We start from the raw sequence: 218,415 nt of genomic DNA, 5'->3' as shown, positions 1-218,415 counted from the left end.
AAATTTCAAAGCCCTACAGACCCGGGGCGTCCGGCGGCGACCCACACGCGCTCCGCAGCGCCAGCGGCGCGCCGCGGCCAGCCATGTTTATATAGCCACGCGGAGGCCCGTGCGCACGCGCCCCGGCGGCCCCCGCCGCCCGGGGCTTCCCTGGCGTCCGGCCTCCTGATTGGCCGGCGGGAGGAACCGCGCCCGTGACGTCACGAGGGCCGGCTCCGGAGTGGCTCGGGATGGTCCTCCGCACGCCCAGCGCTCCGGCGCAGGTTCCCGGGAAGTTATCACGTGCGGGGGGCGAGCTGCGCCCGGGAGCGGCGACAGGGCGCGCCTCCGCCGGCTCGCTCCGGCTGTCGCCCGGGAGAGCTTCCACCCGCCGTCCCGGGGACGCTACGCTTTAGGAGAGAATGCGGAAAACTGATTCCGGAGAAGGCAGAGTTCAGCAACTCATCCCGCTTCGGGTTTGCCCGGTTTCTGTTTTTTTCTGGCATCACTGAAAAGCCTTGCAAAATTTTTCATTACCGTTGACATGGTGAAAATCAGAAGAGTGTATAATTTTATCGTCTTTAAAAATGTATCTTTGTGAAATATTATTTTAGACTTGAAATACCTAAAACATAAACTGGGAAACAATTTTTAGTCCTCCTTACCGGTTTATATGTCTCTGTCCACTATTAGCCTATTTGTTCATTTGTTGGGTTTTTTTTTGTTTGTTTGTTTTAGACGGAGCCTCCCTATCTAGCCCTGGCTGGCCGGGGACTCAGAGAGCGCCTTACCTCTGCCTCCTGGGTGCTAGGATTGAAGGCTTGCACCTCCACCCCTGGAATTTGTTTTGTTAGATAGGATCTTGCACTGTAGTTTAGGGTGATCTCGAACTCCCTATGTGAGCATTCTGTCCTTGAAAGTGTAGTAATCCTACAGTCTCAGCTTCCTAAATGCTGACCATGTCCTAGTTTATTTACTTTGTTTACGTGTCATCTTCTGGAAAGTTAGGACAGGTCTTTGATTCATCTTCAAATTCCAGCTCTAAGATCTTAAGTGCAGTACTGAAGCGTGCTCAGGGCAATAGTCCCTTGCAAACATTCTGCATGATCTAGCCAGAGAAGACGCCTTTGCTGCATACCTATCATGAGATCGTTTTGTAGAGAATTACAGTATACTACGGAAATTTTGCAAGTATGCAGGTGCTTGGCTCAGAAAACCTCTTTCCCAAAATATATGTGTTGAGAGTGTAAGTATTAGGAAATTGGGCCTCTGGGAGATGTTTAAATCATGAAGCTCTTATAAAAGAGACCCCACCCCCTGCAAAAATACCAAGTATGTGAAGTATTTCTGGTAAGTCCTCCAGTTAGGCATGCATGACACAGCACTTTGTAACCTGTAAATATGCAGGTAGAACTTGTTGCAGTGAGGTGTGGGGGTGAACACCGAGAATCCCAGCCCTGGGAAGATTCAAGCAGAAAGATTGGGAGTTCAAAGCCAGTCTTGGCTACATACTCTGTGTCCCAGCAGTCTTGACTGTACCAGCAAGTTCCAAGCCAGCCAGGGCTACATAGCAACACACTCTCTTAGAAAAAAAAATGTAAATATTAAACACTAAAATAATCAGGGCTGGAGACGGCTCGGTGGTAAACATACATACTGCTCTTTCAGAGAACCTGAGTTCAATTCCCAGCACCCATATCAGGTAGCTCACAACCATCTGTAACTCCAACTCCAGGGATCTCTAACACCTCAGTCCTCTGTGGACACCTGCACTCATATACACACACCCACACAGAGACACATACATGTTATTTAAAATAAAGTAAATTTAAAAAATAAAATAATCAGGCAAGCTTGACAGTGTATTCCTTTAACCCCAGCACTGGAAAGTCTGAGACAAGCAGTGGATCTCTGTGAGTTCAAGGCCAACATGGTCTACACGGTAAGTTCCAAGTCAGCCAGGGCTATATAATGAGACCCAGTCTCAAAATAATAAAATAATAATCAAGCAAATCACTCATGGGAACCTGCAGGCAGAGGATTGTAGTAAGTTTGAGGCCAGCCTGGGCTATAGTATGAGACACTGTCTTGCCTGCCAAAAATAAAATAAACAAACTAATTATATAAATACTCAGAGTTCTCAGAATTCCTTTGCCTCTCCTGCTGTGCACAGTAAGGGTACAATAAAAAGATGACCGTCTAGGAAGACATCCTTTACCAGATAACCAACTCCCCCACTAATCACAGCTGGAGCTTATGGAGGCATGTTCTCAGTTGAGGCTCCTTCCTTTCAGATAACTCCAGCCTGTTCAAGTTGACAGAAAACCAGCCAGTACAGTAATTAAAATACAATCTCAAAAAAAAAAAAAAAGGCATGGTTGACAAAGTATTCAGGGCCTGTGTTTGTGGGCATGGCTTTTCCCTAGCCCAGCATGAGGAGGAGGCTTTTACCAAAGGTTAAAAAAATAAGAAGGTCAGGTGTGGTGGCTATGCTGAAACAGAAAGAAAAAAAAAAAAAAAGGGTTAACGCATCTCAGCTTTTGGTAAACAAAACTAAACTTTAAATAGCTTCCACTATTTTTGCTTTGCTTGAATGTTGTTCGTCTCTATTTAATCCGTCTTCTTAACAAGTAATTATTGTATACCATTTATGCCCAAGGTCTTCTGCCACAGACAGTGTAGGATATATGATGAATCAACCTTGGCATCACCCAGACTGGTTTGAATCTCTGTTTTTTTGTATAACTTCCTCAGCCCATTGTGGGTAGCACCATCCCTAGGCTGGTAGTCCTGAGTTCTATAAAAAAAAAAAAAGCAGGCCGAGCAAGCCATGGGAAGCAGTATAGTAAGCAGCTCTCCTCCGTGGCCTCTGCATCAGCTCCTGCCTCCACATTCCTGCCCTGCTTGAGATCCTAGCCTACTTCCTTTGATGATGCACAGTGATAGGGAAGTGTAAGTCAAATAAACACTTTCCTCCTCAACTTGCTTTTTGGTCATGGTGTTTCATCGCAGCAATAGAAACCCTAACTAAGACAATTACATTCCCCACTTCCCTTTCCTCCCTCCAGACCCTCCCATGTACACTTTTCCATCCTTTTTCAAATTCATATTCTCCTTTTTCATCGATTGTTACTGCATGCATAGATATATTTGTATATACACATATATTCCCATATATACCATGTTGAATCCATATAGTGTTACTTGTAGGTATGTTTTCGGTGCTATTTTGCACTAGACAACCAATTGGTATGCTCTTCCCTGAGGAGGGCCACCCCTCCAGTTCCCAGATTTACTCAGTTGCCTGTAGTTCTTTGTCTAGGCTTGAGGCCTCATGGGCTTTTCCCTGTCCACTTGAGCACGTCCATTGGTGTCATCCTTGTTCTGCTCACATTTGAACAATCATGTTGGTGAGACTATGGATGTAGCTTCTGATACTGCTAGGAGACACAATCTCACCACAAAGGTCCTGATGCTCTGACTCCTGCAATGCTCCCTGAGCCCTGGGTACAAAAGTGATTTGTAGATGTACCCATCTGGACCAGGCTCAATAACTGCATTCCTGTTGGTTCTGGTTTTCTGTAGCGATCTCCAACTATTGCAAAGAAAGGTTTCCTTAAAGAGGGGTGAGGACTACCTTTATCTGTATATATAAGGAGAAATGTCTGTAGATTGTTGTTGTTATGGATTATGCTGCTTTAGTAAATTAGTGGGTGTATGTAGTTGGAAGGTTTCTCTGGTCCTACCCGGCCCTGTGGTCCCACAGCCATTTATAAAATAATCATTCAGAGGCTTAATATTATTTATAAACTGTATAGTCTATGGCAGGCTTCTTGCTAGCTTAAATCTTAAATTAACCCATTTCTATTAATCTATGTTTTGCCATGTCTTCCGTGGCTTACAGGTCTGTTGGCATGTTGTTCCTTGGGCAACAGGCTGCCATCTCTCTCCTGGCAGTGTGGGCATCTCCCCAGACTCCATCTTTCTCCTTCCTGTCTCTCTCCTCGGATTTCCCGCCCACCTCTAAGCTGCCTTGCCGTAGGCCAAAGCGGCTTATTTATTAACCATTGGGAACAGCATATTCACAACATACAGAAAGACATCCCCTAGCATTTGTCGGTTCTCCTCCAGTAACCATGATTTCACTAGCACTGAGTAGCTAGATTTCCAGGAATAGTTTCCCTCTCATTGAGTAGATCTTAAGAGAGCTATTGGTTACTGCCAAGTTTTTTTTTTTTATCTTTCTTTTCAGCTTTCCATACACTGTCTTTGTGATGTATACTCAGTGTTTTGACTGTCATGTGCCATGGGGATTTTCTTTCCTTGTCTTGTCTGTTTGGTGTTCTCTGTGTTTCTTGAATCTGTATGGTCGTGTCTTTCCTTAGTTTGGGGAGTTTTTTTCTGTGATCTTATTGAAGATTGGTCTGTGCCAGTGACTTGGGATTTTTCTCCCTCTATGCTTGTAATTCAAAGGTTTGATTTTTGTTTTTGTTTTATTTTGTTTTTCATTTCCTGTGTCTTCCTTTCCTGTGTATTTTAATTTTTTTCATGTTGATTACTTATTTGGTCTAGATCCTCTGTTTTATCTTTGAAACCTGATATTCTGGCTTCTGTTTGGTTCATTTTACATGGAAGGCTTTCCTTAGAATGTCTAGTTGGGCTATTGAGTATTTCATCTCTATCTTTATTTCAGCTTGAGTCCTCTTCAATGTCTCCATTTCTTTATTGAATTCCATCCTCAAAACCTGAATTGTCTTCATCATTTCCATCAGCCTTGTCTTCGTGTTTTCTTGGGCATGTTTATTCTCCTTTCTACTTGATTTTACTGAGCTGTTTCTGCCTCCTTTCAACTCCTTGTATTCTCTGAGAAGGTTTATGACTGTTCTTTTAATTTCTTTGTCATGAAGTTCATCTTGGTAATTCTCACAAGGAAACATTTCTATAGGACTGATAGGTTTGGGGGAAAAGATACTGGCTTGATCTTTCATATTGTTGGTTTTACTGTGATGAGATCTGAGCATGTGGACTTCCTTTGTTAGTTTTAAGTTTCTTATGGATAGAGCAGTGGTGGGGAGAAAAAAGATAAGGGGGCAGGTTGGGACTGTCTTGAGTGGAATGAAGTCAGGTGGACAGAGGGGACTGAACTGGCATACAGGATTTGCTTCCTGTTCTAAGCTGGAAGTGTGGAGTTGGTAGTTCTGAGTGGAAAGGTTGGAACTGATGTAGAATCCTGTGGTATGGCAGATAGGTAGAGAGGATACTGGCCCAACCCTAGATCTGCCGTGAAGGCTGGGAAGATAAAACTGGGCTTGTGCACTGGCTGTGGGACCCCAGCAAAATCTTGAAGATTATGAAAAGGGCATGTATGAAAAGGTCAGGGGTAGTCAGTCACCAGGCTAGACCCTAGAGAAGGATGTGGGAAGTCTGGGTATGGGGTGAAATGGTAGAGGTGGTGCAAAGTGTCCTGGGGTTGGATGAAGGTATGGCAGGTCCTAGAAGAAGCCTAAATGTTGGCTAAAGTGAAGGAGAAGTTGGTAAGACTAGGCCAGGACACAGATCTGGTACCTGCAGAAGCCTAGGGGTCACTACTATAAGGTGCAAGTGGCTAGACTAGATATATGCATTCTTTTATAGGTTGAACTTACACATTTTTCTACAATTTACTTTATATTTTATCTAATAATGGGAACTTTAGTTCTCTTACTCCCCAAAATATATTCTTCTTACCTAGCATTAGCAGCCACTGGCCTGAATTTGGAGTTCAGTAGTAATCATGCTATATTTCTGTAAAAACCAAAGCAGGATGCTTGGGGACAAAATGAAGCATTTATCTCTATATATGAAAAGAATGAAGTAAAAGAATCAGTTGATTTTATGTTTATCTGTTAGTATTTATAAATTAATGATGTTGAAAAATACTTCTTGCTGGGTGGTGTGGCACACACCTTTAATCTCATCACTTGGGAGGCAAAGGCAAGTGGATCTGTGAGTTCGAGGCCAGCCTGGTCTACAGAGTGAGTTCCAGGACAATCAGAGGCTACACAGAGGAACCCTGTCTCAAAAAAATCGAAAAATAAAGGATGGAAGAAAGAAAGAAACTTCTTTTATTTGTGTTTGTGACAGTTCAAAGTTTTAAGTTTTAAAGAGGATTAAGACCAACTAAACATGAAATCTGCCTGAGAAAAATCTTCTTGAGGCTAAGATGTTTCTAGCCTGGGCTTCAGATTCTGATTAGCAGCAGATGTCTTCATGGGCATAATTTGAACCTGGTCCACGATGTTTTTTCATCAATACATGTACCTCCTGCAACAGTATGCTGTCATTTTCCTTTGAAAGGAATGTAGGTTGGACATTTTTTAAAAGGCTTAACTGTATAACTGACCTCCTTTATTATTATTATTATTTTTTATGAGACAGGATTTTACCATGAAACTCTGGCTGGCCTCAAATCCAAAATCATCTTCCCTCAATTTCCCAAGTGCTGTAGAATATTATTTTAAGGTGTGTTACTTTTGTTTATGCTCTGGAACATTTGTTTAATGATGCAAAAGTGTGTTTGATTAAAATTCACCTGTGGTCAGGAGCCTGAGTCAGCAACTAGCTGACAGGAAGTGGTAGGGAGGAGCCAGGTGGAAAGGGTTCTTGAGGAGCCAGGAGAAGCACAAGGGCTTTTGGAGGACATGAGCAAGAAGAGAAAAGAAGTAGCCAGAGAAGGAGGAGGACATCAGGGGCCAGCCACCCGTCTATGTTGCTAGAGTTTTCCTGCTTTGCCCACAGTCAGGACAAATCTTTGTCACCCGCCAGTCCCACAGCCGCTCAGACCCAACCAAGTAAACACAGAGACTTATATTGCTTACAAACTGTATGGCCGTGGCAGGCTTCTTGCTATCTTAAATTAACCATTTCCATAAATCTATACCTTGCCACGTGGCTGGTGGCTTACCGGCGTCTTCACATGCTGCCGGTCATGGCGGCGGCTGCAGTGTCTCTCTGCCTCAGCCTTCCGCTTCCCAGAATTCTCTCTCTCCTTGTCCCACCTACTTCCTGCCTGGCCACTGGCCAATCAGTGTTTTATTTATTGACCAATCAGAGCAATTTGACATACAGACCGTCCCACAGCACTTCCCCTTTCTTTTTTTTAAAAGGAAGGTTTTAACTTTTACACATCCCCAAAGTCAGCTTGGTATATTTGGGAATTTGGGCGTAGCTTCTCTTACTACTTCCTGCTGGAGGGGGGCGCTGTATCTTATGGGGACACAAAGAAAATTTTAGGATCATGGAGTAGTCCGTGAGACCGTATCGTTTGAGCCAGTTGCCTTGAAACAATTCTGGATGTTGGATCATCTGGGCCATGGTGTCATCGGAGACCTTTCAGGTGGTCTTGGCTGGTGAAACCTGATGTATCTTAATCTGGAACAAATCCATAGCCTCTGGCTTTCTGTGGAAACAAAAGCAGAGTCTCCTTTCCAAAGCAACATATCCTTACATCCATATTTTGAAGTTAAGGTACCTTTAAAACACACATTTTGGCATAACTCAACAGCTTTTGCAATCAAATGTTTCTCTTCAGTTACGAATATCAAAGAGAACATAATCCAGATTCTCTGTGTGGTAGCCATCTTTACATGGCTTATTTTTTATATTACCTTGAGCCTATTGCTTAAACTGCAGCCTTTTAAGTCTGAAACGGCGCTGTGGCTGCTGGCTCCGCCCACTTCAGCTTCCCAACATGGCGGTGGTACCTTTACACCAGCTCTGGGAGCCATCCTGGGTCTATGCTTTTATCCAAGCAGTGTGTAGCCCAGAAACCTCTTTTTGTTTTGTACTAGCAAAGGCTAAATCCACCATGCAGCTTAATGTGCCACTTGCAGAGGCCTCATTCCCGCCATACTGCAGATCAAGCTCGCACGCTAGGAACCCGCCAGTAGCTCAAACCGGCAGGCTGCCGCTCCTTTGAGAGAGACAATTAGGAAGCTGTTTTCAGCTCCATTTTAGAATCTTTTCTCAGGTTTTAGGTAGAAACTCTTGCCAACACGTTGGGCGCCATTTTTTGCTAGAGTTTTCCTGCTTTGCCCACAGTCAGGACAAATCTTTGTCACCCGCCAGTCCCACAGCCGCTCAGACCCAACCAAGTAAACACAGAGACTTATATTGCTTACAAACTGTATGGCCGTGGCAGGCTTCTTGCTATCTTAAATTAACCATTTCCATAAATCTATACCTTGCCACGTGGCTGGTGGCTTACCGGCGTCTTCACATGCTGCCGGTCATGGCGGCGGCTGCAGTGTCTCTCTGCCTCAGCCTTCCGCTTCCCAGAATTCTCTCTCTCCTTGTCCCACCTACTTCCTGCCTGGCCACTGGCCAATCAGTGTTTTATTTATTGACCAATCAGAGCAATTTGACATACAGACCGTCCCACAGCACGTCTACACAGCCAGCCATGGAGTAAGAGTAAGATTTACAGAAGCAAGAGAACAGGAAAAGTCCAGAGGCAAAAGGTTGATGGGATAATTTAAGTTAAGGAAAGCTGACAAGAAAAAAAGCCAAGCTAAGGCCGGGCATTCATAATTAAGAATAAGCCTAAGCCGGGCATTGGTGGCGCACGCCTTTAATCCCAGCACTTAGGAGGCAGAGGCAGGTGGATCTCTGTGAGTTCGAGGCCAGCCCGGGCTACCAAGTGAGTCCCAGGAAAGGTGCAAAGCTACACAGAGAAACCCTGTCTTGAAAAAAAAAAAAAAAAAAGAATAAGCCTCCGTGTGTGAATTATTTGGGAACTGGGTGGCAGATCCCCCAAAAGAGCAAAAACAAACAACACCCAAGTGCTAGAATTATAGGTGAATGCCACCATGTCAAGATACTGCCTCCATTAAAGGTTTAATAGATAGTCTCAGTACCTTAAACTTGTTTGATATTTAAACAGTAATCTTTTTATTTTTACTGGTGTGTATTGAATTTATGTGTATGTGTGTCACATGTTTGCATATGCCTGCAGAGGCCAAAAGAGGACATTGAATACCCTGGAACTGGCATCCCAGGCCATCGTGAGCTGCCCAATGTGGAACAGAGCTCAGGTCTTCTAGAAGAGCAGCATGCACTCTTACCTTTTTAGTCATCTATCCAGTCTCAAATAATACCTCTCAAAGAATGAACAGGAATTGCTGATCATGGTGCTTGCATGCCTTTAATCCCAGCACTCAGGAGGCACAGGCAGGCAGATCCCTTTGTTTGAGGACAGCTTGGTCTACAGAGTGAGTTCCAGGACAGGGTTACACAGAGAAACTCTGTCTTGAAAAAACAAAGAATGAACAAAAATCTGCATTCAGGCAACTTCAGAGTGGCTAGCAGAGATGGTCCAGCCTCACAGACTACTCCAGTCGGGACTTCAGATGAGCCCTGCACTTTCCCATAACACAGGGGCTGGACAAAAATTATATAGCTAGCTCTCTTAGGACTTGACCATTATCCCAATTTTCTCAGGGACCCCTAAAGATGCCATTGCCCACAGTCAGCAGGAAGCAATTTTAAGATCACAATGCCCACATTCCTGGGAGATGGGCTGGATCTCTTTCTGGAAAGAAAAAAAGGGATATAGGAATGATAGTAGATTATTGAATCTAGTTGTAAACTAAAAAGCTACTAGTCTGAAATATTTTACATTGGTATGGGTTTTTATATATTGATACAAATTTAAGGTTATTTGTGTTACAACATATTGTATATATGTTTCTACCCTTGTTTAAGGTATTACACCTACGCAGCTCATTTAAAATTGTAATGTAAAGTTCTAGTCCTTGAAAACTACTATTACAGACTGTTTAGGATAATTAAGAAATGCAAATTTGTAGTTAGTCACCTATAGCAATCAAACTTAGTCATTTTAGGTATGTTTTCAAGGTTAAACAGATATATTTTAGATAGACAGATGGTCTTCAAACACCTCAGAGATCTACAGAATGTGGCATTTAAATTGTTCTAATAATATAAGACTTTTCATGAGAGTGAGACATGTCTGCTCCTGGCAGCACCAATCTGCTTCAAAGAAAATGATGTGCTATGGAATAATCCTCTTGTACCCTGTAAAGATTTGTCACTTGAATCCATTTAATAAAATGCTGATTGGCCAGTGGCCAGGCAGGAATTATAGGTGGGACAACCAAAGTAGGAGAATGATAGAAAGAAGGGTGGAGTCAGAGAGATGCCAGCCAGCTGCCCAGGAAGCAAGACATGCTAGAGGACATAAAGCCATGAGGCATGTGCCAATACATAGATTAATAGAAATATATTGAATAGATTAATATGTTTAATAGATTAATAGAAATACGTTTAAATGTAAGAGTTAGCTAGTAACAAGCCTGAGGTATCAGCTGATCATTTATAATTCATATTCAGCCTCTGAGCCAGTTATTTGGGACTAAGCAGTTGGGACAGGAAAACTCCATTCACAGTGTTGGGCATGAAAGAATCTCCATATGGGAATTTGCTTTCAATGTGGCAAAGCTAGCCACTGGGCAAGAAACTGCCGACAGTATGCAGTCCAAATTGGACAAGCAGGACACAAAAGGAGTCAACTGCCAAACTTTGCCAAGGCGAGGTAGGACAGTCCCTCACAATTCCTGCTTCACAGAAAAGTCTGTCAGATATTCTAGGCCTACAGGCTGAAGATGGATGCCCCAACGTTGCAGAGGAACCTTGGGTGACTGTGCAGGCAACTAGCTGTCTCTGTCATTTCTATAGTTTTGGAAGGTACTTGCTCTGTATTTCCTGTTTACTCAGGTAATATTTATCCTTCTCAAGTATCTGATGGGGTTGAAGAATAGATAATTGTAGTTTTACAGTATTTTTTTAGCAAGTTCAGAAAAGAAACTAATAAAAGAGATGTAAAGTTTATCAAGGTTGAGAGACATAAAAGCTTAAGTTGTTTATCTTAGAAAATGTTTTAAGGCCTGAAAAGATATTTTTAGAATGGTAATACAAGTTATGACGGAAAGTGATTTGTATGGTTAACATACAAAATTTGTATGATTACATACAAAACTTTGGACTTACTAAGATAGAACAGATAATATAGTACTTTCTCAAAAGTTGCCAAATACTAGACATTGTGAATCAAATTCTTACCTGATAATTGTTCTTATTGTATTTAATTTATAGATATTAGAGAAAGAGCCTTTTATTGGACTAAAATGTGGAGATGTTGGGATAATCTTTTTATACACTGTGAAGATGTGTCTCTGTTTAACCTCACCTGCCTAAGGTACCTTCTGATTGATTTAATGAAGAGCTGAACAGCCAATAGCTAGGCAGGGGAGGAGAGGCAGGACTTCTAGGCAGAGATCAGAACTCTGGGAAAGAATCTGAGGTGAGAGATTCACCAGTCAGACATGGAGGAAGTGGGATTATGGTATTGAGGAGAGGTAACAAGCCACAGGCCGAGTGTAAATTAATATAAATGGGTTAATTTAAATTTTAAGAGCTAGTTGGGAACAAACCTAAGCTGAGGTCAAGCTTTCATAATTAATAAAAAGTCTTCATGTCATTATTTGGGAGCTGGTGGTCCAAAGAAAGACTGGTTATAGTTCTGTGCATCAAACTCAGGTCACTGGACTTGGTGGCAAGGACCTTTATCCACTGAGCTATCTTGCCAGCCTTGTTTTGTTAAATGTTTGTGTATGTGCACGTGAATATGTATGTGTATGCACACGTGAGTGCAGTGTACATGCAGAAGTCTCTTGGCTGGGCTGGAAACCAACAACCCTCAGCAATCTTCATCTCCAAGACTCATCACTTTTTGGGAACACTCCCTTGCTACATAAGTGCTGGGACCTAAACTCTGGTTCCTTGTAATTATAGAGTAAATGTTCTTAACAAGTAAGCCACCTCTATACTGTCCTACTCCCCCTTTGATTGATACAAGGTCTTGTGTAGCTCAGGCTAGCCTGCACTAGATAAGCTTGGAACAATAACGATCTTAAACTTGACTTCCTGCCTCCACCTACTAAGTGCTGAGATTACTAAAAAAATTATAAATTACTTGTATTAAAATAATTTTTTATTTATATGTATGTCTGTGAAAGTGAATGTGTGTATGTGTTTGTCATGTGTGATCAGATTTTCTTAGAGGCCAGAAGAGGGTACAGGATCCTTTGGAGCTAAAGTTACAGGTTATTGTGAGATGCTTTATGCGGGTGCTGGGAACTGAACTCAAGTCTTCTGGAAGTGCTCTTCACCTCTGAGACCTCTTTCCAACCCCATGGTACAGTCAGGAGACACCATACTCTCTACCTGAAATGTGAAATTTTAATAAAAAGAATTTTAGAAGCTAGGCACCTATAATCTCAGCACTCTGGGGGTGGAAGATGAGTTCAAAGACATCCTCAGTTCTGTGTACAGCTCTGTAGCACAGCTCAAGGCCAGGCTGTGCTACAGGAGGCCCTGTCTCAAAAAGAAAAAAAAAATGTGTTAGCTAATAGAAAATGATTAACTATTAAAAAGAATGGATGCTTCAGAGTGTCTCTATGTAACAGGTGAACAGCACCAAAAACCATTGCTGTGTTTTGAGTGGATTTATCCAAATCCACCTGTTAGAATAATAATCCTTAATGGAAGTGTTGAAAAGTGGAACCTCTAAAAAGTAATAAGCAATGTAAGGGCATCTCTCTACATGAATGCATCCATACCATCTTAGGAATGTGTTAGTTATCTCAGTATGGGGGTTCTAGGTCTAGTGTTTTGTTTTGTTTTTTATCTTGGTTTGTATTTGTTTTTTGTTTGTTTGTTTTTTCTTGTGTAGTTAAGACCATACAAGCCTCAGCATTCTTGGGACTACAGGTACATACCACCAAGACTGTGCCTTGAGTTAGTCTGCATGCTACAGAATATAAAATGGCATCAGTGATCAAAGCTGGAGTTCACACCCCCTCAAAGAGAGGTTGTCACTGCAGAAAGTCTGCCAGGCCATGATGGGATGTTATAGCCAGATAAATATGTATGGAAAGTGTAGTGAGGAGTGGACATCCCCTAAGAATATCACTTGTGTTCCTCTCCCCTGAGTAACGATGGCGTACTAGACTCCAGAGGCCCAATAATTACCTGTGGCTATAGCTCTGCCCCATCACTCAGCACCCTCTGTTGACAAAGCTTAACATTTCACCAGCTGGCAAAGGAGAAAGGCTTCCACAAGTCATGGTCCAGATCCGCCATCACCAAAGACAGCAAGGGGAGGCAGACTTGTAGCCGACCAGAACTTGGTAACTAGCACGTGTTACCAATTATCTTATATGTCAAATACTTAAAAAATGCAAAGAATAGTAAGAACAGTATTGTTTCATATTGTTGCAAATGTCTTTAGTGACTGGCATAACAACTGTATCTTTGCCTCTGCATTCAGTCTGTTTCAATGTTACTTTGGTTTAAATACATGAAGAAAATGTGGCCTGTGGTAGATACATGGTTGGAAAAGGAAAGAGTATTTGAATAGCCTTTTCAGATTATGGTGGATAACCAAAACGTGACAAGTAGTAGTTTTTTGTTGTTGTTTTTTGGTTTGTTTGTTTATTTTTCAACACAGGGTTTCTCTATGTAGTTTTGGTGCCTGTCCTGGATCTCTCTCTGTAGACCAGGCTGACCTTGAACTCACAGAGATCTGCCTGGCTCTGCCTCCAGTGCTGGGATTAAAGGCGTGCTCCACCACCGCCCAGCTGACAAGTAGTAGTTTTAAAAGGATGAATAGTAATGTGGAAATTGAAATATCAATCATATTTTCATACTTATATACATTATAGTTCTTTGGCTACATCTTTTTCTTGATTCTTTGGCATCATCATAAGATTTTGAAATTGCAGCCCTTTGTCTAAGTCCCAAGACTGCTAAAATTACAGACGTGTACATCACATTCAGCTGTGCTACTGAGTGGATCTTACTCATGCATGATTTAATTATGTAATGCATATTGGAAAAATATTGGTTCACTATCAAAAGCCCATACAGTAGTCCCTTCTTGCCCAAGATCTCTTTTCAGAGGCTTCAGTTACTTGGAATTACTTACTCAGAATCAACTGTAACTCAAAGAAAGTAAATGGAAAGTTCCAGAAATAATTCCTAAGTTTTAAACTGTGCACTACTCTGAGTAGTATGATGAAATCTCTTTTCCTCCTGCTCTCCTACCCAGGATGTGAGTCACCACTCTGTCTAGCATGTCCACACTGTGCATGCTACCTGCCATTTCCTGTCACTTAGCCATCTCAGCTACCAGATGAACTGGGGCAGTACCACAGTTCTCGTGTTGAAATAATCTGAATGTTGTAGCCTAAGCTACATTGCAAGCCTGTATCACTCCCTCCACTTCCACTAATTGCATGTTTTATCATTTCATCACAAGAAAGGTGAATGTAGCAGGTGTGATAAGCAGATATCAGTTGTTTTTATTTAGTTCCTCTTCTTACTACTCTGACTAAATTCCCGACAGAAACAACTTGAAGGAGGAAAAATTCATTGTTTTAGTGCACAGTTTCAGAGAGTGACAGCCCATCACTGTGGAGAAGGCTAAATGGTGCTCATGTGACATGAGTATTTGACAGTGATCCCTCACATGTTAGAGACCAGGAGACAGCATAGACTAGAACCAAAGGCATGTACAATCAACCTTCAAGGTCCCACCCCGAGTGACCCACTTCTGCCCCATGGCCTTACATCCCAAAGGTTCTACAGCCACAGAAACAGGAGCACAATCCAGAGACCAACTGTTCAGACATAGGAGCCTGTATGGGAAAGTTCACATTTCAACCATGATGTAACACAAGATAGTTGAGAAACCACATTTTTATACCCTTTATCATACTGTATTGCTGTAATTGTTCTATTTTAATATTGATTATTGTTGATTTAATTATTGTTAATCTTTTATTGTGCCTAATTTACAAATTAAACTTTATCATTGGTATCATAGATGCATATTAGTCAGGGTTCTCTTAAGGAACAAAACTGAGGTGGGGGAGAGAGGATTAAAGAGGGGTTATTAGAGTGGCTCACAAGCGGTGGTCTATTAGCCCAGCAATGGATGTCTCCTGACAGAAAGGCCAAGGACTTGTAGTCCAGGAGACTGGATGTCTCAGCTGTCCCAATCTGCCTCTGGAATCCCTAACAACTCCTAGAGAGCAGCTGGTCTTCAGTCTGCCTTGGATTCCTGAGGAATTAGTTGGGTCCTAACACAATGAAGGGATTTCTCCGCAGTGGATGAACTTGCCAGGAGAGTGTGGGCAAGCAGGCCTTCCATGTCCTTATGTGGGCTGCCAACAGGAGGTGTGGTCCAGATTTGGGGCTTATCTTCCCACCTGAAATGATCCAATCAAGAAAATCTTTACAGGTGCTCCCAGCTGCTTGGGTTTCAGTTGATTCCAGATGCAGTCAGGCTGACAACCAAGATTAGCCATCACATGCATGTATAGGAAAAAAGCACAGTACATGTAAGGATTTAGTTCCCACAGGGGCTAAGAACAGATTTCCCAGGAAAAGGGTGCTCTTCTGTATTTCTTTTATAGCATCCAGCACAGCAGCTTTGTGTTGGGAAGCTGTTGCATACCTTTCCCAGGAAGATGTAAAATTGACACTACCATGTAGTCAGACTTTTTCTTGTGTCCTGCCTGGCCTGTGGTCAAAACAAATCTCTCACCTACAGTCCTGCAGCTGCTTATAAAATAATCATCCAGAGGCTCATATTATCAGTTGCACGGCCTATGGCAGGCTTCTTGCTAGCTAACTCTTTCATCTTAAATTAACCCATTCCTATTAATCTATGTGTCACCAGGTGTCCCGTGGCCTTACCTGCGTCCCATTACATGTTGTTCCTTGGGTGACGGGCTGGTGTCTTCCCCACTCTGCATGTCTCTCTCCTTGGATTTCCCACCTTGCCATAGGCCAAAACAGCTTTATTTATTAGCCAATGGGAGCAATACATATTCACAGCATACAGAAAGACAGCCCACAGCACCACTACTCCCCCCAAAATAATTAAAATTACAGGTGTATCTTGGTGAGTAAAGTGAATTTATTAAGGGTCATTTACAAAGATGACTGCATTTTTCCAAAGCCATTCTGGGAAGTGGAAGGCAGAGAGAGAGAGAGAGAGAGAGAGAGAGAGAGAGAGAGAGAGAGAGAGAGAGAGAGAGACCTGCCAGCCTCATGGCAACTTATAGATTAATAGAAATAGGTTAATTTAAGATAGAAGAAGTAGATAACAAGAAGCCTGCCACGGCCATACAGTTTATAAGAAATACAAGTCTCTGTGTGTTTACTTGGTTGGGTCTGAGCGGCTGTGGAACTGGCTGGCGGGTGAGAGAGATGTGTCCTGACCGTGGGCCAGGCAGGAAAACTCTAGCTACAACACTGCACTCCCCAAAACACTTCATAAGATTGTAAGTCTGCAGCAGAACTGAGCAAACCTGGGCTTACAGTGCTACCTAGTGTTAAAGCAGGAGAGGTGATTACAGGCTCCTATGCTGGGGAAACTTACGTGCTTATGTAGACTCCTTCCTTGCTCTTATCAGGCATCGTAGGCAAACATCATCTAACTTTGGCTTGTTTTTCTGCAATATGGAATTACTTTGGCTAGGATTCGGAGAATGCCTGTTACTGTACTCTACCCTTTCCTCTGGCTATTACCTTTAATGTTCCCTGAGCACTGAAGGAGTTTTGTGCTTATTTCCTGCTGAGAAATGCTGAGTAAAGCATTGAGTCCCATTTTCATAAGGAGAGATGCATATTTTTATTGTTGTTTTTGAGACAAGGTTTGTCTATGTAGTTCTGGCTGTCCTGGAACTTGCTCTGTGGACCAGGCTGGTCTCAAACTCAGAGATCTGCCTGCGTCTTCCTCCCAAGTGCTGGGATTAAAGGCATTTGCCACCATGCCCAGCCAGATGCATATTTTTATATAAACACCAATCGAGAGCAATGACTCCAACCGCAAGGAATATGAATAAAACCACTCAGCTTTTCCATTGCCAGTATCACAAGGCTAGGCAAATCATTCTCACTTTTTCAATTCTTTGATAGAGGACTGTGGAATCCTCACATCATCCAAGCAATTCATACTGCTTTAATTATTATCTTACACAAGATAGACAGTAAGTGCACCAGTTTCCATCTTGCCCAGCCATGTCCCTGTCTTTACTGTTTGCACGTCTGGTAGACTCGTCTGGCTGTGGTGTGCGGGGGTGTATCCCAGGAGCACACTCACCCTTAAAATGTCCTATTGAGAGGAGAGACAGAAACGGTAGCTCCTGAAGTAGAGAAGTAGCTGCCTACCTCTAAACAAGCCTGTCATCTTCATTTGTACTGTCTTATCTCTTTATCCATTTTTAGTTGCCCTTTGTCATATTTTTGGATGCTGACCTGAATTAGGTACACTGTGCCCCCGTGTTCATTAGACTATGTGATAATAGTGTAGCCTATACATTCACTTACAGGGAATCTTGGCTATCTTGTCAGAGGAGCAACTGGTTTTGTGTGTGTGTGTGTGTGTGTGTGTGTGTGTGTGTGTGTGTGTGTGTGTGTGTGTGTCTATGTGTCGTATTGTCTCTAGAGAGGGATGCTTCTACCCCATAAGATCATCTGCTTCTGTAGGTACAGGGAGCCATATATATATGTGACATATCTTTCTTTCTTTTTCATTTCTCTTCATTAGTGAACTGCTATTCCATCTTTAGCATTTTTCATGAACTTACCAAAAGAGCACTGATTTTCCTATCAATTTTATGTCACAGCATACCTGCATGGCTCAAACCCTGCCACACTATTTCTGACATACTGTTAATATGGCTTCATTTTTTCATATAAAAAATCTAGGGCTGGAGAGAAGCCTCAGTGGTTAAGAGTGGTTACTTCTCTTCTAGAGGACCCAGCACCCCTGTCTGGTGGCTTACAACCATCTGTAACCCTAGCTCCAGGGGACCTGATGACGCCTCTGGCCTCCAGGCACCTGCACTCATGTGAGCATGATCATACAGAGACATATACAGACATATAATTAAGCATGAGTATTTCAGAGTTTCTACAATGAAATATCATCAAGAGACAATGCCAGAATAAAAACAGATCTACCAATGTTTTAGGCCACATTTATAACAAAATGAAAACAAACTAAAACCACCAGAGTCCATCCATTGCAAAGCTCTGGATCTTAGGCTGGCATTACTACCATTTGGATTTCTATGAAATCTTTTATGCATGTTTTCCTTGTTTCATATGAGATGAAATTGACATTCTACTGAGAGCTGGCCAAAATAACAAGACTTCAAAACAACCTTGAAGAGTAAACCTATCAGTATTGACAAGAAAATGCAGAAGAGTGAGCAGATACAGAAAGAACCCCATGCATGTTTAAGTATGAACCCTGTACTTGTGTGTCAGGATACAAATGACATCTGCTTCCTTGAAGACTGGGGAGGTGGCGAAATACTTTTGCCTGGAGGACTGGATTGGAAGAGGGGAAAGGAAAAGAGATGAAGAGGTGGAGGGAGGTAGATGCTGGACAAGAAACTTGCCTTTAGGCCAAACAGAAGCAGGCTGGACTCAGCTCTTTGAGGTGCTCTCTTTTAATCATTCTGCCTAGTCAGAGCTCCTGGAGGACACTGTTATCTATGTACAATAGTCCAACTTCAGATGTCTCAGTCTTCAGTTGGGGCCACACAACTGATCCACAACTCTCCTACAATCTAGTCACATACCGACTGCTTCCTGGGATCGTAGACCTACCACATGATTTCTCCTTCCTTCCCCTGAAATCACCTGGGAGTGCTTTGCTCAGATTAAACTTGGTCCTTTGCTTTTAATTTGGCTCAATTTTGCTTCCTGCATCAGCAAAGAAACCAACTACCAGAGATTCAAAAACACTTAACCACCTGGTGCCAAACCCAGGAAAAGTTGGGCCTCCCTCACTGGTTGCCAGCCACATGGATGCATTCCCTGCTGGTCCTCTGGCAATGTGGGAAGCCATTCTCCCTTCCGCCCCACCTCGGCCACACCATGTTGTTCAAATCCGTATGGTCTTTTAATAAAAACCCAGAGCCAGATATCAGGCTGAAAGATCAGAGAAGCAGAACAGCCAGCCACTAGTTCTTACCTCTATGAAATCCTCAGTCTAAAGAGAGTGAATTCCTGTTTCCTCACACTTTATATACCTTTCTCTGCCCTGCCACATTACTTCCTGGGATTAAAGGCCTGTGTGCTTCCCAAGAAAGGCATGGGATCTCAAGTGCTGGGATTCAAGGTGTGTGCCACCACTGCCTGACTTCTATGTCTAGTGTAGTGGCTGGCTCTGTCGTCTGATCCTCAGCCAAGTTTATTATGGCACACAATATATCAACACAACACCGTACCGACTTTTGCTCAGTAAGTCAGTCATTTCCAAACCAAAAGCCTATAAGGAATCCAGGATCTTTTCCAAGTCTTTGACCCCCTCTGAGTCAAAGGCTTCTGGGTTACCTTCCGGGTAGCTGCAGCACCAGGTAACTCCAGACCGCTTCTGGAGCAGGGTCAGCCCCTGCCCCTTGGGGTTCCCCTGCACAGGAGATGTTCTGCACAGCGGCAATCCCCACACCACTCCCAGCTGTGGGTTCATAGATCTGGATGCGGTTCTGTACCCTTCAGTCTCCGGAAAAAGGCCAAGTTTGATCCCCAGACACCCCTGGGGTGTCTCCTACAAAATTTATCCAAATTGGGGCTGTCTCACACCATACATTGGCTTGAGCTCCCTCATCCAGTGTTAGAAGTTTTGCATTCCCATCCCTTCCCTTTTCACTATTTGTCTGTGTCTCTGTCCCCCTCCCCCACCCCCACCCTTCCATTCCCTGTTTGTCTTGTCTACCTGCCTTCAAGCCAAGATGACCTTCCACTCAGTCCCTGTCCCAGTTCCCCCTCTGCGCGGTTCCTGCTTTTCTCTCCCTGGCACACTTTGGCAGGGCTCACCAAAGGTGCCCACTTTGACTTTGCTCGCCAGTGTTTGGTCTGGCAGAGCTAGGATTCTTCCTGCGATAGATACGTTCTCCATTCCTCCCTGCTCTCCCTCCCTGCTCTCCCACCCTAAACTGCGTAAATGTCCTTCTTCTGTTTGTTACAATGTGTAAATGAAAGCCAGAGACAACTGCTACTTCACACCCAGCACAAGACTGTTCACTCCCCGCTCCCCACAGCCTAGGAGACTCACAGCTTAAGCTCCAGCCAGCTGCTTTCTCCACATGGCTCTGGCTCTTTTGGCCTGGAGACCCACATTCCAGGGTCTCTATGGCTCTACTTCCTCACTCCTAAGAAGTCTTTTATTCCTATGGGTTCTTACATGCTGCTTTACACTGTAAACTCTTATTTCAGGATTTTTAAGTTGGTCATCTGATATGGTTTACCACAAAAAGTTTTGCTTCTCTTTCTATTAGAAAAATCCTGTTTATTTTGTTTGTATGGATGGAAATGTGGCCATTGCATGCTTGTTTCTGACTGGTCTTGGATGCCTTGAGTGTATGTGCTGTGTGTGTCAACTATTGCTATTAAAAAAATTAAGTTAAAACTGGTGACCCCACATTAAAACTGCTCTGGAAAACAACATGTGGTCTGCCACCACCTTAATTAAGTACAACACATGGGCAGCCACCATTTTGACTAAGGACGAAGAAGAGGGAGGTCATATGACTTCACTGCCATCTTGAATAAAGGTGACCACATGGAGTGGGTCCACTGAGAGACAACAGGCCTCCAAGATATTTTAGATTAGGATGGATTCCTATATGGTAATTCCTGTCCTGCCCTAAAAACAAGGTTCATGAAAGATAGGATTTAAAACAATGCTGGTTTAATGAGGTATTAAAGCTGTGCCTCCACGCATTCATGTACAGGGATATATCTTGCTGGCAGGAGTAATCCCCTTGGTATTGATTTTATAAACACTAAATTATTTACACTGTAAAAACTGGGGTTTGCCTTCTAGAGATACTAAACTGCTTATACCTAACAGATAATAATGCCCTGATCCTCAAACGCTTCCGAGATCTGAGAATATGGCATTTAAATAAAAAATAGAGACATGCCAGCTCCTGGCAGCACCTCTCTATCTCCTCCAAGGAAGACGAGTGGCCGCAGAACTTCCACCTGCTTTAAGTGTAGCAAAGCCAGCCATGGAGTGGAAAACTGCTCTGCACTTTACTGCTGCTAAGACCCTGTCCAGACTGTGGACAAGCAGGACTCTGGGGACTGATTGCCCCACTTTGCCAAGACAAGGCTGGTCACTCTCCCCAAATTCCTACTCCACAGGAAAGTCTGTCAGATCTTCTGGGCTTGGCCGCTGAAGACTGGCACTGCCTTGGGACCCAACGACCATGGCTGAACCTGGGGTAGCTGCCTGGATAGCCAGGAAGCTCCTGTCACTCCTGCTTACTCAGGCGAAATCCGTCCTCCTCAGGTCTGATGGTGTTCATGACTAGGGTACTGACAGATTCTCCAGTCTAACAGCTCTTCCTCGACCCCCAAGGCTACAACCACCTTGGCAGCTCATTAGTTCATTAGTTAAGTTTCCTGTTAAAAATACAGAAGGTTTGCCTTGTTCACAGGCTTCATAGCGAAGGATAAACAGGCTTCAGAATTTTAGCACTGAAAACTGAAGTTTTGATAAACTGATAGAGCACTGACTACAGACAGTTTTCCGAAGTTCTTACATCTCTGTGGACTTCACTGTCCCAGCTTTTAGGACTGTATAGAGGCTTTCTCAGCACTACTGAATTGTCCTCCAGTCACATAGGCAAACCCCTGCTGAAATGCCAACTCCTCCCCTTCTGAAACAGGTTAGCATTAAAGCGGGTATGGAAGCCTACAGGCGTGTTCAACTCTGTTCCTCCTCCCCTGCTCCTCAGTCTCCCTCACTCGCCCTCCTTCGCTTGCTCAACCTCTTTCGTTCACTAAATCTCCTCTGGCTGTCTTTATGGACAGACTTAAAGGTATGTTTCATCAGGCAAAAACTAGGCCTTAGGAAAAATGTTTTAACCCAAAGACATAACCTTTGCTATGATGCCAAGGTATACATCTGCTCCAGCTGTTTACAGACACCTGCATGTTCCCGGGAAAGAGTTCTGCTGCTGTACCAAGGAATCTGCCCTGGTGGAGACTAACATCAGTCTCTAGAGCCCTCTCTGACCACCCATCTTCGAGCCCATATTTGCAGGTCCACTCCTCTCACCAGATATGTGCCAAGGCCTACCCACAGAAGGCCCCCCAGATGTGCCAGCCCCTGCACCAGTTCCAAGGACACCAACCAGGTGAGTACTGGCAAGTTGACTTCACCCACATGCGCACTCATAAAAAGCTTTCTTATCTCTTAACTCTTACTGACACCTTTACAAGATGGATGAAGGCACTCCCCACCTCCAGGGAAACAGCGGATGTGACGGCTCAGGTACTCCTGGAACACATCATCCCCTAATTTGGTGTGCCATCCCCCTAAGCTCCTGGGACATCAGTGCTGGTACCATCTCTCCGGGCTCAGGCAGGCACCTATCCAGGATAGATAGTCTCTGTAGCAGCTGGGACCCTCCACCCTCTGGTTTTCCAAACTGTCCCAATGAAAGGCCTGTCTGCTCTTCTGCCTTGCTCATTCATCTTTGTCAGTACAACCAGGGCACACCTCCGTTCCGTTCTTACTGACAATCTCTACTCTCCCCATTCATAGGGCCGGTGATAACAGCCTATCTTTTCTCCTAGCAACTTGCTTTCTCCACTTCCTCAAGAAACAGATCCCTGAGGCCTCCAGGATGGCAGTTAACCAACTGCTTCTTCACCCACACCTCCTGCTGAGCATGAGCCCACTGACTCCTGACTCGCCCTCTCCAACTGTCCCATGCCAGCAGGTGGTGGAGAAACCTACTGCCAGGGATTCAGAAATACTTATCAATAGCCTTAGGTGTTTAGGGTACACTTCATATTCACTCTGCTGACAAAATTAATCTAGGAGGCATGCTGATCCAAACCACATAGAGGAGGATGACCACCTCAGGATTTCTGCAGTTTATCCACTCGGTCTCATCCTTGGGTCTGCCAAGAACCTGTTGGAACACTGAGTGTTATGTGTCTTTCTTGGGGAGATATGAGAGTAAACAGTAACAGTAGCCTTTACACTGAAATAATACTAACATCCCAAAGAATGATTCACACAAACTCATCTAGATGATTAAAATGAGTTCATTAAGGATTAGTAGTCAGAGCAGTAGACCGCTCTTGATGGTATGCATTGTCCCAGACATCAGCCCTTTACTTACCAAGATCCTGTTTTACAAGACTCTAAGTTTACAGAAGACCTGGTGCAGACATGGGCTTCAAACATTACCTATTGTTAAAGCAGCAGAGGTGATTACAGGCTCAAATATCATGAGGCAAGACAAAACCAGACTCTGGAAAATTTAATTTGTGTGAACTCTATCCTTTCCCTTATGGATTCTAGTGATCTCAGTGAATAGTGCCCCAGCACAGGATAACTCCTTTTGCTCCTGTTTGCTGTGTAGAATAACTAATTGGAGCCTTGCTGTGAAAAGGAGTCACTGACTAGAATTCAGAAGATTAGCCTTACTGCAAAAGGTGCCAATCTCAATGTGTGTGTGTTACAAAATTCTAATTTTTGCTTGAAATCTTACATATGTACAGGAATATATACTCATAGGTGTAACATAATATAGCATATACATTCATGTATGTATCATGTGATAATATATATTATGTATATAGGTGTTTTGCCTGCATGTATGTCTCTGTACCACGTGAATGCCTTGGTGCCATGGCCAGAACAGGGTGTTGGATCCCCTGAAGCTGGAGTTACAGATGGTTGTGAGCGACAGTGTGGGTGCTGTGAATACAACCCAGGCCCTTGGGAGAATGGTAAGTTCTCTTAACTGCTAAGCCATTTCTCCAGCCCAAATATAACATATGTACATACACACGCACACGTATTTGAGAAAGACTGAAGGTAGCCTGGACTGGTCTCACACTAGGTGTGTAGCTGAAGATAATCTTGAATGTCTACCTTCTTGCCTCCATCTCACGAGTGCTAAGAATGTAGACATGTGCCACCATGTCACTAACTGTGATGTCATGCTGGGGACTAAACCCAGGACTTGGTGCCCGCAGAGCTAGCACTCTGCCGCCCGAGGTCATCCCCATTCCTCTTTCCTCCTTGAGACAAGGTCTTGCAGAGTTTACCGGGCTGGTCTTGAACTCACTGTGTAGTCCATGTTGGCCTTAAGCTTGGGAATCCTTTCCACCTCGGCCTCCTGGATAGCTGCTGGGACTACCAGCCAGCATCACTAGTCCCTCAATTCCTTGAAATTCTGGTCATTGCTAATAAACAAGGGCAGTTGTTCTTGAAAAAACAAATCATCATTGTCATTTGAGAAAATGTTTGCCAAATATATAAGACAGAAAATAATAGTTTGTCTTTAATGGTGGTTCATTAAAAAGTACTTAACCCAACTGAGAATTCAAACAATTACACAAATGCTTCTCTTCAAACTTGTCTTCTTACTGTGATGTGTTGTTCTCATTTATTACACAGAGAAATGAAAAATCATTTCATCTTTACTGATTCACCATTTTTTTTAATAAAATGTTTTGGCAAAAGCAGTAAGTTAAAGAAAGAAAACAAGACTAAGAAAGTCAGAGTGTAAAGACAGAAAAGATGAATGGACAGTGGCCCACCCTGTTACTGTTACAAATCACACCACTGTTAAGATCCAAAAGGCCGGGCTGGAGAGGTGGCTCAGCAGTTAGGGTCATGGGCTGCTCCTCAGAGGACCCAGGTTCAACCGTCAGCCTTCACAGTTTTTCACAGTCATCTGTAACTCCAGTTTCAGGGATTGTAACACCCTCTTGTGGAGCACTGCGCACATGGTGCAGAGACATACATGTGGGAAAAACACCCTTACACATAAAATGAGGATCAATCTTAAAGAAATATATCAAAAAAGCTTTGCATTCTCATGTTTGAGACTGCTGACTGCTAAGACATAAAATGACGATGCTGTTCCCAGTTCTGGACTCCCTCTCTAGAGCACGCAGCCTTTATTTATTCCCTGTATCCTTATTGGACACCACCCAAGTAAATCTTTCTTAGAAACAAAATATCTCAATTGAAACTAGCATAGTGAAACAGCACAGTCATGACCCATGTCTGAATTAGGAGGCCTTGAATTGTCCCTGAATTGCTAGTGCAGTATGGGAAACCTTACATGCATAAACTCTCGCATGTTTATATAAAGCTCAAAGACAAGAACTATAATTCACCAAATAAACAGATTACTGAGGATTTTCTAGAGGAACAAAACTATGACTTATGTGATTGGAAACTGAATGGCCACAATATCTATCTGCATGCTGGAGAGTCAGGTAGACAAAGCTGCTCAATATAAGATTGAAGCCTCAAAATGGGGGAGACTGGGGTCTGAAGATAGGACTAAGCACTTACTGCTCTTGTAAAGGACCTGAGTTGGGTTCCCAACACCCATAGCCATCTGTAACTCGAATTCTAGGGGATCTTATCCCCTCCACTGGCACCAGGCATAAATGTAGTGCATATACAGCCATGCAGGAAAAACACTCAATACACATAAATAAATCTGGGGGGGGGGCAATGATTCAGTCCCAGTCCAAGATTGAAATTAGGAAACTCCCTGCATTGTTTTTTTAGTCTACAACCGAGGCTGCAGACGGGGTATGATTCCACATAAAGGCAACAGCAATAGGAGCCTTTGCTCAGAAATGGGGCCTGGCATGTGATAGCAGGCTTCTGCCTTCTTCCACACTTGGTTCCATGTAGATTCCCAGTCTAGTGAATGGTGCCACTCACACTGAGAGAGACTATTCAAATAGTCTCTAGAAACAACCTCTAAGACACTCTGAGAAAAGTGCTTTACTAGGTATTTCTTGGTCCAGTTAAGATGGCAATCAAGCTTAACCATCATACTTATCATTTTGAGAACTTGTAAAACTGTTTTACCATTGTTTTTTTCTCATTTTTAATAAATAAAGTCTTAAGCTACAATGAGTAAACAAATTTTAGCCAGTGATTTTATTTATCTTTTTTGTTGTTTGTTTTGAGACAGTATATAGCCATGGTTGTCCTGACGCTGTCTTTGTAGACTAAGCTGACCTTGAACTCAGGGAGATCCTCCTGCCTCTGCCTCTGGAGTGCTGGGATGTGCATCTCCACACCCAGCTACATTACTTTGTAATCAAAAAAGGCTGGAAAGAACTGGCATTTGATTTTGGATTCTCAAGTTTTAGTATAAATAATAGGTTTGTGGTATTCACTGAGGTTTTACTAAGTATCTCCTTCTATACTAGGCACTAGCCATATACCAGTAAATAAAATGACACGGAACTTAGAATTCCAGTGGGTGTAGTGTACCAGCAAGCATGTACAAATGTGTATTTTATAAACACATTAGCTGGGTAGTATTAGGATGGGGGGGTGCAAGCACTGCCTTAAACATGGTGTCTTAGGGTTTCTGTTGCTTTGATAAAACACCATAACCAAAAAAGCATGTTGGGAGGAAAGGGTTTATTTGGTTTAAACTTCAACATTGCTGATCATCACTGAAGAGTCAGGACAGGAACTCAAGCAGTGTAGGAACCTGGAGGCAGGAGCTGATGCAGAGACCATGGAGAGGTGCTGCTTATTGGCTTGCTTACCCTGGCCTGCTCTCTTATACATCTCAGGACCAAACTGCCCAGGGATGCCACCACCCACTATGGGCTGGGCCCTCCCCCATTGATCACTGAGAAAATGCCTTAAAGTGGGATCTCAGGGAGGCATTTCCTCAACTGAGACTCCTTCTGATGAGTCTAGCTTGTGTCAAGTTGACATACAAAAACAGTGCTGTTTAGTCATGATGTTTCATCACAGCAATGGAAACCTTAACTAAGACACTGTTCAAAGGTTTAAGTGCAGACTCTCTTGTAAGATTCATGATCTCTTAACTGTGACACCCTGAACAATACAAACCAAGTTACATAGTTCCAATAAACAAAGGCATAGAATAAACATTTCCAATCCAAAAGGGGTGACCTTGCTCCAGCAAGGCTCCACCCCCACAATTCCAACTCTCCAAACAGTGCACTAGCTGAAGACCAGTTCTCCCAACACAGTGCAGTTCGCAATCATGTTCCTAAGAGTCTTTCATGCTGATCCAGAGCTGTGCTGCATCACTCCTTCTTCTGTAAAAGATTGCTACCTAATAAATAACTGTAATTTCTGATTTATACTTTTCCTGTTTCATCCTCTTCTTTTGTTCATAAAGACATACAGTGTTTCATTTCCTTTTTAAAGATCTGGTATTGTATGCTACATTTATTATAGAAGTTTTTTTTTAAATACCAAAACCACTAGCAACAGTATTTTTAAATTCACAGGTTGTGAAGGAAGTAAGACTTTTAGCATTCATAAATTTGTAAGAATGGGTTCAACTATTTGGCATTATGCCCTCTTCTTGTCAATTTCCCTATTTGCTCAGCATGTATCCAATGGGATGAACAGTAGATGAAGACCATTTCAAATCCCTGTGCCTTCAGTTTTCTTAGGGCCACATACTTCTATATAATAATGTCTCCCACTCCTGAAAGTGTGCCTATTTTGACTTAATAATCCACCTTGTATGTGTGTATACATATATACATCTGTGTGTAACTTTGTATATATTTTTCACTAACTCTAGGATCTTTTCATTATGTGCCAAAGAGATGAACAAATTGAGTTCTTGACAAGTAATTAGACAGGGTGATTAGTCCACCCTTTTCTCCTAATGTCCAGCCCTTTAAAGGAGTCAATCCATAAGTTAACAACTTTACAAGCATTTATTAAGTCACACCATAGGCAAGCTGTCAGAACAAAGATGAGTATGATCTGGAACCCAGCCTTAAAGCTCCTATAGATTCTAAATTAGAAGAGAAGACAGACACAAAGAGTTTCATAACACTAATCTCAAATGAAAATCATTGTGGTTTAATGCTCATTTTCCTACTATATAGTAATACGGATAAAAACTAATTCTCCCTGGGCATGTCAGTACCACACCTCTAATCACTTGGGAGGTGGAGACAGGAGAATTAGGAGTTCAAGGTCATCCTCTGGCTACACAGAGTGTTAGAGGATAGCCTGGGCTAAATAAGACCCTGTTTTAAAAAATAAAAGCCAACAAACTAAGTTTATTCTTGTCACTATATTCTTAGCATCTATCAAACTAATGTGAAATTCTCCTGCCTCAGCCTCCTGAGTCAGCACATACGGATTTTCCTCAAATTGTTGACACTTCACCAACACATTGATGTTCTTACCACTCATCAAGGAATGCAACTCAGTATTGTATTCAGTTTATTTTGAGATGATTAGCTCCTTAACTAACAGTGAAGATGACACAAACTTTAAAAATTACCAACCTTTAAAATCATCTTTTCTAGAATTTGCTTGTATGCCAAGAAGCAACATACTGGGCGAGTTTCTCAATGCAGTCTGAGGCTCGTGTGAAACTGAGGAATTTCAAAGAACACTAACCTATGTTTGAAGACAACTTCAAACCTGACATTCTTGAAGATGAACACAGAAAAACTCATGGTTTGTTTCAATTCACTTATTCCTTCTAAAACCTCAGGAATAAATTCTAATCTGCAAAAAACTTTAGCTTCCAGACCTAAGAACTAGGTTGTCTTCTTTGATTTTTTCTTCTCTGCTTCCTCTTTTTCTTTTTCTATTTCAGTTACCTGCAGTTCAATTTCTTTGGCACTAAACATCTGAAAAAAAGAAAACAAATATTTTTCCATTATAACAATACTTGAGTATTTTCTATCTGTAGCTTTGTATTGTATAACTTCAGAAATGCAACAAAGTGCCTCAAAAACCACAAAGCAAAGCACTCATACCACTGAGGTGAAATCAGGTCTGTGACATCCCGTATCACTGCAGGGCTGGACGAGGCACTTAGTTAGACATCCTGTACATGCATTGTCACTCCAGATGCAAGGCTTGTTTCTGAGTAAATGATGTCATCCTTCCATGTGCTGCTCTTACATAGTTTAGCTATTGCTAAGGTTAGAGTGGAAGGTCCCCCAAGGACCATGTATTTTGGGTATTTGGTGCCAAGCTGGTGTTGCTGTTTTGGAAAGCAATGGGACCTTTGAAATGTAAAGTCCTTGGGTATCATAGCTTGCTGCCATTTCCTGTCCTGTCTCTAATTCCTGTTCTAGTGTATATGTGAGGAGCTAAAGGAGGAGTTCAAGCACAGATTATGGGGATGGAGGGAGGACAGACAGACAGTGTAAGCGCATGTGTGTACACATAGCAGTAAGGACACAAGAGGACCTTACTAGAAGCTGACCATGCTGGTACTTGATCTCAGAATTTCAGGGCTGAGAGAAGTAAGCGTTTGTTGTTTAAGCCACTGAGTCTATGATAATTATATTAAGGCCTTCCCAACTAACGTAAGCTAACAGTAATTTTATAGTCCCCGATTAAGTCACCTGAATCCCTGGGGTGGAGAAGGAGAGTCTGTGACCTGTTTCCCTGAGAGTTGTACAGCTCTCCTGTTTGCAGCTTCTGACTAATCTCTTGCCTCACCTCTAATGTTGGCATTACAACCTTCCTCCAGTGTGTCCAAGACTTCTAGAACGTGCTTTACATCCTCATCTTCATGTCAGCACCAAGGTTTCTTTCAGTTTTGCTTTGCTTATTAGAAAGTGGAATTCAGAAAAAGCTTACTTTCTGAATTCCACCTTTAAAAACTGTTGACATTTTGTGGGTTTTTCTTTCTTTTTAGTAAATACATTTTTTCTACTTGTTTACTACTATTCCTTTATTCCCCCTGTTAACTGTCTTTTTGATTTACATTTTTGCTTGGATCTTGCTTCTTTATCTAGACATTACAGAAGACCAGATCAGCAGGCCAAGAACCAAATGTTAGTATTTTCTACCAGTGTATAAGAGCACAAATGTAGACATATTATCTTTCCTTATTGTTTAATGATACTCATTGAAATGAGTACCATTCAGTGAGAATCTACTTTGTGCATGCTAATACTTCATTTACTAATAGTGTTTGTTGTTATTGTTGTTGTTGGAGTCAGGTTCTCACTATGTAGCCCTAACTGGCCTGGATCTCACTAGGTAAATCAGGCTAGCCTTGAACTCACAGAGATCTGTCTGCCTCTGCCTTCTGAGTGCCAGGATTAAAATTATGCCTGCCCCATGCTTCCTTGAGGTAGAAGATCTTGCTATATAGCCATGGCTTGCCTGGAACTTGTGATCCTCTGCTTTGGCCTTCCTAGTGCTAGTATGGCAGGCATGCTAGGCTATACAACATTTTTGGATAGAGTAATTAATTACAAGCCTCATTTTGTATATAAGAAAACTGAAAACTAATGATGGGGGCAATTTGCTCAAGGTCATACTGTGAAAACACCGATATGCTGGAGTGTAGACTCAGGTTTACTAAGTTCCAAGTGCTCTGCTCACTAAGTAGCCTATTCTGAAATGTTACAAGGAACTGTACTCTAAGTTTTCTTCCAGTAAATGTACCCTTCTACCACTCATCAAGAAGATATGCATAGCCTGTATGTGTATGTCCATTCCAGAAAGTATACAGGGGACATAGCTAAGAAATAATCCTGATTTTTGTGGCTTCAGGGCCCCTCTGGTCCTGGTGTATCTCTAAAAGCATTGTGAGAAAAGGTGAAGCTGAGCCCACCAACAATCTCTATAACCTGTATTTACACTCTTTTTTTTTCTGTGGGGCTATGCAGGGGGCAGACCAAGTTCTGTCCCCATTCCTTTTATTTATTGAACTTTGCTGCTGCCCTATTATCTTGTCCCAGCTGTTGAAACAGTGGTAAAACACACACCCTCATTGTTCTACACATTACTATATTTGACACACATTTCTTCTGAAAATACTGTCCTTAAACCCAAAGCAAAGTATACATAAAATTAATCTTCTAAGCATAGTAGAGTTTCCCATATTTCTGTACAGTCTATATAGAGAACTACTGACAAAATAGATAGCTAACAATTCTACCTCAGGGACAACAGGAAACCACATCACAAGTGCTCTTTAGCAACTGAGTCCTCTAGCATAACGATCTGACAAGTTGTTCCGAGTTTAACTCATAATGCTTTAAGAAAGACATACAAGCAGTGTTAGGACTGTTACCAAGAAACACGAAAAGGTTATGATTCTAGGGATTAAAATGAAAATGTGAAAGGGGCTCAAGGCATTTCGAGTGAAAATGTAGAGACAACAGATAAAAAAAACAAAAACAAAAACCCAGCAGACAGGACCAAGGAGTGTATGTAGCTCAGTAGTAGTACAGCACTTATTTATGCACAAAGCCTTGGGTTAGACCCTCAGAACAAGGGAAAACCAACAGTGCGTTGTGGGAAATGTGCTGTGGGTATGTGTTGTTGCTCTCATTGGCTAACAAAGCTGCACTGGCCTGTGCCAGGGCGAATGGAGCCGGGCAGGAAATCCAAGAGGGATAGAGAGAGAAGAAGGGCAGGATCAGGGCAGATGCTGCAAGCTGCCACCAGGAGAAGCAAGATGTGAGAGAACAAGTAATACCATGAAGCCACATGGCAAAACATAGATTAATGGGAATGGGTTGAGTTAAGTTGTAAGAGCCAAACAATTTGTAATTAATATTAAGCCTTAAAGTAATTATTTTATAAGCAGCTGTGGGATCATGGGGTGGGAAAGATCCATCCAGACCGCAGGGCCAGGCAGGACCAGAGAAACCTCGGCTACAACAGTGATCAGAAAGAATGGAGGTTCTCTTACATAGTGGAGGTAACAGGAAAAGCAGCTGCTCTGTGGGTGGGCAGACTGTAGTGGTCCCTACTTACAGGCATGGACACTAAATGGGCAGCTCTCTATGGAGTGCTCACAAAGACAGAAGTAAGCACCCACTTGCAATAGGCAAGAGATAACAACTCAGCCCCAACAGAAATCATTGTGCTTACAATGGCAATCCACGGGCACCAACAGCATTTTAACTTCTGTCAAGCTATGCTAGTAATAGTTCTACTTTGGTCAATCATTTACCTTCAAAGGTTGATCTCTTCTTATTATAGCCAGTTCAATGTTCTTCCCACCAGACTGGACAACCTAGTGTAGAACAAGGACACATAAGAACCTTCCCACCTGGCTTGGCTTCAACTTTACAGCTCAGCAGTAGAGTGTGTGCCTGGTATGTGTGTGTGGCCCTGGTTTGATTCTTCAACACTATAGATGAACAACCACAACCTACCTCTGAGGATGTGTATTAGTGAACACGGGTAAGGAAGCCACAGCCGCATTCTCAGAACATACCTTACGAGGTCACTTACTTCCAGCAGAGCTTTGATTGCGAGCTTGATAGCTTCGTTGTCATTAGAAATTGCATCTTCTGTATAGTTCTTCTCTAGAAATTCCCGGACAGTTTTAGCACTCCGGCCTATTGCATTTGCCTTGAAAAATTAAAACAAAATTATTAATACAAGTGGGTTTATTGTTACCATATATGTTCACACTTTTCAGGTTTACTCCAGTGTTCAATAATAGAATCATAATGTGAAAACTTGATAACCTAAATAAATAAATAAGTAAAAATAAGAATAAATAAATATATTTTAGGACAGCCAGGGCTACAGAGAGAAACCCTGTCTTGAATAAAACCCAAAATAAATAAATAAATAAATAAATAAATAAATAATAGAATCACAAAGTGCAAACTTGACAAACATTTCAGAGATTCATTTGTTATTATGTAAATAATCTATAATGGTGACATCACTTTTATTTCAAGTTTACCAATGGTTTGACCTAGACATTGTTTTCTATTACCTTAATGGTAAGTTCACAAGTTCTTTCTAACTAAAGATGACTATCTGAGTTCAAACTCCAAAGACAAGAGGAGGTAAACCAGTGTAAGGTTACAATAGGGAGTAAAAGGGAGAGGGGACCCAGGTGGTGGTAGTGCATGCCTTTAATCCAGCACTGGGGACAGAGGCAGGTGGATCTCCATGAGTTCAAGGCCAGCCTGGTCTACAAAAGTGAGTTCCAGGACAGCCAAGGTTAGGTATGTTTTCAAGATCAATCAGAGATATATCTTAGATATACAGGTCATCTTCAGAGATCTGCAGAATATGTCATTTAGGATTTTTTTTTTTTTTTGGTTTTTTGAGACAGGGTTTCTCTGTGTAGCTTTGGAGCCTGTCCTGGAACTCACTCTGTAGCCCAGGCTGACCTCAAACTCACAGAGATTTGCCTGGCTCTGCCTCCTGAGTGCTGGGATTAAAGGTGTGCACCACCACCACCCGGCCATTTAAGATATTTTAATAACACAGATTTTTTTTCTTTTTTTATGACAATGAGACATGTCTGATCCTGGCAGCACCAGTCTACTTCAGAGAAAATGATGGGCATTGAAGAAACTCCATATAGAATTTACTTTCTTTGTGGCAAAAGTTAGCCACTAGGTAAGAAAGTACCCTTGCCTCAATTGCTGACAGTATGCTGTCCAAAATGGACAAGCAGAACACAAAAGAAAGTGACTGCCAAACTTTGCCAAGACAAAGTAGGAAGGCCCTTTAGAAAATCCTGCTTCACAGATGAGTCTGTTAGATATGCTAGGCATGTAGGCTGAAGATGGATGCCCCAATATTGCAGAGGAACCTCGGGTGACTGTCCAGGCAGCCAGCTGTTTCTGTCATTTCTCACATTTTTTGGAAGTTGCTTGTTTGCACTTCCTGATTACTGAGTTAATATTTTTTCCTTCTCAGGTCTCTGAGGGAGTTGAAGATTAGATAGTTATACTTATAGTTTTCCTTGTTATCAGATTCAGAAAAGAAACTCACTAAAGAAGTGTAAGGTGTGTAAGTTTGAAAGACAAAAGATAGTTTTTGGTTGGTAATACAAGTTAGGATAGAAAGTGAATTAGGTACATTATGGACTCACCAAAACAGTATAGATAATGGAATATTTTCACTGAATTTGTCAAATGCAAATGTACTAGACATTGTTGATATATTTCTTGCCTATATATTATATATGGTTTTTCTTATATTAGTTATAATCTTTTATTATTTCAGATAAAAAAGGGGAAATATGGTGATATATTGTGTACCCCAATAAAGCTTGCCTGGGGATCAGATGACAAAACATAGAGGTCAGGCAGTGGTAGCACATGCCTTTAATCCTATCACTCTGGAGGCAGATATCTGTCTGGATCTCTGTGAGTTCAAGGCCACACTGGGAACAGAACCAAGCATGGTGGCACACACCTTTAATCCCAGTACTAGGAAGTAAGTAAGATGGCAGGGCACAGAAAGGTATGAGTAAACAGAAAAGTCTTGCTCTTGAGGCTGAGGATTTTGTAGAGGTAAGAACGTGGCTGACTTGTTCTCTTTCTCTGATCTTTCAGCTCCCCCCCCCCCATATCTGGCTCTGGGTTTGTTTTTTTTTAAATTAATAAGACCTTTTAAGATTCATGTTACAGTCCTGTGATAGTTAATTTTGTCAACCTGACTGGATTAACAAATCCGAAGGAAATATCTATAGGACATATTCTGAAGGGAGCATGAGGACATTTACAGACACAATCAGATCATGAACCTCTGACATGGTGAAGGATTTATTCCACTGATGAATAAAAAGCTGAGCAGGCTACTGGGGTGTGGTGAGGCTGTGGAAGGCAGATCCTGGTTGAGAAAGGGTCACCGGGAGGCGAGGCTGCCTTTGGGGGATGCATCTTGCCCTGCCCCATTGCTGCTGGGGCTCTGCTCTGCTTCTGGGCTGCCGAGACTTGCACAGATTCATTCTGTTAACCTTGTGAGGTTGGAGGTCAAAGGTGACCCATGCAGACATGCTGTTCCTCACTACACTTGTAACACGCGTTTCTGACTGGTGCATCTTGAGTCTTTGACACAAAGCAGCAGGAAGCTAATTTACACAGCATGTAAATAGTATGCTATAAAATCAAATCCAAACCCAATAATTAGAAATAAACACTAAAACAATGTTAATATATTTAATTCACTTAAAATAATAAGCCATTACTTGTTTGTTGCACTAGCCTGTTTCGTCTCCCAGTACAACATACCACCAACTAGGTGGCCTAAGCAACAGAAACTTGTCTCAGAGCTCTGGAGACTTTGAAGTACAAACTGCTTTCAGACAGCTGTTTTCTTACAAACTCCTCACACAGCTTCCCCGTGCCCTACTCCCCACCCTCACTGTGGAAAATACAGTTTTAAATAAAACATAGCACTTATATTAACTAGAATTTGAATTATGTTCCCTCAGATTCATAAGTTGAAGTCCTAACCTTACAATGTGACTAGTTTTGAAGCCAGGATGTTTGATGAGATAATTAAGGTTAAATAACATTTTTAAAGTGGGACCTTAATTTCTATGTGCACGTGTCAACAAGGATGGTGACGTCTCATAGGGACCCACCTCACTCTGTGAAGACTGACAGGCAGTTAATGACTGCTGAGAGAGGCAGGACTGGTCTTCCCCAGGGATGAGCCCATAGTTGGTTATCCAGTACCAAGTGGCTAACCCTAAAATATATACATACAAGCAACATTAAATGGACTCAGCAGGGTGTGTGTGTGTGTGTGTGTGTGTGTGTGTGTGTGTGTGTGTGTAAATAAAACGAGGCCATGAATTTGAGGGTGCAAGGGTAGGAAGGGAATGTTGAAGGGAGGAGAGGAAAGCAGAAAAATGATGTGATTACATTTTAATTAAAAATAAAACCATTTTTTAAATGTAGAACTCAGGACCAGGGAGATGGCTCAGCAGAGGACATGGATTCCATTCCAAGCATCCACATGACAACAGAACAACCAACTGCAGTCCAGTTCCAAAGGATGTGACGCCCTCTCCCTGCATCAGACATGCACATGCACACAGACAGACATGCAAGCAAAACACCTATACACATAAAAAGGAATATATCTTTTAAAAAATCTTTTTTAAAAAGTTGAATGCACACACACATAAACACACTAAAAGATGGAATTTTTCTATGTGTTTTTCACAGTCACTGTTTTGAAATGCTATGCTATTATTTTAGTCGAATTATAGCTTCATTCAAGTGTTAGGAAAGTGGGAATTGGAGAGATGGCTCAGAGGTTAAGAGCACTGACTGCTCTTCCAGAGGTCCAGAGTTCAATTCCCAGCAACCACATGGTGGCTCACAACCATCTGAAATGAGATCTGGTGCCCTCTTCTGGCATGTAGACATACATACAAACAGAATACATATATACAAACAGAACACTGTATACAAAATAAATAAATAAATACATACATAAATAAATAAATAAATAAATAAATAAATGCATGCCTAGGGAAAAAAGTGTTAGGAAAGGAAATTTTAATGTCCTTCTCAGTGAAGTGTTCATACTCCACTCAAGGTAGTTGCTTTTTCACAGTTAATTACAGGTTGGAATCTAGAACCACAAAAGGAAACTTTTTAAACTGTTTACACTAAAGTCTCTTGGCTAACTATTATTTAAAGTAAATTTAAATTTTCTTGGTAGGCTATAGTGGTGCATGCCTATAACCTCATCGGTTAAGGAGCTGAGACTTGAGTTCCAGGCTAGTATGAACTATACAGAAAGAACCTGTCTAAAAACAAACAACAATCTCTACATTTCCGTAGGATTTTGGTGGTGTTGGTGGTGATAGTATTGCCGCTTTTGTTTTTACTTTGTATTTTGGAAAGGTACCTCCCTAGGCTGGCCTGAACTCTGTATGCAGTCCAGGCCAGGCTCAAATCTTTTACTCTCTTGACTCAGTTCATAGTGCTATGATCAGTTTTACCCTGAGTAGTCAACAGTCTCATTGGTTGTACTGAATGGATCTTTTATACTGTGCCTTGCTCACCTGGAAAACATTGGCTCACTGAATTATACAGGTACTTTAACTGTTGACCTATCTCATTTCTAAAATATCAAATATCATGTTCCTCCATTTTACCAAGAGTATCATCAAAGAAATACTGAGAAACTGTCAGGTGCCTTGTGATAAATACATGTTTTCCAAATTTTCCTTTAAATCTTTAATTGTATCATTAGTAACAAATACTACCTGATGTTTTCTGCAAAAAACAGGCTCAGTCTGTTCAATCCTGAGCACATGTCCTGTCAAATTCCACCTGTGAATAAAAACCACTGTCGTCTGTTGTCTATCAGACACACGTGACGTTCCATTAACTGTGGGCCGTTTCACCTGGAAGTGAGGAATAACCTGACTGTTCTTCTGAGAGCAGGCCCACTGTACTGCCATGACCATTCCATCCCACAAACTGCTGAAGTGCTGTGCATGGAGCCGCGGTTCTACAGCAGTGTTAACAGCAGTTACCACTTCGCTGAAGGTGACTCATGTGTAAGCTAAACTGGCTCATTTACTCTCTGCAATTCATGATGGTGGAGAGGAAGATGAGTACTAAGGCCTGGTGCTGAGGCGCCAGCAGCTTCACCACACTGAATGGGCGCATGTGCCACATATCAAAAGGGGGCTGTTATCTTGGTGGTGTTATGTGTTCCCTGTGGGTCACAGAGGCACAACTAGCCTCAGACATACAAAGGGAGGAAAGGGGGAGTACACAGTGATCTGGGCCAATCCCATGAGCACTGACCTAGCATTTTTCTATTCGGTTCCAGATGTTCAATCTTGTCCTTTTACAGAAATTCCGAGGAGGAAGCACTGAGAATATCAAAGGAATAGGAATGGGAACTAACTCTCAGGGACTTCTCCAAGTGCTGATGAGGCCTCAGCCTGCAATTGGTGACATCAGGGGCAGAATCTAATTAGTCAGCTAGTGACTGAAGGGCTCCATGGTTCTCCTGCCTACACCTTATTCAGCTAGAGGGGCAGTAAGGGGGCATCTGCAATCTTAGCCTTGCTGCATATTGTTCTTTAAGTCTACGGAGCTGGTTATATCTGTTCACTTGCTCACATTTGCAAGATGCCTGTCTTTACTGCCCAGAACAGTCCCCTAGCCCCCTTTTAATTCACATCTGGTGGTGAAGGTATCGTTAATATTTCTGGATTGATATGACACCACAATGTCCAAGTATTAGACTGAGTCAGCTTGCAGGCCTGAAGAGACTCAGTTATGGAACCCATCTGTTCTTGAAGCAGGAGGTAGTTAGTTGCACAGTCATTGAACAATTCACTTTGGATTGGTTGCTCTAAGATTATCTCCTACCCCTGAACTACAGAATTAGTTATAAGTTTGCCAAGCTTCGTGGTCATCCTGATCTAAAAGGTCTTTGATAGACAATGTGGGGTAGCCCTGATAGGGACTTGTACTCCTTACATGTAACAAACCTGCTGGTGTCATGAAATCACAAAGTTCAGGCCACATTGTCCAGACCCAGAGGCAGTTCCATCCAGGCAACTGTGATTTACCACTGTTTCCAGACACCAGGACTGAACTCTTAACTCCAGGGCTTCTGGATTCCCTACCACTAGGCGCAAGCGTGCTTTTGAGCCCGTGTCTCTCCTTGATGCCAGTCTCCGGGTTGTAGGACTCCTCTGCGGCACTGGACATGGCTGCTATGTGGGAGGCTGAGCTAATGGAGGCCACAGGTCCCTGCATGGCCGGCTGTCGCCAGATAAAAACTCCCACTGGACACTGAACGTGATAACTGGCAGGGTGATATGGAGCTGGCAAACTCTCCTTGGAGTGGCCAGTCAAACTGGTGATGTACAAGCAGATCGACAGCAGACTTTCAGACAGCAAGGGACACACCCAGAATGACTCCCACCCAACTCAGATTCATTTTCCATTCTACCCATCCTGGCCTTCTTTTCCAGATTGTCAGCCTTTTGTTCCATGACACTCGGGTTTCCTTGCCAACCATGGAAGGTGCAATAGTTTTATACTCTATTACTTGAGATATAATACCATATCTCAAGCTTTTGAGACACCCCTTCTCTCATAATGAGTCTTACCATTATCCTGCAGTTCTGAACTAGGCACAGTGGATCTGAAGAGACCTTCTGAGATAAAGAGATGGACCTCAACTCAGGATTCCCATGAGGGCTGACAGTCTCACAGGAACAGTCCTGAGATGAGACATGGTGAACATCTGGCTACCAGATCTCTTTGTCCAAGGATGAAGTGGAGAATGCTTCTCACAGTTACACAAACATTAAGTTGGGGAGGTCTATGAAAATAACTATTACCTCCTGGAGCGGGGGTTGCAGATCATATTTTGAGAACTGCACTTTATACTTTATATCTGATTTGGTTAAATACTTTAGGCCCATCAACTGGTATATAGAAATGATTTGATACACATCTGTTTTAAAGTTCCATCGTAGCAAGTCCCCTGGAGAGAGCTGTCCATAACTCACCTAACACACCACATGGGCTTGTCCTTCTCTAACACCTGGAATGTAACAGCTTTGTTCTAGGGACTTCTACCCCCAGTGCCCAGAACAGGTCTTGGCGAACAGATCTCGGTCCTGTCGTTGAAGAAACCCAAAGCATTGCCAAACAGGCTGCGGGAAGGGCTCCCTTGCATCTGTATTCTCAACTAGCCAGTATTCCATGTCTGTGCTCCTCTTCACAGTCACCAAAAACAAAACTAGTGCTGCTTTCTTCCTCATCACTTATTCTTGGGGGGGGCGGGATTTCAAAGCTTATGAACAGGAACATATAATGAACAATTAACAGTATATTCTTTCTCTCCATGCATGAACTATTAACACTGAGATATGTGTCATGCTTTTTTCCATTTATACACATGCGCATGCACACACACACACAATTTGTGTTATAGCTACCACATTTTATCTCTGTAACTCAGCATCTACCACATTAACACAAGAATATTCTTTAAAAAATTTACATTCATTTATTTATTGTGTGGATACGAATCTGTGTTGGGGGTGGAGGTCAGAGGATAACTTGAAGGAGTTGGCGTTATTCCAACAGGTGGGTCCTGTAGATGTAACTTGAATCATATCATGAGACTTAGCGGCAAGCATCTTTACCTCCTGAGCTGTCTTAGCAGGCCCAGACAGTCCTATTTGACTACATTATACTTAACACATCCAGGAAATGTCACAGTGTTATCTCATATATCTCTCCAAAATGTCCTTTGAGTCTATTCTTCCCCATCCAGAATGCTGTCAACAATTATGGTTCACCTTCATCTTTTTTGATTCCTCTAAATTAGAAAGGTCCCCCTGTATTTATTCTGTCTTTCAATAGCATGAGCAGACGATTTTGCAGTCTGGACATATCTGATTGTTCCTTCCTGTTCAGACTCAGGTTAGACCCAACGGCATGGATGCACCAGAGAAGACACTGCATCAGTGAGGAGACCCATGCGTCACTTCAACCATTGTGACGGCTACTCTGCTCAACTTGACTGCATCTAGAATTAACTAAAACCCAAGTGGCTGGGGACACCTGTCAGGGTTTTTTTCTGAATTAAATCATCTGAACTGTGAAGACCCACTTGTTGGCGTCTGGGCCACATCTTTTTGTGGCAGTCTATATAAAGGCCATGGAAGAAGGAAGCTCTTACTCTTTGCCTGCTTGTCCTCACTCTCGCTGGCAAATCTATTCTTTCACTGGTACTAGAGCCTGCTTCCTCAGGACCCTGGCATATACTGAAGATCAGTGGAGACATCCATTCTTATAGAGTGAACAACTACTGGATTCTTGGACTTTGTTGGTAGACAGCCATTGTTGGATTACCTGGACCACAGTCTGCAAGTCACTCTAATAAATCCAAATCAAGTCTTGTTTGATACTGAGCACAGTCTCTAAGTTCCCAAGGTGTGTGTGGAGAATGTTTCTTTAGAGAACATAAGCTCACTGAACTAGAACTGAGACTGCCATTGGACTCTGGCAGACACCAGAAAAGAGTATACTTCAAATCCACATCACTGGTGAAGTTTCAAGCAATTTGAAAATTCTGTCATTTTCCTAACTAACAGGAGACAAAACATCTTTTCTGGATGTCCTCAGACATTAGACAAACTAAAACAAAAGACATTTATGCAAACTTGAAACTACTCTGTTATATTAGAATGGACAGTAATGATATAAAGATAACTGTGAACAGAAGATAGCAAGCTCCAAAAACATTCAAGACTGACCCTATAACCACTGGCTTTGTTTAGGACAATGATTGGAAGACACAGAAACCAAGTAAGGGCCGGTGAGAGGGCTCTTCAGGGACAGGCACTTGCTGCCAGGCCTGAAAAACCTGAGTTTGATCCTCAGGACCCAGAAAATAGAAGATGAGAACTGACTCCTGAAGGCTGACCTGTAATCTCCACATATTTACCCCACATATAAATAAATAAATAAATAAATAAATAAATAAATAAATAAATAAATAAATAAATGTAATAAAAATTTAAAAAAGAAAGCACAGATCAAAAGATTTCTGACTGGCAGGATGAAATACCAGAATTTTTCATAGGTAAACCCACAGCTTCTGACGACTAGCTTACCTAGGCAGATGGAAAGGTGTGCAGCTGATAGGAGCACTCTTATTTTGATGACTAGCTAACCTAGGCAGATGGAAAGGTGTGCAGCTGATAGGAGCACTCTTATTTTGACAGCTAACCTAGGCAGATGGAAAGGTGTGCAGCTGATAGGAGCACTCTTATTTTGATGACTAGCTAACCTAGGCAGATGGAAAGGTGTGCAGCTGATAGGAGCATTCTTATTTTGATGACTAGCTAACCTAGGCAGATGGAAAGGTGTGAGGCTGATAGCAGCACTCTTATTTTGGCTGTGAGATTATACTCTGCTGCTTTACTGGTCTCTGAGTTAGAAAACAGTGAGGCAGGCTTTTTCTTTTGTGTCACCAACCAGCTCCCGAATCATGACACAGAGACTTGTTATTAGTTATGAATGCTTGGCCTTAGCTTAGGCTCACTTCTTGCTAGCTCTTATAACTTAACCTGTTTCTCTTACTATGTAGCTGAGGATGAGCTTGAACTTCTAGACTTCCTGCACCCACTTTCTGAGGGCTGAGATAGCTGGTTCCTGGAATCAAACCCAGGACTCCATGCATACTGGGCAAATACTCTGCTCTCAGTCAAATTATTTACTTATTGCAGATAATAAAGACCATGGTAGTGTTTCCCCTATTCATTTCTTTGGCTTTAAATCCTTATAATATAAACTCAATGTGAAATTATTTGAAGCCTGAGTACTTAGCTTTTAATAACTGAGTTCAAATCACTCATATTACATTCTGTAGTTGTAGTCTTATTCTTATCCATGGCAGTTCATGGAAACTCACTGCTGGAAACTCCTGCTTCTATCTCTGGGCCTTTGTGTTTGATGAGTACGCCATTGAGGAAGGTGCTAGTTGGGTACTGAAACAAGAATAACTTACACAGAAAAACAATTCTACTTACGGTATGAAGATTACTACTGTACACTAACACATGGTAAGTATCAGAGGTTATGGTTGTCTGACTCTCCTAGGGTGGAGGGCGTGGCATTGGAGAGACGACTCCGAAGTTAAGAGCGAGCCCACATGACGGCTCACAGCAGTTGCAGAGGATCTGATGCCCTCTTCTGCCTCTGAGAGCACTGGGCATGCATAGAGCACACAGACAGACATGCAGACAAACATCCACACACATAAAAATAGATAACTAAAATACATATGTATTAAAAACAATAGTGGACACATGAAACATTTCACTATGGAAACCAGACTCAGAAAGACAAATGTTACACTCCCCTGCCCCCCAAACATGAAAGTGGGGTTGCTAACTAGGGGTGGGAAGAAACAGGAAGGGTAAGGAAAGAAAGACGAATAGAGTCCAATGATACTCATGTGTGATAACGTTAACAGAACTCAAACTTCAGTGTGGTTTTAATTCATCTCTTTAGGGTTTTGTTGTTTTGTTTTGTTTTTCTGAGACAAAAATCTCACTCAGGCTGACCTGAAACTCACTATGTAACCCTGGCTACCCTTGAACTCCTACCAATTATCTGTCCCCAGCTTCCTAAAAGCTGGCATTACAGGCATGCTCCACCATCACTGGTTTAAACCAAGGTCTTTTACTATCTGAAACCATCATTTCTGAGAAGCTACAATCTATTGTTCATGTCATAGTCAATATTTTAATGCAACATAATTCTGTCATGTCCCTGAAAGCAATAAAATATTTACATTTATTTCAATTTTGCAATAAATTAGTGCATTCATCCAACAACTTCTATGAAAAATGAACAAATTCATTACTCACCTTCCAAGCATGGTAAGTACCAGAGGGGTCTGTCTGATACAATCTTGGAATACCATCATCATCAAAGCCTACAATTAAGGCTGAAATACCAAATGGTCTTCGTCCATTGCTCTGTGTATATTTCTAAAAAGTAAAATTTATTTAACACTGTCTTAGTTACTATTCTATTACTGTGAAGAGACATCACGACCAAGACAATTTTTATAAATAAAAGCATTTAGTTGGGGGCTCGCTTACAGTTTCAGAGGCTTAGTCCATTGTCATCATGGCAGGGAGCATGGCAGCATGCAGGCAGACATGGTGCTGGAGAAGGATCTAAGAGCTACATCCTGATCCACAAGCTGGGGGCTGGGGGGAGGGGAGAGAGAGACTGGGCCTGGCAGGGGCTTCTAAAATCCCAAAGCCCAGCCTCTGCGATACACCTACTCCAACAAGGCCACACCTCCTGATCGTTATGATCCTTCAGACAGTGTCCTCCCTGGTGCCGTGCACTTGTATCTAGGAGCCTCTGGGGGCCATTACTCAAACCTCCACAGAACACGTGACACTGATCAGATACAATTCTAGCAAATAAAGCATCACAATTATCTACTCTTCTGATTCTTTTTAAGAATATTTTCAGTATTTTTAATTCTGTACATGTGTGTGTTCATGTGGGAATGTACATGTGAGGGACCCTCAGAGGCCAGAGTGCACAGCACTCCCTGGAGCTGCAGTTACAGGTAGTTATGAGCTGCTAGGAACCAAACCCCAGTCCTCTAGAAGAGCAGTAAGTGCTCTTAACCACTGAGTCAGATATGTGGCCTTACTGGAATAGATGTGGCCTTGTCGGAGAAAGTGTGACACTGGAGGAGAGGCTTTGAGGTTTCATAAGTCCATGCCAGCCCCAGTTCTCTCTCCTTGCTTCCTGCAGATCAGGGTGTCGAATTCTCAGCTACTTCTCCAGCATCATGTCTGCCTGTGTACTGTGGGGCTCTCCACCATGACAATGGACTAAGTCTCTAAAACTGTAAACTAGCCCCAATTGAATGCTTTATTTAATAAGACCTGCCATGGTCCTGGTGTCTCTGCACCACATAACTAAGACAGTACAGTCTCTGTGACCCAGCAGAGGCCAGGCCATTTGTTTTGCTGTCAGGGAAGCTGAGTTAATGAGCTGTGCTTTGGAAGCACAGCCTTGTTTGCCTTGAGGGACACTGCAGTTATTGTCAGGGACTACTCCTCCTTGATAATATTGCATCAAGTGTGCTCTGTTCACTGTGCACTGTGTCATCTCCTTCAGTCCCAAAGAAAAGGGATCTTTTGTTTCACACACATTTCCCCCACAGACAATGCAACATTGAAACCAATTATATTTCTTATTACTTTCATAACAGGAAACTTCCTAAATTTGTGCTCCGAAGAGGCCATTCTCACTGAGACTTGTCCTATGAAGAGGCAGCCCTGACAGAAGGCTAAGGACTGAATACACAGGTAACTTTACTTAACTCTGTGGCTGGATGTAGCTCTGTATAATTCTGTGGTTGAAACAGCTTTTTAGTGACTTTCTTTCAGTCTTACCTACATATAGGATCTATTTTCTCATTTTCAAGTTTATTATATTTCATGTTTTGCAAGCAAAGTTTGATTTTGAATGCAAACAACTGAGCTATAAACATAAATATCTTTTTTTAAAACAGGGGTTACATTTCATTCCTCTGTACTGTCTAATGTTTCTAGTCTGCACTGAGGTATAAAGTAGATGCATTTATAAATTATCTTAACATACTTGTTCAATCTTTTCATTTTAGTGAAAAGGTCATATAAACAAGGGTGAACGTGTGAAGTGAGCATGTGCTATCCCTGGCCCAGAGGCCCAATCCTCCCCAGTGGCAATCTCACTGTCACAGACTTAAACTGTTTCCACAGTCTGTTCAAAGTCTTGATTTCTCCACGAGAGATCTTAAGAACCACACTTAAGAACTTTGTGTGTATGCTGCTCTGTGTCTTGCTTTTTAACAACTGGGAAAACTGAAACAAAATTCAAAAGTAGCAATACAAAAATTCTGGAATATCTTAAGTAACAAAGCTTTTAAAAACAGAGTGATTTAAGCCGGGCGGTGGTGGTGCATGCCTTTAATCCCAGCACTCGGGAAGCAGAGCCAGGTGGATCTCTGTGAGTTCGAGGCCAGCCTGGACTACCAAGTGAGTTCCAGGAAAGGTGCAAAGCTACACAGAGAAACCCTGTCTCAAAAAAACAAAAACAAAAACAAAACAAAACAAACAAACAAAAAAACCAGAGTGATTTGATATATATCATTCATCTCAAAACTTTAGTATTTGGATTTACAAAGAGTCTATGAAAAAAATCTCCATGCAGAACCAGGGTACCTGCTCTGTCAGAGCAGCCAGAGGCGAAGGGCAGAGAGCAGGTGCAGCTACCACGCATGCTCATGTGAGGAGATGCAAAGGAACAGTAAAGGCAGTGAGATAGAGAAGAGCTGGGATTCAACTTTAAAGTTACAGCTCTTTCGGAATACTCTTAAGAACTTAACAGAAAATATGATATGCGTCACACAAAATGTCCTAACTACAGAGAAGAACCAAATCTTGTCTTTTGTAGGATAATGAATGGAGCTGGGAACAGTCATATTAAGTGACTTGTGCTAGTCTCAAAGACAAAATGATACATTTTCTCTTATTTTTGGCTCATGTTTTATATAAACACATAGAGTCATGTATGTACATGACATGAAAGTGGGAGAGAAAGTGCGTAGAGGAACAAACGGGATTACGGGGTGGGGGGCAGGTGATAGGGCAGACATGGAGGAATTTACTCAATATACCATATATATCTCCATGAGTATCCTTAAATTCAGAAACAGGGTGGAAAGGGGAATGTAGGCCTGGTGAGATGCCAAGCCTGACCTGAGTTTTGTCACCAGGACCCACCTGCAGGTTGGCTTCCATATGTGCACTGTGACACAGCCCCCGGCCCCAGAATAAGTCAGTGTAATAAAAAAAATATGTTTTAAAAAGAAGATAAAGTGACACAATCTGTACAGTGAGCATTCTGTTCAGGTTAGGTGGAAAAACAATGTTTCTGTTTAAGGACAGTTTGCACAAGTGGAAATGAAGAGTGGACCAAGATGTGGGAAATTCCATCTCACTAACTATAAAACACAAAGCAGCTGTTACATTACACAGCACTCACTAACAAAAGAAAGAAAGATGAAAAACTCCATTGATGAACCCTTCAGCACAGCTGGTTGCACAATGAAAACTGGTTCAATCTTTCTAGAAAGCAGTTTGGCACATAGAGTAAGAGCCTTACACTCAACTATGATGTCCAATCTAGGAACCCCCTACTAAAACTGAGCAGTATAATTTTAAAAAGAAAAACAAGCCATAATCAAAACAGAATAATGTTAGGGTAGCAGGAAGACGAAGAAAGAAATGGGGTGATGCCCATTTTCAAATGCCCATCAGAGATGGTCACAGTTTCTAACATTAGAGAGGCAAGAGAATGTCCAGGAAGGAGGCTGTGCTACCACACACAGAGACAGTCTGCAAACAGCAAGTGAAAACTCAGCCCTGCGTGCACACTTACGCTTGGCTGTCAAGGGTATGGCGATGATCAGAAGAGAGCACATCTAAACCTGATCGGGGGTATTTTGGTTTGCAGGTGAGATAATGTATATTTCTTTGGAAAACTTTAAGGAATGATATTTTTGTTGTGTTTCGACAAGTATAAAAATTTCCTTTGAAAATTTGACACTCTCTTAAAAAATGTATAACTCCAAGAATTGAAACTGATTTTGATTTCTGGTGATTAATGCAACCCACTTTACCCAAATAAGTGAATGAAGTAATTCTGAGACTGAATAAGGAATTTAACACAGGAGACTAAATGCTTGGAGCTATTGCAGTATTTCTATGACAGGGCCAATGACATTGGAAAATAGAAATTGTGTTAAGAGTATCTGCTCACCTGCTTTAAAGTTGCTATGAAGCGAGTTATATACTCCACAGTGACTGGATCCTCCACCGTAAGCTTATGGCTCTGGCACTCGACCCGTGCTCTGTTTATCACTACCCTAGCATCAGCTGTCAGACCTGGAAAACAGTCCAAACTCAAAAGTCTATACATGTCTCAACATGCATTTTCCTTGTCAAAGGTTTTAGTTGCCAATTCTTTCTTATGGCATCCCATCTCTTCAACACCACCTTCAAAAAGAACTAGAAACTGCACATGCCTTCACTGTGATGGATTTCCTTTAAAGACTTGGCTTCACACATCCCTGCTTCATTTATAAAGGAAATAGTAAATGGCTTAGTTTCAACACTATTAGTAAGCTGCATTTTTTTTTTCCTTATGAGAGCAAGGACAGTACTCTGTCCTGAAGTACATCCACTTTGAATTCAAATTACACTTGATAAAACTAGGACATATCACTTCTCAATTTTTTGTCAAAATGAAAACTTTGAAAATCAAGGATATTAAGACTGAGCTTCTGAAATAGCCAAAAACTTCATCCAAACAATTCTCAGCCTGTCTATAAGCAGACAGTATGTGTTCTAGTCGGAGACTGACTGCAGCATGTAACTGACAGATTGATTGTTTGGACAAATTAAGGACGACACTGGTATTTGACTGTTCTACAGCCATTTTGCTTCTTTCACCACTTTTTTAAAAAAAGATTTATTTTATTTTGAAGTGTGTATGTGTGTGTGTGCGCGCGCGCACACACACACATGCATGCGCCAGTGTGAATGCAGTGACCAAAAGAGGAAGAAAAGTACAGTGGATCCTCTGGAGATGGACCTAAAAGCAGCGTGAGCTATCTTGGACAGTTGCTGGGAACAAACTCAAGTCTCTGTAAAAGTACTGCATACTCTTAATTGCTGAGCCACCTCTCCAGACCTTTTTCATTACTCCTTTAGTACTAACTAGACTGTACCCCAAATTCACACAAACATGTTGGAAACAGGCACTTCTCACATAGCCGTTGTTCTTTTTCCATCACAAGCATTTACCTTCCCCATCATTGTCAAACCCTGTTGCTACATACACTTGGATCCTCACCCCATGAAACAGGAGGGCAGGCAGAAAATGGAGCTGTCTGATATGCCCTGGTTTAAATCACCCTGACACAGGTCAAGTATGAACTGATTAAAGGGAGAGAGAGTAATTCTCTGTACACTAGTTATCTAAGAGAAAGGACTAGCTAGCAATGGCCTAATCTTGCCCTGGGTTATCGTTTTATGAAACTGAAATAGTTCAGATAAGCTACATGAGATGCGCCCTCCTTGCCATGTGAATATGGTCCACAGCTAGAGAAAGGTTAACTTTAAAATGCTTAGAGTGGGCTGGGGAGGCCGCTCCACAGGTGAATGCTTGCTGCACAGACATAGCAAAATCAACTTTGACTTGGTGCTGGCAGGCTACACGTGTCAAGGTCATGCCAAGTCCCTGCTAGATTTAACACTTGTGAAAACAGTGTTCTTGTTCCATGTCACCAGGACACTGTGACTTGCCTGGTGATTGTGGTTTCAGTTCCCTGAGCTCCAGCAGCTGGGCTGGAAGGCAAGCTGTTTCCTACTTCCCTGAGCATTTTGTTGCTCTTTGCACTCTAGCATCTCTTTATGATTCCTGGTGTCCTTCTTTTCTCTTTCCTGAAAGATGTTTGCAACTCCAACTATTCTTACTCACAGGGCTGCATGGAGAGTTTCTTTTTCTTTTTCTTTCTTTCTTTTTTTTTCTTTTCTTTCTTTCTTTTTTTTTCTTTTTTGATACAGGGTTTCTGTGTGTAGCCCTGGCTGTCCAGGAACTGGCTCTGTAGATCAGGCTGGCCTCAAACTCAGAGATCTGCCTGCCTCTGCCTCCTGAGCGCTGGGATTAAAGGCATGTGCCTCCACACCCGGCTGAGAGACATGTTTGCTAATCTGGCATCTCATTCCAGATACCATTTCAACTCAATATGTCTAGCAATTTTTTTTATAGATCCTATAGGGTTTTCTACATATGAGATTATCCTTCCTGTGATCAAAGATGATTTTCATTTCTTTCTGAACAGTTGGGCTGTTTTATTTCTTACTCTTGACTAATTACTCAGATAGAACATGCATTACTATATTGAATGGCAATGATAAAGGAGGTGCCCTTGCCTGTTCCTGACTCTAGAGGTGAAGTTTCAGTTGTTCACCAATGAATATATCAACTGAGTATTTTACATGTGGTAGTTTGAAAGAAAATGGCCCCCAAAGAGTGGCACTATTAGGAGGTATGACTTTGTTGGAGTGGGTGTGGCCTTGGAGGAAGTATGTTACTGTGAAGGCGGGCTTTGAGGTCTCATATATGCTCAAGTTACTTCCCAGTGTCTCAGTTCACTTCCTGTTGCCTTTGGATTAAGATGCAGAAATCTTCACCACATCTGCCTGCATACCACCATACTCCCAGCCTCCATGCTCCCTGCCATGATGATTATGGACTAAACCTCTGAAACTGTAAGCTGCCACCTCAGTTAAAAGGTTTCCTTTATAAGAGTTGCTGTGGTCATGGTGTCTCTTCACAGCACTAGAAACCCTAAGATATCACATATAGCTTAATTGTGCTGAGGCATATTTCTAATTTGTTGTGTTTCTTTTTAACTAAGAAAGAGTACTGAATGATACCAAATGCATTTTTTCTGTATCAGTTGATGTAATCAAGTAGTTCTCCCTTCGACCTGCATTTCCTGGCAATTTAGAAACAGACTCATCATCTTCAGACATCTGTTGAGCTGTCTTCTGAATAACTAGGTAATTTGTGTGCTTCAAGGAATTTTGTTAGCACTTAATGGTACATATATTCTCTTAAAACCTTTGGATTCTGTGCAAGGAGAAGCAATGACCCATTTTCATTTCTCATTTTAATCGAGAAATAGTTTTATTTAGTTTCTTAATTTTGTTCACCTTTTCAAAAATCACTTTTTGTTTTAATTTTCTATTATCTCTCTGTTCTGTTTATTTCAGGTGTAACAGTGGCTTTGGGTTTACTCTGTTCTGCATTTGCAGTATACAGGAGCTGTTCATAAAAAGATTCAGTGTTTACTTCATTTTCCTCTTAGCACTGTTTTTAAATACATCCCATAAGTTTTGATGCTGTTGATGCTCATTATTACTTCCCTCAAGATGTTTACCAATTTCACTTACGGTGGCTATTTACTTATTTGTTTGTTTTCTCCACGGCAGTTTAGAACTACATTGTTTAATTGATATATATTGTGCATTTTAAGTTTGCCTTCAGCTATTGATGTCTGATTTCATTCCACTTTAAGCAGAAAAGATATTAAATATGATTTCAATCTTTTATATTTGTCAAGAATTGATTTGTGACCATTACGAGGCACAACAGGATAAAGGTTCTTTGCTCAATGAGTATTTTAAGTGTCAATATAAAATCCCTGTTTAAAAAAATTAGAAACTGAGCCAAAAAAATGATGAGGCGATGAGGCATGTTGTTGGGAATCAAGGATACCTTGGGTGAATGTATGGAGAGAGAATGGGAGTCCTGAATGAATGTGTATTGCATAGCTGTGTCAAGGATCCATGCCTGAGACTCATGGGAATCGGCACAGCCTTCCTCCAAAGTCAGGCTCTGAGTGATGGCAAAGCCTTCCTCGGGTCCAAATATAAGTGTTGCCAGTACGGGCAGGTGGGAGTGTTTAGGAACAAGTGGCTAGTGTATGTGAGGACTAGCAAATGCAGCTTCCTCCATGTTTGCAGCTGGAGACTGTTTTGCTATAGATCCCTCCTACTGAGAGCAGCTGACTCCTCCCCCAGTGCCACCATAACAACTGTTTTGAGGTTCCAGCTACAGTGGTTAGTGTGGCTCCCTCACAGCACACAGCACACCAACCCCAGCCTTTCTGTACATGTCTCTGTCCTTTCTTCATTCCCTTGGTCCCTTTAGTCAGATTAAGGTGCCAAGCCATGCAGAGTGCAGGAACATGTTTTATTCAGTGAAGAAAGGCATATATGCATGGAAAAATATATTCAGTATCATCAGCCCTGAGGAAATATAAGTTCAATCCACCGTCAGAAATCACTGCAGACTTAAAAGAATGGTCAAAAATTGCAACAAAATCAAATGCTACTGTGTATGCAGAAAAACTGAATAATTCACATAGTGATGGTGGGAAGGTAAAACAATACAGCCACTTCTACAATTTGGCAGTGTTTGGACGCTAAAGCTATATTACCATACAACCCAGCAACTCTACTGTTTCTATTCCAGAGAAATGAAACCCCACATTCCCATAGACACCTACCCCAAATGTTCACATTTATCTATAAAAAGCAGAAATTAGGAGGGCCCAAAGATAAGTAGGCAACCTGTTGACAAAGTGGCTCATTCATACCATGCAGCACTACCCAACAACAATAGTGGCTCATTCATACCATGCAGCACTATCCAACAACAATAGTGGCTCATTCACACCATGCAGCACTACCCAACAGCAATAGTGGCTCATTCATACCATGCAGCACTACCCAACAGCAATAGTGGCTCATTCATACCATGCAGCACTACCCAACAGCAATAGTGGCTCATTCATACCATGCAGCACTACCCTACAATAAAAGCAAAAGCCGCTCCTGATACACCCGACAACTTGGGTGACTAAGAAGAATGATGCAGAATGAACAAGGACCGTCTGAAAAGGTCCATGTGCTATTTCATTCATATAAGATTCAAAATGACAGACTACAGAAACAGATAGATTAGTGGCTGACAGGTTAGAAAAGGGGAAAGGACTAGCATGAGTTACCTTGTTAAAGGAGGAGTAGGGCCTTGAATGCAGTAGGAACAGCACGAATGAATCTACAGGTGGGGTAAGTGCAACCAAACTCCTGAAAGTACCTGTTCTAGAGAAATGAAACCTCTGCTTCCACAAACACACGCACACAAATGTCCATACCTTATCTGTAATGTACAAATCCTGGAAATGGCCCAAACACCCTGCAGTGGCCAAGCTGTTAGAGGTGGTGCATTCATACAATACACTACTGCTAGACACGGCATGCACATGTAAATGAATGCATGTAAAGCTGCTGAAATCTCAGCAGTTTCACACTGGCATGTGCAAATACAAACTTGATGGTTTTAAGGATGGTATCACTGAGGCAAATTGGGGAAATATAAAAGACTTCGCTGTTTCTTAGCAATTTCTCATGACTGTTTGTTTGTTCCTTTGTTTGTTTTGAGACAGGGTTTCTTTGTGTAACCCTGGCTGTCCTGGAACTCACTCTGTAGACCAGGCTGGCCTCAAACTCAGAGATCCACCTGCCTCGGCCTCCTGAGTGCTGGGATTAAAGGTGTGCACCACCACCACCCGTCATGACTCTTTACCTATAAAACTTACAAAATATTATGGGACAGGAAATGGTTCAGCTGCAAAGCACCTGCATCACAAGCATAAAGATCTGAGTTAAGCTCCCTGCATTCACATGAAAGCTGGGCGCAGGTAGAAATCTCTGTAACCCTAGTGCTGGAGGAAGCAGACACAAGCTGATCCCAGAGCCCTGAATGCTGGAACTCACTATGTGGACCACCAGGCTGGCCTTGAGCCTGCAGAGACCCACCTGCCTCTGCTTATTGAGTGCTGGGATCAAAGGCATGCAAAAAAGATATGATGGAAAAGCAATAAAGGGAGATTTCCAACATCGACCTCAAGCTTCCACATGCATGCAAACACATGTGCATGCACAAACACAGGCATATACCACACACACACACACACACACACACACACACACACACACACGCAGATACACACAGTGATACACAATGAGTATCTCAATGGTAGAGTGCTTGCCTGGCATAGGGCTTCTTAAAACTTTCCCCACTGATGACCCCTTTTTACCAGAGAAATTTTTACATGACCCATATACATAGATATATAAAAAAAAGTACACAAACCAATCTTTACTGACAACAATTCTTTGTTAAACATATAATTTTATTATTAAAAGAAAGCAAATCTGCATACTAATGAGAGATAGCTGTTTTGTTTATTTTCATACAAACAAGTCTTGGCTGAATAACTGTGGACCACAGAGCAGTGTTAGCCCCTTTCAAGAGTTGATCGATATCTTGATTTTCTAACTATCAATGCTGAGAAGGCAATTTCATATAAATACATAGAACAAAATGATAGATATATATTTAATGTAATTTCAGGTATAACTGGAAATTCTGTGCTGACTAGACTAAGACAATACAGCGTTCTATTGCTGGGAAGACACACTGTGACCAAGGCAACTCTTATAAAAGAAAGCATTTAACTGGAGAGTTGCTTACAGTTTCAGAGGTTTAGTAAGTTATCATGGTGATGGGGAGCATGGCATCATGCAGGCAGGTGCTGAAGCAGTAGTTGAGAGCTATACCCTGATCCTCAGGGAGAAAGGTAGCGAGAGACTGGGGTCCTGGCATGGGCTTTTGTGCTGTGGGATGTCTTTCTCTATGCTGCGAGTATGTGTTGCTTTGACTGGTTGATAAATAAAGCTGTTTGGCCTATGGCAAGTCAGGTGATAGCCAGGCAGGAAATCCAGGAAAGAGACAGGAAGAGGAAGGCTCAGTCAGGAGTCACCAGCCAGACACAGAGGAAGCAAGATGAGAAGGCAGAACTGAGAAAAGGTATCAAGCCATGTGGCTAAACATAAATAAGAATTATGGGTTAATTTAAGTGTAAGAGCTGGTCAGTAATAAGCCTGAGCTAATGGTCAGCAGTAATAATTAATATAAGCCTCTGTGTGTTTACTTGGATCAAGCAGCTACAAGACGCAGGAGGGAGAGATTTGTCCAACCACAGGGCCAGGCAGGACCAGATAAAACTTCCCACTACACTTTTGAAACCTCAAAACCCACTGTCAGTGACATATTCCCTCCAACAATGCCACACCTTATAATCCTCCTCAAGTAGTGCCACTCCATGACGAACAAGCATTCAAAAATATGAGCCTACAGGGGGTCCATTCTTATCCAAACCACATGAACTAAACCAAATTCATTGAATGACTTTTTTTTTAATGAAACTCAACATTTCAAACAACTTTTAAAACCAAACATTCTAAAGCCGGGCGTGGTGGCGCACGCCTTTAATCCCAGCACTCGGGAGGCAGAGCCAGGCGGATCTTTGTGAGTTCGAGGCCAGCCTGGGCTACCAAGTGAGCTCCAGGAAAGGCGCAAAGCTACACAGAGAAACCCTGTCTCGAAAAAACCAAAAAAAAAAAAAAAAAAAAAAACCAAACATTCTAACACATACAATTCAAAGGCACACTAATTTTGTGGAATGGTGGTAGAAAATATTCTTTCTTTTCCATAATGTATGCTACCACAAGTGTAAAAAGCCTTGCACATATATATGCACACTCAGGTGCTTCAGTGTAATGGTGGTGGTGGCTGGTGACATGCACAGTGCAAATGATGTGTGTTCACGTGTCTTCACATCCAAGTCTGCAGAGCTGCCCCATGCAATACAGGCAAGCACTTCCAAAGGCAGCTCTCACCCATTATCTGTTTTATTCTCAGTTAATTTCTGTTTGTCATGTGCCTTTTGGCTCTTTTGGGGGGCTTGTCACCCAGCTCCCAAATAATTCACACACGTAGTCTTATTCTTAATTATAAATGTCTGGCCTTAGCTTGACTTGTTGCTAGCCAGCTTTACTTAACTTTAAATTATCCCATCTAGCTTTTGCTTCTGGGCTTGTACCTTTCTCAACTTTTGTACACCTTTCTTTCTTACCCCATTGCTGGTTGTGTAGCTGGGTTGCTGGCCCCTGATGTCCTCCTCTTTCTCTGGCTACTCCCTTCTTCCCTCCCAGATTTCTCTTTCTATTTATCCTCTCTGCCTACCAGCCCTGCCTATCCTTTCTCCTGCCTTGCTATTGGCTGTCCAGTTCTTTATTAGATGATCAGGTGTTTTAGACAGGCAAAGTAACACAGCCTCACAGAGTTAAACAAATGTAACACACCCACAGTTTAAGAAGATGAGACTTAGCATGTAAGAGGCTAATCTGTAGCCCAGCATACACAAATGTATCTCTCCCTCTTTCCCTCCCTCTCTTTTTCCTAAACTGGGGCTGAAGAGATGGCTCACCAATTAAGAGGTCATACTTCTCTTGCGCAACACCAAATTCTGTTACCTACACCCATGTCAGACAGCTCACAACTCCAGCTGCAAGGAAGCTGACAACCTCTTCTGGCCTCTGCAGGGACCTGCACTTATATGCAGAACCCCACATACATATACATATAATACAAATAAAAATAAGTAAATGGAGTCTTAAAATTCTATAAAGTCTATGAATTTTAAGTTCTATAAGTTATAAGTAAGGAGAAATCTATCTTTACATTTGTGCTTTATTATCAAAGATCACTGTAAGTGTGGTGTTTGAAAGAAAAATGGCCCACATATGGAGTGTACTATTAGGAGGCATGGCCTTGTTGGAGTAGGAGTGGCCTTGTTGGAGGAAGTGTGTCACTGTGGGGGTGGGCTTTAATGTCTCCTTTGCTCAAGTTTCACCCAGTGTGGCACAAGTTGCTTCTGCTTCCTGCAGATCAAGTTGTAGAACTCTCAGCTCCTTCTCCAGCACCATGTCTGAGTGCATACAGCCAATGTCTCACTATGATGATAATGGACTAAACCTCTGCAACTCTAAGTGAGCCCCCTCAATTAAATGTTTCCCTGTTGCCATGGTGATGGTGTCTCTTCACAGCAATAGAAACCCTAACTAAGACAATAAGAAGTCCCGACTGATAGAGCTGAGGCCATTTAAATACCTGTGACACTGTATTTGGACAGAAACGGGGGACGACTGCATACATTGTATAAATCCAGCAAACCCGGCAGAGGGACAGCTGTGTTACCCAGCTCACTACATTATAATCCTGTCCACACCACTGGATGTCTGTGCGTACCTGCAAAAGCCATGCAGACATGGTCATCAAGGGCACATATTTTCCTCACAGTTCTTTCATCCTGAAGCTTGGCCACTGATTTTTTTTCCACCCCAAGCACAACTATATTAGTTCCTCGAATTCCAACCTGTAAAGCGATTTTTAAAAAGTAAATTTAAAATTAAAACTGAGCAATTATTCTAATACAGGACAAACAGTTAAAGGATTTCTCTTAAACACTTGATAAAATGAAAAAGGAGCCATCTAGGCAATGAGATGCACAGACACTGGCTGACTGGATGCCTAGTCCCCAGCCTCAAGGAAAGTAAGACAAATAGGTAGAAATTACAAAGAAAATACAATCAGTGGTGAATCTATGTAAGAGTCTTAATCTCCCCCAAACATGTAAAAATGATACCTAAATATACAACTTCAGGGAGAATGACAGAAGATGCCGATAAGCCAAGCAAATCAGTATTAGCAGGACAATACGGATGAAGGCTTCTATTAATGGATAGAAGCCCAGGCCTGGGAGACAACCCTTTGAGTAAGACACTTGCTGAATGAGAGTGAAGACAGCATCCAGGTGAAAGGCCAGGCATGTCTGCAAGTGGCCATAGCCCCTGGTGGACAGAGAAAGGTCGATCCCAGCAACAGCTGCCTTGCCAGCAGCCTAGCTGAAAGGGCAGGTGTCTGGTTCAGGGAGAGACCCTCTCTCAAGACAAGGTAGAAAGCAGTGGAATAAGGTGCCAGACAGTCTCCTCTGACCTCCACATACACAGGTACAGGCACACACACCTGCACACTCGTGTGCGTACACTACACAGACAGCACAGACACAAGAGGCAAGAACTCTTTTAAAAATGTTCCCTACTTGTTAGTTTAAAATATGATTACAATGGAATAGAACAGCTCTGAACTATAGCTTACTTTTCCTGGTTTGGTCTGACAGAATGATTGAATGCTTTTGTACAAAAATCAGAGCCTTAAAAACAAGGATTTGGTGAGATTGTAAAATGGTGTGCCACTTTGGCAAAACAGTTTGGTGGTTGGTCAAAATGCAAAACACTGTTACTCTGTTACTCAACAATTCTACCCTTAGGAATAAATCCTCAAACTACTGAAAATGTGCACCTATGAAACATGTACATGAAGGTTTACAGCAGTGTGTTGCTAATAGTAAAAAAGTTAAAACAACTCAAATAGCTATCAAATACTGGAGAGAAATAAAATGTGGCTTATTCATACAATAGAATATTATTAAGACATAAAAATGAACGAGAAACTGACAGATTAAATGACTTTGGTGAACCTTCATAATTTCATTTGTAGATCTTTCCATTTCTAATTTATAAATACATTTGGGGTTATAAATTATAAATGTACTGCCTCCTGTCAACATTGTATACTTCTATTTGATGATTTCTGTGTCAAACATTCTATGGAAATGTTTCCAAGTATTTTCTGTATTAACTGTGAATGAATAGAACAAAATAAATTGCCTGTGATGAAAAAAAAATATGATTACATCAAGGTATGGGACTGAGGGAGGAGTTCAGTGATTCAGCACTTGCGCAACAAGTAAAGGCCCTGGGTTCAAACCTCAACAACAACAAAAAAGTTCAGCAGATAAAATACCACAAAAGCTCTCCCATGTAGCTCAAATTTAGAGGCCCAAGAATTAGGGGCTTACTGTACCCCAGTACCTATATTGAAATGCAGATCCCATGTATTAGAACACAGGGCCTTTGGGAGCTGATAATATCCTAAAGGTGAAACATTAACAAACTGAATTAGTATCTGTAATCGTTAATATTGTTTTTTTTTTTTTTTTTTTTTTTTTTTTGGTTTTTTCGAGACAGGGTTTCTCTGTGTAGCTTTGCGCCTTTCCTGGAACTCACTTGGTAGACCAGGCTGGCCTCGAACTCACAGAGATCCGCCTGCCTCTGCCTCCCGAGTGCTGGGATTAAAGGCGTGCGCCACCACCGCCCGGCTGTAATCGTTAATATTGTTAACAGGCATTAAAATCACATAGGAGATATGTCTATAGGTATACCTGGGAAGGATTATGTAGATTAAATTAAATGAGATAGGAAGACCCCAACATAATTGTGGGTGGCACTATTCTTATGGGCTGGGTTCCTGGACTGAACAAAAAGAACAAAATAAACTAAGCACAGGCACCCACTGCTCTCTGATTAGGTTTTTGTTTGTTTGTTTTTTATTTTTTTGTTTTTCAAAACAGGGTTTCTCTGTGTAACAGTCCTGACTCTCCTGGAACTCGCTCTGTAGACCAGGCTGGCCTTGAGCTCACTGAGATTCACCTGCCTCTCGCTCCTGAGTGCTGGGATTAAAAGTATGCACCACCACTGCCCAGGCTTTTTTTTTTTTTTTTAACATATTTTTATTTAGTTTATGTGAGGGGGCATGCTCATGCCAATGCCATGTATACACGTGGAGATCACAGGACAGCTTTCGTGACTGAGTTCTCTCCTACCACGCTGTGGTTCCTGGGGGTTGAACTCAGAGTATCAGGCTTGGCAGGAAGCACCTTTGCCTACAAAGTCACCCCACAGGCCTGTTCTCTGCCTCCTGAATGTGGATGCAGTGCTCAGCTGCTTCTAGCTCCTGCCAATGTGACTTCCCCACCATGAAAGACTGTCCCCCGGACTGTGACCCAGAAGAAACCCTTCCTTTCTGAAGCTGCTTAAGTCAGGAACTTTGTCCCGAGAACAAAACAAGGAACAAGGGTGAGGCATTTGTGCTTCCATACAAATTTTAAGACTTTTTTTTTCTTTTTATTTATTCTTCTCTCATACAATACATCTAGACTGCAGTTTCCCCTCCTTCCACTTCTCCCAATTCCCACCCATCAACCCACTTCCCCTCTCCCCTGGATCCACTGCTCCTCCATTTCCCTTCAGAAAAGAGCAGGCCTCCCAGGGATAGCAACTGAATACTACATAACAAGATTCAATAAGACTAGGCACAAACCCTCATATCAAGGCTGGATGAGGCAACCTAGTAGGACAAAAAGGGTCCCAAGAGCAGACAAGAGTCCGAGATACAGCCGGGTGGTGGTGGCGCACGCCTTTAATCCCAGCACTTGGGAGGCAGAGGCAGGCGGATCTCTGTGAGATCCAGGCCAGCATGGTCTAAAAAGTGAGATCCAGGACAGGCACCAAAACTACACAGAGAAACCCTGTCACACACACACACACACACACACAAAAAAAAAAACACCAGTAATAATAATTAAAAAAAAAAAAAAGAGAGAGTGTGAGAGACCCCCAACTCCCACTGTTAGGAGTCCCACAAAAACCCAAAGTTAAACAATCACAATATGTGCATGTGCACAGACCCATGCAGGCTCCATGACTGTCCCTTCAGTCTCTGTGAGTCCCTGTGAGCTCTGCTTAGTTGATTATGTGGGTCATGTTCTGGGGTCCTCAACACTCTGGTTCCTACAATCCTTCCTCCCCTCTTGCTTCATGTTTTTCGAGCTCCACCTAATGTTTGGTGTGGGTCTCTGAATATGCTCCCATAAAACTCTCTTTCCCTATTTTTGTGAAGAATATTGGAATTTTGATAATGGCTAACCATTTCCACTATATTAATTCTTCCAATCCACAACTTAAGAGTTTTAAGTGTCTTTTTTGTTTCTTCTGCTTCAAAGATTTCACTGTAGAGGTCTTCTTCCTTGGTCTGTTCTAAAGGGTTTCGTTTATTATTTATTTGACAAAGAGTTTCACTACACAGCACTAGCTTATCTCAAACTCTATGCAGACCAGCCTAGTCTCAAACTCAAGAAACCTGCCTCTGCCTCTTCCTCTGAGTTCATATGACACACCCCTGCCCCCTTCTAATGCATGGGATTGTTTCCCCGGATTTTTTTCTCGGGTTGTTTGTTATTGGTACACGGAAAGGCTGACTTTTATATGCTAATTTTCTACTCTGCCACTTGGCTGAATGTGTTCATCAGCTTAAGAATTTTCTCGTGGAAACTTTAGGGTCTCAAGTATAAAAATCGGGTCATCTGCAAATAAGGTTACTTTGACTTCTTTTCCTGTTTGTCTCCCTTATTTAATTCTTATCTTACCACCCTAGGTAAGACGTGGAGCACTATATTGCATAAAAGTAGAGAAAGTAGATGCATTTGTCTTGTTCCTGATTTGAGTTGTTCCCCATGTACTGTGATTCTAGCTCCAGGTTCTCTCTCTCTCTCTCTCTCTCTCTCTCTCTCTCTCTCTCTCTCTCTCTCTCTCTCTCTCTCTCTCTCACACACACACACACACACACACACACACACACACACACACACACACTCATGTTCAGATAGGTTCCTTCTAGTCTCAAGGCTTTTATCACCAAGAGATACTGGATTTTGTTAAAAAGTCTTCTCTGCATCTACTGAAAATAAAACAATCATGTGATTTTTGTCCTTGAGTCCATTTATTTTTTTTTCTATTTTGCTCACTTTTGTATTTGTTCTTTGAGAATTATAAAAAGTGCATTTTGTTCATATTCATCCCTCTGTTTCCAACTCATTCTAGATCCACCCTGCTTCCCTACCCACCCAACTTTCTGTCTTCCCCTTTCAACCCATTTTAGTCCAATTTGCTCATATTCTCTTGGGTGTCTGGCCACCCTTCTGGAGTATGGTTGACCTATCAGGGGCCACATCCTTAAAGAAAACTGACTTTCCTTTCCCTAGAAGTTATCAACGCCAATCACCACACAGCTAAGAGTGGGGCTTTGTGCTCATCTTCCCCTCTCCATGCTGGGATTTTGTCTGCTTGAGCTTACATAGGTCTTGTTCAAGCTATCATAACCATTATTGAGTTCATATGTACAACTGCCCTGTTATGTCCAGAAAACATTGTTTACTTGAAGTCATCAACCACCTCTGGCTCTTAGAATCTTTCCTCCCCCTCTTCTACAACCAATTCCTGATCTTTGTGAGGAGGGTATGTGATACAGAAGTCACATTTAGGGCTGAATATTCCACAGTATCTACTTTTTTGCACCTTGGCTAGTTGTGGATATCTGTGTTAATCACCATGCACTAGCAAAAGAAGCTTTTCCTTCTAGGGTTGAGAGATGCACTAATCTATGGGTACAACAATAAGCTACTAGGAGTTGTTTTAATAATATGCCCATTTAACAAAACAATAGCAGTAGGTTCTCCCCTAGGACCTAGGACCTAACCAGCCACAGGTTCTTGGCCCAGATAACAGTGCCACATATGGGCTTCATCGTGTGGAGCAAGCAGTAGAGGTTCCTCCCGTGCCATTTGTGCCAGTCCTGCATCAGTGAGCATGTCTTACCAAGCTGGCCATTAGTCTAGCTCACACAATTCACAATGAATGTGCCCAATCAAATCCATCTGATTTCAGAAGTTAAGCAGAGTCGGTCTTGGTTAGTACTTGGATGGGAGTCTATTTATTTCCTATCACATTACTGCTTTGTTCATACTGAACCATCCCAGAATCTCCTGAATAAGTCAATGTGACCATGATGAACGAACTTTTTGATGTGTTTGTGGATTGAGTTTGCAAGTCTTTTATGAAAAAATTTTTTTTATCTATCTTCATCAGAGAGATTGGTCTCTAATTTTCCTTTCTGTCATCTCAGAGTGATACTGGCTTTGTAAGTAGAGTTTGGAAGCATTCCTTTCTTTTCTAATTTATGAAATAGCTTGAGAAACAGTGATGTTAGGTTGTCTTTAATGGTCTAGAATTCAGCAGTGAATCCATCTAGGCCTGAACTTTTTCAGTTAAGAGAATTTTTTATTACTGTTTCAATCTTGTCATATTATAGATCTGGTTATATTGTCTATATTATCATGGCTTAATTTTGTTAAGTTATATACAACTACTTTTCTAATCTAATCTGATATTACATCTTTAACAGTCCTAGTGATTTTCTGAATTTCACTGGCATGTCTTTTTATCTCCAGTCTTATTAATTTGGATATTTGAATACAAGTATTTAATGTACACTGAACATACTCTCCATACCTCACCCCCTTCTGTGAATCGAATGAGGAATGCTCCCTAAAGGCTTGGCTATTTGAACACAGGTCTCCAGTTGGTAGCCTGTTTGGAGAGGTTTAGAAGGCACAGCCTCGGTAGGGGGAGTGTGTCCCTGGGAGGGGCTCTGAGAGTTTATAACTTGGCCTCACTTCTCATTCATCTGTTCTGCTTCATGCTGTGGTTTGAAGATCTGTGCTCTCAGCTTCCCACTACCATGCCTGCCATGTGTTGTTCTGTCTCCCTCCTTTGATGGACTCAGATCTCTCTGGAACTGTAAGCAAAAAATGGGCACTTTATTCCACATGTTGCCTTGGTCATAGTAGTTTATAGAACAACAGAAAAGCAAGTAATACATCCTGTTTCTTCACTTAAAAGGTCTTGTGTTGTCCATGTCAGTCTCAACATCACTATGTAGGAGCTGAGGATGACTGTAACTTCTGACATCACTATCTAGAAACTGAGGATGACTGTAACTTCTGACATCACTATGTAGAAGCTGAGGATGATCATAAATTCTGACATCACTATGTAGTAGCTGAGAATGATCGTAACTTCTGTTTCTATGTCTGTCTCTCTCTCAAGGGCTGTACTTTGGGAGTATACTACCATTCCTGGTTTATGGGATGCTGGCAATCAAACTCAGGGACTCATCAGCCTAGGAAGGCACTTTAGCAGTTACATCCCAGACCTCTTTCATTCTTTTTTTTTTCTTTTTCTTTTTGATTTTTCAAGACAGGGTTTCTCCGTGTAGCTTTGTGCCTTTCCTGGAACTCACTTTGTAGCCAAGGCTGGGCTTGAACTCACAGAGATCCACCTGGTTCTGCCTCCTGAGTGCTGGGATTAAAGGCGTGCGCCACTACCGCCAGCGACCTCTTTCATTCTTTCAGTTAGTTTGGCTAAAGATTTGTACATAATGTCTACCTATCTTTTCAGTTATTTACAAATCCTTAGCCAAACTAACTGAAAGAATCTACATTTTTTATATTTCATAAATTTCTGCTCTGATCTTAATTATTTTTTTCCATTTTTTCAAGACAGGGTTTCTCTGTGTATCCCTGGCTGTCCTAAAACTCACTCTGTAGACCAGGCTGGCCTTGAACTCGGGGATCTCCTGCCTCTGCCTCCCTGGTGCTAAGATTAAAGGCATGTGCCACCATGTCCAGCTTAATTATTTCTCTCTATTGAGTTTGGGTTTCTTCCAAGGCTCTAAGATTCATCATTAAGTTCTTTATTTTTTTAAGTTCATATAAAAACAGAAACTCTATAAACTATATAAAGGTGTTTATTAATTTGCTAAGTCAATATTGCTTTTCTGTAGCAAAATATATGGAATATATTACATTTCTCCTCTAATTTCTGAGAAAAAATGTTTTCTTGTATACTGAAATAAGAAAATCATCCTTTCATTTTCCAGCTTTATGTCACTTGAATTTTATAGTTTATAAAACTTAACTTCACAATCCACTAACTATAAGACTGTTATCTTCCCTTTATATCTTTTTTAACTTTTATTGATTCTTCGTGGACTTCACATCATGCATTCCAATTCCACTTATATCCCTGTTCCCTCACATCTGCCCTCTGCCCTTGCAACCTCCCCCTAAAACAAAACCAAACTTAAAAGAAAAAAACAAAAATCGATCCAAACAAGAATAAAAACAAGTAAGATTCTCCTAGTGGAAGCTGAAGTGTGGCCGCTTGAGCCACATACTTTACCCTTTAGTCCATACATGCTTACTTGTCACTGCTATGAGTCATTGGTGTGGCTTGAGGTCTCTGGTTTCTGCTATGCCACCAATAAAAGGCTCTCACTGGGGCTCCTCTCAGATACCCTGTTGTCCTGTGTCATGGGGATCCTACTGTTTTGGATCTGTAGGTTTGTCCCCTTCATATGCTCCAACAGTTCATAGATTCGGTGGTGCCGGTTCTGGGCCTGGGTGATGGCTGGGTTGGTCAGCTCACTAGCTTTCCCTCACAGTCACTACCTGATGAGCTCTCCAGCACTGCCTCAGCTAGCTCACCCAATGCAGCCTACAGCAAGAAGCAGGGCCCTTGGGCCCTCAGACCCAGGTTCCCTTCACTCATACCGCCAGAGCCAGCTCTACTGTTTTGTCCAGGAAAGGTGCAGGGCCCTCTCTCCCAGTTGCTGTAAGAGGTCATACGAATGGGGGCAGGGTCAGCTCTCCTGCTCTCATGCCCTCAGGGTGGCTCACCTGTGTCCCTGACATCAGGGTCAGCTCCAGTGTGCTACCAGACAGGAAGCAGAGGCTGCTCTCTCCTGCACTGCAGCCGGTGAGGGTCAGGGTTAGCTCTCCTGCTCCTGTGACCCCAGGGTCTGCTCTCTCACCTGCTGCCGGTGGTGATGGGTGAGGGAGGGAGAGCGCCACATGGCTGACGAGGTGTATGGGGTCAACTCTCCTGCTCTCATACCTTCAGGGATGGCTCACCTCTGCCCATCACCACAGGGCCAGCTCCAGTGTGCTTCCTAGGTGAGGTGCATGCCTATGGTGAGGGGTGAGGTCATCTTTCCCAAATCGGGGGGTGGGGGGGGGAGTTGAGCTCTCCCCTGAGGGGTAGGGCCAGCTTGCCTGCTGCAATAGCCAGAGACCAGCAGGACCAGCCATCCCAGGGCCAATGAAGGGCAGGGCTGGCTCAGCACAACATGGTTCCAACGACCCTCCTCCACTCCCCACCCCAGGGCTAACACCAACCATGGACATCACCGGAGACCTCAGCTGCAGCAGTTCCATAGACTCAGACAAGGCCCTTGTGACAGGTTGGGGCCCAGATGCCACCATGGCTCCAGTGGCAGCACAGGGCACTCAGATCAGCACGGGCCAGCAGCAGAATGGCCCCCAGGCATCAACATGGTTCCAGATGACTGGCCAGACCCCAGGCATCCGCAGAGCCCTCAGTGGTAACTGGAGCCACGGATACCACCCTTGACTCTGGCCTCCAACAGGGCTACGAATCCAGACATGAAGTCTCCATGGCTTCAGGTGGCAGCACTGGCCACCCAAATCCACCTCGCACCAGCAGTGGCACAGCCTTCGACAACAACATGGTCACAGGTTGTGGCCCAGACCCTAGGCATCAACATGGGCCAGGAACACCAATACAGACCCTGGCTGCAGCAAAACCATGGACCCAACACAGTCCTTGGCAGCAGCCCAGGCTAGGTTATCACCATGGCCACAGTGGCCATGTAGGCCACCCAGACTGGCATGGCCCCAGCACAGCCCTTGGACAACAATGTGGCCCCACTATGGCCCCTGCACAGCACCTCCCCCACCCACAGACACCAACTCAGGCCTCCTCAGCTGCTCTAAAACCCAAGATCAAGACCTTGGTCATAGCCCAGGCCTGGGCATCTCCTTGGATTTGAGTGACCAGCTGGGCATTCATGTCAGCCTGCTCCTCACCACCATTCCACCTCTCTCTCTCTCTTCCACCTCCCCACCCAGAACTCTCTTACCACAATGGTGCCCAAACACCCAGCACCAGGGCTCTTGGTTGGGTCACAGGAGGTGCTCAATTGAATACTGCCCAGGGGCCCAAGGCATGGTGTGGGGCTGTAACCTTTCCTCTCTCCCATGCCCAGCCCAGAGACCGTGGGCAGTACTTGGTATGGTACCTGACTGCATGGCACCCCAAAAGTCTGGGAAGGTGGGGGACACCATCTGTGTCCATCACCATTCAGGCCTGGGTGGAGCCAGCGGCTCCTGGTGATTGTGGCCACCACAGACCTATTTATTTTAGATATCTGACTTTTCAATATAGACATTTGTAGCTATAAACTCTTAAAATCACTCACTGCTTCTCCTATGTCATGGTATGTTGTTTTCATTTTCACTTGCTTCTAAGAATTTAATTTCCTTTTTGATTCCTTCTATGACACATTCATCATTAAGTAATATGTTCTTCAATCTCTACAAATCTGTATATACTGAAGTTTCTATTATTATTTACTCTTCTTTTTCCCATTGTGGTCAGATAGCATTCAAAATTGATCATAATTTCCCTGTGTTTTTAAGACTTCTTCGCCTCCTGTTATATGATCTGTTTTAGAGAAATTCCACAGGCTCATGAGAATATGTAGTCTACAGTGTTCAGATGGAATAGTCCATGGGCGTCTGTGAAGTCTCTGGAAGCATCTTTAACTGATGCTTCTCTTCAGTTTTCGTCAGGATGATTTATTGGTGAGGATGGGTTAACTAATGTGGCCCACTATTATTTTATTGGTGTTGAGTGCTATATTGATAGTATTTGTTTTATGAAACTGAGTGTACCTGTGTTTGGTTCATATATGTTTAAATGTATAATGTTCTCTGGGTGATAAACTGTTCCCTTAACCACTTTTAAAAGTTTTTGTTTTAGCCGGGCGGTGGTGGCGCATGCCTTTAATCCCAGCACTCGGGAGGCAGAGCCAGGAGGATCTCTGTGAGTTCGAGGCCAGCCTGGGCTACCAAGTGAGCTCCAGGAAAGGTGCAAAGCTACTCAGAGAAACCCTGTCACGAAAAACCAAACCAAACAAACAAACAAACAAAGTTTTTGTTTTAAATCTATTTTGTGAGATATTAGACCCAAGTTTGTTTCTGAGTTCCATTTCTTGGAATACTTTTTCCCCATTGTTTTCAATGAGAGGTTGTATATGATTTTTGATGATAAGGTGCATTTCTTAGAGGCAACAATTAGATTCTGTAGTTTTAATTTTTTTGTTGTGTATGTGTGTGTTGTTGTTGTTGTTGTTATTGTTACTTTCTTTTTTGAGAGGATCTTTCCACACAGGCCTTCTGGGCTGGAACTGGAGCAGTCTTCTTGACTCACAGAGACCCTCCTGGCTTTGTTTTCTGAGTGCTACGATTAAGTGTGCACCACAACATCTGGCTAGATCCTGTTTTTTTAATTCAATCTTCTAGTTTGTGTCTTTCGACTGGGAAATTTAGACCACTAATAGTGACTTATTACTGAAATGTGCTACTAATTCCAGAGTTTTGTGTGTTTTCTTATTCCTTATTTGCTTATGTTGTGTTCTTGTATGGTTTAGTCTTTCCTTTGCCTCATGGCTGTATTTTTTTTCTTTAGTTGAAGGATTCCTTCAAGAATCCCTTTAGAGCTAGTATAGTAGTCACAAATTTCTTTTTCTTTTCTTTTGTTTTTGTTTTTTGAGACAAGGTTTCTCTGTGTAGTTTGGGTGCCTGTCCTAGATCTCACTCTGTAGACCAGGCTGGCCTTGAACTCACAGAGATCCTCCTGGGTCTACCTCCTGGGTGCTGGGATTAAAGGCGTGCTTGAGGAATTTCTTTGGCCTGTTTTATGCTGTTTATTATGCTAAGTTTTTCCTTCTCCTTCAGTTACGACCGACCAACAGTCTTACCATGTATGGTTGTCTGTGTTGGTAACTGTTGTCTTTCAGAACATGAAATATATTGTTCTAAGAATTCCTTCACTTTTAAAGTTTCTGTTGAAAAATATGATGTTTTTATGATAGGTTTGCTTTACTGTGTGACTTGTTTCTCTCTTGTAGCTTCCAAATATCCTGTTTTCTTCTGTACATTTGACTATACTATGAAGTAGGGAGTTATCTGACATTTTTAGTGTCTCATAGTGTGGTGATCTGAATGAAAATGGTCCCCGTAGGCTCATAGGGAGTGCCATTATTTAAAAGGATTAGGACATGTGGTCTTGTTGGAGGAAATGTGTCACTAAGGGTGGGCTCTGAGGTTTCAGAAGCTCAAGCCAAACCCAGTGGATCTCCCTCTCTCCCTGCTGCCTGCTGATCCAGATATAGAACTCTCAGCTACTCCTCCAGCACCATGTCTGCCTGAGTGCTGCCATGCTTCCCACCATGATGATGATGGGCTAAACTTCTGAACTGTAAGCCAGCCCCAGTTAAATGTTTTCCTCTCTAAGAGCTGACATGTTCATGACATCCCTTTCACAGCACAAGAAACCCTAACACATAGATCTACAATGCTCTATACATGCCTTCTTTTTTTTTTTTTTTTGGTTTTTCGAGACAGGGTTTCTCTGTGTAGCTTTGCGCCTTTCCTGGAGCTCACTTGGTAGCCCAGGCTGGCCTCGAACTCACAGAGATCCGCCTGGCTCTGCCTCCCAAGTGCTGGGATTAAAGGCGTGCGCCACCAACGCCCGGCTATACATGCCTTCTTATTAGCTTTGTCATTGTCTGAACATTCAAGTTTCTCTACATTGCCTTTATGCCCATATTTTGTCCTACCTTAATCCAGTCTATTGGTGAGGATTCCATGGATTGTGACAAACTTTTTACTATTTCACTTGCAGTATTTTAATTTGTAATTCTTTTCACTTTCTCTTTATTGAATTCTACCTTTATATCCTATTTTGACTTCTTTATTTTCTCCAGTTGCTTGTGTTTTCTTAAACTCATTCAGGAGTTTGTGCATTCTCTAATTTCCTCAAATATAACCATTCTTTTTAGTTCTTTGTTGGGGATTTCATCTTGTTCACTCTCATTTGAGGACTTTACTGAGATAATAATTTTTGAAGGAAATATTATGCTTTGGTGTTTCATGTTTTTGAGTTAGAGACTAGTTCACTATTTGGATTTCTTTTTTTTTTTTCTTTTTTTTTTTTTTTCTTTTTTTTTTTTTGGTTTTTCGAGACAGGGTTTCTCTGTGTAGCTTTGCGCCTTTCCTGGAGCTCACTTGGTAGCCCAGGCTGGCCTCGAACTCACAGAGATCCGCCTGGCTCTGCCTCCCGAGTGCTGGAATTAAAGGCGTGCGCCACCACCGCCCGGCCACTATTTGGATTTCTTAAAAGATATTTTTGTTTTTGTGTCTGGGTTTTGCCTGGATGTATGTCTATGCACAACATGTATCCCTGATGCCCACAGAGGCTAGAAAAAGGGGATCAAATCTCCTGGAACTTGAGTTATAAGTGGTTGTGATCTACTTTGTGAGTTCTTGGATTCAAACCAGGGTCCTCTGGAAGAAGAGCCAGTACTCTTAACTTAACACTGAGCCATCTCTCAAGCCCAGGTTTTTGTTTCTTTGTTTTTGTTTTTTGACCACTGCTCTTCTTCCTGCAATGTTCAAGAGGGACTAGGCTGTAGTATGGCTGAAGTACTGTTTTTCTCTACTAGTCTTCTGTTCAGAACACCAGGCTCAGTGTCTGGTACTCTCTTAAAATTAAGACTCTTGGGGTGCCTTATTCTGACCTCTGTGGGCATAGATACAAATGCAGGCCAAACACCTAAACATATAAAACAAAATCTAATCAATACTGCCTGATTGGAAGTTGAAACCTCAACTCTTTCAGCATTTATTTCTAGGATCCAGATACTGGTTACGTTCCTGGATGGTCAAGTCACAGATGCTTGTCCCATCAGTGGGGGTCATATGTGGTCCTTCAGGGTCAAGTAGTGAAGGCTGTTCTTACTCTGGGTAGTCCTTTGTGAATTTGAGGTCTCATCAAAGATACTGGTCAAACTTCTTGGCATCCTTCAGGAGGCTGACTTCTTATTTTTTTTTCTAAAAGATTTATTTATTTATGTATACAGTGTTCTGCCTGCATGTATGCCTGCATGCCAGAAGAGGGCACCAGATCTCATTATAGATGGTTATGAGCCACCATGTGGTTGCTGGGAATTGAACTAAGGACCTTTGGAAGAACAGCCAGTGCTCTTAACCTCTGAGCCATCTCTCCAGCCTGAGTCCGACTTCTAATGCTATTGTTTCTCCTAAGGAGACCTTTGTGAGGCTGGGTCATTAATGCTGCCCCCTCTTCATGGATCAGGATGCAGATATTGGTCCCTGGGCTTTGGCAGTCCTTCCTATAATCCAGTGTGCCTCTTGGAACCTAGAGTCTGTGTTCCATACAGACATTGTCTTTGATCGGTTTTACATCATGCTAAATCCTTTGTAACTTTCAAAGTTAGGGTTAGGGTTAGGGGTTAGGAGTTAGGGTTAGATTTTTTAAGCTAAAAAGCAAAAAAAAAAAAAATTAATAACACTGGATGTGATGACACATCCTAGGATCTCAAGACTTGAGAGGTGGAAGAAACAAAGTTAAGGTCATCTGTGGCTGCAGAATGAATTTGAAGGCAGCCTGGAAGACTCTGTCTCGAAAAACTAAAAGTACAGAAAAAAAGATATAAATATTTAAATTAGCTGAAAATGAAAAATAAGCAAGAAGCAGATACTAATACTTAGGAAGGAAACAATAAAATTACTAGTAATAGCAAGCGTTTTAAAAAAAATAAGAGAAATCTCATGGTTAATCTAAGAAGAAAGTAAAAGACATTTATAGAAATGTTTAAAAAGCAATTAAAAATTAACCATAAATAAATTTAAAAAGTAAGAGTACAATTTAAAAAAATTTTAATTGCCTATGTAGACACAAGAAAAGACAGAAAACTCATCCTCACAATAAACATGCGATAACATAATCTGTGCTATAAAACATATGTAAAGAAGATGAACATACAAGCTGTAGGGTGGGAGAAAGTGTTTGCAAACCTCATCTGGAAATGGACTAGTACTTAGAACATATAAAGAACTTTCAAACTAACATTTAAAAAACATCCATCATTAGAAGACAGGCCACAGACCTGATACATTTTATGAAAGACGATACACAGATGTCAAATAAAAGCAAATGGAAGTATGCTCTGATGTTATCAGCAATTAATGCAAATGTATTCCATCAATTAAGACCACACTGAGGTATCTTGTACACTTAGCAGCAAAATAATAAAACCATCGAATGCTTGCTAGGAGGCAGAGAAACTGGGCCACCTATACAGTGCTAGTGGGAATGTAACATGGTACAGCTACCATGTGATCTTCTGATAAACTATCCACTATAAGGAAAATTTTATAATCCTGCAATTACATACTTAGGAACTTATACCAGAAAAATAAAAATTTACATTCACACAAAAATGAGTAAGAATACTCAGGACACCTTTATTCATAGTGATGGGAAACTAGATACAGCCCAAATGTTCTTCAACAGGAGAATAGTTAAGAGGTTCTCAACCAGGGAACGTTAGTAGTAAAACAGCAACATGTGGGAAGCAAGGATAACCCTCAAGGCATAAGGCAGATCTCAAGGATTAAGACTACAGTGTGGGAGCTGGAGAGATGGCTCAGAGGTTAAGAGCAGTGGCTGCTCTCCCAGACGTCCTGAGTTCAATTCCCAGCAACCACATGGTGGGTCACAACCATCTGTAATGATATCTGGTGCCCTCTTCTGGCCTGCCTGCATACATGCCGGTAGAATACTTGTATACATAATAAATAAATATTTGAAAAAAAAAAAAAAGACTACAGTGTGTGCCTGAATAGGTATTTCTGAATCGATGAAATGTTACATATGGAGGACAGCTAGTGTGTCAGGTAGAGAAGACAGGACTAGGCTGTATTTGAGAGTAGAGGCAGGGAGTAAGAAAGTGGTTACATGAGGGATCACTGTGGAATTGGAAGTGTTCGGTTCCCTAACTGTGGAAGTGTGACTATATAAGAGCAATAAAATTTCATATAAATTTATATACATAGTGGTACATACCTATAATCCTAGCACTAGGAAGGCAGAGGCAGGAAAATCAAAATGTCATGGTCATCTTCAGCTACATAGAAAGTTCAAGGTCAGTTTGGAATATCTACATCTGTGCCTGGAGAAGGGGATGTAGGACAATGACAACAATGGTGACAGTGAAGACTGCCACTACTACAGTACGAGAGCACACAGCTGAGTGGTGGACAGTGCGTGCCTAGTGCACAGCCTCTCAGTTTAACCCACAGTAAAGCTGCCCACTCTAAACACACACATGCACACACACACCACCACCACCACAACAACAACAACGACAACCTAACCACTCCATTGTAAAGATAGGGAAAGTGGATGGAAAGATGAAACAGGGCTAGGGATGTACTTCAGTGGTAGAGGATGCCCTGGGTTCAATTCCCAGAACTGGAGGAGAAAAAAATGATAAAATGTTTAGAATTGTTGAAGATGGGCAATAAGCATATAGAACATTGTATGATTTCCTTTATACATTGTATACTTAAATGCTACAAAAGAAAAATTTGAAAATGCACTTAAATAAACCTCAACATTATCTACAGGCTTTTTCTCACCAATATATTAAAGTTTCTCATGTTAAATAAAGTCTTAAAAGATGGTTCCATTTAACCCCACATTTTTGCTTTCCAAACTATTAAAAGCTAAATGTTGTTTCCAGAAACTTAGTTACTATTCCTGCTCTTCTTCCACTGGCGTCTGAGCAAGGCAGGTTCTACAAAGTTCAAGGTTCAGTTCTGGGTATTCTCTTTGGCCTCCACCTGTAGAACCGACATCAGGAGGCAGAAGAAGGATGATGCCACAAGTTCCAGGACAGTCCAGGTCATAGACTATGGCTCCTTTTCACACAGAAGTACTTGTTTAGCCCAACTTTCAACAGAAGTTTTAGGAATAGGATAGAAAGATTATACCTCAAAATTACTATCATCTCCAGCGAAGATCACTCTTGTGAGCTTCAGACATGTATATTGGTTGTGTATTAGATTTTATTTGGGTTTTTTGTTGGTTTTTTGTTTTTGTTTTTGTTTTTTGAGACATGTTTCTCTATGTATCCCTAGCTGTCCTGGAACTCACTTTGTAGACCAGGCTGGCCTCGAACTCACAGAGATCTGCCTGCCTTTGCCTCCCAAGTGCTTGGATTAGAGGTGTGTGCCACCACGTCTGGCAGATTTTATTTGTTTCTTGACACAAGGCCTTTCCATGTAGCCTAGACTGGCCATGAACTCCCATCCTCCTGCTCAGGTGCCACCATACTCTGTCCTGTATCGGAACAGCTGCTTCTCTGAATGCACTTGCTCAGGCCTTACAGTGAGCAACAGAAAGCAAGAGAGAGCAAGCAAAGATGGGTAAGGGGAGTCACTTGGCCTCCGGAGTGGCATTCCATCACTTCTGTCTATCCATTCATTAGAAGTAAGCCATTAGCATCATCCATCCAAGGGGCCATTATACAGAGCATGAACACTAGAAGGTGAGGGTTAGAGGCAATTCAGAAACGCCTCAACCTCACCACATTGGTTATAGTCCCACTCAAAATTCGTGTTCCAATCCTTAAAGAAAACTGCAGCTAAACTCAGAAACAGAGGCTCCATCTTAGATCTTCCTGTTCCCTGGCCAACCACAAGGACATAATCATGACATGTTTCTCTGGAGTGTGTTTTCCTACCATTTTTGTTCCAACCCTAGTAAACACTAGTAACACCTTTTATTTATACTGTTATCACAGACATGTAACTATTCTCTCTGATTATAGTTATGATTTCATTCAATCTGATGCTCACACTGTTGTCTGAGAAATCTTTGTAAAGAGTGCAGAGAGGGGAAGGGAGGAAGAGGAAGAAGGGAGGGAGGGAGGGAGGAACGGGGGGCGGGCGGTGAATCTCAGTCACCATCATTTGTGTTGTTTTCTGAGACAGGGTTTCTCTGTGTAGCCCTGGCTGTCCTGGATCTCACTGTGTACAGCAGGCTGGCCTCGAACTCACAGAGATTCACTGCCTCTGCCCCCGAGTGCTGGGGTTTTTTGTGTGCTCCACCACCTGGTCAAAAGTCAGTATTCTTTTACTTCCTACTTTGTATGGATAGGAGCAGTTTCTCACTAAGCAAACCAGGACAGCATGGAGACCCAGGGCAAAAGGATCCAAGATCTGTAACATTTACCCTGTGCATAAGACCTGTCCTTTGTTCTGAAGCAGACAGGCATCCTCTCGATGGAAACAAACACAGCCACAAGCATCTTGGGACTCATATCCTGTCAGCTGCCTCAGAGGAGAAAAGTTACCAGTATCTCTAGTGGTGGACTGAGTCCCATGACCAAGAGTAAAGTGGACACATATACTGTGTATTGAGAAGAAAATAGCAATAACCTAAAAAGTGAAAATAGTCACATCAAAACCCTTTGAGGATCCTTCAGGATCAAGCACGTTCTCACTATAATAGCTTAAAGGCACTCTGTGGTTTGGCCTTGGCTTCTAGCTTCATCTCGTCCTGCTCTTTTCCTCAGCAATTCTCAATGTCTTTCCACTTGGTAACAGAACTGTCTGGTGTGCCTGGTCTTCCCATGCAGGATCTCCTTTGTCTAAAATACTCTTCCTCCTTCCACTCTCCACCTCCCCACTTGGCTGCCTTCCATCTTTCCGATGGTTTCTTAAATGCGCTTTCTCGGGAGGGTTTCCCTCACAATTGCAATTTCTGTCACATCTCATACCTTCTCTACTATTACACTCATTTAGGCCCTGTAAGGATTTTCTTTTTTTTTTTTAATACAGGGTCTCCCTACACAGCCCAGTCTGGCCTGGAACCTGTAGTCTTCCAGCTTTTGCTTCCTGAGTGTTGGGTTTACAGACATGTGCCAACATTCCCATCTAGGACTGTTTTCTTAATCTTCTTAATTTCTTGCAAGAGGGTAAATTCTTTAAGAACAGGGATTAAGTCTATCACTTCCATAGTGAAATCCTACAATCCAGGTTAGCATTTCTAAGACTTAAAAACTGACATGCTGGTAGGACCACAGACAAAACTGAGTCAAAAAAGAAAAGAATCATAAATAATAATGGATACAACTTATTAGTTTATGTGAATTACATCTTAACATGTATTACTTTTTCAACACATATCAAGCCTATGAAGCAGGAGTTATTTTTATGTTTACTTTACTAGTACTAAAAAAAAAAAACCCATATCAACAACAAATCTCTACTGGGGGCTGGAGAGATGACTAAGTAGTCAAGAGCACTTATTACGCTCAAGGACGACTCAGGTTTGATTCCAGCACCAACACCAGGCAGCTAACAACTGCCTGTAACTCCAGTTCCAGAAGATCTTATTCCCTCTTCTGGCCTCTGAGGGCACCAGCACACACATGGTGCACATAAACTTATGAAGACACACACACTCATACACAGAAATAAAACAATCAAATCTTAAATAATAATTTCAAAAGGACAAAGAAATAAAGAAACTGTAGACTAAAGAAATGGCTCAGGGGGTTGGGGATTTAGCTCAGTGGTAGAGCACTTGCCTAGCAAGCGCAAGGCCCTGGGTTCGGTCCTCAGCTCAGGAAAAGAAAAAAGAAAGAAAAGAAATGGCTCAGTAGTTAAAAACACTTATTGTTGCCTTTGCAGAGACTTCAAGTTTGGTTCCTAGCATTCACAGGTAGCTTCCCATCAGATTAGGCTAGATTGACTGGCCAGTGAGCCCAAGGGACCTTCCTGCTTCCACTCTGATGACAAACATGTGCCACCACTTCGTGTTTTATCTAGACACAGGTTCTGGACTGAACTCTGGTCCTTGTGCTTACACAGCAAGCATTCTACCCAGTGAGCTATTTCTCAGCCTAAGTATGAAGATTCTTAAAAGATAAGTAAGGGTGGAGAGTACTGCTCAACGGTACAGCACGCACGTAATGTGCATGGCCCTGGGTTTGATTTCCAATGCCAAGAAATAAAAGACACAAATCAACATTAAAGAGAAATAAACTACAGGCAGTGGTGGTGCACACCTTTAAATCCAGCACTCGGGCTGCTGAGGCAGGCAGATCTCTGAGTTTGAGTCCAGCCTTGCTACAGAGGAAGTTTCAGGACATCCAGGGCTACACAGAAAAATTTTGTCTTGAAAAACCAGGTGTGTGTGTGTGTGTGTGTGTGTGTGTGTGTGTGTGTGTGTCCCTTCTTCCCTGTATAGTGGCAGAAGTATTTATTAGTGAAACCAAGAACTGACACCTTAATTAAAGAAGTAGATGACGACCAAGGAAGACTTTGAAAGTTAAGACTACAGTGCTGAGATTTGATAAGTGAAACTATAGCCCCAGTAAGAATTTGGGGTCAGGGAAAGGATAAGAGGAGGAATGAGAATAAATCTTAACTTTTTCATGACAATGCTGTGATTCACATCTCCTCTCAAGATGGTGGTACGTTTCCAAAATACCATTCAAACACATTTGTCTTCACAGGAAAGGAAACCTAACCAAAAAGAGAGGGGCCTCTGGCCCCATTTCACGCTGTTAGACAATTATCATGCAGGAAGCAGAGCCTGCGCTCTCTAATTATGGCCCATATAATTTTTATATTGCTAAGTAATACCATGTCTACATAGCGGCCAAAGCTGATCAGTCCAGCTTACTTGTTACTCATCATTTCTGCTGTTTACAGACATAATATGTAACAGCCTACTTTAATAAACAAATGCAGCTTTATCCTGGGTAAAAGGTCATAGCACCCACTAGGAAACACAATGAATAGCTCCATAAAAAGATGCAAATGTAATTTCAGAATCCTGAGGTAAGAATCTCATCCTTCCGCTGTATCTTTGAAAATGCCCACTACAGGTATTTTTATGTCCTTAGCCTTTTACAGCTCATTACAAAGGAACTATCAATCAGTTCTATAGCATTCTTAAAACATTTTAAATGAGCCAGTGTGGTTTCTTATTACACCCCCATCTTCTCCCATTACTCCCTTTATCTAAGGCTCTAAAACTTGGGCATTATTTTCTAACCATATGCTACACACCATGCTGGGGACTATATAACTTTTTGTTTTTATCAAAATGGTACCCTTTTGGTTTAGACTACACCAGGCTTTCCTTAAACTTACAGTTCTAACAGAGCTTAACTAGTGGGCCCATTTAAATAGAAAAATACTTAAAAAAAATCATCTTCTTTGTAATTATTTTTGCCACTTTGCATTTGATAGATTAACCATAAAAGTGAATTAACTTCTTTCCATTATCAAGTTGAGACAGAAATGAAAGAAAGCAGACACTTGTAGTCTGAGAGATGTTCTGTGTGTTCTCATAGCTACTGTCTCAATTTCCAAAACATACCGAAAATACTCATGAATTTTTTTTTTTTAAGAAGATCATATCCTGCATTCATAGACTAGGACTCAGAAGGCGGGGGTGACAGATCGTTGATCACTGGGGCACTTTCGTCCTTTAAAATTTTCATAAATTAACGATGGTTATTCAACTCATTTAAGATTTGGCTGCAGTATTACAGCTGCCCCCAGTATTTAAAACATTTGGGTAATGTGGATCCACAGTCTAAAACAGGGTAGAATCTCGCGAAATTTCCGGCCTTTCTTGAAAACACACACACGTACACACACACACACACACACACACACACACACACACACACGTACACATGCACAGAGCAGTACACACACACACACACACACACACACACGCACGCACACACACACACACGCACGCACACACACACACACGCACGCACGCACGCACACACGCACACGCACACGCACACATGCACAGAGCAGTACAAAAGTGAGGATTCTGGGGATTGGGAACACTGAAAGGATGCCAAATGCTGAGGCTGAAATTTGAGACAACCTAATGGAGCCGTTTGGATTAGCATTTCCGACTGTTCCTCTCCTTAACATACAGTATTCCGTTTGTTCTGGGATGGGATGGGGGGGATTGGCCTGGACAAGCTTTAATTTTTATCATTATTAAACACGACTTCCAACATGAAAGAACTATTAACGTTACCGTGGGTCAGTGGGTTCCTGAGGAAGGGGGCCATGAGCACCGAGGCGGAATGTTCGGTGTCTTTATCAGTGACTTCAACCCCGGGCTGTGCTTTCACCGTGTCTGCAGCGGTCCTTAAACAAGGGCAGCTGCAGGAGAGACAGGGCTCCACTGTCCTCGGGCTTCACCGTGTGACCTCCACCGCCAACCTGGAGCTGCAGCGGCTCCAGGGAAGGACGAGGCTCTCACGCCCGGGTGGGGGACTGGGGCTGGGGGCCCGGGGCTGGAGCAGCGGCGGCCTGGGGAGCAGCTTACCGCGGTGGAGCCTTTCTTCACCGCTTCCTGGGCGTACTCCACTTGGAAAAGGTGTCCGTCCGGGGAGAACACGGTGATCGCCCTGTCATACCGAGAAGCCATCGCGACGACTTGGACGAGTCTAGCACGCCTCCAATGCTGCCTGGACCCAGGCTGGAGCCACCACGTGCTAACTCCCGGAAGTGGCTGCACGTGCACTACCACGTGCGCCCAACCGCCTCCAGGAAGTCCCGGAGTTCCAGACTTTGGCTCCGCCCCCCAGGTCTGAGCACCTTGGCTACCTCCGAAGTCCTCCTTGCCTTGGAGACCTGGCCCGAATAATAGGGAAGATGACTTACACATTTGCTTTTCAAGGGATCTTGATGACTTCGAGGCCAGCCTGGTCTACAGAGTGACTTCCAGGACAGCCAGGGCTACACAGAGATACCCTGTCTTGAAAAAAACCAAAAAGGTGGATTTTGGGTTTGGTGGTAGACTTTGAATCTAGCATCTTGCATAGGCTGGACATCCCCAAGACACATCCTAGTGCTTTCTTTAAAATTTGAGAGTCTTACCGGGCGTTGGTGGCGCACGCCTTTAATCCCAGCACTCAGGAGACAGAGCCAGGCGGATCTCTGTGAGTTCGAGGCCAGCCTGGGCTACCAAGTGAGCTCCAGGAAAGGCGCAAAGCTACACAGAGAAACCCTGTCTCGAAAAACCAAAACAAAAAAAAAAAACAAAAAAAAAAAATTGAGAGTCTTACTAAGTTGCCCAGGTTGGCAAAGAAGTTGCAGTTTTGCAAAAGTTATTGTTTCTTCCTCCACCGCGCCCCCCCCCCCCCCGCTTTGTAAACAAAATAGAACTTACAAGCAAATAAGACACTGACTCGAAAAAATACCCCATCAAATAATACTAATAGCAAGAACTAAGATAATGCTGTTTAATTAAAGAAAAATTTAAGAGTCCAAAGATATGGCTTAAGTAGGTTTGAAATTGAGCTGTAGAAAAGTTTTATGCAACCTGGTGCAACGTTACTGCCTGTGAAACGAGTCGTTGTCCTCATCAGTAAGATGGGAATCTTAAAAATCTGCAGCAATGTGTTCCGAGGTTGAAATTTGTTTATAGGTGTAATAACTTAAAATGGTGCCAGATGGGTACTAACAGGCAGGTACATTTAGCTATTATTACTTCACAGGTATTTTTTATTACATACCATGGGAAGAATCTTAAAACTGGTGAAATCAACTTTAACTAAAGAAAGAAAAAGAAACATCAGGAAAGAGGGAAACACGTTTCTCTCGATTTAAAATCCTAGATTTTAGTTCATTGCTGAAAGTAGTTGTTCCTTCCTTTCCTTCCTTTCTTCCCTATTAGTCACGCTTAAAAAGTTTGATCTACTGGGGAGGGGGTGCATTCTTGACCAGAATTATTTTCTCTGTGCACTTATTTTGCAGTATCATGACAAACCAGCATTTGCCAGAGATGTTTTTGAGAAGTGTTTGATTATTCTTGGTAAACATTCACTCTCCTTTTATTAATTTGTTATACTCATAGATTCACAGGGAGTCTCAAAATTACAGGGAGAGCGAGGGCCTCTTTTACCTCGTTCAGCCTGGTGGTAATACTTGCATCCCTACATTATCAAAACCGGGAAACTGGCACTGATACACCTCAGAGAGCTTTTCTAGATTCCAGCAACTCTGTGCACTCCTCTGCATGCATTTCTGTGTGGTTTACCAGGTGTAGGCTTGCTATACCACCACAGTCAACATCCCCCGGGCTGCGCAAAACACACCTCACTGTGCCCCCTTAGACCACATTTGACAAACACTAACCTGTGCTCCGTCTCTATAATTTTCTCTGTGAAAAGTATATATAAAGTGATGTAAATGTTTTTGTGATCCTTTATTTTAAAACAATAAGTATAGATTCACAAGAAGTTAAGAGATATTTTACAGAGTGGTGCCTTATATCAACCAGGTGGTTATACCTTTCACAATTATGGAACAATGAAAAAAGCCAGGGGTTAGCATGTAGTATAGGGGATATCGGTACATTTAAAGAAAAAATTATTTTAATTACGTTATTTTATTATTTTAATTATTTAAAATGCTTTTTAGCATTTTGTAAATAGTAGAACTTCTTAGAGGACACATTTCAGAAACACTAAGAATGATTGGCCAGGAATGGTTGTTCACATCTTTAATCCCAGCACTCAGGAGGCAGAGGCAGGGGGATCTTCGTGAGTTTGAGGCCAACAAAGCAAGTTGGTGGCTTCATAGCACGGTCTACATAGCAAGTTCCAGGATACTGAGCAGCTACATAGAAAAACCTTGCTTACAAAAAAAGAAAAAAAATTACTACATCCAGGCATCACAAACTCCATCCGTTAGGCTTGGTGTCTTTATGTAGACATATTCCATTCATTATAATACCTACTTCATAAAAGTATCAATTTGTTGCAATAAACAAATGAATCAGTGGATTAATCCCCTATGACTGTCTGTTGCAGAGGAAGCTCTTTAAAGTGTTAGCTATTATTATTTATTATGGCGTTAAGTAAAGTTGGGAACTATAAGAGAGAAACAGGAAGAGCAGAACTGCAGTGTGGACCAATTGACACCTCCCTACGATGCATAGCTAAGCAGGCAGAATGGCACTTGGGATGCAGGCAGGAAGATTGGGAGTTCAAGATGATCTTCCACAAAGGGGCTCACGTAACCTGAGCTGCATGTGATCCTGCCTCAAAAAAAGTAAGAAAAGTTTTTTTTTAAAAAAAATCTATATTTGGACAAATACATGTTTGAAATTGTATATAGAAAAGAGTGAAAAGATGTTATATGTCAATTTAACAAAAAGGGAGCTTCTTTGCAGAGAGCTAAAGATTAGAAAGTGGTATGGAGGAAGAAATTGCCATTTTAAACTCTCTCTCTCTCTCTCTCTCTCTCTCTCTCTCTCTCTCTCTCTGTGTGTGTGTGTGTGTGTGTGTATGTATGTGTTATTTAAAATTTTGCTCAGCATTGCTTAGCTCAGCTTACACTTAACAAAAGTAACATATGAAACAATGTAATTTCTGACATTATCAGTCTTGATGACTTGGGCTAACTCTCCTACTAAGAATCACTAAAAATACTGAACAAAATACTTTTAAAATCTATGTACTGAGCTGACAAAGTTGCTCAGTGGTTAAGCGTGCTTGCATCAGACCCCAGTTTGGTTTTCAGCATCTGTGTCACGCAGCTCACAACCTCCGGTAACTACAGCTCCAGGGGACCCAATCCCTCTAGCCTTCACAGACCCATGTGAATATTCATAATTAAAAATAAAATAAAATTTTAAAGAAGATCTGTGTCCTCTCAAAAGAGCTACCATAGAGTGGAGATTTGTGATGACGTGATTCTGACAAAGATCAGAAAGGTAAGCTCGGCTTTTACCCTTGAGACACTGCCTGTTCTCATAGCATAGTTAAGAAACTAACAGGGACCTTTGATGGACAAAAATTGAAATTCAAAGCCTGCCAAGGTGTTATGATATACATTTAGGCTTTTGTTGAATCCCAAAGACCATGGCATAGAATCAGGGCAAAACAAAACTGCCCTGTTCTATGACCCATGTGGCCCATGGGCTATCTTCTCACATGCCTACCTCTGAGAATATGAGCACCAAAACACAATGATCCATTGTCCCCAAAATAAAAAATTTAAACTGATTCATGTGCGTGTGTTATGTGTGTGCTGTGTAAGTGTGTTTTGTGTGTGCTGTGTGAGTGTTGTGTGTTGTGTGAGTGTGTTGTGTATGTGTATTATGAGTGTGTGTTGTGTGTGTGTTATGAGTGTGTGTGTGAGTGTGTGAGTGTGTTATATGAGTGTGTTGTGTGTGTTATATGAGTGTGTTGTGTGTGAGTGTGTTATGAGTGTGTTGTGTGTTACATGAATGTGTTGTGTGTGAGTGTGTTATATGAGTGTGTGTGAGTGTGTATGTGCCATGTGCATGTAGAAGCCAAAGGACAATCTAGAGTGACAGTCCTCAAACCTTCCACCATGTTTGAGGTAAGGTCTCTTGCTTACTGAGGTACCTGGCCCACAAGCTTCTGGGGATTCTCCTGTCTGTCTCCCATCTCAGTACAGAAGCTCTGGGATTGTAGTAGGAATCTTAACAGTTCTTATTAATAAAATCAAACCTGAGGCCAGTTATTGGGGTCAATGCTGGTAGATCATAGAGACAGAACAAGCCACAGCTATCTCACCTTGCCAATTGCTCAGCTGGTCTTGTTTCCTCAGACTGGAAGCCTCTGTGTCCTCATATGCGAATGGGTCTCAGCTCAACTGTGCTGCTAGAAGCCTGAAAGCTTAACCAGCCAAATGCTTAACTAGCCAAATGCTTAACCAGCCAAATGCTTCTAGTTTCTGGTCCTCATGCCTTATATACCTTTCTGCTTTCTACCACCACTCCCTGGGATTAAAGGCTTGCTTTCTGGGATTAAAGTCGAGTCACCATGCCTGTCTGGATTCCTTGAACACATGGATTTCTGCCTCTGGAATGCTAGGATTAAAGGCGTGTGCTACCACTGCCTATCCTTTATGTTTAATATTGTGGCTGCTCTGTCTCTGACCCCAGATAAGTTTATTAGCATGCACAATATTTGGAGGAACACAATACCACATAGGATTACAGATTGGGTCACCATATCCAGTTTTACATGAGCAATGGGGATCCAAACTTGAGTCCTATGCTTTACCACTAAGCCACATCCCAGAGCCCCCAAATAAATTGAACAAGAGAAACAAGCAGGCAAGTTGTAACAAAGCCTGTGCCACCAATATACACTGTCCGCTCCACGAACATTAACGTATTTGGCTTATTTTTGCTGTTTAACTTTGAAAGATGCAAGGAGATGGGCTCAGGTCTAGAAGGCTTTGCTGCCCCCTTGTACATCAGAGTAAACTGGAAGACAGCTTGCCTCCTGCACCTGTGTGGCCAGCTGGTAGGGAAGAAAAAGAACTCTTGTGTTGGTACAGGAAGAAGGAGCGAGGTCACTGAAATCCAGAATAGAAATCAGGACTGGAGAGAAGGCTCTGCAGGTCAGAGCCCCTGCTGCTATAGCAGATCACCAGGCATGCCCATGCCACAGCTCCCTGCAACTCCGTTTCCGGGGAGCGCGTGCTCTCTTCTTCCTCTGTCCACACATCGACACATAAGAAATAAATCTTAGAAATCTTTTAGGATAAAAACCAAAATGGTCCAGGATGTGTTAAAGTCAGTAAAATGCACTGTCATTGGAATTCCTGGTTTTTTTTTTAACTCAGAGAATTCGAATGTAATTAACAGTTTTATAAAATATCCAAATAAAAAGGTTTCAGACCTATGAGAGAGAGAGAGACAGACAGAGAGACAGAGAGAGAGGGAGAGGGAGGGAGAGGAAGGGAGAGAGAGATTTTCTTGCAGAGAATAACATCAAGACTTAAATCATTTCAGTCAATAACTGGAATAAAATCACAGTTATCAAACTGAAATTCCCTGACCTTTGGAGGTGCCTAGAGAACTTCCAAGGGTTTTACATTGTCAAAAGTGTAGTAGACTACTAATGATATACATATTTTCAAATTATTTTTATTTTATATGCATGAGTGTTTTGCCTGTGTTATGTCTGTGCACTACACTCACATTGGTGCCTGTGAGGTCACAGGATGACATTAGGTTCCCTGAAACTGAAGTTATGGATGGCTGTGAGCACCATGCCTGGGTCCTCTGTACCAACCTGCTGAGTCACCTCTCCAGCCCCACTAACTTAATATTTATCTTGTTCCATGAGTATTTATGTTAATAGTACAGAAGAAAAAGTAGGTGATATTGCTGAGTCCTTGGTGTAAATCGAGGCAATAGCAGCGAGCTTGGACTAGTACATATGGTGTTTCTTACCACCTAGCATTCATGAGAAAATATATGCCAGCTTAAATTTATAATGTCATTCAATAATCACAAGATTATTTGTTGTATTTTTGACTGTTGAATAACTATCTTACTGTTAAAAATGGCAAGGTGGGAAGCACACAGAAACCAATCTTGCTGCCTTCAAATAAATCTTATTGGTTTGGAATAAGAAAGACAGTGTGTAGACCCCTCAGTTGAAGGAACAGTTTCCTTTCTCCTGGAAACTAGCTATGTACTTGAAAGAATGACTGACAGACTATGGCTGTTCACTTAGGTGGGCAGACATTTGAACATGAATGAATTGAGCCTGCTACTTCTTGAGAAATAGTAGGTAACAGATTTTATGCCAAAGACAAAATTCAGTCTTTCAGGCAAACAATAGGATTTTGAAGACTTTTACTCACCATTATGAACTTGTCAGTTCTCAATAACCAAAGACTCTTACAATAAGAATGATAGTAATAGTAACTAGGATTTTTTGTTCAATTGATTTTTGAGGCAAGGTCTTGCTCTGTAGCCCTGGTTGCTCTAGAACATGCTACATAGAAGAGGTCACCCTCAAATTTGTGATGATCCTACTGCCTCTGCCTTTCAAGGTCTGGAATTACAAGTGTGCACTATTTCACTTTGCTATAAGTGTGATTTTTTATGTATATTCTCAAGATATGCATAGTTGTGTGCTAGTATTTTATAATAATAAGTTTGATATGAAAGTATATGTGAGTAAAAGAAACATTCAAATAGACCAATGGACTTTGATACAACAAAGTACTAAAAGTTTACTGATATTATTTTAGACCATGGGTGTCAACTAATCTGTAGGAAACAATTTCCTGAGTTTTGGTTTGCTACCAAAGAATATCTAATAATATGAAATCACTGAATTATTGGTATGAAGTGTCCAAGAAAGACTTCAAGTACTCCTTTACTTGCTAGTATTCTTGTAAGATTGTTTTAGCTATATATTCAAGAAGAATACCATATTGTAGTAGTTTAAATATAGAAGCAGATACAAGAATCTCTCTGTAATTAAGCCAGGCACTAAAGAGACTCAGGGTAGAGTATTGGCCTAGCGTGTGCATGGTCTTGAACTCAGTCCCAAGCACTGGAGGAGATGGAGGGAAGGAAGGAGAGGCAGTACCACTCTTCTCGCTAAAACAAGGGTTTGGGGATGGAGAGACTGCTCAGTGGTGAAGACACATACTACTCTGGCAAAGGACCCGGCTCCCACAGCTGTCTCCTCACAGCCGCCTGCAACTCCAGCTCCAGGGAATCCAACACCTCTGGTCTCCACAGGCCTCCACATTCACACACACACATACACACACACACACACACACACACACACACACACACACACACACACACACACAAAATCACAATTAAAAATAGTAAAATTGTTTCATAAAATGAAATAATTGTTTATCCAAATATGTTAAGTATGTGAGTATGTAAAAAGCATTTTCATGAGCTAGTAACGAAAGTACCTTTAAGTTTCTAATCTTTAAATATTAATAGGTATGGCTATTTTAAAAGTGCTTCTTAAGATATTACAAATGTTTTCAGATGGAAAAGTAAGGGCCGCAGCTTTGAAAGCCTCAGAGTAGAGTGCTCTTCATGACTAGCTACCTGCCAGAAGCAAAGAGCAGCTTGGACACTTGTGGTTTTTTTTTTTCCATACACAATGTCTGTGCTTGATCGAATATAACCACAAAATAAGTAACCAAAGAAATGGCGCACCCAGACAGTAAGAACAGGTGGCAGAGAAACAGGCAATGAAACTTGGGACACTTTAATAAAATTGATCTGATATTAATTGATATTAATTGACTAGATCTGAGTTATGGAGCTATCGGATGCACATCTTTAAAATGTCAGACCATCATAATCGAGCGATTAAAGACACGATGAAGACTCTCCGACAACGAGAGGTTTGGAAATGGAGAGTGCGTGAGCTGTAGCCAGAGCTCCATGATGGGCTGTCAAGTGACGCACACAGACAAAGAGAATCACACAAAACAGATGAATTCTGTTTTCAATATGGCACAAGAAAATAACTATACACATGACATTCTAGTGTAGAGTCCAGCCATCATACTCGAAGGTGAGTAAAGGCATTCTCCATACAACTAGAACATGTGAGTCATGAGCAGACACTCACTAAAGCTAACACTAACAAATGTTCTTCAAGCAGAAAGAAGTGGTCAAAGAAGAAATGAAAATGATAATTTTTTGTTTGTTTTTTGAGGCAGGGTTTCTCTGTGTAGCTTTGGAGCCTGTTCTGGAACTCGGTCTGTAGACCAGGCTGGTCTCGAACTCACAGAGATCCACCTGCCTCTGTAGTTAAGTGTCCATGGCCTGTGGTCATGACAAATCTCTCACTCAAAGTCCTGCAGCTTTGAGGAGGCTTATTATTATTTAAAACTGCTCAGCCATTATCTCAGGCTTATTACTGACTAACTCTTACACTTGAATTAACCCATAATTCTTATTTATGTTTAGCCATGTGGCTTGGTACCTTTTCTCAGTTCTGCCTTGTCATCTTGCTTCCTCCGTGTCTGGATGGTGACTCCTGACTCAGGCCTTTCTCTTCCCAGAGTCCTCCTTATCTGCTTGTCCTGACTATACTATACTTCCTGCCTGGCAATTCTCCAGTCAGCAGTTTATTTATCAACCAATCAGAGCAACACATATTCACAGCATACAGAACGACATCCCACAGCATGCCTCTGCCTCCCAAGTTCTGGGATTAAAGGTGTGCGCCACTACCGCCTGGAGAAAATAATAATTTAACATAAGCATACACATAACTCAAATATCAATTGTATAAAAGGACCACCATCTCGTATGGGCTTACATAGAGCATTAAATGTGGCATCAGAAATAATCTATAATGTGCAAAGGGGCAAATGAAGTTAGTGTCCTCACTTCCATCGTTGTCCAAAATAGTAAAACTTCTAATTTATATTAAGGCCATGAGCCATCTGCCATGAGTCCCGAGCATTGAACTTGGGTTCTTTGGGAGAGCAAGAAGTGCTCTTGACTGTAGAGCAGTCTGTCTAGTCTTCCTAAGATCTACTTTCAATTACAAGGCCTTGTGACTAGGCGTAGTGGCACACACCCGCAATCACAGCGCTTGGGAGGTAGAGGCGGAATGAACATTCAACACTAGTGTCAGCTCTATAACAAGTTTGAGGCCATCCTGGGTTACATGAGTCCCCATCTAAAATTCTGTATTAATGATTGGCCAAAGGCATGTTTTGTTCTTTGCAGAAACCACTAAGAGATTCATATAAGAATGTTTAACCAAAAATAATAAAAATTAATCAAAGACAAGAAAAGAGGTGGGCAGAGTGGCCCATGACTGTGACATTGGCACTCAGGAACCAGAGCCAGGAGGATTGTCAAAAGATTGAGGTCAGCTTGGTTGACATAACATGGTGAGCCAGTCTGCCTGCACCACAGAGTAAGACCCTGCCTCAAAACAAGCAAGAAAAGGGGGGCAGAAATGAAAGGACATGAGGATGTAGTTCAGTTCCAGAGTATAAGCATAGCACATACAAAGACCTGAGTTTAATCCCTAGGGAGGACAAGGAAAGAAAAAAGAAAAAAAAACAATACAGGATGAAAAATATAAATAAAGGTATTTAGTTGATTTAAAGATAATTATATTAGTATTTATATTCTGCATAATGATCTAAATCTTTAATTATATGACTTCAGTCTTTAAACCTTTTTTTGACAGGGCCTCAAACTTACATAGCTGAGGCTGTCTTGAACTCTTTCATTCTGCCTCTGCCTCCCAAGCGCTGTGATTGCGGGTGTGTGCAACTATTCCTAGTCACAAGGTCTTGTAATTGAAAGTGGGTCTTAGGAGGACTGGAGAGATGCCTCAGCAGTTAAGAGCACTTCTTGCTCTTCCAAAGAACCCAAGTTCAATTCTCAGAACTCACGGCAGATGCTTTGTAGTCTCCTATAACTCCAGTTCCAAAGGGATCTGACCTGTTGCCTCTGGCCTGGAAGTTACCAGCACTCACATAGACCACATATCCCCACACACAAAACAAACAAACAAACAAAAACAAAAATCTTTAAAAAGTAGATCTTAGGTTAAGATGAAGAGCAAGAGATAGTTAGGGTTAGCTTAATTTACCAAAATGAGCTAATGATTTTTAAATTTTATTTGGTGATTACAATAGCCTTCTTGGTAATGATGAAATAAGCACTCCCGAAATTGAAACAACATATACTATTGAACAGCATGTTATAAATTTGCCATGCTCTCTTCCTCTCTCATTTTCTTGCTGAATCAAATAGCTATGGATTGCCTATATAATTTAAACAAATGTGAAAATTGACAAGAAATGACTGTATGGTAGAAATTGAGGCAAGTTTTATAAATCTCAAAATGTTATAAGCAGACAGAATACATTCACTGACAGAAATGAAATTAATAGAAAATAAATAACACCCTAATTGCAGGATACCCTTTATTTGAACTTTTAGGGAAAAAAGCCACAAGTCATGAAAGAATTAATAATAGGAATTTAAAGAATGTTTTGATAATGATTATAAAAATGTAACATGTTAAAAACTATTGTGATAGCCAAAATAATGACTAAGCAGGAAACGATAGCACTAAGTGCTCACATCAGAAGAGGAAGAGCGTAGAGTTGGAGCAAAGACTCAGCAGTTAAAGTGTGTGCTGCTCTTTAGGGGACCCAAGTTCAGTCTCCAGCACCTGTATGTGTTTCATAACTGCCTGTAACTCCATTTCAAGGGCATCTCACCTCACACCATCTTCTGGTTGTTATGTATGCATAAACATACTTCCACATTAAATAAATAAATAAATAAGTAGAAAATAAGAAAAGGTAAAAATCACCCAAACACTAATGTCAAGGTGATTTATTTATTTAGTGTTTTTAATGTATGGTGCTGGAGATCAAATCCATACCCTTATACATGATCGGCAAGTGATGTACCACTGAGCTATAGCTCCATCTCTAAGAAGTTCTATTTCCAAACAATATCTGATTATATCCTACAGTGTGCCATTCTGATGCAAAACTAGCTGACCCAAAAGAACACCACAAAGTATAACTGAGAAAACCCAAAGACACCTAATCGAGGGTAAATCCAGATTCCTAAACAAATGACTCACATTGACCTCTAGACACCCAATGCAATACCAACAAGAATTCCAATACTTTCATTTTTTCCAGGACATACTTTAGTTGATATTTAAATATGCTGTGACGAGCTTTTACATTTGTATCTACCCGAGGAACCATGATGACAATAAAAGAAATAAGGACTGATTTCATCTTCCCCAGAGATGCCCTGTACTTCTCTGTAGCTGTCCTCATCCAGCCTCATTTCTAGGCAGTCAGCGGTCTATTATGTGTCTGCTTTACTTATTTTTGTCCATGTCAATTTTTATACAGATAGAATAAACAGAATATACTGTTTTCTATTTTGAATTATTTATGAGATTTGTGCATTTTATTGCATATAATAATGTGCTGCCCCCTTTTCACTGCTGATTAGTATTCTGTTACAGAAATGGACAACATCTGCCCACTAACCTGCATTGACTATTTGGATTATCTCCAACTTTGTACTATTGTTTTAAAATTCTTGGTATAGGGAGTACATCTGCGGTAAAGAATAAGTATTCTAACTTACCAACCTCCATAATGGAGAAATAAATTTATATTTTTTAATCAATGTAATCTATGGTATTGTGTTACAATAGCCTAAGCTGGCAGAGAATTTTTTTTTAGTATATTATTTCTTTACTACATTGAAAACTCATTTTCTTAGCCAGCTTTAGTAGTGCATGTAAGTAAACTGCAAAAACTCTGGGTTTGGTGTCCCACGTTTCTGCACCAAAATGTTAGTAAATTGATGGCTGAAACTGCAAGGAGATAGTTCAGCCCTAGAGGTCAAGGTATCCTGGACACCTCGAGCTACTCAGAACAAGAGCTTTGCCCTGAAGGTGTCCCGGACACTTGGAGCTGTTTAGCACAGCTCTGATGGCTGGGACTGCAAAGAAACAGCCCAACCTTGGAAAGGAAGGTTTTCTGACGTCTTGGGAGAGTCAGGCCTGGAACTGCTTCAGCAAGGAAGGGTATCCTGACTCTTCGGGAAAGTCAGGATATACCTGGTGTGATGGGGGATGGACACAGCAATCCTCCTCCTTTCCTGGAGAGCCACAATCTCTGACTCAGTGTTACCAGCTCCCCCTTGCTCAGTCCACTATGGGACGTCCCAGCAAGGTTCTTCTGTTCACCAGTCAATGAAGGTCTTCATCCAAAACTCTTTAGAGAAAGAGGTTTATTTGGGAAGGAAGAGTCCAGGAGAGTAGATGCCTCTATCAGGGTGGAGAGAACAGCACACAACTGAACAGGCAGGGCGGTTTATATAGGATGACTGGGGGCAGAGTCAACTGTGATTGGTTAGTTTTTTTCTGCCTAGTGATTGGCCACTTTTGTGGGCAAGGGGCAGAGATGGCCCTGATTTCAGAGCCAAACTGTTTCTTTCACTGGCCTTTCTTGGCTTAGACACTGCCTCTAAGGCCAGGGCACATTTCTTTCACTGACTCTGATTCTAGGGGCCAAGAGTGTTATTTTGGTACTAGTTTCAGAGTCAGGGCATATTTCCTGGGTTCTGGGTTTGGGGAATAAAGTGTTTATTTCTCTGGCTCAGGTCCCAAACACAGGCTGTTTCTTTCCCTGGTCCTGGGCCCTAGGGCCAGGATTCTGCTGTCCTGCTCTGTGATTGGTTGATTTCACAAGTCAGTTGGACATGGGCAGAGATGGCTCTGATCTGAGCTAAACTATGTTTTTCTCACTGGCCTTATCTGAACCATCCTTCCCTAATTCTAGGCTCGAGGGTCAGGGTGGGTTTCTTTACCAGCCCCTTTTCCCTACAGTGCACGCCTTCAATCCCTGCACTCAGGAGGCAGGGGCAGGTGGACCTCTGTAATTCAAGCTTGGCCTGGTCTACATAGCAAGTTCCAGATCAGCCAGGCTATATAGAAAGACCATGTCTCAAAAACTACCATTTTATTTATGAGAATTATGATTAATGACTTGAAGTAATCTATTTTGGTTTAATATCTTAATTTGAAGTGTGCAATTCTGCTTCTGTGTACTTCTGTATTGCTCCTTTCCCTCTTTCCTTTTCATCTATCTATCTATCTATCTATCTATCTATCTATCTATCTATCTATCTATCTATCTATCATCTATCTATCTATCTATCTATCATCTATCTATTTATCTCTCATCTACCTATCTATTTATCTATCTATCTGCCATCTATCTATCATCTATTTATCTATCATCTATTTATCTATCATTTATCATCTATCTATTTATCTATCAATCTATCATCTATCACATATCTATTTATCTATCACCTATCTATCTATCTATCTATCTATCTATCTATCTATCTATCTATCTATCTATCTACCTATCTATCTATTGGACAGGGTCTTTACATGTAGCTCTGGCTGTCTTGGAATTCAACATGTAGAACAGGCTGGCTTGGAACTCACAGAGATCCACCTACCACCACATCCAGCCCCTCTCTCCCTCCTGATGCTATGTTGACACTCACATTCTGTCATTATGGATTACTAGCTTCTAAGTCATAACTTGGCTTCTGTAATCTTTTAATGTGATAGGTTTATAACAAAAATGTATATGTGCAGCTTCTGTCATATTTACTATGTGGTTGCCTTTACCACTTAAAAGAACCCCTTCTCTTTCTTTCTTTCTTTCTTTCTTTCTTTCTTTCTTTCTTTCTTTCTTTCTTTCTTTCTTTCTTTCTTTCTTTCTTTCTTTTTTTGGTGGGGGGCTTAACTCACTTTCTAGCATACTATCACTTTAGCATCAAGGCTTCCCTTCAGAGGAGGGTGTGCTGGTGTATACCTGTAATGCAAGTACCTAGCAGGTGAACCAGGAGGATCAAGGTCAACTTTACGAGTCTCAAACCAGCCTCAGCTACATGAGACCTTGTCTGAAAAAGGTTTCTCTTTGGTATTTCTTATAGGTCAGGTATTCCAGTGACAATTTCTCAATTGCTGTTTGTAGGGAGTGTCTTAATTTCTCCTTCATTTTCTCTCTCTCTCTCTCTCTCTCTCTCTCTCTCTCTCTCTCTCTCTCTCTCTCTCTCTCTCTCGTGTGTGTGTGTGTGTGTGTGTGTGTGTGTGTGTGTGTGTGTAGGGGGTGGAGGCCAGAGATTGACATTGGTTATGTTTTTCTCAATCACTCTCCCATTTATTTTTTGAGACATGATCTCCCACTGAACCTACAGTGCACAAATTTGGCCCATGAATTCTAGAATCTGCCTGTTCCTGCCTCTCATCCCAGGACTAAAGATGTACACTGCCATGCCTCAGGATTTTTATGTGGGTATTCAGGATCCAAACTTGGGTCTTCAGGCATGTGTGGTAAGCACCTTAGGAACTGAACCATCTCCCCAGCTCTGAGTTTCTCCCTGAATCCAAAACTATCCTTGAGAGATAGTTTTGCTGATAAAGAATTCTTCTTCGATATACTTCTCCTGCATTCATTTCTTATTTTGAGAAATACTGATTTTAATTAACTAGAATATTGTAGACTCAGGCAGCGAGGTGGCTCGGGGGCCGGGGGGGGTGGTAAGGGTGCTTGCTCTCAAGCCTGACAAAACTGAGTTTGGCCCCCCAGAGCTGCATGGTGAAAGGAGAGAACAAACTCCTGTGCACTGTTCTTTGGCCTATACATGTGAACCATAGTATGCATACATGTACACACACATGCTAAAGGGAAAATCTTCCAGATAAAATAGACCGTGCATATATGTCATCTTTCTTAGAATCTGCCTGTTCCTGCCTCTCATCCCAGGACTAAAGATGTACACTGCCATGCCTCAGGATTTTTATGTGGGTATTCAGGATCCAAACTTGGGTCTTCAGGCATGTGTGGTAAGCACCTTAGGAACTGAACCATCTCCCCAGCTCTGAGTTTCTCCCTGAATCCAAAACTATCCTTGAGAGATAGTTTTGCTGATAAAGAATTCTTCTTCGATATACTTCTCCTGCATTCATTTCTTATTTTGAGAAATACTGATTTTAATTAACTAGAATATTGTAGACTCAGGCAGCGAGGTGGCTCGGGGGCCGGGGGGGGGGTGGTAAGGGTGCTTGCTCTCAAGCCTGACAAAACTGAGTTTGGCCCCCCAGAGCTGCATGGTGAAAGGAGAGAACAAACTCCTGTGCACTGTTCTTTGGCCTATACATGTGAACCATAGTATGCATACATGTACACACACATGCTAAAGGGAAAATCTTCCAGATAAAATAGACCGTGCATATATGTCATCTTTCTTAGAGGATTTTATCTATTTTTATTTTATGTTTATGGATGTTTTGCTTACACACATGTGCACTATGTGTATGCCTGGTGCCTGTGGAGTCCAGAAGAGGATGTTAGATCCTCTGGAACTGGAATTACAGACAATTGGGAACCATCATGTGCGTGCTGGGAATCAAACCCAGGTCCTCTGGAAGAGCATCCAGTGCTCTTACCCTCTGAGACTTCTCTCCACCTGCTCTCTTATCTTTCAACCTGAGTTAGCAGAACTAAAGGGCTGAAAAGATGGCTCATTGGTTAAGAGTGCATATTGCTTTTACAGAGGATTTAATTCTGGTTTCCAGAGCATACATCTGGTGGCTTTCAGGTACCTGTAACTCCAGCTCCAGGAAATCTTTTAAGCTCTGTTCATGAAATTTCCTTTTCATATTTTACATTTCAGTAGCATATCTTGTGTGTGTGTGTGTGTGTGTGTGTGTGTGTGTGTGTGTGTGTGTGTGTGTGTGTTTACTCTCATATTAACATACTTATTGTTGGGTCATCCCCCACCATGCTTTTCTTCTTTTGTTTTATACATGGCCTTACCTTTTAGCTCAGACTGGCCTGGAACTCATGATTCTCTGGTCCCAGCTCCTGAGTATCGGGATTACAGGCATGTGTCACCACGTCTGGCTTTTCCTCTAACTTCTGAAGCATTATTTCATTAGTTAATTGGATATACCAACAAAGGGTGATCCGAGGCCTTTGTATATTAAATGAGTCAAGTATCTGGACTTTTTAGGGACCATTCGTCAGTCACCTTTCCTCCCCGTGTGTGGGCTCTGCTTTCCCGTTTCTCTGTCTGAAAGTTTCTGCTGATAAATGTACATTTTAAGTTATTTGTTTGATAACCGTGGGAATCTGACTTTCCCCTCCACAATGTTTATTGTCGTTCTTTGTCACTTTCTCGCGGGCAGTTGTTTAACATTCACATTTATATGTAGCTGTTTGATCCTCTGTTCAGTTAATTTAATTGACAGCTAATCCATGGAAGACTTCTTTAAAATGCCTTAAATCAACAAATCTCTCTCCTTTCACCAGTGTACACACACACACACACACACACACACACACGCACACGCACGCGCACGCGCACGCGCACGCGCACGCACACGCACACGCACACGCACACGCACACCCTTGTCGGCATCATTTTAGTGTTCCATAAGATTAAGGCTCCATCTTTGCTTTAAGATCCTCCTCTGTCCGAGCCCTCACGGTCAAACAATGAAAGATCAGGGTTTCTGCAGGTCTTACCTGGCATGGACGCTACTCTGAATATGCACATGGTCTTCCAGATGCTTATGAATGTGGCTTTTAAAACTAATTTTATTTTATGTGGAATAGTGTCAGGTCCCCTGGACCGGGAGTTACACACAGTTGTGAGCTGCCATGTGGGTGCTGAGAACTGAACCTGGGTCCTCCGGAAGAGCAGCTAGTGCTCTTAACTGCTGAGCTACCTCTCCAGCCCAGAATATGACATTTTATGAAACATTCGTTCACTTAATTACTGTGATGGTGAAAGAAATGTGGATGTCAGAGAACAGCTTGTGCGAGTCAGTTCCCTCTTTCCACAGTGTGGCTCCTGGGGTCTCACTCAGACTGCCAGGCTCGGTGGCAGGTGCCTTTACCTGCTCAGACATTTGCTTGCCTGACTTTTTTTTTTTTTAACATTTTTAGTTACCTCCCTCCTCAAAAAGTCCTTCCTTCCACTTCAGTCTCACATACATTCCATTATCCTAACAGAGCTTTGTGAAGCAAGTATACACATGTGTTATATACAGATCGTTCTCCACCGTTCACTTTAACTTTTGTGATCAACCTGAATGGTAACTTCATCTCAGCAAGGTGCTGGAGAGGGGAGGTACCAGCCCTCAGCTCTACCCAGGCTCCTCTGAGAAATGCTTCCCAGGAGCGAGGGAAAGTGAAAGATTTCCATAATAACTTCACACACATGGGCCAATGCTCTTCATTCTACGTGCTCTTTATTGTTGTGTTCTTTGTGTCTTCCATCTTTATTCTCCTCTACATCTTTACTCTTCTACATCTCTATTCTCCTACTCATTACAAATTCCCAAGCATGTGTATACACACACACACACACACACACACACACACACACACACACACACACATATAACTCCATTCATTAACAACTTGTTAGTAAAAACTACAAAGTAAACTCTCAGGGACAAGTATTCTGATAAGAGTCACACTTGGCAATGACTTGGTCAGCTCAACTGGTGACTGACAACAGCTGTAGGTTGTAAAAAGTTCTGGTTTCTCCCTTAAAGGAATAGCTACAAGGGTAAAAGGGAAGAAAGAAAATCAATGAGAGATTTAAGGAAAAGGCAAAGAATACGTGTACTATTTTATGTGATTCATAATATCTGGGCATGGTTAATCAGTTAACAGCCCTTTTCTCTTAATCATCTGAATCTTAAGACCTATACATCGTTAGTCTACTGAGCCTAAAATCTTGCATTAAAAATGGGTGTAGAGATAAAAAAAACTAAGTGTTAATTGTTTTTTTAATCAGAATGGGGAGGTGCCGGTGGAGGAATCTTAGCACAACATAGTGTTTTGATTTCTTGAAGGACTAAGATATAACAAGGTCAGACATCTGCACTACTTAGTCATTAGCTAAGGATGGAAAACAAGACCTCCAAGTGTTTACAGTCCACATGGAACAATAGACCTAGTTATGAAGCATATTATAGTAGGTTTCTATTCATCAAAATTATACAGTTAAATAAGAAACCATCTCTTGACTATCCACAATTATGTGTGCCCATAAGATTGAGATGTAATCATGAGATTACATGTACACATTCCATGGAAATGCATGGTAAATGGGGAGATATCATAGCTGTTCTTAAGGAAGGAATGCAGTTCCTAGGGAAGAAATGAAGTGGCACATGAGAGAAACAGACACGGAGCTACTGGTCATTTATAGTCAGTAACCTCATGGCCTTGCCAGGTGGGGCTTCCCATCAAAGACTCATTCATTTGGTGGGTTGACATATGAACACCAGTTATCACCTGCTGTATACTCTCACAGCCCTCAACAAGGTGTGATAGTATAAAATTGACACTTAACTATGTCCCACAAAAAGCTTTCTGGTAAGGGTTTTCTACTGAGTATACTATTAGGCAAAATAAAGATGTCTGATGGATGTAGCTTTTCCAGGTCATTGCCTCTCAGGTCAAACAGTCACTGATTTCTGGGGCTGGAGGATTTGGGTTCATTATGTAAATTCCAAGCTGATTCTGGCCTCTCCAGTAATTGGTGCAGTGCAGATTTATAGGGCTGTCATGGCTATTAGTCTATGACAGTCAGAAATACCATGTAGCCTTGGAAATATGATGGAATATGGCAAATTGAAAAGCCACAGAGTCTGCTCTTTTTAATTACATTCAGCTATTGTCTTGAGCACAAGCCTTCAAAATTTGAATTTCTGATTTTGAATTTCTAATTTTGAAATTCTAAATTTTGAATTTCAAAAACTAACTGACTTCCCCCAGTTTTCTTGTTCCTTTTATGGAGGATCAGATTTTCTGAGATAGAGTCCTGACTTCACTACTTAGGATATGTTTCTCCTAATTTGTATCTTATTATTGAAGTGTTTAGACTACTTACATTTAGTGTAATTATCACATTTGGGTTCATCTTACTTGTGTCTCATTCTACTGGAATCATCCTCTCCTTCTCTCCTCCACTGTTTACACCCTTCCCAGCTCTCTGTGTGTCATTGACATTGAACTCATGATCTTGTGTGTGTTAACTGAACTGCACACCCACTTTTCAATGGAGTTATTTAATATTCTTAAATATTCAATTTTATCTTCCTTTTTGTCATAATATCTACAATTAGCATTTTTTATTAAAAAATTCCTTTCTTGTTGGTGCTGAAGAGTATGATCTTAGACATTTTTGTATCATAGGAAGTAAATAGTAATTTTGTAGGGTCTGGGAAGAAGCCTCTGTGATTATGAGTGCTTTCTGTTCTTCCAGAGGAACCAAGTTAGGTTCTCAGCACCCACATCAATGCCTGCAACTTTATCTCTGGGGGAATCATCCTCTTCCGGCTCTAAAGGCAACTGCACTGGTAGACAAACTCATACAGAGACACACATGCACATGCAATTGACAATAAAACAAATCTTAAAAATATTTTTGTAGTAATACTTACGATGGCTTGCTATTAGCTCTGACCCCCGGACAACTTTACTTATTAACATACAAATCACATAGGTTTACAACCAATGAGAAGGCAGAACAGAAAGTCTTTATAAAGACAAACACACAGGAAGTAGCTCTCTTTCAGAGAGGTAGGACCACCTCGAGAGAAAGGGTAAGGTTTTTAGCTCTTAGCTATTGCTCTGACCTCTTGGCTTTCTTCTTTGCATTGGTTCTGTGTTTCTTATTGAATAAGATGGTTACTTCTACAAATACTAGTATGGTTTTATATTTTGTTTGTTGCTTTCAAAAATTTATTTTGTTTTAGGAGTACAAAGTGAATGTTTCAGAAGCACAAGACATCGGGGACCTCACTGACATCTATTGGACTGTCTCTGAGTTTCAATATTTCATGAAGTAAATCTTGAGAGCTATAACCCACTTAAGCAAAGGGTCTTGGAAACACAAAATACTCTGTGGAAAGTACAAAGTATAAACTGGATGTGCTTGTGCATGTTTGTAGTCTTAGCACTTAGGAAATCAAGACGGGAGGACCAGGAGTACAAGGACAGCCTCAGCTATGCAGAGAGTTACCTGCATAAGACCTCGTCCTAAAACACAAAAGCAGGGCCTGGAGAGATGGCTTCCCAGTCAAGAGCATACACTGCTCTTCCGGAGGACATGGGTTTGAGTCCAAGCATCCAAGGGGTGGCTCACAGCTATCTGTCACTCCAGTTCCAGGGGATCCAGTACTGTATTCTAGTTTCTGAGAGCACAGGTATGCATGTAGTGCAGAGACAAACAAGCAGGCAAAACATCCATACTCAAAAATTTAAATAAGTCTTAAAACACAAAGCCAAACAAAAGCAATAACCAAAGAGTAGAAAGTACAGAAATTTTTCAAAAGAGACCAAAAAGTTTAAGAATTAGTAATTACAATATGTATATTTACAAATAATACCCTTTTTTATTTATAAGAACCTTACAGTAATTCCATCCATTGTACTGATTTTATCACAGAGTTTTTATTTTTATTTCATTTTGTTATCAAGTGTGTGTGTGTGTGTGTGTGTGTGTGTGTGTGTGTGAGAGAGAGAGAGAGAGAGAGAGAGAGAGAGAGAGAGAGAGAGAGAGAGAGAGAGAGAGAGAAGGGTGATGTATTTTCATGCCACAGTGTGCTTTGAAGGTTAGAGGACAGCCTTGGTGTCTTAGTTAGTGTTCTATTGTTGTGAAGAGGCATCATGAAGACACATCTCCTAATTCATCTCAAGTAGTGCCACTCCCTTAAGACCAAGCATTTAAATATGTAAGCTGATCTTTTTCAAATCACCATATTCCATTCCCTGGCTCCCATAGGACTGTAGCCATATCGTAACTCAAAAACGTATTCAGAAGTCCCCATAGCCTATAATAGTCTCAACACTGTTTAAAGTCCAAAGTTCAAGGTTTCTACTGAGATTCATGGCAATCTCTTAACCGTAATGCCCTGTAAAACCAAAATTAAAAATAAGATCACATACTTCCAACAAACAATGGCACAGAGTATACAAAAGGGAGGAAAGGGAGCATAGTGAGGAAATACTGGGCCAAGGCAAGACCAAAAACCAGCTTTGGCAAATCCCAAACTCTGCATCTCCACGTTTGATGTTAAAGCACTCTTGGATCTCCAGCTCCTTTCTGTTGACTGAAACACACTTCTTTCCCTTGAGCTGGTCCTACACTCTGTTAGCAGCTTTCCTTGGCAGTTTTCTCACAGCTCTGGCAGCTCCAGCATCTTGGGGTCTCCAACACAATCCAGGCTTCACCTTCGTAGCTTCACATAACAGCCTTTCTGAGCCTCCGTGTGGGGACATCCCTGACATTTCTGACCTCAGCAGCTTTCCTTAGCCGTGGAGGGAGATTTCACAACCCCTTTCTTGTATCTTTGACTCTAAAGCCAGAACTACATGGCTGAAGCTGGCAAGTTCTTCTGCTGGTTGGGGCTGGAACATGGTCCCCTTGTTCAAATACATTTTCATCAGCTTTCTGGTTTCAGTGGTTTCCTTTACTGTTTAGGCTGTTTGTTAATTCCTTTTCACAAGTTGAAGTTTATGTGTATAGGATCTTGCCAATGGGTCACCACTCCCTTTGGTCCATTTAGCATCAGACTTTTCTTTAAACTTTTTATCTCCCTGAGCACTAGACTTAGCTCCATTACATTTCCTGGTGTTCCTTTTCTCTTCAAACTGTACACTTTATATTTTTCCTTGCTTGGCTTGTTCCTTTTCTTTAAGATCTGCATAAAAAATGAATACTAGTAATCATACAACAGAGTCAATATTAGGCTGTCTTGAAATCTTCTCTGCCAATGCCATTAATCCAAAGCTCTTCATTTAGCCTCAGGCAGATTTTTTTTTGGGGGGGGCAAGGGCAGAAAGCAGCCACATTCTTCACCAAAATATCACATGATAGGTCTCTAGGCCACTGACTAATGTTCTTCTCTGAAACTTCAAGCCAGGTGGTCATCAACATTGCTGTCAGCACCACTGTCTTCTGTGTTGCTGCTAGGCTGGTCCATTGAGTCCCACTTAAAGTATTGAACTACTTTCTTTTTATTTATTTTATTTTATTTTATTATTTTATTTTATTTTATTTTATTTTATTTTACAATACCATTCAGTTCTACATATCAGCCACGGGTTCCCCTATTCTCCCCCCTCCCACCACCTCCCCTTACCCCCAGCCCACACCCCATTCCCACCTCCTCCAGAGCAAATCCTCCCCCGAGGACTGTGATCAACCAGGTAGACTCAGTCCAGGCAGGTCCAGTCCCTTCCTTCCAGACTGAGCCAAGTGTCCCTGCATAAGCCCCAGGTTTCAAACAGCCAACTCATGCAATGAGCACAGGACTTGGTCCCACTGCCTAGTTGCCTCCCAAACTGATCAAGCCAATCAACTGTCTCACCTATTCAGAGGGCCTGATCCAGCTGGGGGCCCCTCAGCCTTTGGTTCATAGTTCATGTGTTTCCATTCATTTGGCTATTTTTTTCAATAATTGAGTAAAACCGAAATTTATTATAAGCCACAGTCATCCTAGGGACCTCCATGCTATATATATAGCTTCCATATGAACTACTTTCTTAATCCAAAGACCCGAAGTCCACATTCTGCCAACAAGAAGCATGGTCAGGCCTGTCACAGCAATATCAAACTCCCTGGTACCAACTTCTGTCTTAGTCAATGTTCTTTTGCTGTGAAGAGATACCATGGCCATGGTAACTCTTGTAAAGAAAAACATTTAAATTGGGTCTTGCTTACATTTTCATAGGTTTAGTCCATTGTCATCATGGCAGGAAGCATGGTAGTGTGCAGGCAGACATGGTGCTGGAGAAGGAGCTGAGAGTTCTACATCTTGATCCACAGGCAGCAGAAGGAGATTGTGTGCCACACCAGGCATAGCTTGAGCATAGAAGATCTCAAAGCCTGCCCCCAAAGTGACAAACTTCCTCTTCTAATAGTGCCACTTCCTATGGGCCAAGCATTCAAACACATGAGCCTATGGGGGCCATTCCTATCCAAACCACCACACGTGGGTAAAGTCCTTGCCTTCTACCTCATTTTCAGCAGCTTCTACTTTGTGGTCTGCTGCTCCGTGTACCAGGCTAGCTGGCCCATGAGTTTTCAGGGATTCTCCAGTCTTGTCTCATCTCCCCCTAAATGCTCTGGTGTTGTAGATGTACACTACTGAGGTTTTATGTAGGTTCTGGGGGTTCAGACTAAGGTTGTCATTCTGGTCTAGCAAAAGCTTCCACCCCACTGAGCCATCTCCCAGCCCTAATTTTTATGTATTTGTTTTACTTTTATTTATGTGTATGTACATATTTCTGTCTATCAGCATCATTTATGTGTCTGGTACCCCTGGAGGCCAGAAGAGAGCAGCTGATCCCCTGGACCTGGAGTTAACAGGTAGTTCTGAACCACTATGTGTGTGCTGGTATGCGAATCCAGGTCCCCTGTGTAGACAGAATTTCCTGTCCCACCAACCTGCTCCCAAATAACCATATAGAGATATATTAAGTATAAATACTCAACTGATGGCTCAAGCTTGTCATTATCTAGCTCTTATAACTTCTTGTATATGCTCTGCCATGTGGCAGTACCTTTTTTTTCAATACAGCAAGTTCATCTTGCTTCTCTCCGCGTCTCTTTGCAACTCCCAAGACTTTTACCTCTTCTTCTCAGCATCTTCTTTGTCTGGTTCTCCCTCCTAACCTTATCTTAGCTATAGGTCAGTCAGCTCCTTTATTAAACCAGTCACAGTGACATATATTTACACAGTATAAAGGGGTATTTTATGCCCCTTTTGTCTAAATAAAAAGGAAGGTTTTAACTTTAACATAGCAAAATTTATACAACAAAAATAGTTATCAAATAAGAATTACAGTTACAATACCAGTCCATTTATTGTTAACAAATTTAGAGAAAATATTCTATTATCTATCTTATCTTTGTGAATCAAAGTTTTATATCCAATTTTTCTTTTATTATAACTAAGAAAAACTTTAAATCTAATTAGTCTTTAACTCCATCAAAGACCCCAGAAAGGTGAAATGTTACCTAATATAGGGACATCTGGCTGCCTGGATAATCACCCAAAGTTCTTCTGTAACATTGGAACATTTGTTTTGGGCCTATAGGTCTAGTATATCTGACAGACATTTCTCAGAAGCAGGTAATTTTGAAGGACTGTCCTATCTTATCTTGGCAAAGTTTGGCAGTCGCTTTCTCTTATGTCCTGCTGGTCCAGTTTGGACAGTAACTGTCAGCAAATGAGGCAAGGGCAGGGTTTTGCTCAAAAAGCTAGCTTTTTCCATAAAGAAAGCAAACTCCACACAGAGGCCCTTCAATTCCTGTCACCTTCTGTTGAAGTAATTTGGTGCTGTCAGGATGAGATGTGTCTCACTGTCATGAAAAGCCTTCGGTTATTAAACACATTAAATGTCATATTCTATTGGTCTTTGAAGTGTCTGAAGACCATCTAGCTATGTAAATATATCTGTATGACCTTGAAAACATAGCTAATATGACTATAAGTTTGACTGTTATAGATGACTATTAATCTGTATTTCTTCTTTATACATTTTTAAAATAAGCTTCATAAGGACAATACCCCAAACAAGATTAGAAACATATATACAGTATAGCACAATTAACCCCTGCAACAGCAGCACCAGGTGTGGTATTAACCACCAATTCATCTCTCCAGCCCCCTTGAACTCACAGTTCTCCTCAGTTTGCCAAATGCCAGGATTACAGACCTATAGTGTATACTGTCTCCTTGGTTTTTATCATGGATTTTACTTTTTAAAAGATTTATTTTGTGGTTTTGTGTGTGTGTGTGTGTGTGTGTGTGTGTGTGTGTGTGTGTGTGTGTGCGCGCGCTTACACACATACATGTGCATGGCACAGGTATCTGCAGAAGCCTCAGTGCCTGAGGAAGGCAGGCACTGGGTCCTTTGAGATGAGTAGCATACAGGTGGGTATTAGCTGCCCAACACTGGTGCTGGACTCTGAACCCATGGACTTGATTTTTATCTGTTATAACCTCTTCACTATTCATTTTCTGTCTCTATCACTCATAGTAGGAATTGAACTCAGAACTTCATGTATGCTAGGCAAACAGTCTACCACTGATTTATACTATCAAAAGAAAATATATCAACACAACTGGTAGCTTTAATATGTATCAAGGTAATATATGAACAATTTACCAATATTTTACTAACCATTGTCATATTTATGCACAGACGTTATATTGGAAAATAACATCGAATTAGTTTCCTATTTCTTCCTTTTGTTTATTGTCTTCAGACGACAGTCCTGCTGTGTAGCCCAGGCTGGTTCTGCACTCGATCTTTCTGCATTGGGGACCTGTCACTAGTCTCACAGGATGAGTCATCATGCCTGGCTCTCTAGTGACATCCTAACCTATCATAAAGGTTATGGTCTAAACAACACATATCAACATATACATTGCTTTAAGATATTGGAGATCAGATATCTGAAATAGGTCTATGGCTAAGGGAAAATACCAGTAACATTAGCCACTCACATTTTCCTCAAGACATCTTCTTTCTGATACTCATCAACCTTGGTATTCCATTCCCTATTTGAGGGATACTGGATACTCAGGTAATCTCTATGTCTTACGCTCAGCTGGTTGACCACATTAATTCCTCATGGAGCCTTAACTCCAGCTGGCTATATGTGTTCACATAATCACAATATATAGGAAGTAGTCATCTTTTGGGTACAGAATTCTGTCTGCTGCCTCATTCATAGGAAAACCAGTTAGCAGGCATTATATTATACCCCTATTTAAAAAAAAAAGAACAGCTATTTTACCAAGGATAGGACAACTGAATCATACACACATTGTCTTAGAAAGAAATACTTGTTTTCGTTTGCTTTTAGTAACAAGGTTTCACGCTGCAGCCCGGGAACTTAGGTAGTTGAGGCTGGCCTTAAACTTATAGCAATTCTCCTGCCTCAGCCTCCTGAGTGCTGAGTTAGGTATGAGTCACCATACCTAGCTTAAGAAATACTTTTCTAAACACTAAACCTTAACACAGAACCGATTCAGTTCATTCTCTGTCAGAGTGCACCGTGGAGCGTGGGCCAGTTGAAGAAAGAAGGCACTAAAAGATGAAATTTTAAGGCCTATGTGGCAGCAGGAAGGTCCAGCCTCTCTGGTGGCCTGAAGCCCTGAACAGCCAAACAAAGGCGTATTATTGAAAGTTACATAAAGTATTTCCTCATACCAAGGTCCCTAATCTCAATTTATATGTCTTACTACTGAAGGAGAGCATCATATGTCCCCATGACTCTAGTCCTTCATTATGTATCGTTTGCAATACACAATCATACAAGATCCTCTGGTGTGCTGGAGGCGTCTTGTGACCAAAGTCATGGGATGGCTGAAAAGCCCCTTTAGGAAAACCATCTCTGTTTTCCACAAGGACTCTCCAAGGTCAAAGTACTTCTGAAAAACAGCTTCTCATTCTACTATCTACCCCATACAGTGATTCTCCTGAACTCCTACAACAATCCTTTAATTTAATGTTTGATAACATAAGAAAGGGTGAAAATGCCCTGATAGGCTTTGTTAGAATCTACTTTGACTGAACGTTTCCAGATTATAGACATTTTCTTTCTTTCTTTTCTCTCTCTCTCTCTCTCTCTCTCTCTCTCTCTCTCTCTCTCCCTTCTTCTTCTTTACAGAGAATTGGGAAGAGTGGTTTGTTCTGACTAGAATAATGACTGCACATAAAGATGTATGCTGTTCTTTTTATAGTTTTGAAATCTCTGGAAGCTACCACTCATCAAATGCAACAGAGACCGTGAGCGGAAACATTTGGAAGGCTCTCCCCGGAGGGGTTTTGCTCTGAGCACAAGTACTAGCTGACAGACTTGGGCTCTGCCTTCTTACTACATCCTGAAAACTTACGGGAGCACAGAGGCTTAAAAGATGTTCTATTAATTACAAAACATTAAGTATTAAAGAAATTCTCCTAGGCAAACAGTTATCTCTGACATCTGAATGTACAGGATTTATTTTAGGGAGATTAAAACAAATTTTAATCCCATGATTTTAGTTTCACTAAATATTGAGCATATTCTAGGAAATACTTCATTTATGAAGTCAGTTCACTGAAATACGTTTAAAGGATACAAACAAATTTGCATGAAACATTTGAAAGTAAACAGGAAGTTTCCTGTTAGCACAGTGTCAGCACCATCTCTGCTTTTTGAGTTTCATTTCTGTCTGCGTTTGTTTGTGTGAATAATCACGAATTAACTGCTCTGCTAACAGCCTCCGCACTCTGACCCGGTCCTGATGTGGCAGGATTAGACTGCAAACCTTCTTCTACTCTTGGTTGTGTGACTTGCATTCTTTAGTGCATGAGCAGATTAAAGAACGGGACTGATGGACCCGTTTGGGAAGATGGCTACCCGAGAGCTTTCTTTTTTAGGCTCTCAAAGCTGCCATTTTTCTTGTTAGGCAGACTTCCCAGATTCATGGCTGGCTCCTTCCTTTGCTGAACTCTAGAGTCGCTTACTCCTGACTCCTCTGCCGTTCACTGCCCCAGAATTTCTTGCAGAAATAATGATTAAGATAATAGCGTTAGCAACACTAGTATTCTCCAGGTCCGTGCCTCTCCAGGTCTCAGTCCCCCTTCTCTCTGAACTCTCTACTTTCCCAGGGAAGGCTAACGATTGGGCTTTTGCCAAGGAAGTCTGAAGGTGAAGGAGCGCCCTTCATAGGTGCCCTCTTTCATGGAGATCATTTGCATTTTGGGATGGCCCTTTTCACCAATGTTTTCCAACAGATGCAATGCAAAACAACATGTAGAAAATACTTTGGTGTCAATCAAAAAAATCACAGAAAATGCTATGGTTGTTTCCTGTATGGGGCCTTATCCCACTACTCCAAACACTCAAAAGCTTATAACCTATGTTCTATAGGGGCCCCTCTTACAACCCATGGTCTGTAGGGTCCCCTCTTCTACTGGTAAACTATGTTTTAAAATGTCTGAGTCCTCTCTGGAATATGACAACTGTTGCACAAATCCTAAATGGTCTTAATAAAAACCCAGAGCCAGATATCGGGGTAAATGCTGAAAGATCAGAGGAAACAAGCCACAGCCACTTCTCACCTCGCCAGCTCCTCCACGAATCCTCAGACTGAATGCCCGAGTCCTCAGCTGAAAGGCTCCGAGCTCCTGTCTCCTCCCGCCTTATATGCCTTTCTCTGCCCAGCTTTATCACTCACTGTCTTCCTAGAGCTGGGATTAATGGCGTGTGTGCTTCCCAAATACTGGTAGCAAAGGCATGAGATCTCAAGTGCTGGGATTAAGGATGTGTGTCACTATTGCCTGGCTGTTTCTTTTAGACTGAATCAATCTCATGTAGTCTAGGGTGGCCTTGAACTCACAGAGATCCAGATCTCTGCCTCCCGAGTGCTAGGATTAAAGGTGTGTGCCACCACTGCCTGGCCTCTATGTTTAACTCTGTGTCTGGCTCTGTCCTCTGATCTTCAGGCAAGCTTTATTTCTTAGATTACAAATATCACCACAGACAACTTTTCAAATGTATTTGTCTTTCTTTTTAAAAACTGGAATGCAGACATTCAGACAAGTGTTGGTTGGTTTACTTGGATTTCCATACTCTCTGTCAAGTGGACACAGATGGAGCAGGAACTTTCAGATTAGCTTTCTCCTCCGAAACACTGTTCCTAATTACTATGCTAAGCATCGGACACACAGTGTTACCAGTGGACAATAACTGGTTACTGTTCCTCCTTCAACAGTATTCTCAGCTCTGTGTGATTACATGAATCCACTTGTATCATAGTGCTTTCCTTAGGACAGCGAAAGGCAACAAGTTAATTCCCAAGAACAGCTACCATTGTGAGGAAGAAGGTTCCATCTTCATTCTTAGAATGGCTTAAGTCTTCGTGTGTGTGTGTGTGTGTGTGTGTGTGTGTGTGTGTGTGTGTGTGTGTGTGTGTGTGTGTGATGTTTATGCGCGGGGTGGAGGTCAGAATAGAACCTGCCTGAGTGTGTGGGTTCCCTGTCCTCCATGTTGGTCCCACCATTTGTACCCAGGTGTCCGGTCTGGCACAACCACCTTTACCAGCTGAGCCACCTTGAAAGCCTGGTCTTCACTCGTTAGATCTCTTTAAATATAACCGGGCGTTTCTACCTGTCACACCAACAGCCCTGCAGTTCTGTCCTTGCTTGTTAATTGTTTAACTTTACATATATGCGTATTTGTTTTTGTTGTCTTTCCTATGACTGCATAATGTCCTCGAGAGATTCCTGTCCAGCTGTTCATTTCTAACACCGGTACTTCCCCACAGCAGGGCAGACGCCCAGAACCGCCGAGTGAATTAAACTGACCTGTGAAATTTATCTGTAACATTAAAAAATACGTTTGTCTTTCACTTTATTAATAATTTAGGCACTAATTTTGGAGCATCGCTGAATGAGTAACTCAGCATATTAACCTTCCTTTTCTGCGCTCGGGAAGTCTAAGCTTGCAGAATTAATCCGCAGCAGTGCGTTCCTTTATTAATTTGCAGCTGTTGGTTTTATTCCCCTCACACTGACTTGAAGCCTGGCAGCTTGGGCCTAATTAACAAGCGCTAAGTATTTAACTGGAAAAGAGGGTGTCTTCTCATAGCTTCGTTTCAAAGGCTCTAAGTCAGACCGAGTGATCCACAAGTGTGGGACGGCTCGGTCCCTAGGTAAGCTGCGGGTCCGGTTCCTTTCAACTTGGCGAGCGTGCTGGCGACTCCGAGGTGCGCACGTGGAGCGCAGGAGCCATTTAAACCAGCGAATCCGCGTTCTCGGTGCTGACCCGGCAGACGCTCCCGAGTCCCGGCTGTCCTGTTTCCCTCTCAGCGGCGGCCCGGGCGGCTCCGGACAGCCGTCTCCTCCCCGGAGGGTCGCAGGCGCAGTTGGGGACAGTTTGGCGGGCGGGCCCCGCGTTTCCTGTGACAGCGCGGCCGGGCCGCTCCCTCCCGTGGCGGCGGGACCATTTCCTGAGCGTCGGGGCGGAGGCGGCCGGCGAGGCGCTACCATCGGCGCGCGGGCGCGGGGGTGCGGCCGGACAGCCTTCAGGGACAGACGGGCGGGCGCCGGCGGGGCGCGGGGCTCGAGCCTCCCCGGCCCCGAGCAGCGCTCCGGACGCCTCGCTGGGAGCTGCCGCTCGGCGCAGGGTGCCACTCGGCCGGCGATGCGCGCGGCCCCGGAGCATCGTCCCCCGCCGCGCGCGGCGAGGTGGGCTTGCCCGGGAGGCGGGTGTCGGGCCCCCAGCTCCGCGGCCCCCGGAGCGCTCCGGACTCGCCGATCGCGGGCTCGGTGGCAACATGTCTGTGGCGTTCGCGGCCCCGAGGCAGCGGGGCAAAGGGGAGATCACGCCCGCCGCCATCCAGAAGGTGAGCCGGGAGAGGCGCCCGAGCGCGGGCCGAGGCGGGGTGGCGTTGGGGTGTGGGGGGGAGCGGCCGGGCGGTGGTGGGGGCGGGCGCCGGGAAGCCGGCGGAGCCCTTTGGCGCCTGCTCTGCCCGCACAAAAGCGCCGGCAACCGCCGCCGGACCTCCCCGCGGGCCCGGTGGGCTCGGCGGGGCGGCGCGGGGCCGGGAGAGGAGCGGCCGGCGGGACTCCGGCGTCGCCCCGCCCCGCCGGGACCCCACTCGCGGAAGCCGGAGCCTGGAGTGCTGCGCCGCAAACTCGGCGGAGTTGAGGCCCTTCCCGGAGAACTTGGGAACCTTCCGCAGAGGCTCGGCGAGGAAGGAGCCAGTGGGCGCGGGGCTGCCCCAGAGGAGCACCCGGGGGCCGCTCCCGTCTGCCCCTGCTAGATGCGCCTGGGCGCGGGGCAGGCGCTGGGGTTCGGGAGGGCGAGCCTGCCCGCCGCCGGCCGGAGTGGGCCGTCTCCGGCCGTCCACACCGACGGGCGGGCGGTTTGCATTAAGTCAGGGTAGAAGCGCTGGGAGCCGAGCGTGGCACCCCAGTCGCCGCTCTGGGAATGCCAACTGGGGACACAAAGCTTCTTTATTATCCTCTGAGCCTGTGTCTAAGAGCAAGGCACTATTCTAGATCTCGGCGTGGTAGACTAAGAAAAGTCGCTTGCTAAGTTGAGCAGTTTGCCTTGAGTATTTCTGTCTTGTCCCCTGCCTTGGAGCAAGGTTGAGGAGACAAAGTCAATTTGTAGTACCAATCGGGGCACCCTTGCAGACCTGGGGCTTGATGGCCACCCGTTTCTGTTTACTGTCAGGGTCTTTGTAGTGTGGCCTTTGACGTTTGCCCAACTGTTGCTTTATTTTCTTTGAAGAAACCCGCCTGGCAGCGCCTGGAAACGCAGTTGCTTTCTCTAGTGGTAGCCTGGCGAACAACTTCCTTCACACACGTGCAGAAAGCATGTTTCTGAAGGGATTCGCGCTTTCTTTTTGAACTCTAGAAGACGTCTGTCGTTTTCCTTTTTCTCGGTCGAGTTCTATGTCTTACTGTTTATCGTGAGTGATCTAGTAGGTGTTAACTGGTTATTTCTCATTCTCAGATGAGAAGTGAAAAATGGATTAAATCTTTTTATATTGTGTGTGTGTGTGTGTGTGTGTGTGTGTATCATGTACATGCAGTGCCTGGGAGGTCAGAAGAAACATTGATTCCCTTGAATTGGCGTTAACAGCCAGTTGTGAGTCGCATTGTGTGGGTGCTGGGAACCAAACCCAGGTCCTCAGCAAGAACATGAAATGCTCTTGTCCTTTGGGCCATCTCTCCAGCCCCCAACGTGTATTCCAGTTTAGTTTTGTTTACAGGGTCAGACATTGGTATTAGACAGGAAACAGACAGATGGTTGCGGTTATTTAATGTACCATGCATTCCTTGATTTGAGTATTGAATTGATGGCACTCAGGAGGCAGACGGATCTCCAGATTTAAGGCCAGCCTGGTCTACATAGTGAGTTCCAAGACTGCCAGGGCTGTTATAAAGAGAAATCCTGTCTCAAAACCAGAAACAAACAAACAAACAAAAAGAATATTCTTGGTATCTATCTAGTGATCTTTTAAGAAGCACACACCTTAGAGAAGATGGGGTTTGGATGGTGTTCCTGGTCATTCACTGAATCACGAAAGGTGGATTCAGGACCAGCGTTACCCTAACCTAAGCTCCTACAAACTCAGATGGTGTGCTAGGGACAGCGTGCTGGCACTGGCCGTCTTCTGTAGGTCCCTTGTCTAGTACCATTGTCATAGATGAGTTATTTAGCCTTTAAAACCAAGGTTGCTTAGATTGTTGTCAGATGATAAAATCATAATTTATGTATCTTAGGTTTTTAAGCACTGAGAGATACCTAATTGTATATTATAAACTCAAATTTTATTAAATATTATAAATGTATAACTATCGTTATGTGTGGTGTTAGAGAGTCACACATCTATACAGTTAGAAAAGAAGGTAGCCTGTTTGTTATGTCAAGTTCCTGGGCATCCATATTCATGTGTTTATTTCAGTCTGGGTAAGGACAGATTTTTTCCCTTCATACTACGAAGCATTAGAATGCTCCAAAACCAATTGAGACTTAACTTTCAGCTGGTTGGAACTATAGTTACAGATAGCATAGACAATTAAATGTTTCTGTATTAAAAAAAAATGGGGCCTGGAGGATGGCTCAGTGGGGTTCAAGGAGAGAACTGTGTCACAGAGTTATCCTCTACTCTCACATGCACCTTGGCGTGTGTGTGTGTGTGTGTGTGTGTGTGTGTGTGTGTGTGTGTGTTAGAGTGTTAGTGAGAGCTAGAGAGAGGAGAGAGCACACTCACTCACTAATGCTAAATAAAACAGGTCAAAATACACCAATTTTCCCTTCTGGGTTTCAAGGAGAATAATTGGAATAGGGTAAATAGAGTATTAAACATAATTGATTAAATGTGGTATCATTCCAGATATACAAAGTAGAGATTTTTATGTGTGTGTCACAAGGTATAATCTGTGTATTAACAGAAGACCACAGTAGGTTTAGTTTCCATGTAGATGTGACATTTCCAGAAAAATTCAAATTGCAAAAATCAGTTGTTATAGAATTATCTATATGAATCATGGCTAGCATGTTTTATAAGTATTTATACATTTTAACAGTAATGAAAAATTTTAACTAAGTTAATTCAATCTCATGATTTCTTATTACTGTAAACTTTGAAACATTTTGTAGCAGCAGGTAGAAACAGTAACACAAAGTAATTGAAGAGGGTGTTTCCCCTGTTCACTTGGATGATTTTGCAATCTGTAATTATGACTTTGAGGAAACTGTATTTGTTAAGTATGTAATATTCATAAATATCTTCTGTCATCAGACCTCTTGGTCATTTATCTTACTTGATGCGCACTAGATTTACAATAACCTTTTTCTGTTTTATTTAGATGCTGGATGAAAACAACCATCTTATTCAGTGTATAATGGACTATCAGAACAAAGGGAAGACATCAGAGTGCTCTCAGTAAGACCCACAGGAAGCTCCTTGTATCTGGGTGGTGGGGTTTTTACTTGTCCTTTGAATAACAGCTTTAAATTTTTTTTTTGTAGAGTTGTGGTACTGTCACCTGAATTGGTTAGCCATCATTGGGATTTTTTTTTTTTTTTTTTTTTTTTTTTGTTATTTTGAGGCAGGGTTTCTCTGTGTAGCCTTGGCTGCCCTGGAACTCACTCTGTAGATCAGGCTGGCCTTGAACTAGAGATGTGCCTGCCTCTGCCTCCCATCTGTTAGTGTAGACTTGAACTGTTGGGACCTTTTGTGTAAATGGATTCCAACCATGTGTGGTCTGTTTTGGCTGACTTCTCCGCTGCCCCTGTACTTTTTGAAATAGTGTCTCATGAAGCCCAGGCTGCTGTCAAACTCCTGATCCCTGTCTCTGCCTCTCAAGTGCACATCATGGGGGTGAACCAAACACCCAGCTCCGATTGACTTTTTTCCACACAAAAAGGCGTGATGTTTTCAGGGTTGATTGATACTGGCACATGTACTGGTACTTCCTTATAATGCCAAATGATCTTCCATTGTACTCTGTCATTTGGGTTGTTCCAGTTTTCTGCTCATGATACTCCTCTGAATTCATATGACTGTCTTTTCTTGATTCTTTTACAAAAGAAAAGCCCTTTGTGGTGGGAGGTAGGTGTGTGTCGTCCCCCCCCCCCTTTTCTTACCCTATAGTATAAAATAATGATTTTTGAACTTGTACAGAGCCTCATCTATAGAAAAGTAAAATCTTAGCTTGGTGGCGGCGATGGCGGCGGCACACACACCTTTAATCCCAGCACACAGGAGGCAGAGGCAGGCCTAGTTAACAGCAAGTTCCAGGACAGCCAGATCTACACAGAGAAACCCTGTCTTGAAAAACAAACAAACAAAAACCCAAAAAACAAAAAAGAAAAGAAAAAGAGAAATAAACTCTTCATGTATGTACTGTATTTAGTAAATACTGAGAGAGCAAAACTTGATGTTGTAGAGAACTGATTGTCTTTTACAAGGGCCAAACTTTGATTTTATGATGATCTCTCTGAAGTGACTGATAGATCCTAATAGACTCAGATTTGAGGTAGGCATGGCCAAGAACCCCAGCACCTTCAGGGCTAAGGCAGGTGAATGATAAATTCCTGAGCCACACCTCAGGACCCTGTCTTTTTTTTATTTTTATTTTTGGTTTTTTGAGACAGAGTTTCTTTCTGTAGCTTTGCACCTTTCCTGGAACTCACTCTGTAGCCCCGGCTGGCCTCGAACTCACAGAGATCTGCCTGGCTCTGCCTCCCAAGTGCTGGGATTAAAGGTGTATACCACCACCACCTGGTTAGGACCCTGTCTTAAGACAACAATCATACAACCCCAAAACAAGATTGGATGTGGTGGAATTGCCTATTTTGTCAAGCATTCATTCAGAGCAGCAGTGTCCAGCAGCTATATGTAAATACAAGTCACATTTTCTAGTAGACGCCATAAACAAAAAAGAAGTGACATGAATGTGCTTTACTTGGTTCATTATTTATAAAGTATGGTCACCTTGATGCATAGCTTAGATCAAAGCATTGCGAGAGCTCACACTCCATTCCTGTGATTCACTCACCTCTGGATTTTAGGTCTCTTTCCCTTTGTTTAAATTAACTTTAAAATAAAAATCTCATGTTCAGTATTATAAAAATGTGGTAGTTGCCTCTTAATTCCCACTGTCTTATCTTCTCTCTGTATTTATGTCAGTACACACACAGATTATGCTGTCCTAGTGTTTATAGAGGTCACCTTTTCCCCTCTTTCTTCCTGAGTTAGGCTCTTGTCTCTGTTTGGCAAGTGCTATCCCCTCTGAGTGAATGTCCAGTCCTAGGCTGCAGTTCTTAAATGGATTACTAGGTCAGAGACCATGCTAAATTGCCAGGCTACCCTGCCAAAAATGTCCTTGCCTTACTTCAGTCCTGTGCTGGTGTTCACTGCCAGCAGTAGATATTGAACATCTTTTACAAAATTCTGTATATCTGATTGGTAAAAACTACAAGTTTTTAAACGAATGCTTCTTTCCAAACATTTACTACTTAGTGAAAAGGGCTTAATGATGGTAATATAAATTACTGTATGTCCTTTACTGAAGTTCTTCAGCCGGTAACAGGTTAGCCCAATAACTTTTTATTATATCGACATTTGAGACTGATTGCAGATATGATTCTCTTACTGTAAGTAGCCCAACTTTTCCCTGAAGTTGGGCATGTATTCTTACATTGCCTGAGTATAAATTATTGAAGTGACTAGTGCAGTACGTCATCTCCAGCACTTTCAGGCTTTTAGTGTGTTCTTTTCAGATCCCAATGTGGGTCAAATTTTGCCTTTAATGGGTATGTCTTGTGGTATGCTTTAATCTGCAACTGCTCCTCAGACTTAATGCTTCATGGTGTTGATGTTGCAGAATGCAGTTACTCTGTGGAATGTCCTCATTTAAGACCCAATTTATGTTTCTGCAGAAAGAAGCTCACATGTGCCCTATGGCATTAGTGTCACATTGTGAAGTGACGCCCTTTTGACTGCGTCCTCCCTGGTTCAGTACTGGTGGTGGCTTTGATCTGCTTCCTAAGCTGGCACCTGCTGTTTTCTCCACCAGAGTTAGTATTTTCTCCTTTGTAATTCAAATGCATAATGCTAGGGAGACACCTTGAATCACACACGAACCTTTTCTTCAATCCACTAATTTTAGTATTCACTAATTGTACTGGAAGTTTTCCTGTGCCCACAGCTGCTCAGACCCAAATGAACATACAGAGGCTTATATTATTTACAAACTGTGTGGCCTATTGGCTCAGGCTTCTCACCAGCTAGATCTTAGCTAGATCTTTTTTTTTTTTTCAAGACATGGTTTCTCTGTGTAGCTTTGCACCTTTCCTGGAACTCACTTGGTAGCCCAGGCTGGCCTCGAACTCACAGAGATCCGCCTGGCTCTGCCTCCCGAGTGCTGGGATTAAAGGCGTGCACCACCACCGCCCAGCTAAATTAACTTATTTCTATAAATCTATATTGTGCCACGTGGCTCGTGGCTTACCAGTACTTTACATCTTGCTTCTCATGGCGGCGGCTGGCAGCATCTCCTCTGTTCTGCCTTTCTCCTTCCTCCTCTCTAGTTAGAATGTCCCACCTAACCCTATTCTGCCACCATTGGCCAAACAGCTTTATCAACCAATCAGAGCAACATATTTTCACAGCATACAAAAGACATTCTCCCATCAACTAATGCATTTGCACAATGGTTGTTACTGTTGTGGTTGTCAAATGATGACCAGCTCCATCACTCCTCCTAAACGTACTTGGAATTCTGCTGTGAGAAAGTCATCTTTTACCCCTTCCCTCCATTCATTATTTCAGGTTTTTATGTTTAAATGGATTTGTTCATCCTACTGTATTCTGTCTTATGTTCTACTCTCGTACTTTGTTTTCTTTCTCGGGTTGTTCTAGATCTGACTGCTGGGAGCTTTTCTGTCTGGCTTCTTGACATCTTTCAATTTTTTCCTTCTTTTCCCTCCTTCCCTCCCTCCTTCATTCATTTATTGAGACAGGGTTTCACTCTGTAGCCCTGGCTGTCCTGGAACTCACTCTCTACCAGACTGGCCTTGAACTCACCGAGATCCACCTGCCTCTGCCTCCCAAGTGCTGGGAGTAAAGGTGTGCACCACCACTGCCTTTCTCTGTTATTTTTTGAGCATTTTCCTTTCCTGTACTATGAAGTGTTCTAGTTTTGCCTTGTATTTTTCCTTGTACAAACCTGGAATCATCCATTTCTCTTTTAAGACCAGATTGGCACTTGTTTTGTTTAAATATATAGGCTGAAATGTAGAAGCCAAATTGCTGTTACCAGATTGTCTTGTTTCCTAATCACTTCCACATTTTGCATTTTGTATGACCATTTCCATTTACTTATTTTGTTTCTTTAATAAATTTTGTCTGTATATATTTGAAATTTCACTTTTAAAAAGTAGAGGATCTATTTCTGTGGTTCGGCTGTGGGTAGTGCATAATCTTCAGTTGTGAGCTCACCCCTGAAGCCGGGCATGGAGGCCCTAGTGGAGTGATTGTTTTTCACCCGAGGCATTTAAGAACCTGTTAGAGATGAAAGATTTTGTGGTGTACGACAGGTTTTGTTTCCATGTGTGACCAGTGTTATGGATATCGAGGTGTTCCCAGCTGTTCCAGCTGTTCCGGTCTGAATCAATAGTGGTTGATACTGTTTACATTTGTAGCTTTGTCATTTATGTGTGTGTGTGTAGAGAGATAGATCCACTACTTTTTAGAAATAAAATTTCAGATACATACAGACAAAATTTATTGAAGAATCAAAGTATATAAATCCCCTGTTCCTCTGCACATCAGGATAGACCTCAGAAATTTCTCTTATTTGATGCACCTGGGACTTAGATTGATTTAAAGTAGAAACTTAAATTTTGCCCTTTCTAATGAATTTTATAACTCTCATCTTTAATTAAGGGGGCTTTGCTATGTCACTTAGGGTTGCCCCGAATTCTAGGGTTTGGAATTTTATGTTTTTCAAGTTCATGTATTCTTTCACAATTTCATACCTATACATAATGTACTCGGATGATATTCTCCCCCATTATGCTCTCTTATCCCTGTCCACCAAACTCTTCTTCCCGGCATGTCCCCCTACTTTCATGTCGTGTGTGTGTGTGTGTGTGTGTGTGTGTGTGTGTGTGTGTGTGTGTTTGTTCGTTCTGTTTCAGCCACAGAAGAGCTCGATCAACAGGTCTAAGCTGCCGGCCCTGCTTTGATGGGTTTACCTTTGTTTTGACTGTTCTTTTGGTATTCGTTCTTTCTCAAGTTGTCAGTGTGGTTTGAATAAAGAAAAAAATCTCTTGCTCTCACCTGTCCCTCATGGTGGAAGTGAAACAAAAATGTAGAGATATAGTAAATGCCAACTATCTGGGAATTGATAGTCTGACTTTGATTAAATATTTCCTTTGAATACAATTTCTTAGATTAAGAATAACTTACTTCCGTCGTGGGTGAGAGAGGATCTCTTGCGGCCCCACCCTCTCTAGGGCTATGGGTGTTAGTGGTGCTGGGAACACCTCGGCTGGGAGGTGCCTGTTCTGTTCCTCGGTGGTGTAACACTGACAAGCTGCCCACACACACATAAAAGAAGCTGATTTGGCTGGATGCCTTATATCTGTAATTCCATCACACTGAAGGCTGAGGCAGGAGGATTGCCATGAGTTCAAGGCCAGCCTAGATTATATAATGAGACCTTGTCTCAAAGAAAGTAAACCAAACAAACCCTTACTGAGTTCTGACCATTAACAGTATATGTCTTGTTAAAAAAAAGAAAGAAAGAAAAGAAAAGAAATACATTTAAAACAAGACAACAAACACATCCTTGCCAAACAGATTGCCGTGGTGATTCTCTCCTCTCTGTGGCTCTTCGTCATCAGGAGACCGACACTGACCTGTGTCATTCTCTGTGTCAGGGGTTTGAAGCACTCACTGTGTGCAAGGCTCACAGCCCTCACTCACCTGTGCTAACGCATACTCGGGACATTGCTTCCTTCTGTGTGGTTTGAATATTTCTAAAGCAGTTCAGACTTCGCTTTAGTCAGCAGCCTCGTTTGGGTATTTTAGGATGGGTACAACTATATTTCAGAGTGCTTTATAATTTTAATGCAAATAATTAGTATTTGTCATCATTTAGTGGAATTTTAGTTTAAATTACTGCTTATCAAGGTTACTTTTATCCTGTAAACTATAGCGCCATCCAATAAATGTGCTGTTTTAAAGTTACTTTTAAATTAAACCTAAGCTTTTCAGATTATTTTTAATTAATAAACTTAGGACTGGTTATTTTGCCTTGTGCAGGGTACTGTGTTGTGGCTTTTAGTGGTGTCTTTGGAAGCTGGGCTCTCTTTTATTTTTTATTTATTTTTTTTTGTTTTTTTGAGACAGGGTTTCTCTGTGTAGCTTTGCGCCTTTCCTGGAACTCACTTGGTAGCCCAGGCTGGCCTCGAACTCACAGAGATCCGCCTGCCTCTGCCTCCCAAGTGCTGGGATTAAAGGCGTGCGCCACCACTGCCCGGCTTTAATCGTGATCATAAACATTTGGAGGTATCTGTCAGAACTTGTTAGGACCATACAGTCATCAAACAAGATTTTGATGGATCTGGTAACTTTGGCTGGCTTTCAGCAGTTACCATGGTCAAATATAAGATGTTGAATATGTTTGCTAATCTCCCGTTAGCTTATATATTCAGCTTCCTATGTTAACAAGGTATAGTTACATTTAAAGATGGGGACACCATAAAAGGCACTGTCAGCTGGTGTTGTCGTCCTGTAAACATTGCAGAGCACGCTGCGCAGGCCGACAGGGCCTGGGGCTGCTAGCAGGGTGTGGGCATTGCCAGAGCTTGAGCACCCCTCCACGGCTGACTAAATGTGGAAGAGCGCAGACTCATTAGGACTGCAGGGACAAGTGGAATGGTATTTATAGACTAGAAAATGAAATGTCTCAGGAAATGTTTCTATTTTCATTCTGTAGTCTGAGCTGAGTTCTGATTCTCCTGTGGTTTTTGTTGTTGTTTCTTTTTTTTTTTCCATTTTAGGTGACTTACATACAAACACAGAAGAGAATGTGAGAATATACAAATAACCAAGTTTTTGTTAATCATTTTTTGATACTTGTTTTTTTTTTTCTTACAATAAACTTTCTGATGAATATTCCCTATTTTCTTACTGCAGTTTTACTCCACAGAGTTTCCATTACCCTGGACTAGAAAATTGAGAGCCTGACTCAAAAACCAAAAGCAAAACCAAAAAATATAAACCACAGCTAAAACTTGGTTTTGCCCACCTTCTTATGTTAGGAAAAGGAGATGTAGGCAGTAAGGTGCTTTGGGATGGGCTCCCTGGTACTGTGTTAGTGTCCTTGCTGTGGTTCTAAGGGGTGTCTTATTTGGGGGAGATTGGTATTGAAGTATAATGTTGTGACAGAGTATGTGTGCATAGACATGAGACAGAATGAGAGGACACATGCTAGAAAAGACTATTTGGAAATTTGGAAGAGAGATGTAAAAGGCTTCCCCTCTACCCATTCCTGAAACTTTTCTGAAAATTTAAAATAAGTTCAAGTTAATTAAAAGTTAGATTTGATGTTGAGCACAATTGGGTAAATATCTTGAGAATTGAACTGAGCTATATTTGTGTATAGATAAAGCTGCAAGGAGCTTTAAAGGCTTGCTCTAACTCCTGTTAGATTAAGCATGGGACACTTAGTGACTTTCTGAGGCTGGCTAGGGCTAATCAGCATAACAACTAAGCTTTGTTGTGGTCATGTGTGCCATGATGTAGTTGGTAGTCCCTAGAAAGCTCACACTTGAAGATCATACAACGTACGAAAACTCCTAGAAGAAAACGGAGGATTTCAAAGTGTAGTCGTTGAAATCAGTGTGTATCTTAATTAGAAGTGGCAGCTGGGGCCTGCTAGCTGGCTCAGCTGGTGAAGGTGCTTGCATCACCAAGCCTGACTTCAGCTTGACCCCCAGGACCCGCATGGTGGAGAGAGAGAAGCAACTCTGGTAACGACTCAGGGCCCTTGTACAGCTCTCACCACCATGAAGAAAGTTAATAAGATGTTTTTGAGGGCTGGCCATGGTGGCACACTCCTTTAATCCCAGCACTCAGAAGGCAGAGGCCAGAATGTAGGTGGATCTCCTAAATTCCAGACCAACCTGATCTACAGACTACAGATTAAGTTCCAGGACAGCCAGGGCTCCACAGAGAAACCCTGTCTCCAAAAAGGAAAAAAAAAAAGACTGATTATTTTTGTCTAGAGCAGTGTTAAGTTCCCTGTGAGACTTGTAGAAAATTATGAAACAGTCCCAGCTTCTGTTTGCTGTCAATTAATTATAATTAACCATAATAATTACTCATTGGTTTTGTTTATCCAAGGACCATTTATATGTGAAGAGTAGAACTAAAAGTGTAGGCTTCTCAGTGTGGAAGGAAGCTTTGTGATCAGTAAGAGTCAGGCTTTCCCTTGTTAGAAAAGTGAAATCAGCCATTTATAACAAGGTTAGAGAAGTGTTTCAGTTTGGATCTGAATTAGAATGCTTCATTTATTTGAATACAGTAAATGAAATTCATTGACATTCATTTTAGATTTATAGCTAGAATCTATAATAAATGATGTTTCGTCTTTTGAGACCTGGTCTTGCTATATTCTTAGACTAGCCTGTGTTTCTGTGCCAGCTTCTCAAGTGTTAGGGCCACAGGCCTGGCCTCTGGAAAATGAAATCTTAAAACAGTGGTACATTTGGTGTAGGTTTTTTTTTTTTTTTCCTTTTGGTTTTTTGAGACAGGGTTTCTTTGTGTAGCTTTGCGCCTTTTCTGGAACTCACTTGGTAGACCAGGCTGGCCTTGAACTCACAGAGATCCGCCTGCCTCTGCCTCCCGAGTGCTGGGATTAAAGGCGTGCGCCATCACCGCCTGGCTGGTGTGGGTTTTAAATTTGTATGTATGGAACTTGCTCTGTTCATGCACTGAGACCAGACAGTGATTAGATTGCTGCCAGTTTTGGGTTTTATATGAGTTTAAAAATTATAAAGCTGCTGGGCAGTGGTGGCTCATGTCTTTAACCAGCATTCGTGAGGTAGAGGCAGGCGGATCTCTGTGAGTTCGAGGCCAGCCTGGGCTACAGATTGAGATCCAGTCCAGGAAAGGTGCAAAGCTACACAGAGAAACCCTGTCTTGAAAAACCAAAAAGAAAAAAAAAATTATAAATCAACTTTAATTATTAAGCAGTATTACTAAAAGCCTTTTTTTGTAGTTATATTTAGCTATACAGCCCAAGTATTAAGAATTTGCTCTATTATTTTAAAGTGAATTGTTAATGATTTCAGTGACCCGTCATTTTGTTCATGGCTATTCTTGGGAGGCAGAGGCAGGTGGACCTCTGTGTTATTGAGACCTATGGCCTACATAGTGAGTTCCAGGACAGCCAGGGCTACATAATGAGATCCTGTCTCAGAAAAACCAACCACAACAAAAGCAGAAGGAAGTGTGAGGGTGGGGTGGGGTGGTAAGCATATTTTATTGAACTTCTTTATTTTAGTTCTTGTAAAACCTAATATACTGTATGTCTGAGGCTGGATGTCGGTTATTCCTTGAGCAGCTGTGAAATCGTGTGCAACTCAGCAGTCTCTCAACCATGACTCCTCAGTTGTAAGGAGAAAGTGAGAGCTGCTGCCTCTGTTAAGTGAGGTATGCGCACATCGACAGGAACGGAGTCTTTCTAAGCACGTGGTGGAGTCACCGTGTTCCCCATTACTGTAAATGTGTTGTGTGCCATTTGGAATTATTTTGCAGAGGAAATAGGAAAAGTGCCATTGATGTTCAGCTAACACATCTTTCATTAAGCTCTAATAATAATTATAATGCTGCTTGTACTTAAGTAGCTAGAAAGATGTTCTTTAATACTGGTATTTGTTTTATTTTGATAGGTATCAGCAGATGTTGCATACGAACCTGGTATACCTCGCTACAATAGCAGATTCTAATCAAAATATGCAGTCTCTGCTTCCAGCAGTAAGTGCCTTGAAACACGTGAGCTGTGTGTGTGTGTGTTTGAAAGTGTGTGAGGTCCATGTCTGTAGCTGTGTGTGTGTTTGAAAGTGTGTAAGGTCAAGTGTGTAGCTGTGTGATTTAATGTGATTTGTTTCAGTGATTTTGAATTTTGTGTCAGAAGCTCTGAATTATCTCGAGAACACGAGCCTATTCTGTACTCTCTAAATGCAGGACTGTTTCACTCATCTAATTTGAGTATTTGAATTAATTCATCTAAAACACTCCCTTCCCTGGGGAAGTTGTGTCCATTCACCTGTCTACCTATCTGTTTAGTTTATTTTTAATTACTAAGTAATTGCTCATGTATCTGGGGTATTTCCTATCATTTCAGTATTAAACACTTGCATATGACTCTTTAGCTATCAGGACTGCTATTCTTCACAACAAAGTAAATCAGTTTCTCAACATCAGTGAATGTCCAGTTACTTTCAAGTTTTATCTCTTCACTCAACAAACTCAGCTTTATTTGATTACCTCATGTCCACACAAAATCCTGGTGTTGCACTGGTTGGTGTACTAACAGTTTATCCTTTTATATTTCCATTTATTTGTAAGTGTTGTGCAGATTTTATCATTCTCTGAATTCTGTCTTCCAGTTTTATAACATGTCCTTCCATCTCAGTGCACAAACTGATAATTAGGTAGAGACTCAGAGCTGGATTTGATGATATTCTAGGTGCTGTGGATTTCCTGTTGGATACTGTCAGGACAGTATGGTGCTTTCAGGTCTGAGATAGCAGTCTAGTTATCTTTTATGCTCAAGAAATAGAGTTTTGAAGGAGTTTTCTTTCATTTTCTCTTCATTTATTTGGGGATTAGTACCCAGAGACCAATTTGAATGCTTGGAACATTTGTTATTACAAGTTTTTCATGGATATTGAACATTTTTAGTAGACAGAACCAGAAAAAAAAATGTTAAGAATTTGAGATCTAAGTGGTGTTTCTACTTCCATAAATTATTTCAATTATTTTATTTTATTGAGACAAGGTCTCACTGTATCCCTGACTGACCCAAAATTTGCTATGTAAACAAAGTTGGCCTTAAACTCACAGTGGTCCCCCTGCCCCTGCTTCCTAAAGGCGTGCACCGCCATGCTCACCATCAGAAATGATTTTTACCTAATTCTGATTTTGTAGGTATCTCTTGTCTTCATCTACAAGTTTGTAGTTGATTGCTTTATATAGTGCACTGTGTAAGAATATAAGAGTACCCTGACAATAAGATCCTTGGCCTTAAGCTGCATCCGCCTGGGCATATTTAATGTGTTTAGTTTTGAACATGAAATATTTATATGGATATTGCCTTAAACTTCATTATCCTTGAGTTGATTTCTGCGGACTGTGGGAGGAATTAGCTTTCTCCTGTTTGCTTCCAAACAACTACTTCTCTGTCTTAGCATCTTTGGAGATGATTTTTTTTTAATCTGGTTTGTCTGACCACTTATATCATTTGTCAAGTGTTGGTATATGTGTGGATCTGTGTTGGACGTCTGTTGTGTTGGTCTTTCTAAATAAATTCCATAATCTTGTCATACCTAATAATACATTTCTTCCCTCTTCCCTCCTCAAGAATGCCCTGGATACAGTGAGCTTTTCAAATGTCCATACAACTTAAACATCAGCATGTCAGATTATTATTCTGCCTAATCCTGTTGGGATTTTCATTATTACCTGGACTTGAAGTTGCTTTGGGAAGAATTGACACCTTAAAAAAAATTGAGTCTTCCAAATCAAGAGCTTTTATATACATTCTTTTTTCATTCCTTTCATATCTGTCAGTTAAGTTTCTGGATTTCTCTCCTGAAGCATCTTTCTGCTCTCATTGGGTATAGTGCTAGGCACTTCATTCAGGGGTGTGTGTACACATGCATGTACATTACAGCATTCATGTGGAGGTCTGAAGCATGATCTTAACTAGTCTTATCAATAAAAACCAGGATATCAGGGTAAAAGCGGAAAGATCAGAGAAGCAGAGGAACAGCCACCAGTGACTTTTTACCTTTCTAAATCCTCTGATTTCCAAAAGGACCCGAGATCCTGTCTCCCATCTGTACAGACCTCCAGACTTCTATAGTTAACCAGTGGCTATCTCTGCTCTCTGATCTCCAGGTGACCTTTATTTGTCAGAACACTAGCAAAGTATTGTATAACATTTCCCCCTTGTTGTTTAAATAAAAAGCAAAGGTTTTAACTAGCATAGAAAAACTATATACAGTAAGTATAATAACTATATACAAATATATACAGGTAATAACTACATTAACAATGTCTAGTCCATTAGTATTTGACAAGTTCAGAGAAAATACTCTATTATCTATCCAGTCTTGGTGAGTCCAAAGTGTTGTACCTAATTCACCTTCTGTCCTAACTTGTATTACCAACCTATCTTTTGATGTCTCTCAATCTTATGTACTTTACACCTCTTTTGTGAGTAACTTTTCTGAATTGTTAAAAACAAAACTATAACTGTCTGTTCTTCAACTCTATCAGAGACCTGAGAAGGATGTAATATTACCCACGTAAACAGGAAGTGCAGAACAAACAACTTCCAAAATTAAAAAATAACAGAAACAGCTGGCTGCTTGGTCAGCTACCCAAGGTTCTTCTTAACGTTGGGGGCATCCATCTTTGGCCTGCAGGCCTAGAATATCTGACCTACTTTTCTGTGAAGCAGGACTTTGAAAGGATTGTCCCACCTTGTCTTGGCAAGGTTTGACAGTCAATTTCTTTTGTGTCCTGCTTGTCCAATTTGGACAGCATACTGGCAGCAGTCAGTGCAAGGGCAGTTCCTTGCCCTGTGGCTAACTTTTGTTGCAAAGAAAGTAAACTCCATATGGAGTTTCTTCGATGCCCATTATTTCTGAAGTAGATTGGTGCTGCCCAGAGCAGATATATCTCATTGTCATAAAAAACAAAACAAAACAAAAAACTAACTTATGTTACTGAACATCTTAAATGCTATATTCTGTAGATCTCTGAAGTGTTTGAAGACCACTTGCCTGTCTAAAATATATGTTTGACTTTGAAAACATACTTAACATGACTACAAGTTTGATTGTAATAGGTGACTATTGACTTGCATTTCTTTATTATACTACTTTGTAATAATAACTTTCAGCAACTAAAAATTTATATTACATTGTTAAATGAGCTGTATAGGTAATGATACCTTGAACAAGTGTGGAAACATGTACAGTATATTCTAACAAAAATAACCTTAGATTTGTATCAATATACAAAAATATCTTAAACAATAGTAGAAACATATATACAGTATAACATCCTCAAATTTGTATTAATATACAAAAATCCATATCAATGTAAAATATTTAAAACTAGTAGTTGTTTTTTTTTTTTTGGTTTAAAAGTAGATTTAATAATCTACCCTTTTCCCCCATCATTTTTGTATCCCCCTTTTTTTCTTTTTAGAATGAGATCTCTGAATCTAATCTCCTTTGTTGAGCTTTTTTCTTGACCATTACCAATAGCAACTTGTAACCAACTCCCCTAAATGATGACAAATATCCATACCCACTGAACGACCAAAAACCACTCACCCCACCTCTTGGGAATGTGGGCATCCTGTTCTTAAGTTTAATTCCTGCTGTCTGGAGGTGACGGCATTTTTAGGCATTCTGAAAAAAAAATTGGGATAATTGTCAAGTCTTGGATAGCTCGCTGTATCACTTTTTATACAGTCTCTGTGTGATGATATCTTTTTCAGGAGCAATTTGTAATTTTCAAATAGGCAAAATTTTCTTTACTTCGAATATTTTCTCTAAACTATCTACATTTGAATCAGCTAGTAAGATACCGTTCATATAATGGTAAATTACAGATTGAGCAAACTGTACATGAATCATTTCTTCCAGCTGTCGTACAAAATATTGGTATAGGATGGGACTGTTTGTTTAACATCACTCCCTTGTGGGAGGACCCTCCATTGATATCTCTTAACAGGCTGAGAATTATTATAAGTAAGCACTGTGAAGGCAAATTTTTCTCTATTTTCATGTAAAGGCATAGTGTTGAAACAATCTTTTAAATGAACAAGTATAATACGCTATCCTTTAGGTAATAGAGAAGGCAGGGGAATTCCAGGATATAAAAAGCCCATTGGCTGAATCACCTTATTAACAACTCTTAAATCTGTTGCCATTTTCCAGATTTCTTTTTAATAACAAAGGAGAGTTTTAAGGACTTGTCAGTTCTTCAATATGTTGAGCATTTAACTGCTGCTGTACTAGCTGTTCTAGGGCCTGTAATTTTTCTGATGCCAAAGGCTCCTGTTCCACCCAGACAGGTTTTTCAGTCAAGCAATTTAAAGGTAGTGCTGTTGGTACCTTTGAAAGATCAAGAGCTGTTGTATTCTCTTTTTGTACAACCTGAATGGTGTAGTAGAATACTTTAACGTATATTACTTTTGTTTATATTGCATTGCTTTAACTCTGTGAAGCTGTGTTACCTTGCCTGTCTAACACACTTAATGGTCTAATAAAAAACTGTGCAGCCGGCCGGGCGTGGTGGCGCACGCCTTTAATCCCAGCACTCGGGAGGCAGAGGCAGGCGGATCTTTGTGAGTTCGAGGCCAGCCTGGGCTACCAAGTGAGCTCGAGGAAAGGTGCAAAGCTACACAGAGAAACCCTGTCTCGAAAAAACCAAAAAAAAAAAAAAAAAAAAAAAAAACTGTGCAGTAGCAAGGCAGGAGAAAGGATAGGCGGGGCTGGCAGGCAGGGAGAGTATATAAAGGGAGAAATCTGGGAGGAGGGATCTGATCTAGGAGCCAGAGGAGGAGGACTCCAGAGACCAGCCACCCAGCTACACAGCAAGCCACAGAGTGAGAGTAAGATTCACAGAAGTTAGAGAACAGGAAAATCCCAGAGGCAAAAGATAGATGGGTTAATTAAGGGAAAGCTAGCTAGAAACTAAGCCAAGCTAAGGCCAGGCATTCATAATTAAGAATAAGCCTCCATGTGTGATTTATTTGGGAGCTGGGTCACAGTCACCCCAAAAAAGAGCCAAACAACAACAGAATCTTCCGTGACTGTTACTTATTAATACCTTATTAATAGTTTTTCCAAAAATATAAGTTAATTTATGGTTTGAGATTGGAGGAATGTTAATCTGGGTATTCCACTGCTGTAACAAATCATGTCCCCATACATTCGTTTTTGTATTAGCCACATATGGTTGTAATTCTCCGTTTTGTCTTTCTGGCCCTATACATTTGACCCATCTGGTGTTTTGCTTTACCTCAGATAAAATTCTAGTCCCTAAAAGCTGAATATTTACCTCCTGAAGAGACCAATTTGGATGCTAAGATTCTGGTGCAATTATTGTTACATCTGCCCCTGTGTCTACAGGACCTTCAATCATAATGTCATTTGTTTGTACCTTTAGCGTTGGTCTTTGATCATTTATAAAAGCCTATGAAAATATTTGCTATATGGTTTCTCCTGAAATTTTTGTTTCATCTTCTAAAGCTGTTCTATCATCCAGGGCAGTTTTATTTATTTTTATTTTTAAACAATAGGCATTAATTAGGTCCTTAAATTGCTCTGGGGAGGAATTTCCCCCACAGTGAGAGGGAATGACTGAACCAAATTTGACATGGGAGCATGTGAGAGCCCCCCCCCAATGTGTTTTCCCTATGGCAAAGGGTTACCCTGTCTGACCCTTGTTGATCTGCATTCATTGGTTTAATGTCGGCCTTTGCCACACCTTCTGTATACTGCAGAAGGCAGGGGCCTTCTATTTGGATTTTCCTAGAAATAACATTATTTCTAGGAATGCCCTGTCTACAATCGCTTTTTAGGTGATCTTGTTTGCCACAATTAAAATACCTGACATTTTGATTTTTCTCTTCAAGTCCTTGGAAATCACCTCTCCTATTCCAGCATAATCATGATTATGAAATTCAATATTGACTGTATCTCAGATCCGTTCCTCTATGGGTGCTGATCTTGCTTTTAAAGGCCTAATTACCCTTTTGCATTTTGAATTAGCATTTTCAAAAGGCAAAGATTTAATTATTATTTGTATAGCTTCTGAATTTGGTATCATTCTATTTACTGCTGAAGTCAATCTTTGAAAAAAGTCAGTGAAGGTTTCTTTTGGGCCCTGTATAACTTTAGTAAATGACTCAGTTCTTTTTTTAACTTCTTCAATTCTGTCCCAAGCATTTGAAGCTGCTGCATGGCATAAAACCAGGGTGTATTCATCATATAGAGACTGTCTTTATAGGTCAGCATAATCGCCCTAAGAAGTTGGTCTTGAGAGATTTCCATACCTCTAGCTCTACTTTGTTGTTCAATGGCCCTAGCCTCATCTTTCCACCAGGTCCTCCACTGTGACTGAGGACCAGGTTCTGATACTGTAACCAAGTCTCTTCAGTGTTGTGGGACAATTCTGTTACTAGTTGATCATGAATTTAACATCTGCCTCACAAAAGGTGAATGCATACCATATGAGACTATCACTTCCTTAAATCTCCTCAAATCTAACATTGCCACAGGAATCCAGTCAGCTCTTGTATAACCTTGTAGATTCCTTTTATTTGGCAGTTGTTTCTATAAGGTGACTGAATAAAATAAGGTTGGCTGTTTGATAGCCTTGGGCTGTTCCTCTCTAATTTTATAATGTAATGGTGAGGTTGGTTCTCCTTTAAATTCCTGTCTGGATATCTCTATGATCTGTTTTAATAAGTTTTTCTAAGGCTTGTATCTTGGCACTCATATCAACCAACTTTTTTAGGGATAAAAGTTACCAGAATGATAATTAACATTATGTCAATCCCAGTTAATGTGATTATCCCTTCGTTTAATTGTTCCATTTTTAAACCATCCATTGTGCAATCACACAGAGACCTAACTTCCTCCATCATAATAGTGTCTCCCATTTTTCAACATGGGAAGAAAACTTTTTTTAAAAAACTATTTCCCCCCTTTAAGAATTCCCAGTTGTCTCACCAAATTTGCTGACAGTGATGCTGAAGATGATGGTGAAGTGTGAGGCTGACTGCTGCTGCATAGAACAGTAGAAGCCCAAGCAGCTGTCAAGGCAGCTACCTGGTGTGGCAGCAGCCCGAAGAGGGGATCCAGGGACAGCCCACAACCCCTGAGAAATGCACACAGGGGAGCGTGCGGAAGAAGCACATGTGGTGGGAGCCGCCTGGTGGTGAGGGGTTAACTCTGGCAGTGTTTGGAGCCCACGTGCCTGTGGAGTTTGCTTCAGAGAGACTGCAATAGAAAATTCCCAGACTCTCTCAGAGGGTTTGTGGGGGGAAAAAAGGAAAACCCAGCTTGCGGGGCAGTGACTCTGGCAGGAGCCGCCATGTGCAGCTCCAGTGTGTGCCATTAGCTGCAAAGACTCAGGCATGTGCTTTTTCATGAATTCATGCCCCAAAAGTTGGACGCCAGATGAAGTGTAGTCCCAATTAGTCTTATCAATAAAAACCAGGATTCAGATGCTGGGATTAACTCAGAAAGATTAGAGGAGCAGCCAACAGTGACTTCTTACCTCTCCAAATCCTCTGAACAAAAGGGCCGAGATCCGGTCTCTACCCTGCACTTCCTGTCTCCAGTCTGTACAGACCTCCAGAACTCTATGGTTAACTAGTGGCTAGCTCTGCCCTCTGATCTCCAGGCAAACTTTATTTGTCAGAATACAAAACATAATGTCACACAACAGAGGTCAGAGGACAACCCTGTACTTTCTACCTTTCTGTGAGTTCCAGTGATGGAATTGAGGTCCCAGGCTTGTGCTGCTGGGTGAGCATCTCTAGCTGCCTGTCTTTGTGGTTTTTAAGCTTTGTTCTAACTGCATCTGTCATCTGCATGGAAATGTGGTTGATTTTGAATCTTAGCCTCTTGGGCATTGTCTTTAATTGCTAGTGTTTTGCTTTCTGTATTCACAGTTTTGTCATTTGTGAACAGGAATTCTGTTTGTTCCCTGCCAGTCCTGACACCTTTTCTTCTTAGAAGTGATAACACAGGACATCCTTGTCTAGTTCCTGATCTTAGAGGGAGACTTTGTTTGACCATTAAGTATGATGTTTGCTCTAGTGTTCTATAGGTAACTTTGATCAAAGTAAGTAGGTCTGCTTTGGTTTCTGGTGTGCTAGGAGTGTGTAACTTAACTGTATTGCACCTAGTGAGGTGAGCTTGTGCTTTTCTTTTTTTTTTTCTTTTTTTTTTTTTTTTTTTCCCAAGACAGGGTTTCTCTGTGTAACTTTGCACCTTTCCTGGAACTCGCTCTAGCCCAGGCTGGCCTCGAACTCACAGAGATCTGCCTGGCTCTGCCTCCCAAGTGCTGGGATTAAAGGCGTGCGCCACCACCGCCCGGCGTGCTTTTCTTCTTTAATCTGCTGTCAGTGTGGTAAATTACACTGGTAAACTCACCAGTGAATCCTGCTTCATAGTGAACTTTCTTGTGTGTAACTCACCTTTGCCTTTCTTTTTTCTTTTTTTCCTTGAGATTATAGCTGAGGTTGGATTGGAATTTGCTTTTTAGCAGAGGGTGGCCTTGGCACTCAGAATCCTGCCTTTGCTTCCAATGTGCTATGTTTTTTTTTTTTTTTTTTTTGGTTTTTTTCGAGACAGGGTTTCTCTGTGTAGCTTTGTGCCTTTCCTGGAACTCACTTGGTAGCCCAGGCTGGCCTCGAACTCACAGAGATCCGCCTGGCTCTGCCTCCCGAGTGCTGGGATTAAAGGCGTGCGCCACCACTGCCCGGCCCAATGTGCTATGTTAACGGATGTGTGTGTGTGTGTGTGTGTGTGTGTGTGTGTGTGTGTGTGTGTGTGTGTGTTTGAGTGCGTGTGCCGCCTGCTCACTCACCCGCCCAGGTTGCTCACTGTCCTTTTAAATACCTGCTGTATTATGCTTTATAAGGATTTTGCATCTTTGTAACTGACCTCTGATTTTCCTTTCTTACGGTGTTTCTTCTGTGTATTGATTGCAGTAGGCGTCATAAAATGAAATGGAATTTTCCTGCTTTTTCTTATCTGAAACAATGTGTTAAATGTGACTTTTTAAATGGTTGATATGCTTCTATAGAAAAGTATCTGAATCTAGTTTCCCTTGTATGAAAATGTTTATATTTTTTTAAGGAGATAGGGAATTTATGTTTTTATATTTTGTCTATTTTGGTAAGATGTGGCTTTTGGTACTTTAGTAGCATTTTAAATTTATTTCTATAAAATTGACGAAATCTTTCTAATTACAGGATTTATGGGAATCTTGAATTTTTTTTAGAATAATTTATTTGTATATTCTCTTGTGAATTTTCTGTCATTGTTGACACACATAGGTTACTGATTTTAAAGAAAAAGGATTTTGGCTTTGATTTTTCTGTGTTGTGTTTTTTAAGCTTTTTTTTAAAACTCAGAATCCCATTGCACTGTCGTCATCATGTTATGATTGCAGATCAGTTCTTATGGAGTCTAGGCTGGCTTCAAACTCACGGCAGTTTAGGTGGCTGACAACTGTCTATAGGTCTGGTTCCAGGGAATTGGACACTCTCTTCTGACCTCGGGTACAAGGAATGCACACAGTGCACTGTTACCTGACAAAAATTTTCCTGGGGAGGCACAGCACACACATCTGCTCACCCCAGATAGGAACCCCACGACAGACCAAAGTATGGATACCATCACTGTCCAACTTGGTGAACCAGTGAGTTTTATTGGGATTATGTACAGGAGCAGAAATGACTCAATGACAGTTGTATCACGAAAGCCCACCCAGCGTGGGTAACAGCTTACAAAGCTAGGGACCTGGGACACACTGACAGCCTGCAGGCAGCTCAGACAGGTTGGAGAGTGTCCTTTCCAGGCAGCTCGGCTGGTTTCTGCTACTTCCATGCAGCTGGTCTGGGCCCAGAGTCCTCTTTGCAGTTCATCTTGCCTTAAAGTTGTCTTTATAGCTTGTCTTGTCTCCTCTAGTCAGAGAGGGTTTCTCAGCTTTTATTGCTGGGAATGGGTTAGTGAATCTGCTCAGGTTCAGGGACTTCCTGAATCTATTTTCAGTTGTTTACCTCCCTGCCTATTAAAGAGCTTTCCTGCAGGATGGCGTGTTTCAATCTAGGATGAATACGTAACACACGTGCATACATGTCGGTAAATCACTCATACACATAAAATGAATGAGTAAGGGAAACAATAATGTAATACTTTATGAGAAACTACTGTGACAAATTTGAAATTTTTGCTGTAAATCTCTAACCTATAGTATCATCTGTTACTAAATTATAAATGATTTTTTTTGCATTTGTTTTTAAAGTTTACATTTTTTCTTATAATTCAATTAGTATAGAATATTTGCCCATGTATTATTACATCTAATTATTATAACTAATAATGCATGTTTAAAAATAGGAAAAAAGACATTTTAGATCCATTTATCTAGATTCACCACTCCATATTCTGTTTTACTCATGAATTTCATATCTGCATTGCTATTTGGTATATTTCATTATTTCAAAATAAAATTTTGCCTAACATCCATCAAAGATGAAAATAAAGTGGTCTGTCCTTTATGGCCATGAGGGAGCAGGGCTCACAGTGGATGTGAGGGAGCAGGGCTCACAGTGGATGTGAGGGAGCAGGGCTCAGTGGATGTGAGGGAGCAGGGCTCAGTGGATGTGAGGGAGCTGGGCTCAGTGGATGTGAGGGAGCAGGGCTCACAGTGGATGTGAGGGAGCAGGGCTCACAGTGGATGTGAGGGAGCAGGGCTCACAGTGGATGTGAGGGAGCTGGGCTCAGTGGATGTGAGGGAGCAGGGCTCAGTGGATGTGAGGGAGCAGGGCTCACAGTGGATGTGAGGGAGCTGGGCTCAGTGGATGTGAGGGAGCAGGGCTCAGTGGATGTGAGGGAGCAGGGCTCAGTGGATGTGAGGGAGCAGGGCTCAGTGGATGTGAGGGAGCAGGGCTCAGTGGATGTGAGGGAGCAGGGCTCACAGTGGATGTGAGGGAGCAGGGCTCACAGTGGATGTGAGGGAGCAGGGCTCACAGTGGATGTGAGGGAGCAGGGCTCAGTGGATGTGAGGGAGCAGGGCTCAGTGGATGTGAGGGAGCAGGGCTCACAGTGGATGTGAGGGAGCAGGGCTCACAGTGGATGTGAGGGAGCAGGGCTCACAGTGGATGTGAGGGAGCTGGGCTCAGTGGATGTGAGGGAGCAGGGCTCAGTGGATGTGAGGGAGCAGGGCTCACAGTGGATGTGAGGGAGCTGGGCTCAGTGGATGTGAGGGAGCAGGGCTCAGTGGATGTGAGGGAGCAGGGCTCAGTGGATGTGAGGGAGCAGGGCTCAGTGGATGTGAGGGAGCAGGGCTCACAGTTGATGTGAGGGAGCAGGGCTCAGTGGATGTGAGGGAGCTGGGCTCAGCGGATGTGAGGGAGCAGGGCTCACATTAGATGTGAGGGAGCAGGGCTCAGTGGATGTGAGGGAGCTGGGCTCACAAAGAGGGTAATATTTTGGGAAACATAGAAATGAGTACATATTAATAGAAATCAACAAAGGGTTAAGCCTGTAAAGAAAAGACCCTTGAAAGGAATTAAAACCCATCCAGACACCTGGTGTGGTGGCAGGAGGTGGAAGCAGGCAGATGGAGTTCAAGGCTAGCCTGGTCTACATTGTGAGCTCCAGGACAACCAGGGCTATAGAGAGGGACCTCAGAAAACATTCAGACAAACCAATGAAAAATCACCCTGAAGGTGAACAGGTGCTTTGGCGGTGTCGCAGAGGGAGGATGACTTTGAGAAGGCTGTGGTAACAGGACAGTAGCTCCTCTTAGATGGGTAGTGTGGTGCACACCTGGAATCCCACCACTTGGGAGATGCAGACAGGAGAAGCGGGAGGTTAAGGCCAGCCTGGGCGATGTGAAGCCTTCTCTTCTCTCTCTGTCCCTGTCTCTCTCTGTATGTCTCTCTCATTGTGTCTCTCTTGCATACACACATTGTGTACAATTAAATGGTTTTAAATTTTTTGAGAGACCAACTTAATTCAATATAAGTTTCAACTTTTTTTTTTTATTAGTTTTTCATGGGGAAAATAGTCTTTTGTTGCGCTAGTTCATTTTAAATCCATAAAATCAAGAGTTCTAGCATTGGGAAAGCATTTTGGATATCATGTCTAATATTTTCAACCATGGTTGCATCTCAGAATCATCCAGAAAAGAAAATTACTTAAAACTACCAGTAGCTAAGTTGTCTGGGGATGGAGTGTGTCTCTGTGCTCTAAAGGCCTGAGGTGATTCTGAAGACAGTAAGGGTCGAGAGCCTTGTATTTCCATGATTCTTAAATGAAACACTCAATGATATTATGGTATATGAAGCTTCAGAAAAATAGAGTTCATACTCTTGCAGTATCAACTTCACTTGATGAGGTAAATTATGAATCATTTACATACTCTGAGAAAGAGTACTATATACTATCATTATTATGATGATGATGGTTAAATAAAAACCCCTAGTGTTTAGCATCTAAGAGAGCAGTCGATAAATGTTGATGGGGTGACGGTGATGAAGGGGAAGGCAGTGAGGAGCTGGAGCCTTCCTGAGACAAGGCATTGGGTCCAGAAGAGTCTGGAGTAGGACGGCCAGAGCGCAGTGACTCAGTACAGGGTTGAGGAAGAGGATTTGGAACAGATATTCATTTAATAAGACTAAGCACACAAAAGCACATTGGGATCAAGAAGGCTGCTGGCAGTTATTTATTTATCTTGCTTTTCATTTAATTCATTTTGGATACTGAATTTCAAATAGTACAACAAAAATCGCAATAGTACTTTAACCAATTATATGTCTTAAATTTTAACTTTATTAAAGGTAGTTGTAATTGTAAATGACCTATATACAAAGAATGAAAGATTTGTCTATGAATAAAAATGAATTCAGAGTACATAGTCTTACATTTTAGATAATAACTTCATTTTCTAGTCTGTAATTTTTGGGTGATGTTACATTTAAGATCATGAAAAGCCCGTGGGTGGTAATTAATGGCTTTTCTTTTTTCCAAAAGCTTTAGCAAAATTGATTTTAGTTTTTAAGTTCAATGAGTGTTCTGTCAGAGCATCATTTAAGGCCCTTAATGACTAAACTTTAATATAACTATTATAAGTACAATAAGTAAAGTGAAAGAACATCTGTTGCTGTAGAGTGTTGTGAAGACTGCAGTGTGTGTGTGTGTGTGTGTGTGTGTGTGTGTGTGTGTGGTGTGTGTGTGTGTGTGTGTGTGTGTGTGCGTGTGTGTGTGTGTGTCTGTATCACATCTATTGATCGGCTCTTTTCCCTCCGCCGTTTTGTGGTGAATCCAGGGCAGCACTCTGCTGCTGAGATGGCGCCTCCACACTCGCTTCCACCTGCTTCTGTGTTTGTGGATGCATTTATGCATTGCGCGTGGGTGCGTGCCAAGGTGCACATGTGGCAGTCAGGTTCACCTTAGGTATCAGTCCTCTAGGCTCTCTGGCCTGTGAGCTTCTGGGAATTCTCCCATCTCTGCCTCCACCTCCCAATGGGACACCCGGGATTACAGATGTCCATACTATGCATCCAGGCTTCACATGCGTTCTGGGACTTCGTGCTTGCTGTTTAATTTGATATTTAAATGAAAGGCTTGCATTCTTGTCTGAGGTTATGGAACAAAGTCTGAAGTATGAACATTAAGTCATGGCATCTGTTAGACAAAATACTATTTTTCCTGATGTATTCTTTGCCTTCCCTGATTTCTTTTTCCTTTTAAATTATGTGTATGTATTGATTTGTGCATGTGAGTGCAGGTGCCCATGGAGTCCACAAGAGGGCGTCAGATTTCCTGGACTTGGAGTTAGAGGTCTTTACAGGATTCCTAACATGAATGTGAAAACTGAACCCGGGCCCTCTGTGAGAACTCTGCAGTCTTAACCACTGAGCTGTCTCTTCCATTCCGTTACTTTTCATCTCACCTTCTGACTACTTGTGACCTGAATGTACTTCATTCTTGAGCATCTTGGTGCACAAGGTTCTTCAGGGAGGATTTATTTATGCTCTTAGTTTCCTGTGTTCTTGACTTAAACAGTTCTGCCTAGAAATAGTTTCCAAATAAGGATTTTCTTGCTGAGTGTGAGACAGGAATCTAGCTTGCATTAGACATGACTATTTGTGTGTCCACAGGCCTTTCAACACAATATGAAAAACAAACAAAAACCTCATTCGTGACTGTGATGGGACAGACTTCCTGGGAAGATGCAACCCATTTGCCTGTCCACCCCAGAAAGGGAGCCCACAGACTTTGGCACAGACACCACCAGAGTGTTTTATTGGAGTTACTTATGGGAATATGAGTGCGGGGTTACTTACAGAATCAGAAATGACTCAAGACAGCTGCATCACCAAAGCCCACCCCAGCTTGGGTCACAGCTTACAGAAGCTGGGAACCTGGAGCACACTGCACAGTCTGCAGGCAGCTTAACAGGTTGGAAAGTGCCCTTTCCAGGTGACATAGTTGGTCTAAGTCTCTTCCAAGCAGCTCAGTTGGTCTTTGTTTTTTTTTGTTTGCAGTTGACTGGTCTCTCAGCCCTTCAGGTTGCTTGTGTTGTCTCAGAGTCTTCTTTACAGCCTAGCTGTTCTGAGAGTGACTCTCCCTAGTCTTCACTGCTCATAAACTCTTGGGAGGAGGGACTTGGTGAATTTGATCAGTTTCAGGGAGTTCTTGAAGTTATTCTGAGTTGTTTTTGTCTTTTTTTTTTTTTTTTTGGTTTTTCGAGACAGGGTTTCTCTGTGTAGCTTTGCGCCTTTCCTGGAACTCACTTGGTAGCCCAGGCTGGCCTCGAACTCACAGAGATCCGCCTGGCTCTGCCTCCCGAGTGCTGGGATTAAAGGCGTGCGCCACCACCGCCCGGCTTCTGAGTTGTTTTTGTCTTAACAGAGCATCCACACAGCACAGGTATTTCCTCTCCTAGAACATCCTGTTATTTGACCTTATAAATACCCTGTCCTGAAACATGTTCTCCTTCACTTTCCTTTAAATCCCATGTCTTAGTAAGTTTCCCTCCAAGATGATGGGTTTAACCAAGGAACCTGCTCCACAACAGTGAGATAGAAAGGAAAGAAACCTCCACAGCCATTTTCTACTGCGAGTAAGGACAAGCATGCTAGCCTCCTGCCTTCTTGCCTACCCACAGCCTGATTTTCATGTCTTCTTTAGATGTCCAGTGGAAACATCTGATAGAAGGAACAGGGAGCAGACCTATAAACGAAGCATCTTGGAAGGGTGTTTTAGATTCAGTACAAATAAAAGCATCAGTATTTGATCTTCTGGTGAAGGGTATTTGTTTTATTTTGATTTTTAGCATAAAAAAGAAAACACAGTAGAAAGATTGATTTGATTCCTTCAAAAAGTGTAAAACAAAGAATTTTACATGCTTTAAATGCTTATAACTGAAGACAACTTCCATGCATATTTTATATAGACTACTATGTAGTATTATAGAAATGCTATGTATATTGAAGTATGTTTAAAACAGCAGATGAGGTTATTTGAGATTAGGGACCACTCCGCAAGGGAGTTGGCCCGTGTTTGTGGAAATGTTACTGTGTGCATGTATTTTTATGTGTCGATACCACAGACAACATTTTACCAACAAAAACATAGTGTCTATTTCTATTGGACTTTTTGTTTTTTTGAGACAAGGTTTCTCCGTGTAGTTTTGGTGCCTGTCCTGGATCTTGCACTGTAGACCAGGCTGGCCTCAAACTTACAGAGATCCACTTGGCTCTAACTCCTGAGTGCTGGGATTACAAGTGTGCGCCACTGCAGCCCGCTGTCTATTGGACTTTATAAAATTCAGAAGCCTATGCAATTGAATCTAGATATGTAAAGAGATTGGCTATATCTTTCTATGAATAGAGAAGTGTGTGTGTGTGTGTGTGTGTGTGTGTGTGTGTGTGTATGAGAGAGAGAGAGAGAGAGAGAGAGAGAGAGAGAGAGAGAGAGAGAGAGAGAGTGCTTCCAAAGGATTGTTGGATTTGTTCCTTTTTTAGTTTAATTGAAAATAATGCTTCATTCTTCCCTACAAGGAATGGAATTACTATATCATGTGCATTGTGTGTGTGTGTGTGTGTATATGATATATATCATATGTATTATATATATAATATGTATTATATATGATTAAGAAAAGAACCTAGGTGTTGGAAAACGAATAATTTACTTTTAAAAAATCATATGCATGTTTGTATGTGTGTGGCTGAGTGTGTTCACGTATGTGGGCTTGTGTATGGAGGACAGGGTGACTGGGTATTTTCCTCAGTTGCTCTCTGGTCGTTTTGTGATGGTGTTTTACATAACCTGGTCCTCACTGGTCTGGTTAGGCTGGTGGGGCCAGCAAGCCCCAGATCTTGGTGTGTCTGCCACCACTTACCTTCTTCTCCCCGTTCTTCCCTGGGTGCTGGAGCTCTGGAGTCAGGTCATCATGTTTGGGTGACAGACACTTTACCAACTGAGTCGTCTCCCCAGCCCCATAGCCTGTTTGTTAATTTATACACGTGCACAAAAGTGTTTGTATAAAGCTGTTTATTAATAAAATTATTTATTAATAAAGCTGTTTCTATTAATAAAACCAACAAACAGGAGCAAGTGCCAGGATTGAGGATCACTAAAAAAACATAGTTATTTAGTAGAATTCTACACTTGAATAAGGTTGATTTATACAACAATAAATAATAATTTGTAAATAGTGCTGCCCTAGTTTTAAAAATTAAACATATGTTTATATAGGCTTGTTTTAAGTTTCAAGAAATGTGTATACTAAGCTTTTAGATTTCCTTATTTATTTTTTTTACCATGTTTATAAATGCATTGCTTCTATAATTTAAGCAGATTGATACAGATGCAAGAACAATATAAAGAGTGAGTATAAATGTGCTAGTTATTTTGTTGCTGTGACAATACAAAGGAAACAACTTAGGAATTAAAGATTTACTTTGGCAGTAAGTTTTCAGAAATGTAAGTCTATGGTCAACTGGCTCCATCACGTTTCCAGCAAGATAGAAACATCATGGAGGAATGTAATGGGTAGCTGTTCTATGACCTTGAAGCACCTCTCCTAGAGATGTAGCAAATAAACTGCCCTACCTTCCTATGACCTTCAAGTACCTGCCCCTGGGGTGGGGCTCAGGGCTACTGTTAAGACCTGAGACACATGTCAGCTGCTCTCTGCTCTCCCTCATGGGCTTGGATGCTGAGACAGACCAGCCTGAAGATCAGTGTGGGACTGTAACTCTGCCTTCCAGGACCTACGATAAATCTCCCATTCTATAGTGAGTTTTCCTCCCTAATAAATTCCTTTACCCTTTAAGCAGACTCTGTGAATTTCTCAACATGAGGGGAAGGTCATAGAAGACAGCCATTCTCTTCTTGGCAGCCAGGAAGCAGAAAATTAACAGGAGTCTGGGCCAAGTTAGACCCTTCAAAGGCATGACCCCTGGTGACCAGCTTATTCTAGCTAGTCCCCCACATTCTCTTGTTTCACTATTTCCTAACAGTCTACTCAAAATTTCAATCTGTCAGTGGATTAAAGTGGATGGTCAGAAACATCATGATGTGGTGGTTTCAGGAAATAGCTCCAGAGACACCCAGAAGTGTGCTGTACATCTTCCTAGGCTCCACTCAGGCCATTAATTTGACATTCAGGATTAACTACCACACATACTATCTTTCATTTTTTAAATGCATGGTATAGGTATAGCTTGTTGTTTGAGCATTTAATGGTCTGATATTCTCAAGGCCCTGAGTTCGACTCTAGCTTTTGCATATGAGGTCATATACATCCTTAAGTACTTGGACCTGGAGAGGTGGCCCAGTAGGTAAGAAAGCTTGCTGTGCAAGCATGGTATCTTAGTTACTTTTCTATTGCTGGGATAAAACATGAACAAGGCAACTTATAAAAGAGTTTATTGGGGCCGGGCGTTGGTGGCGCACGCCTTTAATCCCAGCACTCGGGAGGCAGAGCCAGGCGGATCTCTGTGAGTTCGAGGCCAGCCTAGGCTACCAAATGAGCTCCAGGAAAGGCGCAAAGCTACACAGAGAAACCCTGTCTCGAAAAACCAAAAAAAAAAAAAAAAAAAAAAAAAGAGTTTATTGGGGCTTACAGTTGTAGACGGTTAGAGTCCAGGACCATCATGGTAGGGAGATGGGAACAGGCATGGCGCTGGAGCAGTAGCTGAGAGCTTACAGCAAAGAAAGAGCTAACTGGAAACTGCATGGGCTTTTGAAACCCCAAAGCCCACCCCCCAGTGACACACCTCCTCCAGTAAGGCCACAACTCCTAGTCCTTCCATAACAGTTCACCAACTGGATCAAACATTCAGATATATGAGCTTTTGGGGGACAGTTTAATTCAGACTGCCACACATGAAGATTTGACTTTTAATCCCAGCACCTACGTGTAACCCAAGTGCTGTAGTGGAGGAGATGCAGATTGGTGGCAGCCAACTTAACTCCAGGAGTAAGCCCCTCGAGGCACACTAGTGGCCAGGCCTCTCCCCTGAGAACCTCTAACTGCCAGGTTCCACCCACAGAACACTCTACTCTCCTAACAGCTGAACCCCAGTCCTCATCCTAAAAAAGCTCAAGCTCTGGACTTGAAATCCCACCAATCCCCAGCCTGAAAGCCTCACTGTGAAAAGCTCTACCCCCTACCCCCAAGAAACTCCATATAAACCCTGCCTCCTTCTGCTCAGTTCCCTGCTGTTTCTCACCTGGGCAGAGGCCGCAACCCTCCTGTCTTCTTTCCTCTCAGTAAATCTTTTATGTGAGGTTTGTTGTGTGGTGTGACTTTGTGGTATTCATTGGCTTCCGAATGACAGGATACCTTTCCACCCAGGTTGAAATGCTTACACAGGTACAGTGATAAAACCTCTTCTTAATTTCTATGTTCTTAGAGATCAATCTCAGAGCTTTAAATATGCTAAGCATGTGTTTTCCATAAGCGTGTCCTCAGCCCATTGTTTTGAAGCATATTCTAGAAAATCCTTTCCCTGGGAAGAGAAATCCCCCCCCCCCATTTGCTTTCCTTATATAAAATTCAGGCACATGATGCCTATAATTCGAACATCCCAACACTGGGGAGCCTTACTTAGAATCACAGGGTCCAGGACAACCTGTCCTACAAAATGGGTTGGGATAAATTTGGGTTATCAGAACTGGGGTAGAGTGTAATATTGGGTTTGTTATATAGGAAATACTTGCTCTCATGAATGAGAAAGACTGGGTTGATTGGGAACCTGGTACTAAAACTGGGGAGCGTCCAGGTACTAGTGCACACTGAGTACCTAGGAAGTTTGGAGAATGGTCATCCTGCAGACATAGGTGGGCGCATTAACTATGGAAGGTCACCCAGTCAGTTCGTGTGGTTAGCTCTGAGGGTTTTTTGTTTGTTTGTTTTTTTAACTAGCTTTCTAGTTGGGGAGTTCAGATGATTCAGTTATGGAAATTAATTGATGACCTGAACACCTGCAGAAATTCAATACTGCTTATGATGGCATCCTGGGATCTCTTGGGAGAATGAGTGAACATGAGAGACCTTCCTAAGCTGTTTAAGATAAATGTGTATGTATATATTATATATGATGAATATACACACACATGTATGTAGGTATACATGTATGTGTGTGTATATTCACTTTTGAGAGACCAAATTAGGGCCAAAAAGTCAAGCACGTGTGCCGGGGGTGAACAGGTGTGCCCGGGGTGAACAGGTGTGCCGGGGGTGAGGCAGTGGCATGCATCCTGTCCCAGTGCATGACTAGGTCTAGCTTTTATCAACTGTAGGCAGGTTTATGTGTACATTTGTTTCTTGTTGCTCGTTTTGAGTCTTAGATTTCTGTGTCACTTTGGTGCCTCCTTGTGGGAGCTTTTTTAATGCCAATTATACTACAGATGAGGAAGCTAAAGATTCTGTTTTGTTGTGGTATGTTTATGTTCTAAGGAGATATTGAAGGTAATTTGGTACGCTGATTTATAGTTTTGTGACAAACTATGAAATTTTGAGCTCATTAATTTGTTGACTGTATATTATTTAACAATATGTCGGGCTGTGTTAGTTAGTTCTTTTGAAGTGTCTATGAAGAAAACAGCCAGAAACCCCTACTGTCTTGGGTTCTGTTTTCCATCAGGCTAGGCAGGTGTAGTAAAAGGTTGTGTAGGGTGTTGAAAGATGGTAAGCTGTGGAGAGGGAAGGCAAAGAGCAGGAAACATGTATTAGGGATACTGACAGCCATTGCAGTAGGGGATATGCAGGGTGGAAGGAGGGAGGCTGCTCCTCATGGAGAAGCGGCTGATGGGAAGTTGTTTCTTGTTAAGGGTACAGGATGAAGGCCCTTGGGCCAATATATACAGTGAGTGAGGAGGCATGTCACCAGAAGATTGCTTTGTGGACTGTTCTAAGGACTTGGGTTTCTGCTCTGAAGATTAAATCTATTAGAGGCTTTTGAGAAGTTGTTGTAGTTTAACAAGATCCTCTGCAGACTGGAGAGTATGTTACAGAAGAGGGTGGAGTGGAGGGAATCAGGAGGCAACTGTTACATCTGAGATGGCGGCAGCCGCGACAGGATGATGGTCCAGGATGATGGTCCAGGATGATGGTCCAGGATGATGGTCCAGGAAGCGATAGATGACGTGGTCACATCCCAGGTGTAAAGTAGAGGCCAGAGGATGTGCCGAAACTGTAGTGCCAGTAGGGATGAGGAAGAGAGGTGTTAGGGGTGGCTCCTGGCTCCTGGCTCCTGGGTGGAACTGCCTTCACTGAGACTTCAGATCCGTTGATTTGAGCATGGGAGGCATCAAGGATTCACATCTGGGACATTTCTGGAAGAGGGGAAGAAACAGTGAGGACTAAGAGGAGGGTCAGTGGAAGAGTGCTTGTGAGCATGTGGAAGACCCTAAATGAATTAGATCAGTAGATTCTCGACATGGGGAAAACAAACATTCAGTGAAAGGACCCTAATGTGTATTTCATAATCATTTCCCAAATATTTATCAAATTGATACTGGATAGTTGGAGGCGTCAACAATTAGCAAATAATGTAATCGTGGCCCTTGCCCTTCCTTAACCTACTGCATAGTAGAGTTATAGACAGTGAGCAGTGACAGACCTGGAGAATTAGAACTGGACCCAGCAATGGGATGTTGGGAGTAAACAGTGGGGGCCAGGAAAGGTAGCAAATGCAGTAACCTTTGACATATAATTCACATGCAGTAAACCCATCCTTTGACGTGTTTAGATGAGTTTCCATAAATCCGTGGGTTTATTACTCGTCAGAACAATGCTGTCATCCCCAGAGTTTCCAGTGTACCTTTCTTAGCTACTTTTTAATTCCTTGAACTTTTTGTAATTGATTGTAAGAATTTTTAAAATAAAAACTGAGTCTCAAAGCTCGGGCCCTGTACATAGAGTTAAGTCTTTGTTTTCTGTATCTCTCTCACAGACCTTCTGCTTTAAAAGTTGCCTTGGTCTGCTTGTAACAGCATTGGATGCACGTTCTTTTTCCTTTATCAGTGTTGGAAGATAGGCCTGTATTTTCATAAAAGTTTACCCAATAGTTGGTGGATGTGACTTAGTGGCAGCTGACCAGCGTGCATAAGTTCCTAGGTTCAGTTTCTGGTAGGGGACAAGAGGGAAAGTTTATCCATGATCAATCACATATCACACTCTATTAATTCGGCACCATTTATTGGAAAGTGTTCCTTTGACCAATGAATGTTAGTTGTTTTTTTCTTACTCTGTGTGTGTGTGTGTGCGTGTGCGTGTGCGTGTGTGTGTGTGTGTGTGTGTATGTGAGTGTGTGTGAGTGTGTGTGTGAGTTCCCAATTCTCTATTCTCTTTTCTCTGTCTCTTTACCTGTCCTTGCACCAACCACGTGTTTTTATTATTGTACCTTATAGTTAATACCTTCCTATTTGCTAGTAATTGTTCTTAAGATTGCCATGGTGACTCTAAACCCTTTGGATGTTCTTGTAAATGTTGGAACGAGTTTGTGAATTCATGGGAAAAGCTGGCTGTGGTTTTGGTATGTGTTTCATGGCATCTGTAGGTTAATGTTGGGGAATCCATTATTTGTATGCAGTGACTGAAGATGGCAGGTCCTTCTGTTGCTGTCTTCAGTGGCCCTCAGCAGTGTCTCTCTAGAGATGCTGCACATCTCTCTTAGGTTCAGTGCTACCGGTTGACAGTTTCATTTTCAGTTGGTTGGAAATACACAGTAACATAGTTGATGTATGTGTCTACATATTCTACATGTGTGCACATGTGTGTGCTCAGTCATGCATCTGAGGAGACAGTGATGTGGTTTCCTTTCCCAGTCTTTTGTCATCATTGCTGTTTTCTGGTTTCCTTCTGACATTAATTTGCTTGCTGGTTTATCTCACTGAATATCAGTGTTAGTAAACATTTCTGTTTTACTGCAGGGGCATGAGTACAGTATTTCATTCATAAGATGGTGTTGGTTGTAAACGTTTTGTAAATTAGTTTTATTTGAGTATGATGCTTCTTTTGTTCTTCAGTTGTTTTATACATTAGTGGATGGGGTTGTGAGCATCGTGGTGTCCTGTGGGAATCAGAGGTCAACCTTGTGGGGTGTTTTCTCCTTCCACCTTGAATGGGTTCTTGGGGTCGCACTGTGGTCATCAGGCTTTCATTGTGGGGGGTCAGGCACCCCGACCTGCTGAGCCACCTAGCCAGGTCCACCTCTGTGCTGCATTGCCGAGGACTTTTAGGATAGGAATTAAATCTCATCAAGTACTTCTCTTCATGAGCTTTCTGTAGACTTCACTTGGTGATTTGGTGTTTCGGGTCATTTCCACGGTGGTGCTGGCCTGCGTGTCCAGAGTGCAGCCACTGCTTACGATGTTTTGCCTCGTTGTTCACTGCTCTAGACTTGATTGGCTCGTGTTTGGGTCAGGTTTCTAGTGTCTGAAAACATGTCCTGTAATTTTTCTTCTGAAATACCTCTGTCAGGGTGTGATGGCCTCGTAAAGAATTGGAAACTGCTCTCTCCTTTTTATTTCTGAAAGGTTACATGTGGATTTCTATTTGGTATTGTTTTATTCTTAAGTGATTTACATATGAAACCATAATAAAAGCCCATAAGAGATTTCTTCAGGAAAGATTAAAAAATATGGATCAAGTTTTTTAATAGAGAAATTAAATTTCCCTCCCCCTCTTCCCTTCCTCCCTCCCTCCCTTCCCTCCCTCCCTTCCTCCCTCCCTCCCTCCCTCCTCTCTCTCTTTCTTGGTGTTTGGAGTTGAGTCCAGGCCCTCAAGTGTGCTGGCTGCCCTGCTGTGAGCCACACACACAGCCGCCCTCAGACTTGCTGGTTTTTGTGTCATTTTCCAGAAGCTCTGTGTTTCCAATGTTGTGTTTACTTCACATCATCTGAGTTATCAGGCGCCTGTTTAAAGTTGTTCCTAACGGTCTCTTACTGTCTCTTACTCAGTCTCTTGAGTATTGATTGCTGTTTGTACCCTTAATTTCTCTAAAATTTTATATTCTCTTTTTTCTTGGTAATTCCTGCTAAGGGTTGTTGGTTATTGGTAGTCTCAAAGAACCAGAACTTGGCTTTCTTTAAACTACAGACTATCATCTGCATAATAGTTCTGCACCACATGCTTCTCTGTCGTTTTTTTTGAACCAGGATCTTGCTGGGTAGCTCAGGGTGTCTCAGACTTAATGCTCTTCCAGCTTTCCACCTTGCTGAAGGGTTAGAATTCTATGTGTGCACCTATGCTGGTTACCACAAATTTTAATTATTTCAATTAAAACTTATTTCTGCTTTCATGTGGTTGCTTCCTTGAATGTTATCATTTTGTTAGTGATTTGTAGTTAATCATGCCAGCCTTCTGGTTTCCGCTCTTTTGATTTGCCTTTTTATCAGGGACTATGGGGGTCTAGTCCCTCGATAGTCCCCTCCCAGGGTCTGGGAAGAATCGACAACCAGCTGATAATTAATCTTTGATGAAAAGAAATGAATCTATGTACACGAAATTCCTTAGTCCATATACTTTATTATTCTGTGTCAGTTACAAGCTTATATTCTGCTCTCATATTTAGCTCCTTTCTTGCCCAATATCTCTACATTTATCTGTTGTCCCCTCTAGGTTCTATCTTAATTCCTTCATCTAGTTCTGTCCCTTCTAGGTTCTCATCCATCCAGTTCTTTCCCATATCAGCTCCTCTCCCGTCTCCTTCTCTCTCGTCTAGTTCTTCCTCATCTTGTTCTTCCCCAGTTGTCTCTTCCTCATCTTCCATCTCATTCCTCTAGTACTTTCTTCTAGCCCTTCAATCTACTTCTTCCTCATCTCAGTTTGTTCCTCTCAAGTTCTTACCCATCTAGTTCTTCCATACTCTTTTCTCTTCTCCGTCCTGTGCCCTGGAAGTCCTGGTATATAAAACCAGGCTTCCAGCGTCAAACGGAGGGGTGATAAGAATCACATAGGGAGGCAGTAACTGTTAATTATCATTTGCAACCCCAAAGGGAAGTGACCAATGGGGAAATGAATTAACTAAAGGCTAGATTTAGGTAATATCTAAGAAGAGGGCTCTTATGTGCTCAACTATAGTCTTAAACGTGATTAGTAGAAAATGTTAAGAATCTATAAGTTGCTAGGTTAATGGGAGAAAATAAAACTGCTTTCTTTTTTCCTGTGGCTCCTATCTGTCCAAGCTATCTGCCATTTTCCTGCAGGGTGGGGGAAAGTGTGCTCAGTCGCTAGGCGACTTGTACAGCTAGATGCCTCTGGTGATAGTTAAAGGGAGATCTGGAACTAGAGGTAAGGTTTGGGAAAGGAGGAAGTAAAGCTTAATTGGCACATCCGCCAGGCCTTCTCAAACAGATAGCCTGGATGCTTAAGTCTGTTCTTAGAGAATATAGAAGTATCTCTGATAAGGTACTTTCCTCCATCTGGGGATGGACCTGGCCGGATGCTGCCAATGTTGATAATTACAGGCAGGCTTGAACTGGGGTTCTGGCTGAGCATAGCTGTCAGCGCAGAAGGTTATCTAAATATTCCTAGAAGTGGTTAGGAAAGGAGTTAAAGGTCTATAAAGTTAGTAAGAATGTAAGAAAAGGAGGGTCTGAGCTAAATTGTGTAAAGCTATTACTTAACGTCCACCTGACCTAGGCAGTGTCTCCTTGTGGAATTTATCTTAAACCAGGAGACTTGCATGTGGACTGTTATTACTGCTAGTCCTTGAAAGTGGCCAAGGAAGATATCTGATTCCAGAGAAAGCCTTTCCTGAGGCTGTTTTCCAAACACCTGGAATGTGTATGTCCAGAGAATGATCAGTCTATACTGTTAGCCCTTCTTAGGGAAAAGTCAATTGGGAAAACTATGAAGGCACACATGATTTTCATAACAGAAGGCAGCTGATATATAACAAGTCAAGTAACACCAAAAGCTCCTTGGGATTTGGCTTCCTCTGGAGGAAATCCTTGATCCCTCCAGGTAGTGACTTTGCTATAACCAGCTCAGTTCTTATGATATATTCCTGCGGCCTGCAGCACCTTTTTTACTTTTTTGTTTTTTGGCCTTTTGTGAATCACTGAGAGAAGTATGTTGAAAAGTCTTAACCCTTTCTCTGTGGTTTCCTCTTTGTCATTCTCTCAGTTTTTGCTTCTCAGGTCTTTGAAGCTGTGTTAAGAAGTGTATACACCCTTGCTGTCGAGTATATGGGTTTGTTCTTTTCCTTCTGGTATTGATGACTCATCCCAGGGCCTTGTGCTTACTACTGTTCCCAGCCCCTCTACATGCCATTGTTACTGTGAATGTTAATAGTAATGTATGTTAATTGATGTATTGATTGATTGATTCATCATTCCTCCATACTCTTTCGTATGTAGTTACTTGCTGTTTAAAGAAGTTTGCCTGCATGTCTGCACTACATGTTTGTTGTCCCCAGAGGCCAGAACAGGTGTCAGATCCCCCGGAGCTGGAGTTTGCAGGTTGTGAGCTACCCAGGTTGTTGTTCAGTGAACCTCTTTCTTATAACAAATTCTAGCTTTTGCTCACCTTAAAGAATTTGTATTTCATCCTCAAGCTGGAGAGAAGGGTGTTTTATCTTAATGTAGAGTTCTGGGCTGGTCTGTTACCTCTCCGTGTGTTGTCTCGGTGTTTTAAAGGAGTCGTTTATTAGCTTTGGAATGCTCTCAGCTCTGTGTTCTGTAACTCCAGGCAGATGCTGTATGTGCTCTTGTACTTTGCTTCTTCAGTGCTGGGCCTCCAGCCCAGGGTCTTGTGCATGCTACACCAGCTCTTCACACCAGCTCGGTGCTCCAGCCCAGGGTCTTGTGCATGCTACACCAGCTCTTCACACCAGCTCGGTGCTCCAGCCCAGGGTCTTGTGCATGCTACACCAGCTCTTCACACCAGCTCGGTCCTCCAGCCCAGGGTCTTGTGCATGCTGCACCAGCTCTTCACACCAGCTCGGTCCTCCAGCCCAGGGTCTTGTGCATGCTGCACCAGCTCTTCACACCAGCTCGGTCCTCGACCGCTGTGTGCTTTCTTTGGTTTGTTTGTATGTTCCCTCTTCTACACGTCTGTATTTCTGTAAATTTCTTTACAGCCTGTTTTGTTGTTTCTAACTATTGCTTTCTTAATTTCTATGATTTTATTTCTAGCTCACAAATTTATACCTGACTCCCTTATAAGATTCCCAGGACTTTACAGAAATTCTCCATTTTCCTGTTTGTTTGTTTTTTGTTTGTTTTGTTGTTGTTGTTTGTTTATTTGTTTTTTTCCTATTCTTGCTAATATCAAACATGGTTATTTTTAGGTTTTTGAAAACCCCCAAATTTGAATGCTTTGCCAGTGTAGAGGAGCTTGCTGCCAAGCCTGACAATGTGAATTTGATCCCCAGGACACACATCATGAAAGGAGAGAACCAACTCCCTCAAATTGCATTTTGACCATGCCTCCCATCCCCGCTGCACACATGATAAAAACAAAACTTTAAAAATGTAATGTTACGATTATCTCATTTGTTTATCCATTTGGATTGAAATAAAATTCATATATAACAGCCACCATGTTAGCCATTGTAAAGCACACAACTCAGGGACCTTTACCATTACCATTGTGCCATTTCAAAACAAAACCAAAACCACGAAACTTCCTCTCTGTAGCTGGAGAGCGGCTCAGGCGCGGCTGTGTGGTCTTGCACTTGACCCTCCTCCTGGAGGGATATAGCCTTCATTCCTCCTCCAGCCTGCTTTTGTTTCCCAGCACTTTATGACTTGTTATTAGGAGTGTTTGTTTGCTAGGCCTTGTAATGATAATAGTGATCCAGGATGTGTTATAGATTGGATTACAAAGAGTTAATCGGATTTGGAGGTGATGTATATAATTAAAATTGAGATGTGTGACTGTTTTTTTTTTTTATCAGAACTAAATTATTAAGTGTGTAAAGATATGCCGGGCGGTGGTGGCGCACGCCTTTAATCCCAGCACTCGGGAGGCAGAGCCAGGCGGATCTCTGTGAGTTCGAGGCCAGCCTGGGCTACCAAGTGAGTTCCAGGAAAGGCGCAAAGCTACACAGAAAAACCCTGTCTCGAAAAACCAAAAAAAAAAAAAAAAAAGTGTGTAAAGATATAAGCTAGACAAAGACCTGAAGATGAGGTTTTAAAATTCTTACTAAAGATTAGTGATCTGGATTTACTAATAAATTAAAAGTTGTGTTTTTGTATTTTTTTCAAATGGTGCTGTTAGAAATAACCAATATTGCTGGGTGGTGGCACACCTTTAATCCCAGCACTCGGGAGGCAGAGGCAGGTGGATCTTTGTGAGTTTGAGGCCAGCCTGGTCTACGAAAAAAGAAAGATTTCTCTATCTTAGGGATTCATTAACAATGAGTATTTATGATGCCTGCCAAGTGCTGCTGTGTTCACATCCGGAAAGCTACATAGTAACTAATTAGAGGTGACAAATACAGGGAGTTGCGAAGTGGACGTCAGCGTATGGCCTGGAAGGAGGAAGGAAAGAAGGCAGGAGATGTGTGGAGCACAGTGAGCGCGTATATCCAAGTCTTCCTAACCTGCAGACCGAAATGAGGGCTTGGGAGAAACTAACCAACCATTTGCCTTTTCCACCTAAGACAGGTGTTGAAGACCATCGTTTATGTGCATGAGTGTGTGCGTGTGCGCGTGTGTGCGTTTCACCCTTTTGTGAACTCAGATTTAGTGAGTAGTTTTCTTCAGAATTTCATTAGGAAGCTTGCCAAAGGTGTCCTTTAGAGGCCGCTGTCTGGGTACCCTTCCAGGCCATCAGTAACATTGCCAGCCAGTGAGGGACCCAGAGCTAAGCTGAGCTGTTCGACGTTCTTCCTGTCAGTCCTAACACTCCAGGTCTGAAGACAACGCTCTTTGACACTTCTTGCTCCTTTTATGTGTTGTGCTGTTACCTGCTTTGCAGGTAAAAGTCTTCCATTAGTAAACATGCAAATATGTTCATTATGAAAGCACACTTAGTTTTTTAAATGTAATTTAAATAATAGTAGACATGTTAGAGATCATCAATAAATGAAAAAATCTGTTTGGATAACCTATTAAAAAATTTCATTTCACTGTGAGATTTTTTTAAGTTAGAACACACTCTTACTGTAGTCTACTTTCCAATGCACTTGAAGTTATGAGGGATTATTAAATATGATATTAATAAGTTCAACTTTAAAAGGCATTGAAATGCATTTATTGTTTTGTTTTTATCCAGTTTAATAATATAGACAGCAGCCATTCCATATGAATCTTTCATGCACCCGTCTACTGTTTCTCTTGTCTTACTAAGCTGTCTCTTTCAGCCGCCCACACAGAATATGCCTATGGGTCCTGGAGGGATGAGTCAGAGCGGCCCTCCACCCCCTCCCCGCTCTCACAACATGCCTTCAGATGGAATGGTGGGTGGGGGCCCTCCTGCCCCACACATGCAGAACCAGATGAACGGCCAGATGCCTGGTAAGTTTTCTCCTCTAAGACATTAACACCAGAGTTGCTTAGCAACTGAAACGACATGGGGGCTCAGGGGATACTAGATTGTTGATGACAAAACTGCTTTGAATGCCCCCGAGTCCAAGCTCTCCTCGAGTTTGTTAGCTACAGAGCTACGTGACCTGTATTCAGTGTTTATCAGGCTGCCCTAGGGCTTTGGTGTAGCTGACACACAGCATTCCTCTGATGAACAGAACTGGCTAAATTTAGTCTGTCTGAAACTATGCAGTACAGTTGGCTTTAGGAGCTTTTGAGGGGAAAGGGATTGTGCCTTGGCTTAAGAATTCAAACCTGTTCATGAAAAAGAACCATCGCATTTATTTACCTAAAAATGTATTGATCTCAGAAACAGGAATGCTGCAGAAAGAACATCTGGGGACAGGAACAGAATTGTCCCTGAAGTGCTGGTGTATTTAGTATTTCCTTGCAGATATTTCTGAAGCCAAGTCTATATTCTTATTAGTACATATGTTTATGGAGTATCATTAGTATGGAAATTGATTTAGAAGCAGTATTAAAAGCTGAAAAGTAACACAAGCTCTTACATGTTGAGCCATTCCCTTTGTCCGATTTTACCTTAGAGTCAGTGTAACAGTGACCTTTTTAGGCTGTGGTGTCTGTCTACTTAACCTTCCGCCACAGTGTCCTTAAACTGTCCTTTATAACAACAGTATCTACAGCATCAATTTTGGCAAAGCATACTGTACCTTTAACTTGAGAAAATTTTTACTTTCCGAAGACTAATGTTATTTTCATTAGCCAAAAAGAAAAGAGCGCTGTTCAGTTAGCAGTGGAGTAGTTTACAGTAACAGAATCATTCTTCCGATTAACCTGGATAATTGACATGCCCAGCACAGTCTCTCCTGTGCCTGGTCGTGTGGTTGGTCGTGTTGACGCCCAAGGATGATGGATTTAGTCAAAGAAACAGAGGGGAACACTGAGTGGGAGAGACAAGGTGGTCTGGTTTAGAAGATGGATGTGTCGCTGGTGATGCAGGCGGTAAATGTGTTTCTCTGGTTCGCGTCGGTTTCCTGCTAAGGCTTGCAGCACGGCCTGCTCTCGCCCAGCATGGAGGTAGAGATGCAGGCATACTGTTTAGTCTGCAGTGAGGCTGTCGTTGAGAGAGAGCTGCCTGCCAGGTCACCGTGTGGCTCTCTACGACACAGTTTTAGAACTACGACACAGTGCTGGTCCGGGTTACCCAGTTGGGAGCTCTGTGAGTCTGAGTGGTAGAACCTTTGATTAGAACTCGTACCTCAGTCTCCAGGTTCCACCGGGCCGAAGACCAAGGAAACAGCTGAGAAGCGTACACTTATTGCTAACCTGACGTCTTGGTTGATTTATAAAGCTATATGTAATAGAGATACGTTCTTTCTTATTAAAAATTTCAATGCTTATCATGTATGTGGATGTATATGGAGTCCGAGGAAAATTGAGGAATTGGCTCTCGGCCTTGCTGAGGAAGGGTCTTCTTTGTGCTACTGCACTGTGGACTCAGGCTAGCTCGCTGTGGACTCCCTTCTGTCTCTTCATGTCATTTGGCAGTGCTGGGATCTCAGGTGTGGCCACGGTGTCTGACTTCTTTATGTAGATTCCTAGTGTGGAACTCAGATCAAGAGGCTCGCATGGCAGTAAATACTTTACCTGCTAAGGCACACCCGTAAAGAACATTTTCTGAGCAAAGACCATCAACCAATGATGAAATTGTCTAGAATACTACAGAGCTGCTGAAACAGTAATTTCTAAATGCCCATTACTGTCCTCAAAGAAAGTTTACTGTTTGTTGTAAGAGAAATTGGAAGGCCAATAGCTTATATATTCTTTCATCGGTTTTAAATTTCCTAGTGTTTTTTGTTGTTGGTTGTTTGTTTCAAGACAGGGTTTCTCTGTGTAGTCCTGGATGTCCTGGAACTTGCTCTGTAGACCAGACTGGTCTCACACCCAAAGAAATCTACCTGCCTCTGCCTCGCAAGTGCTGGGATTAAAGGCCTGTACCACCATGCCCAGCCCCTAGCATGGTTTTAATAGTTTTATTTAATAGTTCATTTTATTTAATAGTTCATTTGTGTGTGTGTGTGTGTGTGTGTATATATATATATATATATATATATATATATAGCTTTTTTCCAAATTTATAACAATTTGTTAGTGACAATAGTGACAATCTTTTGTTTGTTTTGATTTTGGTAAGCATAGAAAGTAAAAGTAAGTCTATGGAACGAGAATCAAAAGGCACAGATGTTTCTTCTGCACCCTCGCTTTTTCAGACTCTTAGTTCTGGGTCTGGGGAGAAAGGTAAAGGGGCTCCTGTAATTTCTGGTTTCCTTTTTTTTCTTTCCCTTTCTCCCTCCCCTCCCCTCCCCTCCCCTCCCCTCCCCTCCATCCTTTCTTATTTTCTAAGAAAGCATCCTTGACATAAACTTTCCATTCATTGTACAGACAGCCATGCAGACCCAGCTGGCTACCATGGGCTGGGGCGTGGAGCGGTGGGAAGTTACTCACACCATGCAGACACATGTCCATGTGGAAAGTTTTTATTATTAAAGGGGGAGAGGGAGAGAAGGAGAGAGAGCAAGAGGAGAGCGGGAGGGAGGGAGGGAGGGAGGGAGGAGAGAGAGAGAGAGAGAGAGAGAGAGAGAGAGAGAGAGAGAGAGAGAGAGAGAGAGAGAGAGAGCAGGCGAGTGCAAAGGGGGAGGAGTTTTTTCCTTGGAGGGGACTTTATATAAGATGACATTAAGACACTGGGTGGGTCCCCAAGGAGCGGGTCCCCAAGGGGCGGTTCAGAATACTGACAGCAGTTGTCTCATTTTCTTCGGTGCCCATGTCACATTTTTTTTTTTTTTTTTTTGGTTTTTCGAGACAGGGTTTCTATGTGTAGCTTTGCGCCTTTCCTGGAGCTCACTTGGTAGCCCAGGCTGGCCTCGAACTCACAGAGATCCGCCTGGCTCTGCCTCCCGAGTGCTGGGATTAAAGGCGTGCGCCACCAACGCCCAGCTCATGTCACATTTTTTTAAAAAGTATATACATGTTTTGCCTGCATTGTATGTCCGTACCAAAAGTATTCGTGGCACCCCAGGAAGCCAGTAGGGCGTAGGATCCTCTGGGACTATACTTGTAGACAGACAGTTGTGGGCTGTAGTGGGTGCTGAGAATCAAATCCGGGTCCTCTGGAAGAGCAGCCAATGCAGTTAACCACTGAGCCATCTCTCCAGCCTCATACCTTCTTTATGGATGTATCTAATCTGTACACTATTTTCTGATGACAGAAATGAAGTTTCTAGTGTCTTGGTATGTCTATGTACATGCATATAGTTTTACATCCATACATAGGTGTACCTCAAAACTCTTCTATGTGTGGAATTCCTAGAACTTAAATTATTGGATTACAAGTACATTTTATGATGGGTGTAAAGTACATTTCAACCTGGATGTAGTGGTGAATGCCTGTAATTCCAACACTTCAGAAGTGGAGGCAGGAGGGTAAGGAGTTCTAGGTCATCCCTTGCTGCATAGTCAATTTGAGGCCAGTCTGTGCTGCAGAATATTCTGTGTTATAAAACCAGTGCACGCTGGTTTATTTGATCATTGCACGCTGCTCTGTATAAAAACAGTACTTAGGTTCGCATTCCTTCAGCAGTGCAGGAAAGTGTTTCTTCATGATGTGCTGGATCAGTGTTTAAGAACGGTCCCGCCAAACCTGGACCTCACGAACTGGGCTAGGCCAGCTGGCCAGCAGGCCCAGATTGCAGGTGTGCGTTTCTCTGTTGTACACATGTTCTGGGGATCCGAACCCAGGTCCTCATGCCTGCATGGTAAGCAGTTAACCAACTGAGCCGTGTTCACAGCTTCTAGTTCAGTGTTTTTGTTAGGCTCAAATTGATTTTTTTTTTTTTTTTTTTTTTTGAGACAGGGTTTCTCTGCGTAGTTTTGCGCCTTTCCTGGAGCTCACTTGGTAGCCCAGGCTGGCCTCGAACTCACAGAGATCCGCCTGCCTCTGCCTCCCGAGTGCTGGGATTAAAGGCGTGCGCCACCACCGCCCGGCTCAAATTGATTTTTATGTAGCTAAATTTATCCATTTATTATGGCTCTGAGCTTTCAAGCATGTTTAAGGCCTTCCCCTTCCAAGATTACTTTCAAAGTTCTCGTGTTTGAAATCATCTTTAATGATTTGTTTTCCTTTAATATGTAAATTTTATAATACACGTGAAATGACTTTAGTGGAAGGAGTGAGGTACTGATCCAGCCGGAATGTTTTTTCCGAATGGCTCTCTTGTTGTCCCAGCCCTCTGCTGAACGCTGTCCGTGTTGCCTGAGATACAAACGTTACCTTGTTGTTTATCGTTTGCTACATTAGGAATGTTTTCCCGCTCCTGTGCTCCACTCACTGTCGTCTTTGCTTGTGTCTGCTCGGTACCACACACTTAGTTACTCCTTGAGTTGTCCCAGCAAGCTAGCGCTCCTCCTTTATCCTCTCGGACAGTTCCTGGTTTTCCAAGATCAATTTCCTCATCTCTAAACTGGGAAAATAGCAGCATGTACCTTGTCAGAGTCACCTGTTTATGAAGTGTTTACTTATTTCCTGTTGACTAAATTACTACATTACTACAGTAATGAAAAAGACTTGTGCCGTGCATCTCTTGAACTCATTTTCCGTTCTGACCATTTCTCCTCGAAGGGCCTAACCATATGCCAATGCAGGGACCTGGACCCAATCAGCTCAACATGACAAACAGTTCCATGAATATGCCTTCAAGTAGCCATGGCTCCATGGGAGGTTACAACCATTCCGTGCCATCATCCCAGAGCATGCCTGTGCAGAACCAGATGACAATGAGTCAGGGGCAGCCGATGGGAAACTACGGTCCCAGACCAAACATGAATATGCAACCAAATCAAGGTAACTGCTCATCACTCCTTCCTCTTTCCCAGCTCTGGCCCCTCATGCCCCTCCTCCCAATTCGTGATCTCTTCCTTAGTTATTGTTTTGTGTGTGTGTGTGTGTGTGTGTGTGCGTGCGTGCATGTGCACGCTCACACATATGTGCACATACATATATAACTTGAGTCCATTTAGCATTGCTGTGTTTATGGCTCACCATTTGTGATCGGATAATCAGTTTTGGAGCTTGTTCCTGAGCAGCCTGGTTCTCAATTTTGGAGCTTGCTCATGAGCAGCCTGGTTCTCCCTTTCTGGGCAGCCGTTGACCATTGACGTTCTTCATCTAGGTGTAGGATCTTGTGGAATTTCCTCTGTGCTTGTCGGCATGTCAGCTGGTGGTGTCATGCCATCTTGTGTTATTGAGATTTCATGGGTACATTTTTTTGTTACGTCTAACGGACACTATCTAGCACCAACTTTCCTGGGTCCCTGATTGGCTCTTAGGGGCATTCTGTTGAGAGGGGGATGCTTTTAAAGACAAATTCCCACTCTCTCATGGAGGCTGGCCTGGGCTTTCGGAAGGCCTGCCACAGCCTCTCCATTGCTGAGATTGTAAGCATAAGCCCCAGCTTTGAACTTACTTATTTTCCTGAGTACTGTGCTGTAGGCTTGTTGGTTTGCTTTGGTGATTGAAGACAGAGTCTCTGTCTTAAGTGTGAAGTGAGTCACAGTTGTGCTCATGAGAAAACAACATTGAGTTGAAGTTGCCTTCAGTCTTTTTATTTGTGTTTAGAAATTAATTTGCCCAATTTGCCTTTTCAAAGTTGTTTGCCTTTTGCACATTTTATTTGGAGGTCTGTTGTTAAGTTGTTTCATAATGCTGGTCACTGGACAAGGCAGCATTTTGTTTCATGTGGGAACACTGGGGCGCACAGTTTGCTTTCACAAGCACACTATCCTGAAAATCACCAACCTGGTCCTTTTCACTTGCTGGGGGCACTTGTGATGACTCTCCTGTGTTTGAGGCAGGGACGGTCCTTCTGAAGATGGGGTGTGCCTCTGTGCCCATAGCTACTTTTAGCGCACTGGTTACAGTTTATTGCCAGGCTCAGTGAAGTTGTTACCATGTTCCTCTTTTAAGTAGCCTGTCAATAATAACTAAAAACCAGTCAATGGAGCTCTGTTCTCCTAATTGCTGTGTTAAAGAATTTGGCACATTGCCTCCTTAAAGATATTTCAGATACAAAATGTAGTGAGCCTTGATCTTTATTATAGGAAAAAAACTCAGATCACTCAAAGGTTCTCAGATAAAGGAAGAATTGGTTGTGTTCACATTATTTATGATGAAATATTGTAATTTCAAAATACTCATACAGTCTGGGCTTTTTATGATTTTGATGAGATATGCCTACGTTAGTTATCTGGGATCTATTGGATGGGAAGCTGACCTGGCAAATGAAAGTTTCATTAATAAGTTTTTTGTTGTTGTTGTTTCATCATAAAACAGTTCTTTTTTTTTAGGTATTTTTTATAAAAATAAGCCACGTATTTTACATGTTTTTGTTTAGACATAACAACACGGCAGAGGTTAAAGCATACTGCTTTGCAAATTGTCCTCTTTTAGAAAGCTTGAAAAACTCTAAACGCGAAAAGGAACTTGTTTACATTTTTTACCTCTCAAACATTTCTCCCAGGACCCGAAGTCCTGGGTCCAGTCCTAGGCACTGTTCCGCTCCCAGGTCTCAGATTTAGTAAGGGTTGCTTTTATGTTTTGTTTTACTTTTATCTTTGTGTCAAGAAACAACTAGAAAACCGTTTAAAAGTACTTGCTCTTGTTTTCCACGGGGCTGTGGCAGGGTGGTGTGGTTTGTTAAGATTTATTTTATGTGTGTGTTTGTATGGATGCGTGTGCACCATGTGTGTGCTGTTGCCTTTGGAGGTCAGAAGAGGGACCCCTGGAGCTGGAGTCAGTGGATGCCTGTGAGTCACCATGTGGATGCTGGGAACCAAACCCGGGTCCTCGGCAACAAGTGCTCATAACCCCCGAGCAGCTCTCCAGCCCCTGTGTGTTTGTTTGAGATGGGGTTTTGCTGTGCACTCCAGGCTGGCCTTAAGCTTAGACCTCCCCTTCCTCAGCCTTCTCAGTTCTGGGCTTACAGCCATGTGCTACCATTTTTTAAATGGGGTTTTTGAGTCATGGAAACTAAATATTGGTGAAGTTCTAGGATTCAGCTTATGTTAGGGATCAGGAATGTAGCTCATTGGTAGAATGAGTGCTTTGTACGTGCAACACCCTGGGTTTGAGAAGAGGAAAGGAATAAAGGTTTTTTAACGTGACTGAACACAATAGAAAAAAATAGCAGCTTGAGTTGTGTTGCAAGGGAAAAAAAGAGGTACAATTGAATGGCAGTTAACTAGTGCATTGTATCCTTTACTAATATACTTGTAATTAATGCTTAGTGCTATTTTTATGAATTGACTGATCATGTTGTAGTTTCTCTTTAGATTTTCTTGCTGGGGTTGTACCCTTAGGTGCATCCATACAGCACAAGTATTCTACACCAAGCTACATCTCACCTTGTCAACTTCCACTCCAGTAGCAGTAGTTTTCTAATGAGGACTCGGCAGGACAGAGTCTAAATGCACTCATTCTAGTAGCTGCTATAAGAATTCTGTTGCCCCCTTCCCACACCTCTATTTTGAATGTGAAATTAATGGGGAAAAAATAAACTCCCAAATTTTTTACATTGTATTTTTAATAGTCCATATGAATGGACTATTAAATGTCTAATGTCTACTGTATTCATCTTTAGCTTTTAGATTGCTTGAGAAGTAGAGAAATACCACTGGTGCTGATGTACTTCGGCCTTGTAGGATTGAAAGAGCAGTAGAATTTGGAATTCCTTTGGATTTTTAAGTCTCTGAAAAATATTGAAATTAGTTTTATAAATGAGCATATAAAGTACTGGGCTCCATTATGATATTGTCATATGCATTTCATTATACTTTGTTTTAACTTGTCCACCTGCCCGACTGCCCTCCCTGGGCCTGGCCCCTCCGGCTGGTCCCCTTCTTTCCTGTCACGTGTACTCTCTTTCCCTGTAGGGTCTCTAGCTCCCTGTCATGGTCTCCTTTCTAGTTGGACCTTGTGAGTAAAAACTGTTTTCACCATTTAATAGTTTGTGAAAAAGTTTAAATTGACACAAAAGTTAAAGTAACAAAAACCAACAGTGTGCTGCGGAAGTGGCGTGTGCTGTGGGATCCGTGCACACACACAGACCTGCATGGAGAGGGGCAGGAGCACTGAAAAGCCAAGAGGCAGGGACCGTGGCTGCTCTGTTCCCGGCCTGCTTCACAGTGCTTGAGGTCATGTGGTCTGTTTCTTTGATGACTAGGAATTGGAACCAAACGTCATGGCATACTCTGGAAAGATGGCTAATGAAACAGCAAATAAGCCAAATTAGAAGAGAAAAGCCTCTGGAGATGACCACGGTTACATTTGCTAGAAGCAGTGCATTTTTTATTCACAAACATTAATTGTAGCTTTCCTTAATAGAATTTTATTAATTGTCAGGTGTAAGAGTTTCACAAATTGTTATTTTGTGTTAAGAATGTGCTTCACAAGCTCCCTGTACATAATTCTTTGGACTTAGATTGAAGTCTTGATACCAGGGCTTGCTTTGAGAAATCGACTAAAATTCTTTAAGATGAAGTGAAGTGGACCAGTGGGGTGGTTTGGTGGGTAGGAATGTTGGCTGCACACCCCTGAGAACCTGAGTTCATTCCTCTGCTCGTGGCGGAAGGGCAGAACTGACTTCCAAAACTGTCATCTAGAGGGCTATAGAGGCGGCCCAGTGGTTACTGGGTCACTCTCGAAGACCCGGGTTCAGTTATCAGCACTCAAATGATAGTTCACAGCCATCCACAACTCCAGTTCCAAGGAGTCTGATACACACACACACACACACACACACACACACACACACACACACACACACACACGCAGGATAGAAGAGGCGTGCACGTGGAACGCAGACCTGAGGTTGGTCTGGTCTGGGTCTCGGGATTCCTTGGTTGCCAGAGGCTCACGGGAAATGCGTGTGAAGGCCGACTGGCTCCGGGGGTGCCCAGGGTTCGCTTCCTCACTGCTCTTCCTGAGCTCTTCTCCCTGCTGTGAAGACTTCATTTCCATATTGAAGGCCCCAGAGTAAGCTTTGGGAAGCTTATATTTATAATAAAGATTGGAGAGAAAAGAATTTGAAACAAAGCTGAGCAGACAAAGGTGGGTAGGAAGAAAATAGCTCTGAAAAAGCATTTCTTGAGACGAAACAGTTGGCCCCATTGTCAAGGAGGTAGAGTGGCAGGCTCCGGTTATCCCTGTAAACTGAGTGGCTTGCTGGTGTTTAGATGTTTGTTTATGTTAGTATTGCGCCTCTCGTCCAGCTGTGTCACTTCTGCCTGCAGAACTTTGCCGAGTTCTCTGGTCTTCGTGTTGTACACTTTCTTAAGTGACCCCCAGGCGAGGGAGGGGTGGTATGTAAGTGGGGCGCTCCCGCACTCCTGAGAGGGGAGCGAGAGTAGTGGAGTGAGGAGCTCTGAAGCCTCTGAGGGAGCAGCTTACCCTGCTAGGTGGCAGCATGAGGTGGGCTGGCCGCTGCTGTATGGGCAGATTGTCGCTGCATGTGCATGTATGCATGTGCATGTATGCCCACAGAACTGGAGCTGCAGACAGTTGCTGGCTGCAATGTGGGCGCTGGGAATTGAAGCAGAGTCCTTTCCACGAACAGCTGAACCATCTCTCCAGTCTGCAGGACTGCAGTGCTTCTTAATCAACAACTAAACCTTCTCATCCCACCTTTTGTCTCTCCACCCTAAAAGCTCCCAGGAGAAGGACTGTAATAAAGCATGGGCTCAGAAAACAGACCTGCACCATCTCCAGTGAGAACCCAGAAGCAAAGGCACACCGCTGCAGCACGCAGCAAAGCTGCAGCACAGCGAGGCACACAGCGAGGCACACAGCGAGGCACACCAAGCACACAAAATAAGTTTTTCTTTATAAAAGAAGCATTGTGGTCCTTTGATTTCAAGTTTATAAAGCTTGTAAAAAAATTGGGGAAGGAAAAGGGTTTTGTTTTGTTTTTTTTGAAATTTTGTCCTCAAAGTGAAGTTTATAAAATTCAACCGATCTGTTTGTGAAGTGCTTTTATAGGTTTCTACCTACCACTATTGAATAAATGTCTATTAAAAAGAATGAAAGGTAGGGTCAGAGGCGTGGCTCAGTGGGGAAGAGCATTCATACTGGGCAACTCAGAAGCTCCTGTAACTCCTGCTCTAGGGGCTCGGATGCCCTCTTCCAGCCTCACTGGGTGCCTGCATGCATGTGATGTGTATAAATTGTGAAGCTCACGTACTTACATACAAATGGATAAATCTTTACCCTCCCCTCCGCAGAAAAGAATGAAATGGAAATCCAGAAGTTTGGTTTTCTGTGTTGGTTTGACTACTGATTTGATAGGGAACATTTGTGGAGTTTACTTATCATGGCTTTTCTAATACTGCAGTAAGATAATTTTGTCTAGAGAGATGGTATAGGAAATATGGTATAGAAAATGCCCATGTTCAGGAAGAGGTTACTGTCTCCATTTTGACTTTAAAAAAAATGACTTTAGGTGGACCTGAGATTTGGTTGTTTTTTTCTTACTTGCACATGAACTTGGGCATGTGAGCTTTATGCAAAAACTCATTTATACTTGAAGTCAGTTTTCCCTGTTTGATTGCACATTTTGTATATTATATTTTAAAAAATTCTTGCATCTATCTTAGGATATTGAAGTGTTACCAGAATACTGTGTATTAATGTTTTATGTGTCCTCAGGTCCCATGATGCATCAGCAGCCTCCTTCCCAGCAGTACAACATGCCACCTGGAGGTGGGCAGCACTACCAAGGACAGCAGCCGCCCATGGGCATGATGGGTCAAGTTAACCAAGGCAGCCACATGATGGGCCAGAGACAGATGCCTCCATATAGACCACCACAGCAGGGTGAGAGCCATTTGGAACGTGCCTTGCTCAATGTATATAACAGTGATTGGAAGGCTTTAAATTTTAATGAACTTTTTATCTAGGTAAACCCAGGGCTTTTTTTTTGGATTCCCCTCACATCCCCTCCCTAAGGTAGCAGGGTTTAGGGCACAGAAGGTCATGAGGCATATAGGAGCTTCCCAGCACACAGCTTCCTTTTGTCTGTTATTTTCTAGGAAAATACTACATCATGAAGTTTTTTTTTTTATCACAATTTACTCATTTACAACAGAAAATACCTAAAAAAAAAAAAAAAAAAAAAAAGAAAGAAAAAGAAACTACTAAAAGAAACTCCTAAATATATGACCAAGGACAAAGTCGATTTTACTTCAAAATGCACTAATACTAAAGTAAAAAGAAATGAGTTTCCTACCAGCTTCAGCCCCTTCTGAAGAGGTTGTTTGAGTTGGTTTGTTGGATATTATTTATTTGTATGGTCTTATATTAACTATAGATGTGACTTGTGGACCTGCTGTGTGTATCTGTGTGTGTGTGGAAATAGTGAAAACGTCAGAAGGGCAGAGCACTGGAGGGGAGTCGACAGCTGAGGAGTAGCCTCTCTTAGTATGAGGTTAGGAAGAACGCCTGTGATGACCTCGAGGACAAATGATTTACATCTTGACTGGTTGTGGTTTTTCAGGCCCACCACAGCAGTTCTCAGGCCAGGAAGACTATTATGGGGACCAATACAGTCATGGTGGACAAGGTCCTCCAGAAGGCATGAACCAGCAGTATTACCCTGATGGTAATCTCTCCTAATGCTAACCTTCCCGTTTTCTATCCCTGCCCAGTATTGATGTAGACAGCATTTCATAGCTTTTTAATGAAGGGTGAAGAAACTACCTCTTGTTTCTTCCTTTAGAGACATTTGGGTATTCTACAGTAGCAGCAGTAAGCACATTTGTTTGTAATTAATTCACGGTATATTTGTATAGTTACTGTTAGTGCCGTCAGGAGTTGCATTCCGTCACTAGAATCTTGTCTCACATAAAGAGGCTCCTTTTATATTTAGGATTGTTCATTTGAATCTCAAACAAATGTTACTGATTTCTTTCGTCTTCTTTTTTTTTGTAATATTTTTATAGAGATTTAATTCACCTGCTGTAAAGTATCACCCATTGGTTTAAAGAATATGGCTCTGTAGAACCATAGAGAATATAGTTCCTGAGTATTTTCACTTTATCTAATGTTACATTCTTGTGAAGGAACTGTAGCTTATGTTCTTGCTTGCCTTTGAGAAAAGATGTGTCCACAGCACAGCAGTAGACAGGTGCACTGACTCGTACTGAATGAACAAGGCTTTTGGCTTTTCAGTTTGCCTTCTCCCCACCCCCCTATAGAAGGGAAGGTGAATTGGGAGAAGTTGACTTTACCGAGGAAGGGCTAAGAAAGTACATACAATGATAATCCAGGCGCACAAGTAGATTTTTTACTGTGCATTTTAAAATCTTTTTGTTTGAAAATTTTGTATTTTAATGTTAAAATTATCTAAATATATAGAACTGGTGAAGTGATAGGTGGCTATATTACATAGTGATTTGTCTTATAATGAAATGGTTTGCCAAAATATTGGTCTATATAGTAAATTCTGTTGTTATTTTTAATGTAAATTATATAGCAAAGAAACTTCAGGATAAAGTGTTAGGACCCCTTGGCTAGAACCTAATGCAAGCCAACAAGAAGATGGAGTTTGGTCTGTTGCAAAGGCATTTCACCTGCCGCTTTCATGAGTGTATGAAGGATGAAGGTGTATCTGCATTAGACACCAACTGTCACCACAGAGGTCCTGATGAAGCAGAGAGAAGAGGCAGGCTCTTGTTGAACTTTCCACACAATAAACGTTTATTAATAATGATGGTGTATCTAGGTAATTCTGGTTAGAACAGTGTATTTTTTAATGCCAGATATTCTTGCCATGAAATATTCAGAATGTTGTTCTTTTTTCTTTCCTTATTTCTATGTAGATATATTCAATTTTTAAATTTAGAAACTTTAATAAGATAATAATATGTTTACAGAAAAATTTAAAAGATTGACATCTACCTACTAAATATAAGTATTCTGAGAATAAATGAGTTTTTAATCAACTTTAAAGTACATCTTAAGCAATTATGTTGAACTTGGTGTTTTTTGGTCCTGGGTATTTCCTTAGATGTGAAATTTGTCTTATCTTAATCCTTTCTATTCAAAGTAGACCCACTACTTTTATAAATATTAAAACTTAAAGTTATTATAATTACTTGTGCTAGTATGTTTTCAATTTAAATGGTATCATGTTTTCACAGGTGTGTATAAGTCTTGCCATATACAGAGTATTCCATTTATATCAACAATTATATTTTCCTAGGCAAATTTGAGCAGCATCTCTTTTTATGTCCAGATGTAATCATGTCCATAAAGACCTGGATGAGTACCTGGCTGAGGTTTTCTGCACAGGGCCAGGCAGTGAATGCTTTGGTCTTTAAGCCCTATGGTCTTGCTCTCGGATTGCAAATGCAAACCATCCTCACCAAAATCATGAGAGCAGCTGTAGACAGTGCTCAGGGGATGGGCATGATCGGATCTCAGCGAAACGCAGATCTAACAGGCCGCTGGCCTAGTAAGCTGCTTGGTCATCTTGCCAACCCTTAAAATGGCTTGGGGGCTTTAAATCCTAACACAATGAGTGTAACTGTAGTCCTTCCTCCTAACTAGGCATTCTCAGAACATTAGTGCCATGTTTTAGCAATTGAAAAGTGAAACTTCAAAGAATGAGAAAATAATTAGTCTATCAGTGAAAGTTACTGTGTCATAAAACTTGGGGTGTTTTCTAACTTAGAAATTATAAATTTTATGAAGTTTTATATTCAGGATACTCTAGAAATATTTCTAGAGATGCCTAAAATGACAGCATTGAGAAATACATTTTCTACTTGTGCTTCACAGGCAGGTGGGTCCCTATGAGTTTAAGGCCAGCCTGATTTATATAGAGTTCAAAGAAGCCGGGGTGAGAGACCCTATCTTAAATTTTTTTTCTTGCATCTGAAAATACTGTGCAAAACACTTGTACTTGATGCAATAAAATTTTGAGAGTGTTAAAAACTCACTTCAGCTTCTTTCAGGGGAAAAACTTAAGGACCTCTTGTATAATTTGTGTTGTTTTTCGTATATGCTGTGGAAATGGTGACCAGCAGAACAGGGGTTTGATAAAGTACTGTAATTGCATACTGTTCATTCTGATTCAGCTTGATTTACTCACATGCGAGAGGCCTAAATGTTCTTATTTTCTCTTTAAAAATAGAATATAAGGTTTTTGTTTTTGTTTTTTTGCCCTCAGTGAGGGATATCAAAGTTAAGAGAATGAGTGTAACATTTCTAAAACTATTGCTCTTTGCTTTGAAAAAGTGTGCATGTTATCGCACTGTGAAAGCATTCACGTTGGTAAATACTTGCTAATGCAATTAAAATTATTTCTTATGTATTTCCATTTCTTTTTCTTTCTTTTTTTTTCTTTTCTTCAGTTTTATCTTAAAGTTTAATTGTAGGGTTTTCACTCAGTGGCCATTAACGTTTCTTCCTGTCTCTTGTCGAATTGATGTAGGTCATAATGATTACGGTTATCAGCAACCGTCGTATCCTGAACAAGGCTACGATAGGCCTTATGAGGATTCCTCACAACATTACTACGAAGGAGGTATCTATATACCTTCACACACATACACATGCACACCCCTTCTGCAGGAATGGCAGTTCTTGCATAGGACAGTGTCTTCCCATGCAAAGCTCTTGTAGAGTACTAGTTGCTGGCTTTCTGGAAAATTACAGGGCCCCAAACAACCTTACAAATATTTAGAATGTAACCACGATGTGTCATTTCTAACAGCAGTAAAAAGACTAAAACATTTAAAAATGCTTTTTTGCTCCGTGGAAATTTCCTCTTTGAACATAAACCCATCGGTCCCCATCCCCTACCCCGTGTGTGTTTGTACCTGTGTATTACTACATCTCAGCATAGTGCCTCTAGGGAACAGCTTGCTGGTGTTGTGTAGCTAGTGTGTGCTCTCGTAGCTGTCTTTAATTTTGTCTTTTTTATTTTATTTAGCGTAGTCATGATCTTAGGACTGATGCTCCAGTAACTGCAATGCTCGTGTGGCAGAGACGCTGACAGGGCTGCAGTTCAGCCTTGCACACTTGGCTTTAACTGCAGTTTGTTTGGCCGAAATCCTTCTGTTTGGTTTGAGTTTTCCTTTGTTTTGTTAACTTTAAAAATCAGTATGGCATTTCATTCATTGTTGTATTGTTGGCTGTGCATCTGAGAGGGAAACCCCGCGTCCTTGGGCCGACTTCTCAGTGCTTTGCCCGCCTCTCTCCGTTCTCCTGTAGGGAACTCACAGTACGGCCAGCAGCAGGACGCTTACCAAGGACCGCCGCCTCAGCAAGGCTACCCACCCCAGCAGCAGCAGTACCCGGGGCAGCAGTACCCGGGGCAGCAGCAGGGCTACGGTGAGAGCTCCTTTATCCCGCCTCCCTCCAAAAGGATGTCATGGGGGTGGTTCTAAAGCACACAGTGGTGTTTCAGTTTCTGAGCACTTATTGTGTACATGTGTACACACATGGAACACAGTGCATGTGTCTAAGTCAGAGGATAACCTATTGGAATCGCTTCTTTCCACCATGTGTGGCCTGGAAGTTGAACTTAGGTGGTCAGGTCTGGTGGTGGCAAAGTGCCCTTGCCCACTTGGTCATCTGTCTCTCCAGTTCTTACATTTTTATAAGCATTCTTTTAACCCATCTACTATTACGTGTTTGTTTAGATTATTCATTTAAAGGCATGGTGAAATAACTGTTTCTATGGTAGGTTTTAAGTGTTGTGGGAAATGACATTGAAGTGTCCAAACTGTCAGCTTCCGCTTGAGAAAACCTTCCCTGGAGTCACTAGTTGAGTTTCTAAAGTAGAGCGCTTCTCAGCAGGCGGAATCAGTCCCTTGCCGTTTCTGGGTCTAATCATTGGTTTATAGATAAAGTTAAGGTGTTAACTGTGATTGATTCTCAGAGTGTGATTTTCTTCTAAGATTTACTTAGTTGTATTACATGGGGAGGAGTGTTTCGCCTGCATGTATGGGTGTGCACTATGTGTGTGTCTGTTTATATGGGGAGGAGTGTTTCGCCTGCATGTATGGGTGTGCACTATGTGTGTGTCTGTTTATATGGGGAGGAGTGTTTCGCCTGCATGTATGGGTGTGCACTATGTGTGTGTCTGTTTATATGGGGAGGAGTGTTTCGCCTGCATGTATGGGTGTGCACTGTGTGTGTGTCTGTTTATATGGGGAGGAGTGTTTCGCCTGCATGTATGAGTGTGCACTGTGTGTGTGTCTGTTTATATGGGGAGGAGTGTTTCGCCTGCATGTATGGGTGTGCACTATGTGTGTGTCTGTTTATATGGGGAGGAGTGTTTCGCCTGCATGTATGAGTGTGCACTGTGTGTGTGTCTGTTTATATGGGGAGGAGTGTTTCGCCTGCATGTATGGGTGTGCACTATGTGTGTGTCTGTTTATATGGGGAGGAGTGTTTCGCCTGCATGTATGGGTGTGCACTATGTGTGTGTCTGTTTATATGGGGAGGAGTGTTTCGCCTGCATGTATGGGTGTGCACTGTGTGTGTGTCTGTTTATATGGGGAGGAGTGTTTCGCCTGCATGTATGAGTGTGCACTGTGTGTGTGTCTGTTTATATGGGGAGGAGTGTTTCGCCTGCATGTATGGGTGTGCACTATGTGTGTGTCTGTTTATATGGGGAGGAGTGTTTCGCCTGCATGTATGAGTGTGCACTGTGTGTGTGTCTGTTTATATGGGGAGGAGTGTTTCGCCTGCATGTATGGGTGTGCACTATGTGTGTGTCTGTTTATATGGGGAGGAGTGTTTCGCCTGCATGTATGGGTGTGCACTATGTGTGTGTCTGTTTATATGGGGAGGAGTGTTTCGCCTGCATGTATGGGTGTGCACTGTGTGTGTGTCTGTTTATATGGGGAGGAGTGTTTCACCTGCATGTATGAGTGTGCACTATGTATGGATGGTGTTTCAGGAAGTTTGAAGAGGGCATGGGATCCCTCAGAACTGGAGTTAGTCAACTTTTTTCACATATAGCTTGTGAGTTTTTAAGTCTTTGTTTTTGTTTTAAAATACTGTGGAGGTAAGTTTATTGATGGTGGTGTAATCTTACCATTTTGATGATTTCAAATGTGAATTTAGTCACACAGTTAGAAATGTCATTAATTCCCCAACTTTATTCAGAAATTATGTCATTATTTGGACTGGCTTCTTAGTTATACTGGTGTACACAGATAGATGCAGAGATTAACTTTGTTATTATCATGGAGTTGCCCTGATTTATTGCTTCTTGAGTCTGTCTTACCAGCCCCCAGTGTGTGCATTTAGCACACTTATTTCACTGAAGCAGCATTCCAATGTTTTCCCTTCTACTACAACCATGAACATTTATTTCACAACACATCCTGAGAGGCAAGATGCTAAACTGTCCTTTTCAGTTAGACACAAGATGTAACATCTCATTTGAAATCCTGAAATTGTGAAGACTCAGTACAGCTTTACTGAGCGTTTGTTGGTATTAACTATCTTGCAGGTCCTTCCCAGGGCGGTCCAGGTCCTCAGTATCCTAATTATCCTCAGGGTCAAGGTCAGCAGTATGGGGGCTACCGAGCAGCACAGCCGGGACCACCCCAGCCACCCCAGCAGAGGCCTTATGGGTACGACCAGGTGAGTTGGGTGCCACCGTGGCATCACCACACTGTTAGTCATCTGCATGGATTCTTGTTGTTTCACTGATTTTCCAGTCAAGATTTTTGCCATGTTGCCCAAACTGGTTTTGAACTCCCGATCCACCAGTCCCAGCCTCCAGGAACTGGAATTTCAGGCATGGGCCATCACACATACCCCTTCTCTTGTTTGCCAGCTGCTGTTCCACTCCAGTACAGGTACTTGAAACTATTTTAGAATGTCAGTACAGTTCAGTCACGGTTCCTTCTCCTTGTGAAACAACTTGAACTAAGACAGCAGCGCATTGTCCGCGGGCACACCGTCCACGCGTGTTTCTCTGCTGCCCCTTACGTTTGTTGAGAGTGCATCTGGCCCGGCTTGTCTCAGCTCCCAGTGCAGCTCACCTGGCACATGCTGCCTTTGCTGTCAGAGCTCTTTGCATTGGAACTGCCCTGCTTAGTCCTTCCTCACGTATCTGTCGCCAAGTGTTTCTCTCTACCCTTAGATTTCAAATGTTGAGATGTGTCTTATCCTGAGATAAGAGTCCCTGGGATCTAGTAGTAGTCATCTGAGTTTTGATCTTTTTAACCAAACTTCTCAGACTTGTAACGTGTGCCTTAGGCACTTAGGTTGCCCCTGTTCTCACTCACTCGCTACAGGAATAATGTATTGGCCACAGAATGTTTCAGTTTTGTGCGGTGAGGACATTTTGATATTTTCACAACTTGTAACGTACTAAAATGGGGAGTTTTGAACATGGGATTGTGTATAGTTTTAAATGCGGGATCTGAGGCCGCTGGAGAGGATGTTCTCATTTGAGGGACAGCCCAGGTGCTGCATTGGCTGGCGGTGGAGCCACCAGCAGCTCTTCCTGCCCTCCGTCATGCCCCAGCCCCGTGTGCCTACACTTGCTCTTTAGTGAAGACGAGAGGACAGAGACTAACAGAACGGGGAAGCGGGTAGAAGCCCTGCCTGCTTTTCAGAAGAGCAGAGTCGGAGGAGAGGGCAGAAATTAAGTTTTATTTTATTTATTTGGCTTATATTGGGTATATGAGTGTTATGCCCACGTGTATGTCTGCACCGTGTGTGTGCAGTGCCTGTGAAGGTCAGAAGAATGTACTAGGTTCCCTGGAACTTGAGTTAAAGACAGCTGGGAACTGCCATGTTAGTGCTGGGGATTGAACCCAGGTCCTCTGGAAGAGCAGCCAGTGCTCTTAACTGCCGAGCCCGAGTATGGAAAGTGGGGTTCCTCTCGACCGTTTAAGGTCTGCCGAGGGAAGGAGGCGGCTCGCTATGAGAGCACTGGCTGCAGTGGTGGAGGACCCAGTCCGTGGCTCACAGCCAGCGGTGGTCCAGCTCCAGCGCGGTCCTCCCGACTGCCACGCGGGCACTGCATTCCTGTGCCTAGACCCATACACAGATACACACGCATTATTTCAGATCGTTTTTTAAAAACTAAAAATCTGGTTATATAACTTGATTGATTCTAAACTCTAGATGAACATTTTAAAAGGGGAGACTCATAGTCACATGGCTGTTGTTCTTCCACACATGCCGGGCAGGTGGGACGGATGCTGAGGGGTGTAGAGCGACTGTCTCCATCTTCCTTCTTTTAACGTTGGCCCATGCTCCTGTCTCACACCTAGAGGTCAGAGGTCGTTAGCGTGCGTCTACATCACTCTCCTACTTCTCTTGCCTTTACAGTTCTTCCTTAGTCCATCTGAACTGCAGATCAGAGAGCGTAGGAGTTTGAGGAAGTTACTGAGCAGCGTTATACCTGCTGTCTGTTGGGATTTTTAAATTGGTGTGGTGTGTATTCATGTGTGTTCTTATACTGAGGCAAGGTCTTTCGCTTGAACCCAGCACACAGCTGTTTCTCTGGTCTAGCTAGCCAGCTTGCTGTAGGATCCCATGTCTGTTCCTCTGGCTCTGGGGTTCCAGGCAGGCTGCTGTGCCTATCCAGCCTCTGATCTCTTTATTTTTGAGGGTGGAAGCAGGAAGGAGAACCAAAGCATATTCCTCAGCCCAGTAGTGACAGAATTGTCGTGGTAGTTTATGTAGTTTGGACAGATAAATTGAGGACCAACACTTCTTTTTTTTTTTTTTTTTGGTTTTTCGAGACAGGGTTTCTCTGTGTAGCTTTGCGCCTTTCCTGGAGTTCACTTGGTAGCCCAGGCTGGCCTCGAACTCACAGAGATCCGCCTGGCTCTGCCTCCCGAGTGCTGGGATTAAAGGCGTGCGCCACCAACGCCCGGCTGAGGACCAACACTTCTTGATGGTGCGTTCATGGTCTCCATCTCTAACCTGTTCCTTGAGTTGACAACCTTGAATTGTCCTTAGCGTGTGTACCCCTCTTTTAGTAAGTTGAACATTGAGCCAAGTAACAAATCTCACGACCATTTAATCCAGTAGCTAGCTATTTTCAAAACCTTCTCTTCTTAAGTCAATACTCAGCTGTCACCCATTTGGCCCGGGTCTGGCTTCCTGGCTTAGCTGACTCCACCCTGCTGCTATCCACAGGACCTGGAGTGATCTTCTGATAGCAGCAGCAGCAGCCAGATTCTGACCCCTTCCCTCGGGGTGGCTTCAGTATCACAGAGGTTTAAGGGCTCCACCCTGCATTGGCCCCAGGAAGGATGACTTCTTTCCAGTCTTCTGCTGCACACTTCAGCACTGTGTATTGACACCACCAGTTGCTCCTGAAACGCTCCCCTCTACCCGCAGTCCCTCACCTGAAACGTTCCCCTCTATCCACAGTCCCTCACCTGAAATGCTCCCCTCTACCCGCAGTCCCTCACCTGAAACGTTCCCCTCTACCCGCAGTCCCTCACCTGAAACGTTCCCCTCTACCCGCAGTCCCTCACCTGAAACGTTCCCCTCTACCCGCAGTCCCTCACCTGAAACGTTCCCCTCTACCCGCAGTCCCTCACCTGAAACGCTCCCCTCTACCCGCAGTCCCTCACCTGAAACGTTCCCCTCTATCCACAGTCCCTCACCTGAAATGCTCCCCTCTACCCGCAGTCCCTCACCTGAAACGTTCCCCTCTACCCGCAGTCCCTCACCTGAAACGTTCCCCTCTACCCGCAGTCCCTCACCTGAAACGCTCCCCTCTAGCCGCAGTCCCTCCAACTGGCTTCGTCAGGTGGCTGCAGTCGTGAATGTTTGTCGTTGGATTACGTGGTCTTCCTTTATATTTTGAAATAGCCAGGGGTAGTGACTGATGCCCGTAATCTGAGCACTGGGGAGATTGAGACACAGTGGATCACGAGTTCAAGGTCATCCTCGGGTACATAGTAAGTTGGATGCCTGATCTACATCCGACTGTCAGAAAACACAAACCAAAAGAGCTTTCTTGAGGCTTGATTTACACAGTACACATTTAACAAACCACGCATTAAAATTGTACAATTTAATATATTTTAACTGTGTACACCTATGGAATCATCATCAAAACCAAAATAATAAAGTATTCAATGTGCCCCAAAGTTCCTGTGCCACCTTTAAAACCTCCTGCTGGATCCGTCCTCCAAGAGACTAGTTACATGTCATCTGATGCGCCCGCCCCTCCCTAGACAGCTGCTGAGAGTCTTCCTGCCACCGTAGAAGAATAGTTACATGTATCTGACTTCCTTGCTTTTTACATATTTTAAATGTATTTATTGTGCGCGCGCGTGTGTTTGCGCGCGTGTGCGTTCGTGTGCGTGCACATGCTCCTGCAGCAATGCGTGGAGGTCAGAGGACAATTTGTGGTGTCGGGTCTTCTGTCTGTGGGTCCTGGGAACTGAACTCAGGTCATCGCATTTGGCGGCAGGTGCCGCCTACTGAGCCCTCTTTTCTAGCTTGGACTTTTTTTATTGGCCATAATTGTTTGATATTTGCTTACATTGTGATTATAAACGATTCTTTATAGCTAACCAGTTTTCTGTGATAAGGCTTTCTTCCCACTTTCAGTTAAAGTACCTGAACAGCCAGGTATAAGTCTGTGGTCACAGACATTTATTATTTTTTTTCATCTAAATACCTAGGTGTGGAAGTCACACGGGAGGGGTGAAGTCACACGGTAGGGGTGGAAGTCACGTGATAGGGGTGGAAGTCACACGGGAGGGGTGGAGTCACACGGGAGGGGTGGAGTCACACGGGAGGGGTGAAGTCACACGGGAGGGGTGAAGTCACACGGGAGGGGTGGAGTCACACGGGAGGGGTGGAGTCACACGGGAGGGGTGAAGTCACACGGGAGGGGTGGAGTCACACGGGAGGGGTGAAGTCACACGGGAGGGGTGAAGTCACACGGTAGGGGTGGAGTCACAAGAGAGGGGTGGAGTCACACGAGAGGGGTGGAGTCACACGAGAGGGGTGGAGTCACATGGTAGGGGTGAAGTCACACGGGAGGGGTGGAGTCACACGATAGGGGTGAAGTCACACGGGAGGGGTGGAGTCACACGAGAGGGGTGAAGTCACACGGGAGGGGTAGACTGTTGCCCTCCTTCTGCACCTGCGTCCTGGAACTCTAGATAGTTACTAGGTGTCAGTGCCTTGTAGTTGATGGCAACTCCCTGTGATAAAACAGACCGAGTGACGCCTTTCCAGAGCTCACGCTGAGGGCGGTAAAGGGCATTGGGAACACTGTTGGAAAAAGGCGAGCACTTTTCCATTGGAGATAGGTTTGCCTCCTGGCCTGTTCACACCAGGCCTGTACACACCGGGCCTGTTCACACCAGGCCTGTACACACGAGTCACACAAAAACACAAGAAGTAGTTGTATTCGGGACCACTGCACAGGCAGCCAGCACAGGACAGCGGTCTCAGATATGAACAACAAATGAGGTGAGCCCTTTGGAAACTGTTAGTGAATGTAGCAGAAACAAATGAATAAGGTCTTTTCCTAGATAGAAAAGAAACTCCCTAAAGATAAGTGTGAACAAAAACCTTGTTATACATTTGCTGGTGTGTACACGGGTGTGTACGCGCTCACATGTGCACGCTGGCACCATGGCACACCTGTGGCAATCAGACCATTGCGGGAGTTATTTTCTTTTCCCAACTCTAGATCCTGAACTCCTCAGTCTTGAGGCCTCATGGCAAGTCAGCTGAGCCTTCTCACCAGGCTCCTTTCCAGCAACTGTGTGCAGTATACTCTCCTCATTAGCATCCCACATCACACCTGCACAGGGGATGTTTCCCATCACTGTTGAGACTAGGTGCGTTACAGTTAATCAGTAAGTTAACTCACTGATTTTGAGACAAGGTTTCACCATAGTCTTGATCTCAGACTTCTAGGCTGAAGCAGCCCTCTTTAGAGGCCTCCATAGTGGCTTGGACAGCAGACATAAACCATGGTGCCTGCTCTTTATGAAAACCTTCTCGTGTCCTGTCTTGGTGAAGGAAACTAAGTCTCAGTATTTTTAGGCAAGGATAAAGGTAGCAGCAGAGTTAGAACTTGAGTTCAGTGTTGGGCTTAGGTTCTGTAACGTGGGACAGTTAACTACAGAGACCAACAGTTACCCTTTTAAAAATGTTTAAGTTTTAGTTTTATATATATACACAAGTCTGTGGGGGTTTGTGCATGTGTTTCTCATAGAACCTAGAACTCTTTATTTTGACTACACTGGCATTAGATCTACCTGCTCACTCTGCTCCCCACTCCCTCCCCCAAATCCTAGGGTTACAGGCGTGTGCTACCAGGTCCAGCTTTGAAGTACTAATCCTTTCTGTAATTTAGGCAGTAAGGTGTATTTGCAATTGAATATAATACCAGGAAAATTAGAGTGATAATACCTAATACATAAACGTTTGAACTTATTGGATGTATAGTTGCTTTCCTGATATGATGACATTACAAATTACATTTGTAATTTTCTGTCTTAAACTAACTTAGGTCAAGCTCTTAACTAATTCTGTTTTTAAATTTATCTTTTAGGGACAATATGGAAATTACCAGCAGTGAAAATGTCCTTACATTCCAATAGCCAGTATCTATTAGCAGCCATATTGTCACAACTTCTGCACTGTGGACACCTCCCTGTGAAGACTCCTTCCATTCCGCCTGGTTTTGGGGAAAATGTTTGGATAAGTGGCTGCTTTATCAGCAGACTTTGTGGGTTAGTTTCTAAAGGCTCAGTAGCTACCAAATATACCTGATTTCACAGTTCTACTCTAGATGGCAACATTGGACAGAAAATGCATTGACAGGAAGTAATTTGCAGCGATTTCGGAACTGCGTTCCAAATGGACTGTCACAGACTGAGAGGTGTCAACAGCTTTGTATGTTTACGAAGGTTGAGGGGTTTCATACTTTTCCACAGATTATTTTGTAAGGGGAAGGGGGAAATGGACACTTTTTACAGCAGCAATATTTTGTATATTATGTTTATTTCATGTGATGAATATGCAAGGCGGCACACTACGCACTGGGCAGAATCAAAACCCTGTCAGTGTGGAGTGTGGTAGATGCTTGGTGAAGACACAGGTGAGGGAGGACAGAAGCACACCGCATGTACTGTTAGTTCTTAGAGGAAAGTCACGTCTCTCTTATCTACCAGTTCAGCAAGGGCACTGGGATACAGTTTCTGAGTACAAAGACATTTTTTTAAAAGCCTTCCAGTTTTGTGCATTAAAGCCTTTTTGTAAAGATGATTTCTAATACTGTTTTCAAATGCAGGCAATAATTATGTTGCATCTGTGAATGTGCAGGTTCGTGCAAATGAAGTGTGAAGCCTCTCAAAACAGCAATAACTGCAGAGGAAAAGGCACTGTTTTTACCTTGTTTGAGCAATCAGGGAGCATAGTGAGTACCGTCCACATATTCTAACCACACCAAAGAGGACTCAGTGCTGATCTGATCGTATTATTTTTTTAACGTTAGTATAATTGGTTCATGGAACAGAGTAAGAGAAGTCCAGGAGACTTTACACACTTTTATTTTAACTTTCTTAATTGGATATAAGTAAAGGGGCTCCTTCATGTTCCTCTCTTCATCTTAGTTACTATAACAGGAAAATGCTTTTGATGGGCGTTTCTCATCTGAATGGAAAGCCTTGAGGCTGTATTTTATGGTTCCTTGTTTTTAAGCATGACGTACATAATCATTATTTGAGATTGGTTATTTTAGCTAAATTTGAGATATTGCACTGGTCAGGAAAGCACACACTGAGAGATTTCTAAACACATCTATTTAAGCATACTTTGAAAACATCTAGCCCAAAGGTAAGTTGCTGTGTCCTCACAGTTGTCTGTGTCCAGGGAATATGACATACTCTTTGTAATTGACTTAGTTTTGTCACTTCTAGCTGGAAACAGAACAGAAAGGTGCTGTAAATTCAAGAAACAAAGCACACTGTTCTCAGCATACTGTAATCAAAGGAGGGGTTCGCGTGTCTGTGTAAGCGAGAGTGTGTGTTTTAAGGTCAGAATAACTTGGTCCACAGAAAATAGGCATCAAGTCTGAACAGATGAGGCATGGGAAGCCTTACTGTGATTGAAATGCTTATAGGTTCTGTGCCAGGTTCTCCCTACCACTGTGTACTTTGTTGCTATTTAAAACTGTATCAACTGTAACGAAAGAATAAATTATTTGTGATTTTAATTTTCTCATTTGTTTCTTTAAATTAGATCTCTTTGACTCTACTGTTTTGTCTGGAGACCATACTCTGGGTTTTTATGTAAGTTCGTCCAGTACGAATAGACTATATTTGTATTCTAGGACTTGATCAAAATTCTCTTGCCATGCCCAAGTTAATTAGAATTAACTGTTCAGTAATCAGTGTGTTGTGTAGGCTGTTTGTTGCAGAATTCTTTCGCTGAAAATGAAGTCCATGAGGCTATAATCAAGATGACTGAATTAGATAAATGAGTTGAGGAGACAAAATTGTGCTGATCCCAACCTGGTGGAGATACGTTATCTCATTTGAAATGAGCTCAGCTGACATTAAGAAATAATTTGTCTTGCCAGCCCATCTTCTGTTGTCTTATTCTCCTTTAATGGAAACTAAAATTGCAATTTTAATAAGCAGAATTTCCTCCAGGACTTTCCTCCTGGAGACTGGTGCATTTGCAAGGTTTAATTGTTTTATAACAGTCCTATTTCGTAAAAGTTTTTAATTGGTGGTGACAAAGATTACCTTACTCCTTTGGTACCTAGTAAGAACAATAACTTCACCGGTAGCTTTTCTACCAAAGTTGACATTTTCATACAGAAAAAAAGTAAAATTTTCATGTTAGCAAATGAATTCTAATGAATAAATATTATAGCATCCCATAAAATCCTAACAGGAGTAGTGTGGTTATTGATAAGGCTTTTCAGAATGATAAGTGTGCCAGTTCTGTTGCGTGCAACTGTTCGCGTTGTTCTGCAGCTTCTTCTGCTGGCACACTGTTGGAGCTTTAATGGATTTTCAAGTCAGAGTGCAGAGTGGGGTCCTGGGCCCCCTGCAGGAGCCCAGTTTGCCCACCTCACAGTCAGTGCTGGTCTTCTGTTGTCTGTACCCCATCTCTCAGGCAGAGGCAGACACTCTTGTGTAGCTCATAAATAGTTCAGTAAGGACCTGAGTGACTTCTCAATTTCACAAGATGCCTTGGACTTGGAGGAATTTTCTGTTCCTGAAATTCTTTATTTTCAAGAGCAATGTTCAGTTAGACACCATCTCAGAACCTGCCTTTCCTTCCACATTAAATAAAAGATTAACAAGCAAATTACCAACAGTGGACGTTTTATATAGCTTTATCCCGCAAAAAATAATTTTTAAGGATCTGGTAGGTTTTCCCTGCTTGAGTTTTGACATATAGTCAGCATATATGTCAAATATACATAATAGATATTCTCATTTTCTTTTCAACAAGAGAAGAATTGTTCTTTGCTGTTTTGTAATGTCTTTCTCTTTTTTTTTTAAATTTAGGATGCTCCTTTCTGAGTTACTTTCCTTTTTTTTTTTTTTTAATATTATAGAAGCAATTTTCATAAAATACCCAGCAGAGTTCTTTATATGTGCTTTGGGGCTGTTTATGTACACTTCATGTCTTGTGTGTTAGCTTTATGTATATGTTGGTCTTTGTCTCTTTGGTGTCTTACAGATGTTTTTATCTGTCGCTTTTAAAACTTTGCATTATGATGTCTTTCACTATATTAAAGGTTTCCTGTAGCAAATTTGTTAAGTAATCCTATTTGCTTGCATTTTAAAAATTCACTTTACTTGCTATGATTTAGGGCATTAACTTTTTTCCATACAAGTAGCCAACTGTTTAGCCATTCATTAAAAAAGTCATTGAGTTCCATTTTATTGCTTTTGTTAAAAATTTGAATATATGTAAGGTATGTTAAATATTTCATTTCAAAGACTATTAGAGTCATTCATAAAATAGAACTACTTAATTGCCACAGAGATGAGGTCTTCTTTTCCTCTGAATTTCTTTTATTGGATAAAAGTCATTTGCAGACTTATAGACAATGACTGGCTTCTTAACAGTAAGAATCATTCAGATATTTACTATGGACTGTCTAGAACATGCTACAATTTATCACTTAAATTGAGAAGTATTTTGATTTTTTTGTACCTGATGATTCTATAGCTGCCTCAAAGTGCCTCTATTGAATTACTAGGGGAAAAAATTAAGAGATCAATAGAAAATCCTTTCTTATTGTTTATTAGTCCTACTCTGAGATAGAAAATCTTGTTTTATTGTTTATTGGTTCGAGTCTCAGAAGGAGATGATGGAATATAATTTCCATTAGTTCAGTAGAATCCAGTAAGCAGGGTGTGAGGGGAAATAGTTTACGTATATACACATATTTAATAAACGTGTATGCCTGTGTTACATGTGTGCACATGCTCCTCTATGGGTAAATATGTTTTTAAATTTTAATGTTTTGGAGCTAGAGAGGCGGCTTAACAAGAACACTTGCTGCTCTTCCAAAGGACCCAGGTTTGGTTCCCAGACTCCCTGTCGTGTGGTTCACAAGCAGCTGCCTGTATCGCTGACTCTAAGGGATCTGACGTCTTCTGGTCTCCGTGTGTACTGGTCTCCGTGTGTACTGGTCTCCGTGTGTACTGGTCTGCACAGGGCATCCACTCATACAGACATGTGCTTAAAAAAACTAGTCATAAAAACCAGTCTTTGAGAATTGTGATGTTTTCCTGAAAAGCTCCGTAATTGATGAATTTGGAGAATGTGGGTAATTGTGATGGCTTTACAAAGCTGGAGCCGTTTGGGAAGAGGGAGTCTCAGAAACTGCCTCATCAAATCGGCGTGTAGGCAAGTCTGGAGTTCATTTTCTTACATAGCTGTAGGTGGTGCGACCCCGGCTGGTGGTCCTGGGTGCTGTAAGACAGCAGGCTGAGCAGGCCAGGAGGGCACAGGCCAGCAGGCAGCTCCCTGCACGGCCTCTGCATCAGCTCCTGCCTCCATGTTCCTGCCTTTATGTTCTGGCCTGACTTCCCCGGATGATGGACTACCTGTTGAGGGGGAAATACACGTTTCCTCCTCAAGTTGCTTTTGCTCGTGGTGTTTGATTATAACAATGGAAGCCCTGAGACAGAGATGCACTCTATTTAAGATGGCATCATTAACTGCATTAGCATGCTGTGAGGTATTTGGTGGCAGTACATTTCAAAATAAAATTACTGTTCCAACAGGTGAATGAGAAGTCCAGAGTATCTCAGTTGCCATCATTCATGTTCCTGCTAGAGACTCTTGACTGTTCCCACTCTCATGTTCCCATCTTCAACAAGATTGCCCCATGTTGGGAGTCTGTGGCTAACCACCTAGAAAGGGTTAACATCCCCCTTTCCGCTCATCATCATGTGACTTTCAGGCCTGTAGGATGTAAGCCGAGCACATGTGTGGATGTGCACTCCCATTTTCTCCTTTCAGTTTTTCCTTGGCTGGAACATGATGCATGGTGTGTGTGTGGGTTCTAGAAGAGTGTGGCAGCATTGAGAGGCAGAGTCAGGTCCCCAGAATGGACCCTGTGATGTCTGCTCTCCAGCTCACGGCTCAGACTGTGACGGGAGGAGATGACACTCACTCCAGTTACTAAGCACTTTTACTGTACAGTCCCCAGTACAGGGTTGTGCAGTACAGTGACCATCATACTTCCCTATGACATGGCCGTTATTTATAAAGTTATTTTTTAAGAATGACAAGTTAACATGTATAGTGTGCTTCATAGTCATAAAGTTCATACTCTGGACCAACAGAGTTGGGCAGAGCCCTTCAGTGCCTTCTGAGACCGTCCTGTGTTCTCTCATCGTGTGAGAAAGATGCCTCACTTCATAGGTGCACACAATTTAAAAATGCTTATAAAAGCAGGGTAGTGCTGGAGCACGCCTTTAATCCCAGCACTTGGGAGGCAGAGGCAGGTGGATCTCTGTGAGTTCAAGGCCAGCCTGGTCTACAGAGTGAGTTCCAGGACAAACAGGGCTACAGAGTGAAAACCTGTCTCAAAAAACCACACCCCCACACACTCACCACGGTGTACTTCCCCCCACTAACCCCTCCACACACACACTCCACCCCCCCCCACACACCCCACCCAATACTGATAGCATACAATAGTTATAGTATGTTTGGTAACTTTGTATAAACTTTGTGAAAGTCTGTTTTTGTTTGGAGATTTGTGAGTCCTTCAGACCCGTGAAGTTTTTCATTTTATTTTGGCTTCTGTTACACACTTGGTCTCTCCATGGCTTCTTGTTTTTTAACTTTTTGGCTTCCCTATTGATGTGCATATTTTGATTGATTGTAGATTGGTTAAAAAAAAAAAACAACAGATGACTAACATTTAATTTTATAGCTGGGTGAGATGCTTAAGGTCTAAAAAGTTATAAAGTTGAAGCAGGAGGATCCTAAGTTTGAAGGAAGCCTTGTCTATGTAGCCAGTGGGGTGGGATGGGGTGGGGTGGAGAAATGATCTTAATAGTAGAAAAACACTTTAAAATAGTGTCATGTTTCATACACACACACACACACACACACACACACATTTTTTTTTTTTTACAACTTTTTAAGACTTAAGAGTGGACCCAAATACTGTTCATGGCTACCACATATTTTCCCTCTTTCCTATGCTTGTGGCTGTACTGAGGAACTGTGTCTGGTAATGATTAGTAAATTAAGATCATGGAAGTGTGGTGGAAGCGTTCTTTGCCGTCCTAATGTCACTCCAGTCGTACTAGTTCCTGTTCACTAATTTCAGTCTTCCTCCCCTCCCAAGATCTCACTTCACAGCAAGACGTTCGCACTTGAAGCTCTCCACGTGAGTCCTCCGTCCTCATTCCCACATAAACAGCCATTTTGAAAACATGAACTGATATTAATTACCCCCTTGGCACCAAAAAGTCAGGATTTCCTGATGCGGCACGCTAATGTAGAACGCATTAGTGCCAAGGCTGGCTCCGAGGGGTAATACTCTCTAAATAAACACTCGATGTTTTTCTTTATTCACGACTCTCAGGCTCTTCTCAAAATCATTCATCCTCTTCACAAACACCACCCCCTTAAAAAGCTGGAGCTTTAATAAGACATAACTGGGTTTTCATAGAAAAGAGTCACATTCAGGCAGATCCGAAACCCTTAGCTCTGGTTCGATGAAGTACGCACATAAATGTGCTGGTGATGAAATGCCTCTGAACAGATCTGCTCCTTAGATGATTCCAGTTTATGTCCAGTAATCCCTGTCACCAAAAATGCACTTTTCACCTTTGGGCTTAATTTCCAGACACAACAAGAAGCCTGCAGCCATGTTTTGGCTTGTTTAGGGATGTGTATGTGATTACGTGAACTTTCCACGGAGGTGTTGGTCGAGAGCACGCCCTTGTACTGGTGTGCGCCTTCTAACGCAGTGTGTAACTAACGCTCACACCTGTGGACCGAAGAGGCCCCCGAGACGGAAACAGCGAGAACATCATGCCAAGCTTGTCCTCCTGGGGTATGAAGCTGGTGGTGGTGGCACTTGGGAAATTGTCCTCTATAGATGGATAGAGACTCAAATCTTTGCGTGGGATCTGATGCTGGGCCAGGCCTGCTGCACTAAGGCGGGGCTGCCCTGGGGCTGCCCAGCTTTCTAACCTTTCAAAAGAGGAAGTAGTTGTCAGTACCTGGGGCTTTATTTTCAAGTGGAGCAGAGTGATGGTAGAAGATGGAGATCTGCCATGGAACCAAGCTGTCCCGGGGCTTGGGTGTTGCTGTGAGGTGTCAGCAGGAACCTAGGATGTCTTTGAGTTGAGTGATAGTGCAAAGTAGTAATCATAGCTGTCGTCGCTTCTTGCTCCTCATTCAGAAAGCGTTAACATTTGTATTGATGGCATTGGGGAGGGGACGGGTGCGGTAGTTTCTAAAAGCCATTAGGGAACAGGCTCTCAAAGGTTTGATTCTGCACTCGGTTTCAGAGTGAATGGAACAAATGTAAGTAGGGAAGGAAACTGGAGAAGTATGAAGTACAACCTTATTACCCAGATGAGCACCTTCAAATTCTGTCAGACTCAGAACATACATCCACACTGTGTGGAAGCAGTGCACACAAGTCTTCAAATAGATGGAGTTACAAGTCAGAACAAATAGTTACATAGGAACTCCATTTGGAAATCTTGTAAGTAAAAAATATAGTCATTGCGAAAATGCCCAATTGGTATAAATTACAGATCGGACGTGGAGAGAAAATGTGGGTGTTAGATGATAGTATGAGAAATTGTCCTATTCCAGAGCACCAGGAAACATTCTTGTAAAAAATATGAAAGAATGTTTCAGACATAGGAAAGCTGAGTGCAGAGTGTTGATACAAGACCTCCAGAGGGGGTTAGGAAAAAGAAGACATGAAGAAAAGCTGACGGTTTCCTACAATGAGTCCAAGTACACACGTAGGCTTGCAGTAGTTCAGTCAGATCAAATAAAAATGAACTAGGTTCACGTGCAGACATTGTGTTGGTGCTTGAGAGGGAAAGCCTTTACCTCAAAGAAAGTGTGTTACCCAGGAACTAAAACCTGGGTAAGAGTTGTCAGCAAACAGGAGGAAAGATCATCAGCTCAGCTGTTAGGATTCTGCAGTGAGGACAGAGACAGCAGTGACCAAGAGGGTACCTCATCCATACAGGGAAGGTGTAGAACTTTAGAACTAAAGATTATATGAAATTGGTAAAATAAAATTTTTTAGTAGGATACTATTTTATTTTTCTATTATCAGCTTGATACAGTATAAATTCTTATCCTAATAGTGAAATGTTTCATTGAGGCTTGCCCAATAATTGAGTAAAACCAAAACTTATTATAAGCCATAGTCATCCTAGGGTTCCCCCCGATATGTAGCCTCCCTGGTTCTGCGGGTTGCAGTCTGATTGTTCTTTGCTTTATATCTAGAATCCACTTATGGGTGAGTACATACCATGTTTGTCCTTCCGGGTTTGGGTTACCTCACTCAGGATGATATTTTCTAGTTCCAAGTAGGATACTATTTTAGGTTTGAAGAGATGGTAACATTAAGTGTGATAGGCTAATCACCCTAATGGCTTCAAGTTTTTATCCCTCTGAGGCCATGCCCCTTGGGTGGGCCTCTTCCAGTCCCCTGGACTGAAAGAATAGAGCTGAAGTTTCTGCCCTTTGCAGGCACATTTGGGTGTGACTCGCTGTGGCCAATGGGATGTTGGCAGATGCCAGCTGAAGCTTGTGGAAGTTCTGTTTCCACTTGTTACTCTGCCATTGCCATGGCAGTCTGCTCAGGCTAGTGTGGGAGGGGATTAAATAGACACACAGGTTAAAGCCAGTGGACACAACTGGACACAGCCAGAAGCAGTCAACACCCTACCAAAAGCTGCCACCACTCAGCCAAATGTACCAAAGATGCACAGGCCAGCCTTCCTAGCCTCACTGGATTCTGCAGGCTCCTGCATTGTGCGTTGTACAAGCCACTGAATTGTGAGCGTGTGTCTTCATTTTGCAGCAGTATTATAGGAATAAATAACAGTCAAGTGGTACAGTGACAAGATCAAGAGTGTGACCAGTAAACTGTATGCTGAGGGTTTTGTGAACAGAACAATCACTGAAAATCTTTAGATTTTCTTTCAGTGTTCCAAGTGAGAGTGTGAGTAATGTTAAAAGTTGAAATGTAAATGTAAGAATCATCATTAAAAGGCAAATTCAGAAAGTTAGAGTCAGAAGAGAAGAAAAGAAGAAGAAATAAAGAAAATGTACTCATCCAATGGAAGTCGTGAATGATGGGAAATGGTAGAAGGAACTTTAAAAATACGGAAGGTTGATTGTAGCTCAGTGGGTAGAGTGCTCATCTGGTATATACAAAGCCCTGGGTTCGATTCCCGCATTGTTAAACTGTCGTGGTAGTACATACCCTGTCATTCCAGCACTTTAGAGGTAGAGGCAGGAGGATTAGAGGTCAACCTGGGATAATTACATCCTGTCTCAAGATTAAATAAAAACACAAATAAAAAATAATAGAATTCTATCCGTATACTTCAGTAGGCACAACTGTAGCCAGGTGGAACTCATTCACTGAAAGGCTTTAGAGCAGGGGAGACTCAGTCTGCTTTTTATGAGAGATTCCTAAAATAATGCGGCAAAAATGGGGAAAACGGAAGCAGGCCTTCCAGTGCTCAAGTACGATCTAGAGCAGCATCACTAGAGGAGTAAAGAGGGAACCCGTCAGCACGGCCCGTTAAAGAGATGACTGTCACATAAAGCAAAAGCATGAAACGGGCTGCGGGGGAAGATGAACCCACGTATGGCGGAACTCAACTCAGATGAAACATCATGACGGCATGGGATGGTTCTAATAGAAATATCAGCTGTGCCTGGTGGTGTGCTGGAATTGCAGCCTGTCTGGAAGTTGAGGCAGGGGGATCACAAGTTCAAGGTCTGAGCAACTGAGACCCTATCTCAAAATTTTAGAAAGTGGTGTGTGTGTGTGTTTGTGTGTGTGTGTGTGTGTGTGTGTGTGTGTGTGTGTGTGTGTGTGTGTGTACTTGCACTCGGGTGTACCTTTTGTAGACCACTTGGTGATCATGTGTGAGGCCCCAGGTTCAGACCCTGGAACTGAGGAAAGGAAAAACAAACCTCATGCTGATGGAATTTTTAAATTTTTAGGAACTACATTTAAAATGTAGGAAACATTTTTTGATATATTTTAATCTAATCTAGTATAGTCACAGTGCTAGTTCACTATGTAAATTTATGAGACATTGTTTAGTCTTTGTGTGATTCAAGTCCCATCAGTATTTTCTTCTTATGGTGTCTTTAGCCAAATCTGAGGTGCCCAGCAGCCACATTTGGCCAGTGAGTGTGGCACATGGGCGAGTGAGGCCGGAAATCCACCAGGTCAAGCAGAACGCACACTGGCAGTGCACAGCCGACTCGAGTGTGTAGAACGTAGTTTTTTAAACTGACCTCTTGCTGACTTAAAAGCTGCCTGATCCCAATTCAAAGGCTCAGTAGGATATAAGCCACTTTCTCTGATAATAATACACATGCCAGGAATTTAAAAATGTATTATTCAGCAGCCTGTACTTAAAGAAAAATCAAGAATTTAGAAAATTTGGAAATGAGCTACAGTGCAAGTTCTTGGTCCAAACCTACACTTGCAGGCAAGGATAATGTACTGCACACTTAAAATGTCAAGAGGGAGAGGTTGGGGAGATGGTTCTGTGGATCAAGTGTTTGCTGTGCAAATGTGAGAATTGGGAGTTTGGGTCTGAAAAGCCAGGTGGGCAAGGCAGGTTGGTTAATGAGACTAGCCAGATACCCGGGCTCCGGGTTCAACTAGAAGCACTGCTTCAGGAAATGACAGGGACGACACCCAGTGGCAAACTCTGACCTCTACAGGCATCCATACATGTGAACACAGATACACAACATACACACACACACACACACACTCACCAGAGACACAGACAGACAGACAGACAGGGTTTCTCTGTGTAGTTTTGGTGCCTGTCCTGGAACTCACTTGGTAGCCCAGGCTGGCCTAGAACTCACAGAAATCTGCCTGGCTCTGCCTCCCACATGCTGGGATTAAAGGCGTGGGCCGCCACCCGGCCTAGTCACTGCTTTCTAATGGGTCACCCAGGATTCAACATGAACTGGGGCAGGGGCACAGACATTCGGAGACTATCCTGTTCAGCGCCACCCAAACACATGCCTCCTGACCTGGAGTACATCTCAAAGGCCCCCAGAGTCATCCCAGCATTCATTCAAACCCTGAGTGCCAGCTGGGTGTCATCCAGATGGGATATGGGTGGGACTCAGGTAACAGTTCATTAGGACATCAGTTGCTCCCCAGCTGTGTGCCTGTGATCAAACTGCCCAAAAGAATGATGGGACAGGCAGAGAGATGCTTCCCGTCCAAAGGTGGAATAAAGGGGATAAAAGGAAGTCGGCAGTGCCAAGCAGCTTCAAAGCCCAACAGGATCATCCACTTGAAGTTCTACGTCCCCCAAACAACCCTTGGCTCGCGGTCGGGTCTTAGATATTCCGGAGCAGAGACTGGGGCCCCAGGCTTCCCGGTGGCCGGCCTGTCCTCCTGGCTCTTCTGGCCACAGCCCCATCTCCTGCTGTAGCTGGTTGTAGTTTGGTGCTGTGTCTAGCACTGAATTGAACTGTCAAGATGCTCCACCACCTATGTGCGCCGCTGTATGCTTTCCCGTGTCACACACTTTCACAGCAGCCCTTGATAGAATCCTCCCCACACATTGTTAGATTTCAGATGGCTTTCTTCACTGTGTAACACTCACCCAACCGTGTTCAGTCAAGCTACCTGTTAAACTGGTTCCCTTTTAAGAATTTCCAAGTTCCTGTAGTAGACATTCAGGATGATAGGCTTCCGGTCTGGCATGTGTGATTGTTAGCAATAATTTCTCCTCTTCTATGCAGAATAAACAGCAGGAGTTCATTGTTTAGTGTGTCAGGAATTTTATCGTCCTCTGTGCTAATGCCTCGATGAGGTTGCCATGGTGTGGGAAAATGAACAAAAATTCAGACGGAGAAAGATTAGCCATGTTACATCAATTCACAGTTGGAACTAAAGATTAAAAGTTATCTTCAGGGTGTGGGGAGGTGGCTCATCAGGAAAATGCCTGCTGTGCAAGCATCAAGATCTGAGTTCAGATCCCCAGCACCCACAGGAAAGCCAGGCACAATGATACCCGCCTGTAACCCCGGGGCTGGAGAAACAGACAGATGGATTCCTGGAGCCAGCTGGCAAGTTAGCCTTACCAATTCAGTGAGCTCCAGGTTCACTGAGAGAACTCGACTCAAAAATAAGGTGGCTCAGGGAACACGGTGGAAGTAAGGTCAAAGAGATTGTAAGAGGCAGAGGTCAGGGTGGACCACTGAAACAGTTTTTCCAGACATGGTGGGACAGCAGTATTCATGAACTCCTGCAGCCATGCCTTCCTGCGCTAGAACAAGCCAGTCAGCATCCCGGCATGGAGAGAGGAAGGACTCATGACGCCGCTCCTGCTGAGGAGTCAGTTTTCTTTACGACTGTCACCCTATGTAGGCAGACCATTCTCCAGTGGGGAGCCCCACACTCAGAAGTGTGGATAGTACAAGTCAAGAAATGGTTATAAAGGACACAAAGCCAGGAGGAGGTAGATCTTGGAGGAGTTAGGGGATGTGTTGGGGTCACTGTGATCAGAATACATCATCTGGGCACTGGAGAGATGTCTCTCTTTAAGAGCACTTGCTGCTTTTCCAAAGGACCTGGGTTCAGTTTCTACACCCACATGGCAGCTCACAACAACCTGCAACGTCCATTCCAGTGGATCTGATGCCCTCTTCTTGCAAGGCACGCATGTGGTGCATACATGCGAGCAACACACACATAAACAAAAATAAATAGCTGGGTGGTGGTGGTGCACACCTTTAGTTCCAGCACTTGGGAGGCAGAAGCAGATGAATCTCCAGATTAGAAGCCAGCCTGGTCTACAAGGTGAGTTCCAGGATAGCCAGAGCTACACAGAGAAACCCTGTCTCACAAAAGCCAAAATTAAATAAATAAGATCTTAAATAATACATTATATGCATTATGAAATTTTCAAAAAATTAGTACAAATATATTTTTTAAAAATAAGTGGAGAAAGGTAGAGAAAAACACCGCATATCAACCTCTAGCCTACACACACACACACACACACACACACACACACACACACACACACACACACACACACGCTATCTTCAGGAAGACAGAATAAGATTTATTCATGATCTGAGACTGATTTTGATCACACTTAAATATTTCTGAAATTGGGAGGGGTTTTTTCTTTGTAACAAAATACTGATGTCTTACTCCTCTACTAAGTAGTGCTTTAGACTAGATGAAGTACAGTCATTGTCATAAAAAACAAAACAAAAACCACCACCACCAACAACATAAAAACCTACTGGCTAGGCGTGGTGGTGTCACACATCTTTAGTCCCTGCACTCTGGAGGTTGAGGCAGGCAGGTCTCTGTGAGTTCAAAGCCAGCCAGGTCTACATAGTGAGACTCTGTCTCAAAAAAAAAAAAATCTTTTATTTTTGTCTTAGAAAACTGTTTGTTTAGAGTCTGTAACAACCTAAATAAAAAAAAAAAAAACCTCAATTGAAAACTTTCATGTGGATTGGGGATTTAGCTCAGTGGTAGAGTGCTTGCCTAGCAATTGCAAGGCCCTGGGTTCGGTCCTCAGCTCCGACAAAAAAAAAAAAAGAAAGAAAGAAAGAAAGAAAGAAAGAAAGAAAGAAAGAAAGAAAGAAAGAAAGAAAGAAAGAAAGAAAGAAAGAAAGAAAGAAAGAAAAGAAAAAAAAAAGAAAACTTACATGTAGAAAGCAAGCTCTGATATTTATTGTGTTAGACCTCTAGTAGCTGTAACAAATTGCCTGTCAGTGTCTCTCAGTAGCCTGGAATTTACCAAGCAGGCTAAGCTGGGTTGTGAGCCCAGGGACCCACCTGTCTTTGCTTCCCTACTTGGGATTTCAAGAGTGTGCCACCTGGCTCTTTGGACGATAATTTAATGCAGCAAGTGGGCAGCTGTCTGAGTCCAGGCCCAGGAGCTCCATCTTTGACTCTTCTCTCCCTCAGTGTGAACAAACAACCTGTACCTGCAGCCTCACTGCAGAGGTGACCCAGACCCTCAGGACTCTTAATCAGTGTCCATCACAAATCCCTCAGGCTGTGCTTCCTGCTGGAGTGACCCAGTGACTTCTCAGACATTGCCTTCCTCTCTGAGGCTGTATGTCACGTCATGTGGGATGTTTCTTGTTTTCTGCAATGAGCCAAACACCTATGTAGTGTTTCTCAGCATTCCAGAAACCTTGGGGGATGTGTTCCGAGGAGTTTTTGGTGACATCCTGGGCTTAGATAAAGTGGAACAACATGAGACTGTCATACACAGCCTCCTAAATTTTCAAAGTTCTCACCACATCACTTTGGCTTTTGCTTCCTTATGCTCTTGGGATAGGTGTTAGCGTTCCAGCCAGCCTTGAACTCATGGACTCCTTATACACAGTACTTGATTTCCTTGGCTGGAGAGATGGTTCAGTAGTGAGTCCTGACTGCTCTTCCAGAGGATCCAGGTTCTGTTCCCAGGACCCACGTGGTGGCTCACAACTTTCTGTAACTCTAGTCACAGGGGATCCAATGCCCTCTTCAGGCCTCCATGGGCACCAGGTACACTTAGGGTGCTCACTTACGATGCACAGGTATACTTGCAGGCAAAACACTTACACAGAAGTTAATACATTTCATTGACAAGAATTCCTGTGTGTTAGTCAGTTTTGCATAGCTGTGACCAAAACGCCTAAGAGAACAGCTTGGAGGAGGATAGGTCTAATCTGCCCACGGCTTCAGAGGGCAAGCCCATGTAGGCTTAGCTGTGTCTTGGGCAGCGCAGCATGGTAGCAGCAGGCAAATGAGGTTTCCCTCTTCATGTAGTATGCAATGTAGCTTTCTCCCCCCAGGCATCACAGGGCCGTCCCATCCCCACTCTGGAGTAGAGGTTTTCTTGGCCAGTAGCCACTGATTGAGTAGAACAATGCAGAGGTAGCTAGGCCTATGGCAATGGTAATGCAGCTGTTGACCCTTAGGGACAGAAGGAGGGGAAGAGGAACACCTTACCCTGAGCTGAGATTGTGCTATCCCCGTCCCCCCCCCTCCCCTCCCCTCCAGCTGCAAGGGACCTTGGGAGATTTGGAGTATGTAAGAAATAGTTAAAAGAAAGGGGTCTCAGCTTCCACCGGGTTGTCATCTAGGCTGGGGTAGGACTTTGCAGCTGTTTGGGGACCACTGTGCTCCTATAAGAAACTTCTTGTTCATGATCTATAAGTAATCCCAATATATTCATTGGTTCACCAAGTTGGAATTTAATAGAATTGTTACTTTGCTCTGTAACAACATCTGTGTGGAAGAGAAGTTTATCTACAACTCCCCAGGAAAAGTTTATTATGGTAGACATGAAACAGAGGATGGTGAAGGGATGGGAACCAGGTATTACCTTCAAAGGCATTGCCCCCAGTGACCTGGTTCCTCTAAAAACAGTACCATCAGCCAGGGGACCATTCATCCACATGGCGCATGAATGAATAAATGACCTCCTGAATGGGTCATTTGTTGGTGTCCTTGATGTCATCACCCTTGTTATTATTGACACTGCTCACCTCCCCTTCCCCAAGTCCCTTCTTAACAGCCACTCTGAGCACCTCTCGTGATACTGCTCCTACATCTCCACCTGCTAGTTCTCATATTATTGCTTTTTAAAAAAGATTATTTATTATGTATACAGTATTCTGCCTGCACATATGCCTATAGGCCAGAAGAGGGCGCCAGATCTCATTATAGATGGTTGTGAGCCACCATGTGGCTGCTGGGAATTGAACTCAGGACCTTTGGAAGAACAGCGAGTGCTCTTAACCTCTGAGCCATCTCTCCAGCCCCTATTGCTTTCTTTTTAAACTGTCTACTTTTATATCTTGGCGCCCTTCAAGGTTTCACCCTCAGCTACCTTCTGTTACCAACTGTCCTAATTACATTCTTCTGCAGGAACTTATTCTGTTTAGCCCTGGTTTGACTGCTGTTGATCCATTCGCCTTCCCACCCCAGAGCTCCTCATTTTACTTCAAACCAGTAGGACAGTGAACCAGCTCATGAAAACCAGTCTGTGCATTTACAAGAATTTTGTGAGCTAAATCTAGACATTGCTAAACTTGGGATTTTTAAGGTAATACATACTTAAAATGCATCACTTTCTTTTGCTACATACCTTTCTGTCTATGTTGTTGAGATGATGTGTGTTTGTCACATCTGAATAGTAGAAATTCAATATAAGAGTTTGCTGCTCCCATCTCAACCAAGTGATACTGTTACTGAAGGCTCTAAAACTAACTGCCAGGCTGGAGAGATGGCTCAGAGTTCAGAGCACTGGTTGCTCTTCCAGAGGTCCTGAGTTCAATTCCCAGCAACCACATGGTGGCTTATAACCATCTGTAATTTGATCTGGTGCCCTCTTCTGGCATGTAGGTAGAACACTGTATACATAATAAATAAATAAATAAATAAATAAATAAATAAATAAATAAATAAATCTATAAAAAGATTCTATTTAAAAAAACAAACAAAAAACAAAACTAACTGCCACAGTGGGAATATTTATACCTGGGAAATTGGGAAATGCTGCAAACCAGGGCTCAATTTAGATATTGATTGCTTCGACTTTAGAAAACAATGTAGAAATGTTGACAATACAGATTAAGCTGGATAGTGTATTATCCTGTGGTTAATAGGAAAAATTAAGGAAGGATTGTAATATTTAAAAAAATCTACCTGCATGATTTGGCCAACAACAGCAGAAAGATTGTGTCTTCAGTGAACAAAAGACGTTCTGGTTACATCTTCATTGTTTTACTCTCCTTTATTCATTAGCATAGACATCAGCCAACATGGATGTCCTACCTGAGCTTGAGGCAGGAGCTATCTCACAGGAGACGGCAAGGAAGAAGGGCCCAAGGGGGAAAACCACAAGCTGTCTTAAGGCTCAGAACACCAGGGATGAGAAAGAGCCACAGTTGGGTATGAGATAGCAGAGTGGACCCTGTAAGAGACTGACACAGACCCTAGGAAGCAAGCTTGGCCAGTGTTGGGGGGTCAGCTGGACAGCATCCATGAAACCCCTTAGGGAACACATATCCTTGCTTCTAATGCAGCTAATATAACAGAATAAAAGCTTCCTCCCATTCCAGGAAAGAGATCCCAGACCATGGTACGGGCAAGGGGATCACCAGCACCGCTGGAAGTCCTCCGTGGAGGCTGTGGGAACTAAGAGAGTTTAGTATAATCAGCACCACCTGAAACACATGCAAAGTTGGAGATGGCAACAGGAGACAGTGACTCGTCCTAGCTATGTGGACAGCATGTGGATAGAGCATGGACACCTCCCTGGCTGGACTAGGTGGACACAGTGCATACGGCCTTCTAGCATCTCTGTCTGAATAGTCCAGAGGTGTAATCTCACAGCAATTACCTTAGCCTCTGTCCAGGCTCTTCCATGGCCCTATAAAAATTCTGGACAAGGAATGTCTGTGTCCTTCTCCTCTCTTGGAAAACCCTCCCACTCTTAGGAGAATCTCTCACTTTCTTTAATTTCTCAACTCTTACTTTCTCACTTTTTTTCTGTAATTTTCTTTAATAAAATTTGTTTCTGCTTTCCATACACCCATGGGAGTCTGTGTCTTTTTTACCTTTCCTGGTGTGAGACAATGTACTTGATATCACTGCCCCTGGTTGATCTTTAGCAATGGTGAGAGTCTGACACCTTAGGCCCTGTAGTCAAACACATCTAGTCCTAGAAAGGTCAATCCATTGCCCTCAAAAGTTCCTTTATCAGACTCATTCATCAACTACAACTGCAGGGTTTTTTTTTCTTCTTTTTTTAATGGATACAAGAGCTTAGCAAAAGTCAATGAAAACACACTTTGAGAATCTATTGGTAGATTTAAAAATTGCAATTTAAAAAGTGTTGTATTATCGGCTACTGTAAATTACATCCTTCACGTAAGTGATAAGTGCAAAACTGGATATACATATACACAAAAACATCCAGCTTCCAGCAGAGAGCCAGGTAAATATTTACCACCACATCATGGCTTGAGACCCTCATTACCAACTCCTTAACAGAAAATTTGCATTTAAAATGATAGATATCTCAGACATGTCAAAAAACGGAGTGTGTTTTCTCCTACATTTCTTCCTCTTCTGGTCTACTGGATCTTGAAGAATGACACTGCCCTATGGAGGTGAGAGAGTGGAAACTGTAATCCCAGCTTACTTCAGCATTTGGACTTCTCTATGGAGGCCACAAAGGAGGTACGTGGAGGGCTCTGGATGAGTGGGGCTGTTTGTTGGTTCAGTTAAAAGAGTGCCTTGCACAGACTCATTTGTGACAGAGACCAATGAACTTAATGAGACACTCAGGGAAGAAGATGGTTACCGGTCATAGGCTAGATTGCTGATGATGTGGGAGATAGGGCCTCAGAGGGCCTTGGCTATGGACAGAGAGGAGTCACCTGCACCCTGACATGATCTTTGTGTCCTAGTGAAGCAGAAGATAGCATGCAAAGGGAGACTGGAAGGCACCAAGGTCAACATGAAAGAAGTCAAAAACAGAGAAGGACTAGAAAATCCAACTACTACCCGCATGTACAATACAGAATGCAGAGAGTGCATCATGACCATGAAAGGTCACAGGGCCCTAGACCTCCTTTGTAGCCTATACAGGACTCCATCTCTGACCTATTTCCTAGCTTATCCATCTGTGTTCCTGCTGCCATCAGTGTGTCTCTATCCCGATTGTTATTCAGAAACATAAGGACCTGGAAGAGGCATTCTCTGGACTCAGACCTCTACCTGTAACCACAGGATGAGTTCCCTGAGAGGGGAGCCTGGAACAGATTTTTTTTTTTAAAGATGAAATCATTATGAAGGCCATGTTGAACTTGAACTTGCCATGTAGCCCAAGGCTACTATTGACCTTACGATCTTCCTGTCTCAACTCCCCAAGTAGCTAGGATTGTACTGCCATTTCTGGCTCTGAGATTTTTATTAAATTGATTGTGGAGAGCATGCTACTGGGAATGAGGAAGTAGGCTAGGAAGAGAGGAGAGCTGAGCATGACCCTGATTGGAATTTTCTGGAAGGTGCTGCTGAATCACGAACCACAACACAAGTGTATTTCTACCCCGAGACAAGGCATTCCACCTGTGCTGGTCACTCATCTGCTGAAGTTGGCCCACCAAGGGAGTGCATACAGACGTCTAGCTAGGTGGGCTAGAACTGTTCAGCTGGAGACCAGGCTTCAGCATAGGGAAGAGCTATGAAGTTTAAGCGGAGCAGCTGAGACAGTGTGCCTGCCCCTCAGTAGGATCTGAGTGGACAGTAGCAGTATCAACGGTAGTATGGATACTACATATAGCTATATCTTAGCATATAAATATCTACCTTGTGTCTGCTAGAATACCTGATGGGAAATAACTTGGGAAGGAAGTGTTTATTTTGGCTCACAGTTCTAGGGTATAGACCATCATGGTGGAGAGTCATGGTGGCAGGTGATTAGTCATAATTCACCGACCAATCGGGAAGCAGGGAGGGATGAATGTTGGGGCTCAGTTGGTTTGTTCCCTTTTCCCATTTCATTCAGTCCAAGATGGGGTTATTCCTATTCAAGGTGAGTCTTCCCTCTTCAGTCAAATCCCTCTGGAACACCACCACAGACACATGCAAAGGTGTGTCTCCTAGGTGATTTCAAATCCAGTCAAAATGACAATGATGATCACTCATCACAAATGGATCATGTAATCAGGAGAAGGAGCTGATACAGTTCTAGAAGAATGGTCTTTCTCTCCCAAAGGAGAATCCAAATTAACTGCAGAATCTAGGGAGGAACCAAGTGGTGGTAACTGAGTGTGACTAGGGCAAGAAGGCTTGGGTCAGCTCTGTTCTAAGTAGAGAATGGGAAGGAAGCCATCTTGGGCAGTGTTTAGTGTGTAGCTGCTATGAAGCAAGTAATGGCAGAACCTTGCATTCCTAGGCAAATATCCTTCAATAGTCCCAGTGTAGTACGGAAATGAAGTTGGTTGGCTGACCCAGTCCTGAAGTTTTGCTCAGTTATATAGGGTCAGCAAAAAAGGATAAGATATCTGAGGATGATGGTGGGATACTTGCTGAAGTGTCTAAACTCATTTTAGGAATGCAGGCAGAAACACAACAAGACACACGGCAAGACAGTGTGTACTTAGTGCAATGGTGTAAGTACAAAGCAATGGGAACTCGAGGGAAGAGAGCCAAGCCCTTTCTCGGGGTAGAGAAGAGATGGTACTAGGACGTCGTGTGGAGGCTCTATTTGAACTGTTCCTTGAAGAACTGGGCATGGAAAAAAAGGAACTCACTGGAGAATATGAAAGAGAATGGAGAAAATGAATGAAAGCAAACCCTACCATGAGATACTGAAGTGAGGAAAATCAGGCAGAATGGTCAGCATTATCTCTCAGCCTCGCTCAACCCCTGTTCCCAAGTGATGAGGAGCTGAACTTCTATTGGCCCAGAAGGGTGGCTGTGGATTGCAATGGCAGTCTGGCCTGAGAAGGGGCAGGTGTGTCCATCTTGGGAAGCAGGAAGGCGAAAGCATTTTACTGCATTCCTGCCAACCTCTAGACTGTCCCCATGTCTGTGAAATGCACACCAATTAACCAGGAAGTAACTGGGTTTATTGGCACTGCCTTTGAAATCTTAGCCAGCCAAGGAGCCTAGAATTGTCAATGGTGATATTTGAATCAGAGTCCACACACCACTCATAGACAAACAAGCTACAACCAAACCATGTCTGGATCTGGCATCTGCCCCAGAACTATTTTTGGCAAGCTCTGCAGACTCCCTCAAACTTTCTTTGATTTTACAATAATATATTTTACTTGATCGAATGTTTGGTTTTTATAAACATAGGATTTGAGTAAGGAGAAGTTTTTTAAATGATATGACAGAGAAAGCAAAAACAGCTGAAAGGGTAAATTTTAGCTGGAAAAATATCATTAAAATTATAAATATTTACAAAGTACATGCTGCATTTGTGAAGATAGCATAAGGAACCACATTCTTCCTTACAATCATTAAAAAATGTAATGTGTACACATTATTTCATGTTTTCAGAAATAGACTTACTGGGTTAGAATGTACAGTATTTTTAAACACCAGTTAACTAACTGACATGTTTATAGAGGGCCTTCTAAAATTTTATATAAATATAATAGTTAGTGCTAATTGTCAACTTGACAGGATCTAGAGTCATCTGGGAGATGGGCATGCCTGGAGGGGCTTATTTTGATTTCACTGATTGATATTGGAAGATCCACTCATCATGGGTGGCATTGTTCCCTGGATGAGACCTGGGGCTGTGGAAGAGACAGACAGCTGAACAGCCGCGTGCACGCACCACCTCTGCTGTGGATGCTATGGAGCCTGCTGCGCGAAGCTCCTGCTGCTTTGGTTCCATGATGGACCCTTTGGTCTGTGCCAGAACAAGACCTGTCCCCCACAAGTGCTTTCGTCAGAGTTCTTTCTTACAGCAACAGAAGGAAAAACAGTTTGCTTCCTGGGGACTGGGAGATAGAAGAGTTGGTAAAGTCCTTGCCTTGCTAGCATGAAGGCCTGAGTTAAATCCCCTCCCCCCCCCCAAAAAAAAAAACACCTGTATAAAAGCTGGGCATGATGGTGTGTGTTTGCAGCCCCAGCGCTGGGAAAGGTAAGACAGGTGATCTAGTCTAACCTACTTGGTGGAGCCCAGTCCAATGAGAGACCTTATCTCTGGGGGAAAGTGGTGCCTGAGGAACGACACACAGTTATCCACTGTAGAGCAATGCTTGTTTACCAACCAGAGTCACCATCAACCAATCCCTGAAATCACTCCAGCAGCTGGGGCCTGCCATCCTTTTCCATGGCCATCTACCTTGTTTCTCTTTCTTTTATCTCTTTCTGTATCTACCACTGTCAATCACCCTCTCTGCCTCTGTTCCCTGACGTTTCTGTCCCCAGTTGCTCCCTGGGACTCTTCCATCCCTATCTCACTAGTGCTGCTGCAGCGACCTTGGCCGCTGTGAATTACCTGTGCTGTCTCCTTTGTGTTAGCAGCCCAGCTTGCTCCACCCCTGTGAAGATCACTAGCATGAAGGAAGAAGACTACTGGGTGAACCCCTTTCCTGGGCTATTAGGATACCATGAAGAGGCAGCCTAGGAGTGTTTCTTAGCTGGCTTAAAAAGTGAACCAAGTAGCTGGAGTATGTAGCCTGGAGGAAGTGACCAATCACAACAAGGCTTCTCATTGTGCCAGTCACAAGCCCCAATAAAATCAACAGACCTCTCACTGCACCAACAGGAAGTTTGCTGTGAGACACCCGGGAGTAATCTGGGTCATCAGGAATTCACTGAGGCCCCTAATGTCTGGAGCCAGGGCAAGCTGTCTGATGCAGTCACAGCTGGAGCAGAGTCCAGAGTGGGAGCTGTCCCCTGCTGCTGTGGTGGAACATCAAGTCATTCAGGAACCAGGAAGCGCAACGGGACTGCAGAACGACAGGGTGACACGTCACCCAAACAGGAGCTGCTCGAGTCAGCTCCACAGAAGTGCCTGATAGCTATCAATTAAAAAGTCAAACCAGGGCTGTCGAAGTGGCTGTGGTTAAGAGCTGTACTATTTGCTTTACATTTTCAAAGATTTATTTTGTTTTATATGTATGAGTGTTTTGCCTGCATATGTGTGTGTACACACACACACACACACACACACACACATATATATATATATATATATATATATATATATATATATATACACACACACATACATACATATGTATGTGACTGGTGCCTATGGAGTTCAGAAGAAGGTGTTGGATCCCCTGGAACTGGAGTTATAGATGGTTGTGAGCCACGATTTGGGTGCTGGAAATCAAACCTGGGTCATCTGTGAGAATAAGTGCTCTTATCACTGAGTTATTTACAGAGTCCTAAGAATATACACCACTCCTGCAGAGTTAGATTGCCATCACTCACAACAGGTGGCTCACAACCATGTGGAACTTCAGCTCTGGGGTATCTGGTACTCTCTTCTGACCTCCGTGGGTGCCTTCATTCAAGTCCACAAGACATCAACCTCCCCATACATACTTGAAATGAAAATCTTTTTTAAAACAGTTAACTTAGGGCTGGTGAGATGGCTGTGCAGACGAAGGTGCTTTAAGCTGGGCCTGGTGACCTGGTTCTGTCCTCAGGACTAACATAACGGAAGGAAAAAGCTGACTCCTCCAAGTTGTCCTCCGACTTCCATGTGGACACACCCACACAAACACACACATACTCACAAATGTAACAAAATGAAAAATAAACTAAAATGTCAAATCAACTTGGTTCCTCACAGCTTACTATGTTTGAAAGGAGAATAAACATAAAGATATGCCTACAATAAGACTTGCCATTAACAGTCTTACACAGTGTTTAGGGGATGCTTGACCCCACACTGAACAGCCTTAGGAAGAGTCGCTCTGTCTCCACTTCTTTATAACACATACTCTGTTAGAAGTGTGAGCTGCATCTCAAAGATGTCGGCTCTCCCCTGTCTGTAGTCCACTCCCGCCACAACCCTTTCCCATCTGTAACCCTGAAACAAAACCATGTTTGTTTCTTGGATCAGTTCTTCGCCTTTTCCTGCACCCTTCACTGGATCTCGCTGGCACGAGTGAAATGTGCTTCCCAGATCACAATTTTGGTCTTAGCTACATTTTCTGCCCTGACTGTTGTAAGCAAATGGAAGTTCTGGCTAGGCTAGTGGTCTAAGGAGGACATAGACACATAGATCAGATAAAGTGTCACATGCAAACCAGAAATAGTCCAACTGATTCACAAGATGATGGAGACAAGTGCTTCTCACTGTGTGGCACTATTTTGTGGTTATTTATACAATATTATTTTAGCAATAGCTAATTGACACACATTTCTCCCCTTGGGATTCTTAGTAACTGTACAAATTTCACACCAATCTTTAAGTTCAGCACATCTGCTTCTAATATATTGTAACCCAATGCTGTGGTCTTTATTTCATATAAGGATTTTTAAGTCAAACCATAACCCTAGAAAAAAATATAACAACTTTGTTCTCTCATACACTAATAAAAATCAGAAAGCATTTATTTTCCTCAAACTTATATTTAATTATAAATAAACTTTGTCCACTTACATTTTATGCTAAGGTTATGATAAAGAGGGACAGATATAGTGGAGTTCTTAAGTTTTCTTTGGGGGCTGGGGAGATGGCTCAGCACTTCCTGTGCATGCACAAGGACCTGAGTGTGGAGCTTTAGCCCACAAGAGAAAGGAAAAAGGGGGAAAGGGAAGCAACCCAGGCAGGCAGGCATGTCAGCTGGGTGCCTGAAACTCTAGCACTGTTGGGGGTGGGGCAGAGACAGGTGGATCATGGGAGCGTCTTAGCTAGCCAGCTGAGCTAAAAGGGTGAGTTCAGGTTGCTTTTTTCCTGTCCCAAGGGAATAAAGCCATGAGCAACTGAGAAAGATACCTGATGTCCTGTTCTGGCCTCTTTGGGAGTACACACACACACACACACACACACACACACACACACACACACACACGTTTCCTTTTGCATTCAGTTTTTGGAATTCTCTTTTTGTCATATAGGCCTAAATGGTTAAAAATAGCTATGTTCAGACCTTTCCTTGGGCTTTATTCTTCTTTGGGATTGTTTTTAAGCCTTCCTTCCCAAACTGGGTCATCACCCTTGCCTAATTCAAAAATCCCCCAGATCCCATGTTCTCCAAAAATCAATAAAATTTTCCTTCCTGCCAGATAATGCCAGGAGCCACACACTGTATTCTCAGGGCTGGTTCTGCATGAGTCTGATTTTATACAAACTATTGTGATAATTTATTAACTTGATAAAATCTGCTGACTCCTCATGGAAAATACTTGTTTATATTTTAACATTTCCTGCAGCTTTCTCCCATAGCCTTTGTTACTGAGCATTTACATGAGAATAGGGCTTTTGTTTTAGAAGTTCATTTCTGCCTGTTGTTACTGTGTCCCCCGAAGTCACAGCCCTGTTTGTGACATACATCGTGCTTTTCATATAAAAGCACTCAACGAACCCTGAATGATTACTCTTCCTAGTCTTTATGTGATCTAGATGACTTGAATGGCCTCATTTTGCAAGCAGGACAACCTACAGAGATACCCTTGAGGGTGTGCCACCTCCATGTTGGGTCTAGTTGGTTCTGCTGAATGTTTAAAAAAAACATCATTTATTATTATTGCTGTGGGTGTGTGGTGGTGTGTGTGCCCTGGCACATCTGTGGAGGTCATTTCAGGAGTCAGTTCTCTCCTTTTACCACGAGTGGGTTCTAAGGACTGAACTCAGGTCATCAGGCTTGCACAGAAATCACCTTTACCTGCTGAGCCATCCCTCTAGTCCCTACTGAGTTATTATAATGTGTACTATATTATGCTTTCTTCTCAAAGGGAGGATATCGATGAGAAATAAGGGGTACATGGCCAGTGAAGGAATTCCACAGAGTCACTGTGCATCTGACTCTGAGGGTAGGTGGTGTGGGGAGATACCTGGAGGGCACGCGTCTGTTACTGTTATGTAAGAACACAGTTGCAGGGCCTGAGGGGAAGTCCCACCTCTTAGTACTCCTTTCCCACTGGTTACCCCTGGAGGCCCCACGCACAAACAGACTGCATGACTGATGGACGACCCTGCACTCCACACTAGCCATTAAACTAGGGTGAATTATTCCGGTTCTTTTCGTGCTGCGCTCAGTGATTTAAGAATTTCCTTGCTGGTGAGTGATCAAGACCAAGCCAATTTTTTAAAACCTATATAGCAGTTTAATATTCGGTGTAAATTTGCACAGAAGATAAGCTGTGAGTCTCTGCGTTCTTACCCTTGGGTGTCTCCACAGCTTTCTTTTCCTCCCTCCTGCTTAATAGATTCCTGTTAAAAACCCTTCAAGGCCTTTGCAGTGGCAGCGACTTCTATCTCCTTACCTATCTTTTTCTTTTGAATCCACACTCTATTTTGTTTGAAGCTCTCTCGTGTAAGTTATCAGACTGCCGTCTTATCTTCATGCTAGATTTTAAACTTCTTGGGGGCAAGGACTATAATTAATTCATCTTTATCATCTCTGAGGGCCTAAGAGCCTTCTAGTCTTTCTATTTAAATAGTGTTCAACTGAATGTTAAAGTCACTAATGAAATGTAATACTAAAATCTGTGTGAGTGTATACATGTGTGTACAATCAGCTTTGACCTGCATGAGGATGCTAGTCTCAGGCTAAATCCATGAGGAGAACCAAATTTCAGCAGAATTGTAGTGGTGGCATCCCTAGGAGGACCCTTTCCAAGTCTAAACCCGGGTCACAGTTTCAGTGAATCTCACGATGTTTGCAACACTACATAATAGACTCCACACCTTTGAGCTCTGGTTTTCAAAAGTGTCTGTTTTACTAAGAAGCCAGGGGCCTGCGAATGGAGCTCTGTTTCTGGAGTCACGTATGGGGTAACACTGCAGTTGGGTCCAGGTGGGGAGAGAGCACATCCTCCTAGGTACTCAAAGATTAATTGCATTGCTGTTCATCAACCTTTAGGAATCTGGAAATAATATTCCTGCTGGCTGTTTGTGCTATGAATCAGTCTAGCAAACGATACTAGGTCTATATTGGAAAAAAAAAAAGATTTGAAAATAGTTTCCCCAATGAGAATTATTAAAAAAAAAAAGCCCTCCAAATCACATGCTCCATAGGTCAAATATTTTGATTGGATTAGATGGAACAGTTACATGGGACCCATGGGAACAATTTTTGCTTTCTCCCAATATCATTCCCCCTGCTCAACTCCACCTTTTGAAAGGCAGATTCTTGCTCATAGTATCAGCTCCTTCCTGGAAGGTGAATGGAAATGAGGTGACCCTGACTGCTAGGTCTCCAGGAGATCTTCAAGTCCTGGCTTCTTCCATCCGAATCTAGACCTGGCAGCAGGGATGCCCTGCTGGATTGCAGAGAATAAGTCCAAGGTGCACGCGGTCAGCCTGGTGTTCGAAGCAATGTCATTCCCAGTTCTCAACACAGTGCAGATAGCTTACTTTAGTGGGGACTGTATTTCCATTGATTTCAAATCCTTTCCCAACACTGTGTTACACATGAAAGTTACTAGTTAAATTTTGACATGAGAATAACATCTACAGTTTATTAAAGTTGATTAAAGAAATGAGAAGGTTTATGCCTTTAAAAATGTAAATTCAGTGACACTGCATTGTAAAAAAACTTATGTTCTCTTTGCCAGCAGGTCTCAATAGCAAATAGCTTCTGCTTACTGGTGGAGCCCGATGCCCATTTCCCCCTCTCAGGACTGGGACCCTATCTGGCTTGAACCGGTACAAGTCCTATGTGTACAGCCACAGAGCTTATGAATTGGTATGCACATAAGTCCTGGAGAGAGGGCTAGAAAGGGAGAAAGCAAAGTGTGTGTGTGTGTGTGTGTGTGTGTGTGTGTGTGTGTGTGTGTGTGTGTGAGAGAGAGAGAGAGAGAGAGAGAGAGAGAGAGAGAGAGAGAGAGAGAGAGAGAGAGAGAGAACGTGAAGCTGGGTAGGTAGGGAGGTGGGGAGGACCTGGGAGGAGTTGGAGAAGGGGAAACATGATCAAGCTATGTTGTATGAAAAAAATTTAAATAAAAAATTAAAAAACTAAAACCAAACTAACAAAACTCCCAAGGTAAACAATATTTAACTTGGGGGTGGTGGTGGTGGTGGTGGTGGTGGTGGTGGTGGTGGTGGTGGTGGTGGCGGTGGATCTCAATCTGTGTCCTAGCATCAACATTTCCAGGGCACCCTGCTCTGTGGCCATCATATGATTATGTTTATTTATTATTATTGTTATTTTGTATATGTGTGGTGTGAATGTTGGTGCTGATGTGCATAATGGCATCTATGTGAAGGTCAGAGGTCAACTTTCCAGAGTTGTTCTCTCCACTATGGGCTCCAGGGACTGAATTCAAGTCTGAGCCATCTTGCTGTCCCAATATTTCTACATAACTCTGTTCTCTGGCACATGAACAGGATCTGGAACCATCCTTGTTTATGCTTCCTGACTCCCAAGCCTCCTGTTTTTCTGCCTTGTTTCTAGTTCAATCCCCGCATTCGTCAGGGCTTACATTTGCGATCACATCCATGATACTCAGAGTTACTCTTACCCTTTATTTTACTTTTTTAAAGCTAAGCCCTCCGGCCTTGGCACCAACCTTTGGTGACCTGTGTCCACGATGGTTTGGCCTCATTCTTGTGAGGATGGGAGCTGTCTACAAAGCACCAGAGGTGGGTTTCCTCATCATATATAAAAATGACCACATGGTTTGTGAAATTCAAACATTTTGTTGGTTCAGTTTTATTCATCAGATTTATGGGGGGTCTGTGCGGCGCTGGGGTGCATGGACGATACAGTTTCCCGGTAAAGACGGGATGGAGGCTGGTAGAAAAGTTCACAGGAAGCTAGGGCATGCCAGGTTCTGCGTGATCCTGCTTCATCAGCGTGGTAGAGAGGCACAGCACAAGCATAAAGGCTTCCAGAGGTAAGGAACACCTCACCGGTGGTTAGGAACAGTTTGGAGTCAGACAGCGGAGGAGACAAGACCGTGAAGGACCCGGAGAGGCATAAGACAGCACCTGTTCCAGAGCCAGCTAGCCTAGCTAGCAAAGGGTTTTATTTCCGTGAGCGTTAGTTACTAGAACTGTAAAAATGAGGGGTTCGGGGAATGATTCGCAGTTTGGATGCTATGGGTTGTTTATTTTGTGTTAGTTACTATATCTTCTTATTCTAACTGTACGATTATTTTGGCTTTTGGAAAAACACCCAAGGCTCATGGGGCTGACTTCATACTCAGCTTTGAGAGGAAGGGAAGATCATAGATCTGGGCTTAAGACATCGGTTCTCTTAAGAGTCCTGTGTACACATGTGCTGACGAGACTTGAGACTTTTATTCTTCGGGAGAGACTTGAACTTAAAATTACACTGAGCCAGGACTTCCACAGCCATTGAATCCCACAGAAATGCCTCTGGGAGTTTGGGGCCAGCTGAATGTACCTGGAACTTAGAAGAATGAGGAAGAAAAGTGGGTCTCAAGAGTTCTGCAATTACCCCAGGGAGGGTAAGCGTAATAGCAGTCCGTGTCCAGACTTCTTTTCCATTCTCTCTCTCTCTCTCTCTCTCTCTCTCTCTCTCTCTCTCTCTCTCTCTCTCTCTCTCTCTCTCATGCGTGTGCGCGCGCACATGTGTGTGTGTGTGTGTGTGTGTGTGTGTAAGCTTGCTAACTAGGCTGGCTAGCCAGTAAGCCCCAGTGACCTGTTTGTCCCAGTCTTCCCTTTACAGAGCACACACCACCATGGGTGCTGAGGATCAAACTCGGGTCTTCACACTTTCATTGTAAAGAACACCCACTGACGGAGTCGTTTCCCCAGGCTCTGAAGGTATTTGCTCACAGCTGAGAAGAATGACCAAGGCAGGTGATAGAGCTGTTTCTTTCTCCTTGGATCATGGACAGGACCAATGCAACTAAGCACAAATGCTCTACAAAGCCAAGGTTTCACTGAAGGAACTTGTCACTGGGGCCACTTGGTTGTTGATCTCTCTCATCAAGTGTGCGTGGGTTGGGCAGGGTGAGGATGGTGGCTTTGAGTAGGACTAGAGAGGAAGAGGGGGAAGGAGAGGAAGAAGAGGGAGAGGGAAGGGGAAGGAGAGGGGAGAGACCCAGTTACCCCAAAGATGCTAGGAGAGCAGCTGCGAATCTGGGTGCGATTTAGAATCTCAATTTCCCTTCACTGCCTACGAGTAATTCACAATTATGCTTCACTAAGTACAGATGAGTTCATTCTGCCTCTGCTCAGAACCAGTTGATGAGAGAGATGCTACAAACCATCCTTTTGTATTTGCTAAATCTGGACCTAATTCCATTTTTCAAGAAATCATGTTTGCAGAAATAAGGCCACATGGAAATGAACAAATAATGAAAAATTGAATATAACAAACCCCTGAGGTCCTAGAGAATTAAAACTCTGCCAGAATTATTTATAAAACGTGCAGCAGTATCCAAAAAGTATTTACAATTTGCTCCATGGCTTGTAAAATCTGGTGCAGTCCAAACATACTTGGTGGTTCCATGAGACTCCAAACATGTTTCTGAAATCCCATGCCCGGCTCCAGTGCAGAGCAAAGAGCCCCATATGGTGGGATCAGACTCTGACATGCAAAATTCTTCCTAGCGACAGACCTTCTGGGCCACTCAGTGTAGAGGGATTGTGCATGAAACCCGGCTACTCTCTAGCAAGACTACAAATACACAAGAGTATGCAACTGTCTATGACCCACAGAAGCTGCCTTAAGGTGGGGGTGAAAGGGGTGGGGCTTCACAGACCAGAATTTGGGAAGAAAAGCAAATGGAGTGAATATCATAAGGCCCTTGAAGGACAAAAGTGTGTGGGAATGCTTGCTGCCCTGCTTTCCTGAAGTCTGGAGTTAGGTCCCCAGCACTTACTTAAGGATGCTCCCAGCTACCTGTAACTGCATCTCTAAGAGATTCAACACCCTCTTCTAGCTTCTGAGGGTACTCCTACACAGGTGTCGTTCACTCACACAGACACACTGACCACACACACATACACACAAATTAAAAAAAACAAATGAAAAATAAATGACAAAGCAAGGGGGACTCTCAACACTGAACAGGCAGGTGATTTATTTATGTGGAGTGACGGAGGCCCAGATGCAGCTTTCAAAGTTTCCCAGAGCAGAGACACGGGGAACGGCCCTGCAGAGGGACTCGGACGTCCCCCCCACTTCAACGAGCCACATATCCCTTGCTGTTGTGACCCATTCAGATGGTGAGAACACAGTGCCATCCATCTGCACCTCTTTGAAACAAGAGTCTCATATTCCGGCGTCCCTTTTAAATGGTGGGTACAAGAGCCAACTCTCGCTGCTTGCACAAGGTCTCCCAAGGCTGTTAATCACAAGTACTGAGAGCTACTGTTCGGCGTTGGATGAATACCAATTAGAGAGACGGGGCAACCTGAGGAATGGAGAGGAGAGAGCAGTGGGGGACTGGCTTTGTTGTTTTGGGGAGGGGCTGCCAAAAAAATATTACCTGGGGCGCCAGTTCTTCGCGCCAACCCTGAGGGGTGGCTGGTGAGACTGGCAGACTAATCTACAAAGTATAAAGTGGAGGCCGTCGCCGAGGCACGTATTATTATTGATAAGCTTCGTTTTCCTGGAGGGTGATGGTCAAATCTGACTTGCTTTGAGTTTCAGAACCAGGCACCATTTGTCTACACTTTATAATTCTGTTTGCTTGGTCTCTCACGGTATTTCCTGTCCAAAGGAGGTCGTGGGAGCTGCAGGCAAGCTCACGAGGAAAGGGCCCGGGAACAAACAAACAAACCAAAGACCTCGGCCACATGCAAAAGAGAATTTACCAGGGAACATTCAGGGGACTAGACTGAAGAAAAATCCTACTTAAAGGCCTTCTGACACTTGGGCAGACTCTAAGCTGAAACAAATTGCAATATGCAGTTGTGTGTGTGTGTGTGTGTGTGTGTGTGTGTGCACATGCGTTCATGTATTTCCTTGTGAACACACAGGTGTACATGTGTGTGCATGTACACGTGTTGGAAGGTTAATTTTGGGCATCTCAGATGTTCTTCATCTTATTTTTTGAGACAAGGTCCCTCACTGAATCTGGAACTCACCAGTTGGCCAGACTGGCTGGCCTGCAAGATCCAGAGATCTGCCTGCTGCTCCTGGCCCCACACTGGCCTACAGATGTGCACCACCGTGCCGAGTTTTTCTTGAGTTCTGAGGGCCTGGCCTCAGGACCTCATGCTGGAGCAGCAAGTGCCTTACCAACCGAGCCATCCATTGCTCGAGCCCCAGCAAGCAATTGTCTACGTTCAGTCAACGCAATTCCAAACCAGCGCTCAGCACAGACTCCCTTCCTCGTTCTTGTGGATTCCTGTCTGTCCCCACGTGTCTCTTAGCATCTCTGGTGGAATCTTGGGGACAGTGGTTCTCAGTGGGATGATCAACCTTTGGGACTGGCTACAGAGCAGAAGCAAACGTTGAGAGCTAAATACAGACTTGGGAATAGAAAGGGAAAAACATATTTTCTCCCGGTTCATTTTTCAAACCGTCTTCTTCCCTTACCACCCAGTGCTGCAGGCTCAGCGTGGAGCTGCTCAGAAAACGTGATTAAATCCCACAGTGCCGAGCACGCTGAGTTTCAAGAGGCCAGGAAACCGTTCCTGTCTTTGGAAGTGTGTGAAAAATGATCTGTGTGGAGGGAGGACAAAAATTAAGCTGAGTTGACTGAGAAACATATTAAACTAAAATGGTGTTTGATTTGCCATCAAGAGCTCCACTCTTTCAGGTGCATAGGAGAGCGCCTCTGTGGGGAGATGAAAAGTTGTGTCCGAGGCCTCTCCTGAAGTGATAGTGTTCCCTGGGCTGCTGTGAACCGTTCAAGGGTAGAGTGAGCCACAGGGAATTTTCACCTGGGTGAGAAGCTCTTGTGATACATTTTGAGGAGAAAAATTTTGGAAAAAGAAAGAAAACATCCTAGGAAATGCTTGGAAGTTTTTGTTCTGGCAGGTTGTAGGCACTCAATACTTTTTTTTCATCTAGTGATGTTTGTTCTACCATGATGAAATGATAAGCAACTTGAAAGCACTGAGTCTGGCCAGATGCTTCTAGACAATTGTCTCATGACAAGAAACTCCTGACTCTGAGTGAGAGTAGAGTTACGAGCCAGAGCGAGTGGATTTTCCCCTGAGATGGAGCCTTCTGAGCCATTATTTGCTCAAGTGATTCATGATCTTTAGATTGTGGAAGTCACAGCTACATTGAAACTACCAGGTGGAAAGAAAAGCCAACCGTGTGTAAAGCAAAATCTTGTACTGAGTAGAACTGAGGTGGTGACTGACTTGCAAGCATGTTCAGTGAGTAGAAACAGCGTCTGTTTTATATCTACCTCAACAGTCCGCCTTGAGTTCAAAGCCCACTATGACCTTTCTGTTCATGTAGTTGTGGCCATAGCTGTCTTTATGTGGTAAAGACCTTTGTACCTAAGTCTGTGTTTTTATTGTCCTTTGTCTTAAAGATCACTGCAGGGGACATGCCTCACACATGTTTATACACTTTTTAAACTTTTAACTACATTCTTGTTTATTTTAATTTTTTTTTATTATTTTATGTGTATGTGTATTTTGCCAGCATGTATGTATGTATGCCTTGTGCATGCCTGATACCCAAAGGTCAGAAGAGGGTGTCAGGTTCCCTGGGACTGGAGTTACAGATGATTGTGAGCTGCCATGTGGGTTCTGGGAATCAATGAATGCTCTTAACTGTGGAGCCAACTCTCCATCCCCTTATTTATTTATTGTCTCTCTGTGTGTGCACACATGTCTACACATGGTGTGTGTGTGGAGGTCAGAGGACAACCTGCTAGAGTTGGTTCTCTTCTACCGTGTGGGTCCTGGGGATCGAACTCAGACCAGCAAGCTTGCCAGCAAACAACTTTACTGACAGTCATCATGCCCGCTCTATGTCTTAATACGGGGAAGTCCTTTGTAGTCTCCCAACAGAATCGAAGAATGTGAGACATATTCCCATCACCTTAATAGAGAAGAATGAAGAAGTAGGCGCCACAGAGGAAGAAAAGTGTGTGGAATGATTCTAGGGAAGACACATTACTGATGGGCTCCATTGATAAGATGGCCATGTTTATAAATTTACAACATTTTATAAATGTTCCTTTACAAGCATTTCCCTGGTGTAAAGACCATCACTTCAAAATGGATTAAACTCAGGCCAATGAATGAGAAAAATAAAACAGTGAGCGGTGAAGAAAAACTGAATGAAAAATAGGAACCTTCATCAACTTGGGCTGTGGGAAGACAGCAAACCAAGAGGATGGGAGACGAATGTCAGGTGTGTAGAGGAAAAGCCATCCATCCAACAAGCAGGAGGGCCAGTCTGAGCAGTAAGCTGCAAATGCACAGCATCAATATCTCGTCAACACTGCTCCAAGAGGCCGCTCTTGGAGAGGAGCGTGGAGCTGTACAGTCCTGATCCAGAGGGTGTTAGTGGAGAATTCTGGAAAGCTGACAAAATGGTGTGTGACTTTTGGGAGATCAGACATTGTGAAAATGGAAGGTGAGCCACATGTAAGAGGGAGGGGACATGGTACAGATATTGCTGTTCAGTGACTTGGGGCTCTTCAAAATTATACCAACTTTTGTACCTGTAACAACAGGTTTAGAGCAAAATCTAGGTTCTAGGATTCCTCGTTGACTAGGTTGGACCACTTGTCCCAATATGTCAATCAAAGAGACCAGTGATGGTGAAGAGGAGAGAAAGGAGATTTAGTTCAGGTGACCACAATGGGAAGCCCACTTGGAGGGGCTCAGTGACCCCAAGTACATCTCCAGCCCACCTCATGTGCTTTAGTTTAAGTCAAGGAGGGATCAGGGCAGGGTACAACAGTATAATAAAGATACTGGTCCAGATGTCTGACTGATCTGACTGATCGTTATCTGGGTTCTGATTCTGCAAGGTGGCTCAAGGAAGTCCTTATTGCTTGAGGGAGCAATCTGGTTCCCAGAAGATGATGGCTCCTGCTCAAGAGTGTGACCTGCTTATCATGGATGATTGCTCTCATCTAGTGTGTGGACTGTCCTGTATTCCACGCCACAGCCTGGGGGTGGTTTTAGTTCCTTATCATAAAGATGTTTTTCCCCACCTCTTCTCTTTTCTTCCCTTCCTTTTCTTTTTTCTCTCTCCCTCTCTCCTTCCTTCCCTCCCTCCTCCTCTTCCTCTTTTGGTTTTTAAGGTTTCTCTGTGTAGCCTTGGCTGTCCTGGAACTCACTCTTTAGACCAGGCTGGCCTTGAACTCAGAGACAGGCCTGCCTCTGCCTCCCAAGTGCTGAGATTAAAGGCATGGGTCACCACACTCAACTGGTAAAGATATTTATTTTTCAATCGATCCTGTTTTCCTGGAATGCAAAATGACTGCAGATTTAGAGGAAATGACTGGACATCTTCCGGCCTGCATTTTGGAGGCCTGATACAGGCTATAAAAATCAAGGTACTTAAAGGAGACAGACCCAGAATGAAGGTGGAGGTGCAGGCTTTTAACATGCTTTCAGTCACTTTGTGGGCCCAAGGGAGGAGTCGGTGCTTTTGAGCAAATGCTCCGTTAGGTGTGGCAGGGTCTGGATCAGAGCTCTTTGACTGTAGGACTGAAAAAGTCGATGATCCTTTTTAGCTTATCCTAAAGGGCTGTGCCCCACACCCTGAACAAATGACAGAGCAGCAGGAGAAAAGCATATGACTTGGGAGCCTTTAGAGTTAACATCAAAGACCCAGGGAAAACGGTCCATTTTTACGTTTTTGTTTCTACCAGGCATCAACAGCCATATAGAAACACGATTGGACCAAAAGGGTGTGATCTAATAACAAGGCGGGGTGGATCCTGCAAAGCCCAGTGTTCAGATTCTTCCCAGCCCCCCATTGTACCATTTCTCTTTCCTGGGAATGGGACAAGGCATTTCTGGATAAGGGTCTGAATTCTTTATGGCCACTGCCACACGTTGCGTGCAGGCAAGGGAAGAGGACTAGTTCAAGGATTGTGATGGGCTTTGGGTGGGGACAGGTGTTCTGGTTCCCATGCTGTGCCTTGGGGAAGAGGATTTCTAGATTCTTTGGCTTGCCTCAGTGGAGAGCAGGACTGCGAGGTGGGCAAAAGAGGCCAGAAACTTCCCTTCTGAGGATGATTCGAGGCCTTTGCTTGGTGAAATCATTTTTTCCTACCACCAACAAAACTCAAATACGCACATGAATCCTTCCAGGGTCTCCTGAAGTGTGTGTGCATTCTGAGTCAGTAAGTTTGGGTGAGTGCTAAGATTCAGCATTTCCAACAAGATCCAGGATAATGTCCATGAGATTGTTTCAAAGGCTGAATTAAAAAAAATTCTTAAATGAGCCTGTATTGATTGTACACCATAATGGACATCAACTGTGACCTTTTCATAACGTATGTGACACATTTCCATCTGATTCATCAGCTCACCCCCTTGTTCCCAATGAGTTCTACTCTCTGTCTTTTGGTGTGTGTTATCTCAGGAGTTCAATTAGGGTTGCTTATAGGAGCAAGGGTTAGGGTTGTTCACAGAAGCGTGGGAACATTATCAGTGGCTACATCACTGAAGAAAATGTTAAGAAATGAATCTCAACTAGTGACTGCTAGGCTATTTAATATGGACGATTTAAATGGTCCTTGAAGGAATGGATGACTCTGCATGGTGACATGCTGAAGGTTGTGTTTTCGTATTTATTTGGTAATTTCTTCACACGTTTCAGTGGTTGGTATTCTGAGATAACGGCTTGTGCCATGTTAAATTGCCTCTGGGTAGCAACTATGACCTCACTGCTTTATTCAGGTGACTGACAGCTGGTGTTCTAGGCTGCTCTAATTTGGTCACTATACAAGGAAAACTACAAGGAATGACATTATCTTTATCCAGTTCTAATTGCAACAAGATGTACTAGGATGTTCCTTCCATTCTTTTTCTTTTTAATTCCTCTTCTTTTAAGCTGCTACTGAGTCAATGGAACCCAGCCAAAACCCTGGAAGCCATCCAGACCTGCGCATTTCTCTTGCCCATTACAGCTGAAGCAGTACTAGCGAAGCAGAAATAGCTCTATTTACACAAACATTTCCCCCTACAATTTAAGATTACAACTGGCACGCCAAATCGATATTAGGGACGTGTTTAATACACTTATGTATTTGGGGGGTGGGGAAAAGAAATAACACCTTTTATTTTGGAATCAATTTGAAGGGGGCTGCCTTCATGCTCTGAAGAGAGATCTCAGCCCATAATCTTGGGTTCCTGAGCACACAGCACCAGTTTGGCTTCTAATTCACTCTCGGGTGACTTAGTGGTGTTGCTTAATTATAGCAGTTGCAAATTCTATCCTCGCAAATACATCACAGGCAGCCAAACATCTGCAGGGTCCTGCAGGAGGGAGGGCGCCAAAATGAAAAGCTCATGTTTGTATTATTTTGCTTTTATTAGTTTTTAATACATATATGTAATAAACAAGACGAGCAAGACAACACTTAAATATGCACCAATGGTAATCAAATGTAAGATATTAAGTTGCAAAAATGCCCCTTCTATGAAAGGAATATGATCCTCTAGAGACTCGAGGCTGCGGCGGGGTATGTGTTAAAATAACACTGACTTTTCAGTGATTGAGTAGAAGGAAGAAGAGTTCTCAACATGGGAAGTGTAGATCAGAGCCAGAGGAAGTCCCACAGAGCAGTACCCCAGTGCCAGCAAGACGTGCTGATGTCCTGGGAAGTGGGGGGGCTAACTACTGACAGATTGAAAGCACCTCTGATTTCCAATGCTGGCTTTCAGTAAGGCTGATAAAGGCTGAGTACTGTGGGAAGCTCAAAGTTCAACACTGTGTTAGCTCTGTATTGTCTCAAGCTGGTGACAGACAGATAATGGCAAAATGATGGTTATTTTCCGTAAAAGATGTTTTCAAGGAAAATCTAAAATACTATCATTTTCAGAAATTAATTTTATCGAGTGTGTGACAAACTAAAAGATACAAGGCTGGGTATGGTAGAGCAGGTCTTTAATACCAGCAGTTGGGAGGCAGAGGCAGGCATATTACCGTGAATTTGAAGTTAGCCTGGTGTATGTATTAACTCCCAGGCCAGCCAGGGTGATGTAGTAAGACCCTGTTTAAAAAAGAAAACTGATATAATTTCTTATGTGCAAATGTGTGAAAACTCTTTGGGGGCTGTTTTTTCTTTATAGCAAAAAGATATTTCTTGTCACTAAAAGAGATACATTTGTACCCAGCATTCATTGAAAAAGCCTGTACTCCCAGAACTGGGGAGGTGGAGTTGATCCCTAGGGATTACTGTTACTTAATCTACTTGGTAAATTCCAAGTCAGTGAGAGACCCTGCCTCAAAAATCAGGGTGGATGGTATCTGAAAAATGATACCCAAGATTGACAACTGGCTTTCACAGGCATGCATGTGCAGGTGTACCTGAACACACACACACACACACACACACACACACACACACACACACACACACACACACGAGAGAGAGAGAGAGAGAGAGAGAGAGAGAGAGAGAGAGAGAGAGAGAGAGAGAGGAGGGGGAGGACTATCTCAACTCTAATCCTTTAAAAACATTGTATTGAACACAACTGCAAACTTCATTCTTCTTGTGCAAGAGTATTTGTATAAACTCAAAAAGAGATTGGGAAAAGAAGAAAAAAATTACAAAATATAAAAAAATAGCTAATTAAAAAAATTGCTTCTCATATGCTCAGCAGGGATCTGGTAAGAATTAAGCTGAGGCTAATGGACTCTCAGCCCCCATATACCGCCACCGAGGGAGGAAAGCTAGATATTGCCTTGGAGGAGGCAAACAGCTTAAGGAGCTCAGTGGATGTCTTAGAGAAGCCTACTGAGCAAATGCTCCTGTCCCCAGCTGCCATGAAGATCATCTCCGATCGAGTAATATTGCTGTCACTGTGGAGCTAGGTGTGACCCTCGCGAGTGCTTACAGCTTCGTCATCTCAATGAGGTGTTAGCTGGAAGCTGAGGGAGACTGGTGAGGGCCTCTTATTAGACCAACCAGAAGCCTAGGGTCTTGTGGATACCCAGGAGGGTGCTAGGCACATATATGGTTTATTAGGAAGACTCATCCGTTCCCTTTGCTGAACCCGTGTGTGTGTATGTGTGTGTGTGTGTGTGTGTGTGTGTGTTCTAAAGCCTGGCAGTTTCCAAGCAATCCTATCAGAGGTTGTCTTACCTCACCCATGACACAAGGCTGTAGTCAGGCTGTTCCTGGAGAATTCCAAGTCTCCCATGGGAGGCGCTGTCTGAGTACACAGTGCTGGCCAAACCTCGTGAGCACTGCATTTATGCTGCACATTCTCAGTCCACTCGGCCTCTGCACAAGGCTTGCTGGTTTTGCTAGCTGCTCTAAGGGCCTCTGGCATCACAAAGCCCAAGGGCTTGTTAGGAACCACAGGGACTGGGACCCCATGTGTAAGCTACTGCCTCTGAAGCAGCTTTTACCCAAGAGCTGGAGATGAGACCTATGCACCCTCAAGTTTACATAATTCACTTTGGAGGTTGGAGTGGCTAAGTGAATTGGCCTATCTAAGGCCATGTACACAGGGAGGAGGAGTTTGAGTGATAGAAAATTTTGGATAGAAAGAACGAAAGCTTGTGATAGATTCTATACACTGACTCAGGGAAGCCTTTTGAGTGAGGGTTATACATACATACATACATACATACATACATATATGTATGTATAGCATTAAATTAAGGTATAGAGCAACATGTTTCATTATGGCATTTCATACACACTTCCTTTTGTCTGATCCTCTTTCCTTACCCTTTTCGTGTGCCCCCCATCATCCCTTTCCACTTACAGGTCATGTCTATTCTTTTACCTTCTCCTTCCTTAAAACCCCTTTCTCAGCCTTGGTTGTAAAGCACCTGCTGGATAAGTACAAGATCCTCAGCATTTATATGAATGCTCGACACAGTGCTTCTGTGATGGAGGAAGAACGGAAGGAGGGAAGGACAGAGGGAGAGATGGAGGGACAGAGGGAGGTAGGGAGGGACAGAGGCTAGGGGCCCTCTGCATCCTGCTCTGACCTTCATCTAACCCTTAGATTCTAAGGAGATGGCAAACTGATTTAAGGACACTGGGTGACACAGAGACTGTTATCTGTTTGTTCAAGTTAACAGTTTTGTTTTAAAAACAATTACTAAGGCCAGGGTGGTAGTGTACTCCTTCAATTCTAGGCAAGCAGATCTTTGTGAGTTTGAGGCCAGCCTGTATACAAAGCTAGTTCTAGGACAGTCAGGGCTACACAGAGAAACCCTGTCTTGAAAAACCAAAACCAAAATGAAAAAACAAAAACCCCCAAACCAAAAGACAACCAACTACTAGTCCATTAATAGATTCCTTTTTAGGTCTAGAATTGCAAAATCAAATAATGTTTATGTCTAATTATTCCTCTAATTTTATTTTTTTGACACAGTGTCTTCTATGTAGATCTGGTTGTCCTTGAATTCACTATGGAGACCAGGCTGGCCTCCAACTCACAGAGCTGCGCCTGCCTCTGCCTCCTGAGTCTAGTAGTAGGATTAAAGATGTGTCTTATCACACTCATCCTTTTGTCAGATTCTTAAATTTTATGGTGTGAGCTTAATAAATGCTCACGTTGTTACCAAACATGGGGTTGAAGGCATTTGAGAAGACTGAGACGTAGCCAGAAGTTTCCTGGTCCTGCCTGGTCCTGCAGCTGCTGTTATTATAATAATCACTCAGAGGCTTGATATTAATTACAAACTGTACAGCATATGGCTCAGGCTTCTTGCTAGCTAGTTCTTTTATTTTAAATTAGCCCATTTCTATTAATCTATGTATTGCCACATGGCCGTGGCATTACCTGTCTGCTGGCATGTTGCTCCTTGGGTGGCGGATTGGCATCTGCCCATGACTCTGCCCTTCTTCTCTCTGTATCTCTGCTTGGATTCCCTGCCTGGCTCTATCCTGCCTTACCATAGGCCAAAGCAGCTTTACTTACTAACCAATAAAAGCAACACACGTCCACAGAAAGACCATCTCATAGCACTGAGATGGTGAAAGGTCTTGTACTTAGGCTGCCAGTGACTGTAAACCTTCCAAGTCAAATGGCACCTGGGTCACTTTTGCCACGTGAGGGGAAGAAAATAAAATTTCCCTTTAAAAACAAGTGGCTTGACCCTTGGGGCTCCTGGAACTCAGAGTGCTGCGGCTGCAAACTTCTGAACAGATGGAAATGTAAAGACAGAGGAATTATGGAGAAAGGGAAATTATTTTCTGATAACAACACAGAACTATTTTGTACTTTTTAATGAGGGTGTATTAGGTATCTCAGCATCCATAAATAGAGGCCCTTTGTCTTCTTGAGTGACTCAGGTTGGGCTAAACTCAAGCACTGTTGGCATTGATTTTTGAATTCTGCTTGACACCAAGGAGTTTCCTAAATAAATATATCTTAGTAAAGTACCCAGACTGGAGAAGGATGGAATGTGTGTTTAAATTCATTGAAACCAAAACCACATAAGTTAACGTGATCCCACCACGCCTGCTTTACAATGCGTTCTTCTTATTTTACTCCAGACTCGTTCATCTAAGCAGTGGACGAAACCAGCCTACCTATCCTCTTATACATTAATTTAAGAACTAGGATAGTTACAAACTCCCATCACCAAAAGATTCAGAGTAGATCAACAATCTGAAAAGCACAGAACTAAACGAACAGGAAGACTGGTTGTGCTGGGGAACTTCGCAGGTTGCTGGGGCCATTGCCTGCCTTCTTTGCTTTTCATTCCTGGTGGCAACATTTCCTCTTTCTTGTAGGTTGGAGCTGGCACAGAAGAGAAAACCTGTTGTTCGGAAGGAGGGTCTGGTAGTGCGTAAAGTGGCTAAAGGCCCATTGAGAAGTGAACTCGACTGTTGAATTGAGAATCCAGAGTTCTCACCACCACACCGTGGAACCCACAGGTGGTCCCTGCTGGGTTGATCACGCTCCAGTGGATGGTCCCATACCCATGTGTAGGTGGGCAGCACAAATCGGACTCAATGAGAGGAGAAGAGGAGGAGCAGGAGGAGCAGGGGGAGGAGTAGGAGCAGGAGGAGGAGGAGCAGGAGGAGGAAGAGCAGGGGAGGAGGAGGAGCAGGAGGAGGAGCAGGAGGAGGAGGAGCAGGAGGAGGAGGAGCAGGAGGAGGAGGAGCAGGAGGATGCTGATACGAAATTGGGAGAGGTTGGGGATGATTTGGGAGGAGTTAGTGGGAGGAGTGGAGGAGGATGAATATGGTCAAAACACATTTTATGCATGTGTGAAATTCTCAAAGAATTAATAAAAATACAATACTAAATAAACTAAGAAATTCTTACACCTATTTGAACATGTACTAAACAGCATTTGCTAAAACAAATGATCTGGTGAACCCAAGTCCAGTTTATGGATAGTTTTGTGCTGGGTCCTCCATCATCAGTCAGTGGTGTGCTGGGTCCTCCATCATCAGTCAGTGGTGTGCTGGGTCCTCCATCAGTCAGTGGTGTGCTGGGTCCTCCATCAGTCAGTACTGTGCTGGGTCCTTCATCAGTCAGTGGTGTTCTGGGTCCTCCATCATCAGTGCTGTGCTGGGCCTTCCATCAGTCAGTGCTGTGCTGGATCTTCCATCATCAGTCAATGGTGTTCTGGGTCCTCCATCAGTCAATGCTGTGCTAGGTCCTCCATCAGTCAGTGCTGTGCTGGGTCCTCCGTCAGTCAGTGATGTGCTGGGTCCTTCATCAGTCAGTGGTGTTCTGGGTCCTCCATCATCAGTGCTGTGCTGGGTCCTCCATCAGTCAGTGCTGTGCTGGGTCCTCCATCAGTCAGTGCTGTGCTGGGTCCTCCATCAGTCAGTGGTGAGGTGGGTTTCCTGTTCCCATGGCCATCCGTTTGGGGAGATAATTGTTTCCTCGGGCACTATTTCACCCCCTTTTCTGAAACACTGAAGTCTCATATTGATCTTTTTTGTGATATTGGGGATCAAACCCAGGCCCTCAAACATACTTGGCAAGCACTCTAACCTTGAATCACACCCCTACCCCATCATCTCAGAGCTAAGGAAGTCTTTTTTCCTTATGCTGTGTCTCTCCCTGACAGACTTTAACTGCTCTGTTCCCCACTTTCCCCCTGAATGTTAATTGTCAGCCACCTCTTCCTTGAAGTAATGCTTTCTTGTGAGTTATTTTCATGATAAATTACTTTCTAGTAGGGATTTTGAGTCTAGTGTTTTTTGTTTTTGTTTTTGTTTTCCCTAACCGAATATCACTAAAGGCCATGTGGATTACATGGAGTAAAAACTTACTCATATATTTTATTTTCAACTGTTTTCTGAAGTGGAAGTTGGAGGTGTAAGACTGCTTGCCCTGAAGCGCTTCGGTGTGTAAATTCTGCAAGGGCGCTCTCTTCATAGCTCCAGCATAACCATCGAAGTCAGAACATTAATGCCCATGTACCACTGTTACCTACTCCACCATATTTGATTGGTGCTAATTTCCCAAATAATGTCTTTAATGGCAAGAGAAAATTCTGGGTGGTGCATGTGTGTTCAACTGCCAAGTCGGCACAGTCCCCTAACCCCTCCACTTCTCTGGTCTGCCTTTGTCACAACCATGAAGTCCTTGGAGAGGCTGCATTAGCTGTCCTGTAGAATGCTCTTCAGTGTGGGTTCACTCGTGTGTTTTTTAAAGCATAAAATATTCACTGGGAAGGAGTTAGAAAATTCTTCTTGTTTAGAAACCCATAATTTCAAATTTTATTAAGGTGCGTTGTGCTCAAATACAAGACATACTGAACAATAGGCGTGGCTTCTAAGCCATTTGTTCACATGTGTGTATTCCTCAGAACCTGTACATTTGGTCTTTAAGGAAAAATAATAAATGGCCGTAGTTGGGATTTGAAAATTTTATATCTCATTTTAAGGGGAACGTTCCATGTTCTTGATTATAGTAAGAATTGCTAATAGACCTTTTCTTTCCTTCTAATTTCTCCTACTTTGTCGTAGAATGGAGTGAAAAGTTGCTGTAGAAAGCTTCAGGAGAGGTTTCCTAGGCAATTCAACTAACTTCCTGAAAAAGTGCACCAGAGCTGTCAACCCAAAAGACCTTTTCTGAGAGATGACAGGACCATCGCCAGTCAGGGATTCCTCCTCCTTTTATTCTACAATGTAACTTCTTTTCCTCAGCTGGCTCCTCCTTGTTTGGGCAAATCTACAACACCCAGCCTTGTACAGATGCATAGCTTTGTCCATTCAACTGACGTGGTTCTTAAAAACAACAACAACAACAACAACAACGACGACGACAAAGGCTGACATTTTCTATATATTCTTCTCTTCTGTGCTGCAGCAACAAGCTGAACTAGCTGTTTCTGAAACCACAGATTAGATGTTTATTTTAGGACTCAGGAAGGTGTGCTTGACACACTGGTATTATGGTAGCATGTAAGCATGGAGATTTTTATTCTACTAGATGGGGATTTGCCCACCTAGGACGAAGACCACCCTGTCAGCTTCTCTCTTCCCTCTCCCCCTCTCTCCTCTCCCCTTCCTGCTTTCCCCATTCTTCCCTCCCTCCCTCCCTCCCTCCCTCCCTCCCTCCCTCCCTCCCTCCCTCCCTCCCTTCTTCCATCTCTTCCTTCCTTCCTTCCTGA

The 218,415-nt window shown here is 42.6% G+C and overlaps 2 protein-coding genes across 9 annotated transcripts; one reads left to right on the top strand and one right to left on the bottom strand.

The window, feature by feature from the left end:
• Positions 1 to 28,346: 28,346 nt before the first annotated feature.
• On the bottom strand, positions 28,347 to 78,304 carry Psma8 (proteasome 20S subunit alpha 8). The gene is made up of 7 exons (XM_006983042.4): positions 78,090 to 78,304; positions 56,212 to 56,338; positions 47,239 to 47,363; positions 43,269 to 43,391; positions 32,363 to 32,482; positions 32,079 to 32,141; positions 28,347 to 28,779 (listed from the first exon to the last, which is right to left on the bottom strand). The coding sequence occupies exons 1-7, from the start codon at positions 78,189 to 78,191 to the stop codon at positions 28,687 to 28,689; spliced, it is 753 nt and encodes a 250-aa protein (XP_006983104.1). The 5' UTR covers positions 78,192 to 78,304; the 3' UTR covers positions 28,347 to 28,686.
• Positions 44,661 to 175,570, top strand: Ss18 (SS18 subunit of BAF chromatin remodeling complex). Of its 8 annotated transcripts, none has more exons than XM_042264348.2 (11): positions 44,663 to 44,741; positions 111,545 to 111,621; positions 121,149 to 121,233; positions 150,092 to 150,245; positions 154,954 to 155,175; positions 161,032 to 161,199; positions 161,879 to 161,983; positions 164,819 to 164,911; positions 165,601 to 165,720; positions 167,855 to 167,988; positions 173,906 to 175,570. In XM_042264348.2, exons 2-11 carry the CDS (start codon positions 111,545 to 111,547, stop codon positions 173,930 to 173,932), a joined length of 1,185 nt encoding a protein of 394 aa, XP_042120282.1. In that variant the 5' UTR covers positions 44,663 to 44,741; the 3' UTR covers positions 173,933 to 175,570. The 8 variants fall into 8 exon arrangements, with proteins under 8 accessions (XP_076410879.1, XP_042120282.1, XP_076410877.1 ...); XM_006983044.3 differs by lacking the exon at positions 44,663 to 44,741 and adding an exon at positions 108,372 to 108,564; XM_042264349.2 differs by lacking the exon at positions 44,663 to 44,741 and adding an exon at positions 109,498 to 109,611.
• The last annotated feature ends 42,845 nt before the right edge of the window (positions 175,571 to 218,415 follow it).

The sequence above is a fragment of the Peromyscus maniculatus genome, chromosome 19, assembly GCF_049852395.1.
Source record: "Peromyscus maniculatus bairdii isolate BWxNUB_F1_BW_parent chromosome 19, HU_Pman_BW_mat_3.1, whole genome shotgun sequence".
In the NCBI taxonomy this organism is placed as follows: Eukaryota; Metazoa; Chordata; class Mammalia; order Rodentia; family Cricetidae; genus Peromyscus; species Peromyscus maniculatus.
Note: the sequence above shows the minus strand (reverse complement) of the source record. Positions and strands in the feature narration are given on the sequence as shown.

Excerpts from the sequence above, each read along its gene's own strand:
- Ss18 (XM_006983044.3), top strand. The coding sequence starts at position 108,496 with ATGTCTGTGGCGTTCGCGGCCCCGAGGCAGCGGGGCAAAGGGGAGATC. Across the intron at positions 150,246-154,953 it reads GATGAACGGCCAGATGCCTG|GGCCTAACCATATGCCAATG; the intron begins GTAAGTTTTCTC and ends TTCTCCTCGAAG. Across the intron at positions 155,176-161,031 it reads GAATATGCAACCAAATCAAG|GTCCCATGATGCATCAGCAG; the intron begins GTAACTGCTCAT and ends ATGTGTCCTCAG.
- Psma8 (XM_006983042.4), bottom strand. The coding sequence starts at position 78,191 with ATGGCTTCTCGGTATGACAGGGCGATCACCGTGTTCTCCCCGGACGGA. Across the intron at positions 47,364-56,211 it reads TGTCTGCATGGCTTTTGCAG|GTCTGACAGCTGATGCTAGG; the intron begins GTACGCACAGAC and ends ACTGTTTTCCAG. Across the intron at positions 32,483-43,268 it reads GTACTTACCATGCTTGGAAG|GCAAATGCAATAGGCCGGAG; the intron begins GTGAGTAATGAA and ends TAATTTTTCAAG.